The sequence below is a fragment of the Schistocerca nitens genome, chromosome 3 (genome assembly GCF_023898315.1).
Source record: "Schistocerca nitens isolate TAMUIC-IGC-003100 chromosome 3, iqSchNite1.1, whole genome shotgun sequence".
Taxonomy (NCBI): Eukaryota; Metazoa; Arthropoda; class Insecta; order Orthoptera; family Acrididae; genus Schistocerca; species Schistocerca nitens.
Genome location: NC_064616.1, coordinates 493,355,595 through 493,643,952, shown reverse-complemented (window position 1 = coordinate 493,643,952; position 288,358 = coordinate 493,355,595). Strand labels below are relative to the sequence as shown.

The 288,358-nt window shown below is 43.8% G+C and overlaps 1 protein-coding gene across 2 annotated transcripts; it reads left to right on the top strand.

Moving 5' to 3' along the window:
• Positions 1–73,950: 73,950 nt before the first annotated feature.
• Positions 73,951–284,954, top strand: LOC126248423 (elongation of very long chain fatty acids protein-like). Of its 2 annotated transcripts, none has more exons than XM_049949391.1 (10): positions 73,951–73,978; positions 169,314–169,389; positions 202,210–202,400; positions 238,472–238,552; positions 249,497–249,553; positions 260,370–260,475; positions 266,483–266,619; positions 279,113–279,277; positions 279,819–279,962; positions 283,652–284,954. In XM_049949391.1, the coding sequence occupies exons 2-10, from the start codon at positions 169,326–169,328 to the stop codon at positions 283,817–283,819; spliced, it is 1,113 nt and encodes a 370-aa protein (XP_049805348.1). In that variant the 5' UTR covers positions 73,951–73,978; positions 169,314–169,325; the 3' UTR covers positions 283,820–284,954. The 2 variants fall into 2 exon arrangements, with proteins under 2 accessions (XP_049805348.1, XP_049805347.1); XM_049949390.1 differs by lacking the exon at positions 73,951–73,978 and adding an exon at positions 73,985–74,347.
• Positions 284,955–288,358: the final 3,404 nt, after the last annotated feature.

Genomic DNA, 288,358 nt, shown 5'->3' with positions numbered 1-288,358 from the left:
TAGAGAAGTCTACAGTCTCAGCCCCGATCCGTATGGATTCAGAGTAGGAAAATCAATAGACGATTAAGCAAATACAGTCTTTAAGGTCATGGGGAATACTCAATTACGCTTACGCCATCCTAATCGATATTGCAGGTGCCTTCGTTTATCTTTTGTGGCCTGTATTGTCTGTTCGACTCTGTGACCTTCAGGCTGGTTCAAATGGCTCTGAGCACTATGGGACTCAACTGCTGTGGTCATAAGTCCCCTAGAACTTAGAACTACTTAAACCTAACTAACCTAAGGACAGCACACAACACCCAGCCATCACGAGGCAGAGAAAATCCCTGACCCCGCCGGGAATCGAACCCGGGAACCCGGGCGTGGGAAGCGAGAACGCTACCGCACGACCACGAGATGCGGGCGACCTTCAGGGACCTACATCCCTTTACAGCAGTTTCCCGATTATTGCATAAACAGGGTCACAGAGTGTCAGGTGAGGAACCAGAAAGTAGTCAAGAAGATCGGAAAAGGGATACCCCAAGGCCATCTTTTAGGACACAATCATTGTCTCCGGTTTGCTTCTCATACACGAGGACTCACACACCAATGGGGCCGTTGCATACGCTGATGACTTGTTAGCAGTGGTTTCCACGGACAACTGGTCATTACTAGAGAGCAAAACCAGTGGTATCCTAAACACCGTATGATACTTGTGCAACACAAACAAACTACCAATCGCAGCACACAAGGCAGCCTACCTACTACTGAAAGCCACATTACAACAACACCCATCGATCAAAATACAGAACACAAATATTAAAAGAGAAGCAGCCACACAATACCTGAGAGTAAACATTGATGAAAAACACAGTTTCACCCAATACATACGCATATCTTCTGACAAAGCAGAGAAAATACTCTACAAACTCGCATACTTAACACTACACACTACAGACTACCAATTACACACATAAGAGTATATCACTGCACTCTTCATGAATCGGTGGTGAGCTTTGCAGCAAGTGTATGGGTGCATAGGCTTGCTCTTGTGACCAACGGGACAGCAGTCAGACATTGCCAAACAAGTGTGCTCCTGAAGCTGTCAACGGCATTATGTATGGTGTAGGATGTCTTCGCGATCGACATAACGATCGGATATTGGACTGCATGCTACTGGCTTAAGAGGGGAAGACATGATGAGATCAGGGAAATAACAGGGAAAGGCATCCAACACAAACTTGAGTAATCACTTGGCAACGGGTGTCGGACAAAAGTGACAAAGGCCACAACAATCACGGCCATGGCATGGTTCATTTCCTGACTGGGTATGGCCCATATCCAATGCACCTCTAGCACTTCCTACTTTAAGCGGACGGCATCTGCCAACGCGTCGAACGTGAATCCTCTGAATACATCCTGCTGTACTGTGAGCGGTACGCATACGCACATCGAAACGTAACAGTAATCACAACAGAAGCACCACCACACTCACTCAGAGATTCACACAAATGGGGATAATTAAGTGAACTAACTGACAATAACTCAAAGATAGAACACATCATCTATAAACAAATGATACTTTACAGGCATTGTAGCAGACGTCAGAGACATGACTCGATTAGTTCAGATGAGGACCCCAGTACTACAGACTCGAACACCAACACTGAATACATAACACATCATGAAGAACATGTAGACAACCAAATATAGGAACATTAATCATAGCCCAAACCAGAGAGACATATATAATCCTTGCCAGCTACTGTACAAGGCGCCAAGTTAAATCTGTTACTATAACAATATAGATTTTTTAACACCTGGTATGCCGGCCGGGGTGGCCGAGCGGTTCTAGGCGCCTCAGTCTGGAACCGCGCGACCGCTACGGTCGCAGGTTCGAATCCTGCCTCGGGCATGGATGTGTGTGATGTCCTTAGGTTAGTTAGGTTTCAGTAGTTCTAAGTTCTAGGGGACTGATAACCTTAGAAGTTAAGTCCCATAGTGCTCAGAGCCATTTGAACCATTTAACACCTGGTGTAAGATACACTACTGGCCATTAAAATTGCTACACCACGAAGATGACGTGCTACAGACGTGAAATTTAACCGACAGGAAGAAGATACTGTGATATGCAAATGATTAGCATTTCAGAGCATTCACACACGTGCTGACATGAGGAAAGTTTCCAACCGATTTCTCATACACAAACAGCAGTTGACCGGCGTTGCCTGGTGATACGTTGTTGTGATGCCTCGTGTAAGGAGGAGAAATGCGTACCATCACGTTTCCGAGTTTGACAAAGGTCGGATTACAGCCTATCGCCATTGCGGTTTATCCTATCGCGACATTCCTGCTCGCGTTGGTCGAGATCCAATGACTGTTAGCAGAATATGGAATCGATGGGATCAGGAGGGTAATACGAAACGCCGTGCTGGATCCCAACGGCCTCGTATCACTAGCAGTCGAGATAACAGGCATCTTATCCGCATGGCTGTAACGGATCGTGCAGCCACGTCTCGATCCCTGAGTCAACAGATGGGGAACGTTTGCAAGACAACAACCATCTGCACGAACAGTTCGACGATGTTTGCAGCAGCATGGACTATCAGCTCGGAGACCATGGCTGCGCTTACCCTTGACAGACAGGAGCGCCTGCGATGGTGTACTCAACGACGAACCTGGGTGCACGAATGGCAAAACGTCATTTTTTCGTGTTACGACCCGTGGCTCTACCCTTCATTCGATCCCTTCGAACCCCTACATTTCAACAGGATAATGCACGACCGCATGTTGCAGGTCCTGTACGGTCCTTTCTGGGTACAGAAAATGTTCGACTGCTGCTCTGGCCAGCACATTCTCCAGATTTCTCACCAACTGAAAATGTCTGGTCAATGGTGGCCGAGCAACTGGCTCGTCACAATACGCCTGTCACTACTGTTGATGAAGCTGCATGGGCAGCTGTACCTGTAGGCGCCATCCAAGCTCTGTTTGACGCAATGCCCAGGCGTATCATGGCCATTATTACGGCCAGAGGTGGTTGTTCTGGGTACTGATTTCTCAGGATCAATGCACCCAAATTGCGTGAAAATATAATCACATGTCAGTTCTAGTATAATATGTTTGTAGAATGAATATCCGTTTATCTTCTGCATTTCTTCTTGGTGTAGCATTTTTAATGGCCAGTAGTGTAGAATACGAGTAAACACACGATGAAACACATGAAGAGACACGATACACACCATGCACAACATATCTGCCAGGAAGTTTCAACGGTTACCATGCCTGAAACCCAGGGAAGAGAACAGGTTTATGAGCAGAGTGGAAGTGATCAGGTGGGCGAAAGTGAAACGAACGTTGTACCAAGCGGTGGGAGGCATGCCCACTATGGGCTAAACAGTCGGTAAAGACAATAGGGAACAGTAATAAAAGAGCATAAGTATATAGAGCAAGAGCTATAGAGGCGAAAGGTGACGCAAGACCGAAGCAGATACGTGCAAGGCTGAAGCAGATAGAGCAAAAACTGATACAGATAGTGATATGGGCCGAGCAAATGTCCAGTGGGCAGGAAATTTATAAACGGACATTTGCCCGAAGCAGTTTTAAATACCCAAAATCTGGGAATTTATATAAAAACGTTTTTACTGCTAGAATGTGTAATTTTCTGATGAAAATAAAGGATGTAATGTAACACATTTTATAATCCGTGTCGAATCTCTGAATATTACTGAAGAATAATCATTGATAACAAAGCTATTACTGAATGTATTAATCACCTGACATGTGTGTCTTGATGATAAATGCGTTCTTAAACGTTTAACTGTTTTCAGTGAAAACAATAGACGAACTATCGTTTTCCTTTCTGCTCCTTTCTTTATCTACTTCCGTATGATTGCACTGCTGTGAAGATGAAATGAGAACACTAACATAAAAAATTTTAATAAGAAAGAATCGATGCTCAAGGCACTGGAATCATGGGCTTCCGATACAAGTAAATTCCTAGAGAATCAGTGATTCTTGAAACCGGAATCGGTACATGACACATCTGGCATCCCTAAATAAAAATGGATAAACTTTTTTTTTACTTTAGTTCCAGTTATTCTAAGTAAATATTAATGCTACTGCTATTATTGCAAATAGTAGATGAAATTCTGAGTGAGAAACTACCGTCCTTTCCACTTAAATCTCCAGAATGAAAGTCAGTCTTATTTAAATTCCGAGTTAGAAAGGAATTCGGTGTGTCTTCTAGCCACCTTTCAGCTAACATTCTTGATCCTGCAGTACAAAGTAGTAACCTGAAGCCTGTCGAGATACCTGATGTAGTAAGCTTTGTGGCACTGCAAAGAACATTGGACTAAAGGTTACTCAGGTTAGAAAGGGCATGGCTGACTAAAGGGATAAACAAGAAATCTGGTATAGACAATTTCCATAAAAATTCTGGGCGCACCAGTTACACCTGCTGCTACAGAGCGTTCCTTCAGCACTTTTGGATGGATCCATACAAAAAAAGAGACAGACTCACATAGAGAGAGCTGTAAAACTAATCTAACTCCCCTATAACGAATGTGAGAAATGGAGCAAGAACACGACCTAAGCCTGTTGATCCCAAGGAAAAACCCATGCTGAACAGTCCAAGCAAAGACAAACTGGAAAGGAACCCAGTAGTCAGTGAGGATTCAGATTCAGGAGAATCTGAGGCAGAGTCGGAACTTTATGACTCTTCTTCAGCTTATGAAGATCAAAAAACTGACTGAGAACTATTTTATAATGTTTTTGCAGTAGTATAGTATAAGTAAAAATACTACTTATAGGCTAGCTACTTAATATAAACTATACTATTGTTTCAAAAAATACTTTTAAAATGTAGTGGTGTTTTCTTTTTTGTATGTACTATCCCAAGAACTGACCTCATTAAAGATATATGAAGTTATATTTACTGTCCAATTTATTTCCCCTAACAACTCTCTCGTAATTCTCAAGCAACTTAATCAACTTGATTAACCAACCACTAAAGAAGCAGTGTTGCATAACACCTCTTGCAATACAAAAGATCAGCTTAATTTTTTTATAAGTGTCGTTTATCAGTTAATCTTTAAAATGCATAAATTCCCGGGCATTTATGAATTTTGGGCATTTGCCCTGGCGTTTATCCTGGGCATTTGCCCCAGCTTATAGATATCGACGCTAGATGCTATAGGGAAGAAGCGAAGAAGCGTAGAAAGAAAGAAAGCAGTTATGGGAGAACTTTGCCGAGTTAGGAAGAAGCGAATCTCTTCTCAAGATTGCCAAAGAGGAAAATGAGAAACGTTCGAAAAGAATAAACAACAGTTTGGATAGGCTACTCCAAGGCGAAACCAAGGAAATGCGAACTATGGAAGGCATTAATAAAGAACTTGCACAAAGAATGCAATATCTGGAAGAATGACCAGTTTCGGAAGTGACCGAGCCGGAGAAATTCGTTGAAACAGAAGAGTTTGTTTCGATGAAACATGATAGACAAAATTTGAAAAAAAAAAAAAAATAAGCAACCGCAAGCGGTGGGGCCGCTTTTAAAAGCATCCAAGAGAGTGAACACCGTATGCCAGAAGGCACAGTTTAATAGCGCGGCAATATCCGGTAACGAAAAATGCTGTGTTAGAGAAACTAGTATGGTGTCACGGTCCGTATCTAGATACGAGACGTTATTTCACAAAAGACAGCCCGTCTCCTTAAAGAAACTACTAATGTACCCCGTCAATGAGGACCTACGTTTCGAAACTTGGATGGCCCAATTTGAAAATAGCCGAACAGGCAACTGACCTACCCGAGTATAACTAAAAATTTTTATAGCCATTTTACTGACGAAGTTATTGCTGGACTGTTGCCAGTAACACAAAACTGCGCAACGATCGTTAGTTTTAACTCAGAAACAATGCAGTCGGTTGGGGCGACGTAGGAACAGAACAAGGTACACATCTTACTTTGTGTTCTGCCTTACGGGAGGGTTGCCATGGTTGAAGCCTCGTGAGAGAGGTCCACCGCAAGAGCGCCTAGGGAAGTGATTCCAGTGGTGGTTTCCCGTTGCCTTCCACTGATGATGATGAAATGATAATGAGGACAACACAACAACCAGTCCCTGAGCGGAGAAAATCTCCGATCCAGCCGGGAATCGAACCCGGCCCCCTTGGCGAAGGTACATTAGAGCATTATTAAAGCTCCGACCATTTCAGCCAAGCGTTTCCAGTGCGCGACATATATTTCGACAAAATTCTAAGTAAGAATCGGCGTCTGGCTCATTCGCATAACAGTGTTGAGCAGATCCAATTTTTATTATTAGACTCGATGCTAACAGAACAAAACCAAATGCTCATTGTGGTGCAGAAGGGCGACGTTGCGCTTTCAGGTTAATTCTGTTTGACCTGGGTGGTTGCGAGCATGAGTTGAGGTGAGAGGGTGGAGCGTTCGACACGCGCCAATACAGAAATGGCTGGAATAGCGAACGTGCGAACACGATTGTAGAGCAAAATAGTAAAGAATTCCGTTTGACCTGGGTGGCTCCAAGCACGAGTGGAGGAGAGAGGGTGTAGCGTGCGACACTCGCCAATACGGAAATGGATGGAATAGCGTGGGTGCGAACACGATTGTAGAGGAACATAGTAAAGACAAAAAAATCCATACTTCAAAGCCGAAGTGGCGTGGCAAAAAGCCACAGCAGTTTGAGGAAGAAACGCCTCAGGAATCACGGATGTCGGCGCCGCAGATGGAGCGAAAAAACGGAGCCGTTGTAACGATCCAATTACAGCATCCTGATTTGATAGCGAAGCAGATACCGAGTATAGACGTGGGCCGGTTTCCATTCTAAACACACACAAAAAAATGTTGAAGTCAGAGTTGGCTTCCTAGCCGAGATGGACAACGCCGAAAAGCCAGTGTATCCAATCACAGAAATAAGTGTTTACTTTACTATGGTTCAAATGGCTCGAAGCACTAAGGGAGTTAACATCTAAGGCCATCAGTCCCCTAGACTTAGAACTACTTAAACCTAACTAACCTAAGAACATCACACACATCCATGCCCGAGGCAGGATTCGAACCTGCGACCGTAGGAGCCGCGTGGTTCCGGACTGAAGCGCCTAGAACCGCTCGGCCACCACGGCCGGCTTACTTTACTATGTCCAGTATGTAGTGCTATTTGTCTTCGCTATCTTAAGACATGCATTTAGTTGCTTCACTGGGGGAATATTTTGCGTGCTTGGCTTGTGGTTTGGGATACTTTGTATGTGTGTGTGTGTGTGTGTGTGTGTGTGTGTGTGTGTGTGTGTGTGTTGTGTTAATTCTGGCCCATGTTTTATGGCGATCTTTTCATTTTCTGGAAGCTAACACATGTCTCTATCAAGTGTTAAAGGAAGTGATGAATTATTTTGAGAGTTACAAAGTATTCTATTATTTCGTGGGAAATTGTTGACCTCTGTCAGTGATTAATTGAGTTCAAAAGGGTATGAGGGCTCTCTGCACGAATGGATTTAGTCAGCATTGCTGAACAAACCAGCTAGAAACTCCAGCTATTAATTGCATATTACACTGAAGCACCAAAGAGACTGGTATAGGCATGCATATTCAAATACAGAGATATGTAAACAGGCAGAATACGGTGCTGAGGTCGGCAACGCTTATAAAGACAAGAAGTCTCTGACGCAGATTTTAGATCGGTTACTGCTGCTACAATGGCAGGTTATCAAGAGTTAAGTGAGTTTCAACGTGGTCTTGTAGTCGGCGCTCGAGCGATGCGACACAGCAACTCCGAGGTAGCGATGAAGTGGGGATTTTCCCGTACGACCATTTCACGAGTGTACCGTGAATATCTGGAATCCGGTAAAACATCAAATCTCAGACATCGCTGTGGCGGGAAAAAGACCCTGCAAGAACAGCACCACGACGACTGAAGAGAATCGTTCAAAGTGACAGAAATGCAGCCTTCCGCAAATTGCTGCAGATTTCAATGCTGGGCCATCAATAAGTGTCATCGTGCGAACCATTCAACGAAATATCGTCGATGTGGCCTTTCGGAGTCGAAGGCCCACTCGTGTACCCTTGATAACTGCACGACACAAAGCTTTACGCCTCGCCTGGACCCGTCAACACCGACACTGGACTGTTGATGACTGAAAACACGTTACCTGGACGGACGACTCTTGTTTCAGATCGTATCGAGCGGATGGACATGAACGGGTATGGGGACAACCTCATGAATCCACGGTCCCTGAGCCGCGAGGGGTAGCCGCGCCGTCTGAGGCGACTTGCCATGGTTTCCATCGGAGGTTCGAGTCCTCCCTCGGCCATGTGTGTGTGTGTGTGTGTGTGTGTGTGTGTGTGTGTGTGTGTGTTGTCCTTAGAGTAAGTTAGTTTAAGTTAGATCAAGTAGTGTGTGTAATCTTAGGGACGGATGGCCTCAGCAGTTTGAGCCCACAGGAAATTACCACAAATTTCAAATTACTTCCATGGACCCTGCATGTCAGCAGGGGACTGTTCAAGCTTGTTGAGGCCCTGTAATGGTGTGGGGGATGTGAAGTTGGAGTGATATTGAACCCTTGATACTTCTAGATACGACCTGACAGGTGACACATACGTAAGCATCCTGTCTGATCACCTGCATCCATTCATGTCCATTGCGCATTCCGATGGTCTTGGCCAATTCCAGCAGAACAATACGACACCCCACACGTCGATAATTGCTACAGAGTGGCTCCAGGAACACTCTTCTGAGTTTAAACACTTACACTGTCCACCAAACTCAAAAAATGGTTCAAATGGCTCTGAGCACTATGCGACTTAACTTCTGAGGTCATCAGTCGCCTATAACTTAGAACTAATTAAACCTAACTAACCTAAGGACATCACACACATCCATACCCGAGGCAGGATTCGAACCTGCGACCGTAGCGGTCGCTCTGTTCCAGACTGTAGCGCCTAGAACCACACGGCCACTCCGGCCGGCGCCACCAAACTCCCCAGACATAAACATTATTGAGCATATCTGGGATGCCTTGCAACATGCTGTTCAGAAGAGATCTCCACCCTGTCGTCCTCTTACGGATTAATGGACAGCCGTGCAGCATTCATGGTGTCAGTTCCCTCCAGCACTAGTTCAGACATTAGTCGATTCCATGCCAGATGGGTTGCGGCACCTCTGTGTGCTCGCGGGTCCTACACGATATTAGTCGGGTGTACCTTTTTTTCTTTATTGTAATTTTATACCCCTGCCCCATACGGCCAGGGGTGGGCTAGCAGCGGCACAGTCAAACGCTCTTCAGCCAAATGGAATGACTTTACAAAAATACAGAAAGGCGGACTCTTACATAAAAAGAGGGACATAAAAAATAGAGTAAATGGAGATGATGGGAAGTTAAAATTACACTAACATGGGGACATGCACTGGGGGACATTTAAAAAGTCGACATAAAGTTAAAAGAACACAGCTGGTAATTCGAAGTGCACTTAAAAAACACTGGAGGCAAACACAAGTTAAAAGTCGGCCAGAGTATAAAAATCATACAGAGCGAGGCACTTAAAAATAAACCACTGCAAACGATGGAGCACTCGTAAAGAATAAAATCCGCCGGTAGAGACCTGCCGAGGGACTGGAGGCTGGAGAAGAGGGAAAAAGAGGGGAGGAAGGTGTGGCAGGTTGGCTGGGGGGGGGGGGGCTAGAGAAAGAGGAAAAATGGGGGGCAGGAGGCGTACCAAGAGGCAGGAGATGAGCAGGGCGAGAGATGAATAGGGAAGAAAAGGCAGGAGGGAGTGCAGAGACACAGAAGGGGCATGGTAGAGGGAGGAGGTGGAGGAGGGGGAAACCGCTCAGAGGGAGGAAAGGGGAGGGGAGAGGGAGCCCTGAGGAGTTGGGGAGAGGAAGCTGGAGTTAGAGTTGGTAGGAGGGGTTAGATGTCAGTCCAAAGCTCATCATCCGGGAGGGGTAGCTGCTGGAAGGTGCACTGGGAAAGGAGGCGGAGGGTGTGGAGATGGAGAGAGGGAGGGGCACAACGGTAAAGGCGCGGCAACAGGCTGGGGATTGAGAGGAAGGGGGGCACCAGGGGGTGGATCGAGTTGGCGGATGATATACAGGTTGCATATCTGTTCAAGGAATAGGAAAAGGGGATGAGGTCATAGAGGATGTGTGTAGGGAACGGAAGGAAGATATGGAAGGTGAGGCAGAGTGCATGGCGTTCTAGGATTTGGAGGGCATTATAGAAACTGGGAGGGTTGGAAATCCAAGTGACGCTGGCATACCAAAGGAGGGAGTGGATCAAGGATTTTAATGTGTGAAGGACAGTGGAAAGATGCAGTCCCCATGTCTGGCCGGACAGGAGTTTCAGGTGGCAGAATCTATTGTGGGCTTTGTGTTGGACTGCAAGGAGATGGGGAGTCCAGGTTAGGTGGCGGTCAAGGGTGAGGCCAAGTTATTTTAGGGTAGGAATGAGGTGGATAAGATGACCATAAATTGTGAGGTAGAAATCATGGAGATGGAAGGAGCGGGTAGTCGGCCTATGATGGTCACCTGGGTCTTGGAGGGGTTAATACAAGGGGACCACTGGTTGCACCAAGTGGTGAACTGGTGAAAGTGGGTTTGGAGGGTACATTGTGACTGTTGAAAGGTAGGATAAAAAGCAAGGAAGGCGCTGTCAGCAGCAAATTGGAGGAGATGAACAGGTGGGGGAGGTGTCGGCATAGGAGAGACGATGGAAGAGGAAGGAAGCCACGAGATGGACAAAACTGATAGGGAGAGCGTCTGGAGCCTGAAGAGGAGCCCAGGAAGCCAGACACAGTCGTAGGCGTTCTGGCGGTCAAGGGAAACAAAGATAGTGGAGCGACGAGAGTTAAATTGGAAGGAAAGAAGACTGGTAAAGTTAAAGAGTTGGTCATCGTCTGAGAAGGAGGCTGGGTAAGGGGAAGGAGGTGGTGCTGGTTAAGGTGGCAGTGAATACGGCGGGAGAGGATAGTCTCGAAGACCTTACTGAACACGGAGGTGAGGCAGATGGGACGATAGGAAGAGATCTCTGAGGGGATTTTGTGGAGTTTGGGGAACAGCAGAACACAGGTCGTGGTAAAAGCCAGTGGAGAGAAGGACGTTGTGCAGGGTAGCAAGGACAGCCAGGAAGGACAGGGAAGATTCCTTGAGGTGGCGACAGGTGACGCCTTAGTGACCAGGGGTGGTGTTGCGTTTGGAGTGGAGGACGGGTGTGATGTCATGTGAGGTGATGGGACTGTTGATGTCTGAGGGGGTAACTGATCTAAGTACTGGAAACTAGGTGCTAACAGTGGGACAGAGGCATCAGTGCGGTCAAGGACGGTGGGAAGAGGGAGTAATCAAAATGGGGATCGTCAGGAATGGAGAAGACCCCGGATAGGTGGGAAGCAAAATGGTTAGCCTTACTGAAGTTGAGGTTGCGCCAGTTTCTTTGGCTCTTCAGTGAACGAAGACTGATTTAGAAAGAGAGTACCAATTGAATGTTTAGATGTAAGTATTTTTGAGGGGGAGGGGGGGGGGAACAATCATTTGAGACGATTAGAGTGCAACTGGTGTAAGTCCACAAAAATTATATTTTGACAACAGAGGTGTGGTAAACTCTGGATTGGGAAATCTTTTCTGCAGACTAGTGACTTAAAGTCCCTAGTTGAGCTGCGTGATGTCAGATGACAGCACTTTGCTTGGTAACTGAAACAACTGTTTATTATTTCAGAAGTGAAGCAAGTCCACACTGAACGCTATGTTTCACTTTTTCAATTCCACTAGACCAAACAATCATTATTACAGGCGGAGACGACTGTTTAGAAGAAAGTAAAGGTAAACTAATGTAATTCAATACGTACTGCGAAACGTAGGAGGCCGCGAGGGATTAGCCGAGCGGTCTAAGGCGCTGCAGTCCTGGACTGTGCGGCTGGTCCCGGCGGAGGTTCGAGTCCTCCCTCGGGCATGGGTGTGTGTGTTCGTCCTTAGGATGATTCAGGTTAAGTAAAATGGCTCTGAGCACTATGGGACTCAACTGCTGTGGTCATAAGTCCCCTAGAACTTAGAACTACTTAAACCTAACTAAACTAAGGACATCACACACATCCATGCCCGAGGCAGGATTCGAACCTGCGACCGTAGCAGTCGCACGGTTCCGGACTGCGCGCAGGTTAAGTAGTGTGTAAGCTTAGGGACTGATGACCTTAGCAGTTAAGTCCCATAAGATTTCACACACATTTGAATTTGAAACGTAGGTCACGTTTTTATCACTTACACCATTTGTATACATGGTTTGACAACAGCATAACGTGTTTGGAAACCGCTAATGCTATATAATGCACTTTTTTGTCTGTAATTCTGCTTTTGGCGTTTGTAATAGCTACTCTTATTATATTATTTGTTAGAGGGCTGAGAGAATGAATCATATAGTCAGTTACCATTACAACAGAGAAAAGAAAAACAGCTTCTGTCGACAGAATTTGCACATTTCGATTAAAATGCTCTGCAAGAATAACGGAAGAGCAGTCTAGGAAACTGTTTGATTCTTTCTGGAACCTAGGTCTGTATTCGCAACGGGGAATAGTGTAACCATTCATCGTGCAAAGGAGACTGCCGCGAAATGTTTCTGGAAATCAGGAATCTACGTCATTTAAGTATTTCTGGGAGGAGGAAAAACAAAACGTTCACGTTTGTAAAACATACTTTCTGACCACATATAAGATATCCGGTGGACGATTACACCGTTCCTTATCAAAGCCGAAATTTTGTGCTGTAGCTGATTCTCATGGCAAGGACAGCCCAGAATTTATGTCCAGAAATGTGAAGAACATAAAACACCCGTAAAAGATAAATTCTATTATCATGCCTTTTCAGCAAAATTTAATCTCCATTTCAAGCTACCATCAAAAGACACGTGCAGTTTCTGTGATGAGATTAGCGTGAAGATTTCAGTGGAACAGAATGAAGCTACGTTGTTGTGCGTGCAGTAGGAAAGAGACGTGCACTTAAGGAAAGCTGCTCAGTCTAGGGAGAATTTGAAGTCAGATGCAGAAAATATTTCAGATGACTGCAACGCACTGACCTTTGACCTACAGAAGGTACGTACTCTCGTTTCCAAAACAGTCCACATAAGTAGCATACTAAAAGAGGAATCTGTATGTGTACAACTGTGGAATACATTCATTTAATGAAAAGATTGGTTTTATGTACATGTGGGATGAAACGGAAGGGGGGAGAGGACCACAAGACTTTTCAACGCGCTTAGCGAAGCATCTCAAGGAACATGCAAAGCATTGCAAGCATGCGATTTTCTATTCCGACATCTGTACGGGACAAAATCGGAACGTAAAAATGCTTTGAAGAAACTATTACAAGAATCTGGTACGGAAACAGAAATCATTGTCAATAAATTTCTTGTCCCAGGACATCCGTACCTGTAAAATGATGCCATTATCGGCTTGATGAAAACAAGAGCTAGAAAAGCAACCAATTTTTATGCGCCAGATGGCTAGATAACGACTGTGAAAGAATCCAAGAAGAAAAATCCGTTTAAAATAGTTCACATGTTGCATAATGATTCTTTATCCACAAAGAAATTGGAAGCATCCATTGAAAACCAGAAGAAAACCGTTGATGGTCACAAAGTGAAAGTGAATTAGCTAGATATTCAAAGACTGAGGTACGAAAAGGGATGTACATATTCACTAACATACAAGAAACAGCCTCGGTATACAGATTCATGAAATTAATTTGGGAAAGAAAGATAAAGGAAGACTAGCACGTCAGTTACCAGAACAAGACAGTTTCTACAAGCAGCGACGTGCAGTTACAGACGCCAAGAAGAAGGATATCTTGGATTTGTTGCCTTTTATTCCTCCCATTCAGCACGGTTTCTTCAAACATATTCCTTGTATTGCAAAGACACTGTCAAAATAGTTTGTTGAAAATTATTCCGAGTCTGAAGACAATGGTAAACTGTTCTGTGCATGAATACGTGGGTAAATGTAGTCAGTACAAGAACGGGTACGGACATATTAAACAGGGAACTGTTTTATTGTGTACTACTTCGATTGGAACTATTTTCAGGAGACTACTGAAGCAAGTCCATATTTTCCGTTTCAAACATTGCTGCAGTCTCCAGTGTTTCCTCTATGTACTCCATTCTGCATGGGACAAGTGAAATACAGTTGCCGGTTTCAAAATAATGTAAATTTATATTTGTAAAGTTTATGCTGATTTTTTTATTCCGATATATGTGAATATCTTCCGATAGCTCAGAAACCCTTCCTCTGGACTTACAGCACTTTTATTCTTCTTTCTTTCATTACAAACGGTAAAAGGTAATTATTTTATTTTATTTTATTTTATTATTTTTTTTTTTTTTTTTTTTTTTTTTTTTTTTTTTTTTTTTTACAGTGAAGTCATGCCCCTTTCGTTGGGGTTATTGCGAATGGTAAAAGTAATACCGCGGTTCTGCTTTCAATTAACATGAAATGTTAGGATCGACTGCTGGGGTCATAACAAAAACAAAAACAAAAATAAGATTTATAAGGCTCACCGGAGTCTCTGAACGTTTAGGAAACTGCAGTGTTGTAGGTTCTTAGACAAAGCTGTCCCAAGAGGGTAGCGTCTAGGAGAAGAGATCAGAGAGACGGGACGAGCGCACTGCTCACCTGCCACTAATCCCTCAAAAGGCGACACGCCACGTGCCCCCTGTCTTCGTGTGCCTCATCCAGCTGAGGATGCCTTGTGACAACTGCCTGCATGCCGTCTTGGTTGCCTCTCCAGCGTTCCCGCCTTGGGCGAATGATGTAACCACGCTAAGCTACCAATTTGTAAGGAATTAGCCTACATAAACACTTATGCATAAATAAACGTTTTTATTGTTTTATTAATCACTGGACATGCACAACACTACACAATGAGACATTAGAATAATAAGTAAGGCGTGTGCCAACATTTACTGGAGCTGATCGTCTTCAAGTAATTTAACACTTCAATTTGGCGTTTTCTTTACTTCACGCACGTGACGGTCTGAATGCGACAGTAGCTACAAGCTTACTGTGGATATACACTGAAGAGCCGAACAAACTGGTACACCTGCCTAATATCGTGTAGGGCCCCCAGGAGCACGCAGAAGCGGCGCCACACGACGTCGCATGGGCTCGACTAATGTCTGAACTAGTGCTGGAGGGAACTGACACAATGAATCCTGCAGGGCTACCTATAAATCCGTAAGAGAACGAGAGGTGGAGATCTCTTCTGAACAGCACGTTGCAATGCATCAGAAGATTGTTCCTGGAGCCACTCTGTTGCAATTATGGAAGGTGGAATTGCGCAAGTGCGTCGGAATGCACAATGGACATGAATCGATCCAGGTGATCGGACAGAATGCCTACGTACGTGTCACCTGTCAGAGTCCTATCTAGAGGCCTCAGGAGTCCCATATCACTCCAACTGCATACGCCCAACACCATTACAGAGCCCCCACCAGCTTGAACAGTCCCCTGCTGACATAGAGGTCCATGGATCCATGAGGTTGTCTCCAAACCCGTACACGCCCATCCGCTCGATACAATTTGAAACGACACTCGTCCGACCAGGTAACATGTTTCCAGTCATCAACAGTACAATGTCGGTGTTGACGAGCCCAGGCGAGGGGTAAAGCTTTGTATCCTGCAGTCATCAAGGGTAAAGGACTGGGCCTTCGGCTCCAAAAGCTGATATCGATGATATTTCGCAGAACGGTTTGCACGCTAACACTTGTTGATCGTCCAGCACTGAAATCTGCAGCAGTTTGCGGAAAGTTGCACTTCTGTCACGTTGAAAGATTCTCTTCAGTCGTCGTTGGTGCCGTTCTTGCAGGATCTTTTTCTCAGCGCAGCGATGTCAGAGAGTTGATGTTTTACCAGATTCCTGATATTCACGGTACACTCGTGAAATGGTCGTACGGGAAAATCCCCACTTCTTCACTTCCTCGGAGATGTTGTATCCTACTGTTCGTGCACCGACTATAAGGCTACGTTCAAACTCACTTAAATCTTGATAACCTGCCATTGTAGCAGCAGTAACCGATCTAACCATTGCACCAGTCACTTGTTGCCTTGTATAAACGTTTCCTACCGTAGTGTCGTATTCTGCCTGTTTACATATTCTTGTGTTTGAATACGCATGCCTATACCAGTCTCTTTGGCGCTGGGAAATGGCACAGTCTCGGAAGTTACAGCAGGGGGATCACAGATCCTCCGAGTATTTCTCATGTGACGAATATGCATTTCCTGTCAGCGGCTGCAAATATGTGACACCGACATTGTGCCGTGTTCAGTGCGGGAAAATTCCAGAATCAAACCGTCCAGATGATACCAGTCAATCAAAATGGTCATCGGCATTGACGCTGTAGCGTGTATGTCTGAACCAATGAATGGCGAAACAGCGTATATTGTAAGTGTAAGCGATAGTGGAGAAGTTTTGGCAGACTTCCCCTGCGATTTATCGTGTTGAGAGGATTTCTTAGCTGTCTCTATGGCGAAAGTTGTGAATCCTCCCATCCAAGCGGTGATTTTTTGGGATCGAAGAGGAACACGAGGGAATCGAGCAGTTGGTAATGTGTTGTGTGACCGAGACGCACTGCCTGGCGCAGTTTTCTCTCAATCAATCGAGGAAGTGCCGCCCTTTTTATCACTAGCGTTGCTTTTACTCTCAGTAGCTCATAATTTGCGAGAGAAATCACGTAACTTTTGTTGCTTTTCAGTGTCTTTACCTATATGGATTTTTAATCCAGTTTTAACTTGTTTTTTGCGAGCTGAACAGATATTGGAAAGCCAGTTGCGGTTCGATAGTAATCTTCTGTTCAATTAGAGGTTTCTACCACTTGTTAAGAGAACAGTCTGTTTTTGTACTTTTGACCACGTCAATGTACATTACATTGTGGAACAAAATTTGTTATATTTTTCAGATGTAATTACTCTATCATTGAGCTTCAAGTAAGAACCTTCATTTTTTTTTAAGTATGAATAAATATTAATTTTAATTGTGAAGCAATTTAGACAAAATTAATCCACTGTTTAAAAGTTAGTTTTTTCCCTTTTTTATTGACCTACAACCGTTTAGGTCATGAGACCATCATTTAATAACAAATATGACCGATTTCGTCTGCATAATTGAATTGTGCTCTTTCTGGGACTGTGTTCCGTTGTAATGTGGATGCCCCCACAGGGAACTATAAATGTGTAATAGGAAATTTAATTAATTTGTGCGACAAACGAGTAATGAGAACTGCTCTCATTTGCTTTCAACACAGTCTTGAGATCAGAGAGCTTTTTCAGTTACTGTGATTAGCAATTTGCTGTGTTAATCCACTATAAGGCTTACACTAGTTTGGATATCATTTGTGTATTGAGCACGGAAGTGTGACAGGCAGATAGCACTTCCCACTGCCGAGTCCCAGCACGCCACACTCACAGCAGCGATCAACAAAAAATGATGAACATTTCACAACATACCTTACAAGGGACTGGTCGGACTTGTCTTGTTGCCGAAACATGTATTGATTTTTTTACCATTGTTAGATAATTGCGAAAAAGGTCCGCACGCAGTATTGTAACTGCTGACATTAACTGGAAGTTAACTAAATAAAATCGCGAAAACAGCTTTTTTTCCTGCTTGATACTTGGGGACTGATGACCACAGATGTTAAGTCCCATAGTGCTCAGAGCCATTTGAGCCATTTGACAACTATTTATTTACAGCCCGTACAAAATAGATACGTGTTCCAAAGTTTTAGTGACCTTCAATGTAGTTACCAGCATTGCGTATAGCCCGTTGCCAGCGATGTGGAAGTCGTAGGATACTCTTAGCAGTGCCAGTTGTGTTGACAGTTCGAGCAGCGCGGTTTATTGCCCGATGAATTTGCAGCAGTTCAGAAGCGAATGCCGTGAAGTGTTTCCTTCACTTTAGAAATCGAGTTGAACTTACGAGGGCTTAAGTTAGGGGAGTGCGGCAGGTCGTATTAGCAGCCCCATCAGTCAAACAAATCAGTAACAGCTTGCACTGTACGGGCTTGAGCATTGTCCTGCAAAATAATGGTCAGGTCCTACTGTTCATTTTTCGAACACAACCTATGACCAGCTTAGAGACAGAAGTGACGACACTTTCTGCAGCACCTGACCATCATTTTGTAAGACAATGCTCAAGCACGTACAGTGCAAGCTGTTACTGATTTCTTTGACTGATGGGGCTGCTAAGTGATATACCACCCACTGCACTCCCCTGAATTAGCCCTCGTGAGTTCAACTCGATTTCTAAACTGAAGGAAACACTTCATGGCATTCGCTTCAGAACTGCTACAAATTTGTCGGGCAATAGACCGCGCCGCTAGAACTGTCAACACAATTGGCACTGCTAAGAGTATCCTACGACTTCCACATCGCTGGAAACGGGTTATACACAGTGCTGGTGACTACTTTGATGGTCAGTAAAACTTTGAAACACGTATCTATTTTGTACAGGCTGTAAATAAATAGTTGCCACTATTAAAGTTCCAACCCACGTAGTTCCCTATTTGCAATATTATGTATAATAGTTTTGCAAGTATTATACAGCTGCCATTCACATAAAGAAAGAGACAAAAGATCTCCACGAGGTCCCAACTTCACGTGGTGCTGCATAGGCAATGGAATCCACGGCCTCAGCACGAGAGCTGCATGGCGGTGGCCGTTGTTCCCGGCTAAGTGTCTTGAGTTGAGCACTAAGGACCACGAAAAACGTATTAGGAGGCGGGTCGTAGCAATTTAAAAAAAAAAAAAAAAAAACAACAACAGCAATGCAGTCTTTCTATCAGTTGTAAGTTAAGTAAAAGAAGTTTATCAAACACTATATGTGTGTCTTACTCTTTAACTTTCTATCATAGAACTCACCACCTCCTTTGTATCAACTAGGGGGATGACCAAACATTTGGTCGCGCGGTATTAGCCGAGCGGCCTGGGCGCTGCAGTCATGGACTGTGCGGCTGGTCCCGGCGGAGGTTCGAGTCCTCCCTCGGGCATGGGTGTGTGTGTTTGTCCTTAGGATAATTTAGGTTAAGTAGTGTGTAAGCTTAGGGACTGATGACCTTAGCAGTTAAGTCACATAAGATTTCACACACATGAGAACATTTTTGAACCAAAGATCTGGCGATGAGTAGAAATTACGTTTCGTTGTTGCTTCTAGCCATACAAGCAACTGGCGACGACATTTATTATCTGTATTTCTTGCAGAATTGTGGACATTAGACATACCTGCACGACATATTGCTCCAGTGTTGCGTGTTTATATACATTCATCCTGCAACTGACTGTTTTTTGCGCTTTACAGAGGTTGATACTTCTAATAACTTAGCCGGCCGGTGTGGCTGTACGGTTCTAGGCGCTTCAGTCTGGAACCGCGTGACCGCTACGGTCGCAGGTTCGAATCCTGCCTCGAGCATGCATGTGTGTGATGTCCTTAGGTTAGTTAGGTTTAAGTAGTTCTAAGTTCTAGGGGACTGATGACCACAGATGTTAAGTCCCATAGTGCTAAGAGCCATTTGAACCATTTTTTTCTAATAACTTATAAATCGTACTTTCTTCCAAAATAGGGTAGTGGCTGCGTTCTATTTTTGTTCCAGTGTTATTTCTTGTGTGTTTGATCATGGACACTCCTCCGCTAGAACCATCAGTAACTCTGATTGTTAAGTTTCAGGCCAACAGATGCTCGTGGAACTGATCACCAGACTGCTCACTGCGTAAGCAAACACAGTGTCCCCAAACCAACACCTGCAGCTGAAGCACCGCCAGAGCAAGTAGCGCCTCTTTTCATGCCGCCATTTTGTTCATTTGATTTTCAACAAGATTAATCCTTCAAGCGGCTCGGGTCACATTTCACGGTGCGACACATTGAAGGTAGGGACACGCAACCGTATTTTCTTCAAATGGTTAAAATGGCTCTGAGCACTATGGGACTTAACAGCTGAGGTCATCAGTCCCCTAGAACTTACAAGGGAACCTCCCCATCGCACCACCCTCAGATTTAGTTATAAGTTGGCACAGTGGATAGGCCTTGAGAAACTGAACACAAATCAATCGAGAAAACAGGAAGAAGTTGTGTGGAACTATGAAAAAAATAAGCAAAATATACAAACTGAGTAGTCCATGCGGAACATAGGCATCATCAAGGACCTTGCGAACTCAGTAGCGCAGTGGTCCCGTAGTTAGCGTGAGCAACTGCGGAACGAAAGGTCCTTGGTTCAAATCTTCCCTCGAGTAAAAGTTTTTATTTTCGCAAAGTTATGATCTGGCCGTTCGTTCATTGACGTCTCTGTTCACTGTAATAAGTTTAGTGTCCGTGTTTTGCGACCGCACCGCAAAACCGTGCGATTAGTAGACGAAAGGACGTGCCTCTCCAATGGGAACCGAAAATATTTGATCGCAAGGTCATAGGTCAACCGATTCCTCCACAGGAAAACACGTCTGGTATATTCTATACGACACTGGTGACGGCATGTGCGTCACATGACAGGAATATGTTGTCGACCCACCTAACTTGTACACTTGGCGAATGGGTGAAAAGATTCTTTTACCTTGCTCGATTTAGGTTTTCTTGTGGATCTCATAATCACTCCAAAAAAAGTGATGAAAACTTAAGAGTTTGTCACATAAACTGCAAAAAATGAATGCAACAGTTTCACAGTAGCACAGTTTTCCCTGTGCTCTGTCAAAACATATGTTTTTAACGTTTTCAAATTGTTCCGTGTGTAGACTGTCAAATCCTGCATATTTCCAAGCAAATCTGAACATGTCCTGGAATTTTGGAGAGCGAAGTTGATTATGTGTGAGTACCTGAACTTTGATAATTGTCTGCAAATAAAAAATTAAAATTTTCGCTCGAGGGAAGACTTGAACCAAGGACCTTTCATTCGGCAGCTGTTCACGGTAACCACGGGCCCACGGCGCTGCTGAATTCACATTATCCTTGATATTGCATATCTTACACATGGACTACTCAGTTTGTATATTTTGCTTTTTTTTCACAGTTCCACAGAACTTCTTCCTGTTTTCCCGATTGATCTGTGTTCAGTTTTTCAAGGCCTATCCACTGAGCCAACTTATAACTCTATCTGAGGGGGGTGCGATGGGGAGGTTCCCTTGTTAGAACTACTTAAACCTAACTAACCTAAGGACATCACACACATCCATGCCCGAGGCAGGATTCGAACCTGCGACCGTAGCGGTCGCGCGTTTCCAGACTGAAGCGCCTAGAACCGCTCGGCCACATCGGCCGGCCATATTTTCTTGCAACAGTTAGTGTTTTCCCACTGCCCATGTTTAAAGTGTTCCTTATGAAGAACTTATTGCTGCACTTTATACTGTGATGAACAGATGAATATGACAGCTGCGCGTTACAAATTATTTCGCTTGCATTAGCAACCCTGTCAGACACATAGGCACAGCAAATTCAAATATGAGTGTGGACGTTACTATAGTGATGCCATGATTAGAGACGCCATTACTCAAAATGTGTCAGATATTCGCATACGCTACCAGATTCTTAAGTATCCTGACCCTAGCTTGCAACGGGTTTTGGAAGTGGAGGACCGGCACTAGTACGATAGTGCAGCGGTAGACATTGATTCCACTCTTATTTGTGCAGTTCAGAGCAATAGTAAATAGGTTGTGCCCTACGTTCGCGGAACATGGCAAGAAGTCTCAGCCAGGGCAGTGTAATAAACAAATCCCATGTGCCAGTCTGCAGGCTAGCAGAGTTAAATCCTGCCCTCGATGTTTCATGACACACAAGCGGCTGGCGTGCCCCTGTCGTGATGCTAGGTGCACCGTGGCAAGCACGATTGTGTTCAGTCTGTCTGTCTGCAAAAACGCTAGTTCAATCAGTACTCTGCACCTTCTCCAATGTCTCAGTGAATGAATGTAAATACAGCTATTTCAAATCTACGTAGTGACTCTACTGTTGATCAGTGCAAATCAAGTGCAGCAGTGAAGAAATCACACACATCTACCATCCAGCGATAAGTACCAAATTATTCTTCAGTTTGCAGATTGCCAAACACAAAATACATAGTTACACAAGCTCAAGCTATATATGTCACAGGCAATTCTTTCTGGTTATGATGGCAGGAAATCCATATACGTGGTTTTTGCAGCCTACCTGCCACATAACTAAAGCCTTTTCTTTCTAAGTTTTGTGCTGAGGTGAAAATGAAAACATTTTCAGCATTGAGTCTTGTGACCTGTTTGGTTTGCACATCAATGCTCTTTCTGTGAACTCCTCTGTGGAACAGACGCTCGCATTATCATCAAAGACAATGTGCACCCTCAGTTCTCTCGAGCATGGTCCATCCTTCACACTATCAGAGATAAAGTGGCACAGGAATTCTTATTGTGGGAGGACAATAGCGTGATTTCCCCTGTAGCACCCAGGCAGTGGGCATCTCCCTTGATAATTATAAAGAAACCTTCAGGCAAATTGCGGTTATATGTGGCTTTCAAGGGAATAGTAAATCCACAGAGTGTGACTGACTCTTTTCCTTTGCCATGGCCTGAGGATCTCACGGGCAAGCTCGGTAAAGATCGCTTCTTTTCCGAGATCGATCTTTGCATTGCTTATTTGCAGCTTCCCTTGGATGAACAGTCCCAATGAGTTTTTGTGATCAACACCCACACGAAGTTTTTTAAGATTTTACAGTTGCTCTTAGGCAGTGTGTCCACATCTGCATTTTCTCAACACTACTTATCACAGATGATTGCTACAGTTCCTTCTTGTTTGAACTGTTTGGACGATATAGTAGGTTTGGGTCATATGCCCAACAAACATCTTTCAAATCTCAGGAAATTGTTTCGAGTGCTATCAGATGCTGGATAAAAGTGTAATAGCGTAAAGCGCTCTTTCTTTCAGACTAAGATAGATTTTTAGGACATATTATCAACAATCATTGTATCCATCCTCTGCAGTCATACATAATTGCCATACCATTCGTGACCCCCCCCCCCCCCCCCAATTAACTCCAGGCCTCCTTGTTGGGTAAGCTCATATATTACATTTGGTTCATTCTAAACACTGCACATTTTGCAGATCCATGCACTGTCTTTGATGAAAGAATGTTCTATTTGAGTGGACTACGCAATGTCAAGTTGCATTTCAGAAACCGAAGGATGCTTCATTGGGCGATTGCTGTTTGGTACATTTTGATCCTGCTATGTCAGTCGTGCTGGTGGCTGACGGACCCTCTTATGGGATTGGCGCTGTTCTCTTGCACACATTTGGATCATTGCACAAGCCAGTTGCTGTCGCACCCTAACTCCTCAACAAAGCACGATGCAACTATTTGCATATTGAGAAGGAAGCTCTTGTTATCATATATTGGGTGACCAAATTCCACCAATACTTCTCTGGCAGAAAATTCTACCTGGTATTGGATCACAAGCCTCTCACCTCATTGTTCAGATATTCAAAGCCAGTCCCTCAATGCATGGTGCAAAAGTTGCAGTGTTGGTATCTGCTCCTCTCCAGTTATCAGTATGAAATTCTGCACAGGCCACTGGCTAAGTAGTCGAATGCAGACACTCTTTCTTACCTAAAAGTTGGCACTGATTTGGCGTTCAACGCCTCAGAAGATTCTTGTTTTCATGTTGATATCCAGGACGATGAAACTGTTGATGGTTTCGCAACAACCATCAACGGATTGCTCAGGCAGATCACAATCTCATTATTCTGTTGCAGTATTTTCACACCGTTTGAGACATTCAATTAAGAAGATTCGTGATACAGTCATATGCTACAATTTTGTGCTTTGGCGCAGCTTATCAGTACAGTGGGGTGTCATCCTCTTACATGCAGACAATGGGCAGTCCCGCGTGGTTGTGCCATGTTGCTTCAGAAGGAAATTCTTTGCCTTCTCTATCAAAACCTTTAGAGCATTATGAGCACTAACGAACTAGCCTGATGCCATTGCACAAGGGCGACAATTTAGTGACATCACTCCATATCTATTATCGTAGAGACAGTATAGTATACGCCAGAAGTCGTAAAAATGTGTTGTGGCTGCATGATGTCTTCAAAAGTGCATCAATGTGCAGTCTAGAGGAGTTCAACTGCCCATCAGTTCGAAAATTCAAGCAAATGTATGGTGGCAACAAAAGTAGCCAGTAGCAATTATATGTGAGCTTCAGAGAATGTATAAATGTTTTAAGTTCGATTATGAATAACTTCTTAAAAAAACTTTGTAATAATTTACTCATGTCATATTTTCCACTCCCTCACTTATAGGCTTCAGGTAAGTATGTAACTTACGTTGCCCATGCTGCTCATGAAGAATTGGAGAAATAATTTTAGAGACCAGCCTGCTGCCGTATTCCAATGCAGGCCACACTTTGTACAGTAAATTCCCAGACATTTAATATGTTGATTAATGTACACACCTAATCTGGAATGTGTATTCTTTTCCTAGACTCCATGCACTGCACAGAGAAGCCTAAGTGTATGCAAAGTGTGTTCAGCACAAATGTCAATGGCTGGCAATGTCCAGGTCCACTTCTGCAGGATACTGCATATGTTGCAAGACTGCACGTGAGTAGTAGGATAACAGGGAGGCGGGCCCACTCTACATTGTAGCCAAATTTATTCAAGATAGCGGATCCTACATGGTGGCCATAGATGCGGCAATGTTCCACTGACGTCATGGTGGGAAGTTCAGATTTTGGCACGAAAACAGGTTAACTGGGCTCCCTCCACCAAACTAACACAATCCCCCTGTCCTTCCCTCTAATCCTTCCCTCCGCTCCACTCCACTATCTGCATATTCACGGAAAAAGGGTTCAGTCTCTGACAGCAGGACAGGATGAATGTAAGTCTTTGTTTTGTATGCATTCCAGTATACTGTTTATTTAAACAATTTGAGTTGTCATAGACAGCGGCTCCATCCAGTGTGTTCACCTTAAGGTCCAGAGTCCAACTGATCTGGATCACAGTGCCCCACAAGAGGGCACTGTTCGCCCTCCCTGTGTCCGTAGCCACCTGCACGATGCTTGGAAATCAATTACATTTGGTGAATGTATGAAGGAGACAAACATGCTTCAACAAATGATGAAGATCCAGCTGGATAGGGCTAAGTTACAGTTCGCAACTCATGCTGATAAATCGTGTGCTGAAACTGTAGATGATTCAATAAAAGTCCTGTCAGTCTTCTGAAGTGCAAGAGGCAAGACTTTCACCCACTCCGATGCAACCGTTCATGGCACCAAAGTCTCCGCACCCACTGGAAGAGACCACTTGCTGCGGTTACAGCGCCAACACGCAGTAGCTGCAGGGTGGCTACGCCAAACACTTTCTACCTTGTTGGAAATACCTGTAGCCTTCCTCCTACCCACCCTCAGTGCACGGATGCCCCTTGTTGTTCAACGCGAACTGCTTCAGAGCTATTAAACCTGGTGTTTGACCAATGTGCAGAATATGTCTCACACATATCTTGAAGACATCACAGGAACTAATGTACCACTGCACAAAGAGAGAGAGAGAGACAGAGATCTTTGCAGACAACGCCAGAATATTTAAACAATTTGCGCTGTAATTACACATTTTACTCCGAGGAATACCAAAACCACACTTGAAACTAACTTCTACCCATCCCCTGTGCACAGGTGTGCCTTGTTTGAACATGAACTGCTTTGTAAATTATTAAATCTGGTGTTTAAGCAATTTGCGGAATATTGTCATACACATAATCTTGAAAATGTCACAGGAACTAAATGTACCTCTGCACAAATAGAGACAGAGAACATCGCAGATGAAATCAGAATATTTAAACAATTTGCAATGTAATTACATGTTTTCTTCTGAGGAATACTGCCACAACACTTGAAACGGACTCGAAAAACCGATCGTGGCAGACATGTGAAACCTCTCAGCCTTCCTCCCTGAGGCACTTCACACACTTCTGTAGGAAACAGATTCTGAAACCGATATCAGTTGCAATATCCGAATTTACACCCAAAAACGACAATGTTGGGGAGTCGAAATAAATGTCTCTGTACCTCTAAACAGGACGCTCACCACATTTTTTATTTTTATCTGCTTGTCTGAAGGCACTACCAGAGAGAGAAATGTTTTTCAGTCCTACAGCTGCTGTGGTCTTCACTACTTTTCTGAAACGCTGAATCGGCTTGGTTTATATTTGTTGCTGGAGTTGGGGATGTTAAAGCTCTTATTGTTTTTCTTTTTCCCTCCGTGCACCGACAATGGGTAGGATGAAGGCTACAGGTATTTCCAACAAGGCAGAAACTGCTTGGTGCAGCCATCCTGCAACTACTGCACGTGTGCACTGTAACCACTGCATGTGGTCCCTTGCAGTGGGTGCGGAGACTTTGGTGCCATGAATGGTTGCACCAGTGTGGGTGCCTGTCTTGCCTCTTGCACTTCGGAAGACTGACTGGACGTTTATTGAATGACCTAACATACTCATATGTTTTTGATGCAGTTAGTTGGGGGTCCGGTTTCATCCCTCTTCCAGATGATATTGCTTCTAAAACAGCACCGAGCGAGGTGGCGCAGTGGTAGCACACTGGACTCGCGTTCGGGAGGACGACGGTTCAATCCCGCGTCCGGCCATCCTGATTTAGGTTTTCCGTGATTTCCCTGAATCGCTCCAGGCAAATGCTGGGATGGTTCCTTTGAAAGGGCACGGCCGACTTCCTTCCCTAATCCAATGAGACCGATGACCTCGCTGTTTGGTCTCTTCCCCCAAACAATCCAATCCAATCTAAAACAGCATGTATTAATGTCCAGAATCTAGATCAGGAGGATGAAAATTGCTTCACACGGTCGCTTCTGGCTTGCGATAAAAATTATTCAGATCATCCATATCGTACGGATATGTACAAGACTTAGTCCTTGTGCGCTATAACTTTTAAGTCATATTCTGCACCAGGCCTACCAAAATACGATATGCAGAATCCTAATTATCTGGTTCATGTCTACGGTCTGGAAGTAGATGGTGAAAAAGGAAGCGAGTAGATTCGAAGCATAAGGTAGTCAGACTCCTCTACTTTTAAAAAGTAGCCAGTCAGCATCCAAAACACGAAGATTTACTGCTATTCTCCACGGGTGAGAACCATCGCTATGTCTAGATCAAAAACTTATCCTGCCTACTTTCCCCTCAACTGAGTGAAAATAAAGGGGCAAGGCACTTTCGTCATATATGCCTCAACTCTTTTACTAAGCATGAGCATTTAGAAAGACATCTGATCGATTGCTCAAGCCAGGGACCAGTATATGTTGAAATGCCCACTCAGGATAAAAAGTTCTTAAAATTTAAGATAGTCCTCCACCAGGGACGTTGTCCCTTCGTTTTATAAGCTTACTAGTTCCTGTGACATGTTGTGAAGGTGAACCCACAGCATCTTACACCACTTTCACAGAATGACACATACTGTATGCAGCAGCGTATCTAGCTGTATTTTCACATGAGTTCAATCTCAACAAATTCGCACCATGCATCATGGATAATCCTGCGAGCTGATTGCTCTCTGAGCTTGAAAAACTTGCTTAGCATGTTGCTGTTCTGTATGAAAACAATATTCTAGTGTCCAAATCGTAGAAGAATGATGCGTTATACAAGAAGGCAGTTGAATGCCATATTTGTGGTCTGCCATTGGACAGAAAGGTGGAAACTCCAGGTAAAACCAGTGGTATCTAACGGGGAAGTTCTGTGGGGTGGCACGCAATTCATGCATCTTGAAATACCAAATGCCATGACCCATACCCATGGGTATGATACTCAGTTTCTTGTTGGGCACTTCGATTATTTTGGGTTGTAGAATGATAAGGTCAGTGTCATAATTGACAATGTAGAAAATCATATGTCAGTATTGAAGCGAATGATGCCACGGATAGCGCTCCACTTCCAGGATTCATTCAACTCTTCTGAAACTCGCTGAGAAATTGTGTCAGAAGGATATGCTCACTACTAATGCCGCAAATCCTGATTATATAAAGTTCCAGCTTGTGATGAAGAAGTGGGTCTATCCATATGAATACCAAGATTCGATGGCTCGACTGCACTAAATTACGTTGGCCGACAAAATCGCATTCATCGGCAAACTCACAGACACTGCTATAATAGAAGCGGAGTATAGGCACGTTGTGAATGCTGGGCAGGAGTTCCACATCTCTCATTTAGAGGGTAAAGACCCGGTGTTTACGAGACTCCTTGTAGCTGCGGCATGTCGTACATCGGACAAACTAATCGCACTGTAGAAGAGAGAATTAGTGAACACAGACGCTACACTCGTCTGGAGCAACCAGAGAAGTCTGCAGTGGCCGAGCATTGTCTCAGTACAGGCCATTCTATGAATTATCAACACACCAAAATTCTCGCGTCGACAAGTTCGTACTGGGACAGTGTTATTAAGGAAGCAGTGGAAATACGTAGCTCAACGAATCTTGTAAACAGAGACACAGGCTTTCAGCTCAGTTCAGCTTGGGATCCAGCAGTGGCCATATTGAAGTCGCATCGAGCAGAGAGGAGTACTATTGGTCATACGACGGATGACGATTCGCCGGCAACATAAATAATATGTTGACAACGGGAGGATGGTCACGCGCCTACGCGGACGCGCTCTTTTGCTTGCGGCTTCCGTCAGAGGTCGCTGGGGCGGCCGATGGCAGCGCAGAGTAGTAGCGGCAGCCTCCGCGCGTGCGCCGAAGTCTTTGGTTCTTCATCTTGCAGGTGGCGTTGCTGTCCTTCCAGCTATCGGTTGATATCGTCGCTATTGGCCATCGAATTTGGCGCCTCCACGCATGCGCACTTCCTGCTTAAGACTGGCATAAATAGGGGGCTCCAGTCATGCTTTAGCATCTCCGGCGGTACTCCGCAACGATACCGCCCTTCGATTGTGCCATTCCAGCACTAATCGAAGCGCTAGGTTTCAGGTGCCAGCCAGCCAGCCAGCCAGCTGTCCAGCCGAGCAGCAGCAGCAGCAGCAGCAGCAGTCGTCCCGGCCAGCAGCAGCGGTTCCGGCCAGCAGCAGTGGTCCAGCCGACAGCAGCCAGCCCGCCCTCCAGCAGCAGCAGCGGTCCAGCCAGCAGCAGCAGCAGCAGCAGCCAGACAGCCCTCTAGCAGCAGCAGCGGTCCAGCCAGCAGGCCTTCCAGCAGCAGCAGCAGCGGCGGCAGCGGCAGCGACAGCGGCCCCGGCCCCGTCCACGGCGGCAGCAGCAGTAGCAGCATTCCTGCCACCCGTCGTCGAGTCAGCGCCAGCGCCAGCAGCGTGGGACTCTGGTCTTCGTCCGTGTTCGTCTTCCTCCGTCTTCGTCTTCATCCGTCATCGTCTGTCCCCAATTTTTGTCCTTTCTTTTTCGTTCTGTGCGTTTTTGTTTCTCCCTGTCGTCATGTCCGCCCCCACCACCACTACCACCACAGCCATAGTTTATACTTCCCCCTCCACCGCCACCACCACCATAACATGGTGTGCCCAGTCACACCCCTCTCCTTCCATCCCACCTCTTCTCACTCTCCCTTTGCCCTCGCTCTTTGTCGCCCCCTCTCCAGCTTCTTCCTCCCGCTCCTCTCCTTCAGATCCTTTCCCCCCACTCCCCCAGCCTGTCACTGCAGCTCCAGCTAGGGTGGTGGCCCGTCGGGCCACTGTCCATGCCCAACTCTCCCCATCGCCCTCGCCATCACCGCCGCCACCGTCACCGTCGCCGTCGCCTTCACCATCACCATCTCCGGCGCCGACTGCTGCGTCCACGCTGGGACCTGTCCCTTCCCACCACCTCCCTATAGCTCCTGTCCCTCATATCACCACCCGCCCTTCTGCCGCCGTTAAACGCCCTAGTGGCACCACCACCACCTCCGCTCCCAAAAAGGCCCCGCCCCATCCTCCTTCCCCCCCCCCCAGGGTGCCATGGATGTCTCCCCACCTGGCCCTGCTCCCTCCGCCTCCTCCTCCTCCTCCCCCCCTATTTATATAAATACCTCCTCTCCCGTCCCAATCCTTCCCTTCTCAAAGCCCGGAATCTCTCCCTCCTCCTCCGCCAACACTTCCCTGGTGCCCCCATCTCTCTCCTCACTCCCAGACGGGATTCCGTTCTCATCTCCTCCCCCAGCCCAACCCTCTATACTGACATCCTCTCCCGCCTCCCCATCACCCGTTTTGGCCCCAACGCCTCCCTCACCCCTGCTCCTTCTCCATCTCCTACCCGCATCGCCCGCCGACCCTCACCGCCGTGATCACTCGGCTCAGTCCGTCGATCACGGAGGAGGAGGTGTTGGCGGAACTCAAGGCGCATCCCATGCTGGAGGTGCGGGCGGTCCACCGCATTTTCAACTCGGCCGGCCCCACCCGCCTTATGCGGGTTCTCTCTGAGGACGCCCCCTCCATTGACCGTCTCCTGAAGGAGGGTGCCCTCCTCTTCAACCAGCGCTACAAGGTCGACCCCTCCCGTTCCCCTCCTCTATCCCTGCGCTGCCAGAGGTGTCTGCGCTATAACGCACACCCAACAACTGAGTGCCGCGAGGCCCCCACCTGCCCGCATTGTAGGCAAGCGCACTTCCTCCGGCAGTGCCCTAACCTTCAATCCCCTCCCTCCCGCAATACCTGCAATCTCCCCCACCCCTCCTGGCAATTCCCTTCGTCCCCCCACCACCGCTGAGGACATCATCAGGTTCCTCACCATCGTCCTTCAGAATGTTCATCCCTTTCAGCGCCCCCACACCCTCCAACAGATATCCCTCGCAGCCCGTTCCATTTTCCAACTCAAAATGTACGCCACCTACTCCAATAGCCAGGCCCATTTCACCTTCTCCCGTCTTGACACCCTCGTCTAAAACCCTGTCATGGCGCGACAGCAACGTATCCTTTTCAACAATATCTGCTCCCTTCCCGCCAACAAGAACCTCTTCCTGCACACCCTTGCCACCCACCATGTGGATGCCTTCCTCCTCAATGAAACCTTCCTCCAACCCCACCACTCCATCCACACTTCGCCCTATCTCCTCCACTGCTCCGATAATCCCCTCCCAATTGCGCGTGGCGGAGATGCCATTGGTCACCACCACCAGGTCCCCGTTCGGCTCCAACCTCTCCTTCCCGACCCCACCAAACACCTGATCCTTAGTCTCTTCTTCCCCGGCCTTACCATTACCTGCGCCACTATCTATGTCCGCCCCAACGCCCCTATTCCCTTCGACTTCCTCTCCCACATCGACCGTACCTTCTCCTCCTACGTGATCGCCGCCGACCTCAACATCCATAGTCATTCCACTGCCCAGTTACGGCGGTGGCATCGGTTCCTCTCCTCCCTTCAAGGCGACCTCATCCCCATCATCCAGCACACCCGTCCCGAATCCAACTCCACTCCCGATGTTATCCTCTCCTCCCCCAACCTCCTTGGCCGCATAACAGTGGGTGTCCTGGAGCCTATTGGTAGCGACCATCTCCCAGTCCTCCTCACCGTTTCAGACGGTCGTCGCCCCCGCCCCGATCCTCGTCATGACCCTCCCCCTAAGTACGTCCATGACTATTCCCGTGCCAACTGGAATGCCTACCGCGATACCCTCTCCACCCGGGTCAATAGCCACCCTTTCACCTACCACCACCCCGACGATGTCGTCATGCCGCCTCCTTTCTCCAGCAGACTTTGTCTGAGGCCGTGGAGGCCCACGTCCCTACTGTCGCCATCCAGCCCCACCGTCCTACCTTACCCCCACAGGCCGTCCTTCTCCTCCGTGAATCCCGCCGTCTCTACCGTGCCTTCCTCCGCACGTGTGACCCGGACACACTACGACGCCACCCGCAACTCCAGCGACACATTCGTAATTTGCTCGCGGCTAAGAAACGCCGGGACTGGCGACAGACATGCACCTGTTTAAATGCTACCCTACCTATCAACTCGCCCAAGTTCTGGTCAGCCTTCCGTCGCCTTACCGGAACTAAACCCTCCCCCTACTATCCTCTTCTCCATGATGATCACCCCTTCCCTGACACCCTTAGTAAGGCCAATCACTTTGCCTCCTACCTCTCCAATGTATTTTCCATCCCCGATGATCCCCGGTTCGATTACTCTCTCCTCCCGGATATCCACAATCAAACTGACACCTCTGTCCCTCCCCTCGCTCCTGGTTTCCAGTACTTGGACAACATTGCACACACGGACCTCAATGCCCCTTTCACTACACAGGATCTCATTGTTACACTCCGCACCAAACGCAACACCGCTCCTGGTCACGCTCGTGTCACCTACTGTCACCTTCGTGAAGCTCCTGTCTCTTTCCCCTCCACCCTGACCAGGCTCTACAATCTAGTCCTGTCCACCGGTTACTACCCCGACCTGTGGAAAACCTCCCGTATCCTGATGTTCCTTAAACCTGGTAAACCGCCGTCCGCCGTCTCCTCCTACCGTCCCATCAGCCTTACCTCAGTCTTCAGCAAGGTCCTGGAATCCATCCTCACCCAACACATCCACCTGCATCTCCGCCAGCACCGCCTCCTTCCCGTTACGCAGTGTGGCTTTCGGCCGTCCTTCTCTTCCGACGACCAGCTTAATTCCCGTCGCTCCGCAATCTTCCTCTCCCTGGACCTCGAACATGCTTATGACCGCGTATGGCATTCCGGTCTCCTCTTCAAGCTTCAAACCTTCGCCCTTCCCATTAACTACGTCCGTCTGATCGGCTCCTTTCTCTCCCGCCGTCCTTCCTATGTCACCATCCATAACACAGATTCCTACACCTTTTTCCCCTCCGCCGGTGTGCCCCAAGGCTCCGTCCTCTCCCCCCTTCTGTACCTTTTGTACACAGCGGACATGCCGCCGCCGTCACCCCCCGTCCACCTTCTCCAGTTTGCCGATGACACCGCCTTCCTTGCCCTTGCCCCCACCCTACAGCGCTCCCAACACCTTCTCCAATCCCATCTTGACCAGTTCACCGCTTGGTGCAACCAGTGGCTGCTCAAGGTCAATCCCTCCAAAACCCAGGCGATCATTGTAGGCAAAACCACCCCTTCCTTCCGGCTCCTTGATTTCTATATCACCATCTATGGCCGTCCTATCGCCCTCACTCCCACCCTTAAGTACCTTGGCGTCACCCTCGACCGTCGCCTCTCCTGGACTCCCCACCTCCGGACAATCCAAGCCAAGACACGCTCCCGACTCAGTCTCCTCAAGCTCCTCTCCGGCCGTACGTGGGGTCTGGACCCCTCCACCAGCCTCCACGCCTATAAATCCCTCATCCGCCCTATCCTTTGTTATGCCCATCCGGCTTGGATCTCCACCCCCCCTACCTTTTATAAATCCCTCCAAATCCTTGAACGCCACGCTCTCCGCCTCGCCTATCGCATCCGTCTCCCCTCCCCCATGCGGATCCTGTACGATCTCATCCCCTTCCCCCACCTCCTCCTTTTCCTTGAAAGGATACAGCTCCTGTACACCTCCCGTAAACTCGATCCTCCTCACCCACTAGTCTCCCCGATCCTCTCCCACACCTGCCCACTGCCGCGCTTGTATTCCCACGTCCCACCCGGTCTCCATCTCTCTACCCTCCTTACCCTCTCCCAAGGTGGCTTCCGTCAGCTCCCCCTCCCTGATGATGTCCTCCTCCCCTCCATCTACCCCTCCTATCAACTTTGACCCTGCCCCACCCCCCGCTTCCGGTGTCCTTTCCTTTAGGCACCCTCCATCCCTTCTCTTCCCTTCCCTTCTCTTTCCTTTTCCCCCGTCCCCTCCCTCCACCCCTCTTCCCCCGGGCTTCCCCTCCCCCTTCCTCCCTCCCCCTATCTCCCCTGCCTGTGGCATCTCTGCTCTCCCTTCTCCCTCTCCCACGCCCCCCCCCTCCTCCTCTCTTGGCAGGTCCCCGGACTCGCACATGCTCAGTGAACATTCGCGTGCTGGAGATCATCGCCATCTGTGTCTCTTGTGTGTGACGTCGTTTTGTGTTTTTTAGTGTCCGCCGTCACGCTTCTACGTTCACTTGTGCCGTCGGATTCACCAGTGTTCTGTGCGCCGTGTCAACGTGTTTTCAGTGTCGTTATCGTCGAGTGTGAACGGCTCCGTGTTTTTTGTGTATCTGTGACCACTCTTTTTTGCACTTCATTTTGTTCATACTGATTCTCCATTCTGTGTTCTCTTATTGTCAACACTATGGCTGAAGAGCGGCGTAGCATGCCGCTGACAGCCTACCTGTTGTTTAGGTATTAAAATAACAATAAAGGGAAAAAAATCATGCTTTAGCAGTGTGTTCGTTTGCACCTGAAGATGTCGGCCAGTTACGCTGATGAAATATTGTGGAGTTTTCACTATGACATCCGACGTCTCGCCTGAGAACCGTTGATGTTAAAACCGAAAAGAGGGCTCTCACGACGTGTGATTTTGAAAAGGATTTTTATAAAGTAATAAATAATTCATTTCTCGGCAAAACCACGGAGAATGTTAGAAACCTTAGTGAAATTCCTTTAGTTTACCATTGGGAGGACGTTATGGGGCAAGAGATTACATCGCCAGGCCAAATTTTAAGGAGGTCAGAATTTTCACTGAAGGACTAGTCGCTGTGGAGATGGCTAAGGTTTCAGTGGAATTCACGAAGACTATATATATAAGTATGTGTATTCAGGACCTCTCCAAACTCCACATGTACTGATACGACCGTTTGTCTGCAAAATCAAACTTCGCTGATATCATGTTACTTTATATGGGTACAGACAGGGTGGTTTGCGCGCACAGCAGCAAAGATGTCAAGTTACTCTACATGGATACAGACAGAATGGTGACAGGGCGGTTTGAACTCGTGACAGCAAAGTCTTTAGCGACCGGACGAAAATCCTAAGAAACAAGTGGTTGCAGAATACACTAAAAAGGACTAGAAAACAGCAGCGGAAATTAAAAGTAACAAAACTGCCGCCATCCATTGTGTACTAACACTGAAGCACGAAAGGAAGGTCTCATGTCAAGATTAAAACATAGATTAATACAGCAGAAAGTTGTAGAAGCTGTTAAAACAACGTAGCAGATGGCCTTGGCAAGCTGATCGCAGGAAGAAAAGAATGAACCAGCAGCTTTGCAACAAACTAAAACCTCCAGCCTAAAAGCTGCAGCCAGAGCCCACACATTTCACAAAAACTTAACACTTTGACCGCACTCACATCTTCATCTGCTAAAATAGAGTGCAGATCCCTACCAGTCTACTAGAGTCCTCTTCCACGCAATTATCACGATAGAGAATGCACTAAGTTACAATATGGCATAAAGTGATTTACACGATACGGGCACCACACAGTGGAAGGTCCTCTCGCCGGAGTAAGGAAACAGTGTCCGAGTCGGAGGTGTGTAAGGATCACTTCATCCTGCCTGAGCGCCCAGCAGGAGGAACACCACGGCAGAGTACTTGACTTCATCAACAGCAGCTTATTGTTCGTCACTGCCAGAAATTCCTCCTCCCACAACAACATAGACCTCTGACATAACTCAGAAACGGTAGCATGCAGGGACATAGCTCGACGTGTCGCATCGTATTAGCTGCAGGCCACCTTGGCAGCCCAACCAGCTTTTTCATTTCCTCAAATCCCCACATGCCCTGACAATCTGACAACCAGCAGAATAACACTTGCTCACCAGCCGTTGGAGAAATTACAGTTGGTCATGTATCAGCTGCGCTAACGTCTCAGCTGGGTACAGGTTCTGTAACGACTGTAATTCACTAAGGGAATCGGAACAGATCAGAAACCCTGTGCTCCGAACACGGCGCGACTGCTACAGCGCCTTCAGGATCGTGTGTAGCTGTGCGGAAATAACGCTATAGGCATGAGGAAGGGGAATCCTAATGACACACCTGTGAACACTACAGAACAGCCTAGGGAAACTCCCTGTTTGGGGCCATCAGTGTAAACCACCACGATGCCTATCCAAAATGGCAAGGAAACAGATTGAAATGTGAAAGCTAGGGTGCAATCTTTCTTAAAATTCGTCAGTTCTAAAATAAGTATGGGCCTCTGCAGGATCTAAGGTAGAAATCTCCACCAACCTCGATGAAAAACATTAAAACTAGCCACACCCATCTCTAGAAGTCAGTCCTTCGCACAAATCTGATATCACAGGGGTGATCAACCTTTTTAGGGTTGAGATCTGCTAAATGCAATGTATTCCATTTAGATATCTACTGACTTAAAAATTCATAAAGGTCTAAGCTCAAAACAACACTGTAGTCAAAATTAACAATTTTAATTACACAAAAGATAATTTTCTCTCCATCAAAATCTGTAGGCCTACTAATCAATTTTCGATACATTACCTATGCGAGGAAAATTAAAACATACACTATCATAAGTGTTGAAAGAAGTGTAGTGAGGTACTTGGTTTTTTGTATCATTGGCAAATTTATTGCAATCTGTTGTTTGGAGCGAGCGTTAAAGGTGATGAAATGCAGATGGAGACGAAAGAGAGAGAGACAGTGTTGTCAGATTTACCGCTATAAATACAACGCGAAACACTCACTGTCAACAAACCAGTATTTTACAAAATAACTCATTTAAACAGATTTCGGGAAAGGTTTTGGAAGATCGGTTCATAAATCCACGGCGATCGACCGGTCGATTGCAATCGTCTGGGTTGAGCACCCCTGCAATAGGGCCTCATTGCTCGTTGACAATTACGAAAAACTCTTTCCATTGGAGGCCGAGCAACGGTACAGTATACCAGCCAGTATGCCGTGGACAGCGTTTTGTGTGCCTGGCGCACCATGAACAGCCGTCTCCTGATGTGAAGCGGCGGCTCAGCAGCCTCAGCGCAGAAGCTAGCTATGGGGCTCGTCCAGAACGCCCAGTGGGCAGCCGAATCCTTCATAGTGTACCACGCCCAACATCTTTAAATAAGAGGGTCTTGCCGATACACTGTGCACCCGTAATCAAGCCAACACCACATTTTAAAATACTCGGTGCTTTGAGAGACCATCTTTTCAGGTACTTAAAGTTTGACAACCATGAATGTTTCGAGTGAAGACCAGAAACTTCAGTGTGTTTAAAATTAAGGATAGTGTCTCAAATTCTCAGGAAAGTTTAAAACAGAACAGAACCGTTATAAAGAAAGCACTTAGGCTTTACAGTTAAAAACTTAAAAACCCTCTCCTCCATCAATTCATCTAACCATCGAAGAGTTAATTGCAACTGACATGTTGTTGTTGTAAAGCTTGAAGAGGAGCGAAAAACAGAGAAGACATCCACAAACAAGGAACAAGAGACATGATGTTTAACTGTGGACGTAATACTATTAACAGCTATGGCAAATACAGTCACATTTTAAACACTACCTTCTTCAATTCATAAGCCGTCAGAGAGGACATCACCGACTTAGTATCGAAAATAGAGTGCCGAGATAAAGTACCGAATAAAAACAGGAAGACGTACAAAAAACACCGTTCATGGAGCTCCCGGCGTTTAAGATGCCCCCAAGTAGTATCGTAGGCCTTCTTGAGGCCAAAAAATATACCCAGATGCTATGCCGGCGTAGGAAAGCCTGTCGTGTAGCCCCTTCCAGGAATGCCAGGTTATCAAAGGTGAAGCTATACCTCCTGAACATACATTGATACCAACTAAGGAGCCGACTGGATTCTAAGATCCAGACAAGACGACGGTTGACCATCCACTGCAAGGTCTTCCCCTCACAGCTAGTGAGCGCAACACTACGATAACGACTCGGACATGTATGGTCTTTCCCATGTTTTAAAAGAGGAATTAAAATTGCCTGTCGTCACCAGTCGGGGAAGTGACCTGACACCCAAATGACATTAAAAAGAGCGAGGAGGATTTCTTTGCTTAGCTCTATGAGGTGACATAACATATTATAATGGATCCTATCGAAAACTGGGGACGTGACATGAGCAGCAGACAACGCAGAATCAAGCTCCCATATGAAAAAGGAGCGGTTGTACTCTTCATCAGTGGTGGACCTGAAGGCCCTATTGCTCATCTTAGCAGCCACTCTGTGGTGCCGCAAAGCTGCATCCTGACTGACAATGGCAGTAACAACGGAAAAATAGGTCACCATAGTCTGGACAATGTCCTGGAGGCTTGTTTGGAGAGTACTGTTTCCCAGTACACCAGTCACTGGGCACCTCCATCCTGTCCCAGAAATCCTCCTGATAGTCTACCATACAGCGGTACTCTTCGTGGAACAGTTAATGGTGGTCAGGAACTGTTGCCACGATCTCTACTTGCTCTCTCGAATAATCCAGCAATATTTAGCCCCTGCCGCCTGCCGCAGCAGTTGTTGCTTCACCAAGGCATAGACAGTCTTTTCAGTTGTCCATAAAACCGTGGAATGGATGATTCAGTGGTGCAGTGGGTGATATGGGTAATATGATCCACTCATTCCTGAACGCTGACATGATGTTCAAACTCATCAAGGCTACTATAAGGTGTCCAGTCTGCTTAACTGGCCGCCCTTCATAGTGGTTTTCTCTCAGGCACCACTCCTCCTGGCAGGTCAATCGGATCGGGAAGTGCACTGCCTTGATAGTCATCAACCACTTCCATTTGAGCAGAGTGGGTAAGGGCTGGAGAGCAAAGCGAGAGATCGACAGCAGGGAACAACCATGTTGCAGTGCAGAAGTGCATGCTTGGCCCCATGTTTAGTAAAGAGGCACAAGACGACAAGAGAAGTCCCACAACTGTTCTACCCCTGGGACACGTAGTTGCAGGGCATTTCATTGCATTGCGTGCATGAAAATCACCACAGAGGATGAAGGATTGGTGGAGCTGAGTAAGAAGGCCACGGAGACCCACATTGTTGAACGTGTCATAGGGGAGCAGGAAGAGGTAACATGATGCAGATACATAGACACTGTAATTGCTTCTAGGCTGGTCGTGGTGGAGGGGAGCAAGAAATGGTAGTCAGTGTACGAAAATAGCCATTCCTTCTTTAGCTCTCTGTCCACTAAGGTCGTTCCTTTTGTGGAAAACATAGCCACGTCGTGCAAGGGTGTCAGAAAATTTGAAATGAGTCTCCTGAAGATATATACACAGTCGTTAACCCCAAGCCAGTAGACATAGTTCTACCACAAGCATTGTGAACTCACGCTAGTTCAACTGCAGGATGGAAACCATCTTAACGGCGAGATCTGCCTCCGTTTTTCCGCCTGTCGTTCCGCCATGATGAGAAGACTGCAGCAGAGAGGGGGGTCACTTGAGAAACTCACTGTCTCCCGCAGGTGAACTTCGTCGTCCATCCCATCAATGGTATGGTCACTATCATATCCATCAGACAGGACAAAGTTTGGTTGTCCGATGGTTTCGGTATGAAATGCATTGGCCTATTGGTTTTAGCCCCAGCTTGGATTTTTGGGACGCTGTAACAGAAACACTCTGCTGGATCTCTTCCAATGTCTGCCATGAAAGTTTCCTATCTTGGCCGACATTACGTTTGGTAGCTATTAATATTTCAGCGATAGGAAGGCGGGGCTGGAGGACCAGCGGCGCAGGCTGGCATTTACAGGCGCAGGTAGATATTCCCTGCTCAGTCATCATAGTCTGAGTGCTACCTCTGATCTTATGGACAGGCTGCTTCAACGCCGAGACAAAAGACTTCACAAAACTTGGTTTCTGTGTGGGCCTCAATTTCTTTTTTGCTTCTGAATATGAGACATGTTGGATGATTTTTATCTCCTGAATCTTCTTTTTTTTTGGCGAAGACACAACAGTCCCCGCTTCACACCAGATGGGCTTGAGAGCAATTAATGCACATGGGTGGGGCAGTGCATTTAAAACCCAGTTCATGGGCTGCAGTGTCACATTTTCCACACATAGCTCGACCGTTACAACCCATAGTGGTGTGACCAAAGTGTTAACACTTGAGCAATGCACTGGAGTGTGCATGTGTTTGTGGGTTACAGCCGCTCAACGATGAAGGTGTCAGCACCGTGCATTGGGTTAGGGACATAAGGTCTAACCATAATGTGCAGAAAGCCTGCTGTAGTACACTCAGAAAACTTCGGCAGATCGAATGTCAGGGTAAAAGATGATGACTTCTTAAGCTCACCATCAACTATTTTCATAACATTTTGGAGTTCAGCAACTCATGTATAAATATCCATAGTGTCCTGGAATGTTACAATTCCTTTAACACAATGTAAATCAGTTTGCAGCTGTTGATGGGATCTTCTCCAAGTAACCTTGTACTCAATGGCTTGTTTACTTAGGGAGCAGTCGTAGTCTCAAGCAGGAGAGATGGATAGGGCAACTCCCTCCAGGGCTTTATGGGTATAGAAAGGCTACAATTTTTTCAAATAACCGCGCACATGTTTCATCACAACAAGGACATTATCTACTACAGAATGTGGTCCATTACTGTTAATAATTTCCCTGACATTTAGAGATGAACCAGGTAGACTAGCCACACAAGGCCTCTTAGGAGTTTGGCTGTTAATAGCACCCAGTGGACCACCCAAACTGCTGCGAGTTCAAATTTTTAGGTTCACACTTCATGAAGTTCCCATAAGTGCCAAGGATGGAAGTCCACCTAAACAGAGACCCACTTGTATAGGTAAGCCATTTACACTACTGGCCATTAAAATTGCTACACCAAGAAGAAATGCAGATGATAAACGGGTATTCATTGGACATGTGATTACATTTTCATGCAATTTGGGTGCATAGATCCTGAGAAATCAGTACCCAGAACAACCACCTCTGGCCGTAATAACGGCATTGATACGCCTGGGCATTGAGTCAAACAGAGCTTGGATGGTGTGTATAGGTACAGCTGCCCATGCAGCTTCAACAGCATACCACAGTTCATCAAGAGTAGTGACTGGCGTATTGTGACGAGCCAGTTGCTCGGTCACCATTGACCAGACGTTTCCAGTTGGTGAGAGATCTGGAGAACGTGCTGGCCAGGGCAGCAGTCGAACATTTTCTGTATCCAGAAATGGCCGTACAGGACCTGCAACATGCGGTCGTGCATTATCCTGCCGAAATGTAGGGCTTCGCAAGGATCTAATGAAGGGTAGAGGATCTGAAATGTAACGTCCACTGTACAAACTGCCGTCAATGCGAACAAGAGGTGACCGAGACGTGTAACCAATAGTACCCCATACCACCACGCAGGGTGATACGCCAGTATGGCGATGACGAATACACGCTTCCAATGTGCGTTCACCGCGATGTCGCCAAACACTGATGGGACCATCATGATGCTGTAAACAGAACCTGGATTCATCCGAAAAAATGAAGTTTTGCCATTCGTGCATCCAGGTTCGTCGTTGAATACACCATCGCAGGCGCTCCTGTCTGTGGTGCAGCGTCAAGGGTAACCGCAGCCATGGTCTCCGAGCTGATATTCCATGCTGCTGCAAACGTCGTCGAACTGTTCGTGCAAATGGTTGTTGTCTTGCAAACGTCCCCATCTGTTGACTCAGGGATCGAGACGTGGCTGCACGATCCGTTACAGCCATGCGGATAAGATGCCTGTCATCACGACTGCTAGTCATACGAGGCCATTGGGATCCAGCACGGCGTTCCGTATTACCCTCCTGAACCCACCGACTCCATATTCTGCTAACAGTCATTGGATCTCGACCAACGCGAGCAGCAATGTCGCGATACGATAAACCGCAATCGCGATAGGCTACAATCCAACCTTTATTAAATTCGGAAACGTCATGGTACGCACTTCTCCTCCTTACACGAGGCATCACAACAACGTATCACCAGGCAACGCCGATGAACTGCTGTTTGTGTATGAGAAATCGGTTGGAAACTTTCCTCATGTCAGCACGTTGTAGGTGTCGCCACCGGCACCAGCCATGTGTGAATGCTCTGAAAAGCTAATGATTTGCGTACCACAGCATCTTCTTCTTCTCGGTTAAATTTCGCGTCTGTAGCACGTCATCTTTTTTAGCAATTTTAATGGCCAGTAGTGTACAACTGAGGTGCAGGAGATTCCCCAGATGTTGCCCACTGATTGTTTCTCCTCAACAGCCATCCATCTCATAACCATACAGGAAACCTTGAGATTGAGGGTTTTTTAATAGAGTTTTTTTACCATCCTAGCGATACAGGTAGTTAAAGCAAGATCCGCAGTCCCTGTGACACACAAAATTTCACGGCCACACAGCACAGTAGTCGCTGAAGCATGCCCAGAACGTACAGTGATATAGGACTGGCGGCGCTTACCAGGGCCCAGCTCAGGAACCCCAGGGTCGTCAAGCTCATACCCCACGAACGAGTACTGAACCCCTGAAGGTGGGTACAGACAGTTTGATTTACTGGGTAAGAGACTGTGATCCATATGATGTAATTAGGTATAATCCCAAGAAATTCGACATATCACCATATGTGGCCAATAATCTCTACTCCATAACTCCTTGGAACAAGTAGGCTATTAGCCAGATGAAAGACAAGGCAAACGGCTAATAGATTGTGGGGCCTACACTCAAAATGGATACATACCATACAGATACAGGTGCCACACAAAGGTAGGCTAAAGGTGTGCATCGTGCAACCTCGCAGGCTCTTATGATCAAAGCCTACAAGGAGTCCCTGCACAGTGATGATGCATCTCTGTGTCTTCTGCACCAAGTAGTCTTTCAGTCACAAGGCCATGGGGTCAATACTGCAGCGCAACTGAAAGTCAGTCTCTCATGCAATGGCAACAAATACTTCATTTGTGTGAGCGGGATTTGAACCCTACTGTTCTCACACCATTCACTAAAGGGTGTTCGTGTGTGTGTGTGTGTGTGTGTGTGTGTGTGTGTGTGTGTGTGTAATAAATGAAACATTTGTTATAGCTGTGTATGTATGTGAAGAAGAAAATGGCTCTGAGCACTATGGGACTCAACATCTCAGGTCATAAGTCCCCTAGAACTTAGAACTACTTAAACCTAACTAACCTAAGGACATCACACACATCCATGCCCGAGGCAGGATTCGAACCTGCGACCGTAGCGGTCGCGCGGTTCCAGACTGAAGCGCCTAGAACCGCTCGGCCACCAGGGCCGGCTGTGAAGAAGAGACAGAGAGAGAGGATGTGTGTGTGTGTGTGTGTGTGTGTGTGTGTGCATATGCATGTAAATGACTCCACACATTGAGTACTTATAAACTGTATATATTATTATTATGTGTACTATGTACAGTTTTCGTACATTACATATGCTTGTATATATTGTTCTGTATATATGCATGTGAATGCATGTATATGTTGTTCTTTCTTCTTCAACTGTGGATGCTAGTCCCAATACACTGTAAATATTGTATATATAAAAAAACCACAGTAGCACTATTCATGTGATGTATGTCAGCAACCAGTTGCAGTCAGTCTTGAAAATAGTGTATAAAACAATGAATTGCTTTAGTATGATGTATAACTACATACAAGCAATCAAATGCTAATTGTCATGTATAAAGCAATGAATTGCTCTATGCACACTGCACCAAGCCATTGAATATTCTCTAAGTCAATCACAACATCAAAGTCACTGTGGGGTGCTGTGCCAACTTTCACATGTTTAGATCCACCTGCAGTCAAAATGTAAGTATTGGTGAATGGCAGTATTCTGAGAGGAGTTAGATGAGGCTCAAGTTTTGGTAGCTGCTGTGGCTATGGTATGGCACAGTCAAACTACACTAGGTCCGGAAGGCCAGGAACACATCAAGTGGGGGATGACTACCATTTCTGCTACTGTGGCAGTTCAAGCAATGGCACGACATGTAACACCTGAGTGCTCTAATTCAGCATTAGAGCATAGTGTGTAATAACAGTAAAACCTGAATATAGTGAGACAAAGTAACATAATAATAATAATAATTAGAGGTGGATGATGAAAGTACTTCCTGATAATTTTCTTCTTTCCAGCTGATCACTGCTGCTGCTGGCGGTGCTTCATACTGGGCAAAGAACAGACAGGAAATGATAGCGCTCATGAAATCGAATTATAAAAATTAAAATTGCTCAAGGGTTGGGGTGCTGAGCATGCACTCAATTGATGGAGAGCACAATGACGTCGACGAGCGCTGCAATGATGTGCGGGATCACTGGAGTGGGGACTGCCATGGGGACTGGGGAGAGGGCGGGACACAGGGTGGAGGTGGTCTTCACAGAGCAGTGATATGACGATGTCACGGCCTTGGTGCAATTATCTGGATGTTATGAGGCAAGAATTCCCAGAATGCTGATGCTCATGTCAGCAAAACGTAACGAGTTCATTTGCTGGAGCTGACATTGCTGATGCCAATGTCATCAGTTCTGGGAATTCTGATGCTAACCCCAGCGACTCTTGGCCCAGAACCTACAGTGATGCTCTATTAACACTACCTCATACGATGGTGGATTGTTCCTGTACAGTTCCACCAACTCAGCATGGATGCCTGCAGTGTTGTTGCCCTTCAGAAGCAGAAGATGAATTATAGTACAATACTCCAGTTGGCTGCAGCATTTTGTTTTGGCTACTCTAGCAGTTTGTTACTGTAGAGTGGCATGGGGATTTTAACGTGTAGCGGGACTGCAGACATTCTCTACAAACACAAAATTAATTAATGAACTTTATTTCTTGAGGCGATAATTAAAAGTACATGCCTACCTCCATAGTCATTATAAATATAATACTTTTATTTAAATTTATTAACTGCTATTAAACTATTTTGTCGTTTTACTATAACGCCAAGTATGTGTTCTCAAAACAAAGTTCCTGACTGTCTTCTATTAAACTGCTTTAGTTAGTGACAAGTGTTATAGATTAATAGCAGTAGTAGTAGTAGTAGTAGTAGTAACTGAAGAAGAATAAGCAGAAGAACGAGAAAAGAAGTTGCTGCCAATATCCATCACACATGAGGATTAACCTCATGTTTTTTTCTTTTGTGTGCCGAAAAATCGATTAATGCTTTTCCGGTTTTGTTACGAATAACGTTTTACCTTTTTGTACCTTATGAATGACGCTTGGATAAACATATCTGTAATGTGCCACATAAACATCTCAACCACCACTATCGCAGAGCCATGACGATTCGTTTCCCCACCGTCAATTGTGTCTACAGAATTCATAAAAATCAGGATTCAAATCACGCGAAAGTAGCATGACGTTGTGAATACATTTTGAACACTTCTGGTCTTATGGAAACCTGCTGGTCAACGTAGCAATCCAGGGAAAACGGGTAATTCTAAATTTATGAGTCTCTTCCCATGCATAAGTATGTTTCAGTGTTTGTCTCTTTTTTTAGGTTGACTTTAACTTCTGTGCTTATTGTTCATGTAGTATATTAGGAAGAATATCTTATTAATTTTGTAGATAATTTGTGAGCACACAGGGTGCGAAATTTAGTACACGGAGCTACAACCTGCCACAGGAACAATGGCTATATTGTGGCTGGGCGAGGGATCGAATTGAGCTTGGATGAAAGATAAGGGTTACGTTATTCTGTGGTGCTTTGAATCTATGTTCGAGTTCATCAAAAATAGTGGATGGTGAGTGGTGGCGTGTGAGTCTCTTAGCAGACCATGATCACTTGCTTTCAGTGAGTGAGAGATATGGGGATCATGCTGGCCAGGGTAACAAAAATGGTTCAAATGGCTCTGAGCACTATGGGACTCAACTGCTGAGGTCATTAGTCCCCTAGAACTTAGAACTAGTTAAACCTAACTAACCTAAGGACATCAAAAACATCCATGCCCGAGGCAGGATTCGAACCTGCGACAGTAGCGGTCTTGCGGTTCCAGACTGTAGCGCCAGGGTAACAGTCTCAAAGTCTCTGTATCGAGGCAACTCAGGAAACCAAGGGAAACAGCCAGTCTTGCGTTATCTTGTTGAAAGATAACGTCGCAGAGACCTCGAAGATATGCACACTGGCCTTACCATATCAAAACTGTACCGCCTGCTGTCCAAATCGCCGGCTGTGCGGACCGGAAGTGACAATGTTGTGTACTCAGATGGTACCCTATACCATTATAACACATGCTCGATCCGTATGACGATTACGAATGCATTCTAGCAACCACACGCGTTACGTCCAGCGAGAAGCAGTACTAAGAATTGGGACTCGTCTGAAGAAACGACGTAATGCGACTCCTGTTACAGTGTTGTCGTTGACCGTACCACTGACATCTGTGTCAAGGGATGCGACAGCAGTCGCCCTGTTGACAGTCCTTGGTGCTCCTAACGTCGTCGCAGTGTCCGTGCAGATATTTCTCTCGCTATAAACAAGCCTGCTGCCTTACCCAAGATACTTACCGCGGCTGTAAAATCCTGCTCGACCGGCACTATGTCTGTCCTCTCGGGCGCCAGCAATGTGGAGGTGTTAAGATTCTACAGGGTGTTTCAAAAATGACCGGTATATTTGAAACGGCAATAAAAACTAAACGAGCAGCGTTTGTTGCAATATGCTTGGGACAACAGTACATTTTCCGGCAGACAAACTTTCGAAATTACAGTAGTTACAATTGTCAACAACTGATGGCGCTGCGGTTGGAAACTCTATAGTACGATATTTTCCACATATCCACCATGCGTAGCAATAATATGGCGTAGTCTCTGAATGAAATTATCCGAAACCTTTGACAACGTGTCTGGCGGAATGGCTTCACATGCAGATGAGATGTACTGCTTCAGCTGTTCCATTGTTTCTGGATTCTGGCGGTACACCTGGTCTTTCAAGTGTCCCACAGAAAGAAGTCACAGGGGTTCATGTCTGGCGAATTGGGAGGCCAATCCACGCCGCCTCCTGTATGTTTCGGATAGCCCAAAGCAATCACACGATCATCGAAATATTCATTCAGGAAATTAAAGACGTCGGCCGTGCGATGTGGCCGGGCACCATCTTGCATAAACCACGAGGTGTTCGCAGTGTCGTCTAAGACAGTTTGTACCGCCACAAATTCACGAAGAATGTCCAGATAGCGTGATGCAGTAATCGTTTCGGATCTGAAAAATGGGCCAATGATTCCTTTGGAAGAAATGGTGACCCAGACCAGTACTTTTTGAGGATGCAGGGACGATGGGACTGCAACATGGGGCTTTTCGGTTCCCCATATGCGCCAGTTCTGTTTATTGACGAAGCCGTCCAGGTAAAAATAAGCTTCGTCAGTAAACCAAATGCTGCCCACATGCATATCGCCGTCATCAATCCTGTGCACTATATCGTTAGCGAATGTCTCTCGTGCAGCAATGGTAGCGGCGCTGAGGGGTTGCCGCGTTTGAATTTTGTATGGATAGAGGTGTACACTCTGGCGCATGAGACGATACGTGGACGTTGGCGTCATTTGGACCGCAGCTGCAACACGGCGAATGGAAACCCGAGGCCGCTGTTGGATCACCTGCTGCACTAGCTGCGCGTTGCCCTCTGTGGTTGCCGTACGCGGTCGCCCTACCTTTCCAGCACGTTCATCCGTCACGTTCCCAGTCCGTTGAAATTTTTCAAACAGATCTTTTATTGTATCACTTTTCGGTCCTTTGGTTACATTAAACCTCGGCTGAAAACTTCGTCTTGTTGCAACAACACTGTGTTCTAGGCGGTGGAATTCCAACACCAGAAAAATCTTCTGTTCTAAGGAATAAACCATGTTGTCTACAGCACACTTGCACGTTGGGAACAGCACACGCTTACAGCAGAAAGACGACGTACAGAACGGCGCACCCACAGACTGCGTTGTCTTCTAAATCTTTCACATCACTTGCAGAGCCATCTGTTGTTGAAAATTGTAACTACTGTAATTTCGAAAGTTTGTCCGCCTGAAAATGTACTGTTGTCCCAAGCATATTGCAACAAACGGTGTATTTCTATCGCTGCTCGTTTAGTTTTTATTGCCGTTTCAAATACACCGGTCATTTTTGAAACACCCTGTACATACCGTTGAGTACGACCCACCTACACCCGTCAATTTCATATTTTAATTACATTCGTACGACCGCGACCAATGCGTGTAACAATATCGCAAAACGAGAAGTCGCAGTGTCCATAGGCAACGATCCTACCACTGTCGAATCCCCCGACACATGCTGGTTAACGTGTGTCCTTCAATGAGGGCCGGCCGGGGTGGCCGAGCGGTTCTAGGCGCTACAATCTGGAACCGCGCTACCGCTAGGGTCGCAGGTTCGAATCCTGCCTCAGGCATGGATGTGTGTGATGTCCTTAGGTTAGTTAGGTTTAAGTAGTTCCAAGTTCTAGGGGACTGATGACCTTACAAGGGAACCTCCCCATCGCACCCCCCTCAGATTTAGTTATAAGTTGCCACAGTGGATAGACCTTGAAAAACTGAACACAGATCAATCGAGAAAACAGGAAGAAGTTGTGTGGAACTATGAAAAAATAAGCAAAATATACAAACTGAGTAGTCCATGGGCAAGATACGCAACATCAAGTACCGACAAAATACAGGAGCGCCGTGGTCCCATGGTTAGCGTGAGCAGCTGCGGAAGGAGAGGTCCTTGGTTCAAGTCTTCCTTCGAGCAAAAAGTTTAATTCTTTATTTTCAGACAATTATCAAAGTTCAGGCCCTCACACATAATCAGCTTCGCTCTCCAAAATTCCAGGACATGTTCAGATTTGCTTGGACATATGCAGGATTTGACGGTCTACACACGGAAAAATTTGAAAACGTAAAAAACATATGTTTTGACAGAGCACAGGGAAAAGTGTGCGAGTGTGAGACTTTTGGATTGATTTGTTGCAGTTTAAGTGACAAACTCTTATGTTTTCATCACTTTTTTGGGAGTAATTATCACATCCACAAGAAAACCTAATCGGGCAACGTGGAAGAATCTTTTTACCCATTCGCCAAGTGTACAAGTTAGGTGGGTCGACAACATATTCCTGTCATGTGACGCACATGCCGTCACCAGTGTCGTATAGAATATATTAGACGTGTTTTCCTGTGGAGGAATCGGTTGACCTATGACCTTACGATCAAAAGTTTTCGGTTCCCATTTGAGAGGCACGTCCTTTCGTCTACTAATCGCACGGTTTTGCGGTGCGGCCGCAAAACACAGACACTAAACTTATTACAGTGAACGGAGACGTCAATGAACGTATGGATGGATCATAACTTTGCTAAAATAAAGAAAAAATTTTCGCTTGGGGGGAGACTTGAACCAAGGACCTCTCGTTCCGCAGCCGCTCACGCTAACCACGGGACCACGGCGCTCCTGGTCTCGAAATGTCCATGATGTTGCATATCTTCGCGTGGACTACTCAGTTTGTATATTTTGCTTATTTTTTTATAGTTCCACACAACTTCTTCCTGTTTTCTCGATTGATCTGTGTTCAGTTTTTCAAGGCCTATAGACTGTGCCAACTTATAACTAAATCTGAGGGGGGTGCGATGGGGAGGTTCCCTTGTTAGAAGTTAAGTCCCATAGTGCTCTGAGCCATTTTTTTCTTCAGTGAGGCATAACACGATCTTCTCACAAGCAAGAAACATTCAGATGCGACTTTCGAATGAGAAACCCACTACGTAATCTTTCCTCATATACTTAATTGATACGGCTTTACTTTTACCTACTTTGCGCTGTTGCGCTGAAATGATAACTGCCTGACGGAACCACAAGCCCTGGAACGAAGATGAGGAACGCAAGAGAAGAGAAGACGATGAAACAACGTCGGCCAATAGTGCGCTGACCAGGACGTCAGCATGATAGGAGCGACATCCAGCCGAAATGAATATAAGAACCGCTCCTGCAAGTCTCGTCCAGACATTAGTGGACAGTATTCGCAGAGTATTAGCACGGCCTTGCAGAGAGTGCTACGATAGCAGTTATTTGTGATCCATAAACAGTGTGCCAAACTTGCATGAACAAATCACGCGAAAGTAGCATGACGTTGTGAATATATTTTGAACAATTCTGGTCTTATGGAAACCTGCTGGCCAACGGAGCAATCCAGGGAAAACTGGTAATTCTAAATTTGTGAGCTTGGATGACAGATAAGGGTTACGTTATTCTGTGGTGCTTTGAATCTATGTTCGAGTTCATCAAAGTTAGTGGATGGTGAGTGGTGGCGTGTGAGTCTCTTAGCAGACCATGATCAGCTGTTTTCAGTGAGTGAGAGATATGGGGAACGTGCTGCCAAGGGTAACAATCTAAAAGCCTATTGTATCGAGGTAGCTCAGGAAACCATGGGAAACAATCAGTCTTGCGTTATCTTGTTGAAAGATAACGTCGCAGGCCGGCCGGTGTGGCCGAGCGGTTGTAGGTGCTTCAGTCTGGACCGCTACGGTCGCAGGTTCGAATCCTGCCTCGGGCATGGATGTGTGTGATGTCCTTAGGTTAGTTAGGTTTAAGTAGTTCTACGTTCTACGGGACTGATGACCTCAGATGTTAAGTCCCATAGTGCTCAGAGCCATTTGAACCATTTGATAGCGTCGCAGAGACCTATAAGATATGCACACTTTCCTTACCATGTCAAAAGTGTATCGCCTGCTGTGCAAACGGCCGGCTGTGCGTACCGGAGGTGAGCATGTTGTGCACTCAGACGGCACCCTATAACAATGGTGTCACAAACGATGGTTGGTTCAAATGGCTCTGAGCACTATGGGACTTAACATCCGAGGTCATCAGTCCCCTAGAACTTGGAACTACTTAAACCTAACTAACCTAAGGACATCACACACATGTCTGAGGCAGGATTCGAACCTGCGACCGTAGCGGTAGCGTGGTTCCAGACTGTAGCGCCTAGAACCGCTCGGTCACCCCGGCCGGCCCTCACTGAAGAAGGACACATGTTAACCAGCATGTGTCGGGAGATTCGACAGTGGTAGGATCGTTGCCTATGGACTCTGCGACTTCTCTGTGTTAAGATTGTGATCGGAACGGACATGTGCAAATGGCTCTGAGCACTATGGGACTTAACTGCTGAGGTCATCAGTCCCCTAGAACTTATAACTACTTAAACCTAACTAACCTAAGGACATCCATGACCGTAGCAGTCGCGCGGTTCCGGACTGAAGCGCCTAGAACCGCTCGTCCACCGCGGCCGGCCGCAAACGATGGGCGACACCGTTGTTATTTCAAATATTGTCAATCTGCTTTAATGAAATAAAACTACTAATGTTATTTGCGCGAGTTGTTGTATAGCATTCCAAGAATGCAGCATCCTTCAGGCACCCTATATGAGACGAGTGGGCAGGACCCCACATTTGGGAACGAATATCCGCCGAACCCAGTCCCAGACGGCCACAAAATTTTTTTCTGGCGTTTTAATTATGTTGTCTTTAGTTTGCAGGGGCGCTTCTTGTTTTAAGTTTCTTGTCGTTTTTGCTAATCAGTGTTTTCAGGTGGGTGTTGCAGAAATTTTCTTTGCTTTTTTTGTCTGTTTGTTGCGTTTGTGCCTTCCAACATGCCCACCCCGCCTGTCCTGCCTCCTGCTCAGGCGCCACAGCTGCCTATTGCAGATGTTTCAGTTCCACACGCAGCAGATTTCGGCACTACTCACCGCGGTGCAGCAGCTACTGGCCAGTGCTGCACAGCCTACTATATCTGCTATACCACCTTTTCGTCAGTTTCGTAACCAAGAAGATGAATGGCTCGAGTGGTTGTCACAGTTTGAGGTACATTTACTAGCTCACAATGTACCAGGTACTGTGAAACTTCTTTATTTATTATCAAAGGTAGAAATTGCAGTGTTCCGCCTAATCACAAAAGCTTATTCTAACGACACTCCGTGTGAACTTAATTATGACCAAGTAATAGCTTTGCTAGCTAACTATTATGACCTAGAAGTAAATGTGGCTGCAGTTAGATATCAATTCTTTAATTGTAAAAGACAGTCAGAACAAACTTACAGCGAGTGGGTAACGGATCTGCTGGGTATGACAAGGAAATGCAAATTCAAATGTGCTTGAAATGCTTTATATTCAGACATTATGTTGCGAGTACAATGTACCTGATGTCAAACTAAGAGAACAGAATTTGAAACAGTCCGCTCCATCATTTCAGCAGGTAGTGCAAATATTAAATCAGTACAATTCTGGTGCCTTGTCGGTTCTCAAAGCTGAGCAGCCACCTATTTGTCAGGCTGAGTTCCTTGCTTGCGATCGCCCAATTCTGCATCAGCGGCGTGCACTATCCAAGCCGAGTAAACAACCTTTCACGCCGCGTAAGCAGTTCACTAAACAGGTGGCTACACAGGTGAACAGAATTAAGTCCTGCCCACGGTGTTATTCACGGCACAAAGGCCAAGACTGCCACTCCCGATAGGCTCAGTGTTAAGATTGTGATCGGAACGGACATGTGCAAATGGCTCTGAGCACTATGGGACTTAACTGCTGAGGTCATCAGTCCCCTAGAACTTAGAACTACTTAAACGTAACTAACCTAAGGACATCACACACATCCATTCCCGAGGCAGGATTCGAACCTGCGACCTTAGCGGTCGCGCGGTTCCAGACTGTAGCGCCTAGAACCGCTCTGCCACTCCGGACATGTGCAATCTGTATGTTTGCAGTGGAACAAACATAAGAACGCAGCCCACTCACAAAAATCTAGTCACAAGGCCATTTCATCCATGCAGTATATTCAAAATCTGCAACGGGCATTAGCTATCCTAACAAGACTGCGGTTTCTTCAGTGAGACGGCAGCCAAACAAGCTTTTTGTTCATTTACTTATTTGCAGGAAACGTGTGAAATTTCAGTTGGTCACTGGTGCTTCTGTCACATTCTTCAATCGCCACACATATGAACTGTTCGGCTCCCCACGACTGTCTAAAACTAGCACGCAACTAATGGCTTACAATGGACAAGACATTCCCATTCTCAGAACATGTACTTTGCCTGATATGTATCGCTTGCATACGCGAACAGTGACTTTTACAGTGCTACAATTATGCGGGTGTGAGAACACATTTAGTCCTGAATCTTTTGATTTATTTGGCTTTAACATTTAGGACAATGTATTGTCAGTGTCTGCATTCAATGCAAAAGACAAGGTAGCTACCTTACTAAAAGAATTCCTGCTGAAACTCTTTTCTGAAGATTTAAGAAAAGCTAACAATTTTCTTCCACATATTACGCTAAAAGAGAATGCTCAGCAGAAAGTTTGCCGGGCCAGAACTGTTCCCATTGCATTACGGGACAAAGCCGCTGCTGGACTTAAAGAATTGCAAGGTAACGGAGTTATTGCGCCCATATCAGCTAGTCAATGGGCACGTCCACTGGTTTTGCTCCCCAAACGCTCAGGTCGCATTCACCTCTGTGTTGACTTTGTCGACAGTCAACCCACAGACTGTGATTCACACTTATCCATTGCCATGCTCAGAGGATCTCGTGGACAAATTAGGCGCTGGACGCTACTTTTCAAAAACTGATTTGTGCGAACCCTACTTCAAATATCGGTCGATGAAGAATCTGAAAGTGTGTGTAGTTAATACTCATCTGGACTTGTTTAAATATTTGCGTTTGCCTTTTCGCAGTGGTTCTGCACCCGCCATTTTTCAACGGTATTTGGAACAGCTGACTGTGCGTACCAAACTGTTCAAACTATCTGGACGATATTGTTGTAGCAGGTCGTACACCTGAAGAACATATTGTAAACTTACGTTTGTCATCTGATGCAGGACTAAAGTGTGGACTAGACAAGCGTGATTTTTTTTAAACCTGAGTTGCAGTATCTTGGTCATGTCATAAACGCCAGTTCCTCGAAATCTCAGAATTGCAGTCAGCTTTAGGAAAAATGAACTATTATATTCGTTTCATACCGAATGCTGCACAGATCGCGGCTCCATTGCATCGCTTGCGTCGCAAGAATGTTCCCTTTTTTAGGACAGATGAGTGCGAAGTAGCTTTTCAAAAACTTAAAGATGATTACTCAGTGATTGATGCTTGGTTCATTTTGATCCTGACAAACCGGTTGTTTTGCAAGTTGACGCTGCCTCTTACGGCATCGGTGAAGTGTTTTCGCACAGAATTGGTGATAAAGATAGACCTATTGCTTTCGCATCAGAGTCCGCAGCTCGTGGTCGTGCGGTAGCGTTCTCGCTTCTCGCGCCCGGGTTCCCGGGTTCGATTCCCGGCGAGGTCAGGGATTTTCTCTGCCTCGTGATGACTTGGTGTTGTGTGATGTCCTTAGGTTAGTTAGATTTAAGTAGTTCTAACTTCTAGGGGACTGATGACCATAGATATTAAGTCCCATAGTTCTCAGAGACAACTGAAAATTTTTTTCGCATCAGAAGTGTTATTTAAAGCACAGTGTAACTATTCACAAATTGAAAAAGAGGCACTGGCGATTGTGTATGGTGTCATCAAATTATACCACTATCTGTATGGCAGAAAATTCTACTTAGTAACGGATCACAAGCCTTTGCGGTCCTTGTTTCATCCAATTAAACCGATTCCTGCACGAACTACCCAAAAATTGCAACGATGGGCTTTGTTGTTGTCTCAATACCAGTATGAGATTTTGTATCGTCCGACAGCTCAACATGGTCATACGGACGCACTTTCACGTCTTCAGATTGGCCCTGATACAGGCTTTGACGCTTCTGCTGCATCTTGTTGTCACATCGATGCTCAGGATTCTTAATTCCTTCAATCTTTTCCGCTGACTATAGGAAAATTGCACAGGTCACGGAAGCTGATCCAAATTTGAACCTTTTGCTAACGTACATTAGCACATATTGGCCTCGTTCATTGCATAGCATAAAGAACTCTGTAGTGCATCGATACTTTGCACGTCGGCATAGACTCGCTATACAGAAAGGTGTAATTCTTGTTCAAAACGACAGTGGAGAGTCACGTGTGTTGATCTGTAAAGCTTTGCAAAAGAAGTATTGCAGTTACTTCACCAAGGGCACTGAGGGATTGTTCGTAAGAAACAGTTAGCTCGGTGACACTGTACTTGGCAGGACATGGATGCCCAAATAGAACAGATGACGTCACAATTCCATGCACGCGTGAAAAATCAGTTCGCTCCACCACAAAAATTCTCTGCTTGGCCTAAATCGCAATCGCCATGCCAACGTGTGCACATAGACTCTGCGGAACCTTTTTGGAACACCCGTTGGTTGATTGTGGTTGACTCGTATAGCAAGTTTCCTTTTGCTGTTCCAATGAACTCGACACCGTCACGCAGCACAATTCAGATGTTGTCATCGAATTTTTGCCTCGAACGTTTACCTAAAGTAATAGTGTCAGACAACGGACCTCAGTCCACACCAAATCAATTTGAAACATTCTGTGAACGAAATGGCATACAGCATCTAACTGCTGCACCATTCCATCCACAGTCAAAAGGCGAAGCGGAACGTTTTGTCAGAACTTTCAAGCATCAGATGGCCAAACTTCGCTCCGCACACACCAGGGATCAAGCATAGCAACTGTTTCTCGCCTCATATCGTTCGCAGCCACGAGATGGACCATCGCCGGCGGAGTTGTTTCACGGCCGCCGCCATCGGACACTGCTCCACCTGCTCCACCCTCCTCAGCATCCGGCGCCGAAGGAAGGCCGCAACTATCGCTTCGCGCCACATGATATTGTCTTGTACAGGGTTTTTAGCGGCAGCAGACGCTGGGTGCGAGGCGACATAGTCCGTGGACTTGGCGGTTGCATGTATCTCCTTTCAGGTCCAGATGGCTTGCAGTGCCGCCAACAAAATTTCATCTATATGTTGATCTTTCAGTCTCTCTCTTTCCCCAGATTTACGGGTGCAGAGGACAGCGCGGCCACAGCAGCCGCCAGAGGGTGTCATCACAACGTTGTGGGACGACCCTATGGAGACGGAGACTTCGCCCCCTTCATCTTCTCGTGCTACCGATGGAACGGCCCACACAGCAGCAGCAGCCGCATTCTTCATCTGGTTCATAGTAGCAGGAGGTGGACGCGTACCCTTCTGGTCGTTTTCCGGGGGACGTTTCCGCCAGAGCGCAGGCCGGATGGCGGGGTGCGGCCGGAAGCTTAACGTCCCCTGCAGCCACAGCTTCTCGCCCGAAGTTGTGCCCACACTCTTGCATCCCCCGCTGTGGTCGCACTCTCTACTCGACGACGGTCCGTCGCTTTGAGGGGTAGGAATGTTCTGGCGTAACCCCAAGTGCCGGAACGAAGATGAGGAACGCAAGAGAAGAGAAGGCGGTGAAACAACGTCGGCCAATAGCGCGCTGACCGGGACGTCGCCACGATAGGAACGACATCTAGCCGAAGTGAATGTAAGCGCCGCACCTTCCAGCCTCGGCCGAACATTAGTGGACAGTATTCGCAGAGTATTAGCATGGCCTACCAGAGAGTGCTACGACAGCAGTTATTAGTGATCCACCAACTGTGTGTCAAACTTGCATGAACATTATACAGGGTGAAGCGAAATTCGCGCACTCGGGCTCCGCAGCGCAACTCCTCACATGCCAGCGATAAAAAATGTCTGTGGCCAAATTTCGTCCGGCGGGTACATCCGGCGGAAAAAGGACGTTGAAGAGTGGCAATCTGGCAACACTGTAACCACGTGTATGGTAACTAGCTTTGTCAGCCGACGTTAGTTCTGCTACACAGTTGGATCAGGAGGTCGTGGGTTCGATCCTGGGTTGGGGTGCATTTTTGTATTTGTTAATTTCATTCTGAAATTTCATACTGTAATATACAACGTTTCTTACGTCACATGTATCCTAAATTTACAACATTTTGTAACCCTAACAAATACCATATTTGGTTAGACAAATAAGAAATACAGTTGAAGCAAATGACCTGTCATAGGACAGAGTAACTACAAAGACAATATCAATTTCGAGATGCTAAAGATGCACCTGTTCCATGTAATGCGTATTACCCCTCTGACAGAGACTGTTCTGCATCATTCATACCGACATCGCTAATTGTGCGATGTTCTGTTTCGAATTACACTGTGTCCGTAACGGTAATAGACATGATGTTTCCATAGTCCCATCGATAGAATAATAATAATAATAATAATAATAATAATGCATTGAAATACATACTGAACAGTATGCAGTTGCCAGACTCAGTGCTGAAAGGCATGGGACCATCGTGATAACACATACAAATAGTAACCGAGTTTGGACACTATTCGCAAAGCACATTTGTAGTCCTATTGGTAACGTAAGGCCCTAACGAAATGTATGGACCTGAAAAAGGCAAGAATAATAGTTGATACTAATCTCTGGGATCAATGGAGGAGGATACAAAGAAAACAGTTTTCGCATCTAGTGGATGAGGTAATTGTGAAATTCCATGGCATGAAAAGGGCTTCTTTCAAAACTGACCAATCTTCCATTTCTACGATTGTAGTATGTAAGTGCAAGTGTTTCCTAGAGGACCCACTGCAATCGCTGTCGACGATTAAGATGCCAGGTACCGTACCACCTGCACTACATTTACCAAATAAAAATCATAGACCTCAACCCAGGATCGAACCATCGACCTGTTGTATGCTAACCCAAAACTCTATCCACTGCAGCAACTGTATAGCACAAAAAAAGAGTGTGCTGACAGAGGTAGTTACCATACATGTTGTTACAGTGTTGGCAGATTGCCACTTTTTAACGTCCTTTTTCATCCGGATGTACTCGCCCGACGAAATTTTGTGAGAGACATTTTTTTTATCGCTGGCATGTGCGGAGTTACGCTGCGAATCCCGAGTGCGCGAATTTCGCTTCACCCGGTATACAGCAAAGGACTCGGATTTATGTTGCATGTCGCCCATCGTTTGCGACACAATTGTTATTTCAAAGTTAAATATTGTCAGTCGGCTTTGTTGAAATAAAGCTACTAATGTTATTTGCTTGAGTTGTTGTACAGCATTCCGAGAACGCAGCATGCTTCAGGTACCTTATATGAGACAAGTGGGCAGGACCCCACACTAACCATCTTCATTTCAAGGTGTGTAGTACAGATACTTCGCCCTAATTTGAGATTTGCAGCCTACTATCTTCATAGTGTAGAAATTTTAAAGGCCAGCCTTATTTGTCTATATTTTATTAAAGACGCAGTATAATATACACTCCTGGAAATTGAAATAAGAACACCGTGAATTCATTGTCCCAGGAAGGGGAAACTTTATTGACACATTCCTGGGGTCAGATACATCACATGATCACACTGACAGAACCACAGGCACATAGACACAGGCAACAGAGCATGCACAATGTCGGCACTAGTACGGTGTATATCCACCTTTCGCAGCAATGCAGGCTGCTATTCTCCCATGGAGACGATCGTAGAGATGCTGGATGTAGTCCTGTGGAACGGCTTGCCATGCCATTTCCACCTGGCGCCTCAGTTGGACCAGCGTTCGTGCTGGACGTGCAGACCGCGTGAGACGACGCTTCATCCAGTCCCAAACATGCTCAATGGGGGACAGATCCGGAGATCTTGCTGGCCAGGGTAGTTGACTTACACCTTCTAGAGCACGTTGGGTGGCACGGGATACATGCGGACGTGCATTGTCCTGTTGGAACAGCAAGTTCCCTTGCCGGTCTAGGAATGGTAGAACGATGGGTTCGATGACGGTTTGGATGTACCGTGCACTATTCAGTGTCCCCTCGACGATCACCAGTGATGTACGGCCAGTGTAGGAGATCGCTCCCCACACCATGATGCCGGGTGTTGGCCCTGTGTGCCTCGGTCGTATGCAGTCCTGATTGTGGCGCTCACCTGCACGGCGCCAAACACGCATACGACCATCATTGGCACCAAGGCAGAAGCGACTCTCATCGCTGAAGACGACACGCCTCCATTCGTCCCTCCATTCACGCCTGTCGCGACACCACTGGAGGCGGGCTGCACGATGTTGGGGCGTGAGCGGAAGACGGCCTAACGGTGTGCGGGACCGTAGCCCAGCTTCATGGAGACGGTTGCGAATGGTCCTCGCCGATACCCCAGGAGCAACAGTGTCCCTAATTTGCTGGGAAGTGGCGGTGCGGTCCCCTACGGCACTGCGTAGGGTCCTACGGTCTTGGCGTGCATCCGTGCGTCGCTGCGGTCCGGTCCCAGGTCGACGGGCACGTGCACCTTCCGCCGACCACTGGCGACAACATCGATGTACTGTGGAGACCTCACGCCCCACGTGTTGAGCAATTCGGCGGTACGTCCACCCGGCCTCCCGCATGCCCACTATACGCCCTCGCTCAAAGTCCGTCAACTGCACATACGGTTCACGTCCACGCTGTCGCGGCATGCTACCAGTGTTAAAGACTGCGATGGAGCTCCGTATGCCACGGCAAACTGGCTGACACTGACGGCGGCGGTGCACAAATGCTGCGCAGCTAGCGCCATTCGACGGCCAACACCGCGGTTCCTGGTGTGTCCGCTGTGCCGTGCGTGTGATCATTGCTTGTACAGCCCTCTCGCAGTGTCCGGAGCAAGTATGGTGGGTCTGACACACCGGTGTCAATGTGTTCTTTTTTCCATTTCCAGGAGTGTATTTTCGTGTTCCTGAAGTATTTACGTCACTTTTCTTTACACTTCCTTCGTAATGTTTGTTATAGGAAAAAGAGCATCATGCTTTTCTGTATAGATGCCAGTACGACAAAAATATCTCCTGTTGTGAACATCATGGTCCCGGCGGAGGTTCGAGTCCTCCCTCGGGCATGGGTGTGTGAGTTTGTCCTTAGGTTAATTTAAGTAGTGTGTATGCTTAGGGACTGATGACCTCAGCAGTTAAGTCCCATAGGATTTGACACACATTTGAAAATCTGAACATTTTGTGAACATAACGTACTCGTAGAAAACCGTTACAGGGCCTCGAAGCAATGCTGGAAGATTCTCCGCATGAGTGAGCAAGTTCCCCAAAAAATGAACAAGTGACAAAATGATGCCAAAAACGGAATGCTACAAGCAATGTATTTTATGATGTAAGAATCGTCAGTAACTGGTCACTTAATTATGTTACAAATATGTATAAGTCATGAGAAGGGAGTCATACCTTTGTGCTATGAAGATGGCAGGAAGTGTTCAAAAGAATGTAAGAAATCCGAAAACACACGGTTGTCCAAAAAGATTAACGTTACCACTTATATGGGATTGACTTTTATCTACTTATTTTTATAAATGATTACTATTTATCCTTATTTTATATTTATTTCAATATAAAATTACACACTACGTACTAAGTTCAAATGAAGCTGTTGCACTTCTTCGACCTGTAGTCCTTGGTTCTCAATACACGTGCAAAGTCTTTTCATCATACAGGCCATAGCTCGTTCACGCATTTCCGTGGGTGTAGAGTGGACAGCTTGTGTTAGGCGTTCTTTAAAGTCATTAATGTCAGTAGGTTTCGTAGCATACACGTGTTTTTTCATCATCCCCCACTGCCAGAAATCACATGTAATAGAAAAAATTGACCGCGATGGCCACACCAAGGGTCCACCTTCTCCAATTCAGCACCTACTAAACGTTACATCCAGGTATGTCGAACCTGGTGCACCATTTCACTAAAAGTAACCTGATATGACGATATCGTAGGGGAAGATTATCAACAACAAAATTCTGCAACGTATCTAGGTTACAGTCTCTCATTGCAGTCTGGTAATTAAAAAAAACTATGGACCAAGTACTCCAAACTTCGAAATACCGCATCAGACGTAAGCTTTCAGAGAGGATCGAGTATGGTCCCTTAGTTCATAGTGGTCGTCTGTACTCCAAATGATGCAATTGAGCTTATTCACAATGCCGCTGACTTGAACTGCGGCTTCATTCGACATGAAGACCATAATATTAAGGTCTTTGTGTGTCATTTCTAATAACACTTTTGCAGTTCGTACACGAGCAATTTCATCAGCGTCAGATAGGGCCTGTAACATTTGAATATGGTCCGGCTTCATTCCCAGATCGAGGTAGAGAATTCTTAAGACACTTGACCGTGCGATTCCCAATTCCAATGCTAATCTCGTACTTGATATTCTGGACTCCTAATTTTTGTGCCTTGAACAGTTATGATTTTGTCTTTCCTTCGAATACTTCTTACACGCCCACGGTTCCCTTCAGGCACAGGTTACATACTTGGTGCGCAAAAATTTCAAGTGCAGTCGACGGATAGTTTCACGGAACGGAGAATCCTTAACGACACCTTTGCTGAATTTTTTATTTTCTCTTACTATTGAAGGTGACCCAAACGCTTGCATCCAAGCTGCTACCTTCCTCCTCTCTATCAAAGTAAGTCGGGTGGCCATCCATAGTCTGCAACAAAAGAAGATTGAAAATTGTTTAGTACCATATGAGTGATAATATCTTTTTGGCCAGCCCTGTATAATAGCCTAATAAACGCTGGTGGACTAGTGGAATGGCAGACATTCTTCATACACGCTCATCAATATTTGTAATTTCGGTGACAAGGACGGGTAAATTAAGCGAAAAATTCCTCCTGAGACATTTCAAGGAACGAATAACTGTATGTTTACAACACATTTGTCATGTAAATGACTCAAATCTACCTTGTTCGAGGCCTAAGAGATCACAAATGTTTCATATAGATTTTGGTGGAAAGTGTAAGAAAGGTACATTTTCAACTAATTTTTAGATAGCAAATGGCGTAACGGCTTCCAGCAGCCTCATACGATTTTGGACTGTAATACCGGTTTGTGTCGACAGCAAAATTAAACTTTTTTTCCCTAATTTCGCGATGAGAGATACAGCGGCTGTACATTACTGCGTTCTAAAATGACATGTATACTTCAAGGAATAGTATTCCACACGGCCTTGAGCCTGCCGACTTATGTATACTTGTTCCGGTCGTCCTCAGGAGGGGCAAAGAAAGCTTCACATCTCTTCAGAGAGTACCTGTGAAATATCGATGTAAAAGAGTTGAATTCTCTTTCATCATCCAATATCTCATTTATGGCAAACGTCTACTATGAGCATGAATCATCAAGACATTCAGCAATTAGGAAAACCACGCAAATGTTAAATTAACGTGAGTAGATCAAGATTGTGTGTCTGGGTGGTAAAGTGTCAGGCTACAAATCTTAAGGCCACGGGTTCGGACCGCGGTCACTCCTAGTCCACGTCAAACTGTACGTTCCCCAGAAACTGATTGGGGAAGTAAGTTCAGTGGTCGGAGGAAGGCTACGGCATACCACTTCCAAATGGACGACGCCTAGTAAAGTACTTAGGAGTTCAAACCAACCTACGCCTTGGTGACAGCGTTACTGTAGATCAAAATTAAGGTCCTGTTTGTTATGGATCTATATAGGATACGGGCACTTTCCTTTTCCATCCTTCGCTCCGAACCTGTGCCCCGTCCTTATTGACTCCATAGATAAAAATTCACATTACAAAATTTTGCTACAGACATTATTCTATTTGCTAGTATGTAAGAAATCCAACTGTGAACTCCGAATTGGCATACTTTTCTTCGGCCTGAAAATTAGATTGTTGTGTTGCATAGTTTGTGCAGTGACGGTCATCTGCTCAAGCTATGAAACACGACCAGAATCAATGATGAGAGTCAGAACAACAGTGCAACATGGAGTTGAAACAGGAGGAGAAGATGCCTATAGTTGGAAAAACGGGCAGGGTCTCATCTCTTCAGTAGTCTGTTCTAGTATTGGTAGTTGCATACACATCTTCACCACAAGCATATAGAGCCCAAAAATAAACATGACGAAGAAATTGGAGCATATTTCCTGAATTTAATGTCGGAAGGGATACCTGGAAAGTGTAGTGTTCAGATTCAAGACATTTGGCATACGTGTCCGAATCGTGTAATTCGCAATGAAATAGTACCGAGGAAAATATTTATTTAAGTAAGAAAGCTGAACAATCATTTCCACAAAAACAAAAAAGTCAATGTCGTTGCCCCCATTTGCCACACATCCGTGGAAGGGTGTGCTGAAAAGTAATGCCTCTAATTTTTTTATGTGACAACTCTTAATTATTTTTAAATAAAACAAAAGTTATTAACATTCTACATCTTTATTATTTATGTCTACACATTTGTTTACCAACATAGCCACCTCGGGGATGAACACATTTCTCCCAACGACAGACCATTTTGTTGATACCGTCACTGAAGGATGTTACACTTTGTTGACGGAGCCACAACCTCGCCTTTGCTTCCATCGCTTCATCACATATCAGTGTTTTCTAAGCTTTGTGAAACAAATGAAAATCGGATGGGGCCAATTCGGAACTGTCTCGAGGATGATCGCTGACAGTAAACCCAAGGCGTCGAATTGTAGCAGATGCGTTTGTGTCGGGTCTGGCATTATCATGCTGAGGGAGAGGGTTCGTCATATGTGGACGAACTCTTCGAATTCGAAACTTGATTACAGCACGCTGTTTCTCGCGCACCGCCATAGTTACTTTACACACCGCCTTGTTTTAAGGGCTGCAAATATTGAGACATGGATAATAAAGATGTGGAATGCTAACAACGTTTTTTATTAAAATAGCTAAGAGAGTTTTTACTTAAAAATCCGGAGGCATTACTTTTCAGCATGCCCTCGTAGAAAATTCCCCATGATGTGCTTCAAAAAGTCTATTGCAAGCGTACATCATTCAAAAGAGAGAGCTGTACTGAGATTTAAAAGAGAACTTGACAGAGGTTCGTGGGCTGTAGTTTACCTTCCTCATGCACTGCGGACTTACGTTATTGCATTCTGATCTGTAGACCTCACTGATCAATTTGTTCTGTTGATGCACGAGAAATTCATTCACCAGAACAGCTTAATGCAGACTGACATCGTACATGAGGCGAAAGACTCCACAAATTGTTTGAAGACGTGTAAAGACATATTTATTTGTAGAACTAAGTCTCTCTTAAAAACAATGCAAAAATATAGCAGCGTTAATGTAAAATAACAGTTCTGGGTAAGGCTGAAGTGAAAATGGGAAAAATTTCTGTGAAGAATCTGTAGTCGGAGCCACGTCAAAATGGGCGGACAGTATCATAACCCAAAACGCAGTCCAAAGAACCGTATAAATGGGACAATTATGGTTTAATCAGTTAAAATTATAGACTAGGTGTAGCAGCATGAGAAATTGGTCCTCAGGGTCCGTCAGCGGCGATAAAGTGAGACTTCTTATCTTTCAGCGGATGCGAGGTTTTACCCCCACATTTAGTGCATCACTGCCCCCAGAAGAGTGCTACACCACCTGGCGTAGCATCGCTGGATTCTGATAATATTAAAAACAGTATCTCTGAAAGGTAATACTTGTCGTTGTGGTATCTTATCTGTACTCCTCTGGGAGTCAACGAATATTGGAGGCCCCATAGTATCGTCCTGTGTGATTCTCCCTCACATAAGGACATAACTACCAAACGCCTTCAGCTTTTCGTACAAATGAGTATGCGACGAGAATCGTTCTGAAAACTCAAGCGCCCGCATCTCGTGGTCGTGCGGTAGCGTTCTCGCTTCCCACGCCCGGGTTCCCGGGTTCGATTCCCGGCGGGGTCAGGGATTTTCTCTGCCTCGTGAAGGCTGGGTGTTGTGTGCTGTCCTTAGGTTAGTTAGGTTTAAGTAGTTCTAAGTTCTAGGGGACTGATGACCATAGATGTTAAGTCCCATAGTGCTCAGAGCCATTTGAACCATTTTTTTGAAAACTCAAGCGTGATTCTTGTGAGAAGAGAAAATACCTCCAATCATTCTCGGTCCAATCTCGATGTTACCGATTCCAGAAAATATGGGCCCGTCTCTGCATTGCCATGAGTGCTACGCACTCTACTACCATACACTTCCTGCGTACACACCAACTACTCTGGAACTATCTGAAGCGCCTGATGTAGCGTTACGCACTGAAGATAATTATTTTGTGCATACTGTTGTCCTGTTATCAGGAGTTTATTCTTGGTCAACCTTGTACTTGTCTGCAATGAGCCATTTCTTGTAACTGTCGGCAAAGCCTACTATTGACACTTTGTGCAACATCCAGTAATGCTGAAGCTGCAATCTTTGTCTGACCTGCTGTTAGGCGTACGCGCTTTCTACATTGTAAAACACGGTCCTAATTACATCTTTGTGGCATTACGCTGTAAACTTCACGAAGGGGCTACACACTGCTCACAAAGGAAATGCAGATAAGACTGAACGATTAAGGATATAACTCAATGTGTTTCGTTATTTTTCAGTCATTAACCAGTTTAAGCAGTTAATATTCTTCCAGGTTTGTGAGGAAACCACAACTGTCATTTATAGAGACCTTTTTACCTTACTATCCCTGTTTTCCCCTTTTTTCTGAATTCGCTTGAATTTTTAGTGGAAAATTGGAGGAGATGTAGGTCCGTAGAGTCCTTGATCACCAGACTGTTGAAAAATTTCCTGGGTAAAATCTCAGTCTTCATCGTCGTGTATTTAGGAGTGGCGGCAAGTGACACTGTTGGTGGTGGTCCTTCTGACTGATGCAGCTGTTAAGTTTGGTGGCCCTTTTGGTACTAGGCGACAGAAATAGTACGTGTGGCAGTAAATGGTTTCAGCTTCTGATATCATTTCGTAACACCCATAAGAATAGGCACACGAATCTACACTGCGTTGTACAGTCACTGCTTACAGTCAACCATGACAAACAGCCACAGACGAAAGAAGAATGAAGCATAGTGAGAATTAAGTGAAGATATCAGAAGGGCTTTCGATAATGGTGTGATTATATGTGCCGGCCGGGGTGGCCGAGCGGTTCTAGGCGCTACAGTCTGGAGCCGCGCGACCGCTACGGTCGAAGGTTCGAATCCTGCCTCGGGCATGGATGTGTGTGATGTCCTTAGGTTAGTTAGGTTTAAGTAGTTCTAAGTTCTAGGGGACTGATGACCTCAGAAGTTAAGTGCCATAGTGCTCAGAGCCTTTTGAACATTTGATTATAAGTCGTTGAAGTTACAACTAGTAAAGATGAATTGTATTCCAAGGCACCGAAATGATTCTGTCAGTGTGCAGTAGGTCGCAAAGCTATTGGGATTAGCAAAAAAGGACAACATTGCAATGGATAGCTTCTGTCTGAAATTAAGTAAGGTCGTAGATTTGCCAATCAAATACCGAACTTCGAAAACTAAATGATTTGCCGTCCGGAAGCATGCCTGGGTATGAAATGCAACGTTGCAAGGTTTCAGGAAATGACAACATTACTGAAAATAAGAAGGTTAGATTTTAACGGCCCATCAGCACAGAAGTCATTAGAGAAGGAGCATTAGATCTTATTGGACAATAAAAGGGGAAGGAATCACCTCGGCAAAAAATAGCGCTGATCGCATTTGTACTATTTTTCGTGTCGTATTAGTTCGGAGCTTTTTATTTTTAACTGCGTCGTTTCGATCAGTCCAGTTCCAGTGGACGATGAGTTTCCTGCAGATGAGTTTTGCCGGTGAAGTTAGAGAGCAACCTCACGGGAAATTACACGTGGCGATTTTTTGAGCGGTGGAAGGAACGAATACAGTCTGCGCTCTCAAATCCGACCAACTTTGAAAACAACCACGACGAACGACGCATATTTGATAAGCACTGCGCCATACGGCTTGGTTACACAGATTACAAATTTTCCGCACTAATTCGTTCGTAAGAGCCTGAAACGATAGTCATTTACTCATATAGTTATTAATTATTTGCTTTTTCGGTGCCTATTTTTCATTCGTGTATTATTGCAGTAACAAGACGTATTTGATCACGTACTGTCACGAGAAAGATGATAAAGAATTGTTATTAGTTGTTATGAGGAGAAAAGAAAGAAGGACGGTTAATGTCCCGTGGATGTCGACGTCATTAGAGACGTAGCATATTTGGGACTGGAAGATGTTTGGGGAAGTAACTTGCTGTGGCTTTGATGTTGGAACTATTGTGGCAATCATCTGAAACGCTTTATGTACGACATGAAAGACCCAAAACCAGAGATCTGAAACCCGCTGATCCAGACTATGAGTCAGCCGTGGCATCATTTCAACTGGTGATGTCCATGTCCTGAAGTGGACATCAACGGACACTGGCGGTCCATAGGTTCTTCATTTAAATAGAATTTCCTTTTTAAGGGGTTTATTCACATTTTTCCTTTGTGGTTATTCCATCATGTCATCCCTCGAGCATGGGGAACGAGCTGTCAGTGTTGTATAATACAGACGTTCTTCTGGCTTTATGGGGGTACTATGAAGTTTAAGAATAGTGACAACTGGTGACTTTATGAAAAGGAACCGCACAAGGAGTGTGAAATATTAGGATGGAAAAAGGAGTGGCGTTATGTCATCTCGGAGAATAATAAGTGGCGTAGCTATGAGTTAAATGGATTGAGATGGGGTAATGAATAATTTGTGATGGATCGTTGCGTGCGTGATAGGAACTGACAGCTTAGGAAGCGGCTTCCAAACCAAGCTACTGAAAAGGGAAGATGGGTTGGTGAGGTGAGAGGGGAAGATATGGAAAGGAAAGGAAACGGCCTGTTTGAGTTAATCTTTCTTTCTTCATTTTCCTGCCCTTTATCCCGTATCTATAAGGGATCGGAAAAACGAGGGTATTATATCCGGTGATGGTGTACCCTCCCCCCGCCCCCACCCCCCACCCCACCCACAGAGTTCCGGAAGCGGAGTGCTAACGCGCGCGGTTATCCCGGAGGGTCGTGTGCTTTTGTGCTTTACTTAATACGACGGATATTTACTCATTTTCTTCTCTTGTTTTCATTTAATCCTCCTAGCCTCATAAAGGGGGAGGGGGAAGAGTGCAGACTGTCGCTGGTAATATTCTTGTCCATTCTTTAGTAATTTTTTTTTTAAACGTAAAAACAGATATATAATATTAGAATGGGTTAAATCACGTGTGTACAGCCTTGATCTAAGGAAATATTATGGTCACTAGGGATGTGTCTGCCAGAATGGGGAACTGTAATCACTGATTTCTGGGCTAAGAAGTTTGCCTGGGATAAGATATAGGGGTAGATGGGGAAATTTTGGAATAGCGGCGACAGCAGTCCGGGATTTGAGAGTACTGAGGAGTGAATGGGTTTTGAACCTTCCAGTTTACAGGGTGCATAGGACTTGCATGATGTCCGATTAATTTCTGTGAGGGGGTAATTTAATCAGCTGTAGGGACGAGACGAATCCCGAAAGCGATGCGGAGTGTATGGCGTTCGGGCATTTTACGGAGTGATACAGTTTTTGGGGTGTAGAAATGTAAGCTATGTTAGTGTAGGTGACAATGGGGTGGATATTGCGTTTTTCTTTATGTACAGGATGTAGAGATGATGTAGTCCGCGCGTATAGCCGGTTAGTAGTTTCAGTAATTTTAATCTATTGTGCGTTCTTTTTTGGAAGGCTAGTAGACTGGAGGGCCTGGTAAGTTTGCGGTCGAGGGCTCGACCAAGATACACTGACAGAAATGGAAAGTGTTGTATGACGAACACATTACACGAACGCTATCAAATTGATACACCATTATTGCAATACCTGTGGGTTATATTGATTAAAGTTTCATCTATTTGCGAGCTTGTTTTCATTATTTTTCCGTCCAAAATAAGCTATTCCTACAGGGGGAGAATGACGACTGCTAGGCGTGTCTAACGTTACTGCAACTTTCCAGGTTGAGATGGCAACACGGGATGCCCAGAGGATGTGCACGTGCAGTCTGTCGCCATCTTTAAGATTATGAGGACGGTCGAATCATTAGCATAAGGGGCATAGAAGCATCACAGAGATAAAATGCACAAATAGTTGGCTTTTTGCAATGAATGAAGCATGACTGGTGCCTATATAGACTCAGGACAACAATCTGACTTGAAAAGCAGGCACTACACCATGAGAAAATCGCATGATTGTTCGACTCACTGAATCAGGCCACAGACAGGATATCATCAGGAACATTCGACAACAGATTACTCGAATCAGGGTGTGAGGACCTACTGTATATGACAACAAGACTGGTTTGTAGTTGTTGAAAGGAGGTTTAACACTGTTGAATATGTGGCAAGAATGGTAAACCCTGTTGACGTACACTTCGTGAACTGGGTACTAAATGAAATATTCCATGCAACAAACCACGCTACAGTTCACAACACACACACATTGAGTAATTTTTAATCTCTAGTCTAGCGTGCTCAGACCACTCATATCTTCAAATGGCTCTGAGCACTATGGGACTTAACTTCTGAGGTCATCAGTCCCCTAGAACTACTTAAACCTAACTAACCTAAGGACATCACACACATCCACGCCCGAGGCAGGATTCGAACCTGCGACCGTAGCGGTCGCGCGGTTCCAGACTGTAGCGCCTAGAACCGCTCGGCCACTCCGGCCGGCACTCATATCTTCATGAACTGACATAAAATGCGTTTCGGGATGTTCAATATACTCCTCAAGACGATATTCGGAGACTGTTTGCTTCCACGCCACAACGAATACAAGAGTGGCTTCGTGCCTGTAGAGGTCACTTCTCGCTCTGATGTTGACAATGTACATCTCAAAGTTTGATAATGACAAATATTGGAGTAGAGTTTCATGGTGTAACACTTTACACTTTTTGCAGAGTATTTGTGTAGACGTCCACCTTGTGGGAGTTGAGTTTGGGTTCTGAACAAATGTTGGAACACGCGAGCCATGCCCTTACGTCTTCTCTTAGAAAACGGGTTGACGAAAGGCAAACCTACGTTCATAGCACTTGTAGATATGGAGAAAGCGTTTGACAATGTTGAATGGAATATACTCTCTAAATTTATGAAGGTAGCAGTGGTAAAATACAGGAAGGTAGAGGTTATTTACAACTTGTGCAGAAACCAGACAACCCTAAGAGTCGAGGGGCATGATAGAGTATCAGAGTTTGAGCAGCGGGTGAGACAGTGTTGCAGCCTATCCCCCATGTTCTTCAGTCTGCACATTGAGCAAGCAGTAAAGGACATTAGGGCTAAATTTGAAAATGGAATTAAAGCTCATGGAAAGGAAATAAAAATTTTGAGGTTTGCTGATGACATCGTTTTTCTGTCAAAGACAGCAAACGATTTAGAAGAGCAGTTGAACGAATTGGAAAGTGTCTTGAAAGGAGGATCTATGATGAACATTAACAAAGGTAAAATAAAGCTAATGGAATGTACTCTATATAAATCAAGTGATGCTGAGGGAATTAGATTAGGAAATGTCACTAAAAGTAATAGGTGAGTTTTACTACGTGGGAGATAAAGCAGCTGATGATGACGGAAGTAGAGAGGCTACAAAATCCTATAAAACGTAGATTTGCAGTGGCAAAAAAGGTGTTTCTAAAGAAGAAAGATTTGTTTACATCGAATATAAATTTAAGTGTTAGGAAGACTTTTCTGAAGGTGTTTGTCTGGAGCATAGCCTTATACAGGGTTCAAATAGTTCTGAGCACTATGGGACTTAACATCTGTGGTCATCAGTCCCCTAGAACTTAGAACTACTTAAACCTATCTAACCTAAGGACATCACACACATCCATGCCCGAGGCAGGATTCGAACCTGCGACCGTAGCAGTCGCGCGGTTCCGGACTGCGCGCCTAGACCTTATACAGGGTGAAAAGTATTTAAACCGACAAACTCTGGGAGGTTGTAGGGGACATCAAAACAAATATTTTTCCCTAATGTCGTTTTTTCCTATGAGGATTATTTAAACCGCTGGAGGCCATATTACTCTCTTAAGTCGTTAGAGGCCATATTACGATCTTCAGTTGTTAGAGGCCGTATTACACGCTTCAGTTGTAGGCGACTGCTGTCCACCAGTGTAGTAGTGCAATGTCTCTGTTTACTAATGGAGCGATACACCTGGAGTGAGTACACTGGTATGGTTGGTGCGTACTACATAGCGCACCACAACGGACGAGCTGCACAGCGGGTTTATCAACAACAATATCCTAATCGCCGTATCCCGCATCATACGACCTTTTCTGCTGTGTAGCAACGTCTGCGTGAGACCGGGTCATTTAGCAGATTACCTGGACAGGGACGCCGTCGCACGGTAAGAACGCTGCAATTTGAGGAAGCTGTCTTGCAGCATGTGGAGCGGGATCCTTCAATCAGCACTCGTGCAATTTCACGTAACATGGAGACGAATCAGACGAATGAAAGAACAGTCCTTCGAGAGCAATTGTTACGTCCATTTCACTTAGAGCGTGTCCACAACCTGGAACCAGTTGATTATGCACCCAGAGCACAGTTTTTGCAGTGGTACCTGGAACAGTGTGAAATGCATCCTACATTTCCAGCCTCTGTGTTGTTTACCGATGAAGCAACGTTCGGGCGCGATGGAGTCTTCAACATGCAATTGGAGTGAGGATAACTCATATGCTACAGTTACTAGCGCTCAACAAGTGTGGTTCTGCGTTAATGGGACTGATGACCACAGCAGTTAAGTCCCATAATGCTCAGAGCCATCTGCGTTAATGTGTGGGTCGGTGTTGTTGGGGATTGTTTAATTGGGCCGTATCTGCTACCTAGGCCATTAAATGGCAGGCACTATTACAATTTTCTCACCAGAGCATTGCCAGATTGCTGGAAGACGTCCCGCTCCCTACAAGACTACACGTGTGGTTCCAACATGACGGGGCGCCGGCACATTTCAGTCGTCGTGTGCGACGATTCCTGGACCGACGGTTCCCAGAAACATGGATTGGCAGAGGTGGTCCTGTACCATGGCCTGCTCGATCCCCAGATATGTCCCCTCTGGACTTTTTTGTGTGGGGAGAGATGCGCAACCTTGTTTATACAACTCCTGTTGCATCAGAAGAGGATCTGGTTGCCCGGATAGTAGCAGCAGCAGGAACAATTCGGGATACTCCTGGGGTTCTTGCCCGTGTCAGACAGAACATGATCCGACGGTGTAACCTTTGTTTACGTGTCAATGGAGACATTTTTGAAAATCTACTCTAATTGAAATTGGGTTGTGTTAATGTGTTGTCTCTTGGTCATAAAAAAGTGGAAAAGCGTTTGTTGGTTAAATTAATTTGCCGCCAGGTAAATCTTCCTCTACCAGTTTAAATGCTCCTCATGGGAACAAATGACATTAGGGGAAAATATTTGTTTTGATGTTCCCTACAACCTCCCAGAGTTTGTCGATTTAAATACTTTTCACCCTGTTTGGAAGTGAAACGTGGACGATAAGCAGTTCAGACAATAAGAAAATAGAAGATTTTGAAATATGATGATACAGAAGAATGCTGAAGATCGGATGGATAGGTTGCGTAACTAATGACGAGCCACTGAACAGAACTGGGAAGAAAAGAAATATGCGACTCAGCTCGGTTAAGAGAAAGAATCGGATAATATGACACGTTCTGAGACGTCAAAGACTCAATTTAGTACAACACACGATAGTGCAGTGCCTGTGTTGCTCAAAAGTACGATGCATATCCGAAGGAACAGGCAGTGCGGCGACTACAGCTTTTATCAAATACATTAAATGTATTCGCAGTTGCGAATATGGTCAACCATCAGCTGTGTAATTCAATGACGGAAGTGAAAATGTGTGCTGCACCGGGACTCGAAGCCAGATTTCCCGCTTATCGCGAGCGGTCGCCCATGAGAACGTGGATAAGGGTGTTGCCTCATGTGATGTGTAGGCATGGCACACCCCAACTTTGAGGGGGGTCAAGGAAGACGCTGCGGAGATAACCGGGTAAAGTTTGTCGGTAAGATGGTTTTCGGGTGAGGGTGCTATGCGCGGTCACAACTTTGTACCAGAAGTCAAGGACTGTATGCGGACCACTCTGAAAGAGGTGTTCTAAAGCCTGTCCTCGAAACCAGATGAGTGTATGGTGCTTAGCAAGAGGGTAGTGAAATGTCTGTGGCAACAACAAGAAATCTGGGGTTACCGTCGTTGGCGGGGCACGGAGGTAAAAGCCCACGATTCGTTGGATGAGGAGCCATACGTTTCGTTTCAGGGGGCACATAAGACGGTGCTCGTCGGTGTCTTCGAGCTGACAGTCAGGGAAGAGTGGGGAGGTGGCCAGTCCTATGCGATAAAGTCGACTATTAGTCAGGAATTTGCCATAGACTAAAACATACCAGAGTGCAGACACAGACGACGGTAAAAAGGGTGCATGCGCACACCGCCAAACCGTTCGCCAGTTAATGTCAGGGTGCTGTAGCACCATGGGGTCGCAAGGGTTGGACAGCATAAACAAATGATAATAATCTTTTGTATGGGGAGGACGGGTGACTGGAAGATCGGCCCGAACGTAGCTGAGTTCTATGAAACAATTGGCGACGTGGTACAAAAAGGAGAAATAGGTGCCACATTGATCGGTGGATCGAGAGAAGCTAGTCGGAGGAGACATTAGGCTATCCGAGCATGACTCACAGGCAGACACATGGTTGACGACATATGGAAGTTTGTGTCTGGGAGTGAGTCGTCCTCGGATGCCTACTGGTAAGGCGACCGATCACGATAAGCGGGAAATCCGAGTTCGAGTCCCGGTTTGGTATAAACTTTCACTGTCGTCATTCTATTATGGAGCTGATGGTTGTCCGTACCCGCAACTGCGAGTACATTTCACGACGTCAATGTAGTGTTGAGGAGAAGAGTGTATGTGACGGGAGGGGAGGGGGGAGGTAAAATTGTTGGAGTAAAAATTGTAGAGGAAGTCGAAGAGATGAATACAGTAAGTAGCTACAAATGGATGTAGTTTGCAGTAGCTATTTTGAGATGAAAAAGCTTGTACAGGATAGAGAAGCATGGGGATCTGCATCAAACCAGAGTTCGGACTGAAGATCACTACAGTGCCATTTAGGTTTTCTACCACATGATACGAATAGACCGTAACCGATTTCCTGTCGCGTCATAATCAATCAGCACTTGGGATTCCTCCCTACTGACGTAAACCGTTGACGGGCGGTTAAATTCTACTGTGTCGTCTTTCCATTTCTACCTATGTATGACTCTCAGTACCTTCGAAGTACGAGACTCGATGACCCCTGTTTCAGTTCTCAAATGATTTGGGCCCCACGGTAAAACCATTTAAGAGACATTAGCCGACTAGAAGAGGGGATCAAAATGACGAAGACCACTTCCTTCTTGGGAATATTGCTCTCGAGACGATCTGGACGCAGAGACAACAAACAGAGTGTGGTGGCAAGCGGAGCGCGGCCTGCGCCTGCCAAGGCTGTTGACTGACATTGAGAGAGTGCGGGAATATATAGGCGTGCGCGGGCCCGCGCTGCCTAGTGCAGCCGTGGCCGCCCGCCCCGCCACACAGGTAGAGGTACGTACCGCAAGGCGAAGCAGACGCCGGCCACGACGCCACCTAACGCGGGCCTCGTCAGTCTTCCGAGGACGGCCGCAGCTGCCGGAGGACTCGCCGCTCGCTAGCCTAGCAGCCGCCGCGTCAGTGCGGCGCCGACGCGTGTGTGTCCGATACCGACCGTGGACTCCTCTCAGCACCCGCATCCAGCTAGAAGCGGCAGCCGCTCTCGCCTCTTACTCGATTTTACCAAGCACCCGATGTCATTTGAGTACTTAAACAGATCGTCAGTTTTTGCTTCTGTGATGACTCTGGTCCAGTAACGGTGTCGTCGAGTCTGGTACTTCGAAGGACGCGGTCTCTGTTGTGCTTCCAGCTTTAACCGATAAGGTACTGTTCATTACTTTTGTTTCGTTGCTTTCGCTTTTTAATGCCGCAGAAATGTTATCCATGTTTTGAGCGTCAGTTCCACATTAATTCTTACAGCTCGGTATTTGTTGCTTAGGTTACGTTAGAGTGTGTGTGTGTGTGTGTGTGTGTGTGTGTGTGTGTGTGTGTGTGTGTGTGTGTGTGTGTCATCCAGCAGTCTTCTGATATCGAATATCTTCCTGCCGCGCCCGATTACGTTCCGAGAAGTAAATATTTGTATGGAAAGAACTTGTTTCGAGATATGTACTTCCAGGAGAAGGCTTTTCGGCTTTATCAAATTTCACAAGCACTGCAAGGAGAAACTGTCGTTCTTTTTATTACAATATCGTCTAGCATATCCCACAACTTCGGTGTTCTCTAATGCAACTTCTTAAACTCGTATGTTTTTCCAATGTACGGAACAAATAATACTCTGAAACGTTTTTCTTGTTCACAACATGTAACACTCGGAACGAAGCAACCTTTCCTAGGTAGAAAGTATTTACTCTTGTATATTACACCTGGCCATCGAAAATCTGGCTTACAATTTTTATTCTGCACCACAGATATGATCGAATGTGGGGGTCTCGCTTCTCAGGGTTATTTTGTTTTTGTCACTAATACAAATATGTTCATATTTCGTTAATTCCAAAGCTGTTCTTAGCCAAGAAAACCCTTACAGTTTATTGCACTAATCAGAAAATGTATGAGTGAGATGATAGAGAAAGCTAATTTTACTGGATAGTCATCCTCACTGGCGGAAAAAAATTAGGCCACTTAACCAAAGGATCTGTAACAAATGTAGAAAGTGGAAGAAATAAATGCAGTGCAGTTATTTGGTATAAACACACTACAGTTTTCCGTTGCGTGAAATCTTTCCATGTGTAATATAAAAGTGAGTCATTCTTCAGTAGTAGTGCCGGCTTTTTATTGGTTGTCGTGCGGGAGAGAGTTACTCCTTCACTGAACAGGTTGTTAAAGTTTCTTCTTATCTAGTCTTAAACAGAGAAACGTTAGATTATTTGTGCAGTGTGTCAGTTGCATTAACTCTTGCCGTGTACTGCCTTTCATACCAAAAAGATGTCTTTAAATAATAACGAAATATTGAATATCCTTAAACACTTACTTCATTTCGAGGGACAACTACGATTTTTAAGTCTGCAAGCCCCCTGAAATGAACATTTCATGGGAAGTATATATATTTTTTGTGTTTCTAGCAGTCGTCTACAATCATTAATGTGAGACTATGCGGATGAAAGCTATATAATTATTAGGAGAATGATTATTTCTTAGGCGTTTTTATTGTTCTTATTGAATTTGAACGCAGGTATCTCCCAAGGGAACCTCCCCATCGCACCCCCCTCAGATTTAGTTATAAGTTGGCGCAGTGGATAGGCCTTGAAAAACTGAACACAGATCGATCGAGAAAACAGGAAGAAGTTGTGTGGAACTATGAAAAAAATAAGCAAAATATACACTGAGAGTAGTCCATGGGCAAGATAGGCAACATCAAGGCTAATGTCAGCCCAGGAGCGCCGTGGTCTCGTGGTTAGCGTGAGCAGTTGCGAAACGAGAGGTCCTCGGTTCAAGTCTTCCCTCGAGTGAAAAGTTTACTTTTTTTATTTTGTATCTGCCCGTTCGTTCATTGACGTCCCTATTCACTGTAATACGTTTGGTGTCTGTGTTTTGCGACCGCACCGCAAAACCGTGCGATTAGTAGCCGAAAGGGCGTGCCTCTCCAATGGGAACCGAAAACATTCGATCGTAAGGTCATAGGTCAACCGATTCCTCCCCAGGAAAACGTCTCACTTATTCTATATGACACTGGTGATGGCATGTGCGTCACATGGCAGGAATATGTTGTCGACCCACCTAACTTGTACACTTGGCGATTGGGTAAAAAGATTCTTCTACCTTGCCCGATTTAGGTTTTCTTGTGGATGTGATAATCACTCCCAAAAAGTGATGAAAAACATAAGAGTTTGTCACATAAACTGCAACAAATGAATGCAACAGTTTCACAGTCGCACAGTTTTCCCTGTGCTCTGTCAAAACATATGTTTTTAACGTTTTCAAATTTTTCCGTGTGTACCGTCAAATCCTGCATATGTCCAAGCAAATCTAAGCATGTCCTGGAATTTTGGAGAGCGAAGTTGATTATGTGTGAGTGCCTGAACTTTCATAATTCTCTGAAAAAATAATTGAACTCTTCACTCGAGGGAAGACTTGAACCAAGGACCTCTCCTTCCGCAGCTGCTCACGCTAACCACGGGATCACGACGCTGCTTAGCTTACACTATCCTTCATGTTGCCTATCTTGTACATGGAATACTCAGTTTGTATACTTTGCTTATTTTTTACATAGTTCCACACAACTTCTTCCTGTTTTCTCGATTGATCTGTGTTCAGTTTTTCAGGGCCTATCCACTGTGCCAACGTATAACTAAATCTGAGGGGGGTGCGATGGGGAGGTTCCCTTGTCAGATATGGCCAATGTTTGCGGTGTTGTACTGAATGAAATTTCTTGCCCTTTACGAAAAAAAGAATTATAACACTAGTTTGCATGTAATAGTCCTTTCGCAACTTAAGTTCCGGACAGACTTGGGCTGCTACAGATAACGTGCTGCTCGTATCAATATGACCTGTCAATGGAACCTTTCTTTTCCTCCCTAGAGGAAATTCGCTTACATTCCGCTTAGTCATTGCGCAAAAACAGCGCTAAAACTTTGAAGCAGTAACCCGGAACTGAAGAGGCTTAGCGGCCAGAGGACTCCCACAGCAAATAAATGTGCTTTCTCCGCTGGTTGAAAGTGAAACAGGCTCCGCGCCAACGGCCAGACTGCTTTCCGTCTGCGTGTAGGCAGGCAATGGTAGCTCTAGCTAGACTTTGAATCCGTGGCTTTGTAACTGTTACTGAAGTTTTGTAAAGAATACGCCCGCGCAGGAAGAAAAGCACATGACAGTTAACAGAAGTCGGAAGAAACGCGAAAGTTTTGATCTGGATACACCCTTAAGAAGTTTGAAGCTGATTTTGTGGTATCGCTCTACAGTAGTCTGGATAACGAAATTGCATCTACATACGTGTTCCGCAAATCAATGCAAATTGCATGGCGAAGGTGCTATGACCATTGCTACTCATTCTCTTTCCTGTTCCACTCGCAGTTGAAGCGAGGAAAATTAGTTGCGTGTATACATCTGAGTACTAAACCCGCCCCTTAGTTTGTCTTTAGGGTTACTACCCCATATAAAAGTTGGAGGCAGTAGAATCTCTCTGTAGTCTGTCGAAAACGCTGTTTCTCTAACCGTGACGGAATAAGAGGTCCTTTCTCCGGGCTGTATACAACATACTGTGTCAGGACTGAACTCAATACTCTTGAAGTGAGAGTTTGCTGCGTACTTTTCGTCTATTCAAATTTCCAAGTCTGTATTTCACATGAGGTAGTTTGAGGGTTTTTTCCGATGAAGACGCGCTATGTCTTTCGAAAGAAATGTGTGGAGACTGTGATCGTCGCGAGGACGATTTATTTCGCGTTCTCTTTCGGATCCGTGATTGAGACCGCTTTTCAATAAAACGTTAGCTGATTCATGGATTCTATTAAACATTTATCTTCCTACTCTCATAATGTAGACTTTAGTTTCCAGCAATGATGTTCAGCTCCGCGTTTCTGTAAAACTTAGACTGATCGGGGAACCGCAGTGATTAAAACATTGGACTTGAATTCGGGAGCCTCTTTGTCGACGATACGTTTAAAACTAATCTTCCTTCCTTCCCTTCGGATTGGAAAAATGGCGATAAAATTCCTCCACCAGACATTTAGCTCTAGATTTTCAGCGATTCTCCTAATTAACTGCCTGAATTGTTCCTTTGATAAGGATTCGAGGGATGGATGACCGCAGCAGTTTGGTTCCAAAGGAGCTTACCACAATTCCCTAATCTGAGCTATTTTCTAACCACCTCATGGTCACCGGGTCAATAAATCCTAATATTCCTTCTCATTAAACTTAAATTTTGTTGGAGTTTCGCTTTGAGAACCCAAGGGACTTCCTAAACAGCGTTCTGGTAACTACAGAACAAAGTACGTAGTGATTAAGGCAATCTCTCACCACGGTCAGTTTCCTCCACCATCTTTGCCCATCTGAGCTAGCAACCTAAACACTCATCATAGCACTGGTCGATCATTTCCTCAATGCAGATATCAATGCATTATAGTACTGCACTAGCTAAAACATTGTCGTTTTACTAGATCTTCGTCAATCATGCAGACGTTTGACACAGTGATTTAAAAACTCGGAGCGAGCAGGCAAGTGTATCTGTAACATTCGACCGATGCGTGAAGAAGTGTAAATTTTCAAACCTGTGGCAGATTTATCGTCTTTCGTCCCCCTATCACACCCATAATTGCCTACGCTACTCGAAGGCCTGCTCGCCCCATATAAGGCCCAGACGGGTGAGCGCATACAGCTATGTACGGTTGGTTGCGTAACGGTTTTTGTCAGGTTGTGGCTGTGAGCGATTTTGTCAGCTGGCACCTCGTCGCGGCTGGCGGCCGATGAAACGTGCTTTCTCTCGCCTCCTCCCTTTCGGAGAAAGCTACATCCGTAGAAACCGCTCGCGCCAGCCCGGCAGCCTTCGGAAATTCCCCTTTTCCTTGGTGCTCTGATAGGTTGCAGATGGATTCCAACAATTGCACAATAAACGCGTTAAACGACGGAAACCCTCCAGGGCGTATTGTTACCCAGCCTAGCCTAAGCAGCTTGATGCCTAAAAGTGTTAAATCGATAAAGAAGTAATTGCTAAATCTGGAACGGAAAGACTGTACCCATGTGTTTGTTAAAGGATTCTCTCGTTCTAAACTGATTTAATGAAATCAGAGCACACCTAATCCACCACAATCGAGCTAGAATTTGAACTGAGAGCAGCTTATTGGCCAGACTTGAATGTTACGTCATCAGCTGACCAATGTTGTTTACATTAAGATGTGACTGTGGACAGTGTTCTACAACAATCACAAAAAGAGTTAAGTATTTCAGAGGTCTATAGGAAGGGAAGCCTGACTCAGATGGAAACTGGAGTGAGGTTGGGGAATATTAAAGTGTCTTTAACGGAAAAACCGTCCTAGGAAACGTCTGTCATCTTGAAAATTTCCGTTGCCCAAGAATGAAACATCGCTAGTGGCGACATTTTGTTTTTAGGTTTCTAAGCGGAATATATTAAATATTTTTATTTTTGTGGTTGCAACCTATTCAGGTACTGTAGCATCTCCAGTGTGCTACTACTTTAACAATATTGGATCTCGATGCCAGAGACTGGCGCAGGAAGGTTAAGAGAACGCCCAGCCATATTTACCTATTCCATTCCGTGGAACTTTTAAAGAAAGAATGTTTGTTATGGGACCGAACCAAGGCATCCTTACACAGCCAGAAAAGATTTCTCTGCAAAACTATTATCTAAATCGCTACTGAAATAGCGTACCTAATTTTTATTCACACCACTTACCGATAATCTTTAAAAGACTTAACCCCGTATCAGCTCAGTAACATGCATTAAAACGTGTATGGAACGTCGGTTACATCGAAGATTCGATCAGTAATGGCCTGGCGCAGTGATATCCACATGGTATCTCGCAAGAAATATGTTAAATTAGGCATACACCGAAATTCATTGCGAGAAATATTCATTATAAATTTTGCCTCCACTTGGATGGTAGAAAAAAAGGATAAAGTTTAACATACTGCTGCCATCGAACTTATTTAAAGGGGCAGTAATTCAGACTGAGAATGGATGACTCGGAAACATATCTCTAGCTCTGAAGGCATGACAACGACCTTCGTGTGAATTGATTTAAGGAAACAAAGAAAAAACGAAGCTGAGGGTACCCAGACGGGGTCTTAGCTCTACTCCTCCTACTCCTCCTCCCCCCCCCTCCTCCTCCTGAATGATTCTACTGTTTCGCCATGACGTTGTCTTTACGGAATTTTAAACCCCAACATTCCTTCCTTTATTTAGACTTCATGGTTAGTTTCTAGATATGCACTCTATCTTTGCATGTCCACGAATAGCCTTGTCAGCAGCGGAAACATCACACTAAGTAATCACGCGCAATACCTAGAACAAGGTAATTGGATGTTTGTTAGAAGAGTGCTAATGCGAAAGACGGCACCCCTTTGGTAATAAACTTCACTTTCTTCAGTAAGGAGGGAACCAACATTTTAAGAGCCAAGATACTGAGCAAATATTTCAATAACTGATTAACAGGTGTAAGCTAGTGAAATGGATTAACAATTTTAGAAGCTATAATTAACAATGATTAAAATGTACACTATAAAATAAAAGCGCTTTCTTGTCAACAGACTAGAAAGTCCCTGGCTGGGTCGGATCACCGATCAGCTGCCGTAGCCTCACCTTGGCCTTGAACACAGGAATTGTTACTGTGCACGCCCTTTGCTGCCACGCAGCGCGCTGACCCTGATGTAACAGCTTAGAGCTGGCTTTTCCGTGATACATTTGGAAGACCATTTGTGCCTCGACGTAGGTCACTCTACATTAAATGTCATTTTTGTAATTGCTATCTTTATTATAGCTCGAGAAGAAAGAGGACGATGAACGGGAGTGTTTAAAGATAGACTTGATAAAAGTTCCGAAGTTGCAATGAAATTTGCGGTTTCTTTTCACTAAGAAGACGTTTCGTAAGAGTATTTCTATATTAAATTGACCAGGATGGGCGACAGTGTCAAGTAATTTTAAGACATAGTTGAAAACAAAACCTGTAAATACGTAAACATTTCATTTTGTGTACTGACGCCCGCAGTTTTCGTTAAGATATTGCTCGGAGGAAGACCGTTCAGTAAAGGCAATGAATTTTTCACCATACTCTTACTGTTTCATTGCAAAGCCTGTTGCCAAGGTGTCTTTATTTCATATAACCCTACTACATTTGCCCCTGATAGCGTCATAAAATTTTAATCACTCATAGGACACCAGAGGTACCTCTTTCTCGTGTCTACAATGAACACTCTTGAGCGAAATTAGGCACTAAGTTGTCCTCTGAGATGCTTTACAGAAACTGACTTGAACTCTGGACAGTTCTTAGTACATGATTTGTTACGGCACATTGGTTAAAACCACTAATCTTCCAGCGCATCCTTCCAACCTGCACATAGGCTTTGTTACTGGATTAGCGCCTCTAGAGAGGGAGAGGGAGAGAGAGAGAGAGAGAGAGAGAGAGAGAGAGATGTGGCGAACAACTTTTGCTCAGTTATGCTATTGCTTCTTAATTAGGTTCTACTACTGTTCCAACAATACATGGAAACACACGAACCAACACCGAGCCAGGTGAAGTTGGGGCACTGGACTCGCATTCGGGAAGTACTCTGTTCAGATCCCCTTTTGGTCATCCAAATTTGTGTTGGTCATGTTTTACCTGAATCTCTTCAGGCAAATGCTGAGACGGCTCATTAGGCAACCCGGGGCAGTTTCGTTACTTCAGTATTCTTGATTTCAGCTGGTATTACCCCTTACAGCGTTAACGATTGGTCTGCATTTTATCATCCTTCATCCAAATGTATTTTGGTACATACCTGGCTGTAAACAGTAAGAATAAAATGGTCTCCTTTACAGGGGTGACTAAAAGCATATTGAACTGATGTTTAATAAGGTCGATACTCACGGAACTTGTCTAACGATTTGAGACGTCACGTCGTCTCGTTCGTCCAGTAATATAGCCATTAGCGTTTATGCCTGAATCCTTAAGGTGATGTCTGCGGTATAGTGTTCAAAATATTTTGGCTTCATTTTCCGTTGTTATATTTCAACTGGAAGGCTGAAAAAGCCATTGCTTACAGTCCACCATGCTTCTTCGAAAATTGCCGTTTAAAACAGTCAATGAAGTTAGGCATCAGTTTAACGTGTGACACAAATGAAGCGGTCAATCTTAAATTTATTTCGAACCGCCTCTCACTTATCCACGTCGTTGTGACGCTGTTCATATGTTCTTGCTATCTGCAAACTCGTAAACGTGGCTTTAAACATGTCCTCTCATTCTACTAATACTCACGAAAAGAAAGGCATTAACCGTAATTTCCATTACGAGTGTTCATAGTCTGCTAATGTTGTCTTCATACGGGGTGGAAATTTTGTGGCCTATTTAAGAAAATTAAATGGCAACTGAATGGTCATGAAAATGCAGACACGTTCATTAATTTATTGAGCGACTATGCTTGTTTTCTAAACAGCACTCAGAAGAACAAATATGTAAAACCAGCAACTTGAGCTCATTGTTAATGGCTTCTAAGACTGCTCCTGCTTTACCATTCCTTGAAAACATTCTTGTCCAAACATCTGGAGATTGAAAATGAAATGAATTACAGCCATTCCAGATCTGCATCGGTTGTCCGCAGAGTCGATGGGATGGTAGGACTCCACACTCCCCATAAAATACAAGAGGAGTCAAACATGTCTGTAAATTGTTATCAGTATGACCATTGAGATACACCGATCAGCCAAAACATCACAACAGCCTGCTGGTCCACCTATGGAACGCAACATAGCAGCGAGTCTGCGAGGCACGGATTTGACAAGTCCTTTGTAGTCATTTTCGGAAGTATTTGACACCAGCTGTCTGCGCATAGGTCACTTCATTCCCATAAATTACGGGCTGGTGGCTTGTGGGCACGCAGCTGCCATCCGATAGCGTCTGGGATGTGTTCCTTTGGGTTAAGATGAAGTAATTTTGGTGGCCAAGACGAAGATATCAACGTGAAGTTCACTATCATGTTCCTCAGTTGGCAACACTGCGCCGACGCGGACTCTTAGAGTATTTTCCGCACTAAATAATTATAAAAAGCGTTGTCATTAAGCTATTTTTAAACGTGTACAGGTATTATAAATATAATATAAGTGTTGTTACATGCCGGCCGAAGTGGCCGTGCGGTTAAAGGCGCTGCAGTCTGGAACCGCAAGACCGCTACGGTCGCAGGTTCGAATCCTGCCTCGGGCATGGATGTTTGTGATGTCCTTAGGTTAGTTAGGTTTAACTAGTTCTAAGTTCTAGGGGACTAATGACCTCAGCAGTTGAGTCCCATAGTGCTCAGAACCATTTGAACCATTTTTTTTTTGTTGTTACATTAGTGGAAGTGTTAGTGAAGTGTTAAAGAAGATTAAACGGGGTAAGAAGTTTATTTTCCTTCTCGCGCCTATAGCATGGATTTTAGGCTTAATTTCACGCGCGCGTATCGTAAGTAAACAGTGAGTTATATGTAATCACCAGTTTTTTTTATTCAGTACTCTTTCAATTTATTTATATCGGCCTGAATAGTTTCTAGGGTCCTTTGTTTACGTTTTAGTCACTACTTAAATCAGCTTATACGATTTCTGTTTTTACCATGAGTGAGAAGTGTGTGACATGCCGTAGGATCGTTAGTTCCGTGGTATGGTGTGATGGGTGCTGTAGTTTCTTTCATTGGGGCGAATGTAGTGGCGTGGGAAATGGGGACATAAATGAGGCTCACCAGTGGTATTGTAGGATCTGCAGTAGAGATAGGAAAATACTGGAACAGGAAGGGAAAATTGCAGCTCTTCAAGCTGACCTAGACAAGGCAAGGGAGGATCTGGACAGGTTAAAGAGGGAGAAGGGTGAACAGAGGTGGGAAGCGGCAACAGGTAATAGGGGAACAGGCAAAGGAGAGCATCGGACGGCTTTGTCATAAATCTTGAAAATAGATTTGACCTGTTGCCTCAGTCAGAATCGGATGAGCCTCATGTATCTGAAGCTGTAGAAACGGCACAACAAGCTTTCCAGGACTTGAAAAAGGTAGGGAGATTTGTAAAGAGAAAGAAAGTTCTGTTGTTAGGTAGTTCCCATGGTAGAGGTGTTGGCCAACTACTGCAGGAAAATCTAGGTCCAGAGTACCAGGTCACAAACGTTTTCAAGCCTAGTGCAGACCTGGGTCAGGTAACAGATGATGTAGGCGCTTTATGCAAGGATTTCACAAAGGAGGCTGCCGTGGTTATAGTGGGTGGTCCGGGAAATAGCATTGACAGAGACTCTGAATAGTCCATAGAGTGACTTGGTGAAGATAGCATCAGCAACGAAGCACACGAGTGTGGGATTTGTGTCTGTGTTGAGACGCCATGATCGGCCTCATTTGAACTCTTTCGGAGGGAGGGTGAACTTGGAGTTGGAGTGGCTGCTTAGGACGGATATAGGGTCCCATATTGGTTTGATTCCTGTGGATGCTATCGACAGGTGGGACTACACTAGGCATGGCCTTCACCTCAATAGGAAGGGGAAGGGAAAACTGTCTGGGTTGATTGCAGAAAACTTAAGGGGGGACACTGGCACAAGTGGTAAAATACCAGTGGTCACAGGTGTTAGAGGGATGCCTTTTTTAGGATAGGGAAGGGGGAAAGAAAACGAGTTTTAAGATAGATTGGCAGACACACTCAGTTTGAGAAAACAGATGAACAGGAGTCAGATTTTATCATACAGCCTCCATTTAAACAGTGTTTAACAGAAAGTAATCAGAAACTGCCAGTTCATCTTCGCCAAAGCAGTTACAATCCCATTAGTATGCAGTATCAGTTATGTTTATTACACCAGAACATTCTGGGACTGAGAAATAAAGTTGACGAACTACTCATTTGTATCGATGAAATGAATTCATCTAACCAAATTGACATAATCTGCCTCTCTGAACATGAAGTGACCACTGATATAGATATGTTAGACATTTCAGGATTTAAGCTAGCTTCCTACTTCTGCAGAGTAGATATGAATGGAAAAGGAGTTGCCACATTTATCAAAAACTGCCATAAATTCAAGAACATTGACATTAATAAATTCTGTTTAGAGCAGCATCTAGAAGCATGTGCAACAGAAGTAGAGTTCCATAACAGATCCTATATTATAATAATAACTATTGACCGAGCACCTGCAGGAAATTATAATTTATTCTTAGATCATCTAGAAGCTCTTTTGGGTTATTTAACAGGAAGAAACAAAGAAATTTTGATTGCTGGCGACTTTAACATAGATTTTCTAATGCAATCTTCCAGTAAACATTTACTGCAGTTAGTAATGTTGTCTTTCAATCTAACTCGCACTGTAAACTTTCCAACTAGGATCACTAAATCCTCAAGGACAGCCATTGATAATATTTTTATAGACAAATCAAAGGAACAAAATCATACCACAAAACCTGTTATAAATGGACTATCAGATCATGACATGCAGCTCCTTGTTTTAGATGTAAATTCTAAGCAGATTATCAAGACTGCTAAATCTGAGTACATGAGAGTAGTCAATCAACCAAAAATTGAGTGTTTTAGAAAACTGCTCAAAGATATGACCTGGAAAGATGTTTATAGTGCTCATGACATGAATGAAAAATATAACACATTCATGAACAACGTCAGTACCATGTTTGAAAACTGTTTTCCTCTAAAAGTTACTCAAATTAAACAGAAGTCTATAATAAAACCATGGATTACACAAGGAATAAAGATTTCCTGTAAGACAAAAAGGAAAATGTATCTGTTGACCAAGAATAGCTCCAATGCTGATGATTTAGCTAAATACAAGGAATACTGTAAAACATTAAAAAAGTAATTCAGACGTCTAAACAAATGCACTGCGAGAAGAAGATAGCAATGTCGGGGAACAAAATAAAAACAATATGGAATATAGTGAAAGAGCAGACTGGTAGAACCAGAAAGGAACAGGAGCAAATAGCACTAAGGGTAGATGACACATTAGTAACTGATGGGCATAGTGTGGCAAATCTATTTAACAAGTATTTCATATCCGTTACTGATAGAATGGGACTTTCAGGATCAGTAAATAATGCCCTTGAATATCTGAAACTAGCCTTCACAAATAGCTTCAAGTACATGAATATATCACTCACTTCACCAAAAGAAATAACTTCCATAATAAAATCTTTAAAAACAAAGCATTCTAGTGGGTACGATGAAATATCAACAAAGTTAATTAAGGCATGTTCTTGTGAGTTTAGTACAATTCTAAGTTACTTGTGTAACCAGTCAATTATAACTGGGACATTTCCTGACTGGCTAAAATATGCAGATGTTAAGCCTCTATTCAAGAAAGGGGATAAAGAGATACCATCAAACTACAGACCGATTTCACTTTTGCCAGCATTCTCAAAAATTTTAGAAAAAGTAATGTACAGGCAGCTGCTCAACCATCTGACCAGAAGTAACATATTGTCAAGAACACAGTTTGGATTTCTGAAGGGTTCTGATATCGAGAAGGCTATTTACACCTATAGTGAAAATGTACTTAATTCATTAAATAACAAATTACAAGCAGCAGGTGTTTTCTGTGATTTGTCAAAGGCATTTGATTGTGTGAACCACAACATCCTTTTAAGTAAATTAGAATTCTATGGTGTCACGGGCAGTGCTGCAAAATGGTTCAAGTCATACCTCACTAACAGGAAACAAAGGGTGTCAGTGCAAGGGACTAGTGAATTAAGTCATCAGTCATCATCAGAATGGGAAGAAATTACATGTGGTGTCCCACAAGGATCCATCTTAGGGCCATTGCTTTTTCTTGTGTACATTAATGATCTCTCATCAGTTACACTGCCAGAAGCAGAGTTCGTTTTGTTTGCAGATGACACAAGTATTGCAATAAATAGTATGTCAAGTGTAGTTCTAGAAAGATCTGCTAATGATATTTTCATGGATATTAATAAATGGTTTAAAGCCAACTCATTGACATTAAACTTCGATAAGACTCACTATATGCAATTCAGAACCTGTAAGAGGTTTCCACCCAGCATATGCATAAAATACGAAGAAGAGCAGATAGAAGAGGTTGACAGTCTTAAATTCCTGGGATTACAACTTGATAATAAATTCAGTTGGGAAGAGCACACCACAGAACTGCAGAAACGCCTTAACAAATCTGTATTTGCAATTCGAGTGTTAGCAGACATAGGCGACATAAAAATGAAAAAGCTTGCATACTTTGCCTACTTCCATTCCATAATGTCATATGGTATAATATTTTGGGGTAACTCTTAAAGTCAAACAAAAGTTTTCCGAGTCCAAAAGCGTGTAATACGTATTATTTGTGGAGTAAATTCACGGACGTCCTGTAGAAACCTCTTCAAGAAACTGGGTATACTAACTACTGCCTCTCAGTATATTTACTCATTAATGAAATTTGTCCTAAATAATATCTCTTTTTCCAACAAACAGCTCAGTTCATACATACAATACCAGGAACAAAAATGATCTGCACAAGGACTTAAAAGCACTTACTTTACTTCAAAAAGGGGTCCACTACTCAGGAACACTCATCTTCAATAATTTGCCAGTAAACACGAAAAATTTAGTTACAAATAAAGATCAGTTTAAAAAGAGCCTGAAAGACTTACTAGTGGCAAACTCCTTCTACTCCATTGACGAATTTTTTAAGAGACAAATGATGTATTGTATATATTCATACTATTAGTATTGTTATTTCAGCTTTTTATTTTAAAAAAAATGACATGTTCCACATCCACGAGGATCTCCTCAGCACGGATCTATGGAACGAAAAACTAATCTAATCTACTCTAAGCTTCTGTGAAGTTTGGAAAGTAGGAGACGAGGTACTGGCGGAAGTGAAGCTGTGAGGACGGGGTGTGAGTCGTGCTTGGGTAGCTCAGATGGTAGAGCACTTGCCCACGATAGCCAAAGGTCCCGAGTTCGAGTCTCGGTCCGGCACACAGTTTTAATCCGCCAGGAAGTTTGATCATGTTCCTCAAATCACTGCAGCACGATTCTGGCCTTGAGATGAACAGTTATCTTGCTGGAAGACGCCATTAACGTAGAGGAAGATATCAAGCATGAAGGGTTGCATGTGGTCCACAGTAATGTTCGCGTGGTCCGCAGCTATCATGGTGGCTTCAATTACTTCATAGGCTCCATGAAAAAGAGATGAATGTCCTCCATAGCATACAACGCCACACATGGGCCTGCGTCGGTGACGCCGTGCATGTTTCGAAAAACCGTCCGCCTGGATGACGGCGTATCCGGTCACGACCATCGACCTAATGTTAAAACAAACGTGATTTAGCAGCCTAGGCGACTCGTTTCCATTGATCAACTGTTAAATTTCGATGAGCCCATGCCTATGCAGTCGTAACTGACTATTTTTCGTCAACATGGGAAAACGTAGTGGTGGTCTGCTGCGGACTCTCGTATTAAACAATGTGCGCGGAACGGTGCACTAAGAAACAATTGGGCCTGCACTGATATTGTGCTCTCGTCATGTCTGTCACAGATCGTCGCCTATCACGTTTGTATGACACAATGTACCATAAAATTGCGTCTAGTCAAATTCTTTCTCATTAATGGGACACTCGCCAGGAAGCTATAGTCCGTAAGCAAAATGTACACCAGTTTGTGACGAACAAGACAGCGCCTACAGTATAAATGACCACCACTGTTCCAGCAAGTGAGCATGGAGCACATAATGTGAGAAGGCTGTCCAAAGCTTCGGCACACCTTCACTGTCTTTCACTCACAAAGCTACTCGTTGTTTCTTGAGGTACCAATGTTTCTGACAAACGAGACCTTGTTTTGCATGTGCAGTCTAAGCTTTGAGGACTCCCCATTGACTATCTTTTAAAATAACCTGCTAAATTTAAGAGCCTTTCGTTTAACTTCATTCCGTTATGGCAAATGACGTTCACCAATTGGTTACAAAAATTAATTTCTCAAAATATAGGATGACCCTCTGTTATCAGCATTTTGATGGTAATACACCTATGGGCTAAACATGGTCGAAGTTAGTGAAAAAATAAAAGCGATCTATGTATTGTCGTGAGATTGAGGCCTGTTTCTTGTGATCTCACTTACTGTGAAGGAGTTCTTCTGTAGTGTAGTCCTACTACTGGTAAAATTGGAACTACATCTACTACATGCCGGGGAGAGGCCAAAATTTGTTCCCAGAAATTCTGAAAATATTATTCCACACAAAAGCTGGAGCCACATTAATGTATTTCTATAGTAAGACATGTTGTTGTTGTTGTTGTTGTTGTTTCTCGACCATACGTTTACGTATGCGAGAACATTTAACGTAGGCATAATTAGTTAAAAATAAGTGAGGGCAGTTATGACTGGTAGACAACTCATCTTTCTCGCCTGTCCTGTTCTCCTGACTGCGATCGAAGTTCCAAACAGTTTCCTTACTTAGGCAGCAGTACAGATAGTTATTGAGAAAGTAAATCTAACAGAAAGAACACACATTCACCCTTCTCAAAGCATCTTCCTTATAAATTTTCACTTTAGCTGAAGCCGGTGACGTTCAGAGGCCAGGCAATATATTTCTTCGTATTTTTCCGGCCGCTGTGGCCGAGTGGTTCTAGGCGCTTCAGTCTGGAACCGCGCGACCGCTACAGTGGCAGGTTCGAATCCAGCCAGCCTTGGGCATGGTTGTGTGTGACGTCATTAGGTTAGTTAGGTTTAAGTAGTTCTAAGATCTAGGGGACTGATGACCTCAGATGTAAAGTCCCATAGTGCTCATCCAGTTTTTCTTCATTTTCACATTTTGAAGAATAAAAATCTATTTCCATACTCACTATACCTCTACTGAGCTTCCCTTAAATTTGTTAGGTGCTGTTACGAAGTAATTATATTTCTTCACAGAATGTGATTGTATAATTTAAGGTGGTTCATTATGTGATCTTAAATGAGATTTTTTTTTTCACTTGAGCCAACCCTTTCTACGTTCTTTACTATTTACTGTACATTTTGTGTTCTGCTAACGTAATGTGTGTTGTTTTACGAGAAATGTAGCTAAAATGACGCTCTGTTTACTGTACTTAAAACAACAACAACAACAACAACAACGCTATGCCACGTGTTTATGTAAACTGCAGAACTTAAAGGTGTGACATAATGTGACGTGCTCTTTCGAGAGCGAAGTAATACAGACCGACACAACGTACTTAAACGAGTTAAGAAAGTATAGTACTATAGGACTAAAAACCTACTGGTAGAAGACACTGAGAAGCAGTTAAACAAGTAGGAATGTGTCACGGCTGTTAAACGACAGAAGAAATTACGAGTATAAATGTTTATTATGGCACTCGTATTAACTTTGGCACTGCCGTGACTGCTCTGCATGTTAATGTTAAGCCTCGCAGTTATTCGTAATTGTGAGCTGCATCGTTACAAGCTACTATAAAAGTGAGCTCTTCCAGTCTAGTCAAGGGCAAGGGGCGCGCGCGCCCACACACACACACACACACACACACACACACACACACACACACACACACACACACACACACAGTCTGGTGAGATAAAAATAAAATGATAGGCTCCAACAGAGAATATATCTTCTTCGGACACAGTGAATTGCTTGCCTTAGCGATATCTGAAAGTGAAACGTGCACAAAAGACAGTACAACAAGAGTGGAATAGCTGCTTTTTGACTGGTGTTACAGAACATAGAAAAAAATAGTTTAGTGTATCGTACAAACAATGAACACACACTAAATCGAATCGATTACAAGTGTTGTGTGTAGCACTTTGGCTAAAAGGATGATAGGTGGATATCAAACATCCTTAATCATAAAATAAAGTTAATTTTGTAATATATACATGGGGTAAGATATGTGGGAGACGAAGGTTAGAATACATAAAGCTGTTTAAAGTGGATGTAGGTTACTACAGTTATGCAGAGATAAAAGGACTTGCGTAAGATAACCTGACAGAGCTGCATCAGACATACAGTCTGACTGAAAACTGTAACAACAGAATCAGAACGTATGAATAGTGTTGGCAGCTTTAGTTTTGAGAAAGGATGATACCAATGGTGACATATATCTTTGCACTAATACTTAGATATATTTAGTAACCGGAACACAAATGAAAAATTGGTATTATAACTATTAATTTTTTGTTTCGATGATTTAACTGTCCATTATTGGCTATACCGCACGTTTATATCAATCGGAGGAGTGACTGGAATTGTAGTATTTGAGGTTTTTAATAGTTGGTGGGTATAGCAGTTAAACCAGGTTTTAGGAGCAGATTGCTGGTTATCAAGGCTTGCAGTATTGTGTGTTCAGTTGAGCAGACATGGCGACCATATAATTGCGTAAGGTTTTATGAATAGTAAAGTGACTCTCGGTAAAATACGAATGTTTCGCAAATGGCGGGAACCTAAACTTTTATCAGTCGAGAATAATCGAAATAGTAGCTAATGTGCAGATATTCTGTAGGGTTACCAGCAATGTAGCAGCGTCTTCCTGAAGAAACTTTTCTGTAAGTTTCTTTATTCGTGCCTTTGCCTGATAATGACGTGTAGAAACTAAAAGACCCTGTCTTGATAAACAGAAGATTTCAGGAGGGAAAGCGTGCCTTGTCATGAAACTAATTAGGCCACTGGAAAATTTACTACGTCCATAGATAGTGCTGAAAGTAAAAACTAAAAGTAACGTTAGATTAAAGCATCATTCTACAGAGTAACAAGTTTTCCTCCCTAAGTGCCGTTTAGTAAAGTGTCCGTTATTGTGATACTATGTCAGAACTTAACGGAAGCATAATAGAATAAATAACAGCTAAGTGGTTGTTAGGAGAGCACAACGACATTATTATTCCGTATTAAGATATGTTGAGTACAAACCTTAGTACCGTTGTCAAAAAGTGTTGCTGATATACTTCTGAGTGCGGGTCTGTGCGTGTTTGTTCCTTGGCACCCCAGAGTTACAATGTAGCCAGAGATAATACGCAATAAACGTCGTTTACGAAGATGAACGCTATGGAGAGCGCTCAAATGCATGATGATATCCAGCAAATGGTTCGGCATTCAAATTGTCAGGCGCTGCATAACTAGGAACGAAAATTTCAAGGAGATCATACGTGGAATTTTATAAATTAGGGTGAAAGAGGAGGCTAGGGATGTTGTTACTTCTGCCTTTCTTCCGTATCTAGGGAGTGTTTGCTTCAAATTAACAGGAATAAAGTGCAAGCGATCTTCCAGCCTGGCAAGGCAGCAACTCATCTAACAAGAGTTAAGGACGATCTATTACCTCGAAAGAGAGGAAAAATCAAGTTTTGTACCAACATGGTAAATAGGACAAGCCAGACGCACTGTAAGGGACGATACGTGGAACACTAGTGGTGGTGTCCGAATGAGTGCTTTCTCTACTGATCACAACTACATCTTTTTGGGAAACCGGTTAAATATTCTCAGTAAATACGAGTAGAAGACAACCTAATCAACAGGGATGAGGACTTTGGTTTAGAAATGGTATGGATTTGCATCTTCCAACTACCGTGTTTGCTAGTCATGGCCGTTTACTGCATGATGTTTGACTTTTGTTCAAACAATAAATAGGTGTAATGTCGTACTCGAAGCAATCAATGAACTCCTTAAGGGGTATAATGTTGGTAGCCGAAACGTCGAGACAATAATTAGTAATGCCACTGGCCTATTTATGAGAGATGTTGGAACAACTAATTTGCCAGGGAGGCGTCTAAAAGCACACAAAGTTAATATTTTGCAGCAATGAAGACTGAAAAGTTCTACATAGTTTCTTGAAAAAATGTATCGCTCACGATAAAAGCGAAAAGTGTGTAATTATGGCCTAACCATCTCTTCTAAAATGTTATGTTACGTGCTCCTACTTCAGTTACGTATCCAGCATTTAACGGAAAAACCTTATCTTTGTATTATAGCACGTTTCAAACGATTTATTGGATTAAAGATGGGAAGTTTGCCCTAAGATGAGTTGTAAGAAGATATTTAATTGAACCCACTCTCTTCAGAAGACCGGGCAACATGTCATATTAAATATCGTGTCCGTTACTTTTTGTGCCTTCGGATACCTTCTCAGCCATATCCATTTGTATTGCTCTGTACTGGTGTGGAACAATAATTTTCCGAGAGTTTCTATTCAGCGCAGTTCTTCAGTTATGTTTACTCTCCCTCATACATTCCCATTTAGTGTTTCAGTACCTTCCTTTGATGCTCTAGACATAGTGTTCTTACTACATAATTTACTTGTCGAAATAATTCACTGTTTCTACTCCTTCTGGTCGAACTCTCCCTCTCATCTTCTGAAATGGACCATCTTTACTCGGGTACTTAAATTCTTTGATTATTTTCCCCATTGCTGTTGGTTCAGAGATATCATTAGGACTGTGATATTACTGCAAGAGTTAAGATGTTCCCTCTTCCTTCTCGCCCTACTGTTCGAATAATCAGCAATTTACGTTCCTAGATCAGTTTGGTGGAATGTTTGTGCTTCAGAACCATCACGAAAACAAAAGAAGCTGAAATAAGCTTTTTTAGAGGCTTTTACTCAGTGGGTCATTGCTTCGAATTAAACGAAGACAAATCAAATTGCGAAATGAGGATGAACACATGGTGCAAGGGTTGCGGGTAAGTGTAACGTGCTTTGATATGCAAGTGCTGCGTGCGCCGCTACGTAAGCATTGCGTAGCATTGCGTTAGCCTCGCGTTAGCCTCGCCGCTGAGCTGCTGGCGGGAAGAGCACGTTCCCCGTTGCATAACGAACGCCACGTGCAGTTCGTCCAACGAGAAAGCTCCCTTTCTTAGTATGCCGTACAAGGCTAACAGTAAAATAGGTCTAACATTTAAGCTACGACTTGGTGCTTCTCCTGCGTTCGTCTGTCCAGACTCCTGGTCTGGCTGTTATTTCCGGTGCGTTCTCCAGCCTTGGACAGAGACCACTTGACGCGAAGGTCACACAGTGGCCTGTCCTTGGTGTGAATTTCTCGTATCTGTTTTCCGCGTTTACCTAAATTCAGAATGTGATTTTTCACAGTAACCTTGTAGGTATACCGGTTAACAGAGCAAAGAACATCACTAGCACCAGCTGCGCGTAGTAATTGTAAGCAATTGAGATACACATATAAGACGAGACACCCATTTCCAGCAACTACTGCAGTAAGGTAACAGAGGGGATAGCACCCAGCACATGCCATTATCAGTTTCCATACCAGCTGACTAGCTCTTTATTTCAGTATAAACGGTCCAGACAAAAAGGTTTGAAGAGTGCTGGTTTTGAGGCAATGACGGTAAATCGCAACGGTGCTCGCATAATTAGATAACCACCCAATATACCGGGTGTTACAAAAAGGTACCACCAAACTTTCAGGAAACATTCCTCACACATAAAGAAAGAAAATGTTATGTGGACATGTGTCGGGAAACGCTTACTTTCCATGTTAGAGCTCATTTTATTACTTCTCTTCAAATCACATTAATCATGGAATAGAAACACACAGCAACAGAACGTACCAGTGTGACTTCAAACACTATGTTACAGGAAATGTTCAAAATGTCCTCCGTTAGCGAGGATACATGCATCAACCCTCCGTCGCATGGAATCAATCCCTGATGCGCTGATGCAGTCCTGGAGAATGGCGTATTATATCACAGCCGTCCACAATACGAGCACGAAGAGTCTCTACATTTGGTACCGGGGTTGCGTAGACAAGAGCTTTCAAATGCCCCCATAAATGAAAGTCAAGAGGGTTGAGGTCAGGAGAGCGTGGAGGCCATGGAATTGGTCCGCCTCTACCAATCCATCGGTCACCGAATCTGTTGTTGAGAAGCGTACGAACACTTCGACTGAAATGTGCAGGAGCTCCATCGTGCATGAACCACATGTTGTGTCGTACATGTAAAGGCACATGTTCTAGCAGCACAGGTAGAGTATCCCGTATGAAATCATGATAACGTGCTCCATTGAGCGTAGGTGGAAGAACATGGGGCCCAATCAAGACATCACCAACAATGCAAGCCCAAACGTTCACAGAAAATCTGTGTTGATGACGTGATTGCACAATTGGGTGCGGATTCTCGTCAGCCCATACATTTTGATTGCGAAAATTTACAATTTGATTACGTTGGAATGGAGCCTCATCCGTAAAGAGAACATTTGCACTGAAATGAGGATTGAGACATTATTGGATGAACCATTCGCAGAAGTGTACCCGTGCAGGCCAATCAGCTGCTGATAGTGCCTCCACACGCTGTACATGGTACGGAAACAACTCGTTCTCCCGTAGCACTCTCCATACAGTGACGTGGTCAACGTTACCTTGTACAGCAGCAACTTCTCTGACACTGACATTAGGGTTATTGTCAACTGAATGAATTGCCTCGTCCATTGCAGGTGTCCTCGTCGTTCTAGGTCTTCCCCAGTCGCGAGTCATAGGCTGGAATGTTCAGTGCTCCCTAAGACGCCGATCAATTGCTTCGAACGTCTTCCTGTCGGGACACCTTCGTTCTGGAAATCTGTCTCGATACAAACGTACCGTGCCACGGCTATTTCCCCGTGCTAATCCATACATCAAATGGGCATCTGCCAACTCCGCATTTGTAAACATTGCACCGACTGAAAAACCACGTTCGTGATGCTACGTACTGATGTGCTTGATGCTAGTACTGTAGAGCAATGAGTCGCATGTCAACACAAGCACCGAAGTCAACATTACCTTCCTTCAATTGGGCCAACTGGCGGTGAATCGAGGAAGTACAGTACATACTGACGAAACTAAAATGAGCTCTAACATGGAAATTAAGCGTTTCCGGACACATATCCACATAACATCTTTTCTTCATATGTGTGTGAGGAATGTATGCTGAAAGTTTGGCCGTACCTTTTTGTAACACCCTGTATATCCAGAACGACGGGTCCAAGGACCTTGAAATGTCTTGTTGAGGTGGTCTGCAATTACTTGTGCGGAATGGTTAGGACATCCGTGAAGTTGCTTCCACTTGGATTGCCTTGTATCCAGTGATTTTCAAATAACGGCAGCATCATACCTGTTGGAATATTTAGAGGCTCATCAATAAAACAAGGAACAATGATGCGATTCTAGAAAATACTAGCCGTTTCACTGCTAGCGTGGTAAACTGACGGGTGTTGTTCAGGCTGTAGCGATGTTGCTAAGTGGCGTGCCTACAGGCCGCTGCGACTTCTCCTAGTGGAAGAATGTTGTGAGTACGAGAGAATCACTGATTATTCGAGGAACGCATTCTCTTCCTGCGAATAAAGTATGGTCTTAAAAGATCCCACATAAGGCGCTGTGGCAGAAATACCGACAGGTTTTGAATACCGGACTGTACAACAAATGGCAATTTTTGTTCTTCCACCATGAGAGAAGTAACAAGTAAAAAGTCAGACGTCACGTGGCACCTGAGCTATCTGCAAGTAAGGAGCCATGAGAATGCAGGGTAGGAACTATCTGCATTTACAGAGCCGAGCCGGTTTCGTGCCGGCTTCATGTTGTGCAGATTATGATCTTGGAGCGAGCTGCGCACCGAAACGAAACAAGTGGAAGGCTAAGGAACCTGGTCATCTAAAAAGACCCATCATACATCTAATCTGACAAGAGGTTTCATCTTTTTCCAGCATATTTCAAGAATATATTGCATAGAAAAACTAATGTGCCCTTAGGCGTTCATTAGCTATTTTTCCGTTATATTTGAGTTGTATAATTAAGGAACTTCAGAGCAGTTCAGTGGGTTAGTGAGTACCAAACCATCAATAGAAAGGTTCCGGGTTCGGTATCTGATCGATCCTAGGATTACCTATCATTAAGCAGTTCTTAGACATCTGGCAAAGATTTCTTATTGTGAATAATGTCAAGCCACCATCGCACTGCAATCCCACGTTACGCTGTAGATCCCTCGCATACAACTGGCCATGGACGCCAGTTAAGAGTTGGGAAGAAATAAAGGGCTTTTCACATCCACTAGGAACATGTTTAGTGAAGCGCTGTAGTTTTTAAACCAATCTTTCGCTTGACCCTCAGATTTGTGATAACGTGCGGGAAGACTTGAAGACGATCATTAGTTGGTGCAGCTGATCAAAATGCAGAAATGTAAGGTAATGAGTGTAGAGAGACCATACCGTTTGACAATGTAATGGGCAAGTAGTAGCTGGAACCAGTCAAAAGTACCAGGTATTTACACCGAGCAACGACCACGCAAAACTAGTCATGGGAAAGACAGTTGCTAGACTGAGATTGATAGAAAGAATTCTATACACAGCCGAAGGGGACAGCTTACATGTACAGATTATAATCCGCACGCCACCTTTCGGTGTGCAGCGGAGAGTTACTTTGTGTACCACTGTCACTGCCACGTTCTCCTGAACCAGTCGCGAATGGTTCGCTGGAAGAGGGATTAGTGGTGAGTGGAGTTTGAATTTTACCTTCATGGTCTTTCGCAAGATACATGTAGGATGCAGCAAAATATGAGTTGGCTCTTCCATGAACGCACGGTCTTGGGGACCTTAACACTAAACTTCGTGATGCAGGCGGCAAGACCCACCGTGGTTTAATGGCAGTGCTAAAAACTGCTACGCCTACGAAGAGAGCATCACACATATTCAGTCTAAGTCAAAGCCTAGCTAGCAAACAAAAGCTGAACGAAGCTAAAACGAGAATAAGGAGAGCATTGTGAGAAGCGGTCAATGACTTTGACAGTGTGCAAAATCAGTAAATGGTTCGAAATCCTCTGCTCATTAACTAAATGACCATACTGGTACTTAAACAGAAGATACAGAAGACTGAATACTGAATTAGGTCTTCCGAAACGGTTTCACCGTAGAAGATAGTAACACAATCCCTCCTTTCAATTATGTTACGGACGTCGAAATGGCTGATACTGAGACAATCGATCGCGGAAGAGGAAAGAAACTATAGTCGCTTAGTAGTGAAAAGGCGTCGGGATCCGATGACACCAACAAGATTCTACAAAGGTTATGCGAAAGAACTTGCTCCCCTTCTAACAGCAGTTAATCATAGATCGCAGCAGCAACGAAGGGTACCTAGCGACTGGTCAGAAAGCGCAGGTGATTCTCGTTTTCAAGAAGGGCCATATATAAAAAATCAACATGGATTCTGCGAACAGATTTGCGAAAGCTCGCTCCATGACCATGTGATCTATAGCGCTGTAAACAAAGGCGCACAGGTTGATGCCGTGTTCCTAGACTTCAGGAAGCCATTTTACACGATCCCGCACTGTCATTTAGCGAAAAAAAAATTACGAGCTTATCGAAGATCAGACCAGACTTCCTTGCAGGCAGAATAAAACGCGTCGCTCTTAACGGGACAAAATCGAGAGATGTAATTTCCGCAGTACCTCATGAAAGTTTGATTGAACTGTTACTATTTGCATTTTATATAAATGATCAAGTAGAAGGCATCGGAAGCTCTTCAGGGCTGTTCGCAGATGCGGTTTTCAGTAAGAAAGTAGAAACACCAGAAGACGACAGATTTGTTGAATGACCTGCAGAGGATTGAAGGAAGTGGCTGATAAGGAGCTTGTTCGACCGAATTTTGAGTATTGTTAATCAATATGAGATCCTTAACATCTAGGACTGATAGAAGAAATAGGGAAGATCCAACGAAGAACGGCGCGTTTAGTCATGGGATTATTAGGTCGGTGGGAGAGCGTTACGGAGATGCTCAACAAATTCCAGTGGCAGAGGTTACAAGAGAGGCGTTGGGCACCACGAAGAGGTTCACTATTGAGATTTCGAGAGGCAACTTTCCGGGAAGACTCGGACAACACATTACTTCCTCCCACATACATCTTGCGAAATGACCACGAGGAAAAAATTCGAGACCTTAGAGCTAATACAAAGTATTACCGACAATCATTCTTACCACCTGTCGTTCAGTAGTGTAACAGGGTAGGGGGATCAGTTACCGGTATAAGCAGTACCTGCGGCCCCATACTGTTAGGCGACTTGTGGAGTATGATGCAGATGTCATACGCGAGCATAAAACATGTTCCAAAATTATACGAGAGAATGACGCGAGTTTTAGGCCAACAGTATTGTGCGTCTGTACGATGACTGTTAATGAAAATGGGAAGAAGTTGGGCTTTTTCCCAATCATTAGGAACTCTTCGCTCATATAGCGACCTAGTGTAAACTGCTGCAAGAGTAGGAGAAAGTTCCTTAGCATACTCTATGTAGAATAATCGAGGTATCCCGTCAGGGATAGGGGCCTTTCCTCTGATGAGCGACTGCAGTTGCTTTTCTATCACATCACTTACCTCGATATGTGATTTGACACTTGGGCGATGATTTAGAGAGGGGGGGGGGAGGAGGAGGAGGCTGCAGTGCGATCTTAATCAGTGAAACGGTTTTGGAAAGACTTTGTTTTTCAGCCTTATCTGTGTATCCATGTTTCGATGCCATTATAATCACAAGAGTGCATGGACGAATGGCTTCGATCCTTGCCTGAATTAACATACGATCAAAACATCTGGATTTATGTAAAGTCAGTAGATACAATTTTAGTTCAGAATATGTTGAACGCTTCACGCATGGCTCTCCTTACGTTGGTTTTGGATTCGTTTGATACTTGTCTGTGAGGCTTTATCTAAGTTTAAATTTACATTGTAGCCCTCTTTCGCTTTCTTAGCAACTTTCTAACACATTTGTGTCTTTCTCGTCCCTCACAACTTCGTTTGCCATATATATCTATGACATACTCTACAGAGATCTTGAAATGTCTTCATTTATGCTTAAGACTTTCAATCTCAGAAACGAATGTTTCATGTTGACCCTTCAGGTAATCTGAATTTTTTTGCCTCTTGCTAAGAAGAAATATCTTCCTACCTTTCTTTACATTCATATTTGCAGCAGTGTTCAGCGGTGTTGTAAAGCCCTTACGGTCATTGTTTTCCTGTTATTCGTTAACTGAGTCGAATCTTTGGGACCTGTTGGTGAGCAGGAAATTTAATATGTAATTTGCACAAGTCGGTTCTCTGGTTAGCTGCTCAAAGTAATTTTCAGATGAGGCATGTCACATGATTCCCCAAGCAAAGAACGTGGCACCAACCACTTGGATCTGTCTATAGCTGGTAAGTTACTCTCGACCTAACACCATAACATGACCAGGAAATTTACGCGTAACGTTCCCCAAATTTCCCCTCAAATGTTCTACCATTACTGCTGCTGAGACGGGGGATCTATAAAAGCATCCGATGACCATGTTTGATCCACCTTCCACATGTATTTTCACCCAAGTTACTTTGCATTCGGAATCTGTAAGATCCATACATATTATCGTATTTTTTTACGACTGCAAACGCGCCTGCAATACCAGCATTCAACCTATTTTGACAACATACATTCTAGCCGGAATTTAGAATTTCCTTGCTATTGCCGTTCGGTTCCAGCCAGGTTTCTGTCCTTTAAATACGTGGACGTTGTTACAGTTTATAAGCGAGACTACTTCTGGAAACGTTTCATAGACAGTCCCACTGTTAACTAAAACTATATTAACATTTTCTTTCTCCAGTCTGCCATGAGTAGTTCTATCTTTAATTAATAGGGACAGTTATCTTCTGTCCGAAATCAGTATGTATCTTATTGGGGATGTGGAGGGATTTCTGTCTTTAAAATAGTGCACGCAACACTAAAGACCCTACTAGACCCTTTGTGCGGGTAGTCCACGCCTGAACTACAATTTTTGGCCAGATAGCTGACGTCGAGAAGTCCGCATCCTATTCCCTTTGTCCGCCCGTGAGTTATGATTCAGATGTATTTTCGGCAATAGTGTTGCCCCTAAAAGCAATAACCCTACATTCTGATATCTGCTAAGAGTATTGAGAAAAGCTGTCAGAACGTGACTAGTCGCTTATGACTCTTCCTGTCACTGTCCCCTCTCTACGACCCCCGCCCAACAATGCTGAAACTGAAGTAACGCTGTCATTAACCGGAGGCTTAGTTGGCTTAGAGGCTTAGTTGGCGGTTCACTCGTTCTGACCTCCGATCTGTGAATAGACTTATCCAATCATTTCTACGGAGGCCGAATCTGAACTACGGCGAATTATTGTACTACTGACCAAGCACTCAGTTTCAGAGATGAAGCAATACGTGACTGGGGAAAGTAAATATAGTAAAATGTGCATGAGGATTTCTTGTAACTTCCTCAACCATAGAATCAACACAAAACATTTTATATGTACTAATCAGAAATTACTTTCCATGATTTCGTTAACTAACCACAGCGCATTTCGACACGCAGCTCCGCTCTTTAAACGGTATAACTGCATATGAAGAAAAACTTGCAAAACATGTTCGTGTTTACATTTATGATCAGCAATATTGTTTATAAGTTGAGCGTCTGCTTCGTTAGGGACGCGGTGCTGAATATTCTTAATTCCACATATTCGAACTTTCACATGCCCAAGTGGAAAGTAAAAAACAAAAAGATCAGGTCAACGAAACACATCTGGTTCGATAGTGAGATCATTTGGTTCAGAGCTCTTCTGTGGTCAAAGTGAAACCCGAAAACAACAGTGTTAAAGTTGCAATGATACAAATGTGGTAGACATGTCGGGTCATAAGCAATCGCACTTCGTGCCACCGAAAGCTGGGCTGTTTGGTGTCCATCAGTGTTGATGTTGATAGTCCAGTGAACGTGCACTTCTCGTACCGAGCGAGTTGATGCGGTAGTAAATGCTAGTGTCGCATTTTAGACGACGATGGGCATCTAGATATGGGTTAGTTCCTCTGCATCAACTAAGACAAATATTGGAATTCTTTCTTTAAAAAGAACTCTATAAAATTAATCCCTATCAGCTCCTTTTCCACACTTTTCCACACTTTTCCACACTTTTCCACACTTTTCCACACTTTTCCACACTTTTCCACACTTTTCCACACTTTTCCACACTTTTCCACACTTTTCCACACTTTTCCACACTTTTCCACACTTTTCCACACTTTTCCACACTTATAGGCTTACAAAATGCGACCGCCTGTCAAAAGCCTTAATACCGGCCTTTGGCAGCGTGAGACATGCAGGAAGAAGGCAGTCAGTGGTATTCCGATGGTACAGACAGGAAAGTGGAGCAATGCCATGTGCCATGGCCAGCTGCCTGTGGTTTCACGGTTGGAGATACATATTGTGAACAGCCCAATCGAGGTGGTCCTGCAGATTCTCGACTGAGTTTAAATCCGGAGGTTTGGTGGCCAGTTGAGTGCAGTAAACGGATCCTGGTGCTCTTCGAAACACACACGTACACTGCGAGCTGTCTGACACGTTGCACTGTCTTGTTGGTGAATGAATGCTATTGTAAAAGTGGATCGTGGTCCCCAAGGGTAAATGCTTAGTTGTGTTGGTCCATTGTGCCTTCCAGAATAACGAGATGTCCCGGGGAATGCCACGAGAACAATGCCCATATCGTAATGCTCCCTCCGGCCTGGACCGTTCCGTCCACGCCAAATGCTATCTTTCCAATGGAGCATAAAACGTGATTCATCTCAAAAGACGACCTGTAGCCACTCAGTGGACGTCCAGTTGCGTTACTGGCACGCAAATTCTAGCCTTAGTCTTCATTGAACAATAGTCGTCATGGCTTCATGTACCAAGCTCCTCGTGCGGAGCAACGTTCGCTGAAATGCAGCTGAGGAGACACTGTTGGTAGCCCCCCTTGGTTCATCTGGGCTGTCAGTAGGTCAACAAAGCAGGCCTATTCGCCAGCACCCACATTCACAGCCGTCGTTCGCCGCTGCCCTCCCCCTCCCCCCCCCCCCCCCCCCCCGTCATCTATGGCCCGTGGTGCACTATAGTTGCCTCGACGCATTTTGCCATGCACGATATACTTTAAACAAGACGGCAAGCTAATAGATTACAAACTTAGCCGTTTCGGAAACTCTCCACCTTCGGTTCGACAGATAATGACCATGCTCTTTTGAATGTCAGATAAATCGCTTAGTTTCCGCTTTACTACGGCGACTGCACTCATAGCCGCGTCCCCGCCACACAGTAGTGCTACTAACTGCTGTCTGCACGTGGTTATTGCACTTTGACGTCGAATATAGGCGGTCATCACATTGCGACTGGACCGTGTATTACTCTTCGTGTGAAAGCTGCCTGTTTTATTTTTGTATTATTATTTCGCAGAACTCAAGTTATGATACTTTCCTCACAACAGGTAAAAAGACTTGTCTTTAGAAATCATATTTTTTTTCCTTTCTTTATGGTGGTACTCGTTCGCTCAAGCTCCTTCTCAGAGTAGTGTGCGTGAATATCATTAAATTGCGGAGTAAAATTTGTACTCTTGACGCACGTACTACCAGAATTTGTTTCTCTTTCCAGAAAAAGTTACACGTTAGTACCGTATAACGCGACAAGTTTTACAGCGTTGTAACGCGCGAAATTAGAGGTGACCATTAAAATGAGCGGACGTAGTACGACTGAGTCGGCGAACAATGAGCGACTTCCCTCTTTTAACACCTTCAGAGTTGCTCTTAACTTTTTTCGCGATCTTGCAGTGGATTGAAAATGTTAAGGGTCAGTTAAGAGCTACTACTTTTGCGGGAAAAGCTTTATCGATCGTAGTTTCATCCAGCCAGTGCAACGTAGCAGCAGACCTTCAACGACTAGTTACAAACTACATAAACTCTCTCTCTCTCTCTCTCTCTCTCTCTCTCTCTCTCTCTCTCTCTGGTGATCACAGTATTCACAATGGCAAGATTCCTCTCTTCCCGTAAAATTTGTGGCTGGTGACAAATCTCGTGAAACTTGCTACTTACGTACGTTGACTGGTGGGGCAGTTGATAGCAACATAGGGCTAAACGGCCGGTAGACAATTCCCTGGGTAAACATGTGGCGTTACCTCCTTTCATTACTTCATAGAGATTAGGCCAGCTAAGAGTTTACTGGCGAATTTCCGGACCTTAACACTCCTTTGTGTGCGTCACTTATACTTTCAATCTTTATCCTTCCTGTAATTTTGTACCATCATCACGGAAACTTGTACATGAGGCTTATACAGCTTACGATTATTAGTTCCTGTACGTCTTCGAACTGTTGATTCGTGTCAAGGTATAGTGTCATTTTTAAACAGATATGAGACAGTCAACATTAGTCAGATAACATGTTAAGTATGTGGAACCAGTAAGGTACAATACTGGAGACATTAGCTTCAAAATTTTTGAGAAATATTGTTCAGTCTGTGACAACTTACCCATATAAAACCTAAAATAAAACGAGCAAAGACACAGGAAAGGACTTAATACTACTGCGAACTACCTTGCGATAAAATAAGTGTGAAAGTTTGACATGGCGGAGTCTTTCCGCTGGAAGTGGAGTTATGGTTTATTATTAAGTAGTTCATGGACATAGTCATCATCCCTATGGAAACTACAAAGACTCTGTACCAAACGAATATCTCTGATATTTACTATCAAAAACAGTCTTGATCACAATTTATTTATTACGGTGACCGGTTTCGACCACTACTGTGGTCAACTTCAGACCAATGAGTAAGAACCTCCTACTGGTGGTAAATCACTACTTAGTGATTTACAGTAGTGATTTATCACCAGGAGGAGGTTCTTACTCATTGGTCTGAAGATTACCACAGTAGTGGTCCAAACCGGCCACCGTAATAAATAAATTGTGATCAAGACTGTTTTTGATAGTAAATATTATAACACATTGATCACTGTTCACTCCCATAGTGTATTGAAAATTAATGAATATCTCTGAACCTGAAATGCGTGTGCTCCTCCTCCAGACTGTAGAATCACGTACCTGAATCTTCAGCCAGTTCGTAAGAAGGGCCTACAATAAATTCGAAGCAATAATGGTTGTCATTAGAATAGACCCATGTATGTTCAAGCATGACACATATTCATTCCTATAATTCTTATGATGTGATTAAAAATTAGGTAACGTATAACTTAAGTCAATATAGAACCGGTTTAAGTGATGAGGAAAAGTAGTACAAAATAGGAGGAAATCATGTATCATGAGAGAACATTTAATAGTTCGATTATTATAGTGTTCTGCTGCAGAAGAGCCAAAAGAATTGTATCGTGAGAGGCTGAGTGACGTTAAGGCACTGACCTCGTGTTAGGAAGGAACAGGGGTCAAATCTCGGTCCAGATATCTTTATGTAATATTTCCTTTTTCTCCCTAAATTTCAGAGTAAACGCTGCAATAGTCTACCAACTGGTCACGGCTGATCTTCCTGCACCACTGTAAAAATGGGCTAGTGTTCACGTATTGACACATTTTTTATTATCCACTTTTCCTTGTTCTGAGGAGATAAGTCATGTTAAGTTAAAACTGCAAGTTTACGGTACTGTATGTTCAGACCATGATGACGGTACGCTCGTGTAACGTGTATCCAGGGTTGTGAGAAAAAGTCAGAAAGTCTTGTAAAGTTGCAGGGTAAGTTGTGCTGAGCAATAATTGTTAAGAATACAACACTCTGCGTTGCGCCGCGTTTAAAGTTAGCCAATCTGGCCGTTGCGCCTCAAATTCAAGCGGCACACCAGAGGTGTCGCCAAACGTGTACTTGGTTTGGTTTTTTAAAGCCGAGAAAGAGAGCAATACAAAAATTGGACGTGGGACAGTAGCAAGGATCGAAACCGAGCCAAAAGCTATGAGAACAACAGACAGTAACCGTATCAGGCGGGCCGCGTGAATGTGCGAGCACAACGGCCTGATTGGCTTACTTTAATGATAATTAACTCCGAAACGACGCAAAGTATCGAATTTTTGTCTTAACAATTATTTCTTAGCACAACCTACGCTGCAACGCATTTAAAAGCTTTTCGACTCTTTGACATCCCTGTACATGATCTGACTTCTGCGGATGTCGAAAATGATTAGACAAAATTAAAACTGACTACCAAAAGAAATAAAACTGCATTTACCGCTAGTTTTGCACACTATTTTTTTCCCCCTTCATGCTTTAGCTAGATACACTGAAACAATGATCGTGTACCAATAAACACCAGAGGAAGTTTACGGGTTGTTCAGGTATTCTATACAAATTATAGATTCACAACCCTAAAGTCGGCAACCAGTTGACCAGATCTATAAAATAAATACGTAATGGTTCTCAAACGCAACACCTGGCACTGAGCTAGACTGTTGGAAACTGGTATAGCCCATATTCCGTCACTATGACTGATTTCCCCAGTCTTTCTCTTGACAATAATAATCTTACTCGTAGATGGAATGAGAATATAGTTATAATTTAGATGCACTTATTGGTATTTACTACAAATAGTCTCGAAAAACACACACACACACACACACACACACACACACACACACACACACACACACACACACACACACACACACACACACACAGTACGAACGTACATCGTAAGCACTCGGGACCAACCGGAATGCGACTTAAATCTACGGACCGCGACTTGCGGATGTGTTGTAAAATACCAGAAAGTTTTCGAACGTTTCCTCGACGATACAAGCGAGCAGCTTCTTCCACGAACTCGGTTAAACGTGAGGAATATGCCTCTAACGAGCCTTTAATGAGTTCTGTGTAGATAGCAAGGTGCACACCAAAACAACTCCGTCAGTCACGGAACTGACGGCCTAACCGCCAACTGTGTACAACGGCTCAACAAATGCCGGAATTGTTTAATGTTTGTGCGCTCCACCGAAGAAACAACTGCACCCAGTCTTGTGATAGCGCATTTTCGTTATCAACTAGGTTAATCGACCTGTTCGGTATGATATCATAGACATACACAAGCGTACCCTCTTGTAGTAGGTACGCTCTTCATGGCAGCCTATCTCACGAATTTCATCTGTTTCAGAGTTTAATATGCGAATTTGAGACCATTTTAATGAAAACACATTTTTGCGTTGTTAACCATATGACAGCAGAGGACAAGTGTCGAAAAGGTAACTTCCGTTAGTATCATTTCCTTTCTGTTGAGGACAGCATGGTAAAGTGCCATCACCCGATTACCAAGAACTTCGCTCTGTTGAAGAATAGTCAAAACAAGCGAACACCTGTTTCAGCTTATACAGAGATACTCCAGTTCCTGAAAAAACGACTGTCGAAGTTTTGGAGCTATTTTAGAGATACTTTGTGTCTTTTACCGCGTCATACCCTCAAAATAAACGGTGGCTTAGTGGTTAGCGTAGAGGCTTCTTAATTTTGCGCCCCGTGTTCGAAACCCAACTATTGTCTTATTTACTTTTTATTGTTTTCATTTATCTATGTCCGTAGAAGAATTCTACAACAATGGTTCTTATCAAGTAAGCGGATAAAAGGGCGTTATATTAATTGTAAAATTACAACTAGGTCTCAGAATAAGGGTTATACGTTAATTATGTAACATGTATATCGTATTTTCAGAGGCAACAATAGTTTTCAATTTTCATATTTTATTTCATACTTATACTAAGCCTTGCAAGTTATGTTTATTCAGGATGATTTGGTGCATTCCGCTGGATGATACCGATAGTAGAAACAATCGAAACTGATATTCCGAACAATACGAGAATCGTGCTAAGCCACGTTTGCCAAAGACACATTTCTTCGGACGACTCTCACTCTGGAAAGAAATGTCGTTGATAATGGTGAAGATTCCGCACGTTGGCAATAATTTCGTGGCGTACCATGCACAACGGATCACTTTTCGGAAAACTGGCGCTTGCAGTTGATTATGAATCAAGATACACTATAGGAATTTCATCGAAATAGTTTCAAATTATTTTCTCATTTTTTAAAATTCATTAATCTGAAATCCAATTCGTGGACGAATAAGGACAACTTTGTTAATATAGACTAGAAAACAGTAGTGTAGCACTCTTCTACAGACATTGGTATATAAATGAAAAACAAAAACAAAAGCAATAATTGGAATTTGAACACGGAGTGCAAAACTAACAAGCCGCGGCGCTAACCAGTGTCATTTCCTGTGAGGATATCGTGCTGTAAAAGGTGCATAAGATACCTCGAAGATACGTTGAAGACTTTGACCGCAATTTTTTCAAAACGGCCGAGTATCTACGGATAAGCCGACGGGCGTGTTCGCTTGTTTTGACCTCCCTTCCACTGAGTGACGTTTCTGAGTAATCAGTTGGTGGCACTTGCCTGAGTAAAACAATGAGCAACTGAATGGAAAGAGAGCGTTCCTAACCCCCGAAGCGAAGAGTATGTTCGGTGTGTCACGAGACAGACCTCTTCAAACCCTGTACTGTCAGTCGGCGCAGGTTGGAAAGGCGTAAGGCGTCAGCGCGATTGAATGGAATCATATCGTAGACAATCAATACATAGAGTATCAGAAGTCGTGCAGGCACTGGCGCATTCATGTGTCCCACCGTCTAGTGTGTAGCTAGAGTACCTCGATTCGGTTAAAAATACCACTAGTTGTGTCAACTGTCGAGGGCACCGATGTCATGACAATAGGGGTTGTCATCGAAGATTGTTATCGTGGGCAGACGGGGCACAATGCTGCAAATGAATCGCCAACAAAATCCTGGACAACTGGTGAGCGGCCATACCATCCAAAACCAACTACCCATATGGTACAAAAGCTGCTGCCCTCTGCTCACATAGTCATAGGGCAGAGGTTAGCATGGGTGCTGGAGCCACGGTACTGGGGAAAAAAAGTTACCCACGTGAGCCGATTCACAAACTCCGTTCATTTTGTTGGTGAAGGTATTTTTGTTTCCTTGGATGAAATAGTCTGCTGTGGCTTCCCACCGCGAACTATGTAGGAGCTTAGTGTCATCCATGTGCATCCCTGTATCTGCCTGTTCGTCTAAAACACCCTACATGCTATCTGTACCTTCAGCAAGACAAAGCCCCATCCTTTTCGCTCCAGAATTATCAATAAGATTTTGAGGATTCTTGTCTACAGGTGTAACGGTTATCACAACGTCCAAACAAACGTATAGATAAGACATTAAATCCAGAATGAGATTTTCACTCTGCAGCGGAGTGTGCGCTGATATGAAACTTCCTGGCAGATTAAAACTGTGTGCACGACCGAGACTCGAACTCGGGACCTTTGCCTTTCGCGGGCAAGTGCTCTACCATCTGAGCTACCGAAGCACGACTCACGCCCGGTACTCACAGCTTTACTTCTGCCAGTATCTCGTCTCCTACCTTCCAAACTTTACAGAAGCTCTTCTGCGAACCTTGCATTCTGGAAACATCCCCCAGGCTGTGGCTAAGCCATGTCTCCGCTATATCCTTTCTTTCAGGAGTGCTAGTTCTGCAAGGTTCGCAGAAGAGCTTCTGTAAAGTTTGGAAGGTAGGAGACGAGATACTGGCAGAAGTAAAGCTGTGAGTACCGGGCGTGAGTCGTGCTTCGGTAGCTCAGATGGTAGAGCACTTGCCCGCGAAAGGCAAAGGTCCCGAGTTCGAGTCTCGGTCGGGCACACAGCGACAAGACATTAAATAGTTCCAGTTAGAAGTCTAAAAGTTTCAAGGAACTTCATGAAGCATTGCGTGTTCCTGTTGTGGGTGGTGGATTCTCGCGTGGAGGTAAATAAATATTTTATGCAATAAAGACTATGATGGAGCGAAGTAATTAATATCCTGCAGGAAAAGAACACGCACTGAACTACTATCGAATAGAACCAATAAGAAATTTCAAAAAACCGTCATCAGAAACCACCAAAACCGCCAGGAATGTTTTCATTTATCGACAACCAGCTTCTGCCAACGTATCATCAGAGTCATTGATACCATTACAATTAGAGAGACGTTCCTTGGTGTCAAGTGGTAGTCAAATGAAAGAGACACAGATGGTAAAAATTAAATAAGCTGTTTATTATTTCAAAAGTGATTGGGATAAATGTTAATACATTTATTCCACTGAGACAACACAGTCAATGCCTTCATGGAAAATATGTTTGTGGTTGCCTACGGAAACATGATTCTATCCAGGCATGCATCTCTTCGTCCGGGCCCACATGTTGCCAAGGTTCTTTAGACTAAGATGCAAAAGTTTCGCTGGGAAGCCCTTGCACATCCTTCATACATTCCTGATCTCTCCCCATACGGGTTCTATGTTTTTCGAGCTCTGAAGAGACATTCGTAGCCGTTCATCTGCTTCGGACGAAGAGGTGCATGCCTGGGTACAATCATGGTTGTGTAAGCAACTGCAAACGTTTTTCCACGTAGGCACTGACCGTCTTGTCTCACAATGTGATCAAAGTGTTAAGTTAGGACGATTACTCTCTAAATAATAAAGTTTACTATTTTCCCAGGTGTCTATTCTTCATTTGACTGCATCTTACGCATAATTACCAGTTGCAGTATATCACACATGGCGATTGCTGTCTGAATTTTGATATGAGTCGCTAAATGCACGAGTCGATAGTCCATTGCAGTTTACCGCATTCTACACAGTTGTACAACATTTGAGTTTACAGAGGAAAATAAAACTCGATAATACAATAGGAGAGCAGTGAAAGAAAGTAGAAAAATAATTTCGAACGAAAGTCACTTTATGAACACTCTTAATCTAGACCACAAAAACAAAATTAATAGTAAGAGTGATTATAGAAACGAGCTGTTGCAACTTTAATCAAATAGGAAAAGTAGTAACAAATGTTCGAAAATTGAAGGCCTTAGTAAGGGATGATGAAACGTCTAAGATTGTTGAAGGTAGATTTCTGTTCTTCATGAATCTGAACCCAGCTTACGAGGAAAACACAGCAAGTGGCATAATCCGATTTTCCAGGAACTTCGCTCACTGGAAGAGGAGTCAGAATAAGCGAACACAGCTCTGATTATCAGTGGATACTCGACTGTTTCTGAGGAAAGGAGCGTCAAAGTTGTCGAAGTAATTTAGATGCCTATTGGCGCGCCACACACACATCCCAACTGGCGGCATAGTTGCTAGCGTCGTCCCCTCACTTTTGCCCGTGTTCAAATCCCGATTATTGCTCATTTATAATTTTTTCGTTCATCTACCAGTGTCCGTAGAAGGTTACTACGCGAACGCTCATCAGGTTATGGGCGCTGTATCCATTGTAAAATTACAAATTAATTTAACAAAAAAAAAATGGCTCTGAGCACTATGGGACTTAACTTCTAAGGTCATCAGTCCCCTAGAACTTAGAACTACTTAAACCTAACTAACCTAAGGACATCACACACATCCATGCCCGAGGCAGGATTCGAACCTGCGACCGTAGCGGTCGCGCGGTTCCAGACTGTAGCGCCTTTAACCGCTTGGCCACCCCGGCCGGCTTAATTTAACAGTAATTATCGCATTTATTATATATTTGTGTATGGCATTTTCAGTGGTCACAATCTATTTAAATCCTCATTTTTATACCAATTCTTAACTTCGGTATTTGATTGCTATGTTTATTCTTCAGGTAGATTTGGTACATTTCCTTGGATAACACTGATAGTCGAAATATTCCAAACACAGAAATTGTGAACAACACGAGTGTCGCGTGAAAGTATGTTTGCCACAGCGACATTTCTTCCTGTGGATCTCACTCGGGAAGGAAACGTCGTTTGGCGCTTGTTGATGATTATCTATCAAGAGCGCTACAGGAATTGCACCGAAAGCAAAGTATTTATTCAATTTATTTTTTAGTCATTTACCAGTCACACAGTTACTAAACGAAGGACAGTTATTTCGATATACATTGGAAAACATTTTATTAATTTTCTACAGACTTGAGTAGATAAATTGATGGATGATGATGATGATGATGATGATGATGATGATGATGATGATGATGATGATGAAGCAGCGACGCTAGCCTCTATGGCACCGCTTGGATTTGATTTTTTACTCGCTAACGTTGACAGTCTGTTTTCTCAGAAGCGGTCGAATATCTAAAGATAAGTGGACACGTTTACGCTTACTTTGATCCCTCTTCCACCGAGAGAAATTTCCTGGATATCTGATTATGGCACTTGTCGTTTTCTCCTCGTTAGAATTGCCGTACCTCACTTGATGCTTTTTTTTTTCTTCCCTTCTTCAAAGGCACTTTCATCAACGATGTTCTTAATTACCGAAAATGAAAATATGGTGGGGAAATTAAAACAGAATTTCCATTAAAATGCTCCATCGGGTTGACGCAACAGGTCCTTTAAGAGGTTCTATGAAATTCTGGCCGGCCAGGCCGTAAGCCTGTTGTTTAACGACTTGGCCTGCTTTCCGATCGAGTGCCGCCCATTAAAGGTTTTGGAAGTGGAAACCTCTCAAGTACCCGGAAGTTCTGTCATAGTTCTCAAGCCGCTGATAACCCATCTGATTCCACAAGCAAAGACCTAACAAACATAGGCTACATCCGGTCTGACACCCGGGAGAAAGCAGACGATACAATTTCCCAATGATCACCCATCAGGATCTTGCTAAGTCTTTTAATGCCTAACAGTGAAATCTAGGGTGCTAGCGCTGCAGAAAATGTTACGTAACGTTAACAAGTGATATTCCACGGGACTATAAGTACCGATCGGGTACTCCCTATTGCGGTCCGTTACCTTAGTGGTTAGTTTCCCCGCATGCCCAGCGTGAAATGCATCGATACAATTAGTATTCAGATTCCAAGTTTTGATACCTGACGTTAGTCCCCTGAATTTGCTCTTGCTGAGCACGTAATTCTTGCCGGAAGGCTAACGCACAGCATCGTTAGCTCTGCTCTAGCTTTTTTATTGACTGTAAACATTTGATCAAAGGTGAACTCAGTATTTTTATTTAGAATCTACTTATATGGGTTCACATAATAGCTTCCTTATTTTGTGGTGCAATGCGATCATCGTGCAAAGTGAATAAACTGCGGACATAATTAGCAAAGAGTCCAGAACAAAACAATTTAGAGTTGTACCTATTATTATATTCAAAGCAAGACCAACACAGTTAAAAGTAATTTACTGTCGGAACATAGTCGTTCTTATAATCGTTTATCTCCCCCCCCCCCCCCCATCACCCCCATCAGAGCCAATGGATTTGCACAAAGTATGAACAATAACGCCTCAGTCACAATTTTCCTGTTTTTATGAAATCGAAATTTGTTTTGGACATCGTGGGTCCATCATAAAGTGCAGATCGCTTAACACCTTATTTACTTTTGGTCTCGAGCGAGGTGATGAGGAATGTATGTTCCTGTTATGAGAAGGTTAATTACCAAATAACGGAAAATATTATGAGAAACTGTGGAAAACTTGCTTAGAGCCAGGAAGAACATTAACGATTTAATGCCAGTAAACGTTGATTTATCCATTATGTAATTGAACGTAGTCACTTAAGAGACACTTGTTTGTACATGTCAAAACACTTCGTCCAATGGGATGAGCAAGAATGTTTATTATGCAATGCCATACATCAGTTTCAAAATAAATTAACGTATGTAAGGCACAAAATTAAGTCTTTGAAATTATTTTAATAAGTTTCTAGCGAAGTATATCTGTTTATTAAACATGAATTCGTTTTGTGACTGTATGGAGGTAATTTCCAGTTGCTCTAACAGATCTTACCACCAGCATATGTTGTGCAACGACTGATTTTTCGAAGTGGTTAAGTATGAATGCATTCATGTGTTCCTGGAAACATATTTCGAAACTTCCGTTCTCCCTACATAGTAGGCAGGGCAATTGGGTCATGATACTTGATGTACCCCACTATTGTTGAATATTTGGATATGTGTTTTGATGTTGTGGACTAATAAATGTCCAAACTTTTTGCTAGTGGAGAATAAAATTGTTGTTTTAATGGATTAGCAATGTTTCTGCATTGCTGCCTGGCTCTATATGCTAGAAAATATTTTATCTTCTTTCTCAGGGTGGAAATTTCTTATTTCCGTATATTTGTGTATCTGAAGTATGTAGTGTGTGTGTGTGTGTGTGTGTGTGTGTGTGTGTGTGTGTGTGTGTGTGTGTGTGTGTGTGTCCGTATACACTGAACTTACTACTTTCTTTTTCCGAGGTTGGTCAAGCTAAGATCAGTTGTGGCGGAATCCTCCTCCGAATGCGGAAACATTTTGTTGACGCTGACCTACATAGGGAGAAATGGTCACCAAAATTAAATAAGGGAAATCAGAGCTCGCACGGAAAGATACAGGTGCTCGTTTTTTTCAGAGCGCTATACGAGATTGGACTAATAGAGAATTGTGAAGGAGGTTCAATGAACACTCTGCCAGGCACTTACAAGTGAATTGCAGGGTATCCGTGTAGATGTAGTTTACCTGCCCGTTCTGCTCTGTTACCTCCCTCGTCTCCGTGAATGCTTATAAAGTAGTAAAAATATCAGCAACGAATAGGCTGCAGCAGGATGACAATTTAACAATTCCGACACATACTGTCCAAAATTTAGTAGTGAATCGCTGCGTATTCTGTACTATACAAGCACTATTACCCAGTCATACGGATAAAAAATGTATTTTTATCATCCAATGTGGCTTTTGCAGCAGGAAACTAATTGCGCGTCGTAAAAAGTTATACATATCATGGTTACCAAGATCCCAGTGTGGCATTCCCCCTCAAATTTTTGGTTGGCTTATTATCTTGACAGTTGAAGAATATTTTCACCAATTACTCGAATCACGTGAAAGAGAAGCAGAATTGTTTAACACCCAAGAACAGGAAATACGCAAGTTTCACGTCCTGTTTCTATGGATATTTGTGCTGTTCTCTCGAGATCTCAGTAACCTTGATATCTGTTGCGTTACCTGTAAGTTCGATAGCTTATGTGATCCGGAGCAATGTGACATTCATGTATGAAAATAAAATAAGCATTCTATTCCGATGCTACTGTGCCGAACAGTAATGTGGAAAAATTAATCATAAAATGCTGTATACACGCAATTATGCTTTTCCACCTTGTGCTGACATAAGAGTTTAGTTATTTGTTTGACCTACCATGATAAGCGCCATAATCGCAATACTGACATACTGAATACCGGTCAGGTAAGATTCCCATCCGAATGAAACTTGGTTAATTATTGTAGAAAGTGAAGTCCACTATTTTACGTTTCCTGCTCCAACAGGCTTCCAGCAGAACTGAGAAATGTTGACACACCCTGGATTTTCGAATACAGGCAGAAAGGTTTTCTTGTAGAACATTCCGTTTAATCTGTACAGAAATACCTCACGGTAATTTATTACTTCTTGATGTGATTATTCACTTGTTTGTATACAATCAGAAATTTTATTCACATTGTTCTTTATTTTCAACAATATACTCCTCCTTTAAAGGCCCATTACCGCAGTGGGTATGTCGAGTCGCCAGCGCTCTGAAGGATTTCGCTTACGGGTAGTAAATTAATCGCGCTAGAAATTCAAATCTCCAGACAGACAGCATACCTTAAAAGGGGAAGTCGGCGCTCCTCCAAGCAGTTCCGGTTCCGCAGAGCCTATGTATCATCTATTTATCGTTATTAAAACATTCTCGACGACGACATATGTTCTGTTAAGCTTTAAGCTCGAGAGGGGAGGTATTTATCATACGAGAAATTGTGCGAACTCCAGAAATAAACAAACTCCTTGTTTGTAGCAAGGAGCAAGTTTATCATATTTGGATGTTCTGAAGAGGATGGGACACCAGTTCGTATGGCATATTATAATTACCTGGGACTAATTCTTGTTCAGTATGACGCTCGGACTGTGCACCCAGCTGATAAAGCTGCTTCATGGTCATTAAAGTGCACTAACATCCTTAGGTATGGCACCTAAGTAAAAATGGAGGTTATCTGCCACGACCATATTTGGTACTTTATCTGTATACAACAAACATATGTAGATTAAAGTCTCTGCAAGATTTGCTCGCATTGCATCCACTTGTCACTTATACCTTATTCTTTATTCAGGCGGCATTAGCAACCTTTAATAAAGCATAACAGGATTTCGGAATTAGTACGGGAACATCGTTTGTAATATCCACATTTGTGGTCGGAAACGGAAGATGCGAAAAATTCTGGAACAGCTAATGGACTCTGGAAAACTATAAACGTAATAGTTCTGTCCATTTTCTCATGGAGTAAGAGTAGGGCAAAGAGAAGTAAGGAGTCGACGACTACAACGTCAGTTAATCCAGAATGGTGCAAATGAAACCTTTTTGCAGGTGAATTACGGTCGTGTGACTCTCCGGATCCGAATCCCAGTGGTTTATCCATATGACGCAGACGGCCGGCGGCGAAGAAAGCTTACGGGCAGCGTTTGTTGCGCAACTGGCGACTTTCGTTGGCAGACGAACAATGGAAGTATTGGCTCCTGAAGAGGGTCAGACTGCGTCACGACTAGCCATCTACAGCGCAAGCAGACACGCCTTCTGTCACTTCCAATTTGCGTTTTTTGTCTTAGGGAAATGTGAGAAGGGGGGGGGGGAGGGAGGGAGATAAATAACTGCTGATTCTTAAACGAAAAATAATTGCCAGAAGCCTAATGTTGTTTTCACTGTAGAGTCTTAAAACTTTAGGGTAAACATTGTACAAATGACAGATTCTTAAACTCAGTGCTTAGAGATAAGGAATAATGATCAGAAATAGTTTCCGTTAACCCAAATAATTTACACCTCACTGTAACAGCTGAAGCTCATAGCATCTGTTCAAAGTGACTTTCACCAATCGCAATGCAAAAGTTAGAATATAATTCAGTGACATAACAGAACTCAATTCAAAACCAGTTCATTCCCATTACTTTCATGCGTTATTTGTGATAAGAGTGTACTTCTTGCTCCGCACAGTATTTTTTTTCAACCGAGCGACATTGCGCAATGGTAAGACACTGCTTGTTTACGGGAAGCCATTGCTTTAAAGAAGCATCCGGCTCTTCAGATCAAACTTTTCCATGATTTCCCTAAATAAAGGCGAATAGCGGGATGCTCCCTTTGAAAGAGGACATGGCTGATTTCATTCGCCATGCTTCCGCAATTCGAACTTAGGCTTCGACTCTAATGATAGCTCCATCGACGCTGCGTTGAATCTAAACCTTACTTCCTCACTCTTCCCCCCCCCCCCCCCCTTATTTCTCCACTTCCTTAGTTCCAGTTAGGATAACGTCTGACGGAATGTTTTTCTGTACATTCATTAGTCTTGTCTGGTACTAATCCTACATTAAATGCATGTATGCACATACATTTAAGGAGTAATGCTCTGTTTACGACAGCTAGTCAAGAATTTTAAACAGTGGTGAACTCAACAAAGGCCACATCGAACTATTCTGGGAGTTTTTTTGTTAGTCTGCCAACGTCGATGAAACATACGCTGTTCACAAACAAGTGTCTCATACAAATTGCTCATTAAAGACCCCTTACTTCCTTAAATATTTAATTTCGATCATTTTCTTCTTTCAAATGATCATGTTAATTTCTTCTACAGTCCACAGAATTTTGACCATGTTACTGGAACACTCTACATACCATCAGGTACATTACCTAATGTCACACAGCACGTTCGGCGTGGTATCAAAATACCTCTACGTAATGCGTTTAGAAAAGTTATTTTCCTCCATTGCGCACGTGTGGTTGCAAGAATGCAACGCAAACGACGCTCATTGCCTTTGGCTCCAGAAGGGGAACACACTACATGAAATTATTGCATTTCATTGTATACTGTCAACCTTGGCTCGTTATGAAACGGTGACATTCGGATACGGAAATATTCGTGGAAAGTTCAGAGAACGAAAAAGCTTGCATGCGATTTTGTATAAATATTTTAATATTTAGCCAGAAAAATAAAGATTTGAGTTTTAAGTCCCGTCGAAAAGTACTGATTGGAAAAGGATAAAGATGAGGAATGAAATCGGCAGTATCAAATAGCTGGACAAAGATTTGAACTGCCGTCATCTCCAAATGAGAGTTCAGCATCCTACCACCATGCCACCTTGTTCGGTACTGAACCATTACCGCTAGTAAACTCAGAGGTATTGTGAACATAGACGCAGAGTAAGAAATCGTCGCTCTCCTTCACTTTCAAACGTTATAACTAGTGAGATTGCACGCCAGATACACAACTGTAGGGGAAATGAAACTGTAAATGGGTAGCTCTTAAAAGATTAGTTGAGTGGGAAGAGTTTAATGTTTTAGAAACGTCACTTTTTCTTTTTTTGTTGTTGGCACGTTGACTACTACTGATCGTCCACAGGTGTACTGGACAGAACGCATGATGCAGGTGAGATTTCTTTAACGACTGTGCAAGTATTTAAATATTTTGGCAGTTCCCATTGTGGCGTGGCAGGGTTTGAACATTGTGTGCTGTGCAGGCTGCAAATTAGAAATTCACCTACCTGAGAACGGCGTCTGCTCGATGTCTCTTCACTTGGCGCAACGTAGATACTTAAAAGATGATGTAAAAGCAGCGTTGATAAAAAAACGCCATCTAATATCTACAATTACTGAGGCCACACAACTCTAATAATGAAATAAAGTTATGTAGAAAAACTGTCAATAAAAAATTTATCGCGCGGTAAGATAATGGATTGGCTTCTGGAAAATGTGCTAAATTTCTACACAAAAATGTTTGTTCTTATAACCAAAGAAACGGTACTATTCAGTCCACATTTAAACTATTGGTCATTTTCGTCAAGTTCACAATTCATACTCATTTCGCACACACAGCAGCCAGAAATATGTCCAAATCTGACCCGAGTAAAACAACGTTTCTACAGTCATTAATTCCACCACTAACATGAGTTATTACATTCGGTCCTTCTGGTGGATTTAAAAAAATAAATTGCTCGCCAAAAACGCTCAGTGCTTGAATACTGAAACATGCCACGCGGATACTACGAAGGCCAAATTTTCACACTCGAATATCATTCCAACAATACAGTTCTAAAACTTCCAAACTTCACAAAACTGTCCGTAACTACATCGTTAGTCACGACACGTATCAAAGGCGAGGCACTCAATATTCCTTCCTTGGCACTAGTAACATGGCCGTCCGCGTTCAAAGCTAGTGAGAGACCCCTTCTTGTGGCCTCACTCCCAGTATACCTATCAGGTAACGAGCAGGAACCGTCTCAATTCTGATTGGCTGACCATACTCGCTGCCAATCAGAATGCTCGCTCATGATCATACTCGGGCCAAAACTGGCCTGCACCAATCCTTACATGCAGGCGCATCTACGTCATTCTGATATACAAATATTAAAGCGACGTTTAATAAACGAAATGGCAATAAATTTGGAAATATCCTTTAGATACAGATAACACTCTAGCTGACTTTCTGGCTACTCTGTTAAAAGAGCAATCACATCTAAGCATACGTCATCAGCAAAGTGGGTAAATTCCCTACGAATATTTTCCCACAACAGGCTTGCGTAACTCTTACAGGTTACTTAAGACGGTACCAATAATAATTTTGTCTGATTTTTATGTTACGAAAACGAAAAATAAAGTTTTAGTGTGAAAATCTCAATTAACTAATTCTGCACCCTGCGAGTTCTGTTTGTTTTTACATAATAACAAAGGATAAACTATTATATTTCCTAACTGAATTTAGTTTTCTAAGTGTTGGGTTTTGACTTTTTTAGCAATTCATTTTTTTATCTCTGAAACTATGATAGTTATAAAGATGAAATTTGGATACCATCTTTTCCTGTATGTCAAAAGGTAGTGTACCGATTTTGAAAATGATTAATATCTGGTACCATTTATATAGGTTCTTATAGGTGGTGAGTAAGCGTCCAGTAAGAGACATTGGATAGCTTTCCCACGGCAGGTAGCGACAGATTAGAGTGTGTCCCCGGTTAGGCCGGCAGATGTCAACCCCTGAAGTTGCATGCAAGTAGCCATCCTAAAACAAACGTTCGCTCGGAACAAACTTGCTACGCTACAGCATGCATTCGTAGTTTTCCGTTTCGGATATACTATTGTAGCAACCAATAGTGGCAATGTATTGAGCAGCATAGGTATGTAGTGTTTTAGTGTTTCTTCGTAACAAAATCTTTAGAATAGCTCGGTCCCAACTTACACACTGTGGCGACGGCAGAGCATTTGTTGGCCTTTGAGGCGCGCTCCTTTAAAGTCCCAATGTGTATTACACATATGGATTATTGTAGGCTAAATTTATCCTGCGACGCTACCTCGCTCGGTTATGCCGGTTTAAGTATATTTGCCATTTCGTTTTTGATATTCCTACAACCTACGGAACATTGGTCTCAGAGGAGCGAAATGTTTGAATCAAACAACTGCTCAGTGTTAACATTTTCTACAGGACTCTGTTAAAAAAAATTGACGGAAAGAGAGGTGCAGTAGTGAGACACTGGTCTCTTATTCTGGAGGGAGGCTGCTCGAATCTCCATCTGGACGTACATACTTCATGTTTACAATAATTTCCAAAAATCACTTACGGCAAATGCCTTCAGAAAAACCACGGTTGCTTTGCTTTCCCATTCTCCCCTAATCTGAGCTCGTACTTGAACTCTAATAACTTCATCTTCGGAGCGTTAAGCTGTCTTCCTTCCTTAATTTCTTACTGAAATACCGTGCCCCCAGGCAGTTTACGTTTATTATGCAAAGTTCACATTTGTATGTTGTGACAGTGATCAGTAATAGACGGTTTCGAAAACCACCAAACAATGTGCAAAATTCTTACTGGAAGGGCGATCTAAACAGTCCACCAAAAACTACAGTGAACCTTGGATGAGGGTATAAAAGGACTAAGTTTGTGTACGGTTCTGTTCGGTAGCTATACAACGTATGTTGTCATTTTCTGCTTCGGGTTTTTTGTGTAATGCTGAGGTGCAAAAATTACTTCAGCAGTATAACTTTTTGTACTGTGAACAATTCATTGCATGAATTGCACATAAACTTTTCACATAAGAGAGAAATCACATGTGAGCTATAGTCTTGAACCTTGAACGGTCATTACCGTGGAACTTTTGCATCTTGGAGAGAGTGCCTTATTACCGTTGTTCCAAAACGAAAAGACGAGCCTCACTTCAATTGAATCCGCTAGTTTAACACTGGAGTTCTATGATGGATCTTCCTACTTTTTATTATTAGACAGTTTTGAATAAATTTTAAAGATTGTTTTTAATTATTGCCTCTGTATGTGCTAGGTAGTCTTGAAGCAACGAGTGCACAAATTTCGTAGACTAAGGTAGTGAAAATTTCCTCCAGTCGTGGCTCCTACGATTCGCACATCCTATCAACAAAGAATAGATACGACAAGGGTCTTCAAACTGGTTACGGTTGTAAAGTAGGTGAAGCAGAGGAAAGACTGATGTTCAAGTAAAGATAATACATTGTTAATGATTAACTTCGGCGTTGAATTGTAACTAAGGTGACAATTCATACTTACTCATGGGTGACTATTACAAAAAAGGCTTACAGAGCTACCGTTCCTGACAGTCATGACATGAGCTTACTCTTAACATTCGATGAAACGCTTGTGTATAAGGTAGCGTCTCATTTCTATTTGCCTACATTTCAATGTCATTCATATTCGGAATACATAACTACTCTTGTGCCATTATCCGTAATTCTTATTTTAGTCACACTGCTGTGAAGTAAATGTCGATGGACTCAGGTGCAGGTTTATATTTATAGAAAGTTTCTTTTCTTGTGGCATCAGTTGTACAGGTGTTTAACGTTCCGATGGTGAGCAGAGACCATGCATTAACCCCGAAACTCTTTGCTCCCATACTAGCGAGGAAAGTACACAAGCTACTCAGAAAACTACTTCGCACGAAATTTTTCTCCACGACTATCACACACTTCTTCATAACGTTCTCAAATAAATCCGTCTTGCATCTGAATTATTAAGTACTTTCTCGGCACATTTACCCGATATTTATCCGAACTGCACTAAAATTTTTCCATTATCACTCATCAAAATGGATCAACACCCTGATACTTCAAAGACACGCAACTTTCCTTCTGCCTAACACATTAAGCCTGGAATTGTAAATACATTTTTATGGACAAATTACACATTGATAACCTAAGATGTCGGTTTTGAATAGCGTTACAACGCTAGACACTAAGCCATGTGTGTGTGTACTGTCGCTACATACAACAGCTTAACTCATCGTAAAATGGCATACCTCAACCCAACAGGCAACAAGAAGTCTGGCCTCGTAACACAGACGACAGCCGTCAACAATGATGACATAGCGCATGGAAGGTTTTGTCAAAATTATAGATTTCAAAAGATCTTAGGTCGATGCCATCTAGAATCTACGGTGTATAGATTCCGAAATATGTTTTGTAAGTTGTCTAAATATCTCTGATATTCTTGCAAATATAATGTGCAGTCAAATGAATAAGAGAGAAACTGGAAAAAGTAAAATTTTCAGTATTTTAAAAGTAACCACCATATCTGTTAATACATTTACCGCACTGCGAGAAAAGACGGTCAGTATATATGGAAATCGCATGGAGAGAGAACTGGACTGATGGAGGATGTGTAAGGGCTTCCCAGCGAAACTTTTGCAACAGTCCAAACAACCTTAGCACTATGTGAGCGGATATTTTCCAGCAACAAATGATGCCGTCGGCCAACGTTCCTGGGCGTTTGGACTTCATGGCGCTCTTCAATTTTTGCAAAGTGTCCACGTACCGCTGTGCGTTATTCCAGAAAGTCAATGAACAGCGAGTCAAAGAAAACGGTCATGATTTTCCCGGAACTGAGGTGGCTGTATTTTCGGCTACGCTGCAGTAGTTTCGCTGGGAAGCCCTTACATAGCCTCCATACAGTACCGATCGTGGCCGTCCATTTGATTCGGACTAAGAGGTGCACATCTTGGTATAATCGTGGTTCCACAGGCAACGACAAACACTACACTATGAAGACACTGACGATCTTGTTTTACAGTGGGATAAATGTATTAACAGCTATGGCGATTACTTTTGAAATAAGCAGTTCATTTACTTTTTCCCATATGTCTCGTTTTCATCTGACTGTCCCTTATAATACGGACCCGTACAGGCTTATTTCATTCTAAATTTCTTTTTAGCAGTACTCGGCAACCTGCCTTACTGAGGTATCTGGTGCAATACTTCAGACATCATTCAGATTCTGTATCAGCGGGACATAGAGGCACGTCTATCTATCCTAATTTGCATTTTACGCGGCTTACCGAAGGGACTTCAGCCGAATGCTGGAATGCTTCCTACTTCTAGACACTGGCTTTATCCATCCTCCATGTCCGAGCTAATGTTCCACATCCTGACTTCTATGCCGAAGGTATGTTGGCTCTAACCGCAATTTATTACCTGCGCAGCCTTATTACTCGCCTGAAACGAATCTGCAATATAGCACCATTCAATAAAGTTAGAATAAAACAGATGGCCTGCATTCTCTCGACAGAACTGTTTCCTTATTACTGGTATAGGCTTGGTTTTAAAGTTTGAACAGAGAGCTAGGGCTCCTAGCTCCTTAACGGTTTTATACGTTCGAAGGAAACTTCTTGTTTCAGGTATTTCCTTTGCCACGTAGTCCACTCTAGTTAATGTCCTCATCAAACTGTTGAATTTTGAGAACTTCGGCTATAGATGGAACTGACGCTCCTGGCCGAATAGTCTTTGTAGACCCCCAATTTTATGAAAGAGAGAGAAGTATGAACATTATCACTTGATATCTTTCTTGCCTCCTGTTCTCGACTTTGGCTGGCGCTCCTTGCATGGGGGTGACAGCCTAAGAGCGAGGAGACATTACTTACATGTATAGGTGACTCACGTTCAGTAATTATGAACACAATCTCGTTAATGGCTGTGTTAATTTGAGCGCAGTTATTAGTGTTCCCATATATTCATGCATTGTATTCTGCAGCAAAGAAGCAGTAAGGCCGGATATGTAGAACAACGGATTTATGCCTCCTTTAACCCTTCTAGCATTGCCTGCCTAGCAGCCTGACGATGTGGTCTGCATGTCAAGACAAGATAAAGCATTACACATAAGTTATTTGCATTAGCATTGTGTTTGTCAGTAATGGCCTTGGCAAGTGAAATTCACATCGTTCCATCTTCCAAGTGGACCCACAAGCTTGTGCTTCATTCGTATTTGGTTCTTGGTGGCTATTTTTACTGTGGACTTATTTCTCTCCAAGAAGATAGATTTACTATTCATTTCCTTGTATCTTGCCCTTAAATCAGCATAGGCACATAAGAAAAAGTTATGGAAGTGAAGCTATCTGCTGATTGGTCATTGAGATAATATTGTAATGAATATTACCTTGAATGACTTTTCCGTTGGTTCTTCGTAGAATATTTCATACGTTAAGAATGAAACGCACACAACACTGGTGTAATATTATAAAATATTTATTATTTGTTACGCTAACCGGTTTTCGTCAGTTACTCTGTCATTCATAATTAACATTACCCTGAAAGCTGTTACTTAAACTCATAGGTTGCTCCTGACATCCTTTTGTGCCAAAAATACCCGATAATCCTCAGCATTCTTAGTGTGTGTTTTGGTTTCTTGTGTTCCACATACAGATTTCTTGATTATAAGGTCTGTATTCTGGCTTCTTAGAATCAGATGTATGAACATGGTCAGTTTATTCTCAGGTTTAAGCAAGACTAAAACAGTCCATTGTTGATGACAGAAACAGGCTTCCCTGTCGATGAGAAGCAACTGAAAGAGTTAAAAGCAAGCACGTCTCAAAGTCCGGATACAACCCAAATCAGTTTCAAATAGCGCTCTTGAGCATTGGCCCCCTACTTAGCTTGCATTTATCGCAAAACTCACCGCGTTTTACTTTTTATGCGTCGCAGCAATATGGAGAAGACCATTTAATTTTTAGTTCTGAACCTCCGTTTCTCTCTGGTGTATTTTATAGACCTTTATCCACGTCCCTGTTTTTAGCTGTCTTCTCTTATGTCGATTGGGATTGATGTGTAATCGTTTCTTACTTTCTCTGTCTGTGTTCTACAGTTTTGACAAGGGTGCGTATGATCGTAGTTGTTTTTGCTACCTATAAAAAAACTAAGAATCTCAAATCTCTCGCCTAGCGCAGTCGCAAAACACTGGAAGCGTACAAAAGAACGGCAAAAGAAAGGGCCCGCAATGTTACGGATTAGTATCCTTAACGTCGGTTTGCTGCAGAATTCGTGAGCACCTTCTCAGTTCGAATACGACAAATTTCCTCGAGATTGAAAAGCTTCTGTCCACAAATCAGCACGCATTTACAGAACATCGCTCGTGCGAAACTCAATTTGCTGTTTTCTCGCACGATATCCTGCGAACTGTGGATGAAGAGCTGTAGGTAGATGGCAAATTCCTAGATTTCCGGAAATCATTTGAAACAGTTCCCTACTGGAGATAGTTAACGAATGTCAGAGCACACGGAAAAGCCTTCGACATTAGAACGGCTCAGACTACTTACATAATAGAACCTATTACATTGCTCTGGAGGGAGAGCTGTCGTCAGGGAAAAGAATATCGTGAGGAGTGCCCCCAGGGAGTGTGATGGGACTGCTCTTGCTCTCAACATACATAAACGATCTGACGGATAGGGTGAGCAGCAATTTCCGACTCTCCGCTGATGATGCTGTAGTGCACCGGAAAATGTCGTCGTTGAGTGACTGTAGGAGGATACAGGATGATTCAGACAAAATTTCGAGTTAGTGTGACGAATGTCAGCTTGTTCGAAGCATAAAAAATTAAGTTAATGCTGATAGAAAAATCATTAAGTTTTCGAATATGGTAAGTGTTGTGCTGCTTTCTCGGTTAAAATTTGGGCGTAACTTGGAAAGCGATATGAAGAGCAACAAGCACGTAACGTCGGAAACATGGAGGGCGACTGATAGACTTCGGTTTACTGGGAAAATCCTAGGAATGTGTAGCTCATCTACAAAGGAAACAGTGTATAGAACGCTACTGCGACCCGTCCTTAAGTACTGTTAGTGCATTCGCTCTCTCTGCCATGTCATTTTAAGGGAAGGTGTCTAAGAAATTCAGCGAGGTGCTGTTAAATTTGTTACCGATAGCTTACATAAACACCCGAATAATACGGGAGACGCTTCGTGAGTTAAAGTGGGAATCACTGGAGGGAAGATTGTTGGAAATTTAGAGAACCGGCATTTGCGGTTGACTGCAGAAATATTTTACCGCAACCAACGTATACATCGCGTAACGACCTCGAAGACGACACATTAGAGCTCGTACGGGGATGTGCAGATAGTAATTTTCCCTCGCTCCATTTTCGAGTGGCAAAGAAAAGGTAATTGTACAAGATATTCATCAACGTGAACCGTATGGTGCCTTCCAGATTATGTACTTAGATGTAGACTTAGTGCAGTAACGATGTCCTTGAACAAGGAAAAATAAGACTTTAAAATTCCGTCGACATAAAGATCACTGGGATCAGAGTAAGAGTTCGAACTGGGAAAGGATGCGAAATGAAATCAGCTGTTTCCTTAACAAAGGAATCATCCTTGCATTTGCGTTAAAGAATTGAAGGAAACAATGGGAAACCTAAATCTGAAAAGTATGTCGGTGATTTGAAGTGCCGCCCGTCCTCTCGAATCCGTCATCTAGCCATTGCACCATCTCGCTAGAGGACATGTCCTTGAGATATATACTACTATTTATATATTCTGTTCTGATATTAGTCCGCCTTCTCTCCCCCTCCCTCCCTCCCTCCCTCACCCATCTTCCCTACTCCCTATCTCCTACCCCCTCTTCTGCATAAGTCACCCGATTATCAACGCCCCACCTCCATCTGAAATGGAGTTGGGTCGTTTTTACCCCCTCGTTGTAAGTAATATGTGTAAAAAGTTTAATGGAAATCCATCCAGTGACTTTGGTATAGATGTTGAACATCTGAGTATGTGACATACAAGGCACGCATATGTCTGATTCTCTGCTGTTTTACACAACACTGCTACAGAGAGGATGTTAAATTTAATCTTAGTATTAAGCCTTGTGGCTTGATCTTCAGTCGCCAAGCACGTTGTCTAAATTATTGGTTCGCTGCAGTGCTCATTCTCGCGATCTGGTTGAGATACTGGACAGCAAAAATAAGAGACAAATTCCACTTCATTCTTTCAAAAATATTCAACGCTAGCTGACTCCAAGAAAACCACAAAACAGGTAGTTTCGAACATTATCACTCTGCCTCTTCTCATCACCACCACCTAGTTTGGAGAGAAGGGAGAGTGATCGCTCTCCTACTCCACCATTGTTATCCGAAGTTGCCAGAATTTTGTTGGAATAATGGAATAAGATGTACAAGAATCTCTTGAAAACCATACATGACGTGTACTTATCCATTCCGAATGGCAGTGTTCCGAATGTCACCAGTTTTCCTGTATCACATTAGACATTAATTCGTTGCGTTTTCGGTGTTTCCATATTTTTGTCCTCTCCCCTGCGCATCTGTTTCGTAATATATAACTGTAATTATACGGAATTTTAGATTAAGCTACTCCAAAGAAAATTTCAATCACGCCTCCTGAAAGAATCATACTGAAATAACTTGCTAGTCCTATTTCACCCTTTTTTGGTATTTCACTGTTGTTGAAATACGAGTGAGAAATAACTAGAGAATATATGTATTACAGGATTAAAATTAAGGTTCTAGACTGACTATACAAAAATCAGGAAGTTCGTAATAAAGTAAGGCACTCTTCCAGTAAATAAACTAGTTATCCAGAAAATGTTTCCCTGGAGACTTGAACAGAAAAGAACATTGTTGGAACTCTTTGTTAAAATATACAGGAACAGTTCAGTTGAATCTAAAGATATCCGTCAGAATTGCGTAGGTTTGTCAGAGTGAAGTTTTGAATTCCTGTGTCATAAGAGATCTACCTGTTGGAACCCGTCGTATGACCCTAATTTGTACTTAGCCACTGGAGAATTGCTGAAGGGCCAGAAATGTCTTTAGGCACAAAAAATATGAAAATCTATAGGAGCAGTATTATAAGCGTAGGATTGTAGGTGAAACACCTCAAGATCTCACTGCAGGAAACGCGAAGCCAGTCACTTCTCTCCACTACGTGATCTACAGTTTACCGCCTGCATCATAATGCTGACTTGCATATTCCTGAAATAAATGTAACAGATATTTTGCACATTAGTTTTTCTGGTGAAGTGTGGCATTGCCGTCAGCGAACGCAGGGCATTTTCATAAACTGTATTCGAATTAACACTCTTCACTTTTCGTTAAGTGTTCTCTACTTTGTCAAGAAAAACAAATGTCTGATGTAAACACGATTCTTAAAAAATGTGACCACTGAAGACTGATCCACAGGTTGCTATAAAATCGTGAGTCCATCTGTTTCGTTGTGCAAAAAAAAAATCCTCCCAGATTAATAATCGAAAGATAAATAACTAGTCAGTTGTATGCAGGGTAAACCAGAATCCCGCAGAAAAACTTACAGATGGTAGTATGGCCCCAAACAAGGTCTAGTGAACATTGGATCTAAACTGCAAACCCTAAGAGCTATGAGCACTCGTTAACCCTCGCTGCTGTGAAACGCATCTGTTCTACTGAGAAAGTGCTCGTAGCTTCGAAATCATGCATTTTAGAGCTCATATTTACCATACTTTTTTCCTTTATATGCTCTAGACTTCTACCACAGAATGCTTTGAGTTCTGGTTCATCCTGTGTTTCAATTTTAACGGTTACGGTTAGACATAACTTAAAGCTTTTGCATTCAAGATATCTTGCGCGCGTGTGCATATAGTTTCCTTTTTCAGCGTTCAGTCTCACCTCTGGGTAGAAAATGTTAATAAAAACCACCACAGCTGTATTTCAGGTACGCTTATTACGCCACAACGTTTGTAGGTCAAACAAAGTTCACAAACAGTCTTCATAGCTAATTCCCACAAAGTGGCAGAAAAATGTCGTTGTCATGACTCATAAATGTCTAATAACCATATATAAAGTTTAGGCGTATATTCTGAGACACGATGGGCATACTGAAGCACCTCACCAATCGCCTGGCCGAAGTACCGCCATCACTGTATGCAGGGAAGATAACATGCTGCGCCATACTGGGTATATAGGGATATAGAACTGGCTTGATGGCCTACATCCATAGCTAGAAGGATGCAGTATGTGGAAATGGTTTTTCTCACAAGTCATTGTTTCTAAATCCGTGCTGATTCATGGACAGGAGCAAATGAAGGTTTATGTAACCATCTATTCCTTCTACGTAGCCAAAGCACTTCGCGTCCACTTTAAAGAATTTTTCTGTGGTAATCAGTACATATAACGATTCTTGACTAAATTCGTTTCCAGTTATCGTCTGTCGAAAATAAGTAAGAGTAACATGCGCGAACCGGTGTGGAGACTGCGCCGAGTCGTCACAAACTGCCGGCGACTCGTGTTGCGTGCTGGGCGGCAGTGCCTTGCGAAAGCTGCGTGTGCGCCAGACACTTTCTAGTTGGCATTCGCGCTACACTTCCGTGACGCATAGATGGCACCGCGCTGGAATGTGGATGGCCACCACATAAGCGACGCTCTGGCATTTAAACTGCCTCTCGCATCATGTCGCTAAAAGACCTTAAAAGTACAGGACAAAAATCTGTGTATACGGTTGGCCTCCCGTAGGAGCCTAGTTAGTGCAAAGTAGAGTATTTTTACTTCTCGATTGCCCCCACTGTCGCGGGCGAGCCCGTGATCAGAAGGATAAAGGTCTTACGGACAGCCAGTCAAGAGGACTAGCCGGAAAGTCATTCCAGTTTCAATGCAGCATGAGAAGTGCTGGGAAAGGTAAGTCCATACACTCACTGACTCAGTAGGGCTGTGCGTTTAGAATTACGGTAGTTAAAACTCAAATTGCTTCTGGTTCGCCTACAGTACATATTCAGTAGGAGCATTGCAATTGATAATACCGTAGAATTTGTCCCTTATGCAAACGAAATGTTTACTGAATTTTTTGTGTGCCAGTGATGTCGTTCGTTTACAAGTGGAAGGACGAATGTTCATGACGATGTAAGTGACCGTCTGTCAGTGGCGAACTAGAACAGAATATGTAAGAAGAATTATCGGACAACTTTCCGTAGATTTTTCACGGGGTTTTGCATAGGATGGTAACCAAGCAATTAAGATACCCTAAATTATGTGCTAGTTGGATTCCAGAACTGTTTTCTGAGAACCACAAAACTCAACGGATGACTGCTTCTCTGTACTTTCCCTCAGCTAACTATTGAACAGAATAGAACTAGTAAAGTCACGAGTTTCCTATCCGCACGCCTCACCCGATGAACCAAATAAGGCCGGCAAACTGTCAGGCAGAAGAGTTACAGCTGCGCGCGCGCGCGCACACACACACGCACACACACACGCACACACACACACACACACACACACGCACACACACACGCACACACACACACACACACACACACACACACACACACACACACACACACACACACACACACACACACACACACACACACACATATATATAGGAATACAGATAGTACGTTATTAGATCGTAGGACGACAATCAGTTCTGAACCTTGCTGTGGGACATAAACCGGAGAACAGCCATTCAAAACCAGCTAGGCGGTGTCTTGACTACATGTATAACGGTTTTATACGACACTGCTCGATCTCACACTTAGCAACAAGCACATAAATCATTGCGCCGGTTCAAAAAGGGCATTCTTGAACATCTTCCCTACAGCCAAGGATTGGCTTAAAGCGATTACCACATTTTCATGTATATGATAAAGGGGCCTGCTCGTTGCTTCGACTCCAGGCAAAACCTGAAAGATGCTGTCACAGGATAGTTGAAGTCTCAACGGGCAGAACTATTTACAGGACGAATTTATCAGCTCGTCAGATGGTATGGTGATTGTGAAGAGAAGTAAGACAGGTGTAATTTCAAGATTTTAAATAGCTTTGTTTTTACTATTACAGTATTTCCATTATAGCTTAATGGAAGTACGTTACGGATAGTTCTCGCATTTACCGTGAGTTACACGGGGATCATAATCTACGTGATACGCCGGAAGTTTTGCTTCTCTAAACACCCTGTCCATATCTAGGAAGGTTTGGCGTGGGAGCCTGGATACCGTCCAACACAGGAACGGCAGTCCCACGTGGTTCCGACAAGTGTCGCCACACTGAGGCAATTTCACATGCAAATTTTCGTGTTGGCACTGAGCAAGTTTGTAGATGCGGATTACCAGCCACAGGCTTCTATCTTATCACCAAATGGTGTACGATGATTAATTACATTACAGGAAAGGCGTTTCAGCTTTTAATGGTCCTGTGACATAATACAAACTACCACCAGTAGCTAACACAGTTGACTGTATTTGAAGAGACCAGTCCATTCGTCCATTCTGTATACGATAAAAGCATGCTGATAAACTTCTGGAGTCACATCGTCCAAACATGTAGCTTAATCCCACGAAGTAATAGGAAATGGGATGAACACACAAACATTTGCAGGGAAGGCGGAAGGAAAACATGGAATTCTCTGGGCGGTTTCCAGGAAATACACTCCTGGAAATGGAAAAAAGAACACATTGACACCGGTGTGTCAGACCCACCATACTTGCTCCGGACACTGCGAGAGGGATGTACAAGCAATGATCACACGCACGGCACAGCGGACACACCAGGAACCGCGGTGTTGGCCGTCGAATGGCGCTAGCTGCGCAGCATTTGTGCACCGCCGCCGTCAGTGTCAGCCAGTTTGCCGTGGCATACGGAGCTCCATCGCAGTCTTTAACGCTGGTAGCATGCCGCGACAGCGTGGACGTGAACCGTATGTGCAGTTGACGGACTTTGAGCGAGGGTGTATAGTGGGCATGCGGGAGGCCGGGTGGACGTACCGCCGAATTGCTCAACACGTGGGGCGTGAGGTCTCCACAGTACATCGATGTTGTCGCCAGTGGTCGGCGGAAGGTGCACGTGCCCGTCGACCTGGAACCGGACCGCAGCGACACACGGATGCACGCCAAGACCGTAGGATCCTACGCAGTGCCGTAGGGGACCGCACCGCCACTTCCCAGCAAATTAGGGACGCTGTTGCTCCTGGGGTATCGGCGAGGACCATTCGCAACCGTCTCCATGAAGCTGGGCTACGGTCCCGCACACCGTTAGGCCGTCTTCCGCTCACGCCCCAACATCGTGCAGCCCGCCTCCAGTGGTGTCGCGACAGGCGTGAATGGAGGGACGAATGGAGACGTGTCGTCTTCAGCGATGAGAGTCGCTTCTGCCTTGGTGCCAATGATGGTCGTATGCGTGTTTGGCGCCGTGCAGGTGAGCGCCACAATCAGGACTGCATACGACCGAGGCACACAGGGCCAACACCCGGCATCATGGTGTGGGGAGCGAACTCCTACACTTGCCGTACACCACTGGTGATCGTCGAGGGGACACTGAATAGTGCACGGTACATCCAAACCGTCATCGAACCCATCGTTCTACCATTCCTAGACCGGCAAGGGAACTTGCTGTTCCAACAGGACAATGCACGTCCGCATGTATCCCGTGCCACCCATCGTGCTCTAGAAGGTGTAAGTCAACTACCCTGGCCAGCAAGATCTCCGGATCTGTCCCCCATTGAGCATGTTTGGGACTGGATGAAGCGTCGTCTCACGCGGTCTGCACGTCCAGCACGAACGCTGGTCCAACTGAGGCGCCAGGTGGAAATGGCATGGCAAGCCGTTCCACAGGACTACATCCAGCATCTCTACGATCGTCTCCATGGGAGAATAGCAGCCTGCATTGCTGCGAAAGGTGGATATACACTGTACTAGTGCCGACATTGTGCATGCTCTGTTGCCTGTGTCTATGTGCCTGTGGTTCTGTCAGTGTGATCATGTGATGTATCTGACCCCAGGAATGTGTCAATAAAGTTTCCCCTTCCTGGGACAATGAATTCACGGTGTTCTTGTTTCAATTTCCAGGAGTGTATATAACATTCAACAAGCTAATGCGACCATTTTTACTGTACTTCTCACGATTCGTGATGTAGGCGAAGCATCAAATGTCCAAACAGTTCAGAGACTTGGTGCTAAGATCGTAACTGGTCAGTGCTGCCCATACGAATATTTCATTAATTTTCTTAATTAATTTCACCAGAAATCTTGGAAAAAAGTGCAACCTTGTTCTCATGAAAGCTTGCTTGTTAAATTTAGGGAACAGTTATTAGAGAATCACTTTTCAGCAATTATGCTCGCCCTTAGTATATTTCGTGTAGTAACCATGAGATCTGAGATATTAGGGCTCTTACTGAGCAGCATAATCATTTTTCCACTCGCTGCATACACGGGTTGTATAGGACAGTCTCTAATATGTCAACATTCTGTTTAAATCATTAGAGACAAATACCGCGACAGCCTAAAAACCTATGTCCACCCCACCATAGTCCAATCACTGCCTGTTTTCTCTAACCTCGTGGTAGACCAGACATTAAATCTTAATTTGCCTTCATACCTTCTTTCTCATCTCCTCCTCCCTTTCCGCGCTTCTTCCCTGCCTTTCCGCCCCTCCTATCTCCCTGACTTATTGGTAAGATGGCTAAGTGGACAGCTCGCCAGAAACTGAACACAGATAAAGGATGAAAACAGGATGAAAGTGTACTGAGCTGTGAAAAAAGTGAACGGCCCAAGCTTAACAACTATAACATAAAGCACACCGAAACAGGCACGGCGTCGTGGTGGTCACGGTGTTCGACTATCTAGCTGACGAACCGTGCTCGAAACTCCCTCGTGCCATATGTATGTTTGTTTTTCTCACAACATTATGAACGGTCCGTCTGGTCATTGAAACGTTTCCCTTTCTGTAGTCTTGGCAGTTACCATACTACACATTGGTTATAGAATATGAGTCATGTGGTAAAAATACATTACCGTCGCAACAGACGAGGTACCACATAGACGTCTCACAGAAATGAAAACAACAAATAAGCGGGTATAAACTATGTTGCAAGAAAGGAGCCCAAGAGTTAAAACTTCGAAAGCGGAACGTAACTTCAAAAACGTAAAAAACATGTTTTCACAGAGCATAGAGAAACTGTGAGATTATGAAACTTTTGCGTTCATTTGTCGCAGCTTACGTGACAGACGATTGTTTCCATCGGAGTAATCACATTTACATTAACACCTAAATCGGGCAAGGTGGCAATCTCACTCACTTACCAGGTGTACAAATTAGGTACGACGGCAAGAGATTCGTCATAGGACACTCGTGCTGTCGCTAATGCCGTGTATGACACACCAGACGTTTTCCAGTGGCGGATTCGGTTGACTTGTCGCCTTGTCAGCAAATGTTCGCGGTTCCAATTCGAGAGCCACTTCCCTTCGACTGCTAATGAAGTATTTGTACAGAATCAACTTTAATTATAGGCCCTTTCCTTAAACATCGCCGTTGGAAAAAAGACGTTACACCATGACACAAATTTGAATACAGCGGAAAAAAATTGGCACGACAGAGCTTTGAACTCGGCCCGTCCGCTTTGAAATTAAACACCGTGGCCATTTAACCACGTCACCGTTGCTCTGCCAGACTGCTCTGTTGCACTCCTTGTATTTGGACCGTTCACTGTTTCTATTGTGCTTTTTTTACAGTTCAGTACACTTTTATTCTGTTTTCATGCTTGCTCTGTGCCCAGTTTTTGACAGGCTGTCCACTGGTCTTTCTTACCACTAAATCTGAGGGGGTGCGATGGGGAGTTCCCCTTCGGAGATACCTGAAAGTGTAACCTCGGCACGAATAACTTGCACACTGGACTGTTACACTGGTGTCATCTCATGACTTGTTCATCGCGCAAGTCAGTAGCCACTAGACAAAGGTTCAGACGTCAGTCTCTCTTACTTCGGTTGTATGCTTTCAATTAGGCTCACACACTATGCTACTTGAAAGTGCTCTAGAGACGAGTAAACGAGTGTACTTTCGAAACAATCAATTTTAGGTATTCAGGGATGATGTTTTTGCGGCTCTTTCATCACAATGTTCTTCGAACTGGTACAGCCTTTACATTAACTGAATTTTTAAGTTAACTGCTTTGCTTTCATCTGTTTAAGATATAATTCGTTGTCTTAAAGGGCTCAAAGTAACAATCAACCATAAGGTAACTTTGAGGATAGCAGTGTTCTACCGAGAGTGTTGCTTTATTACACATTACCCTGCTAAAGACAGTTTGGCATAGCCTTCCTTTCGGACTTTGAAGCTGACTTAAACGGTCATATAAGGGCGGACCTACAGTTTTTTTTTTTCTTCTCTGGACCACTGTCCGGCTTGACACTTCTCGTCTTACCAGGTCACTGACAGATTCGAGAAGTGGCAGAAAAAAAATCCTAAAACCTCCTGCGGAGGGCCAAGCGGACATTCAGATTTGTAATCTGACATTTATCAGATAAACTTAAAAATCATAAAGATGGATCATCTCAGATTGCTGACGATATTGCGGAACAGGGATTGTACTTCACATATTAATAAAATGGAGTCCATACCGTAACTTTTTTAAATTCTGGTAACCTGTACAGACTGGAACTACACAGCTGTTCCGTGCCCTGGCTCCTCACGTTGTCTGGAGTCTTCGATCCGAGGATGGTCCTTTAGACCGAAACCGGTTAGCAGAATTGAAAATAAAGTAGCTGCAATCTGGACTACTTTTTATTAAAACATAAATCACTGATGTTATGCTCAGTGAGCACAGGACTATTTTGTGTTTCCTACAGCCACATTTCTAAATTTAAAGTATATCACACTTAGAGATTGGGAGTGAGGGAAGGCGTTACAAAGATCTGTAAAAACGTGAAACAGTTGTATTCTGAAGTAACGAGACTTCTGAGTGTTTTAGAACTTTGACTGTAGAAATTCACAGGCAATAGATGCCCATGGCCTTGGAACAGTCACTGGCTTAAAAAAAAATAAAGGGTGCGTTTTAGTCGGACTTGGGCATGTAGTAATTTTTCAGATATGACGTTGTGTGTGTCATTCATATTAAATAAAGAATCGAGAGAGCTTTAGATATTAAGTTAATGAGATGCATCTAATCTAAAACCCTTCTTTCTACGTATAAAAGACGATAGCTACTTCGAAGAGATGCTAATGAGTTGGCCGTACGACTAAGCTGCCAAACACGAATGTTTAGAAAAATGGATCGTAGGAAAACGTGTATGCCCCATGGCTTCAACACAAATTTTCTTTGGTCAAGCACAATAAAATTTCATAGATTGTCATCGTTAGGCGTTTTGACTATTAACACGAATATTCGTCCTCCCAAACAATTTCATTAGTTTTCGTGGAAACCCGTATTGTTTAGCAAATGTCTTCGACTTACGTCGTCTATATCTCTACAAACTGAAGGCCAATACTCGAATGGTATTAATGCGAAACTCCAGGGATATGTGCTTACTTACTCATATCCTGTTATTTGCACGTTCATAACGTAAGAAGAGTGAGTGGTGTGAAAAGTCCCGATCTGTCGATATGACGTAGGTGGTGATTTATGTCCTTGCTTCATAATTTAGTGAGGATGAAATGGAATTCCACTGATGTCCTTGCTGCGAAGTCTAGTAATCTCGAAACTTCTGCCCAAACCTGGATAAATGGGTTGCTTCTGTGTCATTTGTTTGTAACGGAATGCCTCTAAAGTTTGATCACGTCAACGATGTCCAGGTATTTCGGTTACGAATCAATATCGTTGGGTAACTTGTCTTCACAAAAATAACTCATTTTTCATTCGGGTAACACTACAGTCGGACCAACCACTAGAAGACAGGAGTAAGAGCTTTGTTTTAAATTTCCGCAAGTAACAGCAAAATGCAGCACAAAACAATGGCTGTCTACCCGTGTGGGCAAACCCTATAGCGAGAGGGTCTCGCGCGTTGATCTAGCATCAAAGTGAAACTCGTTTGGATGGCACTAACACAGAACTACATAAGCACTGATACCGGGGAACAAGACAGTTACCGAAGTGTCATAAAAAGGTGACGATCATTTGTTACGAGAAATAAAACAGAATGAAGCAGATAAGATTTAAAAAGGTGGTTCCGGGTAATGACTAGATCGTATAAATTAAATACAGGCTGTCAGAAATTATAATAGTGCCATAACACAACACAGACACAAAGTGGACAGCAATATTTTCAGAGAAAACTGAGAAACTGCGACGTACTTCGAAGACGTTTCGTGCAGGAAACGACTAAAATTACTGTACAACTAAGCGTGGAAAATTGCTACAAGCGTTCGTATGGACTGCAGTCATGATTTTAGCCATTATGTCCGTAACCTGAAATGAGTTGCACAACGTGCAGATTTTTTACCTTCACAATTTTCTACGAAGCATGACCCTCATGGCCACCAGACAATTGGTTTTACAACCATTTCGTCAGTTTTTGAAACTGTGTATTATGTGCAGATCATGCACACCACTAAGTGTTTACAGTAACCATATCGGCCTAGTTAAAAGAAAAACTTTTTTTCAGTGATTTAGTCTTTGTCACATTTCTTTGGTGGAAAGGTGAATAATAATTCTTTTAAATTTGAAGATGGTGTGCGTTTGTGTGAAACTACAAAATTATTTATTCTCGAGACGTACGGTTTTTGATAAAGCTCTTAAAAATGTCTTGTGACCGCCAGCACTACGCAGATGAAATCCCGAGAACGTCACTACTAACATATTCCTTCCCCAGTTGTGGTATAAACGTAAATGGGGAATTTTGGACCAGTGAATTAACTATAGTTGTCATCAACAGGAGAATTACAGTGAAATAATGAGAACATAAATGACGGGCAGAGTATTGCTCTGTATGCATTATTGTTCATTAAAAATCATAAGAGGAAATGAGTTCCTTATCATTCCGTACTTGCTAGATAAAAATGTATAAATCCAATTTCGCTAAATAGTTTTTTGTCTCGGGTGTGTAGCAACAATTGTTTGTAATACTAAAACGCAAACATTTTGGCTTAGACCTACAACTAACTGTTTCTAAGTCTCATTTTCCAGCAGCAGTTTGGGTTGTGATGGATTAAGATTTTCTCAAAAAAAAACAAAAAATTCCACGTCACCGACACATTTTCTTACATTATTTTAGGGAGAAATTTTGGTCCTACTTTCGTTTCATAAACAATAGAAAATTCGAATTATTAATAGCTAGATATTTTCAGATACTTAGAAAATGTTTAATGACTAATATTTTAATAACAATGAAAACTAGAGTAGTGAAATAGAAGAATGCTACAGACTAACGCGTACAAACATTCGTAGTTAGCACTACGCGTGTAGATTTTCCATTAATCGTGCTGTGTTGGACTGTATCACAGTCGTGAACGCTCGCCAAATTGACTGTGTATACGTGTTTTATAAGATTTGAAAATGAACGAAATTTTTGCAGAGTACAGACAAAAGCTGAAGCTTCCCTGTGGCGCAGCCAGTTTATTTTAGTGGGTTACTAGTCAACTAAATTCTTTAGCGCCTTTTGATCAGATATGCAAGTAGAATAGGGAAAACCTATTCATGACCTATTAACTACTGGGTGGGGTGTATAAATGATCTCGGAGGTATTTGTATTTAATTTTAGACTCTGATTCGGCACACATCTGACGCTAACGTTACTATATACTGTTTTGTCGCTTAGGGACAGATCGACATCATGAACACTGAAATGTTATTTACAGGAGGGACAGTACCGAAGAGATTTCATTGGCATGTAATAAGTGTTAACCTCAAGGCACACACAACGGCACTCCCTTACATCAAAACTTCCATCTCCACAGATAACACAGACATCATTCTCACGAAAGTATTGGACAGCAAAGTTAAATGTGTAAATTACTTCGCTGAAGTCTAGTTACAGAAGTCGTCACGGTTGTCTATGGAGAATAGCTGGTCTTCAGTTGCTTTAATTGTAGCCGTCGTGCTCTGATGTTTACTAAAACTAGATAGATATTCGTTGTTTATCTTGAACTTGTATAGCGAGGGGAGGCCGCGACGTTGGAATCAAGGATTTATTTCAAACTTTGTATACCTTTAGTAGGCCATTAATACAACATAATGTGGAAGTAGTAATGTGCACTTCTCTGGCAATTCAGATACCATAGCAAGAATAGTTTCAGGGGTTTATTATGTGGCTCATATAGCTGTGCGAAGGTGACGGTCGTAAGAAGTCATTGTGGACAAGTGGTTAGCTTTCGCGAATAGCAAGAGGGTCATTCACTAGGCTACGGTTTGAATCCCACGGACACTTTTGATCTGTATTCTTTTTATCACTGGTCACATTATTTAATTAGACATTTGAGAGGTAATGTAAAGGGAAAAAACCCACGTGTATTTTCATGAAGTTGTAGTGGTTTCATATAATTGCCTATTTACTATGTATTAAATTTTAGAGGACGAGGGACAGGCTTCGAAAACCCAAGTAAAACCTCGATAAATATTGATGAGAATGATGTTATTCATAATCAGGAGTATAGTAAATTACAATGAGCCGGACCACAAGATGTAAAATTACTTGTCGGATGTGCTCGCGCCATGTTATTTGTCCTACGGACATGGAAAACATAAATTGAAACTTTTCGCAGATACTTCACGCAGATACACGTAGTTTTTTCATTATATTATCTTTCTAATATCATATAAACTAGATAACATGACCAGCGGTGAAAAAAAAAGTAATTTAGTTTGAGCAGGAGTCGAACAATCGCTTCATACACGTTCGCCTTAACGAAACTCGAATGCTAATCACTTGACCACCATGAACTCCGGCTCGTACGCACAGACACCTAGGCCACATAATACACGCAAAACTTCTCTTGTGATTTTCTCTGAATTGTCAGAGTAGTGCACATTGTTCTTTTAATGTCCAACCTAAAAGTGTACAGAGTTTGAAGAAAATCTGTGATCCCAACGTTGTAGCTTCCCCTTGTAAGTAATGAAACTTGATCTTGGATAATGTAATACAAGAATTTTATACTATGGATAAAATTTGATAGCCCAGAAATAGCAATGGGAATGTGGGTTTCAGTTCTCAGGCATTTTCTTGATTGCAATTCAGTCATATATATCCTATTAACATGGACGAAAATGTGATTTGAGATCCTCAATGAGGAATTGATTACTGGTATTTTCTCTGTTTTGTAACAGTTAGCGACTCAATTTTGCGTAAAAACTGACAGCTTTTTTGAATATTAGTTCATTATAGTTCTTGAGAACACGTGAAGTTTATTCGTAAATTGATTAAAAGTGACTTGTGAGGTGACCTAGAATTTTGAGAATGTCCTGTGCTGCATTCGTGTTCTTCGATTTAGTGAGCATACTCACATGGCTGTAACTTTCTTTTTGTAAAGTGTATTTTTCCATAAAATAGTCAACATTTTGACATTATTAATAGCTATATTCCTTCGAAATTTAGCAATTGGGGTTCTGCGTTTTTATTTTGTCAAATTTCACTCAGTCATTCTGGCGAACAAATTTATTTAGCGATGAGGAAAACGTCGCACAGGTGGGAAGTAGGTGTGCAGTACAGCGGTAGCCCATACGTTGATTGACTGTTTGCGGATTCAAGTTGTCGTAGACCATACTGTCTGCCCGCACCACGAACCCACTATCAGAAAAATTTACTTTCCAGGGCGCAATTCTTAGAGGATTTGGTCCAAATGACTGACAACAGTGAGAGGAAAGTTCTCCAGATTTGCAGGGCGTTTCACACGTATCCTTGAATTTTTCAGGGGAACTGGTCCAGCGGCGTGCTCCACTACCGTAAAATTACAAAAATCTACGTACGCACAAGGAATACAAGGGAACTTCACACAATGTTAAAGTACTGATTTGTTTGTGAGAAAACACATTTTACATAGAAAAAAAAGTTGCATCCAAGTCGGAGTACGGACTTCGAACGCACAGTCTTAGGATTCTCAGATTTCAGTTGACAAACTAACAATCTCGCTGGGCTCTCATCTATGAGAACGAGCGAGACTTATTTTGGGATCGTGTTTCGCAGCGTCCCGTATTTGGTGCAGCATTCGGATCTACATCTACATTTATACTCCGCAAGCCACCCAACGCTGTGTGGCGCAGGACACCCTACGTGCCACTGTCATTACATCCCTTTCCTGTTCCAGTCGCGTATGGTTCGCGGGAAGAACGACTGTCTGAAAGCCTCCGTGCGCGCTCTAATCTCTCTAATTTTACATTCGTGATCTCCTCGGGAGGTATAAGTAGGGGGAAGCAATATATTCAATACCTCATCCAGAAACGCACCCTCTCCAAACCTGGCGAGCAAGCTACACCGCGATGCAGAGCGCCTCTCTTGCAGAGTCTGCCACTTGAGTGTATTAAACACCTCCGTAACGCTATCACGGTTACCAAATAACCCTGTGACGAAACGCGCCGCTCTTCTTTGGATCTTCTCTATCTCCTCCGTCAACCCGATCTGGTACGGCTCCCACACTGATAAGCAATACTCAAGTATAGGTCGAACGAGTGTTTTGTAAGCCACCTCCTTTGTTGATGGACTATATTTTCTAAGCACTCTCCCAATGAATCTCAACCTGGTACCCGCCTTACCAACAATTAATTTTATATGATCATTCCACTTCAAATCGTTCCACACGCATACTCCCAGATATTTTACAGAAGTAACTACTACCAGTGTTTGTTCCGCTATCATATAATCATACAATAAAGGATCCTTCTTTCTGTGTATTCGCAATACATTACATTTGTCTATGTTAAGGGACAGTTGCCACTCCCTGCACCAAGTGCCTATCCGCTGCAGATCTTCCTGCATTTCGCTACAATTTTCTAATGCTGCAACTTCTCTGTATACTACAGCATCATCCGCGAAAAGCCGCATGGGACTTCAGACACTATCTACTAGGTCATTTATATATATTGTGAAAAGCAATGGTCCCATAACACTCCCCTGTGGCAGGCCAGAGGTTACTTTAACGTCTGTAGACGTCTCTCCATTGATAACAACATGCTGTGTTCTGTTTGCTAAAAACTCTTCAATCCAGCCACACAGCTGGTCTGATATTCCGTAGGCTCTTACTTTATCAGGCGTCAGTGCGGAACTGTATCGAACGCCTTCAGGAAGTCAAGAAAAATAGCATCTACCTGGGAGTCGGTATCTAATATTTTCTGGGTCTCGTGAACAAATAAAGTGAGTTGGGTCTCACACGATCGCTGTTTACGGAATCCATGTTGATTCCTACAGAGTAGATTCTGGGTTTCCAAAAACGACATGATACTCGAGCAAAAAACGTGTTCTAAAATTCTACAACAGATCGACGTCAGAGATATAGGTCTACAGTTTTGCGCATCTGCTCGACGACCCTTCTTGAAGACTGGGACTACCTGTGCTCTTTTCCAATCATTTGGAACCCTCCGTTCCTCTAGAGACTTGCGGTACACGGCTGTTAGAAGGGGGGCAAGTTCTTTCGCGTACTCTGTGTAGAGTCGAATTGGTATCCCGTCAGGTCCAGTGGCCTTTCCTCTGTTGAGTGATTCCAGTTGCTTTTCTATTCCTTGGACACTTATTTTGATGTCAGCCATTTTTTCGTTTGTACGAGGATTTAGAGAAGGAACTGCAGTGCGGTCTTCCTCTGTGAAACAGCTTTGGAAGAAGGTGTTTAGTATTTCAGCCCCCCCCAGGGGGTCCACAACTCTTTTGTGGATACGTGCGTGGCGAGCACGGGGCCCTGAGCCATTGCAGCCTTACTTTCTCTCCTGGGCTGCATTTCCTTTCCCTTCCCCTCCTTTCCCCTCCATGCTCCTTTCCCCTCGCCCTCTCCTCTCCCACTATTGGTGTCCTTGCTTATGTTGGCCCCGCTATCCTCCTGGTTATGTTGGTTTTACACTCCGGCTTTGTTGCGTACTTATCTCCTCCTTTTGGCATTCCTTGGTCCCCCTCTGGGGTTTGACCTCCATTCCAAAATTTCTCTTCCGTAGTGTGAGCCATTTGGGGAAGAGCGCCTTACCTAGTGTCTCCGACGTGCGCCCTCCTAGTACATTCCACCTTTTCTTTCACGTCGTTGTCTGATGCTAGGGTGCATAGCCAGCACGGTAGCCAGCCCGTGTGGTGGGGTCGCTATGTACCCTTTTGGTTGAGCCCCCTGAACACACAGGGATCACACTTCTGATACCTGAGCTGTGACCTCCTCATGCATGCCTTGGAGTGGTTGCTCGTCATCCTGGAGCATCGGAACTCCCGGCAATGGCCGCCGTGCCAGACGGCCCTTGCTGTGGCTGGGTGGCGCCCGTGAGGAGAGCCCCTGATCGGAGTGGGTGGTATCAGGGCGGACGCTATGCAGATGAAACGCATACGGGTCCAAAACTCTGGCCGTTCTGCGGCCGTCTCTCTGCGTGTGGTACTGATTCCTCAAGTGCTGCTTCTCTTGCCCCTTCGGCCTTCCCTTCCATGGCTACCCCCTGGGAAGAGGGTCAGGCCCGTCGTCTAGGGGCGAAACCTTTCCCCCGTTATCTAGTTTGCACCAGGACTGATGGAGATACTTTCACCAGTGTCAAACCTTTATTCTTTGTGGAACACATTGAAGACAAGTTCGGTGAAGTGGACTCCCTGAGCAAGATGCGGTCGGGTTCGTTGCTGATTAAAACTACTTCAGCTGCCCAATCTGCGGCCCTTCGTGCCTGTACCCATCTTGGCACAATTCCTGTGTCTATTACCCCTCACCAGTCTCTAAATATGGTACAAGGTGTGATTTTCCACAGGGACCTCATCCTTCAAACTGATGAGGAACTTCGGGACAATCTCGCACGGCGGGGTGTTCACTTTGTTCGGCGTGTTCAGAAGGGTCCTAAAGATAACCGTATTGATACTGGTGCCTTTATCCTGGCCTTTGAAGGGGATACCCTTCCTGAGAAAGTTAAGATTATGGTCTATCGCTGTGATGTGAAGCCGTACATCCCACCTCCTATGCGGTGTTTTAAGTGCTTGCATTTTGGCCACATGTCTTCTCGCTGTTCCCAGGACCCTCTCTGTGGTGACTGTGGACGTCCACTCCATGAGGGGAGTCCCTGTGTTCCCCCTCCTGTATGTGTAAATTGTCATGGTAGTCATTCTCCACGTTCACCAGATTGCCCAGTATATAAGAAAGAAAAAAAGATACAAGAGTATAAGTCCCTCGATCGTTTAAGCTACACAGAGGCCCGTAAGAAATATGCACGACTGCACCCTGTGTCCATGACATCAAGTTACGCCTTGGTTACATCTTCACCCCTTCCTCCCCCTTCCTTACCCCCATCCCGGACCCCACTCCTCCCCCCCTCCCCTGCAGCTCCCACACCCTCTCCTCTGGGTGCTGCTCCCCCTCCCCAGCCGGAGAAGTGTCCCACTCCTTCGGTGTCTGCCGGTCAAGGGCGCCTCTCCCGGGATGCCCCTTCCCGGCACCTTCCAGGTCAAAGGCCTGCTGCCGCGTGGCGACCGCGAGAGCCGCGGTCTGTCGGCCCCCAGGTCGCCCGGTCTCTTTCTGTTCCTGATCTTGCTGCAGCTGGCTCCTTTACGCCACACAGCCCTCCTCGATCTCAGCCTGAAAAGAAGAAGAAACATAAGTCCCGGGACAAAGAGCCTCTGGTGTCACCGGAGGTCCCTTCCCCGACTTCACAACTGGATTCTGACCTGTCGTTTATGGATGTCGCCCCCTCCTTGTCTGTGACGGGTGGGGACCCGGCAGTATGACTGGATTTAGCGTGTTCAGCCCTCATTTAAACCATCGTTCTGTGGTTCTCCAATGGAATTGTAATGGCTACTATCGACACCTTCCGGAATTGAAATCCCTCCTTTCGTCCTACTCTGCAGCTTGTGTGGTTCTCCAGGAATCTCATTTTACTGATGCTCACTCACCGACCCTCCGTGGGTTCCGTGTTTTCTGTCGAAATCGGGTCGGACCCTTGCGGGCTTCTGGTGGCGTTTGTACGTTGGTCCGTACCGACATTGCTAGCATGTGGATTCCTCTCCAAACTACATTGGAAACGGTTGCTGTTAGGGTCCACTTAGACTCTGCAGTCACCGTTTGCAATCTTTCTCTCCCTCCTGACAGGGCTCTTACACCTGCTGCCTTAACCACCCTTCTTCAGCAACTTCCTCCTCCCTTCCTCCTCCTTGGGGATTTTAATGCTCATCATCCTTTGTGGGGCAGTGCCTTTCCATCTAGACGAGGTCTTCTTATAGACCAATTTATTGCAGACCACGACCTGTGCCTTCTAAATGATGGCTCCCCTACTCATTTCAGTGCTGGTCATGGTACCTTTTCTGCCATTGATCTTTCTCTTTCTTCTCCCACTCTCCTCCCTTCATTACACTGGTCGCCACACGACGACCTTTGTGATAGTGACCATTTCCCGTTGATTATCACGCTCCCTTCGCGCTCCCCGATGGACAGGATACCTCGTTGGTCTTTCCACCGCGCCGATTGGCCTCTATACACTGCACAGGTCGAGTTTTCTCCCTCTTTGTCGGGTTGTATTGATGACGTCCTACGTGACGTGTCTGACGCGATTGTTCGCGCTGCTAACCTTGCTGTCCCGCGCTCATCTGTACCATTTCGTCGCCGGCAAGTCCCGTGGTGGAATACGGCCATTGCCATTGCCATCCGTGATCGCCGCCGAGCTTTGCAACACTTTAAGAGGCACCCATCCGTAGCCAGCCTTACTACCTTTAAACGCCTTCGCGCTAAAGCCCGTTATTTAATCAAACAGAGCAAGCGGCTATGTTGGGAACGATTCGTTTCTTCCCTTGGTTCCACTGTCGCTCTGTCACGGGTATGGGCTACACTTCGCTCTCTCCAAGGTTGCCATCGGCAGTCCACCCTCCCAGGCCTTCACCTCCCAGATGGCATTTGTACGGACCCATTAGTTCTCGCAGAACATCTTGCGACCCATTTTGCAGTGGCATCAGCGTCAGCCTCCTATCCACCTTCTTTCCTTCATCAAAAACAGCAGGCTGAAGCTCTCACCTTATGTTTCACCACTTGTGAGTCAGAATCTTACAACGAACCTTTTACTGAATGGGAATTTCTTTCTGCTCTATCTTCTTCTCATGATACGGCCCCTGGCCCAGATTCCATTCATAACCAACTGCTTCAACATCTCAGTGCTCCACAACGACAACATCTTCTTCGGGTGTTTAACCGTATCTGGCTCCAGGGTGACTTCCCTTCTCAGTGGAGGGATAGCATTGTGTTTCCTGTCCTTAAGCCTGGTAAGAACCCCCTATCTGTTGACAGCTATCGGCCAATTAGTTTGACCAATGTTGTTTGTAAGTTACTTGAACGGATGGTAGCCCGTCGGCTCACTTGGGTCCTCGAATCTCGGGATCTATTGTCCCCTTACCAGTGTGGCTTTCGAGAGGGACGATCTCCAATCGATCATTTACTCCGCTTGGAATCCGCAGTTCGGCGGGCTTTTTCCCAGCGCCGCCATTTGGTTGCAGTGTTTTTTGACCTTCGCAAGGCCTATGACACGGCCTGGCGCCATCACATCTTACTAACCCTTCATCAGTGGGGTCTTCGGGGCCCACTACCGATTTTTATCCGCCAGTTCCTGATCCATCGGTCATTCAGAGTTCGAGTTGGTACTGCTTTTAGTTCTCCACGGACCCAGGAGACGGGCATTCCACAGGGTTCTGTCTTGAGTGTCCTTCTTTTCCTCATTGCTATCGATGGACTTGTGGCCTCTGTCGGTCCCTTGGTCGCCCCTGCCCTGTATGTGGATGATTTCTGCATTTGGGTTAGTTCCTCCTCGATGGCATCTGCAGAACGGCAGCTCCAGGTGGCTATACGGCGTGCCTCTGCATGGACCCTCTCACACGGGTTTCAATTCTCTCCTTTAAAATCGCGGGTGGTCCACTTCTGTCGCCGTACTACGGTCCACCCTGATCCAGAGCTCTATCTCGCTGCACAACAATTGCCTGTGGTTCCACAGTTTCGTTTCCTGGGTCTTCTTTTCGACAACAAGCTCACTTGGCTGCCCCATATCAGACTCCTGAAGGTAGGATGTTTCCGTAAACTCAATGTCCTTCGCTTCCTTGCCCACTCCTCTTGGGGTGCGGACCGTTCCCTCCTCCTCCGTCTTTATCGTGCTCTCGTTCTGTCTTGGTTGGACTATGGTTGTCAAGTTTATGGTTCAGCTGCTCCTTCCACACTGCACGTGCTGGATCCAGTCCACCATCGTGGTATCCGTTTGGCCACCGGTGCCTTCCCTACTAGCCCTGTTGATAGTCTCCTGGTTGAAGCTGGGATCCCCCCCCTTTCTGTTCGGCGGTCCCAGCTTCTGGTGTCTTATGCCCTCACTATCCGTTCTTCTCCCACTCATCCTTCCTATCCTATCCTGTTCCCAGACCAAGGACGTCGCCCACCCGACTCCCGCCCTCGGGCGGGTTTACCGGTTGGGCTGCGCCTTGCGTCTCTTTTCCGTGATTTTCAGCTTCCTTCTTTGTCCTGTCTTCCTCGATCCCTTCCCTCCAACCCTCCTTGGTTAGTTCCTCGGCCTCGAATTCGGATGGATCTCCGCCGAGGTCCGAAAGATTCCATCCCCCCGGTGGTGTTCCGTTCCTTTTTCCGCCAACTTTTATGGGAGTTTCGGGATGCTGTTGTTTTTTACACTGATGGCTCTAAATCTGCTGATCATGTTGGGTATGCCTTCACGTCCTCTGTTGGAACGGAAAATCATCTGCTGCCACCTACATGTGGGGTGTTTACTGCGGAATTGATGGCAATTTCCCGGGCCCTCACCTTTATTAAACAATCACAACACAACCGCGTTTTGTTATGTACGGACTCGATGAGTGGCCTTCTTGCTATTGACTGGTGTTTTTCACGCCATCCCTTGGTCTCTGCCATCCATGACCATCTCGCTGATATTCACCGTGCTGCTTGTTCCATTGACTTCCTATGGGTCCCTGGCCATGTGGGTATCCCGGGTAATGAGCTCGCTGATCGTTTGGCTGGGGGAGCAGTTACTTACCCCCCCCTTTTCCGTAACCCCTCCTGCAGCGGATTTACGGCTTCACATCAAATCCCACTTCGCACAGTCATGGGCCAATTCTTGGGAGGCTACTCCACTGTCTAATAAACTTCGTTCAATTAAGGTGACACCAGGCCCATGGCGTTCTTCCTTTCGCCTCTCCCGAAAAGACTCGACCACACTGTGTCGTCTCCGCATTGGCCATACCAGGCTGACCCATGGTTTTCTTTTGCGTGATGAGCCGCCCCCGCTCTGTGATTGTGGAGCCTTCCAGTCAGTGGCCCACATTTTGGTTGAATGCCCCCTTCTTTTGGCTCTGCGTGCTAAGTACAGACTCCCCCACACTTCACCTTTGATGTTGGCTGACGATTCCCGGATGGTCTCTCTGGTTCTCGGTTTCCTCCGGGAGAGTGGTTTTTATTCTTAGTTTTAAGGTTTTTAATCTCTCTCTGGTGTTGGGGCAGGGCGGTGAGTGTTTGGGTGTCTCCCACTGTAGGCAGTGTTCAGAGATTCCTGATTCACCTCCCTGACCGGAATTCTCTTTTCTTCCCCTTTTACTCTGTTTTTACCCTTTTTTACGGCTTGGTTAGTCATTTTATTCCCATATGTACTTTCTACATTCTATCAGTTGTTCCTTTTAAGTCACAGGTGGTCTTGCTTATGCTGCTTCCGCGTAGTGTTGGGTTCGTTCTCTTGCCGACTTCCCTCATTTGCTTTTTACCAATGACAACGTGACTGCCCTTTTACGTTTTTTCCCTTTTTCCCTTTTTCCGTTTTATTGTTTTGCCTTTTCTGAGATGTCCTGTTAGCAGAATGGAGTATATTTGAAACAAGGGACTGATGACCTTGCTGTTTGGTCCCTTAAACCTCAAACAACCAACCAACCAACCAGTATTTCAGCTTTACGCGTGTCATCCTCTGTTTCAATGCCATCATCATCCCGGAGTGTCTGGATATGCTGTTTCGAGCCACTTACTGATTTAACGTAAGACCAGAACTTCCTAGGATTTTCTGTGAAGTCGGTACATAGAATTTTACTTTCGAATTCACTGAACGCTTCACGCATAGCCCTCCTTACGCTAACTTTGACATCGTTTAGCTTGTGTTTGTCTGAGAGGTTTTGGCTGCGTTTAAACTTGGAGTGAAGCTCTCTTTGCTTTCGCAGTAGTTTCCGAACTTTGTTGTTGTACCACGGTGGGTTTTTCCCGTCCCTCACAGTTTTACTCGGCACGTACCTGTCTAAAACGCATTTTACAATTGCCTTGAACTTTTCCATAAACACTCAACATTGTCAGTGTCGGAACACAAATTTTCGTTTTGATCTGTTAGGTAGCCTGAAATCTGCCTTCTATTACTCTCGCTAAACAGATAAACCTTCCTCCCTTTTTTTATATTCCTATTAACTTCCATATTCAGGGATGCTGCTACAGCCTTATGATCACTGATTCCCTGTTCTGCACATGAGTCGAAAAGTTCGGGTCTGTTTGTTATCAGTAGGTCCAAGATGTTATCTCCACGAGTCGGTTCTCTGTTTAATTGCTCGAGGTAATTTTCGGATAGTGCACTCAGTATAATGTCACTCGATGCTCTGTCCCTACCACCCGTCCTAAACATCTGAGTGTCCCAGTCTATATCTGGTAAATTGAAATCTCCACCTAAGACTATAACATGCTGAGAAAATTTATGTGAAATGTATTCCAAATTTTCTCTCAGTTGTTCTGCCACTAATGCTGCTGAGTCGGGAGGTCGGTAAAAGGAGCCAATTATGAACCTAGCTCGGTTGTTGAGTGTAACCTCCACCCATAATAATTCACAGGAACTATCCACTTCTACTTCACTACAGGATAAACTACTACTAACAGCAACGAACACCCCACCACCGGTTGCATGGAATCTATCCTTTCTAAACACCGTCTGTACCTTTGTAAAAATTTCGGCAGAATTTATCTCTGGCTTTAGCCAGCTTTCTGTACCTATAACGATTTCAGCTTCGGTGCTTTCTATCAGCGCTTGAAGTTCCGGTACTTTACCAACGCAGCTTCGACAGTTGACAATTACAACACCGATTGCTGCTTGGTCCCCGCATGTCCTGACTTTGCCCCGCACCCGTTGAGGCTGTTGCCCTTTCTGTACTTGCCCAAGGCCATCTAACCTAAAAAACCGCCCAGCCCACGCCACACAACCCCTGCTACCCGTGTAGCCGCTTGTTGCGTGTAGTGGACTCCTGACCTATCCAGCGGAACCCGAAACCCCACCACCCTATGGCGCAAGTCGAGGAATCTGCAGCCCACATGGTCGCAGAACCGTCTCAGCCTCTGATTCAGACCCTCCACTCGGCTCTGTACCAAAGGTCCGCAGTCAGTCCCGTCAACGATGCTCCAGATGGTGAGCTCTGCTTTCATCCCGCTAGCGAGACTGGCAGTCTTCACCAAATCAGATAGCCGCCGGAAGCCAGAGAGGATTTCCTCCAATCCATAGGGACACACATCATTGGTGCCAACATGAGTGACCACCTGCAGATGGGTGCACCCTGTTCCCTTCATGGCATCCGGAAGGACCCTTTCCACATCTGGAATGACTCCCCCCGGTATGCACACGGAGTGCACATTGGTTTTCTTCCCCTCTCTTGCTGCCATTTCCCTAAGGGGCCCCATTATGCGCCTGACGTTGGAGCTCCCAACTACCAGTAAGCCCACCCTCTGCGACCGCCCGGATCTTGCAGACTGAGGGGCAACCTCTGGAACAGGACAAGCAGCCATGTCAGGCCGAAGATCAGTATCAGCCTGAGACAGAGCCTGAAACCGGTTCGTCAGACAAACGGGAGTGGCTTCCGTTCAGCCCTCCGGAATGTCTTTCGCCCCCTACCACAGCTTGAGACGACCTCCCACTCTACCACAGGTGAGGGATCAGCCTCAATGCGGGCAGTATCCCGGGCAACTACAGTCGTAGTCCGATCGGGGGATGCGTGGGACGAGCTGGCCGTCCCCGACAAACCCCCATCCGGACCCCCACAGTTATGCCCATTGGCAACAGCCTCAAGCTGTGTGACCGAAGCCAACACTGCCTGAAGTTGGGAGCGAGATGTGAGATAAAGCAGCGAAAATTTATAATTTTATAATGAATAACTGAATAAAGAAAGCCCAAAATGCTCCAGTTTATAATATCATTAAACTACTATATAGATCATATATTTTTATGCAGCAAGGATAAAAGGTTTGTAATATGATGAATTCACGAGATAAATCCAAAGTCTGCAGACATGAAGCTATTTGATTTAATAAAGTTACTGCATTAAAAATTGCCTGTTTTCATTATCGAGTAAACACGCCACATGCAAATTAACTTACTGCTTGTAAAATATTACATTCGTAGCACCCCAGTTCCGTAGACAGTCCGCAAGATAGCGTACGGTGTATGGCGGAGTGTACCCAGTACCACTAAGTCATTTCCTTTCCTGTTCCAATCCCAGATAGAGCGAGGGAAAGACGACTATTTATATACCTCCGTATGCGCCCTAATTTCTCTAATCGTCTCTTTGCGTTCCTTAATCGCTATGTATGATGGCAGCAATCACATTCAAATGCCGGTTCTTTAACTTTCTCTATAGTGTTTTTCGAAAACGACGTCTTCTCTCCAGCGATTCCCATTTGAGTTCCCGAAGCCTCTACGTAACACCTACTTGTTGTTCGGTCCTACTGGTAACAAATCTAGCGGCCCGCTTCTGAATTGTTTCAATGTGACCTGGTACGGATGCCAAACACTCCAGCAGTACTCAAGAGTAGGTCACACCAGCGTCCTGTGTGCGGTCTCCTTTACAGGTGAACCACTCTTCCCTAAAATTCTCCCAATAAACCGAAGTCTACCATTCGTCTTCCCTACCACAGTTATCACATGCTCCTTCCATATCATATCGCTTTGCAACGTTACGCCAGATATTTAAGCGACTTCACTGTGTCAAGCAGGTCACTAGTAATACTGTCAGAACAATACAGGTTTTATATTCCTACACATTCGCATTAACTTACAATTTTCCACATTCATCACACCAGCTGAAAATTTTATCCAAGTCGTATTTTCAACAGTCACTTATCTTAGACATATCCCTGTACACATCGCCATCATCAGCAAGCAACTGCAGATTGCTGCCAACCCTGTCCACCAAATCAGCGCTTCGATCACACTTCCCTGTGACACTCCTGACGATACCCTTTTCTCTAATGAATATTTGCCGTCGAGGACAACATACTGCGTTCTGTTACTTAACTCTTCGAGCCACTCGTAGACCTGTGAACTTATTCCACGTGCTCGTACCTTCGTTAATAGCCTGCAATGGGGCACCGTGTCAAATACATTCCGGAATTCTAGTAATACGGAATCTGCCTGTTGCCCATGACACATAGTTCCCAGCATACCATGTAAGAAAAGGGCAAGGTGAGTTTCGCTCGAGCGATGTTTTCTAAAACTAGGCTGATTCGTGGACACAAGCTTCTCTGTCTGAAGAAAATTTATTATATTCAAACTCTGAATATGTTAAAGGATTCTGCAGTAAACAGAAGTTAAGGATATTAATCTGTAATTTTGCGGGTCCGTTCTTTTACTCTTATACACCGGACTCATCTGCGCTTTTTTTTTTTTCCTCAAGTCCTTTGGGACTTTGTGCTGGGAGAGAGATTCACGATAAATGCAAGCTAGATAAGCGGCTAGTGCCGTAGAGTATTCTTTCTGAAACCGGATTCCATCAGGACCTGATGACCTATTTACTCTCAAATCCTTCAGTTGTTTCTGGGTCAGGGATGCTTACCACTATTTCGTCTACATGGCAATCTGTCCGATGGTCAAATGACTGAATGTTTGAACGATTCTCCAGTGTGAGCGATTTCTTGAACGTGACATTTAAAACTTCGGCTTTCGTTTTGGTACCTTCTGCTACCACACCAAACTGATCAACAAGAGACTGGATGGTAGCCTTAGACCCGCTTACCGATATTACACAAGACCAGAATTTCCTAGGTTTATCTGACAGATCTTTTTCTAAGGCGTGATGACGGTTGTAGTTCTATTCTTCGCGCATAGATCACTTAGCAGACGCCCGAATGTCTACTAACCTTCACTCATCATTATTGATGCATTCCCTTTTGAACCGCGAGTGCAACAGCCTCTGCTTCCTCAGCCTCCGACGAATTTAGTTATAAAACCACGGTGGGGCTTTTCCATCGTTTATCAACTTACTAGGCACACAACTCTCCAGACCACGATGTATAATCTGCTTAAACTTCGCCCATAATTCCACTATTCCCGTCTTACTGGAACTGATGCTAATTCACTGTCTGAGATACTAATAACTGCTTATTGCTGTATTTAGCATAAACACTCTGCGAGCCTTCTTGACTGATTTATTAACGTTCGTAATCATACTTGCTATAACGCCATCATTGCTAATCCCCATTTTTATATTGACATCGACGAAAAGGTTCGGCCTATCTGTAGCTAAAAGATCTAAGATATTTGCATTGCGTGTGGGCTGCCGGGGTAGCTGTTAAAGACAGTTCTCAGAAAACGCGTCCAAAAGAATTTCGCATAACTGTCTGTACTCCCCGCAGTGAATCCATAGCTATCCCAGCCTATATGTGGGAAGTTAAAGTTGCTTCCAACTAGTATTCCATGATCTGGGTATTTGCGTGCTATTAACCATAGACTTTCTTTGAATGACTCTAAGACTGTCACAGCAAAAACAGATGGCCAGTAAAAACATCCAGCGATTAACTTGGTTTCAGTTACAACTGTTATACGCGACCAGATAACTTCACTGTGACACTCAACTTTGATCTCACTAGAGACAATATTTTTGTCAACGCCTATGGTCTCTAATCTGTCTTTCCGAGAGTCTTTTGGCTTCCCTTGCTGCATATCGACTGCCGAGTGTTCATTAGAGCACCTAAAAAACCCTAATGTGCATTCCACAAATACTCTATCGAAATAGCTGCTTCCTTTGTGTAGTGCACTCTGTCCTATCAAGGAGAGCTCTACAAATCCCCACACGATAACGCGGGTCTAGCAATCTGCAGCCAAGACAGTCAGTCGACGAAGCCTCTGGTTGAGACGCTGCACTCGGCTCCAAACCAAAGGATCAAGATCAACTCTGGGAACAATGCTGCAAATCGCGAGCTTTGCTTGCTCGAGAGGCGAGCAGTCTTAACGATGTCCTGCAGCCGCATGTAAGAAATGAGGATAGCCTCATAATCCATGTGACAGGCGTCGTTGGTGCCGATGTGAGCAACACCTTGCAGATAGGCGGTCTGACGTCCTTTTCGACCCAGTATCCAACCTTCACATCCTCCAAAATACTTGAAAGTAAAGAAACTCTATTCTCGACACCGCAGTAATGGACTGGACGTGGTCATACTTAAGTGGTATATATACACCCTTATCTTCCTCCAATCTTCGAAGCGCTTTACCAGCCAGTCCTGAGGGAGCTACAGTTTATAGTACACACGTAATCACAGTGCACTTTAGCATGTTTCATAGTAAAGATCATTGCAGAAATGAAAGAAGCTATGACAGAAAAAATCCTAAAGCCAACTGCTGATTGAATCCCAGACCTAAGGTTTTGTGGACTACCGCGAGTCTACTGGGCCACACTTCGTTCCATCTAGTACTTCAGGTCCAGTTATGTTAGATTATTTTGTACTTCAGAGGGACAGGAGCGAAAGTTACGTTGCAGTATCTGCAAAAATTTGGAACCCTCCTTAGACTAGGGTTATCTTAAAGTTCTGCGACATAGTTAGTAATAATGGTACAATTTATGGACATTCTGATGCAAATTGCCAAACCAGTTTCCTTATTTGTACCACTTGCAGATGTTCAGAAAATTCAGTGGGTTCATTTTTCTCATAATTTCCATTAATTAGATACGAAGAAAAATAACCTGATGTTCAGCATGGCAGTGTTTAAATAATTTTGTAACATACTATTTAGACCCTTCCCCATGAACAATGGACCATGACGTTTGTGGGGAGGCTTGCGTGCCTCAGCGATACAGATGGCCGTACCGCAAGTGCAACCACAACGGAGGGGTATCTGTTGAGAGGCCAGGAAAACGTGTGGTTCCTGAAGATGGGCAGCAGCCTTTTCAGTAGTTGCAGGGGCAACAGTCTGCATGATTGACTGACCTGGCCTTGCAACATTAACCAAAACAGCCTTGCTGTGCTGGTACTGCGAACGGCTGAAAGCAAGGGGAAACTACGGCCGTAATTTTTCACGAGGGCATGCAGCTTTACTGTATGGATAAATTATGATGGCGTCCTCTTGGGTAAAATATTCCGGAGGTAAAATAGTCCCCCATTCGGATCTCCGGGCCGGGACTACTCAAGAGGACGTCGTTATCAGGAGAAAGAAAACTAGCGTTCTACGTATCGGAGCGTGGAATGTCGGATCCCTTAACCGGGCAGGTAGATTAGAAAATTTAAAACGGGAAATGGATATGTTAAAGTCACATATAGTGGGAATTAGTGAAGTTCGGTGGCAGGAGGAACAAGACTTTTGGTCAGGTGAATACAGGGTTATAAATACAAAATCAAATAGGGGTAATGCAGGAGTAGGTTTAATAATGAATAAAAACAATAGGAGTGCGGGTAAGCTACTACAAACAGCATAGTGAACGTATTATAGTGGCCAAGATACACGAAGCCCACGCCTACTACAGTAGTACAAGTTTATATGCCAACTAGCTCTGCAGATGACGAAGAAATTGAAGAAATGTATGATGAAATAAAAGAAATTATTCAGGGAGTGAAGGGAGACGAAAATTTAATAGTCATGGGTGACTGGAATTCGATAGTAGGAAAACGGAGAGAAGGAAACATAGTAGGTGAATATGGATTGGGGGTAAGAAATGAAAGAGGAAGCCCTCTGGTAGAATTTTGCACAGAGCATAAATTAATCATAGCTAACACTTGGTTCAAGAATCATAAAAGAAGGTCGTATACGTGGAAGAATCCTGGAGATACTGACAGGTTTCAGATAGATTATATAATGGTAAGACAGAGATTTAGGAACCAGGTTTTAAATTGTAGAACATTTCCAGGGGGCAGATGTGGACTCTGACCACAATCTATTGGTTATGAACTGTATATTAAAACTGAAGAAACTGCAAAAAGGTGGGAATTTAAGGAGATGGGACCTGGAGAAACTGACTAAACAAGAGGTTGTACAGAGTTTCAGGGAGAGCATAAGGGAACAAGTGACAGGAATGGGGGGAAAGAAGTACAGTAGAAGAAGAATGGGTAGCTCTGAGAGATGTAGTGAAGGCAGCAAAGGATCAAGTAGGTAAGAAGATGAGGGCTAGCAGAACTCCTTGGGTAAAGAAATATTGAATTTAATTGATGAAAGGAGAAAATATAAAAATGCAGTAAATGAAGCAGGCAAAAAGGAATACAGACGTCCCAAAAATGAGATTGACAAGAAGTGCAAAATGGCTAAGCAGGGATGGCTAGAGGACCAAAGTAAGGATGTAGAGTCTTATCTCACTAGGGGTAAGATAGATACAGCCTACAGGAAAATTAAAGAGACCTTTGGAGTAAAGAGAGCCACATGTATGAGTATAAAGAGCTCAGATGGAAACAGAGTTCTAAGCAAAGGGGAAAGCAGAGAGGTGGAAGAAGTATATAGAGGGTCTATACAAGGGTGATGTACTTGAGGCCAATATTATGGAAATGGAAGAGGGTGTAGATGAAGATGAAATGGGAGATATGATACTGCGTGAAGAGTTTGACAGAGCACTGAAAGACCTAAGTCGAAACAAGGCCTCGGGAGTAGACAACATTCCATTAGTAGAACTACTTATAGCCTTGGGAGAGCCAGCCCTGACAAAACTCTACCATCTGGTGAGTAAGATGTATGAGACAGGCGAAATACCGTTAGACTTCAAGAAGAATATAATTCCAATCCCAACGAAAGCAGGTGTTGATAGATGTGAAAATTACCGAACTATCAGTTTAATAAGTCACATCTGCAAAATACTAACACGAATTATTTACAGAAAAACTGGTAGAAGCCGACCTCGGGGAACATCAGTTTGGATTCCGTAGAAATATTGGAACACGTGAGGCAATACTGACCTTACGACTTACCTTAGAAGAAAGATTAAGGAAAGGCAAACCTACGTTTCTAGCATTTGTAGACTTAGAGAAAGCTTTTGACAATGTTGACTGGAATACTCTTTCAAATTCTAAAGGTGGCAGGGGTAAAATACAGGGAGCGAAAGGCTATTTACAATTTGTACAGAAATCAGATGGCAGTTATAAGAGTCGAGGGACATGAAAGGGAAGCAGTGGTTGGGAAGGGAGTGGGACAGGGTTGTAGCCTCTCCCCGATGTTATTCAATCTGTATATTGAGCAAGCAGTAAAGGAAACAAAAGAAAAATTCGGAGTAGGTATTAAAATCCATGGAGAAGAAATAAAAACCTTGGGGTTCGCCGATGACATTGTAATTCTGGAGGAGACAGCAAAAGACTTGGAAGAGGAGTTGAACGGAATGGACAGTGTCTTGAAAGGCGGATATAAGATGAACATAAACAAAAGCAAAACGAGGATAATGGAATGTAGTCGAATTAAGTCGGGTGATGCTGAGGGAATTAGATTAGGAAATGAGACACTTAAAGTAGTAAACGAGTTTTGCTATTTGGGGAGCAAAATAACTGATGATGGTCGAGAGAAGATATAAAACGTAGACTGGAAATGGCAAGGAAAGTGTTTCTGAAGAAGAGAAATTTGTTAACATTGAGTATAGATTGAAGTGTCAAGAAGTTGTTTCTTAAAGTATTTGTATGGAGTGTAGCCATGTACGGAAGTGAAACGTGCACGATAAATAGTTTGGACAAGAAGAGAATAGAAGCTTTCGAAATGTGGTGCTACAGAAGAATGCTGAAGATTAGGTGGGTAGATCACATAACTAATGAGGAGGTATTTAATAGGATTGGGGAGAACAGGAGTTTGTGGCACAACTTGACTAGAAGAAGGGATCGGTTGGTAGGACATGTTCTGAGGCATCAAGGGATCACAAATTTAGCATTGGAGGGCAGCGTGGAGGGTAAAAATCGTAGAGGGAGACCAAGAGATGAATACACTAAGCAGATTCAGAAGGATGTGGGTTGCAGTAAGTACTGGGAGATGAAGCAGCTTGCACAGGATAGGGTAGCATGGAGAGCTGCATCAAACAAGTCTCAGGACTGAAGACAACAACAACAACAACAACAACAACAACAACAACTATTTAGACTACAAGAAAAGAAATCTCAAAAACTTAAAATTTATCATCTACGTTTACCTGTCATTTCTCGCTATATAGTGCACCTTGTGTTACAGATGAAACATATTCGCGGCAACATCTTGGCAATATACGCCATACAGAAAAAGTTAAATAAAAACCAAAATCGAAATGGATTATACGTTGTAACGATGTGCTCCTCGAGCTCGAATGCTGCCAGAGGCAGCGGAAGTACTGCTTGAGAAATTTTGTTATTTCATCCAGAAGGAGCTGCACGTGAGAGAACGTGATGCTGCGACCTTTGCGTAGGCAGCGGTCGCCGTAGCGGCGACATTGGCGAGTAGTCTCAAGGCAGCGAGGCTGCGGGAAGCAGGAAGCAGGAAAGCGGCGGCGCGCGTCTACGCATGTAATGCCGGCGAGGTCGCCGACCGCGCCATCACCTGCCGCCAGCACGTGCAGGTTGCGCCGATGGCAGTATCCGCAAACTTGTTGTCTTCTGTCTGACGTTTGGTTTGACGCAGGTCTCTAAACGCATCATTACGTCAATACAGTATAGCTGAATGTCCTCTGGAAATACACTGAGGATACGAATCACGGGATAGTGATATGCGCATAGACAGATGGCGGTAGCAACGTGTACACAAGGTATAAAACGGCAGTGCACTGGCGGAGTTGGCATTTGTGAAAAAGTTTCCAAAGGGATTATGGCAGCTCAAAGGGAATTAAGACTTTGAACGCGGTATGGTAGCTGGAGCTAGATGCATGTGACATTCCATTTCGGAAATCGTTAGGGAGTTCAATATTCAGAGATCCACAGTATCAAGAGTGCCGAGACTATCAAATTTCGAGCATTACCTCACCACGGTCAACGCAGTGGCCGACGGCCTTCACTTAACGACCGAGAGCAGCGGCGTTTGCGTAGTTGTCAGTGCTACCAGACAACCAACACTGCGTGAAATAACCACAGAAATCAAATTTTATGACGAACGTATCCGTTATGACATTGCGGGGAAATTTGGCACTCATGAACTGGCAGCAGATGACTGACGCGAGTGCCTTTGCTAACAGCAGGACATCGCCTGCAGTGTCTTTACTGGGTCGTGACTATATCGGCTGGATCCTCGACGACTGAAAAACCGTTGCCTGGTCAGATGAGTCACGATTTCTGTTGGTAACAGCCGATTATAGAGTTAGTGTGGCGCACAGCCCACGAAGTCATGGACCCAAGTTTTCAACAAGGTACTGTGCAAGCTGATGGTTTGGGCTGTGTTTACCTGCAATGGATTGGGTCCTCTGGTCAAACTGAACCGATCAGTTACTAGAAATGATTACGTTCGGCTAACTGGAGACCATTTGCAGCCATTCATGGACTTCATTTTCCCCAAAAACGATGCTCCATGTCACCTAGCCACAATACTTCCCGATTGGTTTGGCCACCCAGTTCGCCGGACATGAAACCCATCGAAAACACAGCGAGGCTCATTATTTCTGCAGGGGACTTGGAACGAGTTGTTCAGTCCACGCCACATAGAGTTGCTGCAGTACGCTGGGCAAAAAGAAGTCCGACAAGATACGAGGAGGTATCCCATGACTTTCATAACTTCAGTGTATAAAGGCTTTAACATCGTCTTGTCTTGGTATTGTTGGCAAATGTTAAACGCCGGATCAAGCAATCATCCTTGAGACGGAAAAATCTTACGTCCACAAATCATCACGGTTTTAGAAAGCATCGCTCGTGCGAAACTCAGATTGCCCTTTTCTCACATGAGACTGCGATCCATGGATGAAGGGCAACAGGCGAATTTCACGTTCCCAGATTTCCGAAAGGCGTTGGACATGGTGCCACTCTGCGGACTGTTCACGAAGGTATGAGCATACGGGACAAGTTCCCATAAATGTGAGTGGCTCGAGACTTAAGTAACAGAACCAGTATGTTGGCCTCAATGGCTAGTGCTGATCAGATGTAAAGGTATCCTTAGGAGTATCCCAGGGAATCGGGATAGCACCGTTATATAATGGGGAGGACAGGGTGAACAGCAGTGTGCGGCAGTTTGTTAAGGATGCTGTTGTGGACGGGAAGGTGTCGTCTTTAAGTGACTGTAGGAAGATACGAGATCTGTGTGTGGTGTGATGAGTGGAAACTTGATCTAAACGTAGATAACGGCAAATGAATGTAGATGAGTAGGAAAAACAGTCCCGTAATGTTGTAATACAGCATCACTAGTGTGCTGCTTGACACATTAACGCTGGTTAAATGTCTAGGCTTAAAGTTGGAAAGTGATTTGAAATGGAACGATCATACAAGGATTGTGTTGGGGAAGGCGTATAGTCTCTTTCGGTTTATTGGCAGAGTTTTAGGGAAGTATGGTTCACTTGTAAAGGACACCGCATATAAAACGTTATCGCGACCCGTTCCTGAGTACTACTCGAGTGTTTGGGATCCCCACCAGGTCGGATTAAGGCAGTGGCTCATAACCTTTCTTAGTCCATGGACCACTCAGACTACTTTGTTGGTAGCGGGGACCACAAAGCTGAAGAAAAATACTCAATCTAAGGTAAACATTAATCTAAACATCTAACAGATTCGTTAAACTCAAAAGAAAACGGCATTACTTCTACTGTTATAATAGAACTCAACATTTTAAATAAAAATTCGGTTTGCACAAATGATTTTTGAGCTTGCATCCTCTGTAGCAGTTCGGTAAACCTGGAACTAATTAGCTCAAAGCTACACCCACGTCTTCCCCTTCTTTCAGTCGATTGCTGGACATGGTTTTAATTACCATAAAATCAGAACAACCCTTGTTCGCTTAAATAAGCTGTGTAGTAAGGCATAAGAGAGTGCGAGGAAATTTCTCAAATTTTATTGTATGAAATTGCTTTTTTGCACGAAAACTGCTTGAGAGAATCTGATACAGTTCCTACAATTCTGGAAACAAGTGAGATCTTCCTGAATTTCTTTTTTAATCTCTCAAATTAGTGCCAAAAGGGTTGTGAATCAGTTTTTGCTTAACTTTAGCAAGTGTTTTGCTATATTCTCGGAAGTAATTATTGAATTCATCATTCAGTATTTGCAGATCACTCTTAATGTTTTCTTTTCTGTTTTAATAGTTTCATATTTTTCATCATGGAGTAAGTTTAATGTCACGAACACACAAGAATTATTTCCACCTAATTTGCCTATCCATAATTGAAGTTGGCAAATAGACTCAAGAAGTTTATCTTCAAAGATATATCTGAAATGGCTTCTAAATACGGTTCTGGAATCTTCCAACTGCAAATTCAACTTAAGTGTGTGAAAATATCCACAAGAAAAGCTTTACGTATGAGCTGTCAGCTCAGAAAGCTGCCATAGTAAGACTTAAATTTTTTTCCACGTATAAACAACTCAATCTCTCCTCTGAAATCGTATGATCTTAATAGCATGTTACCTATCGACAGTCTATTTAAGGTACTGCTTTTGATATGCATCACATTTATGGTCAATTGCATTGTACTACTAAGACATTAAGGAAGAGTCTTGGAAGTTAATGTCTGGCGATGTATGACACAATTCCTTGTTAATGTCGAAGCATTCTTCTGTTCTATTAACGTCACTAGACCTGAGCATGATCCTAACATAGCTGGAGCTCCTACCATCTGTACAGAAACCGGTAAGCATTTTCCGACATACTGCACTGGTTTTAGAAATATTCTGTTCTTATTTTCATGACGCCGATAACTTGTAGTTCCCGCGAAATTAATCACTCTTTATGTTTTAGTCTTCTAAAAAATTGATGAACACTAGTAACAAACGACTAAAAATATCGGTCGATTCATCACACTGCAGAGTTAAATATGGCGATATTTTAACTAAAAGAACTTTCATTAAACAAGGTTTAAAGTGTGTTTCATCAGTTGTGAGAAACTGTTTTGATTGCGCTATCAATTTCGATACCTCAAATGAGACTATCGATTATTTCTCCGAGGATGCAAATATCATACCACTAAGCCTGAATTTTATTTTATTTTTTTCCAAGCACACTAATTTTCCTTCGCAGAATTTTGGTAGTCGGTCAGAGAAAATAGGACGGACCGTTTCTAAGCAGCGTTTTAATTTCGATGGCTTCAAAGAATCGTTCGCGATTTTTATTCCCCGTTAATTTACATCAAAGTAAATCCGAATTTAATGTAATTCATGTCGGATTTTCTCTTGGACTAATATCTGAAAATAAAACAGAAATGCAGTCCAATAGAAACATAACAAGCAAAAAGTAAACAATGTATTTTCATAATAAAATCAATCAAATAATAATGAATAATTACTTCTACTACATTTATTTTAATTGCATATTGCTATTGTGTAATGTCATATTCCAATTAGGTATTCAACGAAATGCACCTAACTGCTATGAACTTCCTGTAACACAAACTTACATAGATATACTCACGTCTATTTCCCCTTTTGTAAAAAATATTTTTGATTAAAGGATATTTAACATAGAAAAATTCGAACTTTTTTTTGTAAGCTATAAATTGATAAGCATGTTAAGGACCAACAGTCAAACTACTAATACCATAGAACCACTAAACAGACAAATGCAGTCACTGAGACCGCTGAGCAAGGCAGAAGAACGCTCATTATTGACCGGCTCGTCCCATGCTGTAACGTCCATCACTTTCCGTACCCCGGCCACCCACGCACATTGGCACTCACCGACCCCGCAGCGCTACACCGCCCGCGTAAAAGGGATTATTAACTTCAAACGAATAATCGTTTGAAATTTTAAGTCTTTCGCGGATCATATTTCGACTCTTGAGGACCGCTCGCGGTGTTTGGACTACTGATCGGGAACCAATGGTTTAAAGGATGATATCGAAGCAATTCGAAGGCTCGCTGCTAGATTTGTTAACGGTAATTTCGATCAACACGCAAGTATTACGGCGATGCTTACGGTACTCAAATGGGAGTATGTGGACGGGAGGCGACGTCAATTTCGAGGAACTCTATTGAGAAAATTTAGTGTGTCATTTGAAGCTGACTACAGAACGATCCTGATGCTGCCAACGTACACTTCGCTTAAGGACTACGCAAGTAAGATAAGAGAATTTAGGTCTCGTACGGTGACATACAGACAGCTGTTTTCTCCTCGGTCTGTCTGACGGTGTAACAGTAATGGAAATCAGTAGTAGGCACAAAGTACCTTCCGCCACGCACCATACGATTACTTGATCGGTATGAATGAAGACGCTGATGTAGATGTTGCCCCTACAGCTACTGAAAAATCTGCAGCCCTTTTTTAAGAACCATATGTTAATCTCGTTTCGCCAGATAACCCCACCGATTTACTTACTCATGCTGCGGTTTTCTGTATAGTCGAGGCGCGCAAGACAACCCGCGGCACTAATGTCTATGGTTCGTAGAGGAAAGGCAATATGGACATCCGCAGTGATTACTTCGTGGACAAAAACCCACGCCAATGACGGTGTATCTGCGGATTTCGATGATAAATGACACTCTGTGGTTAAAGGTCAGTGTCAATATTAAGATTTTCATCTACTTGAGTTACATGCTCAAATGTTTGAATAAAATCAGTGAATCTATATAACGATTGTCTCAAATATATTTAAAAGTATAGATCATCGTTTATTAATTGCAGAAAATTAGCACGTTAAAATAATTTGACGTTGTGCTGAATTAAAGTAAACTTCTTAAACCAACTACACACACTAAAAGTTTTGCATCACCCCGGTTCCTAGAACTCCTGAAGATAGACGTTGACTCTGGATATTTTATCACAGACACAGTCCCTTTGACTGTTCAGAGATGTAACTAAAACCGCCCAATGATGTAAACAACCATGCATGAGCAGCGCCTGATAGACGGAGGGGGTCCGACAGCCGATCACTTCCAGTCATTCCACCAGGAAGGAGGTACACGGCTCGTGTTGTCTATAGTTCAACCATGCCTAGACGGTCAATACCGCGGTTCGATCGCGTCAGCCTTGTCACTTTGTGCCAGGAAGGGCTCTCAACAAGGGAAGTGTCCAGGCGTCTCGAAGTGAACCAAAGCGATGTTGTTCGGACATGGAGGAGATAAAGAGAAAGGAACTGTAGATGACATGCCTCGCTCAGGCCGCCAAGGGATACTACTGCAGTGGCTGACCGCTACCTACGGATTATGGCTCTGAGGAAACCTGACAGCAACGCATCCTTGTTGAATAATGCTTTTTGTGCAGCCACAGGACGTCGTGTTAAGACTCAAACTGTGCAAAATAGGCTGCATGATGCGCAACTTCACTCCCGACGTCCATGACGAGATCCATCTTTGCCACCACGACACCAGGCAGCGCGGTACAGATGGGCCCAACAACATGCCGAATGGACCACTCAGGATTGGCATTACGTTCTCTTCACCGATGAGTGTCCCATATGCCTTCTACCAGACGATCATCGGAGACGTGTTCGGAGGCAACCCGATCAGGCTGAACGCCTTACACACTGTCCAACGAGTGCAGCAAGGTGGAGGTTCCCTGCTGTTTTGGGAAGGCATTATGTGAGGACGACGTACGACGCTGGTGGTCATGGAAGGCGCCGTAACGGCTGTACGATACGTGAATGCCATCCTCCGATCGATAGTGCAACCATATCGGCAGCATATTGGCGAGACATTTGTTTTCATGGACGACAACTCGAGCCCCCATCGTGCACATCATGTGAATGACTTCCTTCAGGATAACTACATCGCTCGACTAGAATGGCCAGCATGTTCTCCAGACGTGAACCCTATCTGACATGGCTGGGATAGATTGAAAAGGGCTGTTTATGGACAACGTGACCCACCAACTGCTCAAAGGTATCTGCGCCGAATCGCCATTGAGAAGTGGGACAGTCTGGACCAACGGTGCCTTCATGAACTTTTGGATAGTATCTCACGTTGAATACAGGCATACATGAATGTAACAGGACGTGCCACTGGGTAATAGGTACCAGTGTGTACAGCAATCTGGACCACCACCTCTGATGGTCTCGCTGTATGGTGGTACAACATCCAGTGTGCGATTTTCATGAGCAGTAAAAGGGCGGAAATGATATTTATGTTGATCACGCTTCCAGTTTTTTGTACAGGTTCCGGAACTCTCGGAACCGAGGTGATGCAAAACTTGTTTTGATGTGTGTATAATGACTAGCATTTAACAGCAAGCAAGACGTAATGGCAGCTTGTAACACGATTTCATTGACTTCCCGGAGTTGAAAATATGTTACAAAATGTTTTCACGAAATTTATTTCAGTAATTACGACCAAGTTGTAGCTTTAGTGGGCGTAAATTACGAGGTCGGTCAGCAGCAGGCGTAAGACTTGTTAAGAGTTCTGGTCTACGGGATGGCTTGAAGTTCTTTGCAAAAATTTTAATATCTGAGATTATGAATAAGACTTCCGGTCGCGGATGGCATTTCTCTTATCCGTGCAGAACTCTACCCGTGGTCATCCAGCATTTCAATGAGCGATTGAGATTTACGCCTAAGATTGTTGTGCGTGAATGAGATAATGCACGTCACCATAACCATGATACGAGGAGAAAAACAAGGGCTCGTAAAGTGGCTGAAAGCGTTAAAGGTGGGCTAGTAGAGCCACGATTTTTCTATTGTGTTGAAAGACTGTAACTGCTTCAAAGGTTCAACAAAACGCCACAGTAAACCTGTTCGCCACGCATTGTTGAATCCAGTTTTCTACGCCGACTGGAGCTTTATGCTAATATACACATGTGACTTACCGACTGTGACGGAGCTTAAGCCTCAATTTGAAATCCTGCAGCTTTTACAGACACAAATATCAGTCAAGTTAAATATTCAAAAAAAATTGCTATTGAATTATAAAACGTTTTCTTAACCTTTTCCTGGTTTTCTGAACCAGACTAGTTGAAACACAGTTTCCACTTCATCAGAGCAACACTCACAAATCATGGTAAAATAGAGGTAATACTAAAGTGTAGTTCCCACAAAGGGTTACTTATTTTTCTCAAAAACCCAGAAATGAAATTTTGGTTATTCCCACGCTATTTCCGTGATTTTGAAGGAAGCTATAATCTGAGAAAGAAAGAAAATTAGTGTGAATTTTAAAGCATGAATTAATTTTTTGCTATCTAAAATTCTAGGCTAAGACCACAATATTCCTTACCGGAAAGTATTCTGATGGTTTTTCTTTATAATATTTTATTCAGCAAATGTTTTGAACATTTTAAAATATAAAAATGTAACATATCAAGAATTACGAAACTCGCATAAGATTAAGAGGCTAATCTACAGCTTATTTTGAATGGCTGCTTAAGCTACCAAGTTTTTATTAAACGCTAAAATTCACAATAAACACGCAATTCTGATAAATATGTCTCCGGAAAATAACCATACATCTGGCACCGTACGACTGAACTATGTCAGGGCGATTGTATCTCGCATTAAGTGACAGTCGTATAGGGTGACCAGAATCCAGCACTCAAACTGACCGTACACTACGGAGAAAGGCAGAACGACTCAGAAAGGAAAGCGGATGGCCGTTGAAATTTTCGTCAGCCACTTCAGACTGATGGTACCATTTACGGACTTCACTACTGCTAACGATGCCAAATCCTGTTTCGTATTCTGAACGTGCCCAAATTTATCGTCATTAAAATACTGGCAATTTCGGTGTGTGGTCGGAAACCATTTTCCTATATATTTTAGAAAAGTTAAATATGCTGATAACGAATGAACTTCTCGACTCTAAAAATTATGCTACTAGTAAAACACTAACGTATGGTCTAGTAGCTATCAGCCAGACGCAACGAGCAGCTGTGAATACGATTTTGTGTGACCCTTCAACGAATTAATCTCGTGTAAAATTTCCTGGATATGTCTTTTTTTTGTTTTTTTTTTTTTTTTTTTTTTTTTAAAGTGGGTATTAGCCAATTTCAAAGTAAAAGGTCGAAATATTAAAGCAGCTGTTCAAAGTGTTGTAATACGATCGCCTTCTCGCCGCTAGAAACAGGAAAAGCAGCGACGCAGATGAAGGGCACCGTGAATACGCGAGCCGTTCCACAACCAGGATCACAATTCTCGGATCCGGCGTGAACGTAATTAGTTTCTATAGTTCCCGTCATTACTTGATGTTTCTGCCATGAAGCTACAAATCACAACCTGCCCCATCCTTCTCAAACTTTACCTGCAAGTAGGTAAATATCTGTATTCTTTTCGTAAACTATACCACTATTGCATGTGTAATCTTTTAAAAAGATATCCACTAGTAAATAAACGATACTACTAATACTGCTACTACTACAGCATTCTGCTCGATGACTGGCATTCTCAATGACAACTGCGCGTATTGACGCAGCAGCAGTAACGAAACCGTTATGGATGCTCCATATGTTGAATTAGAATGCACGTCCTCAAACACGTGATAGGATAATAAAACCATTTCGTGACTGTTACTCTCACAACCTTTGTCCACGACCAAATCATCTGAAACGGCAGGAGGTTCACATCTGAATTTGGATAGTAAATGGTGCAGCACTTGCTCTAAACCTCCAATTGCTCTAAACCTCCAATTGCTCTGAACCTCCAACTGACAAAACTAGTGTGTGTAACTGGGCAGGTTGTGTAATGGGTGTTTCTTTCACACTATATTAATGTCGCATGAGCTTAAAACAAAGTACATTATTTTTGGAAAAATCGAAAGGAACAAGTCTGAATTACTTTCCCGTTATTTCATAGCTCACCATATTTATACGCTTCCTATACAGCAGGTTGCCCTGCAAATGTAAGCTGTAACGGTTGTTACCTAGAAGTAGGTCGTGCCCTAAATGAAGTTGATGTGGTTACCATGGGCGTAGATAAGACAACGCTTACACAAAATAGCCAGTTTCATTTACTGGGAGCTCGAGTTTAGTATCTGTTCTGAGAATTGATAGCCAGGCATTCGTTAAGATTACTTTCACATAACCGCAAGCTGCAGCTATATACCCAAACCTATGCTAGGATAACCTAGAAATGTTTCCATGGGATCTTAAATAGAAATAAAACAGTTGAGGTGGAAACATGTACTGAAACATGTGTAGATATTTTTTTCCTCATTTTAACCAACGAAACTTCAGCACTTGTTCCACCGTGGAGTTAATTTCCTTATTCCTGCGTCACAAAAGTGCCAAGATTCCACGAACACGCCACCGCTTCCAGCCATACAAGCTTATAGCAGCAGCGCTCTTCAAACAAAGCTGTCCATGACTCGAGCAGTTCGCAATGAGTCGCGAACAGCAGTGTGAGAAGTGTAAACAGTCGGCAAAGAGGCTAAAAGACTCCTGCCCATGCACTGGGACGACACTGGTCTGGATTCTAGTCTGTATTCCGCAACTCTAAGTCGAATATTTCTTAGGGTGTATAATCGTGGCGACACCGTACTCATTCCAGGTAAAACGTTGTCCGATACAAAGAAACAATTAAAAATGTAAAGGTGAGTAAATGGAATGACTCTGACTCTTTCTGATTTACGGACTTCACTTTTTTTAAGCTGGCTTGTAGCCTATATAGCCAGTAAGTTAACTGAAGGGAAGCAAACTAAAATTGTTTCAAAGTATAACGCCTTGCAAATTAAATAATCAGCGTACTAATGTTTAATACACACGTAGTGATGATACGTATAAAACCTACACACATTATTTAGGTGAGACTCGGAGACACAGGACTCCCACTTCAGTGAACAGTGATGGTTCCTGAGCCCACAGTCACCCACATCATCTTACGGGAATACGTGTTACAGTCGAGAAGCAAACACAACCATATCAATGTTAGCCGTTTGCAGATGAACTCCCCTATTAACATACCGACTGCAAGAGTTGTAGCAGTCTGCCAAGAAATGCGGATTTCGTTGCAGACTTTCCCAAACGTCGGTATTTTATCGTCTATCGATTACAAAGCACATTGATCACAGATGTTAAGTATTCTGCTAAAGTATTAATAGTCTAACTAGATATGCATAGCTCATGTTTTGTTCAGCTACACTAGCTTTCAGTATTTTTTTCTAAAAAACTTGTGGCATTGCTTGTGCAATGATCTGAACGAAAAACTTTGACAGAATATTGTATTCTGTTACAGATAGCAGACACTATGACGCTGCAAGTGGTGGCAGACCTCGTGAACTTCTACAGGGACCTGATGGATAACAGGAGCGGTAAGTGTGTCACGTTCAGAATAATCGTCCAGATGTAAGCGGTTCGCTTTCATCAGGTCATAGTTGACAGTGATTAGGACAACCTAATGCTGAACTACTTCACAATTTTCAGTTCCAAATGTCATTACAGTTGACAGCCTATGCGCATTGCCCAGAGGAGAGTGAAGGCGTTTCGTGGTAACCCCCAAAATTTTAACCATAGCCAGTCAGTCATTATCACAGACTGCTAGAACTCTTTCAGCCTACATCCTCGCTAACTGAGTTGACGTCAGTCACGGACGTTTCACAACAAACTTGGACATAAATACTCTCTGACAAAAAATACTTGACTCAGTTGAGCAGAACAATGTAAGCTTCAAATTTCAGTAACTTGATAAATGATCTAATAATTTTCCGAAATGTTTATTAAAACTTGTCTTCCTCTATCTTTCAGGAATTTGAGTTCATTGATTATTTTTACCAATAGTGAAACGTCTCTGCACTTTAAAATCAGATAAACTCGCCTTTAAAGTTTCTCTTATTAGGTTCCGTTTTTGAATATCTGCAGCCACACTCAGATTTTTCAGATCTTTAGGCACTTTCTTAAATTTTCTGAAATATAAATATAGGTCCCTTTCACTTACGAGCTTCCTGATGGATCGACGTGCAGTGATAAACGCAATGAAAAAGTTAAAGTACTGTTTTCTATCAACACTTTCATCTTCAAAAAATAATTTACCCGTACTACAATGAAGTTAAGATCCCAGTAGTTTCTCCACGGTCTCAGGAGTTTTCTTTATACTGCGAAGCAGCACTCTGGCATAACCGACGTACCAGCTGCCAAACATGCTAATCTCCTCCTTCAGAATGAATATTTCAGCGGCATAGTTAGTGATGAACTTACTACGATACACGCAGTCCTAAGTGTTCTTTCGATTATGCAAAACGAGAATTTCAATGTAAAGAGTTAAGTTTCGATTACTGGCGATGCATCTTGGAAAATTCAGTTCGGTGACTGGTCTGTGTGTTGAGAGATCAAATGGGGAAACTCCAGTTCTCAGACCAGTGGACCCGGTTATTTCCTAAGAAATGTTATCAGAGGGGAAAAGACCTAGGCAGACCATGTTGTTGTTTGTTGTTGTGGTCTTCAGTCCTGAGACTTGTTTGATGCAGCTCTCCATGCTACCCTATCCTGTGCAAGTTTCTTCATCTCCCAGTACCTACTGCAACCTACATCCTTCTGAATCTGCTTAGTGTATTGATCTCTTGGTCTCCCTCTACGATTTTTACCCTCCACACTGCCCTCCAATGCTAAATTTGTGATCCCTTGATGCCTCAAAACATGTCCTACCAACCGATCCCTTCTTCTAGTCAAGTTGTGCCACAAACTTCTCTTCTCCCCAATCCTATTCAATACCTCCTCATTAGTTATGTGATCTATCCACCTTATCTTCAGCATTCTTCTGTAGCACCACATTTCAAAAGCTTCTATTCTTTTCTTGTCCAAACTGGTTATCGTCCATGTTTCACTTCCATACATGGCAACACTCCATACAAATACTTTCAGAAACGACTTCCTGACACTTAAATCTATACTCGATGTTAACAAATTTCTCTTCTTCAGAAACGATTTCCTTGCCATTGCCAGTCTAAATTTTATATCCTCTCTACTTCGACTATCATCAGTTATTTTACTCCCTAAATAGCAAAACTCCTTTACTACTTTAAGTGTCTCATTTCCTAATCTAATCCCCTCAGCATCACCCGATTTAATTTGACTACATTCCATTATCCTCGTTTTGCATTTGTTGATGTTAATCTTATATCCTCCTTTCAAGACACTGTCCATTCCGTTCAACTGCTCTTCCAAGTCCTTTGCTGTCTCTGACAGAACTACAATGTCATCGGCGAACCTCAGTTTTTACTTCTCCATGAATTTTAATACCTACTCCGAATTTTTCTTTTGTTTCCTTTACTGCTTGCTCAATATACAGATTGAATAACATCGGGGAGAGGCTACAACCCTGTCTCACTCCCTTCCCAACCACTGCTTCCCTTTCATGTCCCTCGACTCTTACAACTGCCATAAAAAGATAAAATATGACGGAAACATTTTACCATACCCCCAACTACATACAAATGTATAGTAGTGTACTTCCGATAATTAAAACCTCAGCAACATTAAGGTTCACTATCAAATGTGAGTAAATTTTGAGAGATCCATATCGTAGAAGCAGATGGAGATGGCAATGCGCGAGGGTGCCATCTCAGGTTCAAACGCAGATAACGTAGGTGGCAGGCTTCAGTTCTTTGGGTATCGGGTAAAACTGCAACTCTTCTACAAAATAAATTTGCCTGAGGCAAGCATAAACGACTTAACATAAAACAAACAGGTATCAAACGAAACACGACACCACGTAAAGGTAATTTTTTGTCATTCTAATAGCATTCGTAGAGCATTAAACGTTCAAATACAAACGAAGGAAAATTAGCGTTAACCGTCCCATTGACGACCAGTTCATGAGAATAGATAGGTCGAAAATGAGGAAGAAGACCGGTTTGTGTCATTCTCGAAGGAAATAGTCGGTTGATGTCTGAATTACGGACATGGCTTGTGTAAACGGAGGCTTTGAACTCCGTTTTGCCGGATTGCAATCTAGTGCCTTAGACAGTGCACCAGATCGCTCGGTCTTTGTCACAGTATTCATACAAGAGCACAATCAGTCTTACTTCATATATGAGAGATTTCAGTGAAACAGTTGAGAAACAAGCTCAGCAACCGTTATCGCATTTCTGATAGTGCGAGTCGTTGGTGCAATTGGCGAACATTATTTCCCGTGTGGCATGAATTCAGTGATAGGCAGAGCAACATAAGGGTACACCGAATGGGCCACCGATTTTTCTCTTCTTTTGCACAGTTGTGGTGCCGGATGCTTACAATTTAAGTGCGGCTAATCAGAGGTCTATTGTGGGCTGTATTTATTGTATGGGAGCAGAATTTAGTAGAAATGCCAATGTTTCAATGCGGGACCGATTTACGCTGGAAAAAATGGCTCCGGTATTGGCCTCCCGTTTGCAAGTCTGGCAATGTACGGCATCTCGTAATCATCTCCGATGCTCACATTGACATTGTGTACGGATTGGTTAATAATAAAATCAACGTTATGCCTTTCTCACTTGTTTGACGTTTTCTGTACACGTGCCGTTCCTAATCCATTACACATGGAAACATTTCAATACCCCTTTCTTGCATTCACAGCGTCAGACTTGCACCTGGGGGCAAACACTGGAACTAATTTTTTCCGGCGTAAATCGGGTCCGCATTAACGCATTAGAATATATACTAAGTTTCGCTACCATACGATATTTATAGCCCACACTGGAGCTCTGTGAGTAGTTGTACTTTAATTATAACCGTCTGGTACGTACTTACTGTTAACAAATGCCGACCTAGTAGGATAGGCTTCTATCTTGTTTCGGAGAAAGAGCTGCAAACCTATTGGCCTGTTGAATACCACACGAGAAGCCAGCCGTCGAGCAATGTCGCTAACAAAACAGGCTCCATGCCTCAGTTCCTAAAAATAGTCACTGAGACGTTGCACCAAATTTATTCTTGCCAAAATCTGGTTTAGCTCTAAATACCGATAGCTGCCATAGCTCCCATACTTCACCAGTGTTCCATGTGTGTCATGGTTGATGATGCGTCAAGTGAACAGAATGGGACTTCCTTCTTCGTGTAGTGACAGTGAGCAAATGTAACCGCGATCTTTTACTGATCCTTTGTTTCGACCAATGCACAAAAGATAAGGGGAAGAATGTGAATTTAAGGCTCCGTGGCAACAAGTCACAATCTGCTTATGTGCATGTTTGTGTTCCATTGGCTCAGTGAACTGAAGATCTGACTGCTTCCATCAGTTTCACCAGAGCTGTTTATAACTGGAAGATAACATAAGAGTGGTGATAAATTATTTTGCACGTTCTCTCGCGGAGACTGGCACTAAAATATGTTTCGATGTTGTGTATCTCGCATTTGCGGGATGGTTTCACCATCCTAGAGGTCATATGTACCTTTCCGGAGAATATTTTTCTGGATCACAGAAACTAGTGGAGGAGGAATAATATACCACCTGATAGAGGAATCGTAGGGGCTAATCCATATTCAGTTCACACCATTTCTACAACGCTGCAGAAAGACGCTTTGCACCATCAGATTCACTGCCCGCGATGCTAGCACCTACAAATAATGTAACTGAACGTTGTCCGAGAAAGACAAAGACCCTTCTTTGAGTCCCGGTCCGGCGTAAAATTTTTGTATGTGAACACACGAATGCAGCACCTGCTCTGCAGCAGAGCCAAGTTTCATTTCGGAGGTGCACAGCCGTGAACTATGGCTGGCCCGACCTCTGACGCATATGCTGACTAACTTGTTATAATCCTTCAAGAAAAGAGTGGTCAATTGTTTGCAGGCGTCCTTGTAGTCATGCTAGTCGTCGACGTAGACATTGTGCGAACAATGATCTGCTGAGTAGTTAATATAACCTGTAGATAGCCACACTCTGCAGTCGCTTGACCCGACCAAAGATGGACAGGACTAACGCTTGGCGGTCGTGGATCGGTAACACGTTCACTGTATTAGGGCAGCAGTGTGGTGCATCAAAAGGACGCCGCATATCCGTCAGCAATCGTCTGTTCGACTTCCTATAGAACTTTTAACTCCTGTCTACATTCTCAATACAACCCATTTTCCGCTTCTGCCAGTGAAAGTAATTGCAGCATTTCACTTACACTTTTAGAATATTTAAAGTTCCCAGACAAAATAATACTTACATATGTGGTTGCCCCCGAGACAGAAGAGGCGCCAGTTTTTTTCGTTGAATGCCACACATTCTTCCGAAATCCATCACAAAGTGATGGTTGGGTCGTATGTGAAAGACTACTAAGAAGTGTAAAACAGTACTTTTACATGCATGCACAGAAACTTTCCACAACTGGGCAATGTGCCCTCCACAAGAGGCATAACATACAGATTGTAGTCAGACTTGCCCTATGCTTGCGTGAGCTTGCTTTAATAAAAGAACTGTTTTTGATCTGAAACGAAACAAAACTAAACTATTTTCAGTCCTCTACCTCTCACACGATAGAAGTGAAAAGCGTTTGGTAATTAAAATAAATTTTCGAGACGTGTAAATACAGCCCTCGGAGGTTACGAACATTGGAATCCATTCTGACAGTGTTGTTAGCGGGCGAACTATTTGCACGGCTCTAAAAGTTTCTATTGCCGCCAGCTATCGTTTTCGCCTTAGCATACATGTCCCAGGGTCGGTATAGCGTCACATGTGAACCCTTACATGTTCCGTAGATTCCTTTCCATTAGTTTTTATACATAGTTTCCATGTTCCCAACAGCCTCTAGAGCCATTTCGGGCCGGCATGCGTTCACAGTGAACGCCGTGTGCGTCAATGCAGTTTATTAGTGTGACAACTTACATTTTACTGTGTGTAAATATCCGTCTATGAACTGTCAGCTCATTGGCGGCGCATTGCAAATGGCGAGTTTGAGGGGGAAGAAAGGAAGGTGGCGGTGTAGGGGGGGGGGGGGGGGAGGGTCGCAGCAGAGAGAGAGCCGTGGGAGTATAAGTATCTGATTTCACAGTATCTTCTACGTGAATAAAATTGAAACTTCGAATAATTTTTAACCTGTTCATAAAACTAAAGTTTTTATTTTCAAGGAACCATCCGATTTTAAAAATAAATATTGTTTTACATCCATGACATGCAACCTTGTAGTAATTTTTGACATTACTTTCAGAATCGAAGATTTCATTTAGCTTCAACGAATGTTGAGTGTGCCCTCCACCGGACGCGCGACAATCATGCAGATGATAATAAAACTAGTACCATAATTTTGCCAGAATGTTTGGAATTGCTCCATTACCTGATGTTGCTATGCGATTTCATAGTTGTTGGAAGGGTAAGCACGTAGACATCGTATTTCACAATCTCTCTCAAAATAAAAAAAAAAGAATACGGTGATATCGGACGACCTTACAGGCCAGTGATGTAATAAGAGATGTTTACGTCATTCGTAGTAAATCTGTCTTTGAGGCAGTTCATTGTTCCGAAAATCACTTGACATAGTTGCAACTGAATTACATCTGTTGCAACACAAAGCACAAAACGCCGTTTGTGCTGAATATTGTCTAAAACACGTCCTTACCTAGGGAACGGAAACCTGGACGAGGGAATGGAATAAACTGAATGAAAATACAGGACTTAGGAGACTGAACGTATCTTTTTCCCGACGTGGGCTACCTCACAGTAAGTTCTGAAATTACTTCCCATAAATAACAGAAATTCATACTTTTTCATGTGGTATTTGTGTTTAATTTACTCAGTTCATCATTTTTGTGTTGAATAACTCACTTGGACGTTTTGTTTTGCTTTGATGCCGATGTGGCATTCGTGCCTTGCATTACCAAATGTTTTCATTCATCAGTATATTTCAGATGATGAAACTTTTTCGTAGAAAGTATTATTGTAACTTTTCTACTTCTTTTTGATAATCAGCTGATGTGTAAACGGCCAGTTTTACAACGGAGAGAAGGCAGCAGGAAGATAGGCATATCTACTAAAATCTTTCCTCTCTTTCTGGAAATGAACAAAATGGCTCTGAGTACTATGGGACTCAACTGCTGAGGTCATTAGTCCCCTAGAACTTAGAACTAGTTAAACCTAACTAACCTAAGGACATCACAAACATCCATGCCCGAGGCAGGTTTCGAACCTGCGACCGTAGCGGTCCCGCGGTTCCAGACTGCAGCGCCTTTAACCGCACGGCCACTTCGGCCGGCCGGGAAATGAACAGTGGAGGAGAATGGGGAGAGTACAGATGCCCTCTCAGGCTTCAATGAGGGTAACAGGGCGTCCAGTGAGGCAGAAGATCCCCACTATGAATGTAAGAGCATTTCAGACCAAGAAAATAAAACATAGACATAACTTTAATGGCAGGAGAAATTATAAAAATTGCCTGAAGGCACGGTGTTACTTCCACGATACGGCAAAGAAAAAGTGTGTTCAACTAAAAAGCACCTTGGGAGATCAGTGGGCGCATAATCAATAACTAAAAATATTTATTTTAGATCAGGTAACGCAAATTTTCAGAGCGGCTGTTCCGTGTAACGTGCCACTTAAGGTCCAGTGAGAGCAGTGTTTCTCTTACCGTTTTAGAAACGAAAACCCAAACTTTCAGCAATGGTTCTCAAAGAAAACAGGGAAAGTAAAATGCCATAGGAGTTAAATATGTGAAGAAGGAAAAAAAAATGCTGCAGAAGTTTTTGACGCTGAAATAAGGAACAACAAAATCAGTGGAATGTTCGTGATGTATTCTTTGCATAAGCATTCAAACAGCAAGGAATTTAGGGAACAACAGCTAAAATTGTTGGTCTCGTGAAGACATACTGACATAAAGGCATGTAAACAGTGCAGAAGGAATCAAACCTGGAGAAGCTGGTTGGCTTGGTGAAGACCGAGAAATAATGGAGTAAAATTAAGATGAGTCTGAAGAAATCAGAAATAAAGATAAGAAAAGCATGAACTACGTTGTCAAAGCGAGACAGTACTGGTTCGCTGATGGACAGAAAGAAGATACGTGAGATATGCCGAGAGAAAGGTTACGCCGATAACAGAAGCTTGACTCTCCTTTGGATCAGACGCAGATTACTGGGTAGTTGGTCCTATGGCTGAAATATGTGAAGACGTGGAGAAGGATTAGTATTACACTGAGGTGACAAGTCATGGAATGGCTATTTGCACGTATACAGCTAGCGGTAGTATCGCGTACACAAGGTACAAAAAGGCAATGCATTGGCGAAACTGTTACCTGTACTCAGTTGATTTCTGTGAAAAGGTTTCTGTTTCTGGCCACACGCCGGGAATTAACAGCCTTTGAACGCGGAATTGTACCTGGAGTTAGCCGCATGGGACACGCCATTTCAGTACTCCTTAGGGAATTCAGTATTCAGAGAGGTACTGTGTCAAGAGCATGCCGAGAATACCAAAGTTCAGTTTCATCAACACGGACAACGCAGTGGCCGACGGCCTTCAATCAACGACGTAGAGAAGCGGTGTTTCCGTAGAGTTGTCAGTGCTAACAGACAAGCAAAACTGAGTGAAATAATCGTAGAAATCAATGTGGGAGTACCAAGAACGTATCCGTTAGGACTGTGCGGCGAAATTTGGCGTTAATGAGCTATGGCAGCAGAAGAGCGACACTAGTGCCTTTGCTAACAGCGCGAGATCGCCTGCGCTCGAGACCATATCGGTTGGACCCTAGAGTACTGTAAAACCGTGGCCTGATCAGACGAAACCAGATTTCAGTTGGTAAGAGCTGAATTATCAATTGCTCCGTTTGCCTGCCTTACCACAGCTTAGTGCTATACGCCTCCAGTCACCAAATTCCTATGACGGAATTGTCAACCACTCCCTCTACAGACAAATGGCCGATGAGCATCATTTTTCAAACTGAAATGGGATTCATTTGTTAAGTGCACATTTCTACATTATCACCTAATACCGGTGTTCCTGCATCCACAATAAACGTACCGATTTGAGCAGCCTATTTGAGAATGGTATACAATCCAATTACACCGAAGCACATAGAAACAGTTTGTCGGGAAACTGCAACTCCTGAAGCATCTGTGAGCTTTGCATACAGTTTTTAAGATATCGTTATGTTGCACAGTACAGATAGGGCCAAATATTGGCCTGCTATGGAATACTCATTCTCGGACAACAATGTGTAGCCTACGACGAATATCTCCTGCGTCTTGGAACCATAGGCAAACTTTAAAATTAACTCGCCTGAGACTGCCGGCTGTGTCTGATCTCGTTCGATGAGAAAAGATTAACACTGCTGAACAGGTCGTAAATTGTTTTGGTGAACTTGATGAAGAAGTGTCACGAAGTGATTCCACCCTGCTAACAACGAAAGTGCAGTTACGACGGAGACGTTCCTGGGCTACTTTACAGAATCTTGTTATCTTTGAATCGTGTACAGGTATGAATATGAGGGTGCTTCTTTCCTATAACTGTAGAGCTCTCGTATGTCACGGTCATAGATACATTTTTTAGCGATTACAGAGTTTTTATTTTCGTTTCAAAATTTTTCGGTTCTCTTACGTAATGGTACAGACACAAAATTAACACACAATCCACACTGTGTATTCGATAACTACTACTATGAATGAAATCTCACTCCAACTAAACACTGTTTATTGATTTTTACTTTTTGTGTAGTATGTTTTTTTATGACCACGTAATACCTGTATTACATAACGCTGTTAATGCTTGCATTTACCCTGGTAACTATTTATGGCTCTATGCTACTTAAACTGGGCGTATTTATTTAACGCATGAGTGAAGGTGTGTAGGCAGACGAACTGAACTTGAAGGTGCAGTTACCTGCTTCTTCTGCAGCACATATGCTCACTTATGAGCGCAAAAGAAAGTTTCGAAAGAAATATATTGTTGATATCCCAGCAATGAAGCCTCTTCAAATTCCAAGCGTACAGTTCTCAATCGATCATAATATAATCCACCGTAATTTCCTACGGATTAGCGTTGTTTCTCGGCTGCGACTTTGCTGTCGTGATATTGCCTTAAGCCTCTCCTGAGTTATCCAAAACGAAATGTTAAGAAATGTCATTCCCTCATGGCGTTTCACTCCTTTAAATGTCACTTGGAAGGCACCGTCGCGTCGAGAACAGTAATCTAAGTAGTCGCTATCAAGCACCAAATAAATCAATTACAGTGAATGGTCCATACATTAATTTCTAGAGGGCCCGTCGCAGGTTGGTATTTACTCCAGTGGGAGGAAACTTTTAGTGCTCGGTTGACTACATTCCACAATTTTTTTTTTCCAAGAAAGTATTAATCGTAAAACAGAATAGAAGCATCTGAAATGTTGCCGCAGAAGAATGCTGAAGCATATTAATCGTAAAACAGAATAGAAGCATCTGAAATGTTGCCGCAGAAGAATGCTGAAGCATAGATCGGTAGACAGGATAATTAATGAAGATTTACTGAAACGAATTGGAGAGATCAGAAATTTATGGCCTAATCTCACTAAAAGAAGAGTCAATAGGACACATCAGTTACGTAACGGAGCTGCTAGTGTGGGGAGTGGTAAAATTGTAGAGGGAGACAAAGGGTTGCCTATAGAGAGCAGGTGCAACCGGTCGCAGGTTGCCAGTTACACAGAGACGAAGAGCCTGACACGGGATAGACTAGCGTGGGCGACAAACTATCTCCAGAATGAAAACAGTAAGACTTGTAGCGCTTTAGGATAAAAAAAATCCTTAATGATGCCTTCACAGAAAAGGAACTAGACATAATTAGTGAAGACAGAGTATTTAGTATTATGATTTTACGCTCTGTACACGATGTCATAAGACGTGCAGTATTTTTCAGTTATAACTAGGGTAATGAAATTGCGCCGCATCCTTGAGGCAAATACGGCAGTACTGAAAAATTGTCATGTGATAACCAGAATCAATGAATCCAGATTTTTCGGATTAGGGAAAGTCGTTCCATTGATTCGTTTCACACCAAAAGCGAAAGGAAGGTAGTCCCCAGCTATCTTAGATACCTAGTTTATTACAGACTGTGCGCATCAGCGTAACTGAGAAAGAAGTGGCCGAAAATTGCCGTGTCATTGTGTATGCACCTATGCTGAGCATCGAAATGATTTACGGACACCACGGAAAACAAATAAGGATGGCTGTACTGGAACCGAACATGCTCCTCACCTCGCTGTGTGATTTACACAGAGGGAAATGACAGTAAAACTGTAAAAACGTCGCAGAAATAAGAGCTCGTTACAGTTACAATCTTCTGGAGGATCGTAGACTGAAAAAGTCTCTGTATTTCTTGTCGCGAAGGAAGAGAGAGAATTAAGACAAAACTGAAATGAAGACAGGATCGTGCAAGGCTCTGACTACCTTATCTGGCGTAGATTTACTTAGCGCGTCGCGTGTGTGAGACACGTCTTTGTGACGCAATCTTCCTGCCACCTTATCTCAGATAACGCAGCCTTCGTGGGTTATGCAATACGGCGCTCGTTGCACTATTCCCGTCTAGTTGATTTAGCAGACACAGATAAATTTATCGTCGTTTCCTCCCATGTCCTAAACTTATTTGAACCCATCTAAAATATTCAGTAAAGTAAAACAAAGTTTTTAGTTCTGACGTTTGTCACTAGACATTTTAAGACTATATCTGGCAAGGGGAAAGAAGAATTATCCAAAGACTGTTTCTGTAGCTTTCCGCTAGCTTCCACAGAACGAGGCGGCACATTACTCTAACTTCGAAGAACGGCAGTTCAAAACCACGGCTGCATATCCACATTTAGGTTTTCCGTAGCTTCACTGGATCACATGGCCGTTTTCCTTCTACATATAGTGAAATATTGAAGAGGTGAGCAAGTGCGTCTGACGTTGGTATTCTCCGGTTGTGTCGGGGCGCTGGTTAATTACTGTATGTTTTTCTGGTTATGCCGTCTTTTGGTTCCTGGTTAGCATCGTCCCATCCACTGAGGGTTGAAGTAGCCATGCACAACTGCCTCGCATTTCATCTGTGCCTTGAAAATGACTGTGTTCACCTGTAGAGCTGTCTGCGGTTGTCGAGGAAGCGTTTCTGACAACGCTGACTATTTACCTTAACAAGAACCTGTCAACTTAATTGCTGTCTACGACCAGGTGACAGGTTCCAAAGGACACCCTTGGGTTTTCCATTCTCAAAGCACCTAAGGCACTGTGACCTTGAGTACACTGACCCAGCGAGACAGTGCAGTGGTGACAATATGGGACTCGCATTCGATGAATTTCAAACTGCGTCTGGCCATTCAGGTTTACGTTTATCTCACGTGAGATACTATGAAACGGGAATCCCTGCATTTACTGAAACAGGCAGAGGACAACTTAATCGTTATACAGCCACCTTCTGAGTCCTGCTCCTTGCATTACATAAACATTAAATATAAAATGCAAAGTTCTTTATATTTGGGCAGTTCTTAATTTTTTATTCGTGCGGTTAAAGGCGCTGCAGTCTGGAACCGCAAGACCGCTACGGTCGCAGGTTCGAATCCTGCCTCGGGCATGGATGTTTGTGATGTCCTTAGGTTAGTTAGGTTTAACTAGTTCTAAGTTCTAGGGGACTAATGACCTCAGCAGTTGAGTCCCATAGTGCTCAGAGCCATTTGAACCATTTTGAATTTTTGATTCACACAAACTAAAACTTGAATATTTTAAACGTTCGCTATAGCAAAGTTATGATACATCTATCATTCTGTTCTCTTGCATTCATTACTTCATAAAAAATTCAGAGTTGAACAGGACATAAAATCCGTGGATCGGAAAAAATATATTTGGTGGTTGTCTCATCGCTCTCGAGTTTGAACGTTTTCTGCTGTGTTCAAATACTGACAATGTCTCCTCCGTCGTTTGCCAGCCATTCTTGAGCCATTTGGTCTGGATAGTTTCTTACTGATGTCTGGTTTTATATGTCGTTCTCATTAGACGTACGAAGCGATTCTCCCAAGCAGTCATTTACTATTCTGCTTGCGTAGAGCATTCCTTTTCTTTCTTAGCGGCACTACTGAAAGTATTATAAAGGCGAATACCAAGGGATTACTGGCGTACAGCATCACACAAAAGCTGATTGCTTGACGTATTTGCTGAAAAGAGCGGCTTTTAACGGTTTCAGAATGAGTAAATAACACCACGATTCCGCTGTATGAATACGGTTAGGACTTAAAAGGTACTGCAGTAATCTCATCAAAATTGTTTGACAGTCTCTTGTGCGGGGATGTTAGTCAAGGAGCAGCCTATTCACCCATCTAATGATAGCAAACACTAAATACAGAAGTCTGCAAGCAAAATTATACCTCAGTTTAAATCATCTAAAGGCTTCATTACCTACTTTACAGTCCTGTTAACTAACACTGATAAATAATGTTAAATAGTAACCTACCTGGAAAACTCGGTAATAGACATCAGCGTACTACCGATTTTATTTCGTTTATGTAACTGTTGAGAACGTGGGTAACATTTAACATCGTAATTTAAGAAAAATTATATTGTATGATATGTACCTATTTTACTAGTAGTTATTGCAAAAAAAAATAAGGAAATGGCTCCCAGGATTTTTTCCAGTCAATTCAAAGGCAGTCTTCGTACCGCAACGTTAGCTTCGTTACTTACATTTCAAAAGCAAAGTCCTACATCCAAAATTTATGGAAAATTGGTCATCTGTTTTTCCCCAGGCCGTTTCCTCTCTTCATTTTCCTTCTTTTCCTCTGGTAGAATAACAATTTTACTAAAATTGCACACACTGATGTAGAATATCTAAATGCCCACAACAGCCCTGCAGAAAGATTCTCATTAGCAAATAACAACTTAGGCGAAAGGAGAAATTAACATGTCCGAATTTCACAGTGTGTGTGCTACCTATGAGATGTAAATTCGCTTAGTACACAACTTTAATTTTTCATTGGGAAGATAAGTGTCTAGTGGTTTTCCCTGTCACTAAGGTAAACAGAAGAAAGTGACTACTTTATTGACGTCTCTGTTGGAATTAGTTTTACCTTAAAGGCTAGTCTACATAGCATCGAAGCAATTAAGAGGCGGGCTGTTAGATTCGGTACCGGTAGGTTCGAACAACGCGCAAGTATTCAGAATACTTCGGGAACTCAAATGGGAATCACTGGAGGGAAGACGAAGTTCTTTCAGAGGAGCACTATTGAAAACATTTAGAGAACAGACATTTGAGACTAACTGCAGAACGATTCTAGTGCCGTCAACGTACATGTCGCGTAAGGACCACGAAGATGAGAGTAGTGCTCTTATGGGATTGCGGAGTAGCTGTGTAGACTTACACCATTTGAACGGTGAGCAGCAGCACATTAAGATTCCATATCCGCGTTCTAGGAGTGGCGGTGTCTATAGTCTGCACTATATACCAGTTCTGTACAACACGCACTCTGCTTTCTGTTTGTTACAGAGTATGAATGTTATTTGTAACGGACTAACCGCAGTCATTCGTGATATATTTACATCTACAACATCTTAAGTCCTTTAATTTTAAGTCGTTTTGACCTTCAAAACGGTGAAGAATTTCTCGTAACGGCCCACACACACCTGTAATACACCAGACGTTACGAGATCGCTGGTATCTGTGTCAATGACTCAGCGTCGGCTGCCGCCTAAGCCCCTGGCAACATACTTAGCCGTCTGTGTATGACGTTATGTACGTAAACAGCATTAAGCAAGTCGTTAAGGTTCCTGACAGCGTCTCCCCTGTTTTCTCCCCCTCCCCCTCCCCCCCCCTAATCTCTCTCTCTCTCTCTCTCTCTCTCTCTCTCTCTCTCTGGCCCTTGGCTGTTTGAGATTGATCCGCTGTCACAAATCTTCATCCATGAAAATGAAGATATAAAAATTGGTGTCGAATCTTGACTACGCGCGCAATTGGTGACTTGCTAATGTACGGGCTAGCTGACACAGAGGCCGTTATCGGCAACCAAAGAACTACCAATTTACAACTAGTGCCAATAACTACTTCGAGGTTCGATGATTAATATCAAATTCATCCACAGATTTTCCTTCATGTTGAAGATAGTGTTGCGAAATGGGCTGAATCTCTTTGAAACACCCTGTAGCATCGACAAATCTATGCCCAGGTAATCCAGAAAACGGTTTACATGTTATCGACGTCTAATCCTTTACCAACACCCGTAGAAAAGAGTAAAAGACAGAAGAAAAATGGTGTTAGATTACAGCAAAGCATTTCCATTTAATCTTGTCTAATGCTGTGGGAGTTCGCGTATGGCCTTGGCTTGTTTCTTTCAACAACTTGCTAATGCCCAGAGCAATCCCTCGGATGGGCAACTAATTGGATGCTCACGACCAAGTGGCGTCACCACATGTGCACACCATTCACTGGCTTACGAATTTACACTCGCGTATCTCTTCTGTGTTTAGACCTAGCAAACATAGTGGAAGCACCTTCTGGCAGACTGATATACACTCCTGGAAATGGAAAAAAGAACACATTGACACCGGTGTGTCAGACCCACCATACTTGCTCCGGACACTGCGAGAGGGCTGTACAAGCAATGATCACACGCACGGCACAGCGGACACACCAGGAACCGCGGTGTTGGCCGTCGAATGGCGCTAGCTGCGCAGCATTTGTGCACCGCCGCCGTCAGTGTCAGCCAGTTTGCCGTGGCATACGGAGCTCCATCGCAGTCTTTAACACTGGTAGCATGCCGCGACAGCGTGGACGTGAACCGTATGTGCAGTTGACGGACTTGGAGCGAGGGCGTATAGTGGGCATGCGGGAGGCCGGGTGGACGTACCGCCGAATTGCTCAACACGTGGGGCGTGAGGTCTCCACAGTACATCGATGTTGTCGCCAGTGGTCGGCGGAAGGTGCACGTGCCCGTCGACCTGGAACCGGACCGCAGCGACACACGGATGCACGCCAAGACCGTAGGATCCTACGCAGTGCCGTAGGGGACCGCACCGCCACTTCCCAGCAAATTAGGGACACTGTTGCTCCTGGGGTATCGGCGAGGACCATTCGCAACCGTCTCCATGAAGCTGGGCTACGGTCCCGCACACCGTTAGGCCGTCTTCCGCTCACGCCCCAACATCGTGCAGCCCGCCTCCAGTGGTGTCGCGACAGGCGTGAATGGAGGGACGAATGGAGACGTGTCGTCTTCAGCGATGAGAGTCGCTTCTGCCTTGGTGCCAATGATGGTCGTATGCGTGTTTGGCGCCGTGCAGGTGAGCGCCACAATCAGGACTGCATACGACCGAGGCACACAGGGCCAACACCCGGCATCATGGTGTGGGGAGCGATCTCCTACACTGGCCGTACACCACTGGTGATCGTCGAGGGGACACTGAATAGTGCACGGTACATCCAAACCGTCATCGAACCCATCGTTCTACCATTCCTAGACCGGCAAGGGAACTTGCTGTTCCAACAGGACAATGCACATCCGCATGTATCCCGTGCCACCCAACGTGCTCTAGAAGGTGTAAGTCAACTACCCTGGCCAGCAAGATCTCCGGATCTGTCCCCCATTGAGCATGTTTGGGACTGGATGAAGCGTCGTCTCACGCGGTCTGCACGTCCAGCACGAACGCTGGTCCAACTGAGGCGCCAGGTGGAAATGGCATGGCAAGCCGTTCCACAGGACTACATCCAGCATCTCTACGATCGTCTCCATGGGAGAATAGCAGCCTGCATTGCTGCGAAAGGGGGATATACACTGTACTAGTGCCGACATTGTGCATGCTCTGTTGCCTGTGTCTATGTGCCTGTGGTTCTGTCAGTGTGATCATGTGATGTATCTGACCCCAGGAACGTGTCAATAAAGTTTCCCCTTCCTGGGACAATGAATTCACGGTGTTCTTATTTCAATTTCCAGGAGTGTAGATTTGAGGCCTCAGAACCGGACGTGAAAGTGGGTACTGGGCGGATAGGATGCGCCAACTCCCAAGTTGCGTACACGTTAATTTGTACCTAGTACACGGGGTCGCGTGTAGTGTTAATAGCACTAAACTGAAGTCATTAGAACTCACTAAAAACAGAGCTATGCTGAAACACTACACTACGGGGTTGATACTCAACACTGGCAGTAGCTATCCACACGCAATAAGGCGCATTTTAATGCGTGTATCGCCATGTGTATCTCACCGGATTTTGATGCAACCAGTAGCTTCCATACCGTTTGGGGGACAGAAGACAAACTCTTATGTCCTTTAAAGCCACAGCTGAAGAGAAGTCTTCCGAGAATCCGCTGAATCTCCACTTTGTCTAAGAGATTGGATATAATCTACTGATCCGATACCTTTTTCCTCGAGTAGTTGATCGAATTAGGCTTCCAGCCAATGTACTCCACCCACAAGGCATACATTAGGGCATAAGCTTACAAAACCAGTGGACCTTCCTATGCTGGTCGGGTGGTGTCTCGTCCTTTCGACGTCCAAACAAAATGGGCGGAAATATCATGCTCAGTTATTGTTCTGCAGTGGTGGCATGGCGCCTTGTTCCCAGGGCTATGTCAGTCACCAGTTCCACTGACAAGTGTGAACCCGTTTACAGCCGCACTTTCACGAGAACTTGGAAGGTGTATTGTTGTTGTAAGCAATGTCAGAATAAAATATGGTGGGGGATATTGGTTTATTTCAAAGATATGAATTTGTTTCCAGAATAACAGATTGAAATAGATAATGATGAAATGATTGTTTTGAAACTTACTTGTATTGTAGTAGTTATTTCTTTTCCTGCCAAGATCCGATATAAATGGTAAAATAGTGAACTATCTACTCCCCTTATGCCGCCGATGTTAGTTGAAAGTATACCCAATTACTCAAAAAAATTTCTTTTTATCTACTGAATGAGCCCTCATTTGTTGTGTGCACAAGTTTATGGATAACGTTAAATGACATCAAATCTGGCTGCTATCATGATCACAAACCTCACTTTAAATTGAGAAAACATTGCCCCCCCCCCAATTCATTTAAAATTCTTATGTTTGTTTGACCCAGTGCACAACTACCCAAAAGACACTATCACGTGAACAAATTATCTCAACTGTGAAGTCTACAGAATATTATCCAGAAATAAATCATTAAACCCATTCGCTGTTAGCGGAATTTTACTTAAGTTGCATTCCTACAAAGTATTTCACAGGATTCCCTCATGCTGGCTAACTCTGATGATGATAGTATAGGAGTCCAGAATAGATGGCTTAATTTATCCAAGCATGTTTCACACAATCTTCATTAAAAAGAACAAGCAGATCCAAATGCAATTGCTAAAAATATGGACTTTATCTGAATGTGTCTGTATACACAGTTCGTTTATTCCAACTGCTCATTCTCAGAACGATCGGAGCCTACGTGCACGGACGATGGATCACTCAATCAGGTGAAACAGGACCTGTTAGCGAAGCATTCATACCCATCTTTACCATTCGCCACTTTCTCAAACAGGACTCCAACGTTCCTTCAGTAGAACTGTAACAGCTATTGTCATTTGACCGAACTCAGTTATTGAATGGCTACTTACTCGGTAATTGGCATAGCGCTTCAGGAAACATGGTTTACGGCAACATACCTCCCTGCTCTGAAAAACTACCAACCCTACTGTACCAATTGCGTTAACGTAAAGAGAGCGTCTGGTGGGTTCTGTACCCTCACACGCTCTGTTATTTTCAGTGGCTTGTACTACAGGCTGTGGCCATTAGTGTCTGTCAGTTCAGATGACTATATGTAATGTTTACCTACTTCCAGATGGACCTTTCTATTATCACGAAATGTCAGAGTTCGTGGCAAATCTCCCTGCCCCCTTCCTCTTATTGGGGGACTTAAATCCCCATAATATTCTGTGAGGCGACGACACTGTCTCAGAGGCAGAGTACTGGAACACCACCTTTCAGAATTGGACGTCTGCTTACTCAACCCATTGCAGTGTCTCCCACAGCATGTTTCCCGCTATTGATCTCTGTTTGCAGACCGAGTATCTTACCCCTGATTCAGTGGTGTGTGCCAGCGACCAATTTCCTATTCTCTCCCTCTCCACTCAGACATCTAGAACATGCTCCACATTCGTCACTTCAGAAAGCTGACAGGCAGGCTTTCTCCTCTGCAGCCAGTCGTGTGACAGATATCAACAAATTCATACACGATACTATTGATACTATAACTCATGATGCAGCAGCAACGATGCCCTATTCCTCCTCATTCAGAGGCCGCCAGTGCCGTCGTGGTATGAAGACGTAGCCACAGCTATCAGGGAACACCGCAGCTCCCTTCGACGGCACAAGCACCATCCCTCTATGGATAATTTAATAGCATTCAAGAGAATCCAGCTGAAAGTCCGGTTTTTAATAAAGAAAAGGGACCAGGAGTATTGACAGCAATATGTCTCAACTATGCGATCCCATACCCCATTGTCCCAAGTATGGATTAAACTCCGCCGTATTTTGGCCATCCGCCATTCACGGCGGTTCCTGGCATCCTTGTCAATGGTAACACTTCCACTGATCCCATGGTACTTGCCGAATGTTTTGCAGCACACTTCGCTGAAGTGTCCACTTGAAGTAATCATTATTTCCTGACCTGGTAACATTTTATTGAGCGCCGCCTTCTGTCTTTCCAGCCATACCGCTCTCTCTCATATAATGTCCCTTTCAGTGAATGGGAGCTTCGCAGCGCAAGAGGAGTGTCGAGATATGGCTCCTGGTCCCAATAAAATCCACAATCAAATGTCCAGACATCTTCGTGCCGACAAAGTGAAACATATCCTTGGGCTTTTCAATCGCGTTTGGTGATACCATCTGGCCACATCACCACCTGTCTACACTGCAAGAGTAGGATTTCTGGGGCAGTTTACCCATTTTTATACAGAATTTCCTATCTCTTCAATTTTCTGGGGTCTGCATAGGTTCGACTCTCAGCAACCAATACGTACAGGAAACTGAAGTCCCTCACGGATCGGTTCTGAGAGTAGCGTTGTTTGCTATCGCCATCAATAGTGTAATAAATGCAGTGGGACCCACAGCCATTCTGTCACTGTACATGGATGATCTTTGCCTGTACTCGTAAAAATCTCCCCCTGCGGGTCCGGGGTAAGAATAGGCCCGAGGTATTCCTGCCTGTCGTAAGAGGCGACTAAATGGAGTTTCAACCGTTTCGGCCTTCCATGTGATGGTCCCCCTTGGGGTTTGACCTCCATTTTTCAAAATTCTACAGAAGTACGAGCCTTTTGGGGAAGGACGCCTTACGTGGTGTATCACTGGTCCTCCGTACACTAAGACCTTGGCACTGAGCATTGTAACGGCGTTGTAACCATACCCACTATTCCTCAAATTGGGCCTAAACGCCTGATGGGTTGTGCAAGTTACGCCCATAGTGCGTCCCCATCTGCACCTACGATCATGGACTTTCCATGGCACCCGAAATCCAGCACGGTAGCCAGCCCGTTGTGGTGGGGTCGTCATGTACCCTCTACGTTGTAGCCCCCTGACAACACAGGGATCGTACTGCCAATACCTGAGCTGCACCCTCCCCACGTCGGCCAAGGAGGCTGGGTGGCGCCCATGGGGAGAGCCCCTGGTCGGAGTGGGTGGTATCGGGGCGGACGTTTCGCAGATGAAACGTCAACATGTATCAGGTCGCTCTGCGGTCGAGTCTTTTAAAAAGAAAGGTACTGTCTCTGGTTCTGGTTCTCCTTCCCTTTCCCCCTTGGCCACTCCCTGGGAGGAAGGACAGGCCCGCCGTCTTGGGGCGAAGTACTTCCCCCGCTATTTGATCTGTTCTCAGACCGATGGGGGACGTTTGCCACCCCCAAGCCCATGTTCTTTGTTCAGCACATCGAGGACATCTTCGGGGAAATAGAGGCTCAGTAAAATGCGTTCGGGGTCCGTTCTTATGAAGACCACCTCCGCCACACAGTCGGCGGCGCTCCAGGCGTGCGACCGATTAGGGGACATCCCAGTGTCCATTGTCCCGCATCTGGCACTGAATAGGACGCAGGGCGTTATTTTTCATCGGGACCTCCTACTGCAATCTGATGAGGAGCTCAGGTCCAACCTGGAGCGCCGAGGCGTGCATTTCGTCCGGCGAGTCCAGCGCGGCCCCAAAGACACCGGGGCCTTTATCCTCGCCTTCGAGGGGGACGTTCTCCCAGAGAAGGTAAAGGTGATGTGCTACCGGTGCGACGTGCGACCTTACGTCCCGCCTCCTATGCGCTGCTTTTGGTGTTTGCGCTTTGGACACATGTCGTCACGGTGTGAGGCTGAGCCCCCTTGTGGCAATTGTGGACGTCCTCTTCGTGAGGAACATACATGCACCCCACCACCTCGGTGCGTTAATTGTCCTGGCATCCACTCGCCTAGATCTTTAGACTGCCCCGCGTATCAGAAGGAGAAGATTCAAGAACTCAAAACTTTGGATCATCTCTTATTCTGAGGCCAGGAAGAAGTATGACCGCCTCCATCCCGTGACGTTGACAACTTAGTTTGCCTCAGTCGTTTCCACTCCTTCCACAGTATCCTCACCCCTATCCTGTCCCCTCTCCACCTCCTCCCCCCATCCGGGGTCTATGCCTCCGCCTCCCAAATCCCTCCCTTCCAAATCCTCCTCCCCCACAGCCCCCGCCCCCTCTGCCCCAGGGGCCACCGTTCCTCCTCCTCTCCCCCCCCCCCGCCGCCTGAGAAGCGATCCTATTCTCAGGCGTCCATCGGGGAAACGTTCCGGACCCCGGCTTCAGAGGTCCGGCGTTCCAAAACGGACCCCGCTCGTGAGGACCTTCTTCGGGTCCAGCCCATCATCCCTGTTCCTCCTCGGACTTTCAAGAAGGCCTCCAAGAAGTATTCTCTATCCCCCTCTCCACCCCGGCGCGTTTCGTCTGATGCTCCATCCGTGAGTCGCTGCTCCCGGTCGTCCTCAGTTTTGCCGGGACGCTCTGCTGCCAGGCGCTCAGCTGGCCTCTCGTCGGCAAATGATGCTGCCCCTCCTATGCAACTCGGGACAGCGGCCGCAGCTGGCGACGACTCGATGGAACAGGATCCGCCTCCCACCGGCTGTAGCGTTGTTCCCTCGAAACCTGGCCCTCCGCGTCCGTCGAGGTGACCAGCTCTTCCCCCGTCTTGTTCCCCCCTTTTTTCTGACTAGCGATGGCCTTGTTACATTGGAACATAAGAGGTATTCGATCTAATCGGGAGGAATTACAACTGCTCCTCCGCCTACACTGTCCGCTCGTCCTTGGTCTCCAGGAAACCAAGTTGCGCCCAACTGACCATATTGCCTTTACCCACTACACCTCGGAGCGGTATGACCTCACCCCTGTAGACGGTATTCCAGCTCATGGTGGGGTCATGTTGCTCGTTCGGGACGATGTCTATTACCATCCCATCCCATTGACCACCCCACTCCAAGCAATAGCTGTCCGTATTACTCTTTCTGCCTTTACATTTTCCGTTTGTACTGTCTACATTCCATCGTCATCCACAGTTAGTCGGGCTGACATGATGCACCTGATTGTTCAGCTTCCCCCGCCGTTTTTATTGTTTGGCGACTTCAATGCCCATCATCCCCTCTGGGGCTCTCCTGCATCCTGTCAAAGAGGCTCCCTCTTGGCGGATGTCTTCAACCATCTCAATCTTGTCTGCCTCAATAGTGGCGCCCCGACTTTCCTCTTGGACTCTACTCATACCTACTCCCACTTGGACCTTTTGATCTGTTCTACCACTCTTGCCCGTCGGTTCGATTGGTATGTCCTTTCTGACACCTATTCGAGCGACCACTTCCCCTGTGTCGTTCGTCTCCTGCACCACATCCCATCCCCACGTCCTTCGAGCTGGAACATACCGAAAGCTGACCGGGGACTTTACTCCTCCCTGGTGACCTTTCCGGACCACGATTTTCACAGTTGACAGTCAGGTCGAATACCTCACGGCTGTTATCAATGCTGCCGAACGTTCCATTCCTCATACTACCTCTTCTTCACGTCGCGTTTCCGTCCCCTGGTGGACCGAGCGAGGTGGCGCAGTGGTTAGCACACTGGACTCGCATTCGGGAAGACGACGGTTCAATCCCATCTCCGGCCATCCTGATTTAGGTTTTCCGTGATTTCCCTAAATCGTTTCAGGCAAATTCCGGGATCGTTCCTTTGAAAGGGCACGGCCGATTTCCTTCCCAATCCTTCCCTAACCCGAGCTTGCGCTCCGTGTCTAATGACCTCGTTGTCGACGGGACGTTAAACACTAACAACCACCACCACCACCACCACCACCACCGTCCCCTGGTGGAATGAGGCTTGTAGATACGCTATCCGTGCTCGACGACGTGCTTTACGCACCTTTCGCCGCCATCCTACGTTGGTGAATTGTATTGGATACAAACGACTCCGAGCGCAATGCCGTAGAGTCATCAAAGACAGCAAAAAAGCTTGTGGGGCCTCTTTCACCAGCTCCTTTAACAGTTTTACTCCCTCTTCTGTCTTTTGGCGTGGCCTGCGCCGGCTGTCGGGCATTAAGGCCCACTCCTCGGTACATGGCCTGACCTCAGGTAATGAGGTCCTTGTTGATCCTGTGGCTGTCTCCAACGCTTTCGGCCGCTTTCTCGCGGAGGTTTCAAGCTCCGCCCATTACCACCCTGCCTTCCTTCCCAGGAAAGAGGCTCGGCGACCTTCGTTCCACTCGCTGAATATGGAAACTTATAATGCCCCCTTTACTATGCGGGAACTCGAACGTGCGCTTGCACTGTCCCGGTCCTCTGCTCCGGGGCCAGATGCCATTCACATTCAGATGCTGGCACACCTTTCTCCGGGGGGCAAAAGCTTCCTTCTTCGTACCTACAATCGCGTCCGGACCGAAGGTCAGGTCCCCATGCGTTGGCGTGACGCCGTTGTTGTTCCTATACCCAAACCCGGGAAGGATAGATACCTTCCTTCTAGTTACCGCCCCATTTCTCTTACAAGCAGTGTCTGTAAGGTGATGGAGCGCATGGTTAACGCTCGGTTAGTCTGGATTCTTGAATCTCGACAGCTACTTACCAATGTTCAATGCGGCTTTCGTCGCCGCCGCTCCGCTGTTGACCACCTTGTGACCTTGTCGACATTCATCATGAACAACTTTTTGCGAAAGCGCCAAACGGTAGCCGTGTTCTTCGATTTGGAGAAGGCTTATGATGCCTGTTGGATAGGAGGTATCCTCCGCACTATGCACAGGTGGGGTCTACGCGCTCGCCTGCTCCTTTTTATTGATTCCTTTTTAACAGATCGAAAGTTTAGGGTACGTGTGGGTTCCGTATTGTCCGACGTCTTCCTCCAGGAGAACAGAGTGCCTCAGGGCTCCGTCTTGAGCGTAGCCCTTTTTGCCATCGCGATCAATCCAATTATGGATTGCATTCCACCTAATATCTCAGGCTCTCTCTTTGTCGATGACTTCGCGATCTACTGCAGTGCCCAGAGAACATGCCTCCTGGAGCGCTGCCTTCAGCGTTGTCTAGACAGCCTCTACTCATGGAGCGTGGCAAATGGCTTCCGGTTCTCTGAAGAGAAGACGGTTTGTATCAACTTTTGGCGATATAAAGCGTTCCTTCCGCCATCCTTACATCTCGGTCCCGTTGTTCTCCCATTCGTGGACACAACTAAGTTTCTAGGGCTCACGTTGGACAGGAAACTGTGTTGGTCTCCACATGTCTCTTCTTTGGCGGCCCGTTGTACACGTTCCCTTAATGTCCTCAGAGTTCTTAGCGGTTCATCTTGGGGAGCGGATCGCACTGTCCTGCTTCGCTTGTATCGGTCCATAGTCCGATCGAAGCTGGATTATGGGAGCTTCGTCTACTCGTCCGCACGGCCATCCCTCTTACGCCGGCTCAACTCCATCCACCATCGGGGGATACGTCTTGCGACCGGAGACTTCTACACTAGTCCTGTCGAGAGTCTTTATGCTGAAGCTGCCGAGTTACCATTGACCTACCGGCGCGACGTACTGCTGTGTCGGTATGCCTGCCGGCTGTTGTCTATGCCCGCCCACCCCTCTTACAAGTCCTTCTTCGCCGATTCTCTCGACCGTCAGTACGGGTTGTATGTGTCTGCCCTGCTGCCCCCCCGGAGTCCGCTTCCGTCGCCTGCTTCGACAATTAGATTTTGCCCTCCCTACCACCTTCAGAGAGGGTGAGAGCCCGACACCACCTTGGCTCCAGGCTCCGGTTCGTATTTATCTCGATCTCAGCTCACTCCCGAAGGAGGGTACTCCGGCTGCAGTGTATTGCTCACGGTTTGTCGAACTTCGTGCTCGACTTGCCGGTCACACCTTTATTTACACCGATGGCTCCAAAACTGACGATGGTGTCGGCTGTGCCTTTGTCGTCGGGGCCGCCACCTTTAAATACCGGCTCCTCGACCAATGTTCCAGCTTTACGGCCGAGCTTTTTGCTCTCCATCAGGCCGTTCAGCATGCCCGCCGCCACCGCCATTCATCGTATGTACTCTGCTCTGACTCACTGAGTGCTCTTCAGAGCCTTGGAGCTCCCTATCCGGTCCATCCCTTGAATCAACGGATACAGCAGTCCCTCCATTCTTTCGGTGATAATGGTGGTTCTGTCAGCTTTCTGTGGGTTCCCGGGCATGTAGGAGTGCCTGGGAATGAGGCTGCGGATGCTCCTCGGCCGGCTTCCCATTGTGTCCCGTCATCTGACGTTCGTGGGGATGTATGTAAGAGGCTTGTGTCGTTGTGGTGGGATGCTTGGTCATCCCTCCAAGGAAACAAGCTCCGGGCAGTAAAACCGCTCCCAACTGCTTGGACAACATCCTCCCGACCATCTCGGCGCGAGGAGGTCCTTCTGACCAGGTTGCGGATTGGGCATTGCCGGTTTAGCAACCGCTACCTGCTCTCCGGTGACCCAGCCCCGCAGTGCCCTTGTGGTCAGGCATTAACAGTGCGCCATGTTTTATTGTCATGTCCCCGTTTTAGTCAATTTCGTGTTGTCCTGTCCCTGCCATCTACTTTACCGGATGTTTTAGCTGATGACGCTCGAGCAGCTGCTCGTATTCTGCGTTTTATAACTTTAACTGGCTTGTCCAAAGACATTTAACCTTTTTACTTATTTTATCTGCATATTTGTCAGGTCCTTCTGGTGTCCCCCCATCCCCTTGAGTTTTTCCAGATTCCATGTGCTCTCACAACAGTGACTGGGCGCTAATGACCTCAGCAGTTGAGCGCCCTTAAACCCAAACAAAAAAAAAAAAATCCAGTCCCCGACAAACTTTCTGAACTATAGCGATTACTTGAGCTGTCTAAAAGGCATAACCTTGAGCTATCCCAAAAATCCTTTGGTCGCAAACATCCAGGACTTACTGGCTGACCTCTACAGCTCTCGAAAGACAGTGACCTTCATCTGGACACAGCCACTTATGTATTCCAGGAAATGAACTTGCTGACCATTTAGCCAAAGACGCAACTACAAATCAACAACTTGACTTCGGGATACCGGGCACAGACTTAAGATTACAACTTCAACACACTATTTTGAGGCTCTGTGAACTGGAATGGCAAATTACTATGATCAAAAAGAAGCCTAGTGATTAAAGGGTCCAATAAAGTGTGGCATGCATCTTTCCAAGCCCCTGGGAAGGAAGCCATTGTGTTGTGCCGACTACACATCGGCCACACGAAACTCACCCACGAGTTCCATCTGCGTCAGGAGGATCCTCTCACTTCAGCTGCGGTAGTCAACTGACAATAGTGCATGTTCTTGTTGAGAGGGCCCTGCTGGCCGATCTGCGGCACTCTCTCAGCTTGCCTACCTCACTACCTCAGGTGATTGCGGATAACGTGACAGCCATTACCAAAGTGTTGCATTTCCTGCGAGAGAGCGGATTTTACTCAAACCTATAATACTCTTCCACTTCCAGTGTTAGGGGTGGTGTGAGGGCGGGAGCGCCTCCCTGTGGCGCGTACCCACCAAGCGACTGTAAATTACTTCTATCCCTTTCATCTTGTGCCTGTAGATCCTCTTGTGTAATATGCTAACTGGGTTATCTCTTTTTCTTTTACCTCTCGTGTTAAAACTACCGTCACGCCCTTTTTAAACTCTTAGACTTGCTTATATAGTTTGAGCATCCAAGTCCCCATTTTTCGCTTTTTACCTTTTTACACGTTTCTCTCATGATAAGGATGGACTGATGACCCAGTATTCTAGTCTCTTTAAACACATCATCATCATCATCATCATCTTAAAAAGCCTCCCTGTTACATCACCTCAGCGTGGTGTCGTGCAGTCGCCTCCGCACACAGCAGGTCGGAACAAAGCATTGCATGTCCCTAGCATTACTATTCTCCTCACAAACACAGCACTGCACTACCTGCTCGGGTCTCTCTGATACGCGGTTGCAAGCAAGATTTTTGTTTTCCATTACTTCAACCGGTAACACTAGCTTAGCCTCCATTCACACAACTCACATGCATCAAAATTCTCTCTGCCTCCACCAGTTAGTATAAGATATAGAAAGAAGTTGTTATTCAGTTACTGAGCCAATATATTCACCGCTGCAATAGCAGTCCGATGACTAACGAATTACATGGGCAAAATAATAAAAGATATTAAATAAATATGAAAATCGGCTGGCAATAAAACTCGCTCCTTCCAAACTGCCCAGCTCCCTGGGGACCTTCTCCCTTCCAATTGATATTCATTGAGCACCTCCTGCCAACAGACGACCCAGACACTCCAATGAGACAAATGCAAAGCTTCCCTAGTTTCAAATGTGCCCAGTACAATGTAAATAATACTAAACACAAAAAGGTGGCAAAAATGAATATTGTGTAGTAACGCCTGAAAGTAATGTTACGAATAATACAATTTTAAATACATCAGATTCATCTAAATGCCTAGGGATTACAATTACAAACAAGGTAAATTTTGACCATCACATAGATAATGTTTATGGGAGGACGAACCAAATACTGTTGGAAAATGCAGCAGGTCTACTAAACAGACTGTCTACAATAAGCTCGTGGGTCCTTTTCTGGAGTATTGTTGTGTAGTATGGGATCCTTAAGAGATATAGGATTGACGGACGACATCGAAAAAGTTCAAACAAGGGCAGCTTGTTTTGTATTATCGTGGAATAGGGGAGTGTCACCGACGTGCCAGGTGAGTTTGAAATATCGTGAAGAGATCTCACACCAAAAAAATCCAATCACCGGTTTTCTTTTCTGAATGTGAAAGTATTTTGTTGATGCCTACCTACATAGCCATAAATGATCATTGCGATAAAATGAGAGGACCTAGATCCCGCATGGAAAGATGCAAGTATTCATTTGCTCTGCATGCAATTACGGAAGGCAACGGTAGAGTCTGCAGGTGCTTCAGTTAACCCTGTGCCATACACTGTGTGAATTGCAGAATAGTTGCGTGGAGGTAATAGTGGCCTCCCTGAAAGACTGCAAAGAGAAGTTACATCATTTCACTCAGTTCGTATTACAGGTCATTCTATAATGACGTCGTCGTTGACGGGACATTAAAATTCAATAATCTTTATTCTTGGTTGTTAAGTTATTTTTCGACTCGTTTTGATAATAGTTCAAAGTTTTGAGCCGTGGTGTTCCCATCACTTCAAAAAAAATGGAGCAATTATTGGGCCTGCTATAGTCTCTCTTAAGCTGTTCAGATGCAAGTTTCTGTAATATATAGGCCAGAGTAGCCAGGGGTGTCTTATAGACACATCATATCTGTGGGGGAGAGGTTGAACGACACTGGAATGGTGTTGAAATAAGCCTATGCGGCAGGGTTATTAAAACCTCGATTATGGCAGTTGTCTGAGCTGCGAACCGCTTTCCAGATCGGATGGAAGTAATCCTGGAACTGATAAAAGGAATCCGTAGTGTGCGCCACTAATGGTCGTCAGAGTGCAGACAGTTGGTTCCCTACGAATGTCTGTATTAGCAACTCTGTGGGTCAGCGAAATGCATCTATTATTCCCCTATTTTGCTTCCTGACTTGCTGCCCTTCTATTTCTCTGAAAGGCACTAAGAGAGCCAACAGGTAATTACAGCCAGCTGGGACTTCGGTGCATCTTCCAGGTTGAGAAAACTGGTGTCAACTCTGTACCGTTCTTCCTAGTCTTCACTACGTGAAAAATGGACTCTCACCTACGCGCATTCTATAGCTATAAGATTTCTCATCTGCTGATAGGCATAATCATCTCCCTTTCCACAAGTATGACCATACTTTTTTTGCACCCTAAAACTGGAGAAAACAATCTCCCTTTATGATGTGTTGCGACTAAGAAGGAATGTACTGGCGTTCGAACAAACATATGTATATCAAATATTGGTTACAGGATCATTATGTGCATCTGTGTGCTGGTGAGTGTCATTTTTCTGCAAGACTCTGAAAATATGCTCTAGATGTTACTGCGGATGCCATTGTAGAAGCCAAACGCAATGCAGATGTCTTAACTATAAATGCAAGAGAGACCCTTCAATAAAATGTTTGAAGCAGTGTGAAGTACTAAAAGAAACACAGTGAAGAAAAGCAGTTTGAGTACATGTCATAACTGCACATTCTATATCATCAGTGTTGAACGCCACATCACTGACACTTTGGAAGTTTGCTACACCAACATCGTAGCTAGTTTTCTGCTATTCGTAACGAAGCATTGGTCTATATACTTCCGTCGACAATTGACTGTAAATGACAATGCATTTTCAGTGTGTCATGCAAGTTTGGCTCCATGTTCCTGGAAAGGGGTTCAAGAAAAATCTGTTCTCTAGGCACACATTTTATTTTGCCTTAAGAAATACACGTCCAGAGATTGCGCATATTTCTTTAAGGCGGAATCATTTTTTAAAGCTACATATTTTTCTCAAGACTCTTCAAATAGTACTTTTTCGTCCTTACTTCCAGATCAGGAGTCACAAAGCATTTGTGAATTTGTCGGCAGATATGTATTCAAAACTGACACAAAAATGTCTTTAGACGTTCGTTTGCCATCTTCAGGTCACACTTGAATCTACGGACACATTTGAATGGTACCGTTTTTCTATTTTCCTTGACGCATGGAGTCCAAACTTTCCATTTGGTTCTCGAAAGCATATACAGAGTTTGTATGCCAATCGTCCGTCCATTGATAAATCAAAATCGATCGTGTAGCTGTGTGTTGCACTGTTCACTGAATTCAACGTCGAGACAGTCTCTCGCATCTCCATTTCATAGATAGCTTTCCTTCGGAAGAAAGCTTATAGTTGAACTGATTCCGATCACTATTCCATACAGAGCCAGTTTGCATGTTTTCTGTCGTGATATGAGCTTTGACTTCAGCAACAAATGTTTGAGTTCTTTGAATCGTGCCAATGGAAATGGAGTCCCATGCTTCTTGACAGCGTAGGGAAACGATGCGGAAGACCCGCGCCGCCGTACTAGGCAAGATCCTGATGGAGGTGGTTTGCCGTTACCTTCCTCCGACCGTAATGTGGATGCATGATGATAAGGACACACCACCACCACACAGTCCTCTCGGGGTAGGTGAAAATCCCTGACCCCGCCCGGAATCGAAACCGGGTCCCCGTGCTCGGGAAGCGAGAACGCTACCGCGAGACCACGAGCTGCGGACTAATCGTGCCAATAATGAACGGAAAAAAACACATTCTCGCGCATCATTGAAATTCACATTACTCGCTCTTTGAAGATACCTAAATGCGGAGTAAGAGCCCCTTTGAAAAGTTTATTACCTTTTCTTTGCCACATCGTCCAGTACGGTTTTATTATTGCATTTAGCCTTCGGTTTAGGGTATGCTTTCAGGAGATTGTCATAGCAGTTGAAACATTGATGTGATAATCATCGTATATGTTCCCTCTAGTGTGTCATCAAACACCGTGATGACACTGCCGACTTTAAACGTATCAGGTTGGAATTCACTTTCACTGTTTCCATCGCTTCTTTTTGAACTTGCGTGTTACTACGGCCTGCAGTCATACGTTCGTCATTATCGTCACTAGCATCATAATTATATGTTAATGGTAAAACAGTGTCCGTTTCTAACAGGTGATAAAACTTGCATTTTTGCACTATAATAGATACCAGAAAACATGGAAATGATTCATTTTCCACAGCAATAAAACTTTCACGAGAAAGGGTTCCCCGTAACTTCGTCTCAACCAATCACAATACATTAGCAGAGTTGATTATCAACCGCCGACCCATCTGACGCTTCTCTACGCAAATAACTTCACAAAATGCAACTTCACACGCAAACTGCATCCGTCTCTATTGACCTCGACTGAGCTGCCTCTTATTGATGACTGCAGATGTGGACAGATAAACGAATACCACCGGTACAATAAGAGACCTTTAAATAATCCTTCACAGGATTATATTGTAAGTGTGCTTATTGAAGACAAGAAAAACTAAGGTGAAAAACGACATAACGACATAAGGTAGCGATATGCACATGTACAGATCGCGGCAGCATCGCGTACCGAGGATACCTCTCACCATGGATAATGCAGTGTCAGACGATCTTTACTTAACGACCGAGAGCAGCTAAAATTCCGCAGAATTGTCAGTGCTAAGACAATCAACACTGTTTGAAATAAGCGCAGAAATCAGTGTTGGACGTAACGACGAACGTAACCGTTAGAACAGTGAGGGGGAAATTTGGCGTCAATGGGCTGTGGTAGCAGACGACCGACGCGAGCGACTTTGCTAACAGCGCAAAATCACCTGCGGCGCCTCTCCTAGGCTAGTGACCACATCTGTTGGACACCAGTTGACTGGAAAAACTGTGGCCTTGTCAGATGAGTCCGTATTTCAGTTGGTGCCAGCTGATGGTAGGATTAGTGTGTGGCGCAGACGTCACGAAGCTGTGGACGCAAGTTATCAAAAACGCACTGTGCAAGCTGGTGGTGTCTCCATGACGGTGTAGGCTGTGTTTACATGGAATAGACTGGGACCTCTGGTCCAATTGAACCTATCATTGACTGGTATTCGGCTACTTGGAGACCAGTTTGAGCCATCGTGGACTTAATGTTCCCAAACAAACTTGGAATTGTTACGGATGACAATGCGCCATGTCACCGGAAAACAGTGATTCCTGATTGGTTTTTAAGATCTTTCTGGACAGTTCAAGAGAATTATATAGCCACACATCACCCGACATGAATCACATGGAACATTTATGGGACATCATCGAGAAGTCAATTCGTGCACAACATCCTGCACCGACAAGACTTCCGCAATTATGGACAGCTGTAGAGGCAGCTTAGCTTCATATTCCTGCAGGGGACTTCCAACGAATTTTCGAGTCCACGCCACGTCGAGTTGCTGTGCTGCTCCGGGCAAAAGTAGGTCCGACACTATATTCGGAAGTATACCACGACTTTTGTTACCTCGGTGTACTTTCCTTGTAAGTCCCTGCATGCGTGAATTATTGTATGCATTCATACTGTGATTCAAAATTTTCAGTATAATTTTTGTCACCTTGTTAAACCCATGCTACGCGTATCCTCGTGTAGAGGCTGTTCGTTGATATTACTGTTACGCTGTATATTGAGAAGTAATTCCAGTGAAATGCCGTAAGACATGGAGAGAATCGACGCTTGGTGCACAGACTGGCAGTTAATCCTCACGACAAACAAATGCACCCCATTTTGTATAGACACGAAAATGACCCTTGTTATATGGTCACACCATCGCAGAACAATCGCAAGCAGCAATCACGTTCGTAAGGTATCTTAGAGTACGCTTATGGAGCGGTTTAAAGTGGAACGACCACATAAAACTAAGCGCAGAAAAGGCAGATCCCACAATGAGACTGACAGGTGGTGTAGTCTACCCACGAAAGGCAGCTCACAAAACCCTCGGTCAGCCGATGCTTGAATATTCGACTTCAGTCTGTGCCTTTTCAGACTGGTTGAACTAATACAGGATCCAAAGAAGAGCACCATGTTTCATGAGATTCGTTTAATAAGAACAAATGCTTGACGGAGATGCTCATAAACTCCAGTGGTAGGCGCTACAAGGAAGGCATTGTACACTACAGCGTCGTTCACTGTTAAAATTTAGAGAGAAACCGTAGGATTAGTCAATTTATTGGATGCTCCTGCGTTTCTCTCATGAAAGAACCTTCAAGGTAAAATCAGAAAGATCGCTAACACGAAGGCTTACCAACAATCCTATTTCCAAGTTGGCTAAGTGTAGATGTGGATCTTGTGTGTGTCGCAGAGCGCTATAATAAGTGTACCGTGTGCTGTGGTTGCAGACCAGCGCGTCAAGGACTGGCCGTTCATGTCGGGTCCGCTGCCTACGCTGCTGATATGCGTGAGCTACGCCTACATCGCCAAGGTGGTGGGGCCGAGACTCATGCGCGACCGCAAAGCGATGCAGCTCAAAGTCCCACTCGTGCTGTACAACCTGGCGCAGGTCTTCTTCAGCATGTGGCTCTTCTACGAGGTGAGTATCAGCGCCACTTTCCAAGTAACTAAATGCTAGCTACAGCAGTTTCTGATACTGACATTTGGACGGTGAATGTTTGAGTAATATTCTTGAGCTAGTTAAATTTTGATCAGCTCACACCTGGTGTAATATCTGACAGAAACGAAAATGACTTAACTCCGACGACTGTATCCGGCGTTAAATCAGGTGAGAACGACAAACAGCAGCAGTCTTTTGGGTGGGGGATGGGGGGGGGGGGGGGGCAGGACGAGGTGGAGAATGTGGATGTAAATGATGAAGGGGACGTCCCAGAGTCAATGCCGCAACACGTGAGAGAGGGTGCCACGTTAAGACAGTCACGTGCTAAAATGAATTACCTACAGTTTCACAGGTTTTAAGTTTCTGCAATTAGCGTGGTTTCTGTACCTCAGTGATAAGGTAGCCACATCGTAAAGTGCAATCACATCTCCGGAGAGGCCATATTAACATATAGTTCCTGAAAAGGAGAAACAGCATTTTTCAGTAGTTTCAGGCGCAACAGTCTGGGTAATTGACTGATCTGGTCTTGTAACGTTAACGAATACGGCCTCGTTATGTTGATACTGCATATGACTGAAAGCAAGGGGAACTAAACCCGTTACATTTCTCGAAAATATGCAGCTCTAGTGCATGGTTTAATGCTGTCATTTTTGGATAAAATATTCCAGAAGTAAAATAGTCCCCCCCATTCGGATCAAATGGCGAGGACTAGTCTGGAAAAAGTAATTAGGGAAAGCAAATCTGGAATTCGACGGGTTGAAGCTAGGAATGCTAGACACTTTTATGGTGTAGGTAGGTTAGAGAACTCAAGAAAATAGAAAGTTTAAAATTAGTAGGAATTAGTGAAGAGCGATGGCAAGAAGGAATAGTATTTGTGGTTACATGAATACTTGATTGCCAATACAAAATCAAATAGTGTTCATGAGGATAGGTTTAATAATGAATAATAAAATACGTATGAAGGGAACTACAGTTGAAAACCGCGATCATCGTCCCGAAAATAGTCACGCAGTCAACAACCACCACAGTGGAAAAGTTTGTGGCAGCAGATTGAGAGAATGGAGGAGCGTATGATCAGATAAAAGAAATTATTCAGATAGTTACAAGAGATCAGAATTTGAGACTCGAATTTGACTCAACATGGAATGGGGAAAGGATGGCCACAAAACAGTATAAACAGGTGACAGTAACGTAGAAACAATGTAAAGAATGCATAACGTAATCAACGCATAACGTAATCAACTGCAACATGCATAACGGTAGGCAAAAATGTTCTTCGTCTGTTTTCTTTTTTTTCCCAACTTAAACACACACACACACACACACACACACACACACACACATTCTGACAACTGGTTAATGTGCTCAGTATGGGGTGTGACCACCTCTGGCACCAATACAGACCTGACAGCGAAGGGACATGCTATGGATGATATCTTCAATCTCCTGTTGAGGCAATAACGTCCATTCTTCCTGCAGAGCGGCTCATAAATCTTGGAGAGTGGTTGGAGGATGCTGGCGTGATGCAACCCGTCTCCCTAGTGCATCTCAGACATTCTCTATGGGATTCAAATCGGGAGGGCGAGCAGGCCACGCCACGCCGTTTCCAAAAATATCAACCACCCTTGCTCTGAGGTCGAGCATTATCGTCAATCAATACGAAGTCTAGGCCCACAGCACCTCGCAACAACCGCGCATGAGATTCAAAGATCTCCTCACGTTACCTGACAGCAATTAAATGTTGCATATTCAGCCGTACAGTCTCGCGCAGAGGTGTTCGTGTGGTCAACATAATCCCTGACATACAATTAGGGATATCGATATCTTTCCACGATGTTTGCGTCCCGAAATAGTGTTCCACGTGACCTCCAGATGCGAATCGGTCGAGAATCACTCTCCAGACCAAATTGGGACTCATATGTGAAAAGAACATTGGCACACCGTTCGACCGTCCAGGTGGCTAAAACACTAATCATCATCATCATCATCACCGTCCAGGTGGCATGTTGACGGCTCCACTCAAGACGTTCCCTTCTGCGAAGACACGCCAGAGGTGAACAGACAGCAGGTCTCCAACAACAGTGACCACTCTGCTGAAGCCTTCTGTACACCATTTGCCCCGATACAATACGTCCGGTGGATGCTGCGAGGTCAGATGCCAATTGCAGTGCAGTAGTAAAGTGGTACAGTCGTGCCCTTACAGCCAAATAACGGTCCACTCTTTCTGATGTCACACGTGGTCGGTCCTGTCCTGGTCTCCGGAATATAGTTTCGGTCTCTCTAAACTGTCGCCTTATCCGAGAAACAACAGAAAGATTCACATTAAGCCACCGGGCCACATCAGTTTGAGACTCTCCTGTTTCCATTCTACCTGTGGTCCTCCACAGCAGTATGTCTGTAGGGGTCTCCTCTGTGCCATACTGCACGGTCTGTGACTGTACACAACGATTGTGGATGTGGGAGTACCCTGCAAACACTACCCAGCTTGATAAGTGCCCTGAAGTCATTGCTGGCGTGGTCGTCCGTTCCTTGCAGAACACGATCGTAACTACATTTGTTGACAGTTTGTGTGATTATATCGTGAATTAGACACTGGACGGTGAAACAGCAGTTTCTTGCTTTCATTTTGGACACCAGCGTATACACTTGATTTAAGAATCATGAAAGAAGGTTGCGTGGGAGAAGACAGGAAGCACCAGCAGATTTCTAATAGATTACATGATGGTAACACACAGGCCCTGAAATCAGGTTTTCAGGGTCAAAATATTTCAAGGAGCAGGCGTATTCATAATTTATTGGTTGTTATCTGCACATCAAAACTGAAGAAATTTCAGAAAGGTAGTAAATTAGAGATAAGAGATCTTCATGGATTGAAAGCATTGTTTTTTCTCGATTTAGATAATGGGCGCAGCAAGGTTGATAGTCAGTGGTCAAAGCCAAAGTTAAGGAGCAAAATACTTTCTGGTTACGGAGCCCCTGATTAACACAACCGCTCTTCCATTGCATTCAGTGAACTAATACGATGTCCATATGGCCAACGTGTAATCCTCTTTCTTTAGGCGCCATACGGATGCGGCAATGGAGGGTCATGTGGTCAGCACATCGTTCTCCCGACCATGTACCCGACTTTTGAGCCACGGTCTCATTCAAGTAGTTTCTCTGTTGCCATCACGAGACTGATTGCAACCCGGTCCATTCCTCCCACCAAGAACAATAAAAAAATTGGCTGTATCGGATAGTACATATGGTAGTCATCCACGCTCACAAGTCAGCTACAGAGGCGGCCCAATGTACAACGGACACTGACGGAAAAACCAATCCGACAAGAACGGAGGAGTACTGAATGCAAGCATGACGCGGAGAATAAAGTGAGCATAATTGCTTCCAGCGGCAAGTACGGGAAATAAATGGAATAGTTTATTTCCGAAAAGAAAGAAACGCACAGCACATACCGTAGACAGTTGCATTGTTGCATACAGATTTTCATTGAAGTACAGATTCAAGGTAGAAAGAGCTAAGAAATCAAAGGGAAATACCATTAATCTGTAACGAGCCACCGAAATCGCGGGTCACTTTTATCAAGATGCTTGGATACTGTCCCTCTAGACCATCAGAAATTTGTAGGTGGATTTCTGGTTCACCTTGCAGAAGGCACTACGAACTCTAAGGGTAGGTCATTATTACGAAAGTGAAAGGCTTAAAAAAAAAAAAAAAAAGTTCAAATGTGTGTGAAATCTTATGGGACTTAACTGCTAAGGTCATCAGTCCCTGAGCTTACACACTACTTAATCTAAATTATCCTAAGGACAAACACACACATCCATGCCCGAGGGAGGACTCGAACCTCCGCCGGGACCAGCCGCGCAGCCCATGACTGCAGCGCCGCAGACCGCTCGGCTAATCCCGCACGGCAAAGGCTTGCAGTGAGTATAGAGATTCCCATATTAAACATAAAATGTATTTCTCTGGTCTCTTCCTCACGTTCTGGATTTAGGATGACTACATAATAATGAATTTACCCGCGAGTCTCCCAATGCGTAGAATACATACAAGACTCTGAATGTCACGCAGTTCCATGCGTTCACGGAATTTGTATGCAAAGGAAGAGAGCATAACAAACACACTTAATTTAGGAAGTTGACATTGCTGCCACACCAGAGAATCCTGTCCCTGGCAGGAACTAAAGTGTGCCAGGGTCGTTCAAATGTTTGTCTCTGCCAACCATACGTTCAAAGGTACGTCCACAGCTCAACGTTAAGCTGTATGCTTTAATTTCTGCGTCTTAGTTTCAAGTCGCCAAGGGGATAACATTCAATTGGGACAATAACAGCGACTAGTTATAAGAAGGAAACTGTTTCCGCGGCGAACAACTGCAGTGCTGGGATTACTGAAACCAACTTACGACGACATGGAATCGAGTGAGCTGTTGTAACTCCTCAAACCATTGTTGACTGCTTGTGAACTGACAAGCAGCCAATGAACTATATTTGCATGCAGCATGTCCTCACATGGTTTATTTATATCGCTAATGCTGATGTTCGCCTGAGATCTCAAAGCATGCGCTATGCTAGTTCCCCTTCTGACTTCACCTCCTCTATTGTGGAGGCTGCACAGAGTTTGATTTTCAAAGAAATCTTCAAACCAAAAGCTTCCCTGCCCTGACATTCCATCAAGCACGTATTGTTTTCTGGATTGGACTGGTGAACTGTCACTTAGTTTCCCGGAGTACAGAAACAGGGCACCAGCTTAGGTGCCACTCACTGTAATCTTCTGCAGTTCGGGAACTAAACGTGCTGGATTTCGCACGATCGGATAGGTGCTTGTGAAACTTGTTGATTCCTACAGAAGAGTTTAGTAAGTAAAAAAAAAATCATAAGAGAACATAGACCACTTAATAAAAAAACTCTACAGCATGCTAATGTAACATAGCTATTGCAGTCTGTCAACCTGTCTTCCGGAACACTCCACAAACTGAAACAACTTTTCCTCTTTCAAACACATGCAATGCTCCGTTGCTCCTGCGATTGCCGAGAAAATTCTGTTAGCGATTCAGTCCAACTTTTGCTTAAATACTGATGATAAAGGAGCGCAGAGAAGGAAAACCAGATTTCCTAGTAGCCGTAAAATGTGATGTTTTGTAGTAATTAGCCTCAGAAAACTCAGCAGAATCTTTCTTAGTCAGTTCAGTAAGCTACGCTAATAAGTGATACTCTAGACTTACGTGCCATGGAGGAATTCTAACAAAGGAATCCGTGGCCTTGCCTTTCATGCTGAACTGGAACAACTGGAGAGGATGGGTGCAGGATGAAGTTTTGTTTCGGGCTTCTGGGTACGCTCGGATAGCGGAACTATAGACCAGAATTAGTTCCAGCATGGCACAAAATTTTGTCATTAAGGGCTGAGAACAATTACGACCATGTGTAATTCTGTGTAATTCGAATTTTAATTCCTTAGTAGAACTGTTGTCTACCAAAGGTTGAACACTACAGTCCTTTGCTATCAAAGGTCTTATCGTGTTACAGGTGGTGCATACTTGCCGTCTCTAGATAGTTGTCTGTTCTGACATAACCAGCCAATTGTAGGGAGACATACAGTTTAACGTGGACCCAGAACCAAGGTGAAACTTAGCACTTTTCACCTTAAGAGCAGAAAGGGGGGAGGGGGGGGGGATGATGATGATGATTTAACTGGTAAACATTTACGTACATACTCAACATGCTAGCATATGGTCTGTGGTTGAGTGTTTCGTACCACTACTACACATTTCCTTTTCTGTTCCACTCGCCACCAGAGCGCGAGAAAAGTCTATATGCCTCTCTGCGACCGCTACTTTATCTTCGCCGTCGATGTGTGAAATGTACATTGGCGGCAGTAGAATCTTTCTGCAGTCGGCTTCAGAGGCCGCTTTTTCAAAATTTTCTCATTAGTGAAACTTCTGGTTTCTCATTAGTATTTCGTGAAAAGAATGTCGCTTTCCCTCCAGGGATTCCCATTTGAGTTCACGAAGCATCTCCGTAATACTCGCGTGCTGATCGAACCTGCCGGAAACAAATTTAACAGCGTGCCTCTGAACTGCTTAGATATCTTCTTTTAAACCGACTTAGTGGGATCCCAAACATTCGAGCAGTATTCTAGGATGGGTCACACTGGTGTTCTATAAGCGTTGTCCTTCAGACGATCCACACTTTCCTAAAATTCTCACACTAAACCAAAATAGACCATCCACCGATCCCATTACAATCCTTACATCCTCGTTCCATTTACATATTTAATCGACGTTAATGTGTCGAGCGGCACAGTACCAATTCTGTATCGGAGTATTACGGAATTGTTTTTTCCTGCTCATCTGTATTAACTTATTTTCCTATATTTAGAGCAAGTTCTCTCATCACACCACCTAGAAATTTTGTTGCAGTTATCTTGCACACTTCTACAGTCACTCAACGACGACACATTCCCGTACACCATAGCATCATCACCAAACAGCTGCTGATCGGTGCTCACTATGTCCATCAGATCATTTACGTACATAAAGGAAAATAGCGGTCGTATCACACTTCTCTGGGGTGTACCTGACAACACCCTTGTTTCTGATGGACGTTCAGGGAACAAAGTACTGGGTTCTATTACTTAAGACGCCTTCGAGCCACTCACATCTGTGAACCTATTCTATATGTTCGTACTTTCATTATCAGTCTGCAGTTGGGCACCGTGTCATACGCTTTCTGGAAATCTAGAAAGATGGAATCTGCCTATTGTTAATCCGTGGTTCGTCGGATATGATGAGAGAAAAGATACGCTTATTTCTAAAACCGATGATAGGTGGACAGAAACTTTTCGTCTCAAAGAAATTTATTACATTTGAGTTGAAAATATGCTCAAGAACTCTACAGCAAATCGAGGTTACGGATATTGATCTGTAATTTCGCAGATCCGTTCTTTTACCGTTCTTAAATACTGGAGTCACTTGCTCTAATTTTCCAGTCGCATAGGACTTTGCGATAGGCGACAGATCGGCAATAAATATGAGCTAAGTAAGGGGTAAATGCCGTGGAGTACTCTCTGTAAAACCGAATTCGGATTTCATCCGGACTTGGCGATTTGTTTTCAACTCTTTCATTACCTTCTCTACGCTGCGTATGCCTATTATGTCCTCCATACGGGAATATGTACGATGGTCAAACGGCTGTATTTTTACATTCTTTCTGCGAGAGATATTTCTTAACCGCGAAGATTCAAAGTTTGTTGATTGTGGTGGTTTGAAATATGTTTCATGCCAATATAAAAGAATTTTAAACTAAATCCTTATGTATTAAGCCTACGGATAATTTTTTTACTTTCCTTTGAGCTTCTACATATACATCTACATCCATACTCCGCAAGCCACCTGATGGTGTGTGGCGGCTTTCGGCTCCTGTTTTGATTCAATTGTTTCCTATAGCAAAAACGGTACACATTTTTTTTCTGAACAGGGTAATGTCGAAATGTACCTCAAAATAAAAGTCTGGAGGATATGGAAGAAAGAAAATAGTGAATACATTGAACACAATGTTAGGTTTCTATATGGCGTGCGTACTATTGGAAACTGGTTAACAGCAAGGAAAACTTCGTGCCGTCATGAACTTACCGAGCCAGCCAACAAAATTTCATATTTATAATTCTTTGTTGTATATTGCTCGAAAATCAGTGGCAGAGTAATCTGACGGATGAAGTGAAAGAAGCTGAGAATTTAAATGAGTAAATAGCAGAAATCTATTAGAGACACTGTAAGTGCAATAAAATTTTAAACACAGTTTCCCGTAACTTTTGTTTTTGTGGCCTACTGCACATTTCCTCCGAAACCATTAATCCCAGAGCAATAAAACTGTAGCCATCAATTTTCTTAGCACACATGCATGAAGTGACACGTTTTTAGCTTTCTAGCTAAAGGATAGACAACCCCATGAACCTTCTTAATTTTATAAATTTGCTCGAAATACGGGTCATTATTAAATCACTTCTCAAAATTACAGTTTTAATATATTATCCACAAAAATGTCAAATTGTTAGCAGATAGTGTAAATATCTGAAAATAGCTTCAGTGTTATACAGTAAATACGTCCCGAGAAAAGGTACGTTGAAAACTGTCAATTTAACACGGCAGATATAGAAGGAACTTCCTCCCGTTAACAAAACCTATCCAGAAGTGAAAGAAGCTATCAATAAAATAATCCTAGTACCTACTCAGATTCGAAACTCGAACTTTGGATTTGTGGTCCGAAACTTATTCACTTGAGCTCTGAGCAGCTGAGGATGAGGAATACAATATAACTACCAACAATATACTGGGTGTAATTAGTGTGATAAGGGGAAATTGAATACTAAATCAGTACAGAATTGAGGCGGGATTGCAAGACAGAAACAAAACTTCAACATGAAAAATAGGTGAAAGTCCGAAGTGAGGATTAATCACACGTGAACTGGACGACTAAAATAAAAGTTAAATGACTAGACTCGACTGTTCGAACGACGTCACTGTTAGCAGAATCCTTAATTGGTAGGATACTGCTAACAGTTCTTACATAGAGTGGTGTACACAATCTTAACATGACTCCTAACGGAATAAGTTTTTTCTGTACTGGAATGACTCTAATGACATTCACTGTTTGTCTCCATGGAAATCTTCCAATGAACTGCCTGTGAATAGTGACACCAACTGACGAAGCACACACAAGAATATGAAAGCACTGTATGAATATTGATGCCTGAGCGAGCTGAGATTCTGGATTGAGTTCTCGGAAAGTTCAGTATCGTAACGACATGGCCCTTAAAAGACCGCGTCTGACAAACTACACCGCATGGGCACTCCGCCGCGTGTTTTTTATTTCTTTTTTTTATTTCTTTTTTTTATTTCTTTTTTTTATTTCTTTTTTTTATTTCTTTTTTTTATTTCTTTTTTTATTTCTTTTTTTATTTCTTTTTTTATTTCTTTTTTTATTTCTTCTTCTTCTTCTTCTTCTTCTTCTTCTTCTTCTTCCTCGGATACCTGTCCTAGATATGTTTCTAACATTTCAGAGTTGTTATACTGGAAAAGTAATCAAAGCATTGACGTAATTTCAGCGACACGCACACGCGCAAGAAATAATTTCACCGAGCAGGATGACACAGAGGTTAAACCAGCATTACTTTGCTTCTTAACTGGTTTCCCCGAATTACTTCAGATGGATCTTTGAAAGGCTGGTTCGTGTATTGTCATACGCTTTTCCAAATGAGCTAATACTGGCCTAGATGTCGACAGGACGCTGAACTGTAATACCCATTATCTATTTAGTTTTTCTCTCTCTCGTAAAGATAAATTGTTGGCTATCGCATAACGAACTTGATAATGAGTTTTTATCCCTTTCTAGATTAAATTAGTAATCAGTATTAATCTTCTTAGCGCATCTTTGCTGGGGAATCGTCAAATCAGTACTTCGTGAGATATTGTTACCCAAAGAGTGCAATATATTCTTCACTGGTGGTAGGTCACCTGCCTCCGTGGATGCGAGCCGCATTTTCCGCGACTGGAACAGGAATAGATACAACAGAATAGCCAACTTCTAAATTTGAGTATCATGGTTCCCTTAAAGTTCACACTGTGTCCAGACGCTTCCCCTTCTGCCCTATAAAGCATGTCGATTTCTCCTCTAGCAGATTCATGCTCATTTTCTCCTAGAGCATTGTCAGATTCAAAGTGATGTCAGGTCTCTGAAGATCTTAGTGGATGAGAAGTGGAACTTTCACAAAAGAAATGATGGCAACTTGTTTTTAACTGCTAGCAGTACGCTCCGGCGCTCTGAGAACAGCAGTAGCTTACAGTACAGCTGTTATTTACTGGTGGGCTGCTCCCATACCAAACAAGATGGCGACCCAGTCTGCTTAAAGCTAATGTTATGCTTCAAAAGATTGAGCTCAGAAGAGTTCCGTAAGAGTGAATGTGACACATCGCTTGTCGGAATGGAAGTATGAACCATCAGTATATTGTGTAAACAGAAACTATAAACTAATTTAAGCCTCAGTTTGTAATCATTCCACTGAGACAGTTCTACACAACACATTGCACGAAATAAAAGCATGATTTTCATATAAGAACCTTAGATCTCCCATAATTACTGTTCCTCGCTGTGCCTAAAAAACAAAATGCGAATGTGCGGAGTATCGGACCAGCTTTGTGATCGGACTGAAGATTTCCTAGCAAAAAGAACGCAGCATGTCATTCTTAACGGGCAGGTATCTTCAGACAAGAAAGACTAGTTAGGGTATTTCAAGGGAGTGTTACAGGACCATTACTTTAGATGATAAATGGAAAGACTCAGCGGATAACTTCGAGGGCTCCGTGCGGAGATTAGCGGAAGATGCTGTAGGATAGAGAGAAGTTGCAAGGCTAGAGAAGTCTAGCCAGATGCAAGACTACCTGCAGGGGATCGATTTTTGAGACAGTGTGTGGCTGTTGGTCCTCAACAAAAACAAATGTAAAGTACTGCGCATGAATAGGCGGGAAAACCGTTGCTTTATGATTACATGATTGTTAAACACTCAATGGAATCAGATCCAGTAAATATTTGGGAGTATGCGCACGCTGCGATTTAATGTGGAACGACCACACAAAACTAATCGCTGGTAAGGCAGATGGCAGACAGATTCATCGGAAGAATCCTCATGAAGTATGATCCACCTACGAAAGAGGAAGTTCACACAACAGTATCGATCGACATGTGAATATTTCTCATAGGTCTCGGGAACTAGTCCATATGACTGCTAGTGAAAATAGAGAAGTTCGTAAGATTAGCAACACGCTTCGTAACTAGTTATTAAGGGTTACAGCGTAATTTGGTTGCCACCTCAACTCCAGAGGCAGACGTACAAAAGCGTCGTTGTGTGTCACGAAGTGGTTTAGTGTTACGATTCGAAGAGCATACTTTCGCAGAAGCGTCAACTGATATGTTGCTTTTTCCTATGTACATCTCCCGAAAAGAACACGATCGTCATTCTTCCAGCACACCACTCAAGACTGGGACAGGAAAGAAGGAGGGAGGGTGGGTGGGTGGAGGGGGGCAGGGAAGGAAGTCACACTGGCACAGAAGGTACCCTCCGCCGCACGCCGCATCCAGTAAAGTGGCTTTGCAAGATACAGATTTAGACAATTTATGTATCTGTCATTCGTACTTGCGGATTAAAAGTTCTGTCAAACTGTTTTTAAAATATCGTAGTCAGACATTTTTCCGTGAGGAATACCATGTAGAAGCTACTCGAAATATTTATAATACCTGAAGCGTTAAACAAATCACATCGTTGACCATCGATTGGAATTAAGAAATATTTTAGGGATGGCAAATTTTGAGCGTCTGTATGTGTCAACATGTCTTCTAAAGTATCACTGACATACAGTGTGTGGCTCCAATTCATATTGTTAGCATGTTCACCGTATTTATATTTTTTCACAAGCTCAGTTAATGATATAGCGGCAATGCGACACTCTAATCCCGTATTTTAGCCGAATAGCACGCGTGGAGAATTTGTCCTAGGGAGGCAAAGTAGAAATGCTTGCGTGAGGGCAGTGATGCTGAACAGTAGAGACAGGGACTGAACGCGCTGTGCTGTGGACGGAGGGAGAAGTATGTACTGAGCATGAGAACGCTGAGTCTGCAACAAATGCACTTGACCTGCTGAGCACCCTGAAGTAGTATTGTTCTACCTCGGTCTTTTGCAATTAACTGCATTTCAGGGAGGCTGTAGTGTCGGTACACGAAAGGCTGAAAGCTCCTCCCAACAAGGTGTATGCGAGATGTCAGCTGCACACCCTCTTACAAAGAAACATGACCAATTAGATGTCAACACACTCGCTGCCATCAGGGCTCCGGGAAGTGGTCCCTCCCCCAGCCAAAAATTGTTTGGTTTGGTTTCTAACCACGTACTGAATATATTGTAATGTCCTGAAGTGCACCTTCAATGTACGACAGCTTCAAAAGAGAGCTTAAATTGTTAGGTAGCCGGCGTCTTCATGGCTCAGAAGTGGAACCACCTTCAAAGAGATTGCCACTGAGGCCCGTGATAACGCAGTGTACCTCACTTTCTTACACTTCCGGCCTGCCCAATTTTTATCCAGAATGTCCTTTCGCTTCGTAATTACCGTGTCAAAGTTGGTGCCTCCCACAGCTCCCCATCCCCCGCCCCCTCCTCCATATCTACGAGAATGGGGTCCTCAGGGCTCTGTATTGTCTCTCTATTTTTAGTGGCCATTAATGTTCTAACAGCAGCTGTAGGGCTGTCTGTCTCACCATCTCTGTTTGCAGACGAGTTCTGCATTTCACACTGCTCCACCAGTACTGGCGTTGCTGAGCGGTGCCTACAGGGAGCTATCCACAAGACGTAGTCATGGGCTCTAGCCCACAGTATCCAGTTTTCGGCCGCAGAGTCGTGTGTTATGCACTTCTGTCGGCGTTGTACCGTTCATCCAGAACCATAACTTTACCTTAATGACGATCCACTCACTGTCGTCAAGACATATCGAGTTTTCGACTCCCAATTGACTTGGCTTTCTCACCTTCGTCAGCTTAAGCGAAAATGCTGGCAGCACCTCAATACCCTCCGCTGCCTGAGCAACACCAACAGTAGTGCACATCGCTCTACGCTGCTGCAGCTCTACAGAGCCCTTGTTCAATCCCGCCTTCACTATGGGAGTGTGGTTTATGGTTCGGTGGTGCCCTCGGCGTTGCATTTACTCTACCCTGTGCAACACTGTGGCGTTTTCCTAGTGACAGGAGCTTTTAGGCAGAGTCCGGCGACCAGCGTCCTTGTGGAACCCGGAGTGCCTCCATTGCAGGTTAGGTGTGCACAACTGCTGGCCAATTACGTAGCACACGTTCTTAGTTTTCCTGCACATTTGAATCACCATCTCCTTTTCCCACCCACGGCAGTTCATGTCCCATATCAGCAGCCCAGGTCAGGGCTTCCAATTGCAGTTTGTGTCCGATCCCTTCTTTCTGAACTGGAGTCCATGCCATTACCACCTATACTTGAGGTCCATTCACGTACACCTCCATGGTGTACACCTAAGCTGCAGCTTCACCTGGACCTTTCACACGACCCTAAGGGTTCTATTAACCCTGTGGCTCTCTGCTGCCACTTCCTCTAGATTCTTGACAAGTACTGAGGCCACAAAGTGTTTTACATTGACTTGATGACTGATGCTCACATCGGCTTCACGTATGTCCATCGAGAACATATTGAACGGCATTCCTTGCCTGATGGCTGCAGTGTTTTCAGTGCTGAGCTGGTGGCTATATCTTGTGGTCTTGAGTGCATTCGTTCACGCCCCGAGGAATCATTTCTTCTTGTACTGAGTCCTTGAACAGCCTACAAGCTATCGATCAGTGCTGCCCTCGCCATCCTTTGTTGGCGTCCATCCAGGACCGGTCCTGTCGTTCAGTGGTGTTTGTGTGCACCCCAGGACATGTCCGCATCCTAGGCAACGAACTTGCCGACAGGCTGGCCAAACAGGCTACGCGGAAACTGCTTCTGGAGATGGACATTTCTGAACCTGACTTGCATTCTGACTAATGCAGCAGGGTTTTTCGGCTTTGGGAGACAGAATGGCATAACAATATGCACAACTAACTGTGTGATTAAGGAGACTATGAATGTGGGGAAGTCTTCCATGTGGGCCTCTCACAGGGAATCAGTTGTCCTCTGCTGGCTCTGCATTGGGCATGCTTTGGCAAACCACTGTTACCTCTTGCACTGTGAAGACCCGCCTCAGACAGTGTGGCGCCTCGTTGGCAGTGGGCCATATTCTGGTGCACTGTCCCAATTTGACTGCCCAGCGACGAAATCTTGGGTTACCGGACTCATTGCCGCTCGTTTTATCTGCCAACGCCTCATTGGCTGATTTAGTTTTATGTTTTATTCGTGAGGATGAGTTTTATCATTTGAGCTAAGTTTTAGCGCATGACCTTTGTCCCTCTGTGTCCTCCACCCTGGTTCTTTTAGGGTGGAGGTTTTAATGTGTTGCAGAGTGGCTGGCTTATCCTTTTTATTCTCATGGTCGGCCAGCCACTGTAATCTGCTTTCTTGTTTTGCTCTCTTCTGTTTCTAGTGTCTCTGTTTTCTTGTCCTCTTTTGTTCCTTCAAGTGTTTCTTGCCTTTCCGTCGTTCTTGTGGTTTTTCGTTTCTTTCTGTTATGTGTTATACGTCTCGTCTCTTTTACTGTAACACTTCTGGCATTGTTTTATTAGGAACAAGGGACCAATGACCTCGTAGTTTGGTCCCTTCCCCCCTCTTTTAAGCAAACCAACCAACCAACTGTCACGAAGTCACAAATATGATTTCTGATGGTGGGGGCAAACGCCTTGTTTTTTCGCATGGTATCTAAGAGGTTGGTATTTCTATTAAGCAAAGGCTGAGCTAATGACACGCTTGTGCAATGGTCATTAACAACGGTGCCTCTACATATTTTTCCATTAAGTTGAAAACTACTTTTTCTGCCAGATTTTTACACAGTGTACAGCTGTCCTGTGTAAACAATCCTCAGTGTATAGCCAGCTTCGTTACATAGTTTGAAGACGTTGATTCCATATTTATGTGCTTTACTGGTGATGTACTGACGAAATAAGTTGTTTGTGAAAGAGCACCACTGACTTCCACTGCTAGCATTTCTCCCAGTTCACGTTTTGAGCAAAAATACTCTGGATAATATCAAGAAGCATTCATATCTCGAATACACGATCATTTTTGTCTGCAGTTGCGTTGTCCTCGAAATGAACTAACGTCAACAGCAGTTTAAATAGGTTATGAGATTGTTCTAGTGACTGGGTTGTACCCACAGAGCACGTTTGTGGTCCAGTGGCCGGTAATGTGTGGGTAGTGAACTAGCACCATGCACATAACCAAGCCAGAGAACTTGAGCATCTCAACAGCGTTTGTCTGCTTGTAAACTGAGCAATAGCCAAGAATTGTGCTGCATTTCTTTTTTTTTCCAGTGTCTATCATAAAATATCGCCCTGATGTAAGTCCTAAAGACTTGCATAGGTTTCAGATCCTTCAGACTATCAGGGTAACATGGGTCATTACGTTCAAAAGTTGTTTTTTTTACAGCCATCTCAATAATGGAATGTCAATTACGGCGATGTGAACCTGAGAACAACAAAACACCCAGTCTCCGATCAGAGAAAAATCTGACATGGCAAGGAATCGTACCCATGCCCCTTTGGTTAGCAATCCACCGTGCGACCGCGCAGCTACAGAGGCGGACGTGTTCAAAACTTTCCATACTTTCGAACTGCATGTTCCTCAGCGTGCTGCAGTTCACTTTGGCCCAGTTTTCCCGTCCTTCTAGAAATTGAGGGAGGTTGTATGATGGATGGCTCACCCTAACTCCCGAGGTGAGTTTTCTAAAACGTGTCCTCCACCCTGGTTCTTTTAGGGTGGAGGTTTTAATGTGTTGCAGAGTGCCTGGCTTATCCTTTTTTATCCTATGTTTAAAATTAAATTTAAGGCAAAAATCATTTGAAATTTCTAATGTATGCTATATAAAATTAATTTTTACAATTATTTAAGTGTTGTTTCAATGCTTCTAGTTTATTTTATTCCACTAAACAAAGTCTGCAGCATTTTACTATTTATCACCCAAAAGCACATAATTTTGTGTGGTTCTTTTAAGTAGTATACATAAATGGACTGTTAGAGTATTAAATTTTACATTCTGAAAAATTATACAATCTCTGTAACAAAGTTCCAAATAAAACTAAATTCCGGGGTTTATATTTACGCAAAAAAATTCCACCCGATAGGTACAAAATGAAAGTCTGTCAAATTGACATTCGTTACTGGGAACTACGCTTTTCTTACCACCATTCGGAACACACTGGATTTTAACACACACTTTAAGTATTTCACCGAAGAAACAGAAAGATCCCCATCACAACTTCCCTGAAGTTCTTCCTCTGGATGATACTCTTGTTCGATAGCAGAACTGTGATCATTGAATAATCTAAAATCGTCGTCTTTTTCGTTTAGTTCTTGATCTTTATGACTGACTCTTTCCTCCATAGACCGACTAACAATTTCATCAAACTCAGAAAGTTAAAACTGACGCATTCGTGCGAACACATTTTGAGCTATGTGGTACCGTACTGGGAAAAAAACCAGGTGCGTAGTTCACAAGACGCAGCCTAGGAGACTCCAACACCCATCAATAACATGTGTCAACAATAAACACAGAGGCGATAACGCAACCGACAACAAAACATAATTCGGTAATTTAAGGAGGGTAGGGAGAGTGTAGAAGCATTCCACCACAACTGGCCTTGGAAGGAGGGGGGGGGAGAGAGAGGAGAGGAGAGGGGGAGAGAGAGAGAGAGAGAGAGAGAGAGAGAGAGAGAGAGATATTTTCGCGCGCTCTGAGACTACACCTCGTGAGTTAAGGATTAGCTTTCTAAAGTTCCTCGCCACTTTGTCTGACAACTGTTCCGTGTACGAGGACGTTCCATTGAGTGTAGTCACCATCGTCCTCACTCAAATCGGAAGTCAGACAACTCACCATCACAAGCAATGAGAATTTGTAACAGCTCTTCCTCTGTCATGAAACCAGACCTATCTTTCAGTCTCTGTTTACCGTTACAAGAACCGGGAATTGCATCTGCATCTTTCTTCTTCCGTAGTCCAACATTTTCGAGATTAGAAGATACCATTTCCTGTACAACAGACAGCAAAGCAATACTGTGTCATAATAAATTTGGTATTTAACAGATGATTTAATAAAGAATAACTCCAAATATGCCAAATAGTTACCCGAATAATCTTTGCTTAGTCCTAGACTTAAGATAATTCTGCCCCAAGATTCCGTAAGCAGTATCACTGCTGCCATCTAGCGTAATAACTATGGAAACAATACAGCAGAATCACGTCACGCACAAGGCAGGGTTCGAAAACTAAATGGCGCTGCTATCTAGCGGCAACTGCACGTACTATTACGACGCTACCCAGTATGGCCATAGAAAATGCAGATTTGGTTTCCTGCCAGCCGGCCAGCCTCTGAGTCAGTAGAAAATGTTATAAATGATGTGGGAGCTGGCGCCCACGTGGCCCGTGATAAACCCATTCCTGAGATTCTCGGCCGCCTCATGGCAGCGAATTATTACGGAGGGAAAAAGTACTATATCGCGATTCTAGCTCCATAAATCGAACCCGCACGAAAATTTGTGCCATATTCTGATACTGCGCCGTTATGGCATTTTAAAATAATAGCTTTTTAGACTTTCTCGGCACGACTTTTGTCACTCGCTCCGCCCCACTGAAGGCGCTTAATGCCCGAGCGCGAAGTACTTTACAGTGCAGGAAGAGGTTTGTCGAGTACTGTTTTGATATTGGTAACATGGTTTTTGAGTTGTGTAAAGCGCGGCATTACTAACCAGTAGCTAATGCCAAATATTTCTTTTCTTTGAACATTTTTATTTTGCGATTCACAAAAGCAGTGGAAATGAGTGAAACGAATGAGTGTGTCATTAAAGATATTTGAATAATTGTTTTATTCCATGAACCGGTTTTAGAATCTTTTCAGGTTCATCTTCAGATGGTTTCTGGAAGTTACATCATTATTTCTGGAATAATGCTGGGTGCTGCCTCTGTGACAAAAAGATGGAAAACTATTTACTGTGTCGCCATGACTTGTTTCTGTCGATATGGATGTAAATTTAGTTCACTTACTGCGGCAGTATCGGCGGCTTTTTTTTCCGTTTGTGTGCATCTGTCGGCCTTCATTTTGATGGCGTCACACACTTATACACAACCTATATCAACTCACAATCTGACAGCGAAACTTTGCCAGCATCCAGCATGTTCTATACAACAGTTGCTTGTAACAAAGATCTTGACAAAAGGATATGGAATAGGCCTACTGTGAAGAGATGTAATTTATCCTTTTTTTACGTGTATTAAAGTAGGTATAAGCGCCAATATTTTAATCAGGCTGGCGATAACATGAGATGACAAAATAAAATAAATAAATTACGACAAGAACAAACTTAGTGACCTGATGTCTCTTTTCTATTTATATATAAACGTAAAATACAGTCAGTTTATAGTATATATTTTAATCAAGATTGGCATTAACATGAATGCCCAGGAATCGATAATACAGAGTTATCGTATTGGCAATGACTAGGAGCTTTATATTTAGATATAAATTTTAAATAACAAAAAACCTCCAAATGAACTGTTGACTTATTTCTGTTGAATCTGTTGATCTGGAATATTAGTAAGAGTAGATGCTGTTTATTTTAGCTAAAGGTATATGTATAAAAGTTATAGTATTTGTAATGGATTAAAGCTGTTTGTATGACCATACACTTTATATTGTTAGAGGCAGCTTCTTTTAATTACAGCTGGATGTAATAAGTGTAAAAGTGCTCATTTATTTTAACACTAGAGGGCTTTACCATTTAGCAATATAGTACAGGTTTTATTCTGTGGCAGGATATTAACATTGGTACCAGGGTAGTTAGGGTGTAAGGAGAGAAGTTAACGAGGGAGCGGAGAGGGGTGGGGAGGTGGTGTAGGGTTGGTTCAGTGGTTACTTGTTTTAAACTAGTAAATCTTAAAAGTAAATCTTTTCTGAAGGAAAAATTTGTTTTTCATTTCAGTTTGGTCATTGAGTAGGTAGTAAAATGCTGTATTTGTTTAAATAAATATTTCAGTTTCTTAAAGGAGGTCAAGTATCGTGCCTTTGTTGGCAAAATGGAGTATTTGGTGATTTTGTTCCATGATATTTGCAGAATTATTGTGTTGGGAAAGATGTGAAGCAAAGGTGGATTTATTCAGGTTGTTAAGACGGAGTGAATATATACAGATATGCGGCAAATGGGCTTGTATACAACTGACTCTCGATAGTGTTGTCTAGTGGTTTTGGTGTTGTGAACGATTTTATTTTGTATTGTTGTTGGTGAAGATGCTTATTTTTTATGAATTATGTCTTGAAGCGGTTGGCAATTTGGTGAGAAAGGCAAGCTTATAAATGCGGCCTTTTTTATGGGTGGCTGTTCAACAGTTGGTTGATTTAATTTTGCTGTATGGGTTAGTTTATCTATTATTGCAGGGTTGCACCTATTGCTGGAGGCAATTGATTTAATTATTTCTGTTTCTTTTTGTCTTTCACTTGTGCCCACTGGGATTTTAAGCATGCAGTTAACCATTGTTCTAAAGAATGCATTTTTTATGTTGGTCTGGATGCCAAGAGTATTTGGGTATGGTAATATTGGTGGTTGTTGGCTTTTTGAAAATTTGAAATTCATGCTTTGGTTTTTTATTTGAGATTGTTACATAAAGATAGTTAATGCCCTCTGGTGTTTCATGTTCTACTGTGAATTGAATTTTGTTGTGTATTTTATTAAGTTCTTTTGCTAGATTTTCTATTTATACTGTTCGATTTGAACAGAATGAGTGTGTCATCAACTTAACGTTTGTAGTAAAGCAGCTTACCTTGTAGTTGGGTCTGAGATCTTAAAAAGTTGTTTTCAAGATTATTATGTCTATTAGCAAACCTGCAAGACTACTACCCATTGCCAATCCATCTTCCGGAATGTAAAAGTTGTTGTTGAACAGGAAGTAGTGTGAAAATATAAGCTCCAGGATCTCCAGGAATTAATAGATTTCAGCCCTATCCATTGTTCCATCTTTAATTTGTTATTAAACTGATTGTTTCCTTGACAGGTTCGTTTACATATAGGTTGACTATGTCAAGACATGCAAATTTCGATTTGAAGTTTAAAACAGATAAATTCCGTGTTCTAAAGACACTAACTTCTACGAAACTGATTTCGCTGAGTGAACCACGGTTCAGGCTGTCTTTGAAATCTAAGACAACAGCAGTAGAAATTACTAAATTCCTATTTGAAAAATGAACTTGGTACCAATATCTCTGTAATTAATACAGTTTTAACGAGTGATCACACGTCGTTTAGTGAAGACTTGCTTAAAATTAATTTGTGTGATAATATGATTATGATATCATAACAGATCCGGAAATACTTCAGATAAACCGCTTACTTCAGTTACCTTTTTTGCGTGAACTAGACTGCATAATTCCCGTGTCATTCTGATTTGCAACCTTCTAAATAAATTAATCGGTAGAAATATTAGGTTTGCAACGAAAACTGTTGCTTTTATGTTGGCATTGGGTGGTTCTAAAAAGCTTTAAGAAATAGTTAATGATATTAACCCTCAGAATCATATCAGAACATGTAGTTCTGAGATTCAGATTTTAGGTAATCACGGGGAGAACTCTTTTTTTTTTTTTTTTAGGCAGTTATGATTATCTGTAACAGGTAAACGCTATGGAAACGAATAATTATTCTAACCACAAAGAAGATCGTTAATGTGGAAGCTACTGAAACTAAACGAGAAGCTACATCGCTTTTCTCTTAAACTTTCCTCTTCAGAAGGACTTCAGATTCAGATGATGACAGCTCGCCTGAGTAGCTTCTTGCTTCATAGTGGAAGAGTAAATTTACCTTCCATTATTTTTTCATTACTTAAATGTTACCCGATGTCTCTATCTACTTGGTGTTAAGGCATCTGTCTGTAAAAGCTGGAACTGTTTGGCGTGACATTCAAAATTTAGTCTTGGTAACTACCATAATCCCTGAACCTGTATCATAATAAAAGTGCCACAGAAGTAATAAACCACGCTGTTTTCCGCCAAAGTACTTCATAAAGATAACTAGACAACTTGTAATGCTCCTCGGTTTCCGCGAAAGAAACCGCCCGCGTGACTAGAGCAATAAATTACCTACGCAGTTTCGCTACTTGACGTAATTGCGATATGCCGCTTAAGGAAATGTGTCACCGGATCGGTATGAACTTACTACACTGAGATCGCAAGTTTCTCTAATGAAAGCCATCAGCTTCACTTTTCCCCACGAAACAAGATAAACAAAGTTACACATTCTGCGCCAAATGTTTTAGCCCTACGACTATTTGATTGCACTCTGGGTCTTAGTCCTGCCCATTGAGCCACACAAAATACACTACGAACAGTCTGCACCTACCCCCAAAACGGTCCTATCAACGTCGTAGGAATGTCAGAAAAGAGAAATTCCATGATAGTCGTAAGGTTCATAATCACATACAAATACCAGTCCATAAAAGCAAAGCTTTTTACATCCAGTTTAACAAATCTCACTACATACGTTTCCTACTACTACTACTACTACATCTATACTCCGCGAGCCACCTTACGGTGTGTGGCGGAGGGTACTTATTGTACCACTATCTGATCCCCCCTTCCCTGTTCCATTCACGAATTGTGCGTGGGAAGAACGACTGCTTGTAAGTCTCCGTATTTGCTCTAATTTCTCGGATCTTTTCGTTGTGATCATTACGCGAGATATATGTGGGCGGTAGTAATATGTTGCCCATCTCTTCCCGGAATGTGCTCTCTCGTAATTTCGATAATAAACCTCTCCGTATTGCGTAACGCCTTTCTTGAAGTGTCCGCCACTGGAGCTTGTTCAGCATCTCCGTAACGCTCTCGCGCTGACTAAATGTCCCCATGACGAATCGCGCTGCTTTTCGCTGGATCATGTCTATCTCTTCTATCAATCCAACCTGGTAAGGGTCCCATACTGATGAGCAATACTCAAGAATCGGACGAACAAGCGTTTTGTAAGCTACTTCTTTCGTCGATGAGTCACATTCTTAGAATTCTTCCTATGAATCTCAACCTGGCGCCTGCTTTTCCCACTATTTGTTTTATGTGATCATTCCACTTCAGATCGCTCCGGATAGTAACTCCTAAGTATTTTACGGTCGTTACCGCTTCCAATGATTTACCACCTATGGCATAATCGTACTGGAATGGATTTCTGCCCCTATGTATGCGCATTATATTACATTTATCTACGTTTAGGGAAAGCTGCCAGCTGTCGCACCATTCATTAATCCTCTGCAGGTCTTCCTGGAGTACGTACGAGTCTTCTGATGTTGCTACTTTCTTGTAGACAACCGTGTCATCTGCAAATAGCCTCACGGAGCTACCGATGTTGTCAACTAAGTCATTTATGTATATTGTAAACAATAAAGGTCCTATCACGCTTCCTTGCGGTACTCCCGAAATTACCTCTACATCTGCAGATTTTGAACCGTTAAGAATGACATGTTGTGTTCTTTCTTCTAGGAAATCCTGAATCCAATCACAAACCTGGTCCGATATTCCGTAAGCTCGTATTTTTTTCACTAAACGTAAGTGCGGAACCGTATCAAATGCCTTCCTGAAGTCCAGGAATACGGCATCAATCTGCTCGCCAGTGTCTACGGCACTGTGAATTTCTTGGACAAATAGGGCGAGCTGAGTTTCACATGATCTCTGTTTGCGGAATCCATGTTGGTTATGATGGAGATTTGTATTATCTAAGAACGTCATAATACGAGAACATAAAACATGTTCCATTATTCTACAACAGATTGACGTAAGCGAAATAGGCCTATAATTATTCGCATCTGATTTATGACCCTTCTTGAAAATGGGAACGACCTGCGCTTTCTTCCAGTCGCTAGGTACTTTACGTTCTTCCAGAGATCTACGATAAATTGCTGATAGAAAGGGGGCAAGTTCTTTAGCATAATCACTGTAGAATCTTAAGGGTATCTCGTCTGGTCCGGATGCTTTTCCGCTACTAAGTGATAGCAGTTGTTTTTCAATTCCGATATCGTTTATTTCAATATTTTCCATTTTGGCGTCCGTGCGACGGCTGAAGTCAGGGACCGTGTTACGATTTTCCGCAGTGAAACAGTTTCGGAACACTGAATTCAGTATTTCTGCCTTTCTTCGGTCGTCCTCTGTTTCGGTGCCATCGTGGTCAACGAGTGACTGAATAGGGGATTTAGATCCGCTTACCGATTTTACATATGACCAAAACTTTTTAGGGTTCTTGTTTAGATTGTTTGCCAATGTTTTATGTTCGAATTCGTTGAATGCTTTTCTCATTGCTCTCTTTACGCTCTTTTTCGCTTCGTTCAGCTTTTCCTTATCAGCTATGATTCGACTACTCTTAAACCTATGATGAAGCTTTCTTTGTTTCCGTAGTACCTTTCGTACATGATTGTTATACCACGGTGGATCTTTCCCCTCGCTTTGGACCTTAGTCGGTACGAACTTATCTAAGGCGTACTGGACGATGTTTCTGAATTTTTTCCATTTTTGTTCCACATCCTCTTCCTCAGAAATGAACGTTTGATGGTGGTCACTCAGATATTCTGCGATTTGTGCCCTATCACTCTTGTTAAGCAAATATATTTTCCTTCCTTTCTTGGCATTTCTTATTACACTTGTAGTCATTGATGCAACCACTGACTTATGATCACTGATACCCTCTTCTACATTCACGGAGTCGAAAAGTTCCGGTCTATTTGTTGCTATGAGGTCTAAAACGTTAGCTTCACGAGTTGGTTCTCTAACTATCTGCTCGAAGTAATTCTCGGACAAGGCAGTCAGGATAATGTCACAAGAGTCTCTGTCCCTGGCTCCAGTTCTGATTGTGTGACTATCCCATTCTATACCTGGTAGATTGAAGTCTCCCCCTATTACAATAGTATGATCACGAAACTTCTTCACGACGTTCTGCAGGTTCTCTCTGAGGCGCTCAACTACTACGGTTGCTGATGCAGGTGGTCTATAGAAGCATCCGACTATCATATCTGACCCACCTTTGATACTTAACTTAACCCAGATTATTTCACATTCGCATTCGCTAATAACTTCACTGGATATTATTGAATTCTTTACTGCTATAAATACTCCTCCACCATTGGCGTTTATCCTATCCTTGCGGTATATATTCCATTCTGTGTCTAGGATTTCGTTACTGTTCACTTCCGGTTTTAACCAACTTTCCGTTCCTAATACTATATGCGCACTATTTCCTTCAATAAGAGATACTAATTCAGGAACCTTGCCCTGGATACTCCTGCAGTTTACCAATATTACGTTAACTTTTCCTGTTTTTGGTCTCTGAGGACGGACGTTCTTTATCAACGATGAAAATGTTCTCTCTGGTAAGCCGTCAGGTATTTTATCGTTTCGCCCAAGGGGGGGGTCCCTCTAACCTAAAAAACCCCCGTGTGCACGCCACACGTACTCTGCTACCCTAGTAGCTGCTTCCGGTGTGTAGTGCACGCCTGACCTGTCTAGGGGGGCCCTACAGTTCTCCACCCAATAACGGAGGTCGATGAATTTGCAACCATTATAGTCGCAGAGTCGTCTGAGCCTCTGGTTTAGACCCTCCACACGGCTCCAAACCAGAGGACCGCGATCGACTCTGGGCACTATGCTGCAGATATTAAACTCAGCTTGCACTCCGCGTGCGATGCTGGTTGTCTTCACCAAATCAGCCAGCCGCCGGAAGGAACCAAGGATGGCCTCAGAACCCAAGCGGCAGGCGTCATTCGTTCCGACATGTGCTACTATCTGCAGCCGGTCACACCCAGTGCGTTCAATAGCTGCCGGAAGGGCCTCCTCCACATTACGGACGAGACCCCCCGGCAAGCACACAGAGTGCACACTGGCATTCTTCCCCGACCTACCCGCTATTTTCCTGAGGGGCTCCATAACCCGCCTAACGTTGGAGCTCCCTATAACTAATAGGCCCGCCCTCTGTGACTGTCGGGACCTTGCCGGAGAATCGGCCACTGGCCCAACAGGCGAGGCATCCTGTGGTGGCTTGGAAACGATGTCATCACCACTAGGAAGCACCCCGTACCTGTTGGAAAGGGGTAAGGCAGCTGCCACGCGGCCAGATCCCACCTTGGCCTTTCGGCCAGGCACGCGCGAGCCCACCACTGTCCGCCATTCACCCTGGAGTGATGGCTGACCGGTAAGATGCTCACTGCCGGAAGACGCAGCGACATCAGGGGTTCCATGTGATTCCAAGGCCACCGAAGTAGGCATAGGTCTCACCACAGTTGCCCCAACGCCACTACGAGCCGACGCCTGCGCCTCGAGCTCGATGAGCCTAACAGACAAAGCCTCCACCTGCCCCCGAAGAGTGGCCAATTCTCCTTGCGTCCGCTCACAACAACCACAGTCCCTACACATGACTGTGTTTACCCTACTCTATACGGTGACAAATTCCCAAGATAATCTTCTGATGAGCTACTCTGATAATCAAGAAACACTCACTGAAATACGAGACGCGAAAACTACGCTAGGTTTTCCCAGAAAAACTATTTAAAGGCTAAGCGCAGCAAATAAGTACAAAAACGCTTTATACAAACAGTACTCGCTGCTGCTGGTGCTCTCGCTCTGGCTGTCACTAGACAACTGCTGATTCAAGTGACTAGTGGCTAACGGCCGCGAAACAAACAAAAGACGGTTTTAGGGCGCTTTCTGTTCTAAACGATCAAGAAAACACTAAGAAATATAACACGAAAACTACGTAAAGTTTTATCAAGAACTGTTAGTTACTATGCAGAGCAGATAAACACAAATAGAATCCCTTCCTTAGTGGAAGGTCGTAAACAAAGTGCAAAATAAACGCTTTATACAAACAGTACTCGCTGCTGCTGGTGCTCTCGCTCTGGCTGTCACAAGACCAGAACCTTCTCTAGCTACCGCTGCTTCATTAACATTCTAGCGTAACATAACGCTACCGATAAATACCCGAACGCCTAGGGTGGAACAGTGTCTCCGGCAGACCACACTATTTTAGTTGCCCACACAAAGGACACGTAGCTTTGATTTCACATCCACCAGCGACATTCCATAAGTTGTCATCCGCGCTGGCAGTGGAATGGAACGTAACTCTTCTGACTTGAAATATAATTCCTTCGGTCCCTATAGATTTAGTTTCACGAAAATGAGAAACTGAAGAAAAATATAACCCTTTTTTGTCCCCTAAGGCGCATAGACCTGTCTCGCCGTTCACGAGGATACAAGGACTATCCTTAGAACTATCTCGTCCCACAAAAGTACACAAAATTAGTTAATGATTTCTTTCAGCCAATTGGCACTTTGGCGCCTTCTCTGTACAAATGGTACACTACACCGTCAAAGGTGAGTGGTACACTTAACTGTCTGAGCATGCCTCTAGGACCCAATATGAACGTAAGTTGTTTTCTTCCTGTTACTTCTGAACAGACGACTCCATTCGGGTACAGGACTACCAGACAAACGATATGATGGAGGACATAAAATTAGTGACGGTAATGGGGATGAGATCAGTGAAGATGCAGTGACATGAAATAACAGTGCATTGAAGCTCGTCCCAGTTACCTCCATTCAATGCCCGTGATATATATATATCTCACTTGGCAGAGTATTTCACTTGGGAATCACTGATAGGTTCCAATAGGTCCTGTTAGCTTACCAAAATTGACAGAATTCACACTCTCAGTGAGAAGTACGTAAGCACCTTACAAATAGTAGTCATCCAACAGGACAAGAGAATCGAAGTGCAGACAAAGAAGCGTCGATTATCTATCAATAACTCAGAAAAACAAGACACAGTTTATATCGTCATTAACTTTCACACTCCACTATGGTGGTTTCGGAACGACCCGAATCTCTAGTAGCTTGCAACCAGCCTCCAAACAGCTTGAGTCGTATTCCTGTCAAGCAATTCATTCAGTAATTCTGTTCTTGAAGGTCTTCTACGATCTGGCAGCGACGCACAGAATGCAAAGGCATGCAAGCGAGTTTTCTCCAGGCCACAAACATGTCTCAAGACGTGAGAAGCAGGCCCAAGCAGCGGCGCGCAAGGCTAGGCTGCCGTTGGCAACTTGGGCCGCGCCATCCTGGCCCTAGTTGGGCAGCTCTCCGCTCTCCTGATACAGCACAGTATGCACCTGGCCACCCACGTGATCGTACATCGAAGGCAGAAAGCAGAGAAATTATACGTGAAATATGTGTGTGAAAATGAACTGGAAGTCTCTCTCTCTCTCTCTCTCTCTCTCTCTCTCTCTCTCTCTCTGTCTGTGTGTGTGTGTGTGTGTGTGTGTGTGTGTGTGTGTGTGTCCGTCCGTCCGACTGTTTTGCTGCCTTCAGTGGAGGGGCAGCCCTGTAATTTTGAACTGACTGTATTGGTGTACTAAATAAATAAATAAATAAATAAAAATACAGCGGAGACTTATGTTTTCATCACAAAAACGCTGGAATGCTTCAGCTGCAAAATTTAGTATTACTCAAAACTTAACTGGACTCATGGACTCTGTAAACACAATGCGAAGCACTAGTGCTTTCGACAAATATGATACCGTAAATACTATGGATGTGTGTATGAACGTCCTTGTCACAAAAAATTATGGATGGATGTAAGAATGTCTGTCTGGTGTTCCTATACTGTCTAAAACATTTTAAATCCGTTACACCGACGACTACTAAAGAAAATGCCTTTTAATCCGCAACATTCAGCAGACACTAAGCCTAGGGCACCGGTTCCAATACGCAGTTTTAATCTGCCAAGAAGTGTCAGATACAGTTTATTCGACTGCGGACCATATTCGTTTTCTCTACTGTGATATCGAGAACTCTTTACACTGAGTGACCAAAGAAATAGAATAATATTTTTGCTAGGCAAGTGTGGCCAGTAATCTGACAATAGGGTATAAATTTGCAACTCGGACTAAGAAATACGACAGTATATCTCATAGGGATCAGTCGTTCTTTATAAAGTTAAAGTTCAGAGAGCATACGTTCCTCCTGGAGGAGACAACCAATCTATTCCATAACGAAATTTCACTCTGCAGTGGAGTGTGCGCTGATATGAAGCTTCCTCGCAGATTGAAACTGTCTACCGGACTGAGACTCAAACTCCGGACCTTTACCTTTCGCGAGCAAGTGCTCTACCGACTGAGGTACCCGTCCTCACAGTTTCAATCCGCAAGGAAGTTTGTCAGTGCACACTCCGCTGCAGACTGAAGATTTCATTCTGGAAACATATCCCAGGCTGTGGTTAAGCCATGTCTCCGCAATATCATTTCCTCAGGGAGTACTAGCCCTGCAGGTCTCGCAGGAGAGCTTGTTATGTAGGTAGGAAGGTAGGAGAATGGGTACTGGCGGAAGTAAAGCTGTGAGGACGGGCCGTGAGTTGTGCCCGGGTAGCTCAGTCGGCAGAACACTTTCCCCGAAAGACAGAGGCACCGAGTTAGTCTCGGTCTGACCGCAGTTTTAATGTGCCAAGAAGTTTCAACCAGTGTATTGCTTCCTCCAAAGTATCTCTCACAAAAGATAGTGGAGGTAAATTTAGAGAGATTAGGTCTCACGTGGAAGCTTACGTCCAATCGTGCACCCACGAAGTATTTGCGAGTGGAACAGGAAAGGGAGAAGTGACAGCCCTACACGAAGTCCCCTCGCCTCATGGCGTAAGGTGGCTTATGGAGTATAGATGCAGATGCAGAGCCGGCCAGAGTGGCCGAGCGGTTCTAGGCGCTACAGTCTGCAACAGCCTGACCACTACGGTCGCAGGTTCGAATCCTGCCTCGGACATGGGTGTGTGTTGTCCTTAGGTTAGTTAGGTTTAAATAGTTCTAAGTTCTAGGGGGCTGATGATGACCTCAGATGTTAAGTCCCATAGTGCTCAGAGCCATTTGAACCATTTTTTTATGGCTACCTGAGTGCAGATAAAACACGCTATGGAGACAGCGGTCATTGGGGCTCTTCTATGGCTATGTACTTTCCTCTTCATGTTTACCTCATCCTTACTTCAGTTTCAGCTAAGTTGGGTCGGCCAAGACCAATGAAATCTAACCATTATTGGGAAAATACACTAAAGAACGATGAAGCACTTGGCGAGTTGACAAGTTGGACTATTTAACACATTTTCCTTGTGAATCCTTCGTAATTCTTACTCTTATTTCATGCCCAGTTAAAAAGCGCGTTTGCACGTGCCAGCTTTGGCTGACAGATTACTTTCGTTCTTCTCTTCCCAAAATCCCTTCACGAGTTCGCTGGGTTATTTCTCGCGTTCCTTTAACAACTGTTTCCCAACTTTCCTCCGCGAATGTGTGATGTGCAGCTAGTATTTGAAGTTTTTCATCCAGTTATGTGATGTTCATTGCTCATATATTCTGCTTAGCTTCTAACAAAGCAAGCTTCAATTTTTGTTTAATCTGTTCGACACTAAGGCGACAAATCGTGGGACAGCGATATGCACATAGACGGCGGTAGTTATCACGTACGCAAGGTATACAAGGTAGTCCGTTAGTGGAGCTGTCATGTGTTCAGATATTCATGTGAACAGGTTTCCGACGTGATTATGGCCACACGATGAGAATTGCGACTTTGAACGCAAGATCTTAGAGCTAGACGTATGGGACATTCCATAGTGGATATCATTAGGGAATTCAATATCAAGAGATCCACAGTGTCAAGAATGTGAAGAGGTAATACCTCTCATCACGGTTACCGCAGTGGCTGACTGCGTGCGCTTAACGACCGAGAGCAGCGACGTTTGCGTAGTTGTCAGCACTACCAAACAAGGAACACTGCGTAAAATAACCGCGGAATTCAGTGTGGGATGTAAGACAACTGTTAGGCCAGTGCGGGGAAAATTGGCGTTATGAGCTATGGCCGCAGACGATCGACGCGAGTGACTTTGCTAACAGCACGTCGCGTGCAGCGCCTCTATTAGGCTCGTGATCATATTGGTTGGACCCTAGACGACTGGAAATCTGTTTTCTAGTCGGACGAGTCCCGATTTCAGTTGATAAACGCTGATGGTAGGGTTAGTGTGTGGCGCAGACCCCACGAAGCCATGGACCCAAGTTATCCACAAGGCACTGCGCAATCGTGTTGCCTCCGTAATGGTGTTGGCTGTGTTTACGTTGAATGGACTGTATCCTCGGTTATGTTCAGCTACTTGGAGACCATGTGTAGCCATTCATGGACTTAATGTTACGAAACAACGATGGAATTTTTATGGATGATAATGCACAATGTCAATGAGCCACAATTGTTCATGATTGGTGTGAAGAACAATCTGGACAATTGGAGCGAATGATTTGGCCACCCCGATCACCCGACGTGAATCCCGTCGTACATTTGTGGGACATAATAGAGACGTCAGTCTGTGCACAAAACCTAACACTGGCAACTCTTTCACAAGTATGCAACATGGCTCAGTATTTCTGCAGAGGTCTTCAAACGGCTTTCTGAGTTTCCATGCCACGCAAAGTTGTTGCACTACGCTGAGCAAAATGTGGTCGAGCTCGATATCAGGAGGCATCCATGACTTTAGTCACCGCAAAGTAGTTTAAGTTAAAATGTTGTTTCCCGTTCCTTAGATGTGACGGTAGAACTTAAGTGTCTTCTGCGTATTGCATCAGTGAACTTGTCTGTTGCCGCGTAGAGGTATATAGTTTCTTTCAGTCCATATGAAATTTATAGTAATGGTACCATAAATTTGTCTGAATTTTTCACTCTTCGTTCCGAAGTTTATTAATTTTTAAATGACTTCCTACAGATGTAGTTTGAGGTATTATAATTCTTCACGAAAAAGAACTGTTTCGTTACCTCGAAGTCCCGCATTACACGATATCACTCCTATTGTTGTAATTTCATATTACTTTACACGTTTGCTCGAGTATTATGACTCATTCTAAATAGGATTTACTGTCTAGTCCAGACGGTAGTAAGATTTATCGGAGATATTTAAAAGAAAACAAAATAGAATTTGTCCCATATTTTGTTTTTAGTTGGATCTTATATTTTTTATGTAAATTTTCCATCAAATGATTATTCTCATAATTGGAGGACCGAGCGAAGTGGCGCAGTGATCAGTACACTGAACTCGAATTCGGGAGGACGACGGTTCAAACCCGCTTCCGGACATCATAATTTAGGTTTTCCGTGATTTCCCTAAATGGCTTCGGGTAAATGCCGGGATGGTTCCTTTGAAAAATCACAGCCGACTTTCTTCCCCATCCTTCGCTAATACAATGGGAGCGATAGCTTTGCTGTTTCATCCACTCCACTCAAATCAACCAAGATATTTACAGGCCTGTCCTTGATGTAATCTCTTGTAACTTTCCTATGGCGTATTTGGTTTCTTCACTAGCCGTAGCGAAGACAGACAGATCGTCACTTTCTCAGTCCTTAAGTCTCGAGGCCTACTCCCCGGTTTCTTTCCACGATTCTCTGATGACATTGTCTAACACTACACTAAACAGAAGTGGAGAGGTCACCTTCTTGTCAAGCACCTGTACTCACTTCAGCAGGCTCAGATATTTCTCGAAGGTATTTGAGATGTCTCCTTAGTCTGGTAGACTACTTCTCCAGTCTTCCTGTTTCTTCTGAGCTGTTCTAAAGTGTCCACAATAGTTTGTCATGTAATAAACCACCTTAAAGTTCACAAAGGTGACACGTTTGTTAGTACTTCGATATATTCTTAATACTGTCTTTAGACACCGAATCTGCTCGACACTGTCTGCTTCTGCTGCAGCCTGCTTGATAATCACCAGTCAAGTGTTCTGTTTGCTGTTCAGTTCTGTTGTTTAATGTGGCCTGTTACTCTTTTCCGTAGCTGCCTATCGTGATCGTGTGGTGTATCCATGAGCAGTGACAGATTACGAGAACCTTTGTTGACGCGTGCTGCACAAAGCAGAAGCTGAACGGAGGCAGTAATTGTTTCTCGAAGCGCCACATGTTAACGCTTCTTAACTGGCACGCGCGAACGCAGTGACGAAACCTGCTGTACTTTGCGGGCTGGTTTATGGCACAACATTATTTGGTCTTGGGAATGCTGCTCCAGTTTCGAGGAACGCACTCGAAGAACTATTTTATAGCACAGAAACACTGAAGTTCCGATAGTTATTGAAGTCAACACGATATTCAGTTCAGAATGTTCCGTGCGGTAGGGATATTTTTATAAGTCAGTTTTTGCCTAGCTCATAGTCACATTTCAAACTACTGTAGAAGATTACATAACCTCTCCTAGATGTGCATCGCACTGCGGCTTTTTCTTTCTTTATATCGTAGGACCATCAGAGACAGAGCTAGTCCCTTAAGTCACTATATTTATACTGCGCAGAAGGGGTTTAGAGAGACGAAAACGAGGCGTTCTCCGTATTATGTACATAAGACAACATTAAAGTTACAAATATTCTGAAGTGAAACTATTGAACCCAATACAGAGATATCGAAAGGAAGCTTTAGAAGTTACATCTGAAAACTTGAGGTTTATGAGTCACATTTTTTTCTATTCTGTTGTAGCATATGGTTAAAAAACGTACAAAATACATACATCTGTAGAGTGAAGAAGGAAATATAAATATGTAATCTTTTCTCCTCTTACTAAGGTTTACTGCTATGATTTATTCTGAACGAGTCAGTTATATTGAACACCAATCCGCTTTGGTGGAGAGTGGTGGTGCTGAAGAGAGGTGGGCGAGAGGTTACTGTCTGTGTACTGTGGTTAAGAGGGTAGCTCTAGTATTCCTAAATGCATGAACAGTGACCTACAGGAAATTCGCTGCCTGACACTGATAGTCGTTGTCTAACCTAACGACATGCTTTAGAATCTGCATCTTCGTAACTGTTCCGAACACCACTGTACTGTACATTGCAGATACTTCGTAACTGCATTGTCGCCTTATTGCCCTATTACATTCACGCATGAAATGACAAAAAAATGACTCGATATTCCTCGGTACATTCCCTACCCTCTCCTTATTTTTCATGGTCCCTGTGCGACACAGGCGATGCAGACAACAGATTCGTTTCGCATCCTCGGATACAGTCTCTAAATGCACCCAAGACGATTTCGTAATACCGTCGCAGTTTTTTTTAAGTTTCTTTGTTTAAGTTCCATAAGAATCTGAAAAGTCCCATATGGGCTCCAATAGCCCATTAAGGGGAGCCGGAGGTGCCTATGCTGCCCATGTTAAAATCACTAAGTTTGAGGAATATTTATGAATAAACTACCAAATAGAAAAATTTGAATTTTTTTGTTACATATAGAGTTGTTTAGTATTGCAGTTATGACAGAGGGATTTTGGAGTATCTTTTCTAGTTTCCTTCCAATTATTTTTTTTATTAATGACCCAAATTTTTTTACAAATAATTGCTTTATAATCAAACTGAAATGAAACTACTGAACATATTGCCAAATGGCTGTGTTACAATGTAAGTTTGACCACTAGGAGTGCTGTATAAAAATTTCATCTCTAGCTTGAGTGGATTTTGAGAAAATGTTCCTTATATTCGAAAAATTCTAATTTACGGGAAATGGCTATCAAAGTTTCTCAATACATTCCTGCACTGTAGGATGGATTATCAGGGTCTTCTTCTTCATCCTCCAAAAGCTTCCTCTTCTGTCTTCTTTTCTGGCCTGTTGTTCCATCATACTTCATATGCCTTTCTCTTCTTTCTGCTCCTCTTAGCCTTTCTCTGTCAATATTTCTTAGTGCTCGTACAGTTCACCCCAGCTGTAAATCCTAATGCCTTCAAGAACTTCACACTGTTCCCTTGGTTGTAGGTTTCTATTGCATCATAAATGCCAAAGTGCAGTGTTTTTATGCTTACAAACACCCTTTTAGGAATCACTTTCCAAATCAAATTGTTTACGCTCTCATTAGGATTCTGCGTCTTTCCGTGTAGACATTTGTGTAACAATTCTGGCTGTGCTAAGTCATGAAAAAATGGTTTTATTGCATTTATCACAGCTGTTGGCAAACCATGTTTGTGATCATAGTCCTTTTTTGCATTATATTTGCACCAGGAATCTTTTGGGCCCAGGCTGTGTTGAGGGTATTCATTTGAAGAGGCAGTATGAAGGAACAATGCCCACACTGCTTTTCGCATGTCACTAACATTACTAGTATTTTGCCTTATAGCATACCCATAGTATCTCTGTAGACGTTCAATCACCTCATCAGTAAGCCTGCCTCTCCCTCCTATTGTCTTTCCATCACTGAGCTTACTTGAACCCAAAGTTTGTTTGAGCCTTCGAAGCCGTGCACCCATACGCTTTTGCACATGCCCAATGCAGTCCAACTTTTCGACTAAAAATTCATTTCCATATGGTTTCAGTTCCTCTAGTCTTGAAACCTTTGGAGTCACCATCCCCAAGGTAGTATTTGTACCTAACGTTGTATCTGGGAACTGAACGTTCAAAAATTTGTTTCACTCCATCCACTTCCATTGCTCCACTTGATCCACTAAAATTTGCCTCACAGGTTCTACTGTGCTCTCCTTCGATTTTATTTTTGCACCTACAATGTTTTGATATTACAACATCTATCACTTTTGCACTATCACCACAAGTAGCAGTTACAACCCCATTCAGGGATTTATGACCCCTCTTTTGCCACTACCAAATCCCTCTTAGCGCTTCATTTGTCACAGAAAACAATGTAGCCAACCCTTGCACACTCGCTGTATGCGTAACATAAGGCGCTGTATGCGTAACAGGCCGAGAAAATCCCAAGCAGTACGCCAGGAAGTCACGAGAGGGTGGTAGATGCATTCAGCGGCCGCCAATTTCCTCTGCAGGCGTGGGGGAAAATGGTAATAACTCCACTTCTAGGGCGAGTAGAACAATAATTCAAAGTTTAACTTAAAGAGGAATGTTCCAATTAATTTTCGGTAGCAAAAGAAATCGTAATTTTTTGGATTTGACCACCTCCGGCCCCCCTTAATAAATAGCAAGGTGGCGTAGTGGTTAAGGCAGTGAACTATTTGGGGTGTGTGCACTTCAGATCCCCATCCAGGTTTCTATTTTCCATTGGTTGATTAACTCTATTAAAACGAACATCGGGATGGTTCTTTAGAAAAGGACACGTCCGATTCCACTCTCCTTGATCACGCTTGTCCAATCGGATTATGCTCCGTCTTAGATGGCCAAGTCGTAAAAGGGACAGTAAACTCTGATCTCCACCCCTTGCTTCGAACTGTTGAGATCATCGCTACGCGTCTGCATTCGTTTGCTTTTCGCTGCAGCGTCTATACGCAGCTAATATCGTGAGAAAAACAAACTGATGGCTCCATAATTACAATAGAAATCGTAAGGAAGTGCAGCACAAATAGGCGGATTCTGTTTTCCTGAACTCATCAAAAATGAAAGTGGCTTAACTGAAAAGTGGAAAATGAGACGAAGTGTGCCAAAGGGCAAGGGACAAAGACTGATTAACATTTACACGGCAATCCAAAGAAATACTTCTGTTCTTTCTCTCTGGCGACGAATTTTGAGGGAGATATTCGTATGCTGGCAGCCTTGAAACTCTGATACGACCAGAACTGACGGTACGTAAATGCCGAGAAAAACGTAAAATTGTCAAATTTTAATAGATGGGGAAATATGTAAAATAAGTAGTGTGAAATTAATATTGAAGATTTTAAACAAAGCTGCGTGGTCAGCGACCGTTTACAAAGCAAAATTAAACCAATAACAGCACTTTGTCGCAAAAAATAGGTCTTTGGACCTAGATTCGGCACTATTATGAGTGCCTTCATCAGAAGTAAAACACTCAAACTGATTGTCGCGTATAACGTAAATATCAGGCGATAAAGTTTGTCACAAAATTTTTGAAATAGAATACGTAGAAGGCAAGCCACTATCGACTGCTCACACGTGTCGAGCTACAGGTAGTCTGATGCTTATTTTTTGCGACCGAGGGCTGTTATTACTTTAATTTAAATATTGAAGACATGATACGTCGATGCAGGAAGAGCTGACGAGTGAAGCTGCTTCAGCTTGCACACGGCTAAGCTGCAGACTAAGATGCTTGCACATGGAAAGAAATTTCTCAGCTAATGACTAATTTCTTTATCCACAATATTCATCAATAGCCATTTCTGTTCTTCACGCAACAGACAAATATCTGACTAACCTGTTAGCTGTCCTGTGGAAATGAGAAATTCCGTAATCTCTACTTAAAAAGAGACTTACTCTTATACTGATGTGGGTGTATTGATACTTGCAGTATATTGCGGTTTATCTTTAATCTCTTTGCTGTTCGTGAAATCGGTTGATTACCAAATCTACTTAAAATTTGTTTTTGCTGCTAATAAGTATTGGCTTTATTCTGTCACGAGTCTTCTCTTGTTTCAGTTACTCATGGGTGGCTGGTGGAATAGGTACAGCTTCCGATGCCAACCCGTCGACTACTCGAACGATCCCGTCGCTCTCAGGGTGAGTATATAACACACTAAATGTCAGAAATTCTACGTCTATCAGTGTTCTTCGAAGGAAAGGGTTCTCTCTCTCTCTCTCTCTCTCTCTCTCTCTCTCTCTCTCTCTCTCTCTCTCTCTCTCTCTCTCTCTAGATCAACAGTAGTCTCAAATACAGCTTAAAGACAAAAGGGATGTATAATTAAGCTCAATAAACTTTCACTTTCTCAAGATACTCATAAGGATTGTTAACAATACGTGCTGATTTTTGTATAATGATTAAATTTGAACCGTAAATGTAGTCCAAAAGACATCACTTAATTCGTAGTGCACCAGGGCATAGTGTTAAGCTGCCTGTGACTTTCCCTACACGCTATAATTGATTTGATTTTAGTAGGGAAGTTAAAACAGCTCTGGTCTAACTCGCCACTGCTCGCACCGAAACATAGTTTGTGTGGTATCGTCCCCTGTATGTCTAGTAAAGCCAACCAATGCCCTTAAATAGTGCAAGGATTCCCTTTACCAGTTCTCCGTTAGACACAATTTCTCCAGGTCTAGCTGTCCCGAAAATTCTGTCTCTTGCTCTCCAATGCAGTGCATTCGAAGATAAGGTGCGATACAGACTATTCACTGTCATCACAGAGCCTACATTTAGGATCTTCTTCCTTTATACCCACTGTATGTAAGGGTCTTTTGAAATTCCCATGGTCGGTCATCAGTCAGACCACGAGTTTAATCTCTTTCCTGTTCAAGCCCAGGATTACAGAGCTTCTTTTAAAACACGGCTTTGGCATCATTACCTTCCCATGTTTTTCTTTATAGATCTTGATCCAGCATTCTACGTGCTGTCTTCTGAGCCAGTTCCGTAGTTATAGCTTGATCATAGCCTTGGTGATTGTCAGGACAGGTTCCGGTCCAATGAAGGGAGTCTTTGCTCCCATCCTGCCAATCTGATGCCGGCACGGTAGCTCAGTGTGTTGGGTCAGAGAGCTGCTTGGCCACTGTAATAAATAAAAAAAAATAAAAAAAGAACTGAGTGAAAGCATCAACAACGAACTTCAACGGATGTCATGTGACGTCCGCAACGACCAAATACAACGATCAGCCACGAAAAAAAAATAAACAATCTGTCGGCTTCTTCATTGCCACCGATCCCTGAGTGAGTGGCCATGGATCCTCACAAGGTTTACCCAATTGCTTCCCCCTAGCTCCACCAGAACTCTGTGACATTCTGCAACAATCTTAGATCTTGATGCAGGAGCTGACAATGATTTCAGGGCTGCCTGGTTGACTGAATAGATGCAGGTGCTACGGTCTTTGTAGCACCTACGCACGTTCTCCTCCACACACGCCCTGATTGCAGTGATTTCGGCTTGGAATACTGAGGCCAGTTTTCCTAGAGAGGTGATGCCCTTCTGCCTTGGCTGAACGCTGTACACCCTGGCCCAGCGCCTTGGTCTGATTTCGACCCATTAGTGAACCAGACAATATCCCCCATATAGTGTAGAACTGTTTTTCACACTGCTCCATGCTTCCAATTATTATATTGTGAGACTTGTTGAAGAAGTTGGGAGTTGTTATATAGTCGACCGGCATCTCCCCAACCATTACTATATTTACCTCCCTCACTATTTTGTGTTTCTGGATATCCCAATGAGATCCAGTTTTTACCAGTTTTGAGCCTGTATGCACCGATGCTGCCTCCATCTTGACCCTAATTTGTAAGGGAGGCATATCCAGCATGGTTTTCATCTCAGCAGTTGGTGAATAGTTAATGCCATCTTTTATGGCTAAGCAGGCCAGTCTCTGCACCTTAGCAAGCTCCTTAGCTGCAACCTGCTGTTCTACCTTCTTCCACCATACTGTCTTCGTAGGAGATCTTAGGTCTAACGACCGTGGTGTATATCCAGTGCGTACCTGTGCGGCTTAGGCTCCCGTTTTTGCCACAAGCTCTTCTGGTACTCAATAACGCACATATCGCCTTGGAGCAGATGCTCTTTATATGAAGGGTCCATGATAGTTTCTCATCTAAGGTTACCCACAGATATTTCACTATCCTCTTAACAGGTAGAGTTTCATCGAAAATCTTTAGATTCCAACTTAAGTGTTGGATATGCTCCTTCGTGAATGGTACCACAACAGTCTTCTTAGAATTAACCCTTAGATCCTATTTCCTGCACAAATCTTGCACAATGTCCACCTCACCTTGTGCCATATTCCTGACTGTGTCAGTAAATTTGCCAAGTATTACAATGACAAGATCAGCTGTGTATTCTTGGCAAAAGCATTGTCTGGAATTTAGTTCCTAGATGAGTTCGTTCACCACTAGATTCTACAATAAAGGGGGCAAAACTCCTCATTGTGGACAACCTCTAGTGGTGTTAGTTACAATCTTCACATTCATCATGGTGGCCTCTACCTTCTTCCACTAAGAATGGCCCTAGTCCACCTACATATAGTGGTCCCTAGGTCATGCACCTCTGCTGCCCTAACCATGGAATCGTAGGTTATGTTACTAAAAGCCCCCTCCATGTCCAGGGAGATGTAGAGGGCTATTTCCTGAAAGTGAAGTGCTTTCTCCACCTTCCCAACGAGTTGGTGGAGAGCTGTCTCACAAGATTTACCTGGTTGATGTGCATGTTGGTTTGAATATAGAAGAGCCCTAGTCAGCCTCCTCTCCCCAACATGTACATTAACTAGTTTTTCCAGTGTTTTAAGAATGGAAGAGGACAGACTGATTTCTCTCATATCCTCGGTCTTGGTATGAACAATTCTCCCTGGCTTTGGAATAAAGACAACCTTCACTACCCTCCAGGCATTGGGAATGATTCCTGCTGCTAGGCTAACCCTGGATAACTTGCATTGGACTCTTAAAAGATTCTCTCCTGCCTATTGCAGGAGAGCTGGAAAGATTCCATCTGGGCCAGGTGACTTGAACGGTTGGAATGTTCCCACCGCTCATCGGATTTTAGTGAAGTCGACACACTCCTTAGCCGATTCCCACTCCTCTCTTAGAGTGCCTGAGAACCATTGTCTCTCAGGGATCGCATTCTGGTCTGTGTTATCCACCAGAGCATGTTGATGGAAGTGAGTTTTGAGGAGCAATTCCAGTCTCTCATGAGCTGTCTTTGTATATCCCCCATCCTACTTCCTCAACGTACCTCCTGGATTAGTTGGTACTCCTGTGAGGATTTTGTGAAGTCTGGCTTGAGCAACCATGCCCTTCACTTCCTTTCAGAATGCCTTCCAGGATGTCTCCTTTGCTTATCTAATTGCAAGGTTGTATTAGACAAGGGCCTCGCGATATTTTGCCCATTGCCCTTTGTCTCACAACGTTAAACAGTCTTCGTATCTGTCTGCTTTGTTTTTCCAAGTTTTTGTTCCACCAAGGCACACTCATGTTTGTGCACTTCTTGGTGATTGAGCAGTTGTTGTGGTAGGAGGTCACTATGGCAGAGGTTACAGCTTCTGCTGCTTCCTCAAACTCTACTGGATTCCTTATTGAGGTTTTAATTCTCGATGAGCTTAAGTCCAGGTCCCTCCTATATATCTCCCAGTCTGTTTTCCTGGGATTCCTATAGGCCATGGTCCTTCTGATTACCATTTCAACCTTGAATTTAATGTACATGTGGTCTGATGAGGATGGCTCGAACGCCACATGCCTTTGTTTGATATAGCTGCCCATCATCAAGGAACCAAAGGTTATTGACATAACTTCTTCCCTTCTGCTGTTTCTGAATGTAGGTTAATCACCCCTATTCAGGACCTCCAAGTTGTTAGATATGAGAAATTCAAGAAAATACTCACCTCTACTGCTGGTGTCCTTGCTGCCACACATCAGGTTGTGGGCATTGGCATTGGCATCACATCCAACCAATAGTTGGTCGCCTTGATGATGGCAAACTTCCATCAGTTTCCTCACCTCCAGACGAGGAGGAGGAGAGCGGTCTTCTTAAGGGAGGTATGCTGAGGCCAAAAAAAATTTCCCTTGTGATACCTTCCTCAAGTTGCTGCATCCTGATGGTCATCAGGTCCCTGGAACAGAAATCCATCATTCACATGGAAGAAATTCCATTTTTAGATTTCTAGCATAAATAAACTTATCTCCTGTACCACCAAGGCCCAATACACCCAGTTATGTAAGTAGGGTTCTTCTATCAGGGCCACGTCCACTTCCTTTGTCCCCAGGCGACAGCTTAGGGCAGCAGTGGCCCCTTTACTTTGGTGCAGATTGATCTGCAGCACCTAAAGTCTCCATCTTGCAACCATCATTGCTTTTCAGGTCTTTGATTACCCTGACAGCGACCTGTGAGAACCCTTAAAACAATTTCAGGTCTTGCTCTCGCATCGCCTTCAGGGACTTCTCACAGACCTCCACCACAAGGGTTTCTCTTTCCGGTACAACCGTTTGGTTGATTACTCTCAAATCCTCTGTCGAGACTTTTGGGTTCTAAACCCCTATTTTCACGAACAGAGTCTTTGGAGGGACATCCTTAATGATCTTTGTTACCCATATTGATACCTTTGCGGTCTTAAGTAGTTCAGCTGCCATCTTGACCAGCAGCTTCACATCCTCCCACAGTGATATCATGGGCACCTTATCCTTAAGCTGCCCCATCCCCCCCCCCCTTCAATCTTTTCAAAGAGGGCCATCTGCACGAGCTGCTCCTGCTGTGACGTGATACTACCAGTGGATAGCTGCCTTGGATAACTGCCATCCTAAAAAACCCAGAATGCAGTACTATAGGTCTGTTTCTTGCCTCCGCTTTTCCTGGACTCACTCATCCTGAGAGGAGTGAGTCTGATTCCTCCCTTATCCTCTTGTTGCCTGTCTTTGACGTTAAGGGTGTCTGCGTATCTCCTTCAACCTGAGACAGTTTTTTCTTGGGGGTCTTGGGTTCAACACCTTTTAATTCCCTGCACTTTTGTCTGGGAAGCCATTTTTTCCTTCCTTCTGTTTCTGTTCCCTGAGAAGTTTCCTCCTCTGGGCCCCAGGCAAGGCTTTAATCTTAATCTGGTCCAACTTCTCAGTTACAGTTCCCACTTCTTGATAATTTCTAGATACTGATTCACTAGTGGGAGTGCATTCCATCGGTCCTGACCCCGATGTTAGGGTGTCTGAGGTCTCGGTTTGTTTTCAATTATTTTCATCAGTCGTGTACATCTTGGTACCACAAGATTTGGGGGTCTACACGGTCCACACCTCGGAAATGCCGCGTAGTGTAAGGCTACTTACTCAGGGAGGTCCCGGTATCCCTGAGTCTCCGTTTGCGACACATCTTCCCATGTGCCGCGCACTCCTCAGCAGGGATCTCATCACACTTTGGGTTGGGGAAGGGAATTGGGTAAGGACTAGGAATGGATAAGGAAGACAGGACGTTATGGAGCACCTTCAGTCTGATCCATCAGCTAAGGCCTTCCTGGTAGTAGGTCCTCTACCTTCGGTATAGCCCTCAGATTCACGCGGCTACGCAAGCTTCTCCGCCCACACAGACAGAGCTTCGTCAAGTTGTTGTCCCCAGGAGAGGACACGCTACAATCCTTTAAAGTTAATTATTAACAGACCACAAGCAATTTTATTTTCAATTTTTTTTGACAGGAATAAAGTAGGTACTGAGCAATTACCATTAGCAAATTTGAGCAATATCAAAAAGTTTCTCGATTGTGAAGACAATTTGTGAGAAAATGGATTCAGTTACTTTTTTAATGTATAAGTATGACGAAGTTGGCCAATATTTTACATTTAGTCACTCAACAAATGTGAACAAAACCTGCTGGCAGGAAGTCTCACATATGTCACAATTAAGTACAGAGTATTGGTTGAGAGTTGATCCATAGGAACTTAACGTAACAAATCGGCATATACATGTATGTTGCTGCGAATGAGGTAGAATATAGAGGGTCATCAGTACAAGTAACTAGATTACATTACCTGTAGGATTGTGGAAATTCATGGCTCGGAAATATACTTTCATCCTTTGTGACATTGGCTTTTTTATATGAACTAAAAGAGTTCGAATATACAAAGAGTACAAATAAGATACCGTCAATTTCGAATTTCAGAATGAATTTTCACTTTGGAGAGTACGCTGATTCGAAACTTCTTGGTAGATAAAAACTGCGCTGGATCGAATTCTAGCACGAAACCTTTGCCATCCGCGGGCAGTCAATCTACTGACAGCTATCCTGTGACTCCCGACACGCCCTCGCAGCTTTACTTCTGGGAGTCTGGACAGTAGGAGGGAGGTCTGGCAGAAGCAAAGCAGAGAAGGCGTGCCTGGAGTCGTTAGAAAATAGCTCGATCGGAAAGATTCCGTATTGGAATTCCAGACAGGCACAGAATCTTAATGTACTAGGAAATTTCAGGATCGTGTTTGATGCTACTAGGTTATTGCATTACACAGATGTATGTGATGAACTGAAATCGGGTGTAGCTTGACTTCAACTAATCAGATTTCGTTGGTGCAACCAGGCCGTTATAGTCGCTGCCAGAGACGGAGATTGGAAAAAACGCCGGAATCGCCTAGTACGGGGCTCTGGTCACGACATAAGATGGGGTTTAAGAGGAGCGAGTTTCAAATACCATTCTGTCCATACAGATTTAGGTTTTCTGCGATTTTGATAAATCGCCTAATGGACTAGCTTGTTCTAAATATTACAGCAAACAGGCAGTTGTGAAAAAGCAACGATTATGGGAAGGCTTGAATGAATTCACTATTACAGCAAGAATATTTGCGCATCATCTTATAGCTATAATCCTAGCCGAAATAATTACGCTGTAAACATAAAGTAATGGGCCTCAAAAGTGTTAAATTACGATGAGTACTCGGAAACTAAGGTCCATTAGACGCTAAGTGGAAACCATTGTGAATATCCGATGGAACTTTGCACAGATGTGTTGGACAGTGTCTTTAGTGTGCTTGTCGATCTCTTCACGTCGCTCTTTTCAGTTCAGAGCGCAAAGTGATCACGTAGAATTGCTTAAAACAGCGTCTCCCGCAGGGTATGTGGATCAGGTGAGAGATTTCGCCTGAAGCTATGCAGACCATGTAACATAAATGTTTGCGTTTCTTTCTTAAATACAATTGTTAGCCGCATTCTGCAGGGACAATGAAGACGCTCCTGCAGCGTTTTCGATTGGAAGTGTTTGAGCACCCACAATAAAGCCCTTAATTGGCTCCCTCCGATGTTCATCTCTGCTCACATGTACCGCTGGCTGCGAAGAAAACATTTTGGCACAAACAACGGAAGTGAGACCAGCTTAGAGAAGTGACGGAAAGCACACGCGGCTGCTGGATAGCTAGTACAATGCCACGACAAATGTCTTAAGTAAGAGCGGTGACTATTGAAGGTGTGGCTAACTGTTTAGAATAATATTTTTTTTTACTTTATTTTTTTTTTCGCTGTAGTCATTTCGCGATTGATCGGACGTTGCTTTCCGAACAGCCCTCGTACTTCGAGGATTATTTAGTATCTTCGTCCACAGGTTCCAGCTAAGCTTAATACTCCAGCTTCCGTGTGTGCAAGCGTATATGTCGGTTTTAACAAGCGAGTTTTGTGGAAATCTTGAGAAACAGCTAGTGTTGTTGTTGTGGTCTTCAGTCTTGAGACTGGTTTGATGTAGCTCTCCATGCTACTCTATGCTGTGCAAGCTTCATCTCCCAGTACCTACTGCAACCTACATCCTTCTGAATCTGCTTAGTGTATTCATCTCTTGGTCTCCCCCTACGATTTTTACCCTCCACGCTGCCCTCCAATACTAAATTGGTGATCCCTTGATGCCTCAGAACATGTCCTACCAACCGATCCCTTCTTCTGGTCAAGTTGTGCCACAAACTCCTCTTCTCCACAATCCTATTCAGTACCTCCTCATTAGTTATGTGATCTACCCATCTAATCTTCAGCATTCTTCTGTAGCACCACATTTCGAAAGCTTCTATTCTCTTCTCGTCCAAACTGTTTACCGTCCATGTTTAACTTCCATACATGGCTACACTCCATACAAATGCTTTCAGAAATGACTTCCTGACACTTAAATCTATGTTCGATGTTAACAAATTTCTTTTCTTCAGAAACGCTTTCCTTGCCATTGCCAGTCTACATTTTATATCCTCTCTACTTGTACCATCATCAGTTATTTTGCTCCCCAAATAGTAAAACTCCTTTACTACTTTAAGTGTCTCATTTCCTAATCTAATACCCTCAACATCACCCGACTTAATTCGACTACATTCCATTATCCTCGTTTTGCTTTTGTTGATGTTCATCTTATATCCTCCCTTCAAGACACCATCCATTCCGTTCAACTGCTCTTGCAAGTCCTTTGCTGTCTCTGACAGAATTACAATGTCATCGGCGAACCTAAAAGTTTTTATTTCTTCTCCATGGATTTTAATACCTATTCCGAATTTTTCTTTTGTTTCCTTTACTGCTTGCTCAATATACAGACTTTCTCTAAGTCTACAAATGCTAGAAACGTAGGTTTGCCTTTTCTTAATCTTTCTTCTAAGATAAGACGTAAGGTTAGTATTGCCTCACGTGTTCCAGTATTTCTACGGAATCCAAACTGATCTTCCCCGAGGTCGGCTTCTACCAGTTTTTCCATTCGTCTGTAAAGAATTCGTGTTAGTATTTTGCAGCTGTGGCTTATTAAACTGATTGTTCGGTAATTTTCACATCTGTCAACACCTGCTTTCTTTGGGATTGGAATTATTATATTCTTCTTGAAGTCTGAGGGTATTTCGCCTGTTTCATAATCTTGCTCACCAGATGGTAGAGTTTTGTCAGGACTGGCTCTCCCAAGGCCGTCAGTAGTTCCAATGGAATGTTGTCTACTCCGGGGGCCTTGTTTCGACTCAGGTCTTTCAGTGCTCTGTCAAACTCTTCACGCAGTATCGTATCTCCCAGCTAGTAAAGAAGTAAAAAGACAGGAAATTTGGTCAGGGCGTCTTCAGGAACATTAGAGATGGTCAAGGGTTCAAATACCCGTCCGGTATCCACAATTAGGTTTTCTCGGTATTCCTGAAATCATTTCTAGGGCAAATGCATCGATGGTTCCTTTGATAAAGAAGTGGTCGATTTCCTTCCGCCGTCAGAGCTGGTGCTTCAATCTTTAATGAGTTCGTCGACGGGATGTTAAACTCCGCTGTGGCCGAGCGGATCTAGCGCTTCAGTCCGGAACCGCGCTGCTGCTACGGTCGCAGGTTCGAATCCTGCCTCGGGCATGGATGTGTGTGACGTCCTTAGGTTAGTTCGGTTTAGTTCTAAGGGACTGATGACCTCAGAAGTTAAGTGCCATAGGGCTCAGAGCCATTAGAGATGGAACAAACGCTAAGATGGGTAATGACTTCTGCCGTTGATTTTGAAGAAACCATCTTGATATTTGCCTAACGTAATTTACAGAAAGAACTGCAAAAGTTGTTCAGAACGTCTGAACAAGAATTAGAAACAGGGCGACGCCGAATACGAATATAAATCACTCCACGCCGCAGTTAGGTGGATGATATGTGTATTAGTCAAACACCCCATTGGCATAATCTAGACTATTTCAAATTCCGTTTGGAACCTGCAACACATACAAACACATGTGCTGCTCCTTAGTTGAATGCTCATTTTCTGTTGTCTAAACTGGGGTTCATCACCCTGAAATGGATTAATACATGCAAAGTGAACGAGTACTTCGAATAACTTTCGGATGCGGTAGAATGGACCAAAACAAGGAAAAAGTGTCTAGTAAATATGGGTTCTAAGTTCTGCCTTCAGAGTTACTAGGCAAGTGCTCATAAGAGATGATTCACAGTAGCGAAGATGAAAAAGTACTCATAGCTCTTAGGCTCGTTATAGACTTTAGCGGATGGTCCTCGCTCCGCCGTCTGCGCGAGGATGGCACTCAGGTATTTTTTATGGACATTTCACAGTTGGGCAGACTGTCTGCACACGTTGGAGCCGTCCGCGCAGCCTCTACGCGCCCCGCAGCGTCCGTGGCAGTTAAATGCACAAGAATAAGTTACTGCGTGCACACTCCTGCTGATATCACGCGCAGACGAAACAGAAAACATTTCAGCTAAAGTATTTCATTAGTATGGTAATAAGATTGATCAGCAGAGTCTTAGATTCCACCGACTAGCTCGTCATAAGAAAGGACATACATACGAAAATCATTGTATTTCTCTTCGACGATACGCGTTATTGGATACAGTGTAACGAACGATCTTTTCGTACACCTTTGTTCGATAATAGTATCCACTCAAAATCTTCCTTAGTGCATGGAATTTCTCTTCCTGTATACCAGATAAGCTGAAATCACTTAATTGCAGCGAGCTCGTCTCTATTTGCGATGAAACATCACAATTACAGAGCATAGAACTCCGCCCCCGCCCGACTGTGAAAACCATCGATACGAATCCGCCGCCGGGTACGGAACGCGGAGCGCTGATCACTAGCTTAAGCGTGTAACGGACCTTAAGATGTGCTTTTAGAGCCCATGTTTTCTGAGCATTTTTTCTTGATTCTATCCATATAACTACTTCTGAAAGCTTGTCGTTGGAGTTTTGGTTCACTCTTTACATGGACGAAAAACGGTTTTTGTAGTTTAGAAATAAGGCGGACTAATATCCAAAAGGATTTTATTAAATTTATCGTTGGCCATGGAATCCCAGTCACTAGTATTCAGTAGTTAGCTGAGAATTCTTTCATGAACTGAAAGCAAGCTGTTAACGGGAATAAATGGCATTAAAGGTTGACAGCTTTGTGTTGGGTGTTAAAACGTTAATACACTGCTCTTTTTAAGAAGAAACAAATATTTAACAACTTCCGTAGAACTGTCTCCATATGCCAGAATCAAACAGCTTGACCTGTCCGTTACAGCTAAAAATGTTAGTTTTAAGAAATGTAACGTTAATTTATAGTTTAGTGTAGACAATAAATAGAACAATGCTGAATAAGTTTCAATATTTTTTCCTACAGATGGCTCGCGCTTGCTGGTGGTACTACTTCTCGAAGTACACGGAGTTTATTGACACGGTAAGAAAAAGTTACAAAAGGCACTAGCCGTTTAAAATATTTTAAGAACTTAGTAGTAATAAAATATTTCCATTGATTTGCACCACCACCCCCGCCCTCTCACATACAGCAGTATATTTTCAAACAGTAAAATTTACTGGAGGCCTTAAAAAAATTGTAACATGCTACCCCTAAGTTTCTCTGGTTTCCTTGTTAAAATATCACAACTTAACTCTTAACTGTTTATTATGTGTGACGGGAAAGCAAAGTAAATACATTGTTGAGCAAATTCAGCACATAAGTTATGATACAGAATAAAGCGGAGTCCTGTTGAATTTCTAGTTTCCATATTACTGCTCCCCACGTGTCACTACTTTAGAGCCCACCGAGACAAGTTGAGACTGATTAGAGCGCGCAAAGAGGCTTCTAAGCAGCCACTCTTCCCTCGCCCCATGCGCGAGTGGAACGGGAAGAAACCAGAACTACCTACAAAGGGAAGCATTTCAGTAGTTAATAAGTTATTACCGTACGCTGAAGAATTTGGACTGCTGCACACCAGTGGATAAGTGTCTCGAATTAAACTGCCCACGAATATATGTCAGTCGCGTTGTTGCTCGCCCCATAGTGTAGTGTACTCCTCTTTTGATGCGTAATATGCAAGAGTTTGGTGACCACCTCTGGATGAGTTCGGCCGAGGTTTGCGGCATTCCTCGATAGACTAATCGTAATGTATACATTCGCTCCTTAACTATAACGATTCGCGAGTGGAACAGAGGGGGAAATATGACTTTGACGCGAATTGTGCCCTCTGCCACTCACCGCTTGGTGGCTAGCGGAGTATATATGTAGATGTAGATAATTTTTTAATAAATAATCAGCTTTCATAGATTAATGCTACCCCTGCCTCCTAGTAAAATTGCGAATATGTGCACTGTTGTAAGACTGGTTTCTAATTTTGGCTTCAACACAGGCGTGTTGTTAGGGCACTTAGTCTGTTACAGTGGCAGTTATCGTGAAGGCCATGTGTTGAGTTGATCTGATGGGCCACGCCAATTACGAAACGTAAATTCCTCTAAAATACGGATCACATGAAGTGTTTAGGAGGGAATTGAATACTGAATGTTGTAAGGCTGCAATTCAGCGTGTATTGTCTTAGGATGCAGTTCCAGAAGTACTTAACAATATGCCTGCCTTACGCGAGTTCTCTGCGACGGCAAGCGGCCAGTTTTTCCGGGTTGTAATTTCCCGACCGCCTCTGGGAAGGAAGCGAACCACCATTCCGGTTTTCTACCCGTTCTGGGTCAACTTCCACACGCACTGCCTTGGCGGCAGAGATGATGGCTGAGTTCTACAATCCTGTCCAGAGAGACTTCAAAACGTATACCAACGCTGATTCTTCTGTTAGGGTAGCGGTAACTGCTCTTCAGTTTCAAGCTAAGTCGTATTAGTCACAAATCAATATATATTTAATATTCTTTCCGTGAGTGAAAATAGATAGGTCACCTGGATGATATATTTCATAAGTGCCTATTCGCAGCTACCTATAGAAGGAATTTAATATGCAGTCACGGCTTTCAGCAATACCCATAATAGATAGATCTAATCTTACAGGTAAATTTTCACTTCCTATTAAGTGTCAGCAGTTATGGATAATTACAGCTGAGTAGACAGCATTATCTGGCAGAGCGCCACCTCTACTCGTGTGTGAGGAGCCAAAACCACACTATCATTAGTGATTAAACACTGCCACTGTCTGTTACTGACTCCCTACGCCAATACTAATCCCATGGGTGTATATTTCAACGGCTCCAGGAGTTAAATTACTAGAAACCCGTTCTTGTTCTGTAACACCTGCTTATCGCCATCTCGTAACACGTAGCATCACTAGCAGTGTTGAATTACGTGTTGAGCGATGCTAGAGCTTCAGAAAACACTTATCTGTTGGTCTATTGTTGGTTTAACTTCAGGTGTCAGGCAAAATACCAACAGCTATCTGAGGAGACGAGGGGTCAGCTGTGGCATTCAGAACAGTCATACTACTTCCGGGACAGACGTAAACAAAAATTGTAATACTGCTCAATACAACTTTACACACACTTCCAAACCAACGGTCCCTATTATATCGGGCGCTTGTTTGCCATATAAACTGCGATGACTTGACACTATTCAAATCTGGCTGTTGTAGACACAGCCGGCCGGGGTGGCCAAGCGGTTCTAGGCGCTCCAGTCTGGAACCGTGCGACCGCTACGGTCGCAGGTTCGAATCCTGCCTCGGGCATGGGTGTGTGTGATGTCCTTAGGTTAGTTAGGTTTAAGTAGTTCTAAGTTGCAGGGGACTGATGACCTTAGAAGTTAAGTCCCATAGTGCTCAGAGCCATTTGAACCATTTTTTTGTTGTAGACACAAGACGACGTATTACTTCAGACGTGTCAACAAATATTAGATACTGCCAGCCATCTGAATAAAAGCAATGTAATATCGGAAGGGACATTGTCGTCCCAATGTTTTGGGTAGCATTAACTTTAAAACACTTTAAAACGCAGTACGGGTTGGACTTGTTACAGTAATGGTGAAGAAAGTGGTAAATACACAGACATTACCGCATCTAGCTCTTCGGTAGTTAGTTCTACAAATATAGCAACAGGATCCATCCATAAAGCTGATGAAACCATAATTCAGAGCTTACAAATGTTTCACAGTAATACATCGTCCTCTGTCACCATTTTATTTACTGAAAAATGGATTTCACTGGTAAAAATACCACTAACTTAGAAACTTCAGCCACGGACACTCCGCGATGAAATGCGTGTAACACAAGGCTTCATATTTATAACCAAATTTACATCTACGTACAGCATTGAATAAGTCGCATTATAGGTAAGTAATTATTGTTTGTTTGAGGGAGTCTGGTACGCCCTGGCGTCGTCTAATTTCCTTTACTGTAACGTCTGTAAGTGTTGTATTTCCCTAATACAGTTGATACTGTAGTAAATCCACTGCACTGTGGAATTTTCAACAAAGTTGATTGTGTGGGCACACATAGTGAGTGCATCTACCATTACAGTGACAAATCTGCCAGGGGTATGTAAAACTACTGCAGCTAATACGGCGGCACCAACACAAGTCAACGAAACACACGAATGTACTGCGGGTCCATAGTCCACTGAGTATGACATTTCAGCAATCGGCACATCGTCATAGCCGGGTGCGCTGACTATCTGACCTAGGGCTGCACTCTAACTTATGATCACGTATAAGTTATGGAGGGGGCAGGTGGAACTTGATGGTTGTTGTCTACAATACGGACGCTATTGCTACGAAATTATCGACCTAGATTTATGTACTTCTGGAGAACATAGTATCAATGGAAACATTATGACGAACTTCATAAAAACATTCATAGTGGATCTCCTGTGGAGCTGGCAAATGAAAGGATAAGATTACATTGGTGAAAGGAGCGCAATATATCTCCACTAGCGATCAATGCAGACACGTAATGTGATTCAGGCAGTATTTTCTTCTGCTCTCTACCGAACGCAGTTTGCCCATGAACACGATCCGAGCTCTCTTCAATCTATGAAGCATGGTAGAATTTCTGTGGTGGTGGTGGTGGTGGTGGTGGTGGTGGTGGTGGTGGTGGTGGTGGTGGTGGTGGTGGTGGTCATATCGTGATTTTCATAGCGATTTGTGGTTAAACAAAACAAAGGTGACTTAGGGTCTACCAAGCTGTTTTAGGCCTCCCTGTCGATTAAACAGCTCTGGACGTTGCAGTGCTGTGTATACGCCAGCAGGTTGTGTGTATCAGAGCATAATATGGGTCGACGTGACAGAATAGCTGAAAGGAACTACGTGTTTCGAGGTGCTCATAACCACACCGTGAATGAAATTGCCCTATCTGTTAGTGTATCAAAGCGTCTCTACTAGAAGTGGCCCACCACGTGCAGCCATGTTACTCTGTGTTCGAGCAGTGGCGGTAAAAAGGATCCTAACCGACAGGGACCGTAGACGAGTCTCATGCCTTGCCAATGACAGTGGGTTTCAAACCCGACAGTATTCCCTTAATCACTAACTGCAGGTCCATCTCAAGCAGTTTCAGAGTGAACATCGCGAAGAGAGCTGCATATGTTGGACATTTGGAGTCAGATGCACAATGCCATTTCTAACAGTGGCACATACAGCTGTAAGTATTCAATGGACCAAATACGGAAACTGGAGAGTAGCTACCTAGGTATGGCGGTTATCGCTGACATAACCGGTTTTCGGTTATCAGTTTTTCAACGTCCGTTTAACATCAGTGCTAAAGCCGCTCAAAATAACCGGCTTCTGAAAAAAAATTTCGGTTTCCTATTACCATTATTTCATACAATAAATGTAGAAATCGAACAGAAACTGAAAAATTTTGTCTTTCAAAATAGTCAAAATACTAAATTAAAAGGCATATAAAAAGAAAACTTCTCTGTCCATCGTTCGCCGGTTTTCTCGGAAAGTGATAAGTGGCTGAATTCTCCAAAAAATCGGCAGTCTCCTACTGATTCTCATGTTTTGAAACTTTGCTCAAAACTGACGTTGTAATAGAGGATTATACCACTACTTGAGCATTAGGAATAGTCAGCGTTAAAAGGTGAAAACTGAGACTGAAGAGGTCTATTTTTAGGATTAGGCAGATAAAAGGCTGCAAGCAGGTAAGAGCATATTACGTATTACTTAGACCCAGGCAACATACCAACGCTTTATTTTTATTGTAAACACTGAGTGACTTGTTCAGTTATAAGTTTTCTCCTTAAATGATGTCGCAAGTTTGTTGTGGCTCCTCCAGTTCTTAATCTTTCAAGGGAAATTGGGCATTGTACTTCATCGGTAATGCTTTTCGTAAAATACTTCCAGACTAGGGTTGGTGCCATTCTGTAATAAAACTGTCAGAGGACGACAGTGTGAAACTACCATATAGAACACATAGGGTCAAGTCTCGCACACTGCATGTACAAGCATACCATCCTATAGGCCATGCCACATGGTAATAAGTAAATTCTCTCAACAATGTTGTACCAATTCTCGTGCCTTGTTTGTTGCTCGTTTCTGTCGGCATTGTTATTAAAATAATACCGATCGATTTTCCCTATTTTCGATAATGACACCATGTTTCAAATCAATGGAAATTTCACGATTAAGATTACTTCTTTTTAAAAAAGTTTATTTTAAAACCCAAAAATTTCAGTATTGCTGTTATGACTAATTGATATTTCGGTTTTTCCCCCTCTTAGTAGTAAAAATAAACACCTTTCATAACACAGGCCAAACAAATACCGAATAATACCGGTTATTTAGATCTAAAATGTGTCGGATTTAGCCGGCCGGTTTTTCCCATCCCTATACCTGATTAGAGTCGCAATTTTCTATCTTTCTTCATATGATACAAAGAATGAATATGAACCGGAGTCTTTAAATTCAGCATTATCGCTGGCGAAGTATAGCGCCGTCTTCTACATTTTCATGACGAGTGTTCTGTGGACACTCCACTTTCCAGCATATCAACTACCTTGTTTATAGCTCCCTGATTTAACGAACCGTCAGTTGTCCATCTCGAGTGGCTCTCTAAATTGCCCGATCTTAACCCCACTGAAAATAACTGGGACTGTCTGAAACAGCACATGAAATATAGCAATGAACCTCATTGCAATTTGGTCGCTCTGTTGGGTCTATAACTCCAATTCCAAGGAAACCAGGTGCGGACTGGAGCGAATATTACCGAACTATCAGCTTAATAAGTCATCGTTGCAAAACACGAATAAGGAATTCGTGTTAGAAGAAGAATAGAGAAACTAGTAGGAGCCGACCTCGGGGAAGATCAGAATTCCGGGCAATGTGGAAACAAGCGAGGTAGTACTGACCCTACGACTTATCTTAGAAGATAGGTTAAGGAAAGACTACCTGACGTTTATAGCATTTGTAGACATAGACAAAGTTTTCAACATTGTTGACTGGAATACTCTTTGAAATTTTGAAGGTAGCAGGGGTAAAATACAGGGAAGTAAAGGCTATTTACAACTTGGTTAGAAACTACACAGCAGTTACGAGACGAGGGGGCATGAAAGGGAAGCAGTGGTCGAGAACTTATTCAATCTGTACATTGAACAAGCAGTAAATGAAACCAAAGAAAAATTTGTAGTAGGGATTACAGTTGAGGGAGAAAAAATGAAAAGTTTGAAGTTTGCCGATGACGTCTGACAAGGGGAGGCCGCCAATTGTGAAATTCAGATTCGATTCATACTGCGCATAATAAAAGCTCATGCCCAGAGGTGTAATGTGGCAAAGCACCAAGATGCACTTCTCAGCCGTTGTCGAGAAAATCGACAGTTAAAAGAAACCGTTGCGGTGAAATACTCTCTACGATTAAGTTTTCTACAGCGTCGTGGCCGGCCGCGGTGGTCTCGCGGTTCCAGGCGCGCCGTCCGGAACCGTGCGACTGCTACGGTCACAGGTTCGAATCCTGCCTCGGGCATGGATGTGTGTGATGTCCTTAGGTTAGTTAGGTTTAAGTAGTTCTAAGTTCTAGGGGACTGATGACCACAGCAGTTGAGTCCCATAGTGCTCAGAGCCATTTGAACCATTTGAACAGCGTCGTGGCGCAGCGTTAAGCGCTCGGGTTCGTAATCCAAAGGTCGCCGGATCGAATCTCGCGCCATGCAATTTTTTTATTATTTGTTTTTTGTAATTTGTACGGATCGCTCTCCAATTGTACCGCCTCCATTTTTCCGTTTGTGTAACAGGGTGTACCAAAGCTCTCCCGTCCGCACTGATTTTCGACGATGTTGTAAGTTGCGCTAGAGACCGCATCTACCGTCTTTCGAAGTTAGCAGGCAACTACGCTGTTATGCGGCGGCTCGTTTCGGCCCATTGAACATCTGTCCTTCAAGTGTAACGAGCGAGTAACGGAGTTTATATTTCATACCTGCCACGGGAAATTTGTTTTCGTGGGGTCTCTATTCTAATTCGAACGTTTTACTTACGCTATACGTATTCGTTTCGGAATATCGTTTCTACGTCTTCCGTTAACTATACGTGGTTAACATTATGAAGACAATTAATAAAATTTGTGAAATACAATTTTGTTTGCGAAAAACATAATGATGTTCGAAGTCGCCAGTTTTTCCACGACAAACGACTTTCAACAACTTATTATATGCATAATTGTTGCAACTGATTGCCGGGAATTATATGTGTGTATATATATCATTTGAATTACAAAAAACAAATACTAAAAAAAGGGGTTGCATGGCGCAAGATTCGATCCGGCGACCTTCGGATTACTAACCCGAGCGCTTACCGCTGCGCCACGACGCTGTAGAAAATTATTAATTGTAGAGAGTATTTCACCGCAACGGTTTCTTTTAACTGTAGATTTTCTCGATAACGGCTGAGAAGTGCATCTTGGTGCTTTGCCACATCACACCTCTAGCCATGAGCTTTTATAATGCGCAGTATGAATCGAATCTGAATTTCACAATTGGCGGCCTCCCCTTGTGAGACAAAAAGCACTTGAAAGATCAGTGATTATGGAATGTAGTCGAAATAAATCAAGTGATGCTGAGGAAATTAATTATGAAACTAGACACAAAAAACATCAGTTTTGCCATTTGGGCAGTAAAATAACTGATGATAGTCGAAGTAGAGGGGATATAAAATCTAGACCGGTAATGGTGAGAAAAGCATTTCTGAAGAAGAGAAATCTGCTAACATCGAATGTAGATTTAAGTGTTAAGAAGTCTTTTCTGAAGGTGTTTGCCCAGAGTGTAAGAATGTATGGAAATGAAACGTGGTTGACAAACAGTTTAGACAAGAATACGATAGCTTTTGAAATGTGGTGCTACAGAAGAATACTGAAAGTTAGATGGGTAGACCATTGAGCTAATGAGGAGGTACTGAATAGAATTTGGGAGAAGAGAAATTTGTGGTACAACCTGACTATAAGAAGAGACCTATTGACATAAAATACTGGAGGAAAGTGTATGGATTAAAAATCGTATAGGGAGACCAAGAGACGAATACAATAAGCAGATTCAGAAGGTTGTAGGTTGCAGTAGTTAATCGGAGACGAAGCAACCTGCACAGGATATAGTAGCATTGAGAGCTGCATCAAGCCAGTCTTCGGACTGAAGACCACAACAACAACATGGGATATAATTATAAGAGTTGTTTCAACGGGATGTGACACACCTGAAGAAACTTCTGTGGCACTCAGTTCAGCTTTACAAGTAGTTTAACAACTGAAAATTCTATATTTGCTTTTCTCTGTGAGGTATTGGATGGGTTAAACAGAAGGTTTCGAACGCTAGGCATATTTTTTGATTGAACTGAGGCGTTTGATTACGTTGATCATAAAATATTGCTCCAGAACTTGGACAATTACAGAATACGGGAAGTACCTCATAATTGGTTCACCTCTTATTTTAGCAACAGGTAGCAAAAGGTCATTATTCAGTGTTGAATGGTTGTGATGTGGGGTCTGAATGGGGTACAGTACCATGGAGGGGATGGAGGGGGGGGGGGGCGGGGAGCGCTTGTCCAGGGATCAGTGTTGGGCCACTCCTGTTCCTTATTTATATACATGATATGCCCTCTAGTATTACAGGTAACTCTAAAATATATCTGTTTGCTGATGACACTAGCTTGGCAGTAAAGGATGTTGTGTGCAACATTGGCTCGGCTTCAAATAACTTCATGGCCTGTAGAGAATAAACTAACACTAAATCATAATAAGACTCACTTTTTACCGCTTCTAATACAATTCAACAAAAGCCGACGTTTTAATTTCGCAGAGTGGGCATATGATTAGTGAAACTGAACAGTTCAAATTTCTAGATGTTCATATGGATAGCAAACTGTCGTGAAAAGCCCACGTTCAGGATCTTGTTCAAAGACTTAATACTGCCATTTTCATTATTAGAACGGTATCTGAAGCAAGTAATCGTTAGACACGAAAATTAGTCTACTTTGCTAATTTTCATTCGCTTATGCCGTATGGTATTATATTTTCGTGAAACTCTTCCCATTCTAAAACGATATTTTTGGCTCAGAGACGGGCGTTTCGGACAATAAGTGGTGTAAGTTCACGAACCTCTTGTCGACCCTGTTCACGAGTCTGGGTGTTTTGACATTGGTCTCTCAATCTTTATTTCTTACTGTCATTTCTTGTTAACAATATTAGCTTATTCCCAAGAATAAGCTGCTTTCACTCAGTTCATACTTGACAGAAATCAAACCTGCATTTGGATCGGACGTCCTTAACTCTTGTGCAGTGTAGTATACTGCTGCATCCATTTTCGATAAGCTACCACAAGAATTCAAAAATCTTAGCAGTAATGCACGCACTTTCAAATCGAAACCGAAGAGTTTCCTCATGGGTCACACGTTCGCCGGCCGGTGTGGCCGTGCGGTTCTAGGCGCTTCAGTCTGGAACCGCGTGACCGCTACGGTCGCAGGTTCGAATCCTGCCTCGGGCATGGATGTGTGTGATGTCCTTAGGTTAGTTAGGTTTAAGTAGTTCTAAGTTCTAGGGGACTGATGACCTCATAAGTCCCATAGTGCTCAGAGCCATTTTTTTGTCACACGTTCTATTCTGTCGAAGAGTTCCTTAAAAATTTAAGTTGATTCATGTTGTATTGTTGATTGCGTTTACTTAAACTAGTAGCTTGACTTTTTCGGTTTTATTTTTATCTGTTATTACTTTTATGTTGTAATTCCATATACTGATACGTTCCATGACCCCGGAAATTTGCTCCTCAACTTGGCCCTACGGAACTAGACGTGTAAACAAATAAACACAAACACAAATAAATAAATAAATAAATAAATAAATAAATACAGAAATAAACTCATTGAGGCTAGATGCTGTTCCACGGTACTAGTGCGATGTCTCCTGGAGGAGACTAATTTTTATTTCGTTGTATTTATTTCAGACGGACAGTACCAATATATTTTATATAGCCCCTGTATGAGATGTATGCCCACAACCCCTTAAGAACTGCATTGTCTCGCTATTAAGTTGCAATCATATTATGTCAAAGTGATTCTCTAATTTTGGCACAGGAATATGCAAAACCTGAGAGAACGGAAACCATTACAGTATATAGGGTGTCGTTCATAAGCGTAATCAGGCGCATTTCCTTTGGTGTTTCAGCAGATACTTGCAATTCCCTTCTTGCATTGTGTCGCTAGAGTCAGCCCATATAAATATTAATCATTACGTACCCAGTGCCGACAGAAAGCGTCGGTTTGTTACTCGTTACAAACAAAATGACTTTAAAGTGGACCCAAATTAGTCTATTTCGATATTATTTTTATCGATATTTACTATCAAGGACAGTAAAACACAACCAGAACTCCAGCATCGACCGCCCAGGCCCGCGCTGACTGCTACCGCCAAGCAGCAGCCCTGCTCAGTCGCTGCTGGTGTACTGGTTGTTTTACTGTCCTTGTTAAAACATATCGATAAAACGAATATCGGAAACTAATTTGGGCCCACCCCATCAAATGGACACGTAAAATTCCACTTTAAAATCATTTTGTTTACAACGGAAACAAACTGACGCTTTCCGTCGACGCTTTCCGTCGACGCTTTCCGTCGACGCTTTCCGTCGACGCTTTCCGTCGACGCTTTCCGTCGACGAGCAGTATTTGTTTAGGCTGACACTATCTACGCATTGTAGAAACTTAATTACAAATATCTGCCGAAACGTAAGAGAAAATGCGCCTGACGATTATTAATAGGGACACCCCGTGTATGTAACATAATTAATAGTATGTGGTGACTAAATGTGGACTCCTCTTGCTGTTACAGCTCTTCTTCATCTTGCGGAAGAAGAACGAGCAGATCACGAACCTGCACGTGATACACCACGGCGTGATGCCGATGAGCGTGTGGTTCGGAGTCAAGTTCACGCCAGGTGAGTTGGCGCGGCCTTCGGCGGCGGTTACGCAAGCGGCGCGGCGCGTCAGCTAGCAGCGCGCTGTTACGACAGGCTCGCCTTAAGGCTCCCGCACAACCTCTTTCCTGTTGGCCTTTGCACTCCAACACGTGTCCGCCGGAAGAGCTACAGTAAGCCTCAAAAGAAACTGATTTAAACACAAATTCGATACCGTGCGCACAACTGCTAAGGAAACAGCTTCAAAAGGGTAGTGCTGGTTGACCGGTGACCTCATTGAGGATGTGTAATGGCACAAAATATTCACCCGAGGAAATACCCACACCGGGCACTGAGTGAACAGAGACTCGGAGAAGTGCAACAGAGCAACTGCTGTAACACGTACCAGACAGTTCTTAACTGTGTCTTCTGTATCTCCCCATCGGTGGTGCTGGTCCATACTAACATAGACTTACGAAAACTACACTGGCTTCTACTCAGATGTGATGTTTAAACTGGTGTGAAGATTGTAATTGCTCATTAATCAACAAATAAGGTAGTCATTAAACTGAAAGTCTTTTCTCATTTGTTAAGCTCACCGTGTTAATGGTGGAAGTGATGATCAAACAGTAAATTATACATTGTCGAATCACATTAACGCGACTATCTGTCAAAAGCTACAAAAACCAACTTTTGCTGCGCGGACCGCCGTGAGACGTCCAGGAAGAGTATCAGTGAGGTTCTGAAACGTACCGACATGGATGGGGAGCCATACCGGCTTCATTGCAGTGGCCAGTTGAGCTAAGTTTCTCGGTTGAGGATCCATGGCGCGAACATGGCGATAGAGATGGTCACACAGATTGTCTATTGGGTTTCAACCCGTGGGGGAGGGAGGGGGGGGGAGGCGGTGGCCACGGCGTTTGATGGTCAGGAAAGTACGGTTAAACTCATCGTGGTGCTCTTCGATAATTGCACGTACACAGTGAGCTGTCACATGTGCATTATCGTGCTGGTACATGCCATCGTGCCGAGAAAAAGCAAACTGTATGTAGCGGTGGACGTGGTCCCCAAAGACAGATGCATTCCAGTTTGCTCCATTGTGCCTTCCAGAATGACGAGATCATTCATTCATTCAAGGAATGCCCCGAAAATATTCCATAGACCATAACGCTCCCTCCTTGCCTGAAACATTTTACACTACCGGCCATAAAAATTGCTACACCAAGAAGAAATGCAGATGATAAACGGGTATTCATTGGACAAATATACTAGAACTGACATGTGCTGGCCGGTGTGGCCGTGCGGTTCTAGGCGCTTCAGTCTGGAACCACGTGACCGCTACGGTCGCAGGTTCGAATCCTGCCTCGGGCATAGATGTGTGTGATGTCCTTAGGTTAGTTAGGTTTAATTAGTTCCAAGTTCTAGGGGACTGATGACGACAGATGTTAAGTCCCATAGTGCTCAGAGCCATTTGAACCATTTGAACTGACATGTGATTACATATTCACACAGTTTGGGTGCATAGATCCTGAGAAATCATTACCCAGAACAACCACCTCTGGCCGTTATAACGGCCTTGATAGGCTTGGGTATTGAGTCACAGAGCTTGGATGGCGTGTACAGGTACAGCTGCCCATGCAGCTTCAACACGATACCACAGTTCATCAAGAATAGTGGTTGACGTATTGTGACGAGCCAGTTGCTCGGCCACCATTGACCAGACGTTTTCAATTGGTGAAAGATCTGGATAATGTGCTGGCCAGGGCAGCAGTCGAACATTTTCTGTATCCAGAAAGGCCCGTACAGGACCTGCAACATGCGATCGTGGATTATCCTGCTGAAATGTAGGGTTTCGCAGGGATCGAATGAAGGGTTGAGCCACGGATCGTAACACATCTAAAATGTAACGTCCTCTGTTCAAAGTGCCGTCAATGTGAACAAGAGGTGACTTGTAACAAATAGCACCCCATACCATCACGCTAGGTGATAAGCCAGTATGGCGATGACGAATACACATTTCCAATGTGCGTTCACCGGGATATCGCCAAACACGGATGCGACCATTATGATGTTGTAAACAGAACTTGGATTCATCCGAAAAAATGACATTTTGCCATTCGTGCACCCAGGTTCGTTGTTGAGTACACCATCGCAGCGCTCCTGTCTGAGATGCAGCGTCAAGGTTAACTGCAGCCATGATCTCCGAGCTGATAGTCCATGCTGCTTCAAACATCGTCGAACTGTTCGTGCAGATGGTTGTCGTCTTGCAAATGTCCCCATCTGTTGACTCACGGATCGAGTCGTGGCTGCACGATCCGCCACAGCCATGCGGATAAGATGCCTGTCATCTCGACTGCTAGTGATACGAGGCCGTTGGGATCCAGCACGGCGTTCCGTATTACTCTCCTAAACCCACCGATTCTATATTCCGCTAACAGTTATTGGATCTCGACCAACGCGAGCGGCAATGTCGCCATAGGATAAACCGCAATCGCGATAGGCTACAATCCGACCTTTATCAAAGTCGGAAACGTGATGGTACGCATTTCTCCTCCTTACACGAGGCATTACAACAATGTTTCACCAGGCAACGCCGGTCAACTGCTGTTCGTGTATGAGAAATCGGCTGGACACTATCCTCATGTCAGCACGATGTAGGTGTTGCCACCGGCGCCGACCTTGTGTGAATGCTCTGAACAGCTAATCATTTGCATATCACAGCATCTTCTTCCTGTCGGTTAAATTTCGCGTCCGTAGCACGTCAGCTTCGTGGTGTAGCAATTTTAATGGCCAGTAGTGTACTTCCAGACGTTTCACGACGTACACGCCGATGGGGCGTAAAACGTGATTCATATGAAAGTCACGTGTCGCCAGTGGACATCCAGTTGCGGTACTGGTGTGCAAATTTCAGCTTTCGTCGCCGATGAACACAGTTACTAGGGTGCATGAACCGGGGGCCTGCTGCAGAGGCTCATGCACATCCAACGGTCGTTAAGGAGACACTGCTGGTAGTCCCTGGGTTCATCTGGGCGATCAGTTTCTCAACAGTTGCAAGTCTACTCGCCCGTACAAATCTTCACAGCCCTGGTTCACCCCTGTCTTCTGTGGCTCGTGGTGCATCACAGTTGCATCAGCGCCGGTCTTGGATAACGCTGTTTTGTCTTTCACGGTATATTTCAACTACGACGGCACGCAAACACTTAACAAATTTAGTCGTTTCGGAAATGCTTCCACCCTTGGCCCGAAAGCCAGTGCCGATGCCCCTTTCGACGTAAGATAAATCGCTCCGTTCCGCATTTCTGTCTCCGCGTCACTGCGACGAGCTTAATGTACCCTCCACTGCTAGTGCTGCCACCTTCCATCTGTAAATGGTTATTGCACGTTGACGTCACACATAGGCGGTGGTCATATTGTGACTGGACCGTTTTGGTTGAATTACGTTTTAACATGGAATCTGACCCTTGGTTCGATTTTAGTGCCGCACCAACGAAACATACAGCAAGAGGTAATGCTAAGTTCAAATACTGGAAACAATCCTATCATCAATCCACAATCGCACCAGATACTTGCCGAAGTGCTCGACGAAACAAACTAGCAATAAGTTGCACATGACCCTATTTAAAAATTAACCAGGTGATTAAACACCAGCACCGGACGAATGTTCTCCACCAGTCAAACGAAATGTAAACGATATTCCCTCTACACCATCGTATTAACATTTATTCGAAGTTACTATACCGAGCGAGGTGGCGCAGCACACTGGACTCGCGTACGGTGGGGGACTACGATTCAGATCCCCGTCCGGCCATCCTGATTCAGGTTTTCCGTGATTTCCCTGAATCCCTCCAGGTAAATTCGAGGAAAGGGCACGGCCAATTTCCTTCCCCGTCCTTCAATTACTCTGAACTCGTGATCCGTCCTTAACCACTACGTTCACGGGACGTTGAACCTTTATTTTTCTTCTACAATTCCCTCGAACTTAATATCATAATGCTGGCAGAAAACAACCGACTTATAACATCGTTTCCGTGAGTGTTTGTATTGTTACTTCTAAATTTAAGCGAGGCAGACGCGTCCCTCCATCGCAGGTAAAGAGCTCTTTAGCAGCCAATAACCCGAGCGCCGAAGCCTGCTGTAGCCTCTTAGAAGAGAATCTGGTTTACTCCGACAATTTCACGAAAATATAAATATAAGCAATTAATTGGAAGGGGTATTTAGTTAAATCCTTGAGACTACGATCTCGCTTTCAAAGAAAAATCTTGTTTACTCTAGTAATTTCACGAAAGGATAAATATAAGTAATTAGGAGGCTACTGAGTTAAACCCTTGAGTGTACTTCCTGCGCCATACTGTAAAATCAAAACCATCATGTCGCTAACACCTACAGTCTATCAAAACGGAAATTGTTCTACGAAAACACATTTAGATAGTTCTCTGTACAAAATAATTGCTCTGACACTTAGCAATGAATATTAAAGTATCGAATCAGGTATTTTCTAAGTAGTATTTCTGAGACTCGTTCCCACGATGGCGACAGTGCGAAAATGTCGGACATTTAACGATACAAACTCCTAAGGACTTATAGATGTATCAAAATACCGCGCCAGTCTGGCAAAATAAGGATGAATGGCAATCATACCCAGAAACCTTTCCATTCTGTATCAGCAACTCAACAGTATAAAACTCAGTTTCGAGGCGCTATTATTAATGGAATATGTTCCACATATACGGTTTCTTTTAATTCGTATATTCCTCAGTATAGACATGGCAGCATGCTTCTACGAAACAACCCGCTTCTCTTGCATTACTGAAAGTACCTGCGGCGTGAATTTTAATAGCTTTGCGGTGAGGCAGACGTAAATCCCAGGACGAAACATAACCACAACCAAAAGCACAGGCACGTCTCTCGGACGATGTAAGATAAATTGACGTGGCTTCGTTAGTCTCGCAGCCTATTTCGGCAACATAATTTCAAAGTTCATCGGCCTTTCTTGCACTTAATGAGTAGTTTCTGTTCGCTGATCTGAAAGTATTTATCTTACTTCTCTTCCGAAAGTCTTGCGCGAATAAAAATTTCAAAATATTGATGGACTATTTTGTCTTATCTTAAGCTCCCATATCGCGAAAGTACTAGCTGTATAGTAAAGATTATTAATTTCCAGTTCAGTCTTCATGAAGGCGTAAAAAATGAGAAAAGGAAGTAAAATAATCGCCAATATCATTTTGTATTGTTCAAATGTGTATGAAATCTTATGGGACTTAACTGCTAAGGTCATCAGTCCCTAAGCTTACACACTACTTAACTTAAATTATCCTAAGGACAAACACACACACCCCTGCCCGAGGGAGGACTCGAACCTCCGCCGGGATCAGACGCAGAGTCCATGACTGCAGCACCCCAGAGCGCTCGGCTAATCCCGCGCGCCCCATTTGGTATTAAGTCAGTGTGCTATATTAGAAATTTCTCAAAGACGGCAGCAGTTTTAGCACTTGCAATTACTCATTTTAGTTCACAGAAGATACCTTGATTATACCCGAAAATGTGAACAGTTTACTTATATACGCTTATCTCGGAAGGAAATGGGGGTACTTTGGGGAAATTACATTAAATTGTAGGCTGAGCTACAATCCAGCAGCGGTCAGACTGCTCAAGGCAGATGATGATACTAATTAACGCACGGGTGTTTCACGCACGAGCTATGCTCCTCAGACCGAGCAGGCAACAGATACAATCCCCACCCGACCATGCTAATTGTCATAGTTTCCCTAAATGACATAAAGTGAGAATGACTTGTTCCTTCTATTAGACCATTACCAATTCTCTACCTATATTTCTCAACTCTGCTAATGTGCGCTCTTCTCTCTCTCTCTCTCTCTCTCTCTCTCTCTCTCTCTCTCTCTCTCTCTCTCTCTCTATCTCTCTCTCTTTCATCAGAGTATCATTTAAACGAAGCAGTCAGTCTCGTGCTACTCATGAAATACTGAATGTGACACTGTTTGTAACCGGCACAATGTAAACTCGTTATTAAACCCACTGGTTATTGTTTCAGGAGGCCACAGTTCCTTCTTCGGTCTACTGAATACATTCGTACACGTCGTTATGTATACATACTACATGCTGGCGGCCATGGGGCCACAGATGCGTCCATACTTGTGGTGGAAGAAATACCTCACAGCCTTCCAGATGGTAAGTCGTGATCGCGTAAACTAGATAGCATTCAGGCTTGAAAAACGAGCGCTACACACACTCACTATCTTCATGAAATGTCCAGTTTTCGTCCTTAGCACTACGCCATGTCCAGTATACTAGTGAAAGTGATCCGTGGATGAATAACGGCTGCTGCTACTATTATTGCTATTACTATGTCGTGTTTGTTACTAGTTTGTTATTGTTGTTCATGCTTCTGAAAATTAAAGGTAGCACAATCCGAAATGAGCCGATAACTTATCACTACTAGAAACCACTCAGGCCTTCCTAATAAGATAATACAAGCGAAAGCAACCAGTTAGATGATAAGTTAAAGTGAAAGACGGAGAAAAATGATATGTAATGAGGGCCTCTTTCTTGCCTAAGACCGTGTAGTCAGTATTAAATTCGGTATAATAGCAGACTTGGTGGCCTTGGTCTATCAACACAAAGTGGGAATGTAGTTTGCCTCGTAATAGATAGTCGATAGCCCCAATACGTGTTGTCCACAGCTGAATGTGACGTAGCTACGCAGTCCTACTGACGCGGAGGCAGGCGGCTGTGTGTAGGATGCGGCGCACGGTAGCGCCTCGTCCGGTTGTCTCGGAACTCGGGCCAACTGACGGAAAGGGTGAGCTCATCAACAGATTCAGACGCGAATCCTCCAGAGCACGGGAGCCGCATGCTCCCATTGATTGTTCCTGCAAGTAGCGGCTGCAGTATGAAGTCACCATGTAGGAAACACTCTTACAACCGCACGCCCATGCAATCAGTATTCACCACACTCTCTACTTTTGTGGCAGTAATACTCAAAATACATTCTGAAGTCCTTCTAAGCAGATCTAATTCGTGTGCTACAACGCGGTCCAAATCTGGATGTTGGTCTGCGAGGCGTCGTGTTGGTATAGTTAAGATTGTAGACCATCGCTCTTAAAAGGGAAAGGCTGCCGCTTGGGTACTTAGTTTTGATGTCTGGCGGAGTCACACTTCACTGAAGAGTGGAGATTTCGTTCTCGAACGTTTAAGTTTTACAAACCTAAAAAACATGTCTACAATACGAAATAATGAAGTTTCGCATAAACTTCGTTTTAGACATCTAATTGTATCTTCATTTCGATACAAAATTTGTTTTGAAGAATCGGATTGCGTGCTCCAAAACTTGACCATGTCAATCTGTATAATACGACGTTCAAATGCCACTCCCCTCCCCCACCCCTTATCTTGGTGAAAACAGATAGGTTCTGTTTAGTAGGGGAAAGCGAAAACTGTATTCATGTCTACAACTGGTCTTTTGTGGAAATTTTCTGGCAGATTAAAACAGTATGCCATACCGGGATTTGAACCTGAGACATTTGCCTTTCGTAGGCGAGTGTTCATAGGACTGAAATATCCAGGGACGGCTCACGTCCCATTCTCAGAGCTTTACCTCAGCCAGTGCCTCGTCTCCTAGATGCCAAACTTCAGTTCTTCTGCACAGCTTACACTGATAAAACTCCCGGAAATTTCAAATCGGAGCACACTACGGAGCGGAGTGAAAATTTATACTGGAATTTAGTGATTTAAACTTGTCAGAACAAGCTTTGAAGGTGTACACATATATTTACCTTTCTAAATTGTAGCAATGCGGTATGATGGCAGATACTCATTTTTTTCCGAGGGAATCTCACAGCTGTAACCTAGAATTAAATGAGGCTCTTAATAGATGATTCAAATTCCTGTGCAGACGGTTCCTTACAGTGGAAACGTGAACCATTCGATGTACTCTAGTTTGAAGATTTGGGTAGTAGCAATAGCACTTGATTACTGCCCTTGTCATTTACTGAATAAATAAGTTGGAATAGTCTGTCAGACTCCGGTATGCAATGGACGCATAGCTGAGGTTGACACTAACTCTCCAATACCGGAAGCCCATGTGATAGTCATAAAAGAAGGCTGTTTAAGACCACTTAAATGATGATTGTAGTCTCATACCTAGTTACCTTTTCTTTGAAGTCTCGCAGCTGTTGCTGCTTTCAAATCATACTTCAGTACTTGGGAAAAGAATAGGCTGGAGAAGTCTTTTTTTTTATTTTAAAATTAGAAACCTCTCCTTTTCCCAGCTGTGCCTCGAAGAATTTCCGTCGTTTATGGATGAGAGGGTGAACGATTTCACATTCGCCGTTCGAGGTCACAGAAGTTTCGTTACGTAATAGTATAGTAGTACCAACCTCACTGGGTAATTTTCATAGATATCCAGTAACATCGAGTGTTGTGGACTCAAAGCTTTTGCTGTTCATTTTACTTATTGGCCAGGTCTACATATGTCCTTCCCACCATACAAAAATGAAAAAAAAGATTCCAACGGTTGTCTATTGGCTGGTTTTTAAAGACAATCTCGTTGCAGCCATCGACTCGTGAATCTCTCTGTTCTTCAGAACATGATCCGTTGTAAGTTCAGGTTGCTTCGTGTAGTTCAAAATACAGATTGCGGTGAGGGAACCAAAGCACTTACACTATGTGATCAAAAGTATCAGGAGACCTGCATGAAAAAGACTTAAAAGTTCCTGGCGCTCACTATCGGTAATGCTGTAATTCAGTATGGTGTTGGCCCACGCGTAGCCTTGATGACAGCTTCCACTCTCGCAGGCATACCGTTCAGGCAGTTGCTGGAAGGTTTCTTGGGGAATGCCAGCCCATTCTTCACGGAGTTCTCCAAAGGAGAGATATCGATCTAGGTCGGTGAGGCCTGGCACGAAGTCGGCGTTCCAAAACATCGCAAAGGTGTTAGACAGGATTCAGGTCAGGACTCTGTGCAGGCCAGTCCATTACAGGGATGTTATTGTCGTGTAACCACTCCGTCACAGGCCGTGCATTATGAACAGATGGTCGACCGCGTTGAAAGATGCAATCGCCATCCCCGAATTGCTCTTAAACAGTGGGAAGCGAGGAGGTGCTTAAATCATCAATGTAGGCCTGTGCTGTGATAGTACCACGCGAAACAGCAAGGGGTGCAAGTCCCTCCGCGAAAAACACGACCACATCATAACGAAAACACCACCACCACCACCACCACCTCCGAAATTTACTGTTGGCACTACACACGCTGGCAGATGACGTTCACCGGGCATTCGCCAAACCCACACCCTGCCATCGGATCGCCATATTGTGTACCGTGATTCGCCACTCCACACAACGTTTTTCCACTGTTCAATCGTCCAATGTTTACGCTCCTTACACCAAGAGAGGCGTCGTTTGGCATTTACCGGTGTTTCTCACTTCCCGCGTAACTGACAGAATACTTGCAGTGGATCCTAATGCAATTTGGAATTCCTGTGTGATGGTTTGGATAGATGTCTGCCTATCACACATTACGACCCTCTTCAACTGTCAGCGGTCTCTTCAGTCAACAGACGAGGTCAGCCTGTACGCTTTGCCGCTGTGTGTGTCCCTTCACGTTTCCACTTCACTATCACATCGGAAACAGTGGATCTATCTATGTTTAGGAGTGTAGCAGTCACGCGTACAGACGTATGACACAACTGACACCCAATCACCAGACCACTTTCGAAGTCCGTGAGTTCCGCGGAGCGCTCCATTCTGTTCTCTCACGATGTCTAATGACTACTGAGCTCGCTGATATGGAGTACGTGGCAGCACAATGCACCTTATATGAACAACGTATGATTTTAGGTGTGTCCGGATACTTTTGATCACAGTGTACATCGGTTCGACAGGCGTTAATGTTTTTGGTGAAGATCTTTTTTACTCCAATAAAATTTACATATAAACAGTGAACTTCGTAGTCTTGATTAGGCCACGTGCTCTCTCCTAGCCCATTTCAATTAAGTTCAACGTTTCAGCTTCATGCCTGGCAATTAATACATGCTAGTGTGCGGAGTGCTGCTTTTGCCGGAGTAACATCAATGAAATTTCTTGTCTTCCTCGTAGAACTTGGCCTTCATGTGGTACCGACCACGACACGTAAGCGAATTTCTAGTTTGCTCTTAAGAAACATTCCTATTTGCATGGGACGAATTTACTAAATGAAACGAACTTCTATACTTGCGGTAACATTTATACACTCCTGGAAATGGAAAAAAGAACACATTGACACCGGTGTGTCAGACCCACCATACTTGCTCCGGACACTGCGAGAGGGCTATACAAGCAATGATCACACGCACGGCACAGCGGACACACCAGGAACCGCGGTGTTGGCCGTCGAATGGCGCTAGCTGCGCAGCATTTGTGCACCGCCGCCGTCAGTGTCAGCCAGTTTGCCGTGGCATACGGAGCTCCATCGCAGCCTTTAACACTGGTAGCACGCCGCGACAGCGTGGAAGTGAACCGTATGTGCAGTTGACGGACTTTGAGCGAGGGCGTATAGTGGGCATGCGGGAGGCCGGGTGGACGTACCGCCGAATTGCTCAACACGTGGGGCGTGAGGTCTCCACAGTACATCGATGTTGTCGCCAGTGGTCGGCGGAAGGTGCACGTGCCCGTCGACCTGGGACCGGACCGCAGCGACGCACGGATGCACGCCAAGACCGTAGGATCCTACGCAGTGCCGTAGGGGACCGCACCGCCACTTCCCAGCAAATTAGGGACACTGTTGCTCCTGGGGTATCGGCGAGGACCATTCGCAACCGTCTCCATGAAGCTTGGCTACGGTCCCGCACACCGTTAGGCCGTCTTCCGCTCACGCCCCAACATCGTGCAGCCCGCCTCCAGTGGTGTCGCAACAGGCGTGAATGGAGGGACGAATGGAGACGTGTCGTCTTCAGCGATGAGAGTCGCTTCTGCCTTGGTGCCAATGATGGTCGTATGCGTGTTTGGCGCCGTGCAGGTGAGCGCCACAATCAGGACTGCATACGACCGAGGCACACAGGGCCAACACCCGGCATCATGGTGTGGGGAGCGATCTCCTACACTGGCCGTACACCACTGGTGATCGTCGAGGGGACACTGAATAGTGCACGGTACATCCAAACCGTCATCGAACCCATCGTTCTACCATTCCTAGACCGTCAAGGGAACTTGCTGTTCCAACAGGACAATGCACGTCCGCATGTATCCCGTGCCACCCATCGTGCTCTAGAAGGTGTAAGTCAACTACCCTGGCCAGCAAGATCTCCGGATCTGTCCCCCATTGAGCATGTTTGGGACTGGATGAAGCGTCGTCTCACGCGGTCTGCACGTCCAGCACGAACGCTGGTCCAACTGAGGCGCCAGGTGGAAATGGCATGGCAAGCCGTTCCACAGGACTACATCCAGCATCTCTACGATCGTCTCCATGGGAGAATAGCAGCCTGCATTGCTGCGAAAGGTGGATATACACTGTACTAGTGCCGACATTGTGCATGCTCTGTTGCCTGTGTCTATGTGCCTGTGGTTCTGTCAGTGTGATCATGTGATGTATCTGACCCCAGGAATGTGTCAATAAAGTTTCCCCTTCCTGGGACAATGAATTCACGGTGTTCTTATTTCAATTTCCAGGAGTGTATAAATCTTACCGGTTGGTTCTGATAGCCGTTTGAAGCCTCAGTAATCGTCTGACTGCGAAACAGGAACTTTGCTGAACAAAATGAAAGCCTATATGATTAGTAGTATTTCCGTATGTTGAGATTTTTAAGAAGCAATCCTTTTTTATCAGAGTTAATAGACTTTCATTTTCGTCGTTTATAACCCCCTGTGGTCAACGAACTTTCTTGTATTAGTACAGTGTGTAGTAATTCATAGTTTCCTGAGATATATATATATATATATATATAATTATCTAATTATTATCTATCTCATGTAGGTAGGTACGTATCTATGTATGTATTGTATGTGAGAGACCACGTAGAATCAGTATCCCATAATGTACCCATTGTCTTGTGTAGTCGAGCATCCTGATAAAATAAAGTGGTTAGTACTTAGCCTACCGTTGACCTCTCTGTCTCATACTCCGCTGTCCCTTGTAATCACTGGAAATCCAGATATCAGAGCCACCAGTTTCCGAAAATATTTCGCTGCTATACAAAATGCAGCAAGTGTTTTGTACGACTAACCCTCAAGGAACCGATACTTACTGTGTAGCCATGCCGGAGCTATAGTGTTTCCCATTGCCATCATATATTTATCAGGACTTGAGTAATTTCGTCACGGCTTTGCGTGACAATGCAAGCACAGTGAGCGACGATACGACTAAAGACGACGAGTAAACTTGTTTCCATCTATCGAGCGCTACACACGCTACACCGCCCCCGCCCTTTTCTCTCGACTGTTGCTCTGCATCTAGTCTAAGTGTGGACTACGAACGATGTTAATATAGCCAGTTAACCAGAAAGGGATTGCACTCAAATTGTAGAAGAGATTAAGAAACCAGTTTAAGAAAAATCAATCAGTCTGGAAATTAACTTGCACTGATACAGCCCCTTCTTTTATCCAATTTCGCAGAAATTAGAAGTAGTAGAATAATCCCTGATCGGTTGGATCATCAGTAGTTGGAAACGACTGGTTTACTGAAGTTACATTTCCACTGGTGGCGGGAGTAACGTAGGACAAAACTATATAAATCTACAGCCTTGGATGTCAAATTCGCAGGAGTGGCCGAGCGGTTCTAGACCCTTCAGTTTGGAATCGCGCGACCGCTACGCTCGCAGGTTCGAATCCTGCCTCGGGCATGGATGTGTGATGTCCTTACGTTAGTTAGGTTTAAGAAGTTCTAAGTTCTAGGGGACTGATGACCACAGATGTTAAGTCCCATAGTGCTCAGAGCCATTTGATGTCAAATTCTTCCATGACGATGGTATAACAATATGTAATTATTCATTTCACTGGCAATAAGATATCACGAAAGATCCATCTGAAATTCTGTAGTTCATTCGAAAGTAAAGACAATTTTGTGTTCACCGCTTGACACTTTCCCGTACGAAATCAGAAGGCATGCAACTGAAATTGTATTTTGGCACTTACGAATCACGTATCCTAAGCTGATTTCTCCCGAGGGTACGGTGACGCCCCCTTTTTTAAAAAAAAAAAAAAATCTTAACCAAACTACGCCTTTCAGCTGAAAAGATAATTCTTTTTCGCGCATTATGCGGTCAGATGTCAATGTGTGGTAACAACAGATGGATGTTCTGGTGCGTTCTTTACGAGTGCTTCTCAAGAAATTAATAAAGGCTGCGCTATAGAAATTTCCTCCTCTAAATATATCCAATGACGAGTCTTTCACGTGTCACCTATCTTCCACCAACGTCCTTCTGTTAACGCATGCCATTTCTTTGAATTAACATTTCACACTTTAATGCTCAGCTCGGATTCCACGATTGATGCAGAGAGATGATGTAAATTTCTGAGAATCGTGGCTTGTACGACCGTACCAAGGACGAATTAATATTTAAAAAAGCAATATTATGGCTCGTTTTTAAATTATCCACAGCAGATAGAACGAGTAACGAGTACTCGGAATTTCATTAAGCGCGGCAAATTTGATTTCATAGTTGTTGCGTTCTTCGGGCGGCTCCGTAGTGCGCCAAGTAGTGAAAACAAGATGGCGAGCCGGAACTGGATCCTAACTATGCGACTGTCGGGGTGATGAGACTAAGCGTGAAATTTACGCAGTCTCTCATCCTTTCAGGCGAATGCTGCTTTCATTGGCATTCACGGTCACAAATAATCAGTACGCAATTGTTTAACACACCAAATACCAATAACTAACAAAAAGTTATATATGGAATAAAAACAGCTGCCAGTTGCGGAAGATAATTCAAAAGCTCTTTAGTTAGGTTTCAACCCATATAAATGGTCGTTCTTCAGAATTCTTCATTCGAAATAAGTATACACAGATAAATCCAACGTTCAAAACATTAGGATGTTATAAAACACTACCTACGCATAGTGGAGGTTATTACAATAGACAATAAAATTACGTCCACTTGTTACCATAAATGCAAGCAGAATGGCCAAATGCAAACACAGCAGGGTGGCCGACAGGCCAAGTGCCTAACATTTGAAAAAGCCAAAAGTTATTAATTATTAAAATAAGCCACAACTGTAGTGTTACATGCTGTCATAATTAAAATTGACAATCGTGAAAACAGCCATCTGGCTTTGTCCTGCATAAAATAATACATAGATGTCACGTGTGTGACCAGTAACGGCTAAACATGCAACTATCGAGGCAACATTCATGTGTGAACAGAAACTGAGAAAACTGCGCCAAGATGGCGCTGATACACCCTGTGGTCTATATCCGCAGCAAACATCTGATTTAACTGTACCACATGCTAAAACCGAAACATTTTTATAACAGTCTCTCAAGACAGTGAGTGACAGAAGCAAAAATTGTTAAAATGCAACTAAGCTTGTGAAAATTACATTAGAAGTGACGTCATTACACAGACATGTTCAACATTTTATTGGCAACGATTATGAAGAGCTTGACCTTCATAAAACTGAGTAGCACGATGTAATAATTATGTTAATTCAAGCCCAGTACGACAACCATCGAAGATATTTTTGTTTAAATTGCAGTTAGTCGTTAAAAATTGAATCCTTGTTGTTGAAACTGTGTTTAAAAATTTGAAGTTCTTCCAATAAATCCAACCTATATACTTCCTACTCTATTCACAAAATAGCTTTATCTTCCAAATTACTAGGGGAATGTCCGATTTGAGAGAGATGTTTAGCGTATGTGGAGCCATGAATATTAATACCACACTTTCCCAGTAAATATTCATTGTTCCTCGTTTTAATTACCTTCTTCGTCTGACCTTCATAAAATGGGTTGAAACCTAGGTCAAGAGCTTTTGACTACTACCTTCCGCAACTTTTTTTATTCCATATATTACATATGCACAGTTGCCGCCATGCTTAAGATTCTTAAAAAAAGTTTAACGCACACAGGACGAAGGTTTAAAAAAAGTAGAAAACAGCATTGAATACTTCCATCCCCAGACGTAGAGACGGCGATAGTAAAATCTAGCCATCACAAATAAGTGTTAACTCATAACTAGCAGTGAAGCCGGAAAACGAAAATGGCAAAAAACTACTATCTGCTCATTACACATACGGGGAGTACGTGTTTTGAAGCTAGTGCCAACACGTAGAAGAAAAGAACTTACATGGTTTTAAGTATGCTATCAGCTATAAATCACTTTCGCCAGAGACATCGATCAAATATCGTGGCGTGACAGCTTACGCCGAATAGAATACGATCGAGCGACGCTGTGGCTCTTGTAACAGAGTACAGAAACGCCAGGTCTCGGTTCACTGGGAGGCTTCTAAAATGGTGTGGTTTATCTCTGGCTTACAAGTCAGTCCTTCTCTGATCTTCGCAAAGCTTCATAATTACTGACTGAAAAACATTCAAAGAATTGTGCGATATGTGGCGGATTCGCTAACTGGGAAAAACTTAACTTAATGAATTCCACTGAGAACAGTGCCCATAAATGGAAACACTCTCATATATAATATAAAACTTTTGGCACAAGTTGTGCAATCATTTTACTACTGAAGAGAATGCTCTGTACTGATACATCAAAGTGGTGGAGGAAGGAAATGAAACTTCATAACATATGGCGGCTACCGTTACCAATTACAAAACGTTTTCCTTATTAATCACACCCATTTTGAGGTTAGCTATGGAATGGACCGTGCCAAGGTCACAAACTGACTTTAGCATCTCTCTTGATTCTGTAAACGTAGTGGTCACGGGGTACCAGTTCCTAACACGGTAAGTGACCTGTTACGTGAAAAAGTGCAAGCCACCACATTCCGAACAGTCATGTGTAGATTGTATAAATGTGTGTTTTGAGGGACCATTATCCTAATAAGTTTCTGAAAAAACGGTAGGAACGTTAGAAAGTATATCCGAAGAAATCTGAGATTCCGTTCCGAAGGCTTTTTGAACCTCAGTATGCTTTTTCACTCTTGTGCGTCAGTATATTTCGTAAATTTAGGAATACATTCATTGATATCACCGTGAGGACTTAGTCTGACACCACGTGTGGCCTCTCCGCGGGCGTGCTCGGTAAGCTGCAAGTTTAGTTTGCAGTCACGAAGCTCGACAGCAAGTTGAGCCCTGCTGCACGTGTCTGGAAGAATGCTGGTTCTGCAGCTCGTCAGCAGCACACGCAAACTTTGTCTAAACGTTTCGTAATGTACACTACTTCTTACGGCTGGCTATTGTTCTTGCCCATGTCAGGCAGAAACTGCAAGCAAAACAGTGTCGCCAGTCGCACCTGCAAAGTGTCACATGTCGAGAATCCTGGAGTGTGCGATAGTACAACGAAATGAAGAGAAATACCAGCTGAAGACACACAGTATAGCTTCCTTTTCTCTATGCAAGAGATGATTTTACTGAATCTGCCTTCTTTATGGCTCAGACGGTGACATTCGTAGCACTTGAGATCAAATTATCAGCTCAATGTCTGTCGTAAGGAGTAACAGAATTGTGGGGGTACAGTCACCGCCTCAAAGTTTTCAGTATTCTGCTGGAACATGTAATCTATGCTGCAATGTATACATAAACAACAAAACTAAATTGCTATCATGTGTGAAGTCACAGGTCTAATTTGTAACCTGCGCAGGTAGCTGCGAGTGTTAACGCGACCGCTCCCGGAACGAAGAGGTATGCCGGATGCATATCGAATTACGACGAGAGGTCGGTATGTCGGCCAGCCTGAATGTGATTTTTAGGCGGTTTCCCACGTCCCACTAGCTGAATTCCGGGCTGGTTGGTAGCCCATTGGTTCATCTGGGGGAGGGGGGGGGGGGGGGAGCAGCTGCCCGACAGTTGCAAGTCTGTTCACCCGTACAAATCTCAACAGCTATGGTTCATGGCCCATGGTGCACCACAGTTGCCTCGGCACAGGTTTGGATATCGCCATTTTGCCATGTACGGTATGCTTTAGCCAAGGCGGCACGCGAACAGTTTACAAACTTAGCCGTTTCGGAAATGCTTCCACTCTGGGTCCGAAAGCAAATGATCATGCCCTTTTCGACGTCAGATAAATCGCTGTTTCCGCATTACGACGACAAATGCACTGTTTTCCGTGTCTCCAGGGCACGTTTCACATACCTTCCACTGCTAGTACTGTCACCTGCAGTCTGTGAGTAGTTACTGCACTTGGACGTCGAACATTCGCGGTAGTCACACTGAAGTGACTCGATGTTTGATATTTGAGGTTTGATTTGTGGGGGCGCTCAACTGCGCGGTCATCAGCGCCCGTACAAATTCCAAATCTGTGCACAGTCCAATCTAGCCACTTCCACGAATTATGATGGAATGATGAGGACGACACAAACACCCAGTCCCTGGGCAGAGAGAAATCCCCAAACCGGCCAGAACTCAATCCCGGGACTCAGTGATTCAGAGGTAGCAACACTAGCTACTAGACCACGAGCTATTGACTAATGGGACTGGACCGTGTAATTTGCAGAACACTGATGATGTCCAAATTGTCCATTAATCTCCATGAACATCTCTTCCATGAAATCTGGTGCTACTGGCGTCTCTACTTCATTTATTTTGTACGGGAGATGGTATGTTCATGTGCTACACTGATTTAACTAAACCAGTCATTTGTAGTTTAGAAGCGGCGATGGAGGCTACCTGACGTCAGAAATATGTGAGCGTCTTAGATTTCTTTCTTATACCGGGTAATCAAAACGCCAGTATAAATTTGAAAACTTAATAAACCATGGAATAATATAGATAGAGAGGTAAAAATTGACACACATGCTTGGAATGACATGGGGTTTTATTATAACCAAAAAAACCACTCCATATTGCTAGACGCGTGAAAGATCTCTGGCGCGCGTCGTTTGGTGATGATCGTGTGCTCAGCCGCCTCTTTCGTATTGCTTGACCTCCCAGGTCCCCAGACCTCACTCCGTGCGGTTATTGGCTTTGGGGTTACCTGAAATCACAAGTGTATCGTGATCGACCAACATCTCTAGGGATGCTGAAAGACAACATCCGACGCCAATGCCTCATCATAACTCTGGACATGCTTTACAGTGCTGTTCACAACATTGTTCCTCGACTACAGCTATTTTTGAGGAATGATGGTGGACATACTGAGCATTTCCTGTAAAGATCATCTTTGCTTTGTCTTACTTTGTTATGCTAATTATTGCTATTATGATCAGATGAAGCGCCATCTGTCGGACATTTTTTGAACGTTTGTATTGTTTTGGTTCTAATAAAACCCCATGTCAGTCCAAGCATGTGTGTCAATTTGTACCTCTCTATCTACATTATTCCGTGATTTATTCAGTTTTCAAATTTATACTGACTTTTTGATCACCCAGTACTTACCAATACATAAGCCTTGAAATACAAAACATATATCTCCAGCTAGTTCGATCACACAATTTAGAACGTATTTCTAAAAGCACTGCGCGTAAGTACTAGATTTTAAATTTTTAAATGAGATAAAACTGTTACATAGAATGGTGAAGAGGAATGTAGGAGCACTGAGACTTTCTCATCGTAGAGCTGTAATTTGGTTTATCCATTTCACAGGTGCAGTTCGTGCTGATGATGGTCCACGCTTTCCAGCTGCTGTTCATCGAATGCGACTATCCGAAGGGCTTCGTCTGGTGGATCGGCATGCACGCTCTCATGTTCTACTTCCTCTTCTCTGATTTCTACAAACAAGCCTACAGAAACGATAGGAAAAGGAAGAAGGTTTGTAACAAATCTTAAAATATTCGTTAGCAAAACAAAAGCGGCAGTTGACAGCGAGCAGAATTCACTTCAGCTAATGAAGCCTTTGGCATCGCAGAAGTGAACTGCTTACGAATTGCGCATTCATGGAGAAAATAATCTCATACATGTCCTGAAACTGGATAAAATTCTTTCGGTTTCCTTGCCGCGTTAGTTTTCAATAGATCAAGCTTTCGGCGGCTTACTTAGTTATATACAAAAACTGTGAAACATAACTGCTTCTTTGCTGGTATTCTGTGTGTAACAGTCTACCGACTTACTTTACAGTGCGGTCACATAAAGATACCATTAAAACATACCACTGCAAAAAGAGAGAATTTTATCTAAGTATTTCGTCGAGAACAACTTTCACATTACCTGGTTTCTCATCTTATTAGAATATCCGCACAACTGTATTTTGCTTTCAGAAAACTACTGCCGAGTTTCTCAGATTGCTTTTATTGCGTATCTGTATGCTGGCTTGCTGCTGAAAGCCAAACCGATTTACACGCTCTGTTCACAGGATGACGATGCCACTGCAGTGACAAGCAACAAAACTGAAGCAGTTACAGAGAATGGGCACCTGAAAGAGGTTGAAAAGAAGGATGCGGCAAATGGAACAGTGCATAGTTCAATGAACGGATATCTCCAACACTCAGAGTCAAATGTAAGTATCCTGAAGCCCTCTTTTTCGAATGCGCATTCAAAGAAATGAAAACTGATGAAACAAGATCGCAGTGTAGCGTGGCTAACAAGGCAGTAAGTTCTTCGGATCCCACTAAATCTGATACCAGTGACATTTCTGGGAAATTTCAGATACTATGTTACACTGAAGTTACACAGGGTGTAATATATATTTCTATTGGTGACTGAGGACGGTGTCCTGAATAACATTACACTGATGAACCGAAACATTGACCACCTGCTTAATAGCTTTTGTCAGTCTTTGGAACGAAACAACACACTGATTCTGCGTATCAGGGATCCGACAGTTTGTTGGAAAATTTGTGCAAGTATGTGCCATGAGATGTCTACGCAAGTCATGAAATTCGCTTCAATAACGGGGCGCTGATTTGCGTGCGCGGCGATGGCGCCCCCATAGCGACCCAGATGGGTTCCATAGGATTTACGTCAGGCGAATTTGGGCACCAAGACATCGTGGGTTCACTATAATGCTCCTCAAACCCCTGCAACACGGTTCTGGCTCAGAGACACGGACAATTATACTGCTGAAACATCACATCTTTGCCGGGGAAAATATAAAGCATGAAGGGCTGCAAGTAGTTCGCAGCTGTCAGCGTCTCTTACATTACTACCACAGGCCCATGTAAGTGCAGGAGAATGTCTCCCATAGTATAACACTGCTCCCACCAGTCTGCGCCCGTGGTGCGCTGCACGTTTCGAGCCGCCTTTTACCTTGATGACGGCGTCTGTAGAGACGACCAGCGACCTAATGTAGCAAAAATGTGACACACCCGAAGAGCCGCCACGTTTCCATTGATGGACGATAGATTGCCGATGGTCCCGTGCCCACTGAAATCTTGACGCTGTCGTTGGGTCAACATGTGAACACGTTGAGGTGGTTTGCTGCGAAGCTGCATGTTCAACAATGTACGATCAACGGTGCGCTCCGAAAACACATGTGCGTCCAGCAGCTTCATTTGTGCTCCTTCGGCAGAGATGCTACAGGGGCTACAAATCACCATCTATCCTACTTTACAGAGCAGGCAAGCCTCTGAACCCCACTTTTTGTGAAGAGCCTAGTGGTGGTTTCACTATCCTCCTACCTCTTTCCGTGGATTATCACGGCAGTAGCACGTGAATATATAACAAGCTTCGTTTGCGACATACTCGTTCACAGGCTCTGCGTAATAATAATCTGCCCTTCGTCAAAGTCTCTTACATCAATGGCTTTCCCCGTTTGCAGCCCATATCTGTGATCCCCCGTCCGTGTCTGCTGCGCTTACATACTTTTCTCACCGCGTCATGTGCCCGCAACACCACCAGGTAGCATCCAACGTAGAGGTGGCTAGTGGTCGTAATGTTTTGGCTTAACAGTATACATCATTTGCAGATGAACAATTACAGCTATTAGAAGTTGTATGTTTTATATTGATTAGTACCTCCAAGTACATATGACAAGAGCAAACCATTAACGCTCATTTTCCCTGGCCAGAAGGTCAGGTGTTAAAGTGTGGACGCAAAACGGTTCGTGTATACTGACAGACGTAGTCCACTTAGTAGTGCAGTCACGGCCGTGCAGAAAACATCAGTTTGACATCTTCGTGGGAAGACTGTACGATGCAGAGGAAAAACAACCAACAAACATACTGTGTGTACATATCAGCGTACCACATAAACATATCTGCACTTACAGACGCTTATATCCTGTATAGTGGTTACATGATACACTAAAAAAAAAAAGTCAACCTCGATTACCATAACTAAAATTCACACAGGGAGTATTTAAGCCTTTAATTCGAGGTTTCATGATACTTCAACGGAGACTTCTCCCTTCCTATCCGCGGACAGCACTTAGGAATGATCGGCAACGCAACCCACTATAAAGAAATTTTCTGATGACGGCTACTTCATTATTCGGATAATGAGAGGTGCATTATAGATGAAGTAAAGATGACAGTCTACATTGTTAACTGAATGTGATAGGCCTTTCCCTATGATTCATAATATGCGATGTGTGTAAACAACTTTCACACACTTGGTTGTCTGGAGAAACCACTCAACTACTATGAATAAAATTGAGTTCTTTGAGCTACTTATTGTCACAGAGTTAAGACCTATAGCGTACTTCTTGTACGGCTGTCTTCTTGCAGGGAACAGAAAAAGTAATGATAGAATATTGTACCTCTTCGGTGGCATTCGGACTTCAGTTTATTGATTTGTTTTATCGTAGGCATATAAAATGTCTCACATTTATTATTAAACTGCTGTTTATGCGTTGATTCCCCTCCACCCGTGCTCCTTTCTTGCCCAGTGACACTTTTCGTTAATATCTAATAACACATCAGTTCGGGAGAATAATTTTGGTGAATCTACTTGCGAGCTAAAGTTGACACGGTACACAACTGCCACACACCTCAGCTGGACTCAGCTTAGACACGGTGGGAGCGTCTGCACCACCGTCCAACACACAGCCCTACAAGCTGTATTTTACAAAATAACTAAATGAAATTTTAGTCTCAGGAAATCAATAAGTCGTAAGAAAATAAAAAAAACTGACGTGACTGGGACCGTCACAAGGTGAACTGAAATAAACAAGCTTAATTAAACCTTAGTACCGCAAATCTTTATGCCGTTAGATGGTAGTAGGTCACTACTAGTATTATTAGATATTTCAGTGGTCTCTTCAAAAACTGTCACTGTGTATTATTTTCCTCGCGTTTATCCGACCAAGCCAACCTACTCACTCACCTACGTACCAATCCATCCCTCCACCAACCTAACTACCAATCTATTACCGCTCGTCGAAGTGTTTCTTCTACTTGAATTACATGAAGTGATAATCACCGAAGGGCACTGTTGGTTGCGGAATGTAGCCCTCAAGGTTTTACGGCATGGTCCAGGTTTTCGGGGTTTATTCTTAGTCACAGTTCCACAAATTACTCCGTTGGAAGCAACTTTCACCATTGCCCACTGTCCTCATCTTCGTCGAAGTTTTCGTGAATTAGTTCAGACGAATGTCAGGATATTTTCTTAAGCAACCGGGACCGTATCCTCCTTAAACATTGCCCATCTAAGCTAGTTGTCCTGTTTTGAAGAGGTCTAAGAGATGTTAAGCTTTAATTTTACTTCAGAAGCTTTTCGTGCAATGCTGACAATTCCATGCTGCTCACATGGTCATTTGGAGCTGGCCAGTTTCGTCCTAAACATTACAATGTTTCCACTCACGAAGTAAATGCCGTAACAGTGCAAACTGAAATGATACTCTTATTGACAAAGGCAGGGTTCAGTCCCCGTCCAGGTATACAAATTTAGCTGCTGCATAGTTTCCCAAATCAATTAAGGACTATCACTAGGGTGCCTTAGAGAAGGGTATGGGCAATTTTCTGCCACCCTGCCTCCTCCTCCAGTACATGCCAGTGCTCAACAAACACCTCGTTGTAGCCAGAGTGTTTAACCCCAATGTCCATACTTTCCTTCACACTGATCTCACTCAAACTGAAGATTTTCGGTAATTAAAGCTAGGCAATATGTTCAAGAAATTTAATAGATTTAATAGCACAGGAACCTGTGCGAATTCCATTAATAAAAATTTGTGTGAACTGTACGAAATATACCCAAGTTATGTTTGTCTTAAAGTAAATTAGAATTAAATATTTGTTGTTTCTGTTGCAGATTGATGGGGTAAGATCGCGAGCGAAAGAAGCTGCTCCAGTGAAGGAATCAGATATAGGAGAGGAGTCATCGAAAAATGTCTCCGAAACTGGTTTCTGGGAGCGATTTACCATGAACTTTCCAATGTTTTGTATACCTGACCAGACAGTTCTCTTGCAAAATCACTAGCGAAATCGCCAAGTAACTTATTTTTTGTACATATTAGTGCAAGCACTTCCGAATATAATGGACGTGAGTATGTTAAGAGTGTATGTTAGTAATTTTGTGCATGTGAGACTGAATGTAGTGTAGGTTCAGTTCATATCTGTGATCAAAGACAACAGCAGAAGGAATCTGAATGTGCTCTCCAACGGAAGGAACACAAACTCACCTGATGGACCGCATCTTCTCGGTCAACACTCATTCATACAGTAAATGTGCAGTGTTCTGATTATTATAATTTATGTTAGGTTCAACTGAAGAACCGTAATTATTTGTGTACGGTGAATCTTATGACAGAATACTGGCGTGTAACAGCAGTGAAGATGATAGTCACTTCCTTGGAAGTAAAATCCAAATCACTTAATTCCTCTTAACAGGAGGGTTGGTAAAGAGTCACAATGTACAGTCGTGTATGATCTACCAAAGTTGAAGTTCAGATTATGATTTGTTTAAGTATTTGAATTTAGTTATCAGACACATTTGGTATCGCCAAACAGATAACCAAATCTGATTTTTGTGAAAGAGACCACGAAAGCAAGAAACTTTATCGATAAACAAAACGTATAGTATACAGTTTGATGACTGACGCTAAAGAGAGCGACTGATGTGTCGAGGCGTGGCTGGTGACGCTTTGGTGGCAGTGGCAGTGGCAGTGGTCGTGGTGGTCGCGGCCAGCACTTCACGTCCGCAGTTTTCTCAGAGAATCCTGCGCCCACATAGCAAACTAAGAATACGTGCCCCGTAATTTGAGAGGGGTCTTGAGCGTGTACAAAAACAGGCTTTTTTGTGAACAATCAGTCATTTGGTTCAAACTATGACGCTTTTAGTATTTCACTGCATGTTGTAAATAAAACAAAAGATCTTCGGAATATGAGAAAAATTTGTTAATGGTTGGTCAAACAGAATTATTTGTGTAACTTGTATAAATTTTGCAAAAACAATGACCGTTAATTTACCCGCGAATTACCTGTTTTCATAGTCCTTTGTAAATTTGCTACTTATTGCGTTCGTTGAGAACGATGCTGTTGTTTTTCTTTTGTAACATTCTTAAAATTTAAATACGTTGCGTATCAGATTTTTAATAAATTCACTTTGTTATCGATTGTTTGTTTTCCATCCCTCCTTCCTTTCCAACCCGCTAATTGCATACGCTCGCAACAAGCAACAAGATTACTTTTCACGTACATGCCATAGTATCCATAACTATACTTTTGTTTCCTGATAGCTTCTACTGATGATCAAACCACAGTAACAGTAAAACACTAAAAGCGTAGCAATAATAATGATGCGAAGATGCAGGATGTCATAACCATCATACTTCAGTAAACGGAAGAGAAAAAAATATTATCGTCCGAACTCCCTCCATGCTGTGTTCTTTTTCCGTGTTTCAATGGGCCACTGTCTGATCAACCACATAGTCAGTCAAAACCGATGAACCATAAAATAGACTAACTTTTTAAGTCTGACGAAGTCTAGGGCAGAAGTCATTTATCGATGTCGGTTTACTCCCCCCCCTTTTTTTTTTTTTTTTTTTTTTTTTTGTTGATTTTTCACAATAATCCCTATCCCACATTGGGCCAGAAACTTCACATGAAACAGATACACACTTGACATAAAAAGTTTTCGTAAGAAGAGAATATATCCCAGCATTTTAATGTTCTGGGAACACCAATGAAAGTTTCACAGTGAGAGAGCTCCAACTAATAACTAGGTCGTAACTTCGACCTTTACTCTATAGAAAAATATTCAAAATTGTATTAAGAACTGGAAGCAGCAATCTTGGAGGTGAATAAACTACCAAACCTTTTTTATTTATTTTCTCAACTTCGTGCTTTGGGAAAAATTTGGGAGCAATTCGCCATCTTTTCTATGGTACTGGAGCGTAAATCTACCTGAACACAACTCTGAAATTGCTAGTGTCAGGCCTCAGAGTTTTTATGTAAAAACTCCTAATCTTTTTAAATAAAACACACGTTATAACGTTCCACATCTTTTTCCTTCATTTTTGCAGCCATCTCACACAAGAGGGCTCCGAACTGTAGCGTGTAACATGGTAGTAAGTAAGCCGGCCGGTGTGGCCGAGCAGTTCTAGGCGCTTTAGTATGGAACCGCGTGACTGCTACGGTCGCGGGTTCGAATCCTGCCTCTGGCATGGATGTGTGTGATGTCCCCAGGTTAGTTAGGCTTAAGTAGTTCTAAGATCTAGGGGATTGATGACCTCCGATGTTAAGTCCCATAGTGCTCAGAGCCATTTTGAACCATGATGGTAACATAACGGTCAGTGCACTACAGACAGCGCGCTATAATAGAGTTCCGAATTCGAAGAGTTCGTCCACACATGGAGCTCCCTCTCCTTCAACGTGACAGTGCGCTGCAACAATCGGACGCCTTGGGTTCACCATTATCAATCATCCTCCATACAGTCTCGACTTGGCTCCATCATATTTTCGTGTGTTTGCGAAACTTAAAGAACACATTCGAGGACTTAACTTTCATATTGATGGAGTGATGCAAGCACAGGTGAGGCTGTGACTTCGTCAACAATGTCACATTCTACAGCAACGGTATCAACATACTGGTTTCTCGTTGGGAGAAATTTGTTCGTCATCAGAGTAACTATGTTCAGAAATAAACATGCAGACATAAAGAATAAAGGTGTACAATATTAAGGAAGTTTGTTCTGTTTGAAAGTCTTGGAGTTTCCCCATAAAAAATTGAGGCTTTACTTTTTAGCACCTTCTCGTAGCATCAAATCAAGAATCCACCACCGACCGTAGTCATCTGCGGCGAGAGGAGCATATCTTTAGTATATTCCAGGTAAATACAGAAATACTGCAGGATGCGCTTGATGAAGTAAACGATAGCCCTTACGTGTACGGCAGTGTAACAACCAGATACCAGGGCGCCTCACTCAAACGAGGCGGAAGTGTTGTAAATGACGTTACCAAATACAGGAAAATCCGTAGGACTAGCTGACTCTGCTTACATAAATCCAGTATATTGAGCGTAGATAGTTGAAAATACCTGATATCGTGTGACTACAGGATTGGCCACGATTCGCTGCAATCATTTAAAGTGTTTAGTTATATGGGTGTATGCATCGGGAGCAATTTAAGGTAAAAGATAGCGTAAATTTAGCCCTTGGAGGGAAGCAGTTAACATATTGTCGAAGAATCCTAAGGAAGTGTAATTAGCTCAAAGAATAGACATCTTACAGAAGTTTTAATTGATCAGTTTTAAAGCACTGAATGTCCGTCTTGGATTATTACCAAATGGAATTAACGGAAGAGAGTAAGAAGACTGAAAGAATAGCCCAGCTTCCGTCACGGGCTTAAGCCAGAGCGAAAACATGGAATAAATAATGAAATTCCAATGGTTGACGCCAAAACAAAGTAAAATCTTATTCTTATAATTTAGAGAATTTCCCGCTGCTAGCAAAGGATTTGCGTACTTATCACTACAATGAAGCTAGGGAAACTGACTTACACTGTGTGTGTGTGTGTGTGTGTGTGTGTGTGTGTGTGTGTGTGTGCGGCAAGAACGTGACCCAATAAAAACCTGGTAAACCGTTTCTGATGTTGCTGAGCCGGCCGCGGTGGCCGTGCGGTTCTAGGCGCTGCAGTCCGGAACCGCGGGACTGCTACGGTCGCAGGTTCGAATCCTGCCTCGGGCATGGATGTGCGTGCTGTCCTTAGGTTAGTTAGGTTTAAGTAGTTCTAAGTTCTAGGGGGCTGATGACCTAAGATGTTAAGTCCCATAGTGCTCAAAGCCATTTGAACCATTTGATGTTGCTGAGCAACAGTCGTACAATAATTTTTTAAATGAACACACCACAATTTCACTATGTTGTTTATTTAATTACGACCCATGTTTTGGCCTTTTATGCCATTTTCATTGAGTTTGTCATTAATTTACATTGCAAGACATCAAGCATTCTTCTTAATTTATGGCCAATTTAGAGCTTGGTGTCCTTCAGTATATGTTAATGACATAAACTCAGTCATTTGAAAATGGAAAAAATGCCAAAACCTGGGTCGTAATTAAATAAACAAGTCAAATGGCGGTGTGTTCATTTAAAAAGACGTGGTAATTATAAACTGAACATAAGTTACATATATGTGGGTGCAATAGTTTCTACAAATGAAAGTAGCGTTTACGTGGATAAGGATACCACATTGACAAGGGAAAGGTCTCACACAAGGGCAAACGACTCGGATCATACCTCGCAGGTCACTTGGGTACACCCTAAAATGAAAAACCCAATGAGATTTTGGCTCAACACAGAACTAAAACCAGTTAGGAAGGAAAATAGCTAATTCAGAAATTAAAACACAGAGAAAACATGAGCTAAAAGAAAAGCACAGGTAAATGTGACTGGCTGACTCCCTTCCAAAAAAAAAAAAAAAAAACTCGGATGAGCCACCTACCCTGTGGACAGATTAAAAAAATCTCCCTAAAATCTTGTTAAAATGTTGGACGATTCACAAAACTTTAAAACTCGAACCA

Excerpts from the sequence above, each read along its gene's own strand:
- LOC126248423 (XM_049949391.1), top strand. The coding sequence starts at position 169,326 with ATGACGCTGCAAGTGGTGGCAGACCTCGTGAACTTCTACAGGGACCTG. Across the intron at positions 249,554-260,369 it reads ACACGGAGTTTATTGACACG|CTCTTCTTCATCTTGCGGAA; the intron begins GTAAGAAAAAGT and ends TTGCTGTTACAG. Across the intron at positions 279,278-279,818 it reads ACGATAGGAAAAGGAAGAAG|GATGACGATGCCACTGCAGT; the intron begins GTTTGTAACAAA and ends CTCTGTTCACAG.